Source organism: Diadema setosum, chromosome 13 (assembly GCF_964275005.1).
Source record: "Diadema setosum chromosome 13, eeDiaSeto1, whole genome shotgun sequence".
NCBI lineage: Eukaryota > Metazoa > Echinodermata > Echinoidea > Diadematoida > Diadematidae > Diadema > Diadema setosum.
Genome location: NC_092697.1, coordinates 16,569,344 through 16,857,701, shown reverse-complemented (window position 1 = coordinate 16,857,701; position 288,358 = coordinate 16,569,344). Strand labels below are relative to the sequence as shown.

The window sequence follows — 288,358 nt, the reverse complement described above, 5'->3', positions numbered from 1 at the left end:
CTGCTGTGAGGTAATTTTCATATGTGAAATGTACGTATACACTTAAATGCACCTAATGCATGAAATAGAAAATAATTATGATACTACTATGAATTCGTAAGAATCATTGCTGATAGAAATCGAATGCAGATAAAGAAAATGGAATGACTTAATTGTCCAAAAATGAACTCTGATGTTCGTAGAGTAATTCGAGTGCCTCGAAATGAATATGAATGGTTGGATTTAAAATCTAAAGGACTGATTTTGATCTGAAGACGATAGTCTTTGCAGTTGAATGCATCGAATTTGAGTGACAGAAGTACGAAATTGAGCAGGAAAACCTATAAATACCGAGTGAGGCGTCTCGTTTCTCTTTCTTCATCTGTCTCAAGGCTGGAGGTGTCCTGTGCCATCTTCTCTTTCTCCAAGATTTTTTCCCAATCGTCTATGTGAGGGAGAAAATTACATTTATCGAAGTCAAAACACCTGACATTACATTTTTATTTGAAATGACATGGGAGTGGTCAAGCAAAGTCAAGGCAAGTTTGAATTGCAAACATCAAAAAGATCATGAGAGTTTTTGTAAATACATTTCGTTAGACCTGGTTAGAACCATGAATCTTAAAGTTGCACCCGTAGCATCACTTTTAAGTAAAGACACAATTTTCTAAAATGTCTTTCACACGTTTTGCTTCTAAGAGGAATGTACCTAACCGGCAAACACAGATACTGCTTCGATATCTTTTAATATGAGATTCTTTGCAAATTCTGTTAAATATGTACAATAAATCTGAAAATTATTATGCGCTATCATAACCAATGTCATTCTGTATGGTCTAATAATCAAAGTAATGCATATTTTACGTTTCAATGCTTTCTGGTCATTATTTAACTGTATTGTGTAATTTTAGAAAAGCTTAAAATCGTAATATATCATTTCATTGTAAGATTTTAAATAATCTATGAAAACGGTTACTTACTCGATGATGTCATGACTTGAACTGGACTATGGCGAACCCATGTATCTTTATCGACATCTGCTTGCTCTTTGGCCATCCTCCGAACAGACTTTGAGTTGGGCCACCAGCATGAATATTGTCGAGCACCATTTCTTTCTTCTTCATATGACAGCCATGTAGTCGACACAACTGCAATACCATCCGAGAAGCTAACAACAGCATATTTGTCCGAATCTTTGCTCTGCCTCCTGTCCAGTAAGAGTTTATATTTCATGATCAAATATTATCCGGATTAATAGACAATATTACATGTAGGAGCTAAAATATGAGTTCAATTGTTCATGAAGTCAAGAGCAGTCACGTTGGCTATATCAAAATCAACTATTGTCTTGATTATATTATAGTTTTCGTTGCTTTAAAAATATCCAAGAAATCTTGTGTGAAGTAACTTTTGTATTGACTCTATTTTGAAGCTATGCAAAATGAATCAGAGTCGATTCATTGGTCGGGTCTGGCCTCTGAATTTCATCCACGTAGAGCACTACTTTTAATGTAATAATGGAACGGCAATGGACAACTCCGCATTGTTTTCATTGTCAGTTTTGTTTAGAAGAACATACTTTCTAGTGATGTCGCAAACATTGCAAACTGAATAGACTCTGCTTAATCTGGACACACTGTAAATGGCGATTAGGGTAGAGTCAGCTGGATAATCATAGAACTGTTCCATGGAGCAAAATTTCTGATACACAACTTGCCGAGTTCCCCTATTCAGAAGAAAATTTCTCGCAAGGGCAATGGATTTATCCACAAGAATACAATTATCCCCAGTCTTTGTTGAAACAACATGGCCTTTGCCAGGAACGTGATATTCTTTGAACTGCTTGCAAAGTTGCATACCAGAAGGTAAAGGTCCATCTACATGCTGCTTCCTAAAAACGTCACCTTCAAGATCAACAGAACTGGTTCTTACTTGAGAATGTGACTCAGACAATCTCTTGACAACCTGTTGTAGGGGCAAAACAGGCGAGCGCACCATTTTTTTTTATTTTCCCCAGAAAATTCTCGAATGGGAAAGCAGAAACTTCATCTAGCGGACCATACTGCCGTACAACATCTGCCAAATGCACCAACCCATGAACATTGTATGAAATCCACTTTTTGCCATATAGCGCACTGAAATTGGTGACAAACACCTTCAGCAACTCTTCAGCATAATCTGTGTATTCTAAACACAGTGCAGGATTCAACAAAATGGACATACTGAAAGATAGGAGGAGGAAATTTTTGTACAAGATGTCGGCCAGAACATCTTTAAGAACTATAGGTCCGGAATAAAGAAGGAATTGTCGGAACTCCGTAGCTTTCCACCGGTCCAACTCTCGTAAGGATCTAGGTTTCCGTGCAAAGTCAGCGGGTACTTGATTTTTCATTGCGATTAAGCTAGTTGATATGTCAGCAATATCGCGCCGCCCAAGCCTTGTCTTTAGTGGACCTTTCACCCACATCTGCAACATTTTCCTTACGACTCCAAGACAAACGAGGTGCATATAATCTAAAGGGAACTGACTAACCATTCCCATTCCTATAGATGATAACGGCGATGGACCATTGTGGTGTGCAACATCCTCCGTAGTGGCAAACGATGCGTCTGTTCGCAAGGGAGCATCTATTTCAGGGAAAGTCATTCTCCTGTCTTCATTTAGATAAACACCTCGCTGTGTACATTTATCACACCCCGAGTACCCCGTATGACCTTTGACGCCTTTCACGAAAGCTCTTGCTGGTGTGTCACATACACATGCTGCTATTTCTACGTGATACTGATGCCCATCAAGAGAAACCAATCGGTCCTTAACGTGGCTGATCTCATCAATGAACCCCTGGAAGAACTCTTTGGCAGACGTTGGCTTGCCTTTGCCACAAAATAGACCAATTATAAATGGTTCCTTTGTCTTCTGTCCCATTATAAGTCCCAAAATTGGCCAGAATTGAATGTCAGAGGACTTGAACAATGGTAAGCCATCAATATTAATAGAAATTCTCAACCTTTCATCACATGGCTTGTCCCTATGTTCAATTATCGCTTTCAAACCTGACAATAGGCCAAAATGATAATAAGATCCGCCTGCAATATCTTGAACTTTTACATCTGAAGGAGTTCTCAGTAAGGTGCGGGGATCAAGTGGAAGTTCTGGATGTTCTTCTTGAAGAACATGCAAAAGATCACGAAGAGCAGAATGTGAAATGTTGTGCCTAGCGGCCCACTTTGCCAATTCGTCAGATAGCTTAAAGTCAACAAGATTAGACGCTGAATCATCTGCTTGGGGCCTGTCTACTCCATCTAATACCTCATATGAACATTCTCTATCACTATCTGAAACATCTGTCCTATTGCCATCACTGGCATAAGACTGACGTGCAGCGTTTGTAATTTCATCTCCTGACATGGTATTGTGTGACACAACATTACAGTATTGACTAGAATACTCGTTTCCTTCTGTAACTTTAGTGTAACTACTAGTATGCCGATCAATATGGGTCTGTGATGAGCTAGGTCGGTCATCATTTGATTTATCATCATGATGTTCATATCTGCAGTTTGTTCTCACATTACTTGAGATATTTTGCCCTTGGGAATCTAAAACCGCATTAACATCAACAGCCTCATTCAGTCTGTTGATGTCATCTAAATGTGCCTGAACCTGTGCCGCTATCCTTCTTCTCTTTGTCCATCTAGACATGGTGTTTTTACTTCACCGCAATTTATCAACTATATAAGAGCTTAATAATATACGTGCTTTGAATTATTCCTGCTGTGCTTTGCCATCGGTTGTATTCACCAGATCTGCAATGACAGATGGAGAAATAATAATGTGCAAGGGATTAATTCATAAAATCTTGAAATAAAATGGTACACAAATATTAAAAAACAGACATATCAATCACTGTGAGTTATGTATAGGCCTATACAAGTATGTGTAAAAAAATTTGAAGACACATATTTTCCTGGAATACACTTGCATCCCGTTTTGTCTGCTTTTCTTTATAACTGATTGAAGAAACATAGCTCATGATCAGATCTAGAAAAAAAAAGCTTTCCAGAGCAAGGGAGAGAGAGAAAAAAAGAGAGGGAAAAATTATAGAGATATGGAGAGAAATAAAAGAGTTTTTTGTTAAGTAATTATCAGATTAGAAGAATTCAATTATATTTATTTTTGTCGTATATTTCAGTCTAGTTTCAAGTGAAACAAGCCTATGTAATAAAGATCACTAAATAAGAGACAATGAATAATCGATATCCATAAAATAACACATAACAGAAACAATTAAAGAATTAGTGACTCACAAATTGATATTAGGAAGTTAGGAAATATGTTACATTACAAATCATCAAATCACTTTGGGATTTTTCTTTTCATTTTGGAAATATTAAAACCTTTGACTTAATTTGGTTGTAGCATGAAGATAAGATCAGATCAAAGGACAATTATTTTCTATCCAAGAAATGAGAAACTGCAATAACTAAAATAAGAAGGCGCAAGAATTCAAGTAGATACGTTAAAGCGAATGGGAAAGAGAGCCTAGACAGATATATATATATATACATATATATGAATTATCATACAATCGCGCGTGTGTGGAGGGAACATTAAATGCAAATTATACCGGCTAAAGGCAAAAGAAGTTAATCATAGATATGGGCCTAATCATTATCAACTATAGGTATTCGGAAGAGCTACTATCAGTTGTAATTCACATAAACTTAATCTTGTTCCATAGGGTCTAGGCATATATCATAAAATGATTTGTTTGTCTAAAAACGACAGAAATATTACAACGTAATTGGGGTTGCCTCACATCGCACTTAAGGAAATGAGGAGCTAAGGGTGCAAAAACTCCACTGATTGAAATTCATTAAGCACATCACAATTGGTAATGATGATGCACTATAATTAAACTCTTTTGCACGATTAAGGAATCATCTGTTCCAAACTCGTATATTATAGGTACAACATTTGGTAGTTGCGAGAAACTATTATAATTTTCGACTGATGTAGACTTAATGCACTTTTCTAGTCGAATCTGCTTAGATGTGTTTTGCAGATAACTTTAATACCGAAATAACGAAGTTAAAGAATTTCACAACAGATTGATCTTGGCCGAATGAAGTTGAATCAGCATCAATTAACGACTCACTTTTAATAACTGATTTGTCATTTATATATATAATTTCCTTATTTTAAAATTTTTGAAATTCTTCCGTCGAGATGTTTTCATTTCAACTGATTGACATTAATTACCCTAGTATGATTTTTGATCATGGCTACTATTAAAACATAAATCAATTCAGTGCTTATTTACGTCTATGTAGGCAATTTGTCAATCAGTTTCAATTTCCTTATACTAAATACAAATGTAGTCACTACCTGAAGTTTAAAGTGCCATGATCAATAATGCGGTTTTTTTTTGTCAGTAATTCGACATCATATGAAAATAATATTTGGTAAATGCACGGTCTGTTCAGCAAAGTCTGAATAAGGGACATTAAAAACTCTTTGTGATATTGTTGCCACAGATAGATGGACCCAGTCTGATTGACCTGACAACATCACTTGATTTGGGTTATCCGAAAATGTGTTTGACTTTCATTATAAAGTCATTAAAATTCCAGCAGGAAACAATTATGCATCACGCGCAGGAAGATAAAGCTGAACAGATGAGCAAATAACCACTCACATACTGTAGTCTTGATGTGTTGGATTATCTTACCATCACGCTCTTAGAAGTAAACTCTTATTAATCAATAATAATGTTACATACATGTATTACAACATGTCGAATGTGTCCTTGAATGTGGAACCGACAGTGACAGTTCAACACAACACTGTCTTTTTTGCTTCATATCTGAAAGTTTATGAAGATCCATAATGGCACAAATAGAGCGACTTTGTCTGTTTTACATTATACCAAACTATTTATTTCCATTAAACGAGGGAGGTGAGACGAAACCTCCCATTCACATTTGAATCACACATGATGCGCTTCTATTGGTCACATTTGGACTTTCCAAAAGAGGAGATACACCAGAGATACAACTGGCACAGTGAGAAGAGAAAGAGAGAGGGCAGGTCAGATAAGCAAGAGAGAGAGAGAGAGAGGGGGGGGGGGGGAGGAGTAGAGCTGGTCGTGACAAATCATCTCCTCACTTTTGGAGCCAGCTTCTCACTCTTTTTGCCTCCACTATCTTGCCTCGCGCTCTCTCTCCCTCTCTCTCTCTCTCTCTCTCTCAGGTTGCATTTAAAACAACAAAAACTAAACTGACTAGTGGGAGATCACAACTCTCTCGGCATTAAACCGTGGCCTTCAACGCTCATAGGTTGTCCACTAAAGATACACTGAGCGGTGTGAACTCACCGTCGTAGACCAATATCTAACCACTGACATGCACAGGCACTGTTTACACATGGTAACTGATCTAATACAGTCGTACAAAATTGAATAACATTCATGTAATTATACTAAGCTAATGTCACACTTCCCATGTTATCTTACTCCAATACATGCATTCATACAGTCGCTGAATCACTCACATGTTGCCAATAAATTAATCCTTAAAATTCAATATTCGATAAACTGAATCAAATTATCATCAGAAAACACACTCATGAATTCCTCTTCTTTTTCAAAGAAGTCACATGTTTTGTAATATAAACGATAAAAAAGAGAATACTATACACGTCACAATAAACTTACCAATGCTGAGAGACTTTGAATTCTGTGGCTGAAAATTTGACTTGGTAAATGGATTTGACTTCAGTCTGCTAAATCTGCTAAAACACTGTGGTTGAATACTCTCACTAAGACTTTTGCAGAGACTGAGGTGCTTGGCAAGTCACTGGCAATTTTGAATGGCTGGTGTGTACCAGGCTATGAGCGATGCAAAGATGTCATGAGTATGACTCATTATACTTCTTGGAATAAGGGTGCAACTTGCTTGACCACTTGACCACAGGAATTTCTAAAGCTAAGACAATGTCCACCAGTTTGGCAGTTGGCTTTAAAGGGGCTATTTGAGTTTACATATTTCTATTCTGTAATCAACATTAAGTTTCACTTATTATGTGCCATTAGCCATATATATTCATATAAGGCCTACAATTATACTTATTTACAAATACCAGTCCCTTGCACAATTTGCCAAACAAGACTTGTAATATATTTGAGATGCACCTAGAATTACGCTGCATGCGTCATATGACCCCTCCTTTGCGGTAATTTAAATTGCTCATGTACTTATTTTATGAATAGCATTACAAAATGAAGTAATACATAATTATCATATTGTATATGTATAATAATATGTATATTATATATATATATATATATATATATATATAATACACATATACAGAGCGTATAAAAAAAGGTAATCCAACTTTGGAGGGCTGCCATTTCTTAATTTTCAACTATATGAAGAGCACAATTTGACAATGTTGGTTGTAAGGAGAGGGGAACTCTTCCTCTTTGTATTGATAACTAATTATGTTGACCCATGCATGACTGAGCACATGAACTTAAAAGACAACAATAAGAAATTGCAGTTTTTCCATGTTTGAGTGTCACATGAAGGAACATTGAATATCTCACTGCATTGATGAGCAGTGGTCAAATAGGCCAGCCTGTACGAATTTGCGTTTAGGTTTTTTTCTTACATAGTGGTCCATAACCTTTAAATGGCCTTTTACATGGTCGGTATATTGGTCGCTCCCACATGCAGAGGCCAATCCACACAATTCATTATTCTCTGTTCATATTCAACACCTATAGCTTCCATCAGTGACAAACCATGTATACGTCTTGAATATGAACAGAGTGAATTATGGATTTATATGTTCTCATCGACAATTTGGCCATGTTGAAGGTAATGAACCATAAAACGTTAGAAGAAACCCCAATCAAAACATGAATCTACAGTCGTGCAGGCTGGCCTGATGATTGACTACTTTCATTGACAGATCATGTCATTCATGCATGCAGTCAAACATGAATTGCTCCTTCGCAATAACACGCAAACTTGGAAAACGTGCAATTTGCCATTGTTGTCCTTATGTGCTCAGCCTCATCCTAGTATGTGCTCATCAGTCATGCATGCAGGTACAATATGGCGCGTTTGTCAATATAATTAGGTATCGATGGAAAGAAGAAGACTTCCCCTTTCCTTACAACCAACATTATACTCTCAATTATAGCCAACAATGAATTATAAAGTTGTAGCCCTCCAAAGATGGATTACCTAGCTCTAGCATCAAACAGCTCTGATAATAGAGTAGAATAAAATAATATAGACATCATTTACATCTCATTTCAAAAGAACCTAATACACATGCACATATAATACAGCCTTGATTTCGATATGTGTGAAGTCAGAATTTTTCACACATCAAAAATACTATAGTCAGTGTTGCCCACATTGGAGAACATGCAGCCAATTGATCTGTTCATATCCTTGGGTTAACGTTCCCTTTCGATGTGACTGGAGTTTTTTCATGTTTTATCTCAGTACTTCGGACTGGTCGGAGAAAGTTAATGTAGCCAAAACACCGGCCTGAACATAGGCAACGTATAAACGATTAGGGGCCTACTGCATTCCATACGCACACAAAACTGTTCATACTCAACCATTACACACACAGTACATTGATCTACGCTGCCTATTGAAACTTAAAGGGAGGAATCAGTGCAGTTGAAAATTAGACTGAAAAGAAGGTAACATTTTGTCACATAGTACCATTTAGTATCACAGCACAACAAATGAAAGAAGGAAGTTGTGACATTTTGAAGTTTAATTGCCTCTTGTTTTTGGAGAAAAAATATTGAATTGTCAATGTGAATATGACTGTGAAGTGATGATTTCATCTCCTCACAACTTGCAATATTATGGTGGGTGGGTTTGTACACAAAATCTTGAAATATCTGTGTTCTTATTCATGTACTGAATTACCCCTTTTTGTTAGTAAAGTCATTCAACCAGGAATAACATGAAGTTTTACACTTCAATAACAATTATATATAGACATTTATTTTTCTGTCATGTTTTTAGTGTACACAATTAATGAAAAGTGTTAAGATATGACATGACAAACTCGGCTCAAGAATGTGAGAACTATACTATGCAACAATTAGCCAGTCTTCAAAATGCCATCACTCTGTAATTCTTATCGGTGTTATGGCAAAAAACACAAATTCACGGACTCTCAAAATTCAAGTGAATTGTACTCTTTCTTCAACATATCAAGCTATAACTTGAATGAATTCATCTTTAATCTCCACACCAGTGGTGTAGGGCTTAAACCCTACCTCTAATATGAAATAGGAAGGGTTTGTTATTCGATATAGTATACTTGCAGTATTGAACGTACATACATGTATCTATGACTTATGTGACATAATCACAACATATAAGCTATAAAACTACATGGTATTGTTATGGGTTTAAAATGTCGGTATTTTGAGACACATAACTATAGTTTGAATCCTGGGGCGATTCAAAATATATCTAGTCTTGTCATTAGGATTAGCATAGCTTATATTATGGCCTAACACTGAAGTGAAAGGATTACTTAAAACAAATGTACTATCACCATATCTAAAATAATAATGCAACTAAATTAGTTCTATGCTATCCAGAGACAGTATATACTATATAGTACTCTCATTTTATCTCAACTTTCTCATTCTCCTTTACAGCCTCAATCTAAACTGTGCGAAGTTCTTGAAACGCGTGTAATTATATCATATATTTCTCTTATATTTCATATAAAATTGACTAAAATAAGTTTAATTTGCTCACCTGCAATGAAGAAACACAGATGATCTTGAAACTCTGCATGTGTGCTCCTTGAGATCATAGAAGATGTATGTCGATGTCTGTTGCACAATGCTCCGTGACTCACTCTTTTTTTTCTTTTTTCTTTGCTGTACTCTAAAAACTGTGAGAAAGTTATTCTATAACTTTCTTGTTTTCAAATAATGATTATTTTTATGTTATGTATTTAGAATCTCATTACATGTATGTAACGAGCATATAAAATTTGTTTATAAGTAGGCTCATTATGCGCTGTATTAATCACAATATTGTTTATATCTTCATTGTCAGTATTGTTATTCATATTGATATCCAACCATACTAGTAGGCTGAAGTTGAAAAGATGTCTCGATTTAGATATAATATTGGTCAACTGAACACACTCCAATATACATGTATACATATAACCTGTGTGACATTCTCTTTCCAGGCTTTCTGTGCCTTTATCCAACTGTCTTTTCCATACCCATTCTAGTTTCTTCGTTAAACACATAGTTCAACCAGCTATAGATCCACAACTTACAGGCTGCATCACTTTCAATTTTGGAGGATCTCTAACCTTTTCTTTTTGATCTGATCATAAGTTGAATAACAATCTGCCGATCTCATTAATGAAAAAAGAATGATGAAGAAAAACCGGTGATATGTGATAACACGTATCCACATCACTGATTTTTCTTAATGAAGCTACAATTATATATGGTGATTATTTGAAAGCAATCGCCAATGTAAAATCTTAATACCAGTTCACAGAAGTGAAACTGGTGAAAGAAAAGAATGGTAGAGGTTACTTGATGAGGAGTACATTGAATTACAATGGCAAGATTGCAGATGTCCTATGGGGATACCCTATATGCATTCCACTTTAATCTAATGATCAATATCAATTATACTGATAATATTCTATCGAATGAAATGACATTTTCTTGACCAGTGAATTTATTTGGTACTGTGAAGGTTAAAACCTCATCTGCCATTTTTATTGTGCAATCACCGGGTAAGATAGAAGAAAACTAATTTGCTACACTGCAACAACAAAGAAAAATGCAATTATATGCATTCAATCGAATGAGGGCGTTCCGAAATTTGTTTAATTTTCTTACGTTTAAAAATACAAGACGAAGGACAAATGCGCCTGTACGGGTGTGAAAAATAAACTATATCATTACACACTTATATTTCAAATTTCATGCCTAAAGCAGCTCGTAGTGCTATTTTTCAGTGCTTTCTATGAACCTTCAGTTTCACGGAAAGCCACTACTGAAATGTTAAGTACGACACTTTCATTCTTGTCCATCGAGTGCACTGTCCCTCGCAGCCATACGTCGTCGAATTGTCCACTGTTTGCCTCTTTTCTCTGAAGTGTGTATGGAGGAGACTTAAAGCTGTGTTATCGGCACAAGGGTGCTGGGTTTAGGGAGTTTCATATGGAGTAATAAAATACAATTTCTGATATATCTGGGTTAAAAATAACAAGTATGCAGACTTCATGTAATGATTTGGAGGCAGAACAATCGATGATAACTTATAATCTTTAATCATCTTATCTCGCCGGTGCGCGATTTTTCCTTTCAATGATATTCTAAATGAGTCTTTGACTATCGCATCGTTTATGCAGCTGCATGGAGATCAAAATAACCTAACTGTTTATGGTCTATGATTAATACAAAGAATTAAGAAATTGAACCTAAGAGTGAAAATTGATTTCTTTTGTCTAATTTCTAAAACAAGGAAATTGAGTTGAGTATATCTCCTGATAAATGCAAAAATAGGTATACAAGTCTGAAATGCCAGATTTTCCAACTTGATCATCATTGTTTTGCAATGTTTGAGCTATAATGATGAGGTCCTGGGTGAGCTGTCATCCCTCACAATGGCCATCCAGTTATCTCAGTGCGTGCTGACACATACGCTTTCCCAGTGCACGAAAGAACGTGCAGCATATAACTATTAGAAGATCCAATGCCAAGATGATAGAGCGCTCCCCATGGAAAACAGGGGAGGCAATTGAAGTTACTGCAGAAACAAATGAGTCACTGTTAAAGCGGTACACAATGAAATTACCCCCAAATGCGTACCGTCACTAAAGAAACATGATCAGAAATTTTGTACTTTCTTTCACACACGTTCTGACTCATCTTCTCATTCCCAGATATTTTTGACTTGCTTTCAAAGAATTTAGATTGTACACATCATATTAACTTCATGAAGGATAGATACATTAGTTGGCCTTATTGTAATGATGACCAATAGGCATTTGGTATTATCAATACAACGCAAAGGCTGTCCTAACAGTAGGCCACTAAGGCATGGAATGTGTCATGCTCATTGTTCTTCCATCATCGTGCTGTATATAGCAGGTTGCTGGCAATCCATCATATTTTCATGTACATCGCAGACATGTTAGATGGTATACAGCTATATAAATCATAAGTAATAGGAGAAGCATCTGAGTGAACCGTTGAATTCTGCATACAACAGAAGAAAAGACTTAATTTTACACGAAAAACTTGTTGAAAATATCATAAAGAGACAAGTTGAATTTGATGAACTGTATGAATTCAAAATTGATAACGTTTCAAGAAACAAATCTGTGAGGAATTCTCTAGGAGCAAACAGATTGCCACTCTGGTGTAGATTAATGCTCCAATTTATCAGAATGTCTGAAATTAGTTATGAACTCTAGCATTATCATCCTATGTTGGATATGTTTTTCATTAAATGAAATGAAATTTCACCAATGATATAGGACCTAGCTACTATATGACATAATGAAAGCAACATCACGTGGCAAGGTTATATGTTGCTTCAATTTTGGAAGCCTTCAGTTACATCCATGAAGACGCTTTAAACAGTAAAAAGTGTTTATAAGGGTTAAATGCTACAAGGATGAAGTCATGCCACCACACGTACATTCAAATACGTGTAAGTTTCTCTGTGATAACTCCTTGCTCAATGACTTGCACCAGTGAGGTGCTCGATCTCCTTCCACCTCCTGCTTATAGTATACGTACATTAGGGAGGTGGAACACCTCCCTGCATACATCGTTTTACCACAAGATTCCCGGCTAGCTCGCCTCATGTGGTTTTGCAAAAGGGGCGCCTCAGTGTCCTTGGGTCGGAAACAAAAATTCCTAGAGTAATACAAGCATTAGCCACTTGCTGTACTGGCAATTTTACTGATCTCACTTAAAGGCACCGTTTACCATTGAGAGCAGTGGTTGAAAATAAAATGTTAGAGACACCAGCACATGTGATGCATATGTGTATAATAGGTCAATAATAGTACGCACTGTATCACAAAACATCCTACCATATGAAAATTTCGTAATAAGGCCTAAAATATATTGGCGATATCACTATTTTCCACACTAAACCATAGCAGCAGACGGTTTAGTGTAGAGATATTTTCATTATAACTATCGTCCACATTTTGCATATTCAACAGTTACTTAACATTGATCATACTGATTCATTTTTTACATTGATTGTTTCCAACCCGAACTCAAATTTTGAAGTACTATAGAGCTGGATTTGTGTTTCATCTATGGTAAATAATGCCTTTAACTCCGGCGAGAGCTTGATTTACTGGTTGCAGGGTGGGCCAACTCCCTGACGCTGGTCTTGTTACGCAACTGCTCTTATTGGTGTAACCCCTATGCAGATTAGAATAGTGTGTGAGGACCATGGAGGTAGGTCCATGATGAGGACGAAGGCTTTTCCCATGTTGACCCGGCTTACATATTACTCCCTTTGGATTGTAGTTCCAATACTCGGTATTCACTGATATCACTTCACAAATGGCACCTTCTAATATTGATTACATAAAAACAACAATAGAGCCTACCATGATATTCTACTGCATGTGTGAATACTGTTTCTTAATATTCCTTTTTAGCGCATTACCCATTTTTCAGACATATTTATAGAGTGCTTAAATACTGGAAAAATTGGATATCTTGGATTAATTTCATATGACTAATTATATCATACATCAAGTGATAACAATCAAGCAATATAATGAGCTGTATTATATTCTACGGAATTGAGGGAAATAGCATGTGACAATATATATACATTTGATAATGTATATACATTTGATAATGTATATACATTTGTATATAAATTTGTATATATGTATACACACACATTTATTGGAATAAGGCATTACTTAGATTTAAACCATTGATTTCTGTCAAGTTATTCGAGGTTATATGGTGTTCTTTTTTTAATTATGTAATTGATGCATGCAATGTAGGTCGGCGTTGAAAAAAAAAAATTGTGAAGAGAAAGTTATATCGTGCTTGCCCAAATTTGGGCACACTCATTGAAGAGAGTTTTCGGTCTTTATCAATGCAAGCATCAAAGGGGAACACAACAACTGTTTTTTCTTCTTTTTAAATTCCAATATGGCAACACATTATCTAGGCATTGTTTATATATTTCCCAAATGGGTTTCCCACTTTTTCCCCACATTGACACCGACAAGTGCATGTTCAAATGGCTACATATCCTGTTGGTTTTGCCTAGTTAATTCCTATATGGCAGCCATATGGGCATGTGCATATCTCGCCCATACGGGTTGTTCTTTTTGCTTCCCACTTGATTCCCACCTGGGCAAGTTCAAAAGATACCCAGACAGGATTGCCCACTTAATTTTCATATGGGGCCCATATGGGCAAATACACCGTCATTTCATGTTGGTTTCGCCCAGTTCATTACCATATGGCAGCCATATGGGCATGTTCATATCTCACCCATATAGGTTGTTCTTTTGTATTCCCACGTGATTCCCACATGGGCAAGTTCAAATGATACCCAGATGGGATTGCCCACTTAATTTTCATATGGGACCCATATGGGCAAGTGCACATTATTCCTAGTTGGTTTTGCCCAGTTCATTCCCATATGGTAGCCATATGGGCATGTGCATATCTCGCCCATATGGGTCGCTTTTCTTCCTTCCCATGTGATTCCCACATGGGCAAGTTCCAATGGTACACAGATGGGATTGCCCACTTAATTTTCATATGGGACCCATATGGGCAAATACATATTATTCCTAGTTGGTTTTGCCCAGTTCAATCCCATATGGCACCCATATGGGCATGTTCATATCTCGCCCATATGGGTTCTTTTCCTTGCTTCCCACTTGATGCCCACATGGGCATGTTCAAATGATACCAAAATGGGGTTGCCCAGCTAATTTTCATATGGGACCCATATGGGCAAATACACATCATTTCATGTTGGTTTTGCCCAGTCCATTCCCATATGGCAGCCACATGGGCATGTGCATATCTCGCCCATATGGGTTGTTCTTCTTGCTTCCCATGTTATTCCCACATGGGCAAGTTCCAATGGTACACAGATGGGATTGCCCACTTAATTTTCATATGGGACCCATATGGGCAAATACATATTATTCCTAGTTGGTTTTGCCCAGTTCAATCCCATATGGCACCCATATGGGCATGTTCATATCTCGCCCATATGGGCCCTTTTTCTTGCTTTACACTTGATGCCCACATGGGCATGTTCAAATGATACCCAGATGGGATTGCCCAGTTAATGTTAATATGGGACCCATGTGGGCAAATGCACATCATTTCATGTTGGTTTTGCCCCAGTTCATTCCCATATGGCAGCCATATGGGCATGTTCATATCTCACCCACATGGGTTCTTTTCCTTGCTTTTCCCACTTGATGCCCACATGGGCATGTTCAAATGATACCCAGATGGGATTGCCCAGTTAATGTTGATATGGGACCCATGTGGGCAATTACACATAATTTCATGTTGGTTTTGCCCAGTTCATTTCCATATGGCAGCCATATGGGCATAACATATCTCGCCCGTATGGGTCCTTTTTCTTCCTTCCCATGTGATTCCCACATGGGCATATTCAAATGATACCAAGATGGGATAGCCCACTTAATTTTCATATGGGACCCATATGGGCAAATACACATCATTCCACGTCTGTTTTGCCCAGTTCATTCCCATATGGCACCCACATGGGCATGTACATATCTCGCCCATATGGGTTGTTCTTCTTGCTTCCCACGTGATTCCCACATGGGCAAGTTGAAATGATTCCCAGATGGGATTGCCCACTTAATTTTCATATGGGTCCCATATGGACAAATACATATTATTCCTAGTTGGTTTTGCCCGGTTCATGCCTATATGGCACCCATATGGGCATGTTCATATCTCGCCCATATGGGTTGTTCTTCTTGCTTCCCACGTGATTCCCACATGGGTAAGTTGAAATGATTCCCAGATGGGATTGCCCACTTAATTTTCATATGGGTCTCATATGGGCAAATACATATTATTCCTAGTTGGTTTTGCCCAGTTCATTCCCATATGGCACCCATATGGGCATGAGGATTATCTCATCCATATGGGTTGTTCTTCGTGCTTTACACTTGATGCCCACATGGGCATGTTCAAATGATACCCAGATGGGATTGCCCAGTTAATGTTGATATGGGACCCATGTGGGCAAATACACATCATTTCATGTTGGTTTTGCCCTAGTTCATTCCCATATGGCAGCCATATGGGCATGTTCATATCTCGCCCATATGGGTTCTTTTCCTTGCTTCCCACTTGATGCCCACATGGGCATGTTCAAGTGATACCCAGATGGGATTGCCCAGTTAATGTTGATATGAGACCCATGTGGGCAAATACACATCATTAGGTGATCCGAGTATCCTCTCGGATCACCTTCTGTATTTGTACGGATTCTTTGTTGGTTCTTCTTCTTATTTCTGGACAAAAGTTGTGTATCTACTTACTCAAAAAGTTCTCAGAGTATCAATTTCAAACTAATACCATATATGTATCATGTCCCAAAGACGACAAATTTTATGTATCACTGTGATCAGTCGACCGTGACGTCACTATGACGTCATTATATGAAAACACATTTTCATTCATATCTCATTGATGGAATGGAATTTTTCAATGAAATTTACGTCACATACATTTCAAGTTATGCGCATTTTACTCATATTCTCAAAATTCATATTTTCTCTTAAAACGTGCGCGTACGCGCGCGTTAAAATATTTGTATGCTCAAATCGAGCTCAAATTTTTTTTGCACACGTTTCAGACCATTTGGAGCATTTTTTGAAAAATTGAAAAAATTGGACGGACGCGTACGCGCGCGCACATATACGCACGTACAGCTCATATGCAATGAAAATTCCCCGTTTTTTTACACTTATCGGATGCGTAAAATGTCAAGGATTATTTCTACCAAGTTTCAAGTTGATCTGACTCAATATGACGTCATACGGGCCCGTCAAAGTTGAAATTCCGCGCGCGCGTCAATGGCGATATACAGTGCAACAATGCAAAAAAACCGCCAATTTTGAATCCGATTTTACTCGTCAGGATGGACGGTGACCCCCCATTTTCTTTACATATTCTGAAAGCTGATGAGTTGTACATGTCATTTCATGGGTTGGCGATGCTGAAAAAATGATTAAAAGATATCAAATTTCTTAATAAATTTTAAAAAGTAAATTTTCAAAATGACGTCATCAAATTTCAAGTTCACTCAAGCGTATCTCACTTATTCTTTTGTTGATTTTCGTCCAAATTTCAATATAATGTAGCTTATTAAATGGTCTTTCAGTCATATAATAACAACATTTTGATTGGATGACGGCATCACCTCGTAAAAAGGGATTAAAAGTAACATTGTCAAATTTGACCAGTTTACGTGTTATCTCTATGGGAGTGCAGTTTTTCTGGAAATGAGAACTGACATGACTATTTTTATCGAGCACTAGCTCACTTATGCTTCGGTGAATTTCTCCCATATTTTAGTATGTTGTAGCTGAGACTTTGGGCTATCGTAAGTGTACCCTTCGTTTTTTCATACGTTGTCGGCATCACGTCCAAAAACTTGGTTGAAATTAAAGCTTATCTTCGATGTATTGAAATATTTCTTCCTTTCTGCAACTTTCTTTGCAATAACTCAAGAAAAACATACCCTATCACCACCATGTTTTGCACATGTTTAGTTCTTGTCACGTCCATTATTTCATAAAATAACAACTACTTGATCACAAACCATCTTGGGTATTTAAATTAGGGTCAAAGGTCATAAATGTTTCATCCTGTATCTTGGTGAATACATGTCCTATCTCTCCCATATTTTGCACACGTAAAGACCATATTACAAGGATCATTTCACAAAATAACCATTTTTGGCTCAGATGCCATCTTGTCTGTGCAAAGTGGGGTCAAAGGTCATATGTACTTCTTCCTGTATCTTCGTTATGACGTGTTATCTCTATGGCAGGGAATTTTTCTAGATGTGAAAATTGACATGATTGTCTTTATTGACGACTAGCTCACTTACCCTTTGGTGAATTTCTTTCAGGTTTTAGTATGTTGTAGCCAATTTAATACTCTTTAAGTTTTGTTCATCAAAGTTTTAATCGGATGATGTCTTCACCTCGTGAAAATGGATATAATGTAACCTTGTCAAATTTAACCAGTTTACGTGTTATATCTATGGGAGGGAATTTTTCTGGAAATGAAAATTGACATGACTGTCTTTATCTAGCACTAGCTCACTTACTCTTCTGTAAATTTCTCCCAGATTTTAATATGTTGTAGCTGAGACTTTGGGATATCGTCAAAAATTCTCCGTTTTTTCATACGACGCCGAGATCACGTCAAAAAACTTGATTGAAATCAAACTTATCTGCGATGCATTGAGATATTTCTTTCTCTCTGCAACTTTCTTTGCAATAACTCAAGAAAAACAGCCCCTATCATCCCCATATTTTGCACATGTTTAGTTCATGTCACGTACATTATTTCATAAAATAACAACTACTTGATCACGTTAAAAAACTTGGTTGAAATTAAAGCTTATCTTCGATGTATTGAGATTTTCTTTCTTTCTGCAACTTTCTTTGCAATAACTCAAGAAAAACAGCCCCTATCACCCCATATTTTGCACATGTTTAGTTCATGTCACGTACATTATTTCATAAAATAACAACTACTTGATCGGACACCGTCTTGGGTATGTAAATTAGGGTCAAAGGTCATAAATGTTTCATCCTGTATCTTGGTGAATACATGTCCTATCTTTCCCATATTTTGCACACGCAAAGACCATGTTACAAGGATCATTTCACAAAATCACCACTTTTTCCTCAGATACCATCTTGGCTGTGGAAAGTGGGGTCAAAGGTCAAATATACTTCATTCTGTATCTTCGTTAGTGTATACGGAATTCGGTACCAAAGATGGCAGGTCTGACTCCCTTTTCTAAATGAGAATCCAAACATCACACGGTAAATATCCCCTAAACGCAGATGAAACATTTATGGCCATGCCTATTGGGATCAGGATTTGAATCGTTGATTTCCAAATAGATCGGATCACCTAATTTGTCAGTGTTGACAAATTCCAAGTCTAGTGTTAAACTTCCCGTTGTCACAAAAAAGTTCTTTCTCCTCAAATGTTGTGTAGAGGTTAGCTCAGAAAGTCCTCACCCTATCAATGTCAAAATCATACCATATATGTATCATGTCCCAAAGACGACAGATCTAATAAAATCATAGTGATCAGTCGAAAGTGCCGTCACTATGACGTCATTATATGAAAACACATTCTCATTCATATCTCATTAACGGAATGGAATTTTTCTATGAAATTTACCTCACATATAGTTCGAATCAAGTTGATTCTACTCATGTTCTCAACAGTCATCTGTACTCTTCAAACGTGCGCGTACGCGCGCGTTGAAATATTTGTATGCTCCAATCGCGCTCAAATTTTTTTTGCACACGTTTCAGACCATTTGGAGCATTTTTTGAAAAATTGAAAAAATCGGGCGGACGCGTACGCGTGCGCTTATATACGCACGCACAGCTCATATGCAATAGAAATTTAACGTTTTTTCACATTTATCGGATGCCTGAAATGTCAAGGAATATTTCTACCAAGTTTCAAGTTAATCCGACTCAATATGACGTCACACGGGCCCGTCAAAGTTGAAATTCCGCGCGCGCGTCAATGGCGATATACAGTGCAACAATGCAAAAAAACCGCCAATTTTGAATCCGATTTTACTCGTCAGGATGGACGGTGACCCCCCATTTTCTTTACATATTCTGAAAGCTGATGAGTTGTACATGTCATTTCATGGGTTGGCGATGCTGAAAAAATGAATAAAAGATATCAAATTTCTTGATAAAATAAAGAGAGTTAATTTTCAAAATGACGTCATCAAATTTCAAGGTCACTCGAGCGTATCTCACTAATCCTTTGCCAATTTTGACCCAAATTTCAGTATGTTGTAGCTTATTAAATGCTCTTTCCTAATTATGTTTACAAAATTTTGATTAGATGACGGAATCACATCGTAAAAATGAATTCAATGTAACCTTGTCAAATCTGGCCAGTTTACGTGTTATCTCTATGGGAGTGCAGTTTTTCTGGAAATGAAAACTGACATGACTATCTTTATCGAGCACTAGCTCACTTATCCTTTGGTGAATTTCTCCCAGATTTTAATATGTTGTAGCTGAGACTTTGCGCTATCGTTCTTGTTCCCTTTATTTCTTCATACGGTTTCGGGATTACGTCAAAAAACTTGGTTGAAATTAAAGCTTATCTTCGATGTATTGAGATATTTCTTTCTTTCTGCAACTTTCTTTGCAATAACTCAAGAAAAACAGACCCAATCACCCCCATATTTTGCACATGTTTAGATCATGTCACATACATTATTTCATAAAATAACAACTACTTGATTAGACGCCATCTTGGGTATACAAATTAGGGTCAAAGGTCATAAATGTTTTATCCTGTATCTTGATGAATACATGTCGTATCTTTCCGAAATTTTGCACACGTAAAGACCATATTACAGGGATCATTTCACAAAATAACCACGTTTTGCTCAGATGCCATCTTATCTGTGCAAAGTGGGGTCAAAGATCAAATATACTTCATTCTGTATCTAAGTGTATACGGAATTGTGTACCATAGATGGCAGGTCTGACTCCCTTTTCTAAATGAGAATCCAAACATCACACGGTCAATGTCCCTATTAACACAGATGAAACCTGTTTGGTAATACCTATTGGGATCGGGACTAAAATCATTGATTTCCGAAGAGATCGGATCACCTAATTTGTCAGTCTTGACAAATTCCAAGTCTAGTTTCATGTTGGTTTTGCCCCAGTTCATTCCCATATGGCAGCCATATGGGCATGTTCATATCTCGCCCATATGGGTTCTTTTCCTTGCTTCCCACTTGATGCCCACATGGGCAAGTTCAAATGATACCCAGATGGGATTGCCAAGTTAATTTTCATATGGGACCCATATGGGCAAATACACATCATTTCATGTTGGTTTCGCCCAGTTCATTCCCATATGGCAGCCATATGGGCATGTTCATATCTCGCCCATATGGGTTCTTTTTCTTGCTTCCCACTTGATTCTCACATGGGCATGTTCAAATGATACCCAGATGGGATTGCCCAGTTAATTTTCATATGGGACCCATATGGGCAAATACATATCATTTCATGTTGGTTTTGCCCTGTTCATTCCCATATGGCAGCCATATGGGCATGTTCATATCTCGCCCATATGGGTTGTTCTTCTTGCTTCCCATGTGATACCCACATGGGCAAGTTCAAATGATACCCAGATGGGATTGCCCAGTTAATTTTTGTATGGGACCCATATGGGCAAATACACATCATTTCATGTTGGTTTTGCCCAGTTCATTCCCATATGGCACCCATATGGGCATGTTCATATCTCGCCCATATGGGTTGTTCTTCTTGCTTCCCATGTGATACCCACATGGGCAAGTTCAAATGATACCCAGATGGGATTGCCCAGTTGATTTTCATATGGGACCCATATGGGCAAATACACATCATTTCATGTTGGTTTTGCCCAGATCATTCCCATATGGCAGCCATATGGGCATGTGCATACCTCGCCCATATGGGTGGTTCTCCTTGCTTCCCACGTGATTCCCACATGGGCAGCCCCATTTACATGCCCATATGGGTTTACCCATATGGGTCCCATAAGCAGGACATATGGGATTGCCCCTTGCCCATATTGCCCAGCTGGCCCGGATTATGCCCTAATGGGCCCCATATGGGCATGTTACCTGGGTATTGGGACATCCATGCGTACCACCAAAAGACAAGTAAAATTGACAATATTGAATTAACAACTGCAACAACAATAAACAAATTAAGAAAATTACGGCAAACATTCACAGTACTGTTTATGTGCATGCTTGGGTCAATAAGTAGGGCTAACATCGCAAAATATTCAGATTTTTTTTTTTTTGCCGTATTTTCTTTTCTCGCTTATGATTTCTCTTTTTTTCCTCGCTCAATATCTTAATTCATATAGATAAGAAGCAAGCGTTTATATATCGTACGCTTGTTTCTGATCAGCCCCGATCGCAGGTTCCACAGAGTACCTATAGAATGCATGTGCTCCTTAAAATTTTAACCAGTCATCTGTGACGGAATCCGTTTACCCACAAACTTCAACTTGTGAGTGAAAGTTTAGGACTTTATAAACTGTAAAACTACATCCGAAGTAGCCCCTATATTCTATTTTTAAGCCTTGAGAAGACATTGGACGGTTAAAAATGAGCCAATAAGAGGACATATTTTTCCCCCGATTGCACAAATTCCAGAAGTGTATATCTGCGTTATCTTATAAATATAATTTCCTTCATTCTTATCTAAGAAATTAACATTAATTCGTACTTTTGTTTCGTTAGGATCCTGTTTTTACAAAAGAAATGAATATGATGAATATTCCCCATGTTTGCCTATTCTAAAAACTCTATAAAGAGTATATTATCTGCCCTATCATAATTCTGTTATTTTCCTTCATTTACATCTGAGAATATTTTTGTGAATTAAATGTCCTGCTTAAGTAGGGTTATAACGAATGTCCTTTTAATGGACCATATTATGTTATATATATTTGACTTTATGTATGCTTTAAAAAAGCAGCGCTTTTCAACCAAAATGAAAATGACATGACTACACAATCCGTCATGGTATAACGACAGAGCTAACAAGTCTCACGCATTCTGCGTGAGACCCACGTACGCAGTTAGGGCCCGTCTCACGATCTCACCCATGGCACCCATTTTTCTCACGCATCGGGAGTATAGGTCAAAGGATTAACGTGATAGTATACAAATAATGAATGTTAATGAGTGCAATGGACAGATTATTTCATGAGGTGAAAGATGAAATGATCCATCTTTCACTGAATGAAATATTCTGTCCATCGCACGAATGAAAACATTTATTATTTGTTTTATATAACGCCTATCATAGATCCTTGTCATTTGATGTTTTAGTAATTTAGAAATAAAGAGAGAATCTGACATCGCGAGAGTGCTCACTGAGCACTTTACGCTAGCGCGCTGTCGCATATACACACACTGCAAACGCGAGCGTTTTACATACGCGTGTGTGTCGGGCTCTCAGCGAGCGTGCAATGGACCAAATCGTATGGATCCACAATTGCATCGATGATGACGTCATAGTGAAATGGGCTGAATGATCAATGACAAACAACCAATCAAATGACAAGGATTTCTTCAGGCGTGAAAAATTGCAATTGAAGGTATATATCCCTTATGTCTTTCAAAATAAGTAAAAAAAAATAATAATAAGTACTTAAGTATGCACCAGATCGCACCATTAAGAGCTAAAAATTGAAAAAGCTCCGTGTGCGTACCGTTCTTCTGATCTCCCTCGCTCGCGCGCATGCGCCCGCGCCGAGGACGCCGAGTCATGAACATCTCACGCAAAAAAAAAAAAAAAAAAAAAAAAAAAAAATGGAACTTCGCATCTCTGTAACGAACCTCAAAAATTGAATATACACGGCATTAGTATACCGGTTTATAACGATCCGTCCCGTAATGTTTATGATATACGTATTTCACAGTTAGCTGATGATGCTACATTAATTGTTGATTCGGTAGAGTCAGGTAATATTGCAATGCAAGAGGTATTAGTTTTTGGTGAATATGCTGGGTTACAGTTGAATTTTCAAAAAACAAAAATATTACCATTGAATATTGATATTAATGAAGTAAATTGTTCAGAAAATTCAAAATGGACAGAAGAGCCGGTTACATATCTTGGTGTTGTTTTGTGTCAGACAGAAAATGAATTTAATCGTTTGAATTGGTTAGTTAAAATTGAGAAAATTAAGCGAATGATAAAAATGTGGAGGATGAGATATTTAACGTATTATGGGAAAGTAGTCATTATCAAATCGTTACTTGTATCTCAGTTGATTTATCTTTCAACTTGTTATAAAATTCCTCAGAAATATGTAAAAGAGTTGAATAAGATATCATTTTCATTTTTGTGGAATTCTAAAAGAGATAAAGTTAAAAGAGCGGTTGTAATGAATTGTGTTTTACAAGGTGGTTTAGGAATGATTGATTTAGATGCAAAAATGAAGTCACTTAGGCTTTCTTGGTTGCCGAAATTATTAGATGCTACTGATAAATCTTGGAAATATATATGTAAATTTTGGTTATATAAAATTGGAGGGGTTTATCTATGTCTACATTATAATTGTTCAGCTGCAGATATGATGTTATTGTGTAAAAGATATAAATTACCGTTATTTTATTTTGATCTTCTTTCTACATGGGCAAAAGTGCATTATACAAATATATTGCAGGTAAATGATATACCAAATGAAATTATTTGGAATAATGCGAACATCAAGTATATGAATGAAGTTTTATTTGATAAAGATTGGGTTGAAAAAGATATCATTCATGTTAAACAGTTGATAGAAAATGAATCATGGAAAAATCATGAACAAATATGAAATAATGAATTTGAATTCTTTGTTAATATCGTTTCAATACAAAAGAATTAAAAAAGCATTGCCACAAGTGTGGTTTGATTATTTGTGTAAAAGGCAATGTACCTGAGATGTTTCGTTTAATAAAGAATTATTTCAGATAAATACTGGGGATATAATTGAATTGATAGCTTTAATAAAAAACAGTTTTATTTGTTGTTGCTGGATGAAAAGAAATCTGAGTTAAGTGTGATATATTTTTGGACAAAAACATTGCATATACCTCCAAAATTTGATTGGAAAGTGTTGTTTGATTTCAAGTTTGGAAAGTTATTTAATAATAAGGTAAAGCAATACAGTTTTAAGTTATTACATATAATATTACCATTTAAAGAAAATTTAGTAAAATGGAAAATTACGTCTGATATGATTTGTAAGAAATGAAGAGAAGCTGAATCTATTTGGCATGTTATGTTATATTGCCAAGATACAAAGTTATATTGGGAAAAAAAAAAATCAAATTTTATATGCGATTATTTTCATATTGATATCACTGTTAATGAGCGATTGATATTAACAGGATTTAATGTAAGAGATAAATCTTTGATGTTGTTAAATTTGATATTAGTTTTTGCCCAATATAAGATTTTTCGCTTGTATATACTCGGCAATTATACAGCAAAAGCAACGAATGTTTACGCACTATTGACAGATTTTAGAACGGAGCTCATTATGAATTTGAAATTTTTGGTTTAAAAAAAGCTACTTGATTTCACGAAAAGGCAACTTTGTGAATTAGAGCAGAAGTTGGATCATAAAACTTATAATTGATTACCTGTGGATGCACAAATTAATATGCTGAAGTAATGTTACGTTCAGAGAATATTTTGGATATAACTTATTTGAAGTATACTTTCACCAGAGGAATCGAAATTTATGTGATGATATGATTTTGACAAGTAATTGTTCGCACCCTTATTTTCTATGTTCGTACCTCCTGCTCTCTTTATGTCTTTGTGAACTTTTTTAGATATTTGAAATGAAATAAAGTCCCTCGAAAGAGGATGAAGAAAAAAAAAGAACCTCAAAAATTTTGAAGGAACCAACTTAGCGGGCCTTGGGTAAGAAAAAAAAAAAGGTTTAAAATTGGCTTTAAAGCACAACACGGTTACAGATGTCGGAATTTTACATATAACTGCAGTTTATCAAAGATATAAGTTAGTTGATACTTAGTAACCAAAGACATAAGCCTAAAATATAGGCCTACTCGTCGAAATTTGGCTGACGAGCGATCTTCCTGTATTCTTCCCAGTCTCATGGATATTTTCTTATTCTTCTGCAGGACGATTTTGAAAGACGACGAGGGTTATGAGAATGTGTCACAATGTTTCTTAATGGAATGTTGTTGTTGTTGTTTGTTTGTTTTTTCTTTCCCCTTTTTTGTTTGTTGTTTTGCATGGCGGGTTCACGTAGGTCAGTCCAAAGATAAAAGTCAGAAACCCAGCATGAAAACATAAACACAACATTCGTCACAAATGCGATGACGCCGATCCCGGCTGGTCCAGTGGCAGGTGTCAAACGGGTGATTTTAGTCCCGGTTGTCGATGCCGTGTTAAAGGTACAACACGAGAGCTCCTCGTTTCCCGCTACCACGACCAGGACTAATTAAGCTCTTACCTAACGTTTCCGGTCTGTGGATCAATTCATGCCAAATTAAGGCATAAAGTATTACTGGAGTACTTCAGTATCGACCTGCCTGCATGAGGTGATGTTATGAAACAAATCGTAGTTGCCTATTACCCTCTGCGACCCTCACATTAGATTTCTTCATCATCTTGATTCTGTTCATCTATGTTTTTGCCCGTATATATTCCTTTTGAAAAGTCGATGGATAGTGAAAAGTAGATCGTTCGAAAGGATCAGCATAAATGTTTACGTCAATTGGAACAAATGATACTGCAGCACAACTCGGTAATATTGTGTAATATGATCAAGTAAATTTGAAATTTTCATACACGTGTATTTACACGTGTATTGCAAGCGTTCATATACAGACACAAAAGACGTGTAGTTTAAGGGATTGTACAGTTTCGGGTGAGACATAACTTCAGATTTATAACATTTTTTTTTTGTGTGTGAGATAATGAGAATTTTTTATGAAATATGAAAGAGTATTTAAGTTTGAGAGGAATTCAGCGTTTATTTGATGAAAATTGTTTTTTAAATGGCTGGGATATCCAAAAAAGAGCGATCCTAATAAAAGCTGGGACCCAGCTTTTATTACGATCGCTTTGTTTTACTTTGTTTTGGAGTGCCTCAGCCATTCCAAAACCGATTTTCATCAAACAAACTTTGAATTCCTCCTAGAATGGTATCCTATGTATTATTTCAAGTGGTTTCCTGCCTATCTTGAAAAAAGTTAAAAGCCAAATTCTCATTTCCACCAATACTAAACTATCCCTTTAAGAGTTCATTCTCGAATGATTAGGTCGAATATCATTCAACCAAGTCACTCGAAAATGAGCTTTACCTCTGTCTTCTTAGATTCTGGTCATTCTTAAATATTGTTATGTGATAATTTCCCATATTCTCGTATTCTGCTATTCTTGTAGACGTGAGTCATCATTATATTATATGTAAATTATGTTGCGCCAAATCCACTCTGTGAGAGTGCTCAAGGCGCACACATTTTTGCTATCATTACCCGGATTATACTGGATACAATTTCCAACCAGCACTGACAGTGCTCATTTTGCACTCTCTTGATTTTTACTTTTGATGAAAATACACCGCTGATAGCAGGATTTTACTGAACTATGAGTATAGTATCATATTCCTGCACTAGGCCTATTCATAGTTCTTGTACATGGCCGAAAAAAAAAAAGTGTGTGTGTGTGCAGGGAGGTGGACCTCCCTGTTGTGTGTGTGTGTGGGAGGGGGGGGGGAGGGCAAAAGTGCTTACACCCTATGTATTCCTATGTATTTGGCAAAAAAAAAAAAAAATGGGGGGGGGGGGGCTCCCCCTCCCAACCCCAATCCCCCGGTTCCGCTCGCCCTTCTTGAATCTTAAATCAATTGTGAATGTCCGTGCCTGTTTCTTTTCTTTCATCTCTCATAGCTCCCCTGTCTCTTCTCTCATAAATAATTCATTTTAATTAGAGCTTACGTAAGCAAAAATAGAATTGTATGACAATATACAGTGATTCAGACGTCCTTCTACCATCCTTCAAAGATGATCTACATTATGGTACCTGGGTTCACGAATGTGCGTTTGTATATGCTAATTTATGTGTGCCCGTTTTTAAGTTTGCTTTGTTTGTTTTGTTTGCTTATTTCTACATGTTATATCATGCTATATCGTCGTTTTCTTACCAAACCTCTTTATACATGTTATAGGTGCTGCTCCAAAAGGTGCCAGAGCATTTGCTTAGGCAGTTGCTCCGCCTGGAACGGTTAAACCCTCCTAAATACAACGATTATGATTATATCATACATGGTTAGGCAATCAGGAAGAAATAGAAAGTGACACCCATGCATAGATTAAATATCGGATGTGTAGGTTGATTAATTTTGTTGTTTATTTACTCTGGCTTGTTTTGCTCTGCTTGTCTTGTTTTGTTTTGAGAGGGCAAGTTCTTCGTTTTTGTTCATGGTCATAGTTGATCATAATCCATTATCAACATTAAACCTATAGTTATCATCACCATCATAATTGTCATCATAATTTGAGTATTATAGGAGAGTTCCATGATGATTAAATACTTATACGCACTTTGCTTTCAACGGGAAGGTCCGGGACGCTTGCCCTGCCACGACAGTGCTCGATTTGAGGGTTGCAATTTGGTGTTCCGAAAGTGCGTAATTCCTAAAATCATTTATTATTCATATGCAATACTACTTATTTCCATCATCAACAAATTAATATAATGCATAAAGGTATGCATTGTCGGTTCATGAGTGTTATTGAGCAATTTGCAAAAAAAAAAAAAAATACAGATCATGAGAAAATATCGGGAAAGCAATGTACATTTTGCAATAGCAACGAAGGAAAAGAAGTAAGAAGCAAAGCTTGTACATCGTAGATCACTCGAGAGAGAGAAAATAAAAACAATATGCAAATAACATATTTATCAAAATCTATAGCTATTTACCATCAAAGCATCTGAGATATTTATGATGCTATAAAGCATTCATAAACAGTGACTTGAATAAAATGTAAACTGTTCGAGGAGTCTTAATCTTATCAGCAGAAGGTTGATCATCTCTTTAGTTTTGCTGAGTCGGCGGTAAATCATTTTCACATTAATCCCCTCGTTCAGGAAAAGTAGATCAAGTAGACATGCGCCCTTCTTCCTCTATACCACGTATGCAACATTTCACTTCATCTCACGCAACGTAAAACCACACATTTCTTATTCTTTTGTCTATTAATTGGGCCTACGTTTCATTCCGAACGTGCTTACACAAAGTGCAAAATCTTGATTTTGATTTCAAACTAAAATGACAAGATAATGTTATTATCGTTCCCCGATGTATGAAACCTAAAAGGTGTGGTACATATTCCATCACATCAAGTACTGAGTATGTCTTTTTCATTTTGTCTTTTTTACATTGACAAGATGAATTCCATATGAGGTGATTGAGGATTTACGTTTATCGCTGCACTTTCCAGCTGAATTAGCTTTGGTTGCCCTTATCACACCAATTTCATGCAGATTGTAGATAATTTTACGAAAATTTCGGTTAGACTGTTCCATTTCTTCTTGCTTTTTCGTTTGTTTTTTTTTTGTTTGTTTGTTTGGTTGATTGATTTTTGCTTCTTTTGGTAGTCGCAGGTATTCCTTTTTTAATCAAATGTCTGTTAAAAATATTACACAATCGTATTTTGATCCGGCAAGGTTAATGTCAAGGCTGAGAATTGTTTTGTCTCTGATTGAATTTCGATGTGCAAAATATGTACGAATAATATCGTAGAAAGTCGTCAAAACATCATTTTGGGGGTTCCATGTGGAATAGTACGTGATGCTTCATTTGATTTGATTCCATATCAGCATTGACATTGCGGTTAGATGCTGGGTTTCTTCCGTTGGGAGGTTACTTTTTCTGCTGTTCCCACTATCCCATTTCTTTGGGGGATTTTCCCCCAATTCTTGGCATGATCACCGTGAAAAGCACCTTCACAATTTTACAAGAGGCTGTAAAAGAGAATAACGTCGCTAACCAAACGCACATGAGCCCGATTAAGGAAATTAACTGTAGCAGCTGGTGGAAAAACTCCAGTTAAGCTACAGGTGACAAAAGAACCTCAGAAGGGGACAAAAATGTGACGGAAGCCGGATGGAATCACTTTGTAAACGAAAATTTTAACGAAAGAAAGATGTGCGTATAATCCGTGTCAAAATTTAACGAAAGTCAGCCTCCAAGTAATATTGCGTCGTTCGTTCGTTCGTTCGTTCGTTCGTTCGTTCGTTCGTATTTATTTTATAGTTCATTTATAGTTCATTTATCATTAAGTTTTGCTTCTCAAATAAGAAAAAAAAATAATTTATAGTTCATTATTATTATTAAGTTTTGCTTCTCAAATCAAATCAAAATATATTACACGGGTGTGACAAATTTAAACAAAACATAACCAAAAATGACAAAGGAGCAATACAAAAGAGTAGTTTATACTATTATACATGCCTAACGAACTCATTGTAAAACATTTACGGTTACATATAATGATATAGAAAAGGCAGTACATTTGATTCAACAAGGAAGCAAGAGACCGTTTGCATAAACATGGCTTGACTGGGCTGATGGCCTCATTGGAAATACTAGTATAACTAGGGTTTGCCTCTCACGAAAAGTAGTTCTTTTTTTTTTTTTTTTTTTTTGGTTATTGCAATAGTATGTTGTAGAGGGGAGAGAAGATGCGAATGAGTGCAGTGCTTTCAAAGTTTGAAAATGCAAGAAAAATATGTAAACGTAAAGAGAGTCATGAGGAATATAAGAGAAAGATTACAAACAGTAAAGTTGAAAGTTTAAGTGGAAAGGACGTGATATTTTGCGTTGAAAATGACCGATGGCTCACACATAAAGCATAATTTCCAGTGACAACAAAACATTTATTTGTTTATTCTTCGTGATGCTCTGGTGAGTTCATTGTTGATGCAATTCTCTTCCAAGGTAGGACAGCTGCAGTATAGCTCTTTTAAAGAAGAGTTTGACAACTGAAAATAAAACACCCTCACATGTGATCAAAATTGCAATTCTTATGAAGTGTTTACGTATCCTTAGTCGATTGTGATTTGAAAGCGCCAGGGAGGATGGCGGATGTACGAAGATACAGTACAGAAGAGTCGCAATAGAACCGAGTTCTTGGGACCGGCAGTTTTCTTTCGTTATGAAATTTCGTAATAACCGAACAAAAACATATTATAAAAGATATGTAGGGCGAATAACGCTGCGGCCTGGACGTTTACTTCGTTGCAACCGGAATTTCGTCATAACCATGTTCGTTTTAACGGGAGTGCACTGTTTTTATTTGTTAGTTTGTTTATTTCCATCTGAAAAGATGGCTGGATAGCCCATATTCAGCTACGTTAAGCTGGTCTTCCATGGAGTCCAGTTGGATGCATGTGAGGTGGGACCACTTCACTGGGTTAAACACCCTGCTCTTTGCGATGAATGAATGAAGCGGGATCTTTTACGTGCATGAGTTGTGACTCTCTCATACAGGGGACCTCCATTTTTTTGTCCTATCCGAGGGACAGAGTGTTTTGCCTCTTGCTAGAGGGGACGGTATGATTACACACAACATTGCTCAGTCCAGACTCGGGTTCGAACCCGGGTCCTTAGGCTGTTAAGATCGTAAGGCAGACGCGCTACCGACAGAGCCAACTCACCGCCTCACTGTACCAGGAGAAGCGAAAGATAGGGGATCTCGTGAAGGAAAAGTGCAAGGGAGTATATAGACTATGATAATATGTAAGGAGAGCAGCTTTAGCTGGAACAAGTGGTTCAAGTGGTCAGTAAGACATGGTCTGAATGTCGCGAGTCCGTAAGGCTTGCAAGAAAAATACTTGAGGCTTAATAGCTTTAAGGAAGGGAACACACGTGCATACGGAAACAATGAGTACGTGAAACAAGGGAGAAAAAAAAATCTTGAGACGATTTGTGGAAGTTTAGCATTCGTTCACGGAGGAAAGTGGGACGAAGAGTTCAAGTTTGCCATAGAAAAAAGAAGATCGCGGGAATTGAGATTGAAACAAATTCTGCAGAAATGTGGAATTTGACAATCTTAAGCTTTTTGTTGACAGATGCAAGCCTGGGTTCCGAGAAATTGCACTTCATATAGATGTTAACCAATGTAGGGAGGTAGACATGGTAGTTCTGAATAAGTTGATGCTATCATGAAACAGTAGGCCTGTCTATGAAACGTCTTTCCAAATCTGAATGCGAAGAGTAAGTTCTAGTAAAGTCATCTAACATCAGCTGACGCTATCACTGGAGGGGCGGTTCCAGGAATTCCGTAAAGACGGTGCAAAAAAAAAAAAAGAAGACATTTTTTATATATATTTTTGGTGCCACTTTCGGATTCAATCACCTGACAAGCAAGAAAAAGAAAGAAAGAAAAGTAAGAGAAAAGAAAAAAATGGCTCCCTTGCATTTTTCTCGTTTCTTTTGCCACTTCCGGTTTTCATATCGGCGTATAATATGACAAGCAAAAAAAAAAAAGGCGTCAGCGCAATTTTCTACAGTCATGATAATCGCCTGACAAAGATGCTTTCTTTAAGATAATAAAGGGCCTTTTTATTTTTTTTATTTTTGTTACTTTTACTTAAAACAGAATTAAAAGGGCTCGCGCCCCGTGCACCCCCCCCCCTCCCCGCTGGATTCGCCACTGAAACTGAAATATCCGTTATTTTTGTGATATGGAGTGTCATGTTTGTTATTTTGCAGTATAAATCGACATGTCAGAGACATAAATTGTGTTAACACTTGGTCTTTTGGAAGTTTTGCCCCTCTTCTTATTTTCTAGGAAAAGGACTTTATGTTTCATTTCTTTTTTCAGTTTGATTCATTTGATTCTGTAAAACCGTTCAAATTGCACTTTTTGGCGAGACCGCGTTCGATGAACTGTCATTTCATGTCGCTGTTATGGTAATAAGATTGAATTTCAGTCAGGTTGAATCCAGTCAGCGTTCTACAGTTCTAGTTTGCTTTGGTACAGGTACCTACTCATGTGAGAAGAATGTCACCAAACAAACAACAAAACAGCAAGAATAGAAGAAACGCTTAATTAAAACCGAATCTGAAGTCACAACTAAATTGAATTTCAAAGTATTACGCGTTTTTACGAAAGCGTCGTACTGATCACAGGTTCATATAGAATGTAAAATCGCCTTATAAATCTTTTAAGACCTGCACACAAGTCTTTACTAAGTTCTATGTTTAAAGAGTGAAAGAAAATAATGAGTAAATCAGATCGATTAATATTTTACGTACAGGTCTGAAAACCAGGAAATGGTGAAAAGGGGAGTGGCGAGGTGAAGATAGATGCATTCTGATTAAGCCCATTTTGATTAGGCCCATGTTTTTATTACACACTCGTGGGAGATAGGCCTACATAGGCATAGTGATAAAATGACGACATGTAATTTGCATAACACTTATTGTGCCCAATATGACTTTTACCACTTTTACCACACATACAATAAGAAAGTTCCATGGTTTCTTACCTATGTCAGATTCTAATGAAATTGCTTTTGTTGGTTTGAATTTATTGATCAATGTCAACATGAACATATACCATTTTGTACCATATGTGCCTTTTATCTATTTGCCGAGGTCGAAACGTCTGTAGGGGGCATAAGCCTATATTTCCAACATAGTTTGATATCTTCTCCAAGCTTCCTGCTCCTTCTCTCAGCGACGAGGTACGCAAATTATACGAAGAAGTGTCACGGCCTGGAGTTTAATCTTCCTCGATAGCATTTCACTCCGACTTAAAGAAAGCCAGCAGCCTCGTTGTGCTGACCGCAAAGTGCGTGTCGCAGTACTTACGTCGTCCGACAATTAGGCTGGGGCAGACGACGTTTGACCTTCACAATCTTGAAGGTCATGGATGAATGTCGAGTTCAATGTCAAAATGGAAACCAGCGATGTGTCAACACAGACAGACAGACATTAGGACTTAACCTTCTGTTCGGTAAAAGATAAACAAACAACGGCTGGTGGAATATCAAACAGCCCACTGAACTCTACTAGCCAATTGCAAAGACGAGATATTGATGTGGTTAACAGAAAATTCTCGCGCAAGAAAAATTCGTATGGGATTCTATTTTCTCCCATCAAAAGTTTCAATCAGTGAAGAATGTTCAGTAAGGCCAAAAAAAAAAAAAAGAGAAGAAGTAAAGACAGTCAATGAGTTAAGTTCCAACAACTCGTGCAACAAATAGTGTTAACTGCACTGCGGATGAGTTGTCTTGCTCATGTAGTGTTGGTGATACGGTATCATCGCGTATAGTGTAAACCTTTCATCTTATAAACTTAATGTCTCATCTCAATATCACAGAAGTACAAGTTTTCGAACATACCTAACGGTCACTGTGTTCATAATATTGTGTTCATACACTGCCCAAATGACAGATATACAAGTCGATATCATTCATAAATTCAAGGAACTCACATGATTGCCTTCTTTTCCCATACAACGACAAGAAAGTATGGGAAGGATACTGCACTGTCCTGGCTACTTTGAAGCAACAGCTGGACGCCATGTTCGGAGACGACTGTTTGGTATCCATCTTATGAAATTTCTGTGGTAAAGCGTTATTTTTGTCGATTATCACTAATGTATAAGGTCACTGCGTATAGTCAAAACTGCTTTCTCTTTGATACAATATCTCCTCTGCATTTTAAAGGATAACTCCACCTTCAAATACATAAGGTTTGAGAGCACGCAGCAATATCAGTAAAACACATCTATGAAGTTTGAGGAAATTGAACAAAACCGTTCAAAAGTTATGAATTTTTGAAGTTTCAGTGCCGCCATCGCTGGATGAGAAGACTTCTACAGCTTGTGATATCACGTGCGTGGAACAATGTAAGGAAAGTGTAAAAAAAAAAAATCAACATATTATTTTTACTTTTCTCGCATACAATAATAGATTACTTGACTTGCCTCTTTTAGGAAGGGGTGGGGACGGTGTCATGATCCAGGATTTGAACCGGAGAGACTGTCCACACAAGTGCTGATGGGTCGTAGAATTTCTCTGGAGGAATAACGGACGTTGACACTGGTCGGTTGTTGTTGGGGGGGGGGGGGGGGGGTTCGTCCCTTCATAGCCAATGCCGCTGCAAAATATTTCTACGAATTACACATGCGTTGCCTTTCCAATGAACTGACACAACTTACTAGGACTTGAATATAGAGAATGATGATACTATGAAATATTGAAATGATAATTTCGTCGCTACACTATTCATTTCAATTCAATTCAACTCAATTCAATTCAATTCAATTCAATTCAATTCAATTCAACTCAATTCGATTCAATTCAAATCAAGTGAAATTTTAAATGAAATTATAACATGGTATTCATCTCCAAACTTTTTGAAAGTGATCTCAATGTAATATTACATACAGTGGAGGAATTACATTAACAAAAAAGATAGTCAAGGAAATCATCGACTATTAAAGGAGATTGACCCATGCATGTACTGTATTAATGAGGTATTGACACATGCACCTCACCTTACCTCGACGGAGCATCCATACATATTCATGCTTGAAAGTTGAAAACATCCTTGAAATAGTGATGTTGCGCGAAGACGTTTCTTTCATAGAAGTTTATCAAAAAAGTTCCAGTCATTCTTCAGTTGAAACACACTTGATTTTTCAGTCCCTGAAAAAATAGCAACTTAATATTAGGCCTTAGCAAAAATTAATACTGTCAAGATCACCTTTAAGCGACCGCCGAACCTTGCGTCGATACATGCATTGTAAGCTGATAAGCAATATCTTGTCTGATTGTCAACAGTCATTGTCATCCACTGCAGATAATTTCACAAAGCAGCACACTTGTGCCAGCCCGGAGCCGACCGTAGACAGATTTGTATAATATGTCCGACACAAAAAGGAACAAGACAAAAGCAAACAAGACCGGATTTATCTTCCACATTCTTTCATCGTGTTTCTAAAACAATCAGATAGTTCTTTGAATGTTTAAGTCGGTTATCTGTGCTACAGACTGAGGATATTATGAGATGCATGACAGCGTGTTACTCATTGAGCACATTTTACGATCATTCTGCTTGCAAGTATACTATCATAACTTCTGGATACAATTCGATGGGCTTTATTAATAACTCTTGAGTCTGAATATAATTATGTACATATTCTAAAGCAGCGTTCTATGTAGTGTTTCTTTGCTTTCCACCCTTCTATTCGCATAAATTTATTTCAAACTCACAGAGGCAGACCTTGCCAAATATACATGAGGCACTGGATAGGAACTGTTGTTGTTGTTTTTTTTTCATGTGTAATGCCTATTCTGGTTGCCATTTTGAATCGTGGACTGGCTAAGTAGGCACATGAATAGCCCATGAAATCTATAAGCATATAGTGATTATATACCATACCTAATTATGCATGACAAAGAGTGCATCATCCTAAAGAGAAGTGGAGCATGTATTTCAAATATGAATCGGAAGGTTGTTGTTGTGTTTTAAAGAAAGAAGAGAGAGAGAAAAAAATGGGGATCTATACAACAAATAATTTGCCCCAAAAGGAAGGTTGCAATGTGCGATATTGATCACCAAAAATAACTTTCCAGCCGATGGCTCGTCATGATCGAGAGAACTTCTTCATTATCGATATCAAGGGCTGTCGCTTAGTTTGTGCCTGGCCAATTGATTTATACTTGTTAATGATTCACACCATCATTATTGGTTGCAAACTATAGAGGTTGAAATGATTAACTCTGAATGTTTTGACCACTAATAGTACGTAAACTTTTTGTGATAGAAATAGGAACCGGCTTGTGCGGCTTGTTAAAAATTGATGCTTACTACATGTGCGCAAACTCTAGGAGACTGTCTGTTCATACAATGTGTGGGTGTACGTGTTATGTGTTTGTATATGAATCGGTCCCACATGACATTGCGAATGTGCAAAGAAAATGGAAACCTAACATAAAAGTAACCATTAAGTGATACTTACTTCTGATGTCCAGGAAGGAACAAAGAAAAAAAAAGAATGATGCAGTTGCCTTAATAGGTATCAAATAACAGCACTTTACCGTTAAAATTTCTTTAAAAACTTATTCGACCGGCGGCACCGTAATCGTATTGATGACCTAACAGTACTGCCTATAGGGTGCAATCTCATATCCTTCCGTAATAGTTTGGACTATGATGAGGCACGCGACAAAGACACAAACAAAGTAAACTCTGGAGTCCACTTCCAATTGGGTGACAAACGAGGTGCACCACTCGCCAGCGGTCGTTTGTGATTGGTCAGGGAGCAGAGACCCCCAGCGCGACTCTTCGGACAGGTATATAAAACTGTAGGGCCACCTGCCGAAGCGATTCATTCAACCCCCACAGGTTGGATCAGATTGGAGCGCTCGCTCGAACGTCCCGGAACCACTCACTGTTAACGTATGCAGGGAGGTTTCGTCTCTGATTCACAACATCCGAAGACCTGATTCGCTCTGTTCTCCTATATACCCACATCTCAAGCAAATCCATCCACGTTTTCATTGTTTAATAAGTTAGTCGGTCCCAAAGCCCAAATATTTATGTTGCCATTTTTGTTTAACTTTTAAAAATGTCAGGGTGATAAAAGTGTCAACATAACATTTGGGTCGTTCGCTTGGGAAGTATTTTCATTTAACTGATAATATCATCTAAAGAAAAATAGCACTTGTTTGGTATTCTTGTCTGGAGAGAAGGGGGAAGATGCCGCCACCACATTCGTGTTTCATTCCGCAGTCCTCGAAGGCAAGCGTCTTCAAATGCTGTTTGCTATTCTCCTGGACGCTAATCTACTGCATAGGGGTTCAAAACTGTGATGCGTGCAGTACCCGCAGCGAAAGTGGGGCCGCCTCTCCGAGACCCAGCTCCCAGGACTTGCCCACGGATCCACCGCCACGACGATCCCATCCTACCAAGCCGCCGCAGTGGTACGCCAAACCAGGTAAGGGCATGTATAGTTCTCGCATTTGGCATTGCTTTGTCATTAAACCAGCATTGTCTCCTCTCTCGGAGTGATGGTTTGAGTTGATTTATACAGTCGTTCGTTCGGTGTCTTTTTTTTCTTTTGGGTGAAATTATATGATAATAGTCGACAGCTTTGCGAAGCGAAGAAATCCCCTTCGCAACGCTTCTTTGTCGGCTTATAGTAGAGCTAACAATGGATGTATAGATACAGAAAAGTCAACAGAACTAGAAAGAGAGAAGAGAGTTCCGGTAGCACAATTTCTTTGGTAGTTTTATAGTAGCAATAGTAATAGCAGTAGTAGTAGTAGTAGTAGTAGTAGTAGTACCATTTCTTTGGTAGTTTTATAGTAGTAATAGTAGTAGTAGTAGTTGTTGTTGTTGTTTCGCATCGAACAATTATTCATGAATTGTTTTGTTTTGAATCCATGATAATGAATTATAGTGCGTCTTCCCATGTCGTGACAATGAATGAAGCCTTCCTTTGCTCTTATTCATCGAGGAATATAGGATGAAAAGAGCATGATATCATTGGATTGTTGGGATAGGTGTTGTCATGGCAACTCACGACACCCATTCCATGAATTTCCAACGTTGTGTAAAGTAGGACAATAACAAAAGAAGATGCAGTAGTTTAAAGGTGTCCCGCATTGCAGCAAACTGATGGCGGGTTCTTTGTTAGGGGGTCTTAATTTCTCCATTTTTGTGCAGATCATGAAAAATTATCTTACTAGGAAATTTGTGATGACGAGCTTCAAAATATTCTTCATGACCTGGAAGCGTTTCTTCTCGGCAAAAAAGTGAACCAAATGAGACAAATCAAATCCATGAAAGATAACTTGACATCAGACTTTTCTTAACAAAGTTTAAAATCTTTAGAAAATGCTGAATCACGAAGAAATTGATCAACAAGTTCTTTTTCTCATAGCATAACCATGTTAACTGTAAACTATTCTTTCAAAATCTGTAATTACTTAGAAGATGTTGTACATTTTAGTAATACCACCAAAATACTAATCGGCGAGGTCTTTTTCTTATAGTTTAACTATATTAACGTCTTTTTTCCCCTTAACCGGTTCACACTTCCCGAAAAACAAACACAAAACCATGAAACACTACAGTGCTAAGTTCAAGGGAAATGTTACATTTGCATGATCGTCATTTAATTCAATATTGACGGAACATCTCTTTCTGCGGTTAGCCATCGCTGTTTGCCAAACTGGAGTTCTTGACACAGAAATTTGGCACCTGTGCCTGCAGAAACGAGGACACGCGAACGAAATGCGGCTATTTAACTTTGCCTTGATTATGAATATTAACGAACGAGTGATTTCGGCTTGCCCTCCCTTGCCGTCAGAAAAGAATCATCCTTTAGTTCGCGCGAGCAGATTGAGGGCTGCGTGAACTCGATTTTCCCAGCCCCATGACTGACAGGCCCGTTCAAGATCAAGGGGGCTGTTATCGCCGAGCAAATAAGACAGATAACCTGTTCCCCTAAAACATGATGTTCCTCACTCTTGATAATGCTAAAGACGTAGATAACAAAGGCAATTGTGTGTTAAGTACTCGTGGACTGAAATCATTCCTGCATACGGACTTGGCAAGGACATAACGACACGTCCACCGATTAACACTAACATTCACCTTGACAAATGCCGAAGGTCGTATGAGCATTAATTGCTTTATCATTGCATATCATTATTATAGAGCAGGTTAGTTATACTTAACAGACTAATACAGTCGTACACCTTTAGGGCGAAATGTCGACAGAAAGTGACGAAATGCCACTTGATGTGCAGAATATTATTATAAGAACAAGTGCCGTGCGGACCCAAATAAAGACTTTGGATAGATGCGCCCGCAAATACCTGCCTAAATAGTTGATGCTTTATTTGACTATAATTATGACCGCACCTTCCTTCCCGTTCAAAAAAAGAGCTACTCAGGGACAACAAACCCACCACAGGATTTGTTTTCTTTCCGCCTCAAAAATTGCAATTTTGTTCAACAGTTAGATGATACTCCTCTTTTATCTGAAGTATCCGTATGTGCGTGCGTATGTGCGTTGTTTTTAGCCTTCCATCTAATCCAACCAAAATCTCCTGTGCGTGCTTGTTATGATATGTCTGAGAAATATCGCCAAACCATTTGTGAGCACAACGGAACTGGCATCCGACATGTCCGATGCGATGAAAATAACATCACGGCTTTCGTCCATTTCCTGTGGTTTTCACATTTGTATGTGGTTGTATAATTTGGTTGTATAATGTATAATGTTGTATAATGTGGAATTAAGAACGATGATGCAGAGAAGGTACATAAAAGGGAGCAATGGATGGATGGTCTGTAGAATATTGGTAAAGCGATTTGTGGATATAAAACATTCTAACTTCAATACGGACACTGGAGTCGGCAACAACGGTATTTTTAATACTTATCAGAACAAGTTTATCGATGCTTTAAATGGACGACAACTTTTACATAAATTCGTTTATGATTGATTTTCATTTTTTTTTTTAAAGTGCGGCTTGGATATTTTAAAGGAAAATACAGTTTGGCTCTTATTTCTTCAGAGGCCTAAAGGTTAAATGAATGGTATAGTTTCGGTTGAGATGGAGATTCGGGTTGAAAAAGTTGAAAGTTGAGTTGAAAGTTCTTTGATGAAACGCGGTTTTGAAATGGCCGAGATATCCCAAAACAAAGGGGTGCACGTCACGAAACCGACGCCCACGAATCATACAGCCAACGAGTCAAAGAGCTCACGAGTCATAGACATACAGCCCATGAGTTATACAGCTCACGAGTCATACAGCCCATGAGTTCAACACTAAGCTAACAAGGCCCAGGGGACCGACACATTATAAGCCCCTTGTATTTGTATAGAGCTTGTGGGCTTTTTTTTACATAGTGTCGAAATCGTGGGCTGTTTTTACCTAATGTCGAACTCATGGGCTTTGTTTGCCTATGTGTCGAACTCAATGGCTGTATGACTCGTGAGCTGTAGGATTCATGGACTTTTTTGTTTAATGTCGAACCCGTGCGTGTCCTTCTTGTGGGATGACCCCAAAATAAAGTGGACCTAATAAAAGGTATATAGGACCCACTAGCGCCACTTTGTTTTACTTTGTTTTTGGATATCTCAGCCATTTCAAAACCGATTTTCATCAAATAACTTTTGAATTCCTCTTAGAATTGTATGCTCTTTAATATTTCGTGTAAGTGTTTTCTAATTATCTTGCTAAAAGTTAAAACCTCAATCCCCATCTCAACTAAAACTATATCCCTTTGGATTCATGGGGATCACATTATAGAAATTGGTTCATGTGATTCAGACAAAACTATGACAACTTTAATCATTTACAGTTGGCAGGGGATCTTTTCTCGGAATTTGAACATTTTTGTCTCTACGAATAGGGCCTACATGGAAAATGGCCTTAGGTGCCATGACTTGAATATTTAGAGAATGTGATGTTCTCAATTAGCAAGCTAACTGCAGTGTGCAGTATCCTACGTACTGTCCAATTAAGCACGCTATGTAGACGACGATGGCAGGGTGAAAGCATCCTTGCATTAAAGAACGATAATCAAGTGGTTGTCACTTGGGCTACTAACCTTAGAGTCAATTATGATTAGCTTAGGACGTTTCCGGTAACCGCAGTCTCTCCTTTTTGTTGTTTTGCAGTCGGTGCTGAAATCCGCTTCGTGATCATGGGCGACATGGGCGGGCTAGATGAGCCTCCCTACACCACCTACGACCAGCTCGCCGTCGCGGAAGCCGTTGGCATCGTGGCAGACAGCTTTCAACCGGACTTCATCGTCGAGCTGGGCGATAACTTCTACGAACACGGCGTGAAACACGTCAAAGACAAACGATTTCGAGTACGAGCCGTCTCCTTTGTATTGTCTAACTTTCTGAGTTTATAGTCAAAGACTAAATTATTCAGGCACATAGCTCGATGGCCGATATCTTGATTTTTTTCTTTTGTGCTGCCAAATTCAGATCCCCAATTACTAGGTTGAACACTGCCAGAACACAAAAAAAAAAACCCAACAAGTTTTGATCCAGTGATGCACTACGTCGTCATCATCATCTCTGTTGTGATCGTCCCTGATTATATGACAGACTTCATTGGGAACTGTGTATAATTATAGATATATATTAATATATTATTGTTATTATCATCATCATCATCATCATGAAAATAATAAAAATGGTAATAATAATGATAATTATGATTATTTTTGTTATCATTATTATCATCATCATCACCATGATTATCATCTAAAAATATGTATGTTTGTGTCTCAGTATGTATATGTGGGTGTGTCTGTAATCCACGCCCGACAGGGGCACCACCTTTCTGGCCCGCCAAACTAGTCGATCTTTCAATAATTTGATTAGAAACTTGTGTTACTAAGCTGCTTGCTCTGTTGCCTAACTAAATTATTATCCAGAACGTATTATACCACTTTAATTTCTATTCCCAGTTGACATTTGAAAATGTCTACACGGCCGAGTCGTTGCTGAAGACCCCTTGGTACATCGTTCCCGGCAATCACGATTATGAAGGAAACATTACCGCTCAAATTGAGTATTCCGAGATCTCCATGAGATGGTAAAACATTATTTTCTTTCGTTCTCCTTCCAATGTTTTGCTTCTCCGTTTCTCAGTGTTTATATGAGAGGAACTATTAAACTTCATAAAAACCCCGGCGCGATCATTATTCTTATAGACATAACTATTTTGCACTGACCCAAACAACACCACTGGCAATTGTAGACGCATGACGAATATTAAATATATACTTTCATACTATTTCTCCTTTGAAGTTCCTTATTGAGGCACTTTTCGAATTCATGCCACATAAAAAGTTATCTCTTCCTCTTTTATTCATTTATTTCATTTATGTATTTACTTATTTATTTACTTACTTATTTAGTTATTCATTTATTTGTTTATTCATTAATTGATTAACTTATAGGATTCAGTGTTCTTTACCCAGGGTAGCCCCAGGGTAGCCTCTTTTCTTAAGGTTTCAGGAAACCGTTTATAGGCATGAGGACAGCTCACATGTAGGCCTTATTAGGCGTATGTACTTTTCATAACGTTATGTATCTCACTGCAAGTCTCCTGAAAATAAGGCTTGCAGATAAAATACACAGTGAAGGATGTCTAAGCGAGATGCAGTGTCGCTTGACAGGTATGACGAAAGTGCGTTACGAGACTTATCACAGCATGTGTTGTTGGTTTTGTTTTTATATAAAGCACTCGTGTTTGGAAGTAAGATATGTCGAGGAATCTCGGGCGTCTCATAAAACAGAAGATAAAAAAGCAGTGCCGGATGCCGGATCAAAGGAGGCGCACCCCTCCCCTTTAATTTTGTTTTGAATACAAGAAATAAAAAGAAAAACGTTTTGTTTTTGCTTGTTGATGAAACCCGGAAGTGTACGAGGCGGGTTTTTTTTTCTTTGTTCTTTTTTTGCTTGTCAGCTGATTAAACCCGGAAGTGCCACCAGATTTCTGTTTTGTCCCCCCCCCCCCTTTACTGAACTCGGGGATCCGCCTCTGCAAAAAACAATCATCGTATGAAGTCTTATGACAGTAACATTATTATTCTTATTTTGTGGTACTCTCTCCAGGAACTTCCCGAGTTTATACTACTCCAAGGAATTCCGTATCTCAGACTCGCCGCGGTCGGACCTGTTCCTTATAGTGATTGACACCATGCTCCTGTGCGGGCTGGGAAACAAGACCCTCCCCGGGTCTCCCCCGACGGGACCCTGGAACGTGACCGCTGCCGAGAACCACTGGACCTGGCTCGAACAGCAGCTGAACGAAACGAAAAGGTTTGTTCGAACTTTTCTTCAACCCGAAGTTTACGAATACCTTGAACTGGAAGAATCACGAGAAAGATGACTTCCTTTTTTTTTCCTGGTAATGTAAGACAGTGAGATAGTGCAGTCATGTCCAAAAGCATTAGTCTGATTGTGTTTAATAATAGGCCTTGCATACATCCTGTGATCCTTTCAGTTGATATCGAATGAGAAAATTGACAAACGCGATTGATGTGCCATTAATAATGACAAGGGCTATCAGGTTCTTGTTAGCATTCTTGAACATAGACTTGCTAAATGGAATGTAAGATAAGTGTACTGTTACAAGAAACGAAAACAGGATCATCTGCGAAGGAGCTATGTTAAACTTCAGTTGATCGAAGATCGCGTCTCAACGTGAAGGCAAAATGCTTCGTGTGAATTAACCTGGTTTTGCATTTGATAGCCGTTTATTTGGCTTCAAAGAAGAGGGCACGAATCTCTAAAAGGGTCCATCTTTTTTCATAAGACATTATAACCAGCAATGGCGAAATAAATGAGTTCATGCCGTTTAATAGTTGCGGTTGATCAGGCGCGCCGGAAGCAGTTTTGGATTGGGGGGCAAATATTGGAGGGGGCTCACGATACACCATATATATGTTACACAATATACACATACACACACACACACACATCTATATATATATATATATATATATATATATATATATATATATATATATATATATATATACATATATATATATATGTGTGTGTGTGTGTGTATATATATATATATATATATATATATATATATATATATATACAATTGTATGTAAAGCGGCGTACGGTGGGCACCTTGTGGAAAAGTAATTTTGACGGTGTGTTACTCTTTGGTATGCATGTGCGTGTGTGCGTGCGCAATAATGGGACTACAATACATTACGGAATGTGATACATTCAACAACGCAGTCATTGAGCAACATTGTAAGTTTTCCTTACATGGATTATGGAATGACGGTGTGAAACGACAAATTATATACTGTCAGAAACTCAGGAGAATTGCATAACAATAAAATGCGAGCGAGCGGAGCGAAAGAGCTTGAAAATTTTGACATTTTACAGTCCCAAAACTGCCGTTTGTAGTTAGATCTTTCGCTTTGGAAATTAAGGGGGCATCGGGCGCAACTGCTGGAAATTACTGGCGGCAACATTAGGAGAATGGCATAACCATTCAATGCGAGCGAGCGAAGCGAGCGAGCTTGAAATTTTGACATTCTACAGTCCCAAAACTGGCGTTTGTAGCTATATCTTTCGCTTTGGAAATTAATGTGGGCCCATCGGGCGCAACTGCTGGCAATTACTGGCAGCAACATTAGGACAATGGCATAACCATTCAATGCGAGCGAGCGAAGCGAGCGAGCTTGAAAATTTTGACATTCTACAGTCCCGAAACTGGCGTTTGTAGCTATATATTTCGCTTTGGAAATTAATGGGGGGGCATCGGGCGCAACTGCTAGCAATTACTGGCAGCAACATTAGGAGATGGCATAATGATTCAATGCGAGCAAGCGAAGCGAGCGAGCTTGAAAATTTTGACATTCTACAGTCCAAAAACTGCCGTTGTAGCTATGTTTTTCGCTTTGAAAATGAAGGGGGAGGCGCACCGGGCTCAACTGCTGGCAATTACTTGCTGCAACGTTAGGAAAATGGCATAACGAATAAATTTGACGATTAATTTTGACATTTTACATTCCCCAAACTGCCGTTTGTAGCTATATATATATATATATTTTTTTTTTTTTAGCTTTGGAAATTAAGGGGGGCGGTCCAGGCGCAACTGCTGGCAATTACTGGCAGCAACATTAGGAGAATGGCATAGCGATTGAATGCGAGGGAGCGGAGCGAGCGAGCTTGGAAATTTTGACATTTTACAGTCCAAAAACTGCCATTTGTAGCTATGTTTTTCGCGTTTATTCATTTATATACATATCTATCTTATTTTATCTATTTTTATTTATTTGTTTATCTATTTATTTATTTATTTTTTTTTTGGGGGGGGGCTTTTTTTTTTGGGGGGGGGGGCAAAAACGCGTTTTGCCCCCCCCCCCCCCTCTTTGGATTGGGGGGCGGCCGCCCCCCCCCCCCCCCCCCCCCCCACACACACACACACTTCCGGCGCCTATGCGGTTGATCGTACCGTCTGTTATGATGCGGTGAGGGGAGGGGAGGTGAGATGATTTACACAAGGCTGATGATCATAACATGTCAGTTATCTCCTTTCTTCCTTTCATAGAGCCAGCTACGTAGTCGTGGCTGGCCACTACCCAGTCTGGTCCGTCGGTGCCCACGGACCCACAGAGTGTCTGAAGCAAAGACTAGAACCGCTCCTCAAGAAATTCAACGTTTCGGCGTACTTGGCAGGACATGACCATAGCTTGCAGGTAAGCCTACGTTCATTTGAAATCTGGGATTATGCTCGTTTCTAATCGTGTCCTCTTTTTTTTTATCAATACTCTCTCTCTCTCTCTCTCTCTCTCTCCCTTTATAATCAATAAAAAGTGATAAGAACTTTCGAACTAGAACATCTGTGAACAGCTGCTGCCATTATTATAGGTGTGGTCAATGACTTTGGATGTGTAGACCTGCAAATAATAACATTTCATTTCACTTTAATTACTTGACTTCAACTTTAGGTAAATATTGCCGTATTGGCAGTAGATTACCTTGAAAATGTTCAATCATCTAGATGATTATGTAAGATACGTGAGGATACTTTCTTGATTAAGGAGAGGAGCCTCTTCATACTGGTCATTGCTCTTCCATAGTTTGTGGCATTGGTATTTACCACCTTTCCCCCAGGGTCAAAGGCGAGAAGAGATTTTGAAAAAAGGGTATCACTTTCATAGCTATAAACATTTCAGCTTCATGCACACGTCAGTGTTCATTTTCCTTTGGCCTTTTAACAGCACATCCACGAGCCCGGTTCGCCGGTCGAATACTTCGTGAGCGGAGCGGGCGCGCAAATCGATCCGGCCAAGACGCATCGGCACAGCGTGCCACCCGACTGGCAGCTGTTCCACATGGGGGAGATTCCGCGAAAGGGGGGCTTCCTGTACGCCGAGGCCACGCCCGAGCATTTGACGGTCGCGTTCACTGACGCCAAAGATGTGTGGGACCTGCACACGACCACAATATCACCTCGAAGGACTGAAGAATAGCCGTGCATGCCGTCAGCTGCTCTTTGACATGGAACTATTTTTGCACCGCCAGGAGCAGCAGAACAACTCTATCTCTTTCCCTCTCTCAGTCCCCGGTGCGCTTGTGAGCACCTCTTCACAATAGGTTTGAGAAACGGATAGGCAGATTACCCATAATGCCTTTCACCTAGAAACATTGAATGATTTTTTTTGGGGGGGGGGGGATGATACTGTGACGTAGTTTTCATTCAGTAAAAGTGTTTGGGTGCAGACGATACAAATCCTGGAACACGTCATAAAACGTGCCCTGTACCAGGTGTCAGCGGAAAAGTAGGAAAACGGGTTGCAGAGAATCGAAGTAGGCCTATATCTACAGGAACAAAGGAGAGAATATTCGCTTGAATCAAGTTATATTCTCATCTAACCACACTCATTTTATCGACTTTCACCAGTAAAATATCTATTTTCATAGTTTTTCATTCTGAAAAAGGCCTAACACAAGTCCTGCCGTCGAGCACTCACGTGCAGTTCTTTGAGAACGGACATATTATTTTGAGCTCAATCTCGGCCTCACCTCCAGAACAAACACAAATCTGATGTGAGATGATGACATGAAGAGAGAGAGAAAAAAATAAACACGTATCTCGAGAAGCAGCTGTGATGACATCATCAGAACAACGCTCAGGAACATTGCCAAGAAGTAAATCTTACGACTTCGTGCGTGGAGGCAGACATTATTTTGACCTGCAGCTAGCGGGCAACGACCCTTCAGCAAAGCCAATACACGCCACAACTATACTTGCGACCCGAAATTCTCTGTGTCATACGCGCAAACTCGCGTAACATTCATGGATTCGAACGTGGCAACAGGTGCAAGGTATTATGTATGAATTGGGAGCTTGGGCGGAAGTCATATCAATACCATTTCATTTTACAAAAAGGTCAGTGTCTCTGTGTGCCAAGTATGTATGTCTAAGGATGATCTCTAACTTTTAGTTTCTCACAATCTTTCTTTGTCATCTTGCCAAAGGCATTGCTTATATCAGCTAGAGCATACTTTTTACAGGTAATATATTTGTTTTGTTTTTTGCTTTGTTTTGGCTTTCCATACTGAAAACTTTGTCCTCCAAATGAGATCCATTCATCTGACCAGGCAGCCCTTTGTATTTCTTGCCATTTTTTCTTCAGCACTTAGTCATGCGATTAGCACTTCAGTGACACTGGATCTTGCTATATGTATGAAGTAGTACTGCACACTGTGCGTGCTGTTTGTCGTTTTTATTTCAGCTTCGAAGAAGCAAAAAAAAAAATACGACTTGACCACAGCACAACCAGGTTAAATGTTCTTTATACACCTCAGGGGTTATAGGTTAATGGATTCAAAGTTATTTTATGTAATGATGCTACTACATTCTGCATAGCGATAGAGCTTTATAGTGTGATCCGATGTGTCATTCCTTTGATCTTTAACAGGTTATTCATTTTGTGGAAACAGTGTGTGACAATAGGACATCAAATATTTCTAGACCCACCTCCTTTCTTCCTCTCTCGCTCTCTTTCTCCTTATCCTTTGTTTATCTATCTGTCTGTATGTCTCTTGCCTTCTTAATACAAGTCTTTTACCACCTGTTTATAAACTACAGTACCTATCAACTGTGTAGCAATCTATGTTTATAGAGGCTGAATGCGAATTGATGAAGGGGGCTAAAGGATAGATTTACTTGTTTCAAACTATGAAACCGTTTTATCAACAGATCTAATTGGTAACTTTGCAGTTGTCGAACCATGCTGCTCAGATGAAATAGAATAAATCTAACTTATACCGATATGTTTTCAATTCTGCTTGAAAGGTTACTTGTTTTTACCCTTTCCCTGTCTCACGATTAATAATGTAATATTCTATTGTGCATATATTTACTAACTATCACTGAATGCTGCTATATTGTTTCGAAAACCCTACAAAATTCTAATTGTTGATTGATTGTTGATGGACGGACACGCAACAATGACCTTGGTTTTCGTTTTGTTTCTTTTAAATGCTGAGAGTAATCTCAATTCTAAAACCCATGAGGATAATGACTATAGATGCATATTGCATGATGACATAACATAATGGTCTATGGTTCATTTATGGTTGCTTTTACAGCTCATGGCAAGTGTGCAATCATCATTGTCAACTTTCGCTTCTCAAATCCGCGTACGACTATTCAATAATCATTTGTTGTTGAATTTCTACAATATCTGGTTAAAATTCCTTAAGATATCCATGTGGAAACATTCTAATTAAACAAGAAATTACTTGCAAATGTCTATCTATGAGACTAATTAAACTACTAATCTTGCTGCATTTGATAACATCGGAAAATATTCATATCGGAATAAAATCGTATAGATCCATTTGATATGCTGCATTCGATCGTAATTATTATCGAGCAATTGCTTCTATTGTAGTATCTACGTAGCCATCCTTTGAGAGCATTCTTTCTCGTAGCAATTTATCATGAAGATGGCAAGAGATATGAGAGTAACGTGTGATACAAGAGAAAGGAGAGAAAGGTTGACAGATTGGCATGGAACAAAAAATAATTACAACGTCGATTGATTACGCAAAGCTCGACTAACTCTTTTTTAAAGCTCTTTCAGGTCACCAAAGTTATCAAACTTCATTGTGTGTGTGTGTGTGTGTGTGTGTGTGTGTGTGTGTGTGTGTGTGTGTGTGTGTGTGTGTGTGTGTATGTGTATGTGTGTGTGTGTGTTTGTGTGTGTATGTGTATGTGTATGTATGTGTGTGTGTGGGTGTGTCTGTGTGTCTGTGTGTGTATGTCTGTGTCTGTGTGTGAGTGGCCCGACCATGACATTTTTATGGAATCCCAAACTATGAAAGAAAAATACTTAGAAAATCATTGAATAATTCCTTAAAATGATTTAATAAACCATGATAATTATGTGAAAATTGGCAGATAAAGTATAATACTTCAAATACCACGCTGTGACTACGTCAAATAAGTCCAACATATTCAGCATTTGAATTGAGGCATAAACATGATTTTCCATGACACTATACATATCCATGAAGTGATTCTACCATAATTATGAACCCTATAGCAGGGCTCGACACTAACGGTGGCCCGGTGGCCCGGGGCCACCAAAAATGAAAGTCGGGCCACCAAATTTCAAAAAAGGGCAAATTTGGTGGCTCGCCTCGGGCCACCAAAATTTCTTGAAAAGTATGTTAATAAATGCATAACTTTTTCGCCGGAAATTAGCAGTTAAATTTGTTCAAAGGATGGATGAAAAGGACTGAATGAATGCCTGAGAGTGAGTGTTGCAAGTTTGTTGAAGTTTATTTATGAGTAGATACATGTCCATCTTCTAATTCTTACTATCATAAATCTTAGATATTTGACTCATTAAAAAAAGGACTTTTAATGTTTTTTATTGTTGTTTTTTCGGGACACCAAATTTTTTTCTTGGGCCACCAAAAATGTGAAATTTAGGATTTTGGTGGCCCCATCGGGCCACCAAACAAAAAAGTTAGTGTCGAGCCATGCCTATAGGGATGTACTTTCTTCTATCATTAGATAGATAAACTTTGGCCTTACAATTTGGCAATGAGGAAAATAGTTTGGCCGAATTGGTTGTAAAATAAACTGAATTCGACCGCGAAGACAAGCTGCGATTTTACAACCTATTGTCGCGGTAGCTATCTGAAATGCATTGTGCTGTTATCAAGCACTGTGCCTCGCGTCATTCTCCCCTTTTCTGGGTGAGAAAATACATAGAATTGTTTTGGTGAGCAAACTTATGTATTGGACGTTCCGAAATGAATTTTTTCGACGATACGTATGAGATCAAGTCCATAAAGAGTTCCAATCTACTAGTATACGAGTAACCATAGAAATTATGTTACAGAAGTCGGTGTTTATATGAACATATGATTTAAAATACTTCGACTTATAGCATTTTAGAACCTTTGGTGATCATAACAGTTAAGGAAATGCCATTGTAAACCAATCTTGTACGCTTTCGTATATCACTATCAGCGTTCAACCCAGAATGTACAAAAGAAAGCACAGCATCGTCATCTCTAGAACAGACATCCTTCAAAGATATCCCCATGGCCCCACAATCCAATCCTGCAATAATCTCTTCCTAAAGTAGGCGTTAATCCTATATGACTAGTCCCAAAATACATGGCTAGTGGTTGTACCTATGGACACCACATAGATAGACGTGTGGATACGAACAGTCAAGTCGAAGAAAATACCCGAATATCAGTGCGCCATTTGTGCTAAAGTGATGTTCAGTTCACTTCAATTCACTTCAATTCGATTCTATTCAATTCAATTATGTCCAGTGCTAGTCTATTCAATTTATTTGCCATCTTTTGAGAAGTACAATAAAAAGACACATAGAAATAGGCCTACATGATTTAAAACATCGTAACTAGTTGAAAACTAAGAAAGAAGAGTGAAACTTTATAGGGTATATAGGGACCTCAGTAGAAGCAGTGCCTTTATAAACAGGGATCCCAATGCACGTACAGGTTAAAATAAATAGAATAAAATACACAGGAAAACAAACAAACAAATGAAACTGTATCCCCTTGTCTTTGAAGATATTTACGTAAAAAGAATTACTGGTTGATTTTTGTTTATCTGTTTGTTTAAGCTCAGCATGTGGAGTATAGCGGTGGAACATTGCACCCACCCCCACCCGTCAAACCTTTGTTGTAAAGCCTGAGAGCATTTCGTGAAGCTTTTTGTCATATATAATATATATTCTTTTTTAGAAACAGTTATAAGCTACAGAAATCCTTGCATCTGATTGGCTGAGAACAAATTTGTGGGACAAAACACTTCATGTAATGCCCCCCCCCCCAACACACACACACACACAGAAACACGCCTGATCTAGCAAGGATCTGGAGAGACTCGTTATGTATTATAATTATGTGTGAAAGTAAGTGCACAAATTGATGGCCATTTAAACTTGTCGTTGATTACTGTTTTGAATCACCCAAAACCTAAACTCGTTGCTCTACCTATTTCTTATTTTTCGTACCAATGACGCCACTATCTCATAACGGACAATGTCATCCACGCAACTTTTACCTTATACCAAACATTTACGAGATGTATACTATCTTCAGTGTGAGATTTTGTATTAAAGGTCCAGTTTACCTTTGGGAGCAGTGATTTCAAAAATTTTCAAGATATCATATTTGATGCATATGTGTAGGTCTGTTGTATCATAAAACATCCTACCATATGAAATATTTGCAGTAAAACTTAAAATATAAGGAGATATCAGGGTTTTTCTCAATAAACCGTAACTGTATACGGTTTAGTCTGGAAATTTTTTTATTATAACTATTGTTCACATTTTGTGTATTTAACAACACTTAACATCGATTATACGGATTCAAATTTTGACAGTGGTTGTTTCTATCCCTAACTCACATTTTAGAACTATTTTATAGCACTAATGCTTTCATCTGCAAATGGTAAATTATGCCTTTAAGCACTGATATAAGAGATTTCACAAAACAATGCAGAGTTGAGAACAAAATTCTGGAATAAAGAAGGGATTTTCATTGTTCTTCAATAATCGAATCGTGTCCGATCTCAGAATCCGTTATACTCACGAGCGCTGCAAAGTTGTGATTATACTATCACTTTGATTCTGCGATCACCGTGTAGGTACATCATTGCTTGACACACGCATATTCGCATATACAAATAGTTTAGATAGAGAGAAAAAATACAGATAGATATACTGTAGATGGTTGTAGCATAGATAGAAAGATAGATAGATAGATAGATAGATAGGTAGATAGATAGATAGATAGATAGATAGATAGATAGATAGATAGATAGATAGATAAATAGATAGATAGGGATAGATACTAGATAGATAGATAGATAGATAGACAGGCAGACATACAGTTAGATACTGTAGAAATATCTATGCTACATTGAAAATGAATAGATTAGGATGAACGCAACGTTTAATTGAAGGTATCATACGAATGTAGGCAGATAAGTTATTGATATGAACGTATTAATGAGGACGAATGAAACTGAGCAATTTATATACTATAGTCATGGCAAGAATCAACTGGATTTTAAGGAAGCTTTCCCCCGTTTCCTGATTGTTCACGATTTTACACAGGAAGGAAGTGTGGTATAACAAATCCAAATCTTTTTGTCAGCCAAATTACCATTCGTAATAACAGTTACAAGTCAATAAGGAAAGTACCATATTTACTCGATTCAAGGTTTTATCAGTAATCCAATGTCAATGTCGACAAGTTAGTGGGTTTCCAATATTACCATTATGGCACTGTTAGTTTAGGTCATGGCCTAGTAATAACAATTACGCTCCTCCCACGACCCCCCCCCCCCCCCAACAAACACTTTTAGCGCAGCGTGTGGACATAAAATATATCGTGTACCTATACATAAGTATAAAGATAATACACAGGTTTCTTTGTTGACTTAATGAAAGTTCTGGTCCACAATGTAGGAGAAATTGAGTCTTTGAATGCCTCTCAAAATGCAACACATTTTCAGAACCTATAAATACAGATGTTCACAACTAACAAATCACGTCGAACATTGGATGATTGTTATACAGATCAAAGAGTTCATGAGACGCCATAGGAATGATGACAAGATAAGTGTCGTTCAGTTCCATTCAATTGACTTTTATTTCCCGTTTGTTTGTTTGTTTGTTTGTTTGTTTGTTTGTTTGTTTGTTTGTTTGTTTGTTTGTTTGTTCATTTCCATCTAAGAAGATGGCTGGATATCCCGTATTCAGCTACATTAAGCTGGTCTTCCATGGGGTCCAGTTGGACGTGAGGCGGGATCGACCACTTCACCGGGTTAAACACCCTGCTCTTTGCGATGAATGAATGAAGCGGGATCTTTTACGTGCTTGAGTTGTGACTCTCTCATGTACACGGGACCTCCATTTTATGTCCTATCCGAGGGACAGACTGATTTGCATGCCTCTTACTAGAGGGGACGGTATGGTTACACACAACATTGCTCAGTCCAGACTCGGGTTCGAACCCGGGTCCTTAGGATCGTGAGGCAGACGCGCTACCGACTGAGCTAACTCACCGCTTTTGCACTTTATAAACATGACACAAAATAAACACATGGAAGTTTGGAACATAACTCGTAAAGATTTACTCATAAGACGGTTTTACATGTAATTACAGGTAGTTTACTATTTTTGAAATAAACAAATAATTACACCAGCTATTATATCGCACAATTTCAATGTGTAAGTGACGTTGAATATATGACATTAGTTAGGGGAACTGCCTCTATGCAATAAACTAACTTTTACTGACTTTAGTGGGAGAAATCTACTGAAAAGTTAATAAGTTTTTCCCCAGAGAGAGAAAAAGAGAAGGAGCGGTAGACTGTAAGAGAAAAAATGAAAGTGGAACACAGAAACATACAAACACATAATAACACACATAGACTGTACGGTACATACCTTCAATATACATTCAGCTGAATTTTGAGGCATGTAAAGAGACTTAAAAAAACCGACTCCAACAGATATAAAATTTCCACTTGCCCGCATGATGTACATACACTAGTGTTTCATTCATAAATACATATCATTTTGTGGGCATGCTGACGGAATTTGTTGGAAGAATGGGAAAAGAAAAGGAACTCTGACTAAACCTAACAAAACGACTGCAATTAAGCAATGGTGTGTCTTCGAGATATAGGTGCCTATATATACCGGGAGATATCGTTATGCCAAGCAAAACAAATGAGCACTAGTAACGGGTTCTAGGGCAATTACCTCTCAGGCAATTACCCAAGACCCATCCCCTGACCCTAATCCTATATTCCTAATCCTGAACCTAATCCTATAACCGTAACCCAAACTGTCGTCCTAAACCTAACCCTAACCCAACCCTATATCACTAAGCAATATTTAGCCAGGGAGTAATTGCCCGCGGGGAGGGGGGGGGGGGGAATTGCCCTCATACGCTTATAATGACCATAACATTATTTGTCTCAATGACTATATACTATAAGCATCATTAAGATATTAATGGTTATAGTGTAATTCCCAAGGAAATCATAAAACACAGTGAATAAGGACTGCAGTGTGCACTAAGTGCAATGTAACAAAACTATTTGCAAAAGATTACTGGAAGCATGGTAGGAACCTACATAACAGCGAGCTTGTATATCCAGCCAAAATGAAGCAAGGCAATTACCGAGATTGGACAGTGGTGGTATCATCAAGCACACAGTAAGTTCGATTTAATAGGAAGATAAGTTTGACTGCATAAAAAGCAGCAATCCCTGTATGGAATAGATTTAGTGTGTTATACCGACTGGGATTCGCTCCGAAAACAATTTATATTCTTATCCGATTTATCAGTTACAATAGGCGTTTTCACATCAGCCCGATGTTTCGAAATAGCGCGCTATTTTCTGACTTGGGAAATTAACCCGATCACGAAATAGCGCGCTATTTGATAATGTGAACACAAATTAGCGCGCTTTGTATCGCTCTGATCGAGAAAATTTCTCGAGTCCAACTCGGGAAATTTCTGAAATAGCGGGATAGTAGCGCGCTATTTGATAATGTGAAAACGACTCGAGAAATTAGCGGATACATCCCATCATGCCTAGCGTGTGTGACCCGATCGATCGAGGCAAACTGCACACAAATCATGAGGAATTTTTTGAGAGGACACACACATTACTGATGCTGTTTGCACATACTCAGCTGTCGAATTAGCTCGGAAAAAAAAAATCGGGCTAATTCTCTTCGGGCTGATGTGAATAAGAAATGAAATAGCGCGCTAATTCGCAATCGCGAAAAATATCTCGAGCTTGGATTTTTATTGGGCTGATGTGAAAACGCCTAATGTGGCACTGCACGGTCACGCTTGCCGTTGCCTTTATAGTCTATCTTCATCGCCGAATAACTACGCGTGTAGTTGAAAATCAAAATAAGATGGTTCACGGACAGTACTACTTTTGTATCGCGTACCCAGTGGATTTTACATAAATAGAAGTGCCAAAACAACGGAAGCTATTAACGTAACTCAAAGATCAGATGCTTGAAGGTTATTCATCTCCCATTGAAACGTTAAAAACACACCAAATAATCATCTGTTTTGAAAGAAAACTGACAAAAAAAGCTACACAGCTTCCTGTATTGATTCAAACATATATACAAACCGGAACAGACCCCAATTAAATCACTCTCGTACAATATTTACAGTACGTCAGGGTTACTCTAATATTGAGTCAGAAGTTTTCAAGTTGTTATATACGACCTTTCTCTTCCTTTTTTTTTTACTGAAAAAATACAGAAAAGAGGAAAATGATGATCCGCTTTACGTAATGGATTACTTGGTGGCTAATGAGAGTTCCGACAAAATTGTGTTACTTCGTTTACTCTTTGAAATCGTCCTCTCTGCGTTCTGCGTTCCATCATCGGAAATGCATCTTTAACAGTGAAATTGTGTAATAGTGAAAAACGAGGTTGAAATGTAACATTAAAGGTACTGTTTACCGTTGGGAGCAATGATTTAAAAATGTTCAAGATATCACACTTGCTGCATATGTGTACGTCAGTTGTATCCCCAAACATCCTACCATGTAAAAAATTCGTAATAAAGCCTAAAACATAAGGAGATATCAATATTTTTCCCACTAAACCATAATTGTAGACGGTTTAGTTTAGAAACATTTTCATTATAACTGTTGTTCACATTTTGGATATTTAACAATACTTAAAATTGATTATACTGATTCAATTTTTTATATTGGTTGTTTCTATCCCCAATTCACTTTCAAGAAGTATTTTGGAGCACTAAAGCTGGGTTTTTGTTTAATCTGCAAATGGTTAATAATGCCTTTAAATTTGACAGCACATAATTTTATAGCAACATCTTATATCGTCAGTTTATCAATTATGCACCCTGTAATATCAGTAGGTAGAGGACCCGTACACTGAGTGAGCTGCTCTAAAATGAGACATTAACAGTTGTATTGATGAATGAACTCTATCAACATCTATGACAATAATTTCGTAAAGCGATACCAGAAGATGTAAAGATAGGTCATTACCAATGATTGATCATGCACTATCAGACAACTTCATATTCAATAACTGACTAAAAGCATTAATACAAGATTTCGAAGTGACTGTCTTTTGTGTGTCTTTTCCTCCGATACGAGAGCTTTCCTCTTTTCTCACCATCAATTAATGGATATTTGCTGCTGACTTTGGACTTCAGTCGCTCATGATGCAAACTTTTGATCATCCTAACCGTCAACATGTCGGTAGGCCTGCTAACAAAATTCTAATGATAACAAAAACAAAATCTTCTGAATTATGGGTACGCCAACTCCAAACATAGTGTCGATTGACAATAAATTATTATATAATCCATTAAATTCGATACCTTGCGATACTCAATACTAGGCAATTCGCAACCTTGCGTATAATGTCTGTCAAAATGTCTATATGAGATGTAGATAATAAAAAATTATAATGTGTGTGTGTGTGTGTGTGTGTGTGTGTGTGTGTGTGTGTGTGTGTGTTTATGAAGGTCACTTTCAGCGAGCCACCATGAAATGTTCGAACACTAGATGTGACACAGTAAACATCACCCTCAAGATGTGTCGGACGCAACTGTTCTTCCACCTCTAGAGGCTCTTAAACCTGGAAGCGATGACACTGAATAAGACGCGCTTTTTTTTCAGACGGTGTGCGAGGCGTGAAATCTGTAATCATTTTTGTAAACACCAATTTTATCATCCCCCTGGTCCGCTTCGGGGCAATTGGAGTTATCTGTTGTCTGGCAGATTGATTGGTGACGAATCATATTTATTTTTGGTAGTAAATTTATAAGGTTCAGTGACATGTTACGGTACTATGATAGTGGCACAAGCCAACAAGAACGCATGGGAGAGGAAAGAACCAGGTGTTGGGGTGATGGTCTACATTCCTTTTGATGATAATGTAAACGAGTGAATAAAACTTACGGTCCTACTTTAATCCTCACCCCAAATTTCATTGAGTTTCAGTGAAATGTGTGGTCGAAGAAGAAGAAGAGAAGAAGAAGAAGAAGAAGAAGAAGAAGAAGGAGGAGGAGGAGGAAGAGGAGGAGGAAGAGGAGGAGAGAAAGAAGAAAAGAAAAAGGAGAAGAGAGAGAGAGAAGAAAAAGGAGAAGAGAAAGAAGACGAAGAAAAACGAGAAGAACAAAAACAAGAAGAAGAAGAACAAGAAAAAAGTTGAAGACAAAGAAGATGAAAGAATGAGAACAAGAACAAGCGAAAGAATGGGAAAAAAATATAAAAAAAGAAGGAAAGTATAATAATCCATCAGGTGGACGTGTCCACCATCGACGAAGATCTGCCTTCGCACCTGCAGACACACTGCAACCATCTCAATGGCAACTCAATGTGCTTTGAAATATCTCATAGATGCGCGCCATCTAAGTTCATAACCTGTACAGGCAAATGCACAGGTGCCATTATTATGACGTCAAAGTGATTGGCAAGGTGATGATAAACTACTAGTATGGCGTCGTAGGGTGCCGGAGTAATGTGATCACTCCACTGCATTGGTGGAAGACAGTTCACTGTAAACATAACTTTGGCAGTATTTTTAGGTATTTTCTTATCGTTACAAAAATGAAGTAGGAATGGGAGCAGGCGCTGGTAAAAACCCAGTCGTGGGAATGCCGATGAGTCCACGAGTCGAACTGGCTGCGAAAGAGGGCAAGAAAACTGGAGGAGAGGTAAGCTTGATCACTGTTGTTAATAATCATGATAATAAATAGTCTATAGATCTAGGCCTAGATAGGAATCAGGATAATCACGATAATGAATCAATGTCCGCATTTCCAAGCAGGTCCACTGACATGACAGTGACAGTGTTGTTGACAGTTTACATTTCTAACGTTAGTCTAACGTTAGACGTGCATTGTGCCTACCTGCCAGAAGTGTCTATAGTTCATGAGTTACTCAAGATTAATGTTGTTAAAAGTGTATCTACACGTACAGTTTACATAAATACAGTTAGGGTAGGCCCTACCGGTTTTCGACACTTTAGCACATTTCCTTGTTTACCATCAATAAATTTACTGCACCGTTTTACCTCGTAATTTCGATATGAAGTTGAGCTACAAAGGCCAATAAATCTATAATAATATGCCTTGAACGAATTCCAATTTGAATGCACTCGTGTTCAATTTTAGCGATATCCATCACGCCGTCACTGACATCAGATTTCGACACCCAACATCATTTTTCGACACAATAACAGCGCGCATCACGCATAAATCACATGGCGCATACAGTATGCGTACACTGCATTGTGGACGCAAACCAGCAAAGTACCGGCGCAAGAACTTGTTGTTTCCTCCCTTACGTGTCTTAAAGGACAAGTTCACCTTCATAAACATAAGGATTGAGAGAATGCAACAATATTAGTAGAACACATCAGTGAAAGTTTGAGGAAAATTGGACAATCGATGCAAAAGTTATGAATTTTTAGAATTTTTGTGTTGGAACCGCTGGATGAGGAGACTACTACAGCTTGTGAGTCATATGCGTACAACAGTATAAAGAAAATGTAAAGAACATTCAACATATTTTAACTTTTTTCGCATAATAAAAGAGCACTTGACTTGCCTCTTTCTAAAGGCAGGGGGAATGATATTACCCATAACGTTTGTCGGTAACGAGTCGGGGGAATGTGTACTTTTTTCAAATGATGAAATTTTGTGAAATTCTCTTTATATTTTCCTTATATTGTTGTACGCATGTGACATCTAAGTTATTCACACACTGCAGTAGTCTTCTCATCCAGCGTTTACTGCACAAAAACTTCAAAAATTAATAACTTTTGAACGGATTGTCCGATTTTCCTCAAACTTTCAATGATGTGTTCTACTAATATTGCTACATTCTCTCAATCCTTATGTTTATGAAGGTGAACTTGTCCTTTAATATGGGAATGTTGAAATCTGGTGCCACATTCTCAAAGCCAACTCTTTCTACAAGTTTGCTCATTTATCACGAATTCAGCCATGAAATTACTGAAGACGATTATAAAATCAAACATCAGGATTTGGCAAACAAACTGATACTAAAGTAAGATAACCGGCATGGGTGAATTTCATTTTGAGGCGATGTTTAAAAAATGCGTCATATTGTTTGAACCCCTAAAAATGGCCGACATCAAAATTTCTGCTGACACTGTGTTGCTTTTCTCCTAAATATTCTATCGTCGGATTATGATGACAAGTGACAAACGGTGTTTATGTAAGACTGGAAATGTGATTGATAACATGGTTGATTGTTGAAGTCAGACGTTTGTATTGAGTATAAAATTTAATAAGAATTATCTGCTGGGTGTCGAAATCTGGGTCCTGTCGAAAACTGGTACACTAACGGTATGTGGATCAGCACACCTCGACCGTCTCTAACGTTAGAGTGTTCTGCAATCTCTAACTGTTAGAATCTAACAGGTAGTGTTTATGTAACTAGGTGCCTAACAGCTTAGTGTTAATACTGTTAGAACTAAAAATGTTTCAAAGACGAGCAGCCAGATTCACACTGAATAACACAACACAACACGTCTAGTGTGCAATCCATGCTGGAACAGTGCCTTCCCTCCAACAACAATAAAGAAGATTCCAGTCTTAATGTACAATCACTGTACCAATCCACCACTACAGTGCAGTAGGCCCCCTACCAGTCCTATTAGTAATAGAATGTAAATTTACATCATTCCAGTTGCTGCACCTACCAACAACAGTTTGTTGTAAATGTAATACTGTATACGCCATATATTTCGCGAGTCTAAATTTTCGCGAATCGGGAATTCCCGACGACTTCGCGAGTGGTTGAATTCGCGATCGTGGAGTGCCGTACTGAACGGAGTAGAATACATGCTTACGTCACATTTACATCGGGATCAGAGTCAATATTTTCGCGTGTCTTTAATTTCTCGAATAGCACCCGACTCGCGAAATTCGCGAAAATAAAAACCTCGCAAAATATTCGGCGTATACAGTATCTATAGACATTTTCTTTAGCTATAAACTCCAAGATAACTGCGACCAGCCCGAACGCTGAACGCGAAGCTTTACTGTGTACAACTAGGAGCATCCCGGGGTTAACTCCAAGAGAGGCTATCTCTTGATACTTGCTTCAGACTTCTGTGATAGTAACTTATAGAAAGAACTACTTCATGGGGGCCGATGTACATACAATGGAATTTATTACATAGGTCTACTGACAAATACGTACGATTTACGTACATCTTGGGCAGTACTAGAATCTACTATGTACTAGAGTGTAGAACCTAGCAAAATGATTTGCCAAATAATGCAAGTCATATAGGCTGCATAAATTATGGAAATCTACAATGCCTCTACATTATGAATACAGGCATGGCTGGTTCATGAAAGTGTGAGGCAAGCAACTCTTCTGCAATGCAATGCATTACCTCTTTTCTTTCTCTTCACTCCAGGGTGTGTTGATTGATGCTCCAGCTCTCGTCGATCTCGGTCACGGGACGGTCAGGTATCGTCGGGATGAGAACAGCGGGAACAAGAAAGAGACAGCTGACCAGGAGGTGAAGGTCAACAAGAAAGGCTACTTCTACCAGGCCAGACTGGACGATTACAGTGAAGGTGGGCAAAACATCAGCTGTACAAATGTAGTTTGAATGACGATGCCTATCCCGACTATTGCATAAATACCTCCTCCAATGTGATACCCTGTTTTATTGGAAACAAAATTTAGACAGACAAAATGTCAGTGTTGTATTAAAGCCATTAATTATTGTATGCAGTGTTTGTGTGCCAGGTATGTACATTCATTCATTTCATTTCATTTATTTCCAAATTCTCATTAAAATACATGTAACAAAGAACAAGGTGAAGATAATAACATTACATTTGGTAACAGTATACATGTACAAGAAAAACAAGCACAATGGAGAAAAAAAAAAGATTTTAAAAAGGAAATTCTCAGAGAGAAAATGGAGGAGCCAGCAGAGGCCAATGGCCTTTCTACGGCTGGACTCCCACTTGAGATTTTATGTACAATTATAAGAGACACTTAAAAGGAGGGAAAGAAATATGATTTGTATATACCGGGTAGTATACCATGGTGTTTGCAATACCCTCTTTTTCTTTTTGAGTACCAGTAGTGAAACCTAATGCATATAGAAGAATGGTACCATATGAAGTATTCATGTTCTCTTCAAATGACAATGTTTACTGCCTGACATTTAACTCTAAGCTCATATTATGTACTGTACTGTATCTCTACCAAAATTTCTCTTTCCTACCCTCCTTAAAACAGCTGCTGTAGCTAGGCCTGACGAGAAATACAAATTCAACTATGTCTACAAAGGCACACCCAGCTCTCGAGGGAAGAAGCTCTTCTACGTGTATGGCATTGGCATGAACTCTAGGGATGCAAGGTCAAAGGTCACCAAGCACTACAAGCCAAAAGGCAAAGGTTATGTCTGGCCAAGCTCTTTCAGAAATGCCACACACTTCTACTATGAAATGGTTTTCAAAGAGCAAGGTAAGTTGACTGTGTATTACTTGCATGTTTGACTTCATTAGATTCGGCAAAGAGCAAGTTTCAAGTGATGGTAACCCATAATTTATCACACTTAGCCATGTACTTTACCTGACTTTTTGTTTGTAATAAATCTGGATGGACACCTTCATAAACATAGAGGGTGGTGTTTTACGTCTTTTACTTGAATTTAATCTTGAGGTGCAATGAGGTAAATGTTGTGAAGGAAAAGTTTAATCTTGATTTGCCAAGCACAAACTTGTATCTGTCAGTTGCAAGTTAAAACATTGTGTCAATTATGTCCATGCTGTTAGCTCTGCATCAAGAACATTTTAGATTTCAAAAATTAGAACTTCACAAACTATGAAACTATAAGCCATTGAAAACAAGCACATTATGATACTAGTCTTATATTCACCTATTCAAAGAGCAAAGATCAACTTATACCTCAGCATTTTAACAAGAGGGATTTCCACGAATGCTCCTTTGAAGTGAAATCTTGTTTCCAATACATGTACAATATATCTTTACAGATTAGCCTGGAATAGATGCTCGTTTGATATGCATTGTGTATATATCAGATGTGTAGGGCACAACGCATATCATTCGAACGCATTCTATGAAAGCGGTACTGACTGAGACTTAGGCAGCCCTCTTTTACTAATCAGTCAGTTGATTAATAAAAAGGTAGAAATATTGTGATGCAATAGCAGTTATGATATGTTGCACTACTTTTTTTTTTCCAAAAATGCTTCTTCAGTAGATGTTATAAATGCATGAATGCACAACATAAAACGATTGATTAAACAATGTTTGAACTGAGACTATGTTTGCTAGTTTTCAAACTAAGTTTATTGTCCACCTCATCCTGTCATTACAGAAGCAGAAATTGAGGAGTCTGAGGAGGAATCTACAGATGTCCAAAATGATGTCAATCCGGAGAAGATGATGTAAGTGAATTCCGTATTTCAGCAGTTTGAAGAATAATACTAAATTATAAACATCTGTATTGTGATGTTGAAATGAAATTTAGCAACCTAAAATTTGCAGTCTGGCTACAGTTTTTGGAAAGGACCAATGAATGCTTTTTCATTATTCATATCTTATGCTGTTGCAGGGGAGGGGACAGTAATAATATCTCCTCCGACTCTCTTTCAAAGTTGGTGGTACTAATATATAACACTCATGTGGACAGCAGATGCATGTGGTAGTTCTTTAGAAGCGCCATTTGCATAGATATCCGATGATTTAATTTGGCAGCAGTGTACATGGTCAATTATGAAGAACTAAGTATGCACACTGTCTTTTGAGCACTTTTAAAGACCTGGGCCCTGTTTTATGAAGAGTTATAATTGATTATATAATTGATTTCTATCATAAGTCTATAGCAACCTGTGTGGTAAGGAAACTTATAATCAATTGCATCTTTTGATAAAACGGGGCCCTGGTATACTGGGTAGAGAAGGTTAGCCCAATTGAATTGATCTTCATTCGTTGCCCACCAGGGTACATTCGAACACCTTGAACAGTACAGGCCTGCAAGAATAGAAATGCCTGTCACCGAATATGTGAATCAAAGTGTACGTTCATCAGTAATGTTGACTTCAGTTGAGATTCTTTGGTTGTGTGCATACCTACACAGAGATAAATTATAAATCTGTAGACAATTCGTTACAGGGATTCCCGAGTGTATAATGAGTCGGGCCAGCCTTCCCGTTGCCATGTATCCCCACACTACTGGTCTTTAAATAAAATTATGCATTTAGATATAAAGAGGATGTCTCATATCGTCGCTGGGGCGACAAGACCTCATATCTACAAAATGTCAAATGTTCAGGAGAGCCAAAAAACATGGCGGCCAAAGCACTATAGCGAATGGGATAGCCTTTCCTTTGACATGCCATGGTGGCTTCATTTTTGGAGTAAGACAGTTGGGATTTAGACAGGACCTCACTTACCCCATTATTTGACTATTAATCAAAAAAAGTCATTTTCACCAAAATTGCAGATACAAGGTCTTGTCACCCCAGCAACGATATGTTTTTCGAACACGTCTTGTCCCTTAATATCTTTGCAATAAAGGTGTTCAGAGGTCTTTCCTGTTGTAGCTTTTTAACCCGTAAGTCCAGTTTGCCAGATCGAACAATTTTATCTAATTTATAAACCACCCGAAAGACTCTAATCTCCATCAACTATACATATGATGTAAGTTGTTTGTGTTGTTAAACATCTTTTGCCCTAGATTCCAGCTGAAAGACAGTAACACTGTTGAGATGCTGAAGAAGAGAGCAGCTCTTAGACTTCTCACCCCATTCTCAAACCTTCACATCAGCTATGGTGATGCAGAGCTGGAGTGAGTTACTGCCCTCTGTTGTTAACCTTATATGCACCCAAGATGTTTTATGGCTCCATACTTTAACCACACTTTCCTCCAAGGGGAACAGTTTGCTGTAATCTAGATCTAATGCTGTAAAACTGGACATTTTTGTGGTGTGGAATTTTTTTCGCATTTCACGCGACATGTTACTGGCTTGAAAATTCGAGCCATAAAAATGTTCACTCTCTGTATGTAATACTAGTTCTTATTTTGATTCCATGGAATTAAAAACATGCGAATTGCACCTTACCCAGCTGAGCATGAAAAATTACTCACACGAAAACTTCCACTTTTTAAGTAGATGCATATTGAATATTCAAGAGCTTTGTTTATGAAGTCTTGACAGTAACATTTTCTGCATAACAAAATGTGAAGAATAGGATTCTAAGTGTATGGAATGACTTTTCTGTAAGCCAGACAGTAGCCGACCGTAATCTCGCTATGATCTACATGTATGTTATGATCTATGTTAATGACTCATATAATGATGAAAGGTAACAAGGTGGTAATCACCCTCAACTTTTCTAACTTTCCAAAGGATATGGAAGCTTCTTGTCAAAGTTTATTACCAACAGGCTGTGATGTCCACGGCAGAGAAGAAGAAGGGTCTAGGAGTTTGTGATATTGTTGCATTAATGATTATGGTACAGATGTGTGAGGTGAAGTTGAGGAATGCATAGGGCTCTTCTATTCTTTTAATTCCATGTACTGTTATTTCACTGTGAATGACTGCTCGTTGGGTAAAATCTCACAAGTGTCTATCCATATACCAGGACAGTATCACCTTTCTCAGGTGGCCCGTTTGGATCACTTAAATCTATGAATTCAACGTTTCGATGACCTGAAAATGAGGAAATAATCTATTCTCATTTCTAATTTTAGCTGCCCGATCAGGCCACTAAAAGATAACCTTTGTAGAATTTTGATGGTCTGACATAAATTTTTAGTGGTCCCAGACCACCAGGCCACCGCTGATGCTGAGCCCTGTGTATGCTACTGTCAATGAATGAACGGGAGTCAAAATTATCTTCGATGTCATTTTCACTTTTCCTGTATTACATAGTTATTTGTAATGATAATTGTTATCTCTGTTTGTGCACTTCACAGGAATGCAGAGGTGATAGGCAAGCTTAGGAAAGAGGAGCAGGGAGACTTTGAAAGATTTGTTGTGGAGCTACAGAGGGTGTAGACTGGCATTTCACTTCCCCAGGGCTCCGTTTTCTACTCATTTCATCCATTTTGTTTCTTTTTTGTGTGTTTATTTATCTATTTACCTTATCATTGATGATTGTTCCTCCTCATGTCTCGAGGAGAGAAAGGGAGTTTGTGGATTTTCTTTTTGTTTCGGTCAGAAGTGTGTCATGCTTCTTAACCTGTGCTAACTTTCTGGCAGAGGTATTTGCTGAGAAGAGTATCACAGGTTTTTGATTGATGGTAGACCAGAGCCATCTTCCGTGAAAGGTAGTGTAAATCTTAAATGCAGGTTTCTGATTGATTGAAAGAGATGGTTTATTTAAGATTCGTATTATGATTTCAGGTATAATGTCTTGAATGCAATAGGAATGAGACTTTACTAAGTCATGTCTTCATTCATGGTGATAATCTCAGTAAACTTTTAGTGTGTGATCATTTCATGTTCTTTATTTTTCTTTCTTTGCATTGAAGCCATTGTACAGGGAGAATGGCATATGTGCTGTGAAAGTCCATGTCATGGAACACAAATTGCTCTTTACAAAGATTAATCAAATACTTTGATTAATCAAATACTTTGATGATTATTAGTCATAAGTATATGTGTATGTTATACAAATGTCATGGAAGATTTTAGTCTTTTCCAGTCAATGTCATTTGCTCTGTCCTATACCAGTCTACATGAAGATGTGTAAGGTCTCACAAATGGTGACCACCATGGTATTAAAAATCAAAACATTCAGAATGTACTGAATGTGGAGATATGTTTAGTAATTTTCTTTATGGTTTCACTCTTACTGTGGAAGTGCCATTTGCTGATGAAGAAAGGTAATGTTGTACAATGGACTCCCGTTATAGAGAAGTCCTCAGGACCGGCAGTTTTCTTTTGTTATATCGAAATTTCATTATAAGCGAACAAATGAACAATGAAAATACATAGGGTGGATAATGTTGTGGCCTGAATTTTTACTTTGTTGTAATCGGAATTTCGTTATAACTGTGTTCGCTATAACAGGAGTGCACTGTATAATTAGAAATGCATTTGCAGAAGGGTTCTTTTAGCATTTATACCTCTGGAGCCATTTACTAACAGAAATATCAAATGTTTCTCAGTCCATGTTGAATAAATACGCAACTCAGTTACTCCAAATCCAAACAAATCATGATACAAAAGTCGAGTCTTTGTAGTCTGTATTAGTATTTCATTACATCCGTCCAATCACTGTTATACACAATTATAAACTACATCAATGTAGATGTTGTCGAAGGAAGTTTTCATTTTTTTTTTAAATAACAACTGTATATTTGTGTAGTAAATTATTATGAATCAATGTAATTTCACAATGTATGATTATTTTTAGACTACTGCATTGCATGTGTGTAAACCTTGATGTAGTATTTACGATCATGTTGTACTAATGTAGCTGTGATACATGTATACATCGTATGTATTACAATTATGGAGACTTGTTTGAGTTCAGGCTACTCTCACATTGATAGTGAGGAAGGAAACAGGTCTTTCTGTTTGTAAGCTTTGTAAGTGTATCATAGATAGACCTTCATTGATCAGAATCTCATCTGTACTACGTTAGATAAGAATGACAAAGAATCAATAGGCATTTTCACATCAGCCCGTTGAAAATCCAAGCTGAAGATTTTTTTCACAATCGCAAATTAGTACGCTGTTTCATTTCCTATTGACATCAGCCCAAAGAGAATTAGCTTGAAATTGTTTCAAGCTAATTTGATAGCCAAGCATGTACAAACAGCGTCGGTAGAGCATGCACCTTTAAAAATCTACCTGCGATTTCTGTGCAGGTTACCTCGATCAATCAGGTCACACACGCTAGGCATGATGGATGCATCATGCATATTTCTTAAGGTGAATTCACATCATCAAGTGGCATGCTAGTTTGCAAATCATCCCGCTATTTCTGAAATTTCACGAGTTCGTGTTGAGATATTTCCTCAAGCTCAGCTTTCAAATTAGTGCGCTAATTTGAATTCACATTCTTAAATGCTGCGCTATTTCATCATCAGGTTATGAAACTCCAAGCTCGAGATTCTAAAAATGGCGCACTATTTCAAAACATTGGGCTGATGTGAAAACGCCCAATGAGTCACTGGTTGCTATACAAAAACAGAACAATGTGTCCAATTATCCAGTCAGAGTAAAAAACAAAAAGGCAACCTTTTTGAGGCTAATTTTTTTTTTGTTACATTTTAAGAAGAAATGTTTTGAAAGCTGCACATTTCTCCAAGATATAATTCAACAAAAGTTGTAGCTGTAGTTCTGAGTTTTCAGTGGAGAATGATCAAAAGATGTAGGTCTACTGTCTCACACCAGTGACCAGGGTGATACACTGCACCAAAATGTATCATCTTTGAGCTACAAAATTATTGTATGTAACTTCATCAGCTGTGTAAAGCTGAATTCTTGCAAACATGTGGTTGATTTGAACCAGTGGCTCTGTGGAAAACAAGCTATCCAGTTAAATGGATCTTGGAGCTACAAAATTATTGTTTGTAACTTAATCAGCTGTGTAAAGTTGCGTTCTTGTGAACATGTGGTTGATTCAAACCAGTGGCTTGGTAGAAAACAAGCTATCTAATTAAATGATGGAAGTGCAGGCGGCCCATCATAACAAAGTCCTCGGGACTGCCTGTTTTCTTTTGTTATATCAAAATTTTAAAGCTAAACAAATAGAGTATATGAAGATGTACATTGTATATAGGTTATAATTATGGGACCTAAATTTGTACTTTGTCGTGTAAAGAAATTTTGATATATATATTTTTTTTTTATAATGGAGTGCACAGTATGTGAAAGTTGTTGTGTGTTCAATTCCCTGTACTCGTGCAAAGATACATTGGGACGATTCATAACGTATGTTTTTATAATGATCTTGTGATTTACAATCCCTGCCCCTAAATATGGTATGTGGCAATGTTGGAATACAGCAGGAACCTGATTGTAATGAGGACCCAAATATCATGACATTTATTATAGGAAAGTACCTCCTCGGTTACATCACGTTTGTCAGTATGTCCGGCCACAAAAAAACAAACAAACAAACAAACAAACAAACAAACGAAAAACCAAGCAAACAAAGAAATACTTAGAGTTGGGACTTGCACAACACCTTCTTATAAGAGGGTTTTTTGATATATCCCACCTCTTCATAACAAAGTTCCACTGTACAACACTATATTAAATTTTGAATTCATGGTCAGAGAATGAAATGAATTTCTGATGTACAATATAAACATCACTTGAAATTGAGAGAACTTCCTGCATGCAATGTGCTTCTTTTTTTTATCATTTGTCTTTGGGAGAAAGAGATAAAGATGTATAGAGTAGCAGAGAGATTAACTCACATTAGCAAGGAAAAGCTTGAGATTGGCAGTGGGACAGTGAAAGAAGTAGGGAGAGAACATTGTGGAATTAAACATAATTATGCATATATTATCTTAATGTAATGAGATAGTCTTTGAGATGGTTTTGTATTTGTATTGTTTGTGGGTGTTTTTTTTTGTGTGTGTGTGTGTGTGTGTTGTGTATGTTTATTGCTCAGTCATATGTGATGTTGTGTGTATTTCATATCTATCATTGTTCACAGGCTCTAAGATTAGATGCCACAATTAAAAGAAAAAAAAGTAAGCAAACAGACCTCGGGAAGAAAAAAAAAAGTTTTCATCTAGAGTGATCATACAATATGAGGCATCATTAAAACGTAGTACAGACACACATTTTAAAGGGTGTGTACAGTTCTGATTGAGGGGAGGATTTAGCTTATAACGTTTTGTGAGATATTCAGAAACCACCCTATAAGATGTCAAAGAGCATGCAATTCCACGGGGTATCAAAAGTTTATTTGATGAAAATGGGTTTTGAAATGGCTGAGATATCCAAAAAACAAGGTGAAGCAAATTCAAGAGATCCCAATAAAAGGCGTGGCCTGTTGCCTTTTATTATTATCATTTTTTTTTTTTTGGATATCTCAGCCATTTGGAAACCAATTTCATCAAATAAATGTTGAATCCTTGACATGCTCTTTCATTTTTCATAAGATGTTTCTCATTATCTCACTTAGGAATGTTCAAAACATCAATCCCCACCACAACCAGTACTGTAGGGGAAGTGTGGGAGAGTTGAGCCACTGGGAGAGTTGATCCAGGCCACCTCACATCTTCATAGTGACTGGCAGTAGTCAGCTGATGCCATTTCTTGTTCATGCCTATGATTAACTATATACCAGTGTATGAGGCAGCGACATTGGACGAAGCATGACAAAATAGTCAAAGAAAAACCATTTTTGGTCACCAAAAGTGAATGTCCACTTGTCAGATATGTGGTTTTCTCTCACACCTATGGTAGAGGATAAGTGCGAATCAGTTGGAGTAGCAGATAGTCTGTATATCATTTGTTTCTTTCAGCAAATTTCAACATGTTTGGTGTGGTCACTTTCGTAGGTTTTGAGGGTTTAGTTTAAATGGCGACTGTGGGGAGAGTTGTGCCAACATGTCGAGGGAGAGTTGTGCCATGGCTAAACCCTGTATTCCAATGGCTCAGCCCTCAAGTGGCTCAACCCTCCCTTCAAGTGGCTCAATGAGTGTCATTTTTTGGTCAAAGAAACGGGTCTGCAATTGGATGAGGTGAGGAATATTGGAAAAGTATGTGGTGTTCTCGCCAGGGGTGACGCCCTACGGGCGGTTTCTTCTTCCTCACAACAACAGTTGACTTACTACGCAAATCCAATCAGGGTGCATCTAGAAATCCTGATCATGTGATCATAGGTGGACCCCAACAACATCCACATTATCCATCCGATGACCCGTAAGTCAAACAGACGCCCCGCCCCCTCTATCACCATTACACCATCCTTCCTTAGATAGGTTTCCATAGTCATTTTCTTTTATAAGCCTGAACTTCTTAATATGATATGTAGGGCCTATAGCATAGTGGCTCAACTCTCCCAACCCCGTGGCTCAACTCTCACCACATCAAGGGAGACTTGAGCCATTTTGCAAAATATTTTTGTTGAAGTGTCACCCCCAAGTTGTTTGTGCTAGGTGTCTTATTGGGCTATCATAATATGCCTGAATAGTTGTAGTATATACCAGCGAACGAATAATCCATAAATTGTGTATAGTTATTGAACAATATCACTAAATGTAAAAAGTGGCTCAACTCTCCCACACTTCCCCTACAGTCCCTTTAAGCAAGATAATGAACCTTTGGAAATAGTGCATTCACGTGTTGACCATAATTATAGAATTTTCCTATGATGAACAAACTTATAGCAACTTTATCAGCAAAGAGCTGATTTTATTCACAATAAGTTGAATTGACAAAATTACACACAAATACCTTTGAGAGTTCATCTGCTTACAAGTTCAGCAACCCTTCATTCATAGCTGTTATACCGCCATCTACGATTGGCCTCGATCTCGTCGAACTCACTTCGGGTTTCACACTCGCACACACATTCAAAACGCACAAAAGATTCATGTCGGACCAACTCATTTTATCCCAAACTGTCCTGAAATTTGTGAAGATTTGGAGATTTTTATGTTTGTTTGTGTTTTTTTTTTTCTTAAACTCTGCGCTCTGTTTTACCACAGGACAAAATTCACATACTGTATAATGTAAATAATACGCTTGAAAAAAAAAAAATGTAGTCCGCTTGGATAAAGAAAGGGTGTCCGTCATGAGCTCTATTTTGTCCATGGGCGTAAATCCCGGGGGGGATGGGGGGATATATCCCCCCCCCCCTGAAATGGAGGAGGGGGGATGGCCTGTACAATCATCCCCCCTGAATTTTGAGGGGAAAAAATGGAGGAAGCAGAAATGTGATTGTATCAATTTTGGCATATTGCATGACATTTGTACGCCGGCCTTCAGACAGGTAACAGAGCTGAACAGTATTCTATCTTGTAGGAAAATGTATAATTTTCTCAAGTGCTCGCTCGCTTCGCTCGCTCGCGAAGAAAGTAACATCGACATACACTGTAAGGTATGGCTCAGGCGTTGACAACGTCAAATACATTGTAGTATAGGTCTACATGTAAACATGCTATGACGCGAGTAACTGGGGACCATCTGCAAAATATGTACGAAAACATACAAACAAACAATAACAACAACTTTATCGCCATAATTGAATCCCCTCCATTTCCTGAATCATTCCTGAGAAACGACAGTGACTGAAGACACAGTCAGGATACATCTATGGGCATACCAAGGGAAGATCAGGGACGTCGAATCTATGGGGGGCAAAGGGGCATTTGCCCCGCACCAAAGGAAGTGTTTAGACAGACAAATCATTTATACCCCAAGCATTTCCCGAGATGAGGACAAATCTCGAACTTTCTTAATGGAAAATTGTCCAAATATCGCCAGAACTATGCACCAGATCGTTGTATTGCAATCATGAACATGCAAAAGGTCCGCTATACAGGATAAGGGATAAACTTTGTACACTTTTGACATAGACGTATATTCCCTAATTTATCAAAGAGTGTGCAGCAGATCACGGGGGGGGGGATGGTTCTCAAATAAAAGTGGGACAAACAAAAGCGAAAAATATAGCTACAAACGGCAGTTTTTGGAGTGTAAAATGTTAAAATTTTAAAGCTCGCTCGCTCCGCTCGCTCGCATTTAACCGCTATGCCATTCTCCTGATGTTGCTGCCAGTGATTGACAGCAGGTGCACCCGGTGCGCCCCCCTTAATTTCCAAAGCGAAAATATAGCTACAAACGACAGTTTTTAGGACTGGAAAATGTCAAAATTTTCAAGCTCACTCGCTTCGCTCGCTCGCATTTAATCATTATGCCATTCTCCTGATGTTGCTGCCAGTAATTGCCAGCAGTTTTCGCCCGGTGCGCCCCCCCCCCCCCTTAATTTCCAAAGCGAAAAAAATACTAGTACAGCCACAAAGGACATGTGGGACTGTAAAATATCAAAATTTTCAAGCTCACTCGCTTCGCTCGCTCGCATTTAATCGTTATGCCATTCTGATGTTGCTGCCCGATTACCGGCAGTTGCGCCCGGTGTGCCCCCATAATTTCCAAAGCGAAAAAATACAGCCACAAACGGCAGTCTTTGGACTGTAAAATGTCAAACTTTTCAAGCTCGCTCGCCCCGCTCGCTCGCATTTAACGGCTATGCCATTCTCCTGATGTTGCTGCCAGTGATTTACAGCAGTTGCGCCTGGTGTGCCCCCCTTAATCTCTTAATTTCCAAAGCGAAGAATATAGCTACAAACGGCAGTTTTTGGACTGAAAAATGTCAAAATTTTCAACGCAAAGAGATAGGAGGGGGAAACCCCCCTACCATACCCTCCCCCTCGCTTGATTCGTTCCCTCACATAACCGCTCCTCCTAAGATCAAATCCTGTCTACGCCGATGATAGGCCCCATTATTTAGTAGGCCTTCACAGTGATGTCGCACAGCAAGAGCTGAAATACCACGATTTTGTCATTCAATAACATATTGTGAATACTTCATTTCCTTATTGTTTTTTTAAAGAAAAGAAAACAAAATTTTCACCACAAGTGAGCACCAGATCGCTGAATTTCAGGTCTGAAAATGCAAAATCTTCCTCGTGTGGGAGAGGGATACCCCCCCCCCCCCCCATACACACCCTTCCCCCGTTCGGTCGTTCCGCTCCCTCTCACAGATATTTCCAAAAGAAAATGTTTTCATACTTTAGAAAGTCTTTATGTTGTTGCTGCCACTTTTCTCCCACTTTATATTTCATGCAAGAATGGGGCATCCGATCCCTGTAAAGTGTGTGTGTGTGTGGGGGGGGGGGGAGGGGGGCACAAAGCTTCTCCCCCCCCCCCCCAAAAAAAAAAAAAAAAAAAAAAAAAGGCTGCGCCGGTCCGGTTATGGGCTTGTAATCGTGGTGATGGTGACCATCCCCCCCACTCCTCAGTATGGATTTACGCCGTTGACAGGGATTCACCCTAATCAACCACATCTAGTTAGTATTTAAAAAGCTTGTTGCGTATTTTTTTATAGGTGTATTCCAGATTTATTTTGGTATCTTTAGTACAGGTATGTCACGCTTGCGAGGATCGATAAGAAATGATATAGATAGGTCTATGTGGCTTTAAACTTATAGGAAATGTCTAACATACCGCTCGGGCGTTCCTCTCAGACCCCTTTCCAAAAGGTTAACTTAGCTAAAAAGCCTCCTTTCAAAATGTAATTGAAACGACAGACCCGTTTACTGACTGCGCGGAATCATTCTTTTGGCTGCCAGCAGACAATGTTCTAGACGCAGTATTAAACATAGCTCGGACCAGAGCCTGATATTTATTAATCTAGGCGGAAAATATGTTATCCTCTCGAATGTAGTTCATAGTGCTAACTATATGAAATTGAAATGAAATGAAATGAAATGAAATGAAATGAAATTGAAATTGAAATTGAAATTGAAATTGAAATTGAAATGAAAATGAAATGAAATGAAATGAAATAAAATTAAATTAAATTAAAATGAAATGAAATGTAATGAAATTTAAAATATATGTATACCAAACAAACAAACAAACAAACAAACATCGTCAACAAAGTCATAACAATGAATAGTTGAAATATTTTTGGCAAAAAAAAAAAGAACTGGCAATTTAGCGTGCAGGCTAGTCGAGGCCAGTCCTTTCAATGACATAGATTTTTTTTTCTCTATGTATCTTTCTCTTTACAAGAGAGGTTACTTGTGTTTGTTTGTCCGTTTGTTTGTTTGTATAGGTCTGTATGTGTTGTGCACCTTTTATATTATATCTAGCAACTTGCTTCCTTGATGTTATTAGTCTTTTTGTCCACGAGGAGACTGCAAAATAGCTCAAAATACAAGCTTAGCTTTTTAACATGTCTCCTCCATTTCCTGCAAGTTTTAATTCAATTTTCATTTGCTTTTGTAATGCGTAGTATTGTTAACTTCACGTATTTTCTACTTTGTATTGATATTGTGATAATTTGTGTATGAAAATGTTTTGCATTGTTGGAAATGAAAATAAACGAAAATGAAATTATAATATAATCATTTCTAATAATGATACCTCTCACATGTACAGGTACAACTGTATTTAGAGTTGTTCCACATAATAGCAGAAAGCTTGCACGAAGCTTGAGAAACAGTAAATTAGACAGCTTATTGTTGCCTATTCATCACAGCGGTAGTACAAATTTTGAAAACATGGATAAACCTTGGTATATCTTAAAAGCACAAAAGTTGTAGGCCTATTTACGCGATAAAGGCGAACTCATGATTTTTAGTAGATGGCGCAAATTTGATAGCTTGTTGCTTATTCCCCAAAGCGAATTCGAGTGTTCATCGTTTTAAAACATTGATAATCATTTTCACGATAAAACCGTGTTCATGGTAAAATTCTTTGCACAAATTTGTTTGGATTCAGATTCACTCAATGCAATTATCAAACTTTTCAATATAATAGGAATAATGCGTGACACAACAGTTCAGTATCCGCATACTGATGTAGTCAAAAGAATTTCTGACTTAAATTCCAAGAGAGCAATGTCTCCTGCGTTTTTCACTATGTTTTTTCATTTATTTACTTTCATTTGTCATGCGGTCTGACAACCACATAAATGCTTGTGTCTTGTGACAAGCAACTCTGTCATCAGCAACATTTTCATGACCATGCAAAGTTACAAAGTTTTTTGAACAAAGTTCTCGTAGTTGATTGATTTATACGCGAAGATGCATGTACATGTACTTGACATCGTTAGGTGGCGTCCTAAAAAGAGATGTCCGAGAGCGAGGAGATCACTAAACGTTGATCCTGCGCTGCCGCTGTTTACTAGTCGACTATTATTCTCAGCAGCGGATGCTGCTGGAATTTCCTTGGTCCGCGTGTGTGACGTGTGTGGACGGGAGAAGTCGGCGTGTCTCTAGGGGCGAGGATAGCCTGGGCAGCTGTCTTTTGTGTGTTAAAAGCCCAAGCAGGATCAAACGTTCTGCTTGACTGACTTTGTAATTTAAGAATTGGCAACCACTGATAACTGGAAAAGAAGCGGGCAGATAAAACACCTATCCAGCATTTTGCTACCTTCATTTGAAGTAACTGACGCGGTCTACCCTAGTCCAGATACTGGACGATTTTTATCATCCGCAGTCCCCACACACTCGGCACCCACCCAATGCGCCCAACCGCTGATTGCGACACTCCACCAATGGTACTCCCGAAACTTATTGTGTAATACAGTGTACATACAGACACCATCAACGTACGTCCGTACACACGCGGGCACACTACGAATACAGTCCAGGAATTGGGAAGTGGACTAGGTCTACCCTTGCCTCTAACGTTACAAACTAGAGTGGAAGTGGAAGCTATCGACAGAGATCCTGTTGCCTTTGCTTTAGGAACACTACGGAAATACATATAGGGTCGGCCTACCTAGACTTTCAACTCAAGATTTTGAACGTCACTTTTTTCTTCTTCTCCATTTTGATGAAAGTGAAAGTTAAGTTGGAGTGGCTTATATTGTTGACTTCAATGGTTGTTGATCCTTTTAATGTGGATGGCTAGCTTTAATTAGCTGTCGAAGCCAACACTGGTCAAGGCACCACAAGGGGATTACGTGCCGCTTTCCATGTTCCCCCATCCCATCGGCATCGGCATCACATCGCAAAAGACCGGTCGAATATTGCATTCACAAGTGCTGACTAACCAGACCGAACAGCAGGAATTTACGGAGTTATTTTCGGAACGTCTGTTGAGCGAATGGCGTGCACATCCTGATGTGAGAGAGAGAGAGAGAGATACTCTAGCCTAGTCTCGCGAGAGATTTCACGATGTCTGTGAGCAAGAAACTCTTCTCCAGCTCAAAGAAGAAAAACAGGAATAGCCGTGCCGATGTCGACTTGGATTCCAGTATTGGGAGCTACGACGGGTCGGACCGAGCGGTAAATAAACTCACTTTTCTTTTGTTTTTTGGTCTTGTTCAGTACCCGCCCCTTTTGCCCCCCATTGGACCTCTAATACAATGCCATGTCTGTAGTAGAGTGACTCTATCTCCGCGTTCAAATGTTATGATTAACAATTACCTTATCCACACATTCACAATAAATGTACGATCTTCTATATACACAGCCCAGTCACTGTACATGGATACGTTTTTTTTTTCGTACAGCGTAATATTAAACAGCGTCTGGATGGGCTACTTTTCAATGTACTTTTTAATACTAGATTTATAGGTACATTGTAGCTAGAAGATCTCTACTGGTAGTCGGTACACTCAATTGTTTGAAAACTGAGGTAGTGTCTATTAAACTTTTTTAGTCAGTTCCCAGCAGTTCTAGTTTGACTGACTGCTAGCCATAGAATACAAATTTGATGTTTAATTCACTGCCCCTTTTAACCAAAGACTTTGGCAAAGACAAAGTCCCCCACTTCTGAGTGAATCCGACATGATCATGCAAGCCATTCAATAAAAAAAAAAAAAGAGAAAAAATTTGCAAATTATCAACAATAGACATAGCAACAGCAAAAACATTCTGATAAAGTGCAACAAGAACTTAGAGAGCTGTGTTTTATCAGTCATGGAGCTATATAATGTAGCTCCATGCCCGATGGTTCAGTGCAAGTTGTTAAATCAATGTTTGATCACTGTGACTTAGATACATTTAGTGCCTGTTGTGTGTTGGATTTACTTACAACCGTGTTGAAGATCTCATCTCTTTTAAGAATATCAAGGCAAAACTATGTTTTTTTTTCTCCATTATTGTAGGGGAAAAAAGGAATGTAGCACTGTGAGTGTAAGTAAAGTGTCTGTACTAAAGATGATGAATGGGATGATAATATGAAAAGATAAAAGATTGCAAACTAATTTATCATACATGCTGTATGAAAAAACAGCAGGGCTAATTAGACCAGAAACTAGCCAGAGATATTTTTTCCATTATCAGAGGGAAAAAAGGCTCAGCAGGGAGGTCTATGTTTTTTAATATTTCACATCTACTGTAAAGATGAGGAATGTGATGTTATGAAAAGAGAAGGTACAGTCTAGCACAATTTCTGTTGTTTTATGACCTTCTTTCAGAATAAATGATCAATGTCAAATATAAAACAGGTTTCATAATATTAAAACAGTTTATGCTGGGCAGATTTCATTGCATTGAATCTAGACCATATTTTTCAAAGACAACATATTTGATATGATAGTGTGTCTTTGCTCAGATGTAGTCCTACTTTGCATGAAAGTCTACTCAGCAAAGCTTTAACCCCCAGGCATTGTTTTGTTTTGTATTTACCCACCATTGACAAGCCGATTATCCAACATCCGCAATTGCACAGCCACTTGCTTGATGGTGGTATTATATGTAAAACAATATATATATATTTTTTTTTAATTCAGCTGGTGCTACCACTGCACTTATAGTATTACACATTACAGAAAGTTTGAAACTTTTAAGCAAGAATATCAGTAGCAGTTTCTACATGAGTAGAGAAAGATCAAAAGACCCCCGTCATTTTGTGAGGGTACAAAATACCTGGTACTACACCAGGGTTGTATAGTACATTGTAGGTTTTCAACAAAGTACTTTTTTGGAGGCATTGAAGTGTGAAGTTTATTATTTTGTTTGTGAATCCTTTGGCCCAAACAGGCATACGGTTCTCCCCAGTTGGACATGAAATAAAAAAAAAAAAAGTTGTTTTGCTTTTTTACTGGCTGTAGGTTTAGGATAAAGATTGATGAGCAAATGGTATCTGAAACTGCCCCCCCCCCCCCCATCCACAAATACTTTGCATCGTTACTGGATTTACAACACTAGAGAAGCACTCTGAGAGTGCAGACCATCCGCCAAGCAGCTCATTTCTATCCACTTGTTCTTCCACAGAGATCAGTGATCAATTTCCCCCCACACGTACTAGGCATGCTGTAAGTTCCCCGATTTCCCAATATAGAAGCCTTTTGTTTCGTCATCAATATCTAGCTGTGTGGTGCGCCGCGCCCTAGCAAAAACTAGAGCACACACTTTAGTGCGCGTATGAAAACATAAAATAATGCACAGCTTGAACTCCCAAGTTCATTGACCCTACCTGCCAAAATATCAAAGATCCTTCATAAAATCCACAAAAATTCATGGATCACTACTCAACATTTAATCATCTGTTCCTTGTGTCATTCTCAATTTATCTGGTAAGTTTCATCTAAATCCATCCACGACTTTTTCAGTTATTTTTCACACGGACAAACAAACAAACCAACAGTAACAAAAACATAACCTCATCCCTTAGTGGAGGAAATAAAGTTTAAAAAGCAGAAGTTGTTATTCCTTAGTACCAGTACTTGTGAATCAATTCCTTTCAGTAGCGGTAATATGAAGTGTTGAAATCACTGCACTGTGATCTTAGAGATTCAGTGCAAACAGGAAATATATTTCATTCATTGTGCCATGAAAAAAGATCGCTGTTGTCTGCTGGGCAAGTGAATGACATTGATCCAGAGATGATCATCAATCCCTACTCACAACAAAGACTCATATTCTTGTACATTAAAGGGATAGTACAGTATTGGTGGAGATGAGAATTGGGCTTTTAACTTTTTGCGAGATACCAAGAAAACACTTATAATATTGTACAGAGCATACCATTTTAAGAGGAATTCAAAGTTTATTTGATGAAAATCGGGTGTGGAATGACTGAAACATCCAAAAACAAAGTAAAACAAAGCGATGGTAATAAAGTGTGGGTCCCGCACTTTATTAGAAGAGCTCTTTTTTTGATATCTCGGCCATTTCAAAACCAATTTTCATAAAATTTAACATTGAATTCATCATAGAATTACATGCTCTTTCATATTTCGTAAGAGGTTTCTCATTATCTCACCAAATAATGTTAGAAACCTGAAATTAGGTCTTTTAACCAAAACTATACGATCCCTTTAAAGGGGTGGTATAGAATTTGTGGAGATGGAGATTGGGCTTTCAACTTTTGCGAGCTATACCAAGAAACCACTTAATGAAGTAGTACAGAGCATACCATTCTAAGAGGAATTCAAAGTGTATGTGATGAAAATTGGTTTTGGAGCCATTGGCTGAGACATCCAAAAACAAAGTAAAACAAAGGGATCATAATAACAGTTGGGTCCCACCTTTTGTTAGGATCGCTCAGGTTTGGATTTCTCAGCCATTTCAAAACCAATCACTTATGCTTTTTATGCCTCCGCCACGAAGTGGTGCCGGAGGCATTATGTTTTCGGGTTGTCCGTCCGTCCGTCCGTCTGTACGTCTGTACGTCCGTACGTCCGTACGTCCGTACGTACGTCCGTCCGCTTTCGTTTACGCGATAACTTGAGTAATATTTACTGGAATTTTACCAAACTTGGTCCAAGTATAAAGTATGATGGGGCAATTATTTGATTAGATTTTGGGTGAAATCGGCTGAAGGTCAAAGGTCAAAGGTCAAGGTCAAATCATGAAATTGTATCCGTTTACGCGATAACTCAAGACTGGATGGAGCAAATTTCACCAAACTTTGTTGGAGGATGATGTATGATGGGACAATTACTTGATTAGTTTTTCAGTGAAATCGGACAGAGGTCAAAGGTCAAAGATCAAGGTCAAATCCTAAAATTTATCTGTTTACGTGATAACTCAAAACTGGATGAAGCAGCTTTCACCAAACTTGGTCCAAGGATGATGTATGATGGGACAATTAATTGAGTAGATTTTAGTGACATTGGCAAGAGGTCAAAGGTCAAAAGGTCAAGGTCAAATGCTACAAATGTTGCAATTTCCCCCATATCTATGCAATGCCCGAAGGTATTTCCTTGAAACTTGGTGTGGACATGTACTACTGCGTAAAGATTCTCCAGAGAGAGTTTCATGTCATAAGGTCAAAGGTCAAAAGGTCAAAGGTTAGGTGAAAATGTTGCAATATTACTTTTCTCTCAAATGCTTCAATGTATCTTCGTGGAACTTGGTACATATGCATGTACTGTCTGGCAGGGATTATCTAGGGAATTTAGGGGTCATGGGTCAATAGTCAGGGGTCAAAGGTCAAGGTCAACTCCTCAAAATTTTACTATTTCCCTCATATACTAGTATATGCAATGCTTGCATTATTAGTTTCAAAACTTAATCCATGCATTACCTAATGGAGATTCTCCGGGAAATTTCCAGCCAGAAGGTCAAAGGTTAAGGGTCAAAGGCCAGGTTTCAATGCCCCCCCCCCCCCCAAAAAAAAAAAAAAAAAAAAAAATCTATTTTGTACCGTCATCACACTCTTCGTACCTTGGAAATTACTCATTGCATAAACTTTCCCAAAATTCCCCAAATATGTGTACCTGCACTCTTAGAAAAGTATAGCAAACCCAGTTCAAGACATTTCTGACAAACCTGTCATTTCAATATTTTGCCAGTTATGTGAAACTGTCATGGATCACACATTGTGAAGACATTGTACTATACGCTTTTTGGGAGAATCATGCATTATGGCGGAGGCATCAGTCGCCATAGCGACATTTCTAGTTTTTTTTCTTCATATTGAAAAAGGTCTCTCATTATATCAAACACACACACACAAAAGTCAGAAGTATGAATTTTGGTCTCAACCAAAACTATAGATCCCTTTCACTGTTTTTGAGATGAGAGAGATTCATAGAAGCAGTGTAATTGGAGAAGCTAAACTGCTTTCAGTACCTGCTTACTGGCTTCCATACACAGAGAGTTTGAAGGGCTGAAGTGAAGAAAAGAGAGAGAGAGAGAGAAAAAAAAAAGAAGAAAAAAAACAAGTGTGAAATTTCCAGCAAATTTCTTGGTCGGTGCAAACTGTACAAAGGGTGTAATGCTGCACTGAGTGGGCTTAAAATCATCAAACTCGAATGTGTAGAGGTAGTGGTACCAGTAACTCTACTACAGTATGGTGTGGCAATAACATATATACTGCATTTAAAGGAGACCTCCGGATGATTTTCAGATTTTTGCATTTGAACAACTATAAATTATTTATGCTGAGGACAGAGTTTCAGAATTTGTGATAATTGGGATGAAGAATAAGAATATTTTCAAAATTTTAGAACAAATTGCAATGAACAAGGATGGTGACATGGCAGAGTCACCATAAGAATGCATGAGTTGGGGCTCAAGAAAGCAGAACAAAAGAAGAAGGCATGCATAGATTATACACAGGTGAACTCGCAAGCAAGCGGTATTTTAATGGAATTACACTGCTACATTTCTGAAATATGTGAATATGTGAATTTAAGGTTTTTCAAAGTATTGTTTCTCTGCTCAAGAACCACAATAAATTCCACAAATCTATACATGGAGTTGTCGATTTATGTACTACATGATGTGAAATAATGAAAATCGTTTGGAATGTCCCTTTAAACATACACTGTAAGAGGAAAAGAGTATCATACTGTTTCACTAAAATGCATAAAAATGCACTGATTTTAATACACACACCTAGACGTGCTGTAACCCAGCTGACTACCTACTAGGTATCTTGGGCATTCAGAAACCATTACATGACAAACATTAAATGCAGATTTTTTGGGTGCTTCACTGTTTACAGCTCTCCAAGGAGGAGGCAGGGAGTATTGAATGTGTAACCTGCCATTTCTGTTTGAATGTGAATGAATGAATGAATGAATGAATGAATGAATGAATGAATGAATGAATGAATGAATGAATGAATGAATGAATGAATGAATGAATGAATGAATGAATGAATGAATGAATGAATGAATGAATGAATGAATGAATGAATGAATGAATGAATGGATGGATGGATGGATGGATGGATGGATGGATGGATGGATGGATGGATGGATGGATGGATGGATGGATGGATGGATGGAGGGAGGGAGGGAGGGAGGGAGGGAGGGAGGGAGGGAGGGATGGATGGATGGATGGATGGATGGATGGATGGATGGATGGATGAACGAATGAATTTTATTGTCTGATGTGATGATAATCATTGTACATACATGTATTTACAGTCATATTCAGTTGTAAACACACAAGTTCGTGATATTGAGACCACAACTTGCAAGAGGAGTGTACTGTACAGTGTAACATACAGGTTTGTAACAGTTACCGGTTACTGTACCATGAAGGTATGTTGAAGCTTTAAACCTAAATTTTGTACAGTTTAGTTTTGCATGGTAAAATTTACTGATAATGGTAAAATCAGCTGAGTTTTAACCAGACATTTTGTCCTTTCTGCGTATTGAAAGGTTGAGTGAACAGAGCTTCACTGATTTCTGCTGTAATTCCCATAGTGGGCACAGGGACAATGGCTGGTCAGCCAGGTGGACAAGTACCTCGATGATCTGGCTAGCTTGCTCGCAGAGGCTTATGTATGTCCTGGTCAGTTGTCCATTTTCGTGGGCCACTCAAGCTTGTTGCATTATCTGGTATTGCAGGGGATTTTGGGTGGCTTATAAAACCTCCCTGAACAGGCAGGACAGCCTGAATTGTTGACCTGTTTCACAAACTCGTGTGAATGAAATGCAGAAAGCTTGGGAATACCACTGCAGCTGACTACAAGAAGTACATGATTTTACATTCTTGTACAATGGATCTTAAAGGTCCAGTTTACCTTTGGGAGCAGTGATTTCAAAAATGTTCAAGATATCACATTTCATGCATATGTGTAGGTCTGTTGTATCATAAAACATCCTACCATATGAAATATTTGCAATAAAACCTAAAATATAAGGAGATATCAGGGTTTTTCTCAGTAAACCGTAACTGTATACGGTTTAGTCTGGAAACATTTTTATTATAACTATTGTTCACATTTTGTGTATTTAACAACACTTAACATCGATTATACGGATTCAAATTTTGACAGTGGTTGTTTCTATCCCTAACTCACATTTTAGAACTATTTTAAAGCACTAATGCTTTCATCTGCAAATGGTAAATTATGCCTTTAAAAACAGGGAAGTGGGCAAAGTTGATCAAAGAAAAGTTTGAAACGTCAGCTCATCAAGTTCATTTTGCCCCAATATACAATGCAGGGCCGGTGCAGCCGTGGGGGCCGTGGGGGCTCGGGCCCCCACACTTTTTGTGCACCATACAAAGGAATACATAAGGTGTCATCACTTTGTTAGCTCATGAAACCCGAAAGTGGGCCCCCACACTTTTGAAAACACTGCGCCGTTCCTGCAATGTAAGGCCTGCAACATAGTCACTGTTCACAATGTACCATGTATTGTCCAACACTCCAGGTCAGTTTCTCTAAAGTCTTGTGTACAAGGTATGTTAGAATTGGGCCTAATCTTTTTTGATACATAGAAATGAGATCAATTTTAAGGCAACCAATAGGTTTGCCATTTCAAGGATGAATCAGAAATGAAAATTAGACGGCCAAGAACTATCATACATTCAATTGAATGTTAAGTTTTGTTTTTCACTTCTTACATGTTTGGAGGATTTGCAATACCGGTACATGGGCTCTGATCAACTTCTGATACAATTTGTTCATACATTTTGTATATTTAATGATATAATTAATTAATGAATGTTTAAATCTGTACATACAATGTAGTATAGCACTTTGTCCTTTCTTTGGATCTTTCACACTTACTGTTTTAGGGCATTCTGGACATTGCCTAGTCACACATCAGATACTCAGAAATATGTACAGCATTGTATGATATTACCATCACTGATGCCTCAGTGCCTTTTCAGGGCCATTTTTTTTCTTTTCTTCCATTGCTTCCTTATTGTACCCTGAGTGTTTCAAACTTTTATAAATAGAAAATATCCCAAGATGAGGATAACCGTTTTATACAATAAAGATGTTTTATTCTACATTCAAGAGTTTAAACCCATTCTCCCTCTCACCAAACAACAACAAACAAACAAACATACAAACAAACAAACAAAACATAACAGAGAGAGGGAGAGTACTGCAAGTAAATGAAAAGAGGGGAGGACATACATTGTATTTAGCTTTTGAAGCAAACCCTTTACTAGCAAAGTGGTAAAGGTTTGGCACATGTGCTTCATACCCACGTATCAACAAAAATTGAATACAGGAAGACTTGAAAACTTGCTCTTCATGTGTCATTTTTCCCAATACAGTTGTACAATGTAAAAGTGGATATTTTTGCGTGACTAATTTTTCGTGCTCGGCCCGCCAAGAAGAGTTTCATACATTGTATGTTTTTAAGTCTGCGGAATCAAGACATCAACTACTGCAACATATGGCAAGCAAAAATATTTGCTTGCTTTTATTTTCGCGCTAGTTTATGGTTGCGTAAAATGCATGAAAATTTCCCGTTTTACAGTACACAGTGAGTGTATTTAGAGACCAGGCATTTCAAACCACAGCAACAAGTGGAAAATCCCAAGAAATTTACAGTAGGAGATTATATGAATATATGAGTGATTTTGATGAATGGATAGATTACTATGTTCAATGATGATACCAGGTACAATTTTGTATTTAAAAACTTTGTACAGGTGTATGTAATCTGGCTAAAATAATTCTCCTTCATTTTGTCTGTGAAAAAATCCTTTGAAGTCCATCTCTTCCTGTAATACTGTAAGACAGCATCTGTATATCTGCCATTTGTAGCAGTGAAAGCTATTAAGAAGTCAGTAAAGCGATGACATCAGTAAACCTGACACCAACCATGAATGCCCCTTTTTTCAAATGTGATATATGCCCGAGACTGCTTTCATTTTCAGGGTATACCCATAACCAGAAGGACACAAATGAAAGCATTTAAATTCATTGTATCCAAGCAATAAATTTATCATGAAAAACATGAGTGGAAAGCAGGAAATGTATCAGAAGTCAGAGGCCTTATATCATATGTGGCGTAATGACAAGCACATGTCCAAAGAGCCAGATAAAGTAATTGTGGATACGTGGAGCTGTAAAAATGTTTTAGAATTGATCATTTTTTTTATAGTGACTTTGGTTGATATCCATTTTTAGTTAGGCATGATTTGCTGTTCTTTTTGTATCACGTTACATACATGTATAGGAGGTAGATTTTTTTTTTAATGCTCAATACAGAGGAAATCTTACACTGTATAGATATATTTTGTAAAAAAAAAGTTACATGTTGTGCAAACAGAGGCATGCTTTCTGTGTGCACAACATGTAAAGAACACTTTTCATGGTATTACAGAGAGCTAGAATTTTGTTGATATGGCAGTAGTTTTAGGTTCTGGTAAAAAGCTATTTATCTTTAAATCATCACTTTAAAGATAGCCATATTATTTGAATTTTGGTGACAGAGATGGATTTAATTCAATTCTATTCAATTTCATTGTCCAATCTGGAAATAAATTTTGCTCAAGTCATGTACAGTACACATAAAAACAGTAAATTACATGTAAGTCATACACCTGTATAAAAACATTTCAAGTATTATCCTCAGATTATTGACTCTGATCTTTAAATGTATTCAGCAAAGGATTCTGTAGTGATTTTGTTTTTGTTTTTGTTTGTTTGTTTATTTGTTTTTGCATTAAAAGGTAACTCCTCCATAAAGTTCTCCATAATTCCCATCTTAGGACAGCTCCCCCCCCAAAAAAAAAAAAAAAAAAAAAATATTCCAGGGCAGCCATCCACACTGCTCGTCTATACCTTAAGGTGGACAGTTTGTAAGCAGTGTAAAGAAAAGGTCAATTTCTTGTAGACTGTATGAAATAGTGAATCATACAGCATCTAGGCAGGGGGAACTTCCTCTGGCGCAGACAATTTTCAGTCACCGTGTGAGGGTCAGAAAAAGTCACAGGCGCAAACGTGTTTGCAGTCACAACTCGAACATACTGTGCACGTACACATGTCATGCTGGATGAAGCTGCCCATTAATCTCTGTAGCTACTGCTTCCTTAAAAAAAAAACAACAAAACACAACAACAACTGTATGATCAAAGTATCTGCAGGGGTCGCACTTAACTTTTTTTTTTTTAACTAGCCAGGCGGACTACTTAGAATCAATTTTAACACTGAAGCAATATTTTGGCTAGCCAGACGGACTAGTAACTTCAGAATTTTATGATTTTTAGCTAGTCCGACGTGATTTTGGGTGGCCAATGGCCAGCGGACCATCGCCAATTTCGAACCCTGTATCTGTCTCTTTTTTCTTTTTTCCCCCCAAACAGAATCTCTGGACATTGATGAAAGTGGTAGTGTGGACTTGAATGTAAAGCAAATGGAAGAATAATTGTTGCGTGACCTCCCTGGTGACATTGGATTTTCAAAGCGAATCTTATCGTTAGTTCATGTGTGTGTGTGTGTGTGTACCTGTCTAAAAATGGCAAAACACACTAGTCAAGTAATCACTGGACTTGCAATGCTTCATTTTGACCAGTTGCTCTACAAGTTTTGGAGCTAGACCAGTATGAAGGGCAATGAAAACAACTGAGCCATTGCTGCACACAGTCTCTCCTCTTTAAAATTCAAAGTGTAGATTCTGCACCTTCTCTCCCTCACCCCCCCCCCCCACCCATTCACACTCTTTCTATATGTCATACATACTGGCTTGCAGAAAAGAAAAATTGCCAAAATATGGAATTGTATCTAAAGCTGTCCTTTTCTTGTTGTTTTCAAGTTATTACCAGGTAGAAATTAGCATTATGCTCCTGTAATTCTGCTACAACAGGTTATTTGTATATATCGTATTAAGAAATTCATATATTTTCTTTTCCTACTCTAGTGATGAACCATTTTATTCACCTGCTCCTTCCAATTTAGTTTATTTATTATTATTAATTATTATTATTTTTTTTTGGCTGGAATTTAAAATAGCATTCACCAGGTGTTGCTAGGTAGGGCAAGCTGAGGGCAAGCTCTGTTTGGTTGTTTTAAATTTGAAAGGCAATCTGTTTTGGAACAAGGCTTACATACATTGTACTCATAGAATTTGAATACAGAATCACAGAAACAGTCTATTGTGGGAGCTGAGTATGTACAGCTGTAGTGTGATGAATCATTCATTGTTAATACTGTATCATACTAGACACAAAAAGTGATCTTTTTCTTGAGAGTGGGAATGTCTCCAGGTTTAATAGCAATAGGCCTTGGGTACCCCTTTTGCCTTTCATGACACACCTAGCAAAACTTTCCACCCCTGCTTGATGCCAACTGCATTTCCTGGTAGGGTTCTATTCTCAAGCAGGTGTTGTCCGCAATTGTTACATTCACTCCAGTCTACAAGTCAGGAAGCATACATGTGGCAAGCTTGTGATGTTGATTTGAATGCTGCAGTTTAAAGCAGATGAGACTTTTGGAGAGGCCTCATTTAACTGTCTCGTTGTGTGACGCAGCTCAATTTCTCTGCCATACATTGTAGTTTGCAGTTTGGGAGCACAATTGTAGAGTCCTGATCAGGTGAGTGCATTTTATGAACTTCTAAAAGCTACAGATACTCCATATCACAAACATCTACAAAGAGTGATGTTTCAAATTGTAATGTGGATATGAATTTTCCTGTGTCACACTGGTGATGTCACTTTGTAAATATATAGCTCAGTATTATAATGGGTAATTCTACAGACTGTTTGTGAGAAAAGATTAAGATGTCTGTTCCTTGGCAAGGTGATATAAGATGCATTATGGTCACCCAGTTTAATACAAACATATTTGTATGATGGTATATGGCAGGCCAGTTAGGGTGAGCAATGATGGACTGTCTTTAGCCTATAATGAGTCCATACCATTTACTGTAAAAATGGATATTTTCGCGCGAGTAATTTTTCGCGCTAGGCAGGGTCAGAAGAGTTTCGCGTGTTTTTAATTCTGCGGAATCAAGACATCACGCACAGGAACGTATGGCAAGCAAAAATATTTGCGTGTTTTTATTTTCGCGCTAGTTTCTGGTTGCGCGAAATGCGCGAAAATTTCAACACCGCGAAAATTTCCACTTTTACAGTAATCATCTTTGCTTCAGTCAGCATACATTGTATATCACAGTTATCAATTTTACACACCCGAGTTCCTATCTAAAGAATTATGCCACACCTTCTTTCCCTAACAGGTACTTAAAGTTGTGTAATTGCCTACAGTAGTGCAGCTCCTTTTGCAAACATGGTCATTACATGATGTCAATTTTTCTGTTCAATCTGGACTCAACTTTAATTACCCATGGATAGAAACCCATAATTTGCATAAAATAATACTGGAAGTGACTAGAACACAGAACAGTAGATGTGTCTAGTAGACTGTATATATAGTGCTGCTGTACAAACCAATGGTAGTGATTAATTCTTCAAGGCACACTTTCTCAGACTTGGGCCAATTCATCACTAGATAGTGCTGTAGCTGTAGTTCTGTCAGTAAAATCATGAAATGCACAGACTGGATCCACCTGCTGTAAGATGTACAACCTGTATGTGGCCAAAGCAGAATTTATGCATTTTTAATATTGTGAGTGATTTCGGTTTCCACGTATAGAATAGATCACGTCAGCTGAATGATGTCATAGCTGTGTATGCTCCATCGATAGAAATGATGTCATAGCTGTGTATGCTCCATCTGCCTACTTCAGACTCCCAGTCAATCACTGTCTTATTTATTTCCCCCTTATGCCTATGTAAAAGTATTTAGCCATATATTAATCTACACATATCATGAATTCATTGGTGTTTTTCTTCATAATGTCCAAGGGGCTCCTGATTAAAGCATGGGCCTAAATATCACTCATCATCAAACCAATGGGGGTATAGTATAATTTTGAGGTTATGACATATGTAGCAGTTTTGTAAATATTTGGTCTACAAGCATACATGAAAGTGTAAGTCCAACTTTGCTGAAACATCAATCATTATATGCATCGGATAGACCTCAACAGATGAGCTTTTCAAAGCCAATTCAAACTTGGAGTTAAATTGTGCTAAAATGTACGTGCATTGCATCAGAACAATAATTCAATGGCTCCCCTTCTAGTGTCTTGAAACAAAGCAGAAATGATAATTAACAATGCTCCTTCCCTCACACTCCAGAAATGGCACTTCTCCAGCTGAGCTCATCAACAATATGATTACCAGATGAAAGCTACTGCTCCAACAACATTTAAGAAAATAAGCATTTGATTTATAACAAGCATTATAGGTATCATATACAGTAAAAGTTTTGTACAGTACACTGTAGCTGGTAATCCTCATTAGGAAGGGAGATAATCTATCATATAGTCTCAGAAAGGAAAAGAGAGAGAGAAAGAATAGCAATGACAGTCTCTTTTCTCCTTGAAATTCATACTTATACAGGTTGAGTGACGAGCTTAAATATCCGGTATATGTTTTTATACCCCCCCCCCCCCCACGATTTAAGTTTTGAACACCAAAAAGTACAGTACTGTACAGTGTTAGAGTCTTCTGTTTTTCAATGGTGGCACAGATGGATGCTTCAGTGTTTCATCACCAATGCTTGCTTTGTTGTGGCTTAGCATATATTGTATGTATATCACGGGTCAAAAAGCATAACGTATATCTAGGGACAATGTGATATCAGCGTCACAAAGTTCATGACAGCCTGCTAAGATGAGATGTAAACAAGCTTAGGTCATTGCGTTAACACGCTGGAAGGTGTGGGGATGGGGGTGGGGGGAGGAGAGGGAGAGGGGAGGGGCTGCGGTATGTTGGAGAGCGACAGACACCACTGCCAACAAAGTAGGTGAGGAACTCTTGAGCTGTATCCAAAGTACAGTACATTGTAAGAGTACACCATGATTTCTTTAATTGATAGTATTTCTTTATGTTCTCATCCTGATTATTGCAGACATAATGAAGTGAACAACAGAACAGCTAATGACAATGAAACTGGAAGCCAGATATTCTCTACACTTGTCATTGCTGTGCTGTTTGAAAGGAATGTAACAATACAAGCCCGTGCCTTTGTGAAATGCATTATTTTGCTGATTCAAAAAAAAAAAAATACATTGTTTTTGACAAAGCCAGTCAATGTGAATATGAAGGTCACAGGAGGAATGCTGAAAGCTGAATGTGTATAAGTTGTAATCTAAGGTGATATTTGCAGTTTTCAGTGATTTTTTTTTTTTTTTTACATGTTTCATATGCCATGAATATTTTGTGGGATTTTGTTCTCACAAATTTAACGAGCTAGATCCTAGATTCACGAATTTAATAAGAATGTGCAAAAATGTTAACTCTGATCCCAAAATTAATGTGACATGCACGCAATACATGTACTGGTACATATTGTAGTACACAGTATATGAACAATCACAGAATTGTCGGAAAGTTAATGTTAGACTCACTGTAAATGTATGGTGTATACAGTACAGGTTTGTATGTGGTGTTCAAAGTGAACAACACATTGTAACTGCAGTTGATACAATCTAACTTGTACTTCCAGTGGTGATGGTGATGAATTGGTTTTGATATCATGAACTACAGAACTGTCAATGTTAAGTTTACAATCTGTACAGACTTTGAGCCCACTCACAGCCATTATGATCAATTGTAAATTTGACTATACAGTCAGTTTTATGCCATAAACCCAAACTCAAAGACCTGATAGTCCAGTCTGAAGCAAATTACCATGCTTGAAAATTATCCTTGTCAAATGTAGCATCAGTGCACTTTAACCTACAATTGCTCATTCCCAGCCCTTTTGACGTGAAGCAGACAACAAATTGTTTCTTTTATCATGGACCTGCTTTTATAGACCGTATGAGTTGACAAATTGTTTCTTTTATAGACCATAATGCAGTTATGGAGGTCCTTGCCTTTCAAAACTGTTTATTAGGTCTACTTGTTACATTTGCTGCTATATTCTTCTAACAGAAAGAATTAAGTCTTGCTTCAATGCCCTGAAGTTCACAGGACCAGTGTACCAGTGCTGTTGACTTGTTTGACACCAGGAAATGACGGAGATCAATTACAGAGCCTGAAACCCTAGCTCATGCCAAGTGACCCCCCCCCCTCTGTGTCTGTTTCGTATACATGCATGTAATTGCTTCCTTCTTTCTTTCTTTGCTTGTGGCTTCTTGTTGTTTCCTTTCTTCCCATTTCTACATTCTCTCCCTTATACCTTCAGCTCTTCTTTGTCTTATCTTTTTCCGCTGAACCTCTTCTTCTTCCCCGATACCTTCTATATCTCTACAGAAGCCTACAATCGTACAACATTTCAGAAGCAGCCACATTGTATTTTCCTTGAAGTTTGTGACAACAGTGTTCTATATCCACGTCCTACCAGTATAATCTAAAATTGAACCTCTTCTTCTTCCCCGATACCTTCTATATCACTACAGAAGCCTACAATTGTACAACATTTCAGAAGCAGCCACATTGTATTTTCCTTGAAGTTGTGACAACAGTGTTCTATATCCACGTCCTACCAGTATAATCTAAAATTGATAGATTGATTTCATTTCACCAGAGCTAGTCTATTCAATTTCAGACCCTGATCCCCAATGAATCCCAAGGATATAAAAAAAAATCCAGTTATTTACTATCTTGTCTCCTTTCAGTTTATTTATTTCCCTTTTCATTTCATCTAGTGCAACCAATCTTTAGTTGGCGAGGATTAAGACTGAGATAAGTATTGTGTTTTAATTTAAAGCTTGTATTAAACAGAGAACAGTCAATTAATAGATCATGGTCAGACTCATTATTCTGAGTGCAATTCCATATCCTGCTCAAGTTGACTTCAGTGTAACACAAAAAACAGACAAATAGAATGGTATATTCTGTTTATCTTTGACAATTGGGCAAAGAATAAAAGTTTTTGAATAGAAGGTACTTTGTAACATCATGGGTCATTATTACAAAGTCAAAATTCATCATCTTATAAGTAAACAAAATGTCTTTGTTGATGATTCTGAAAATATATTTTTTTCACTACAGAGAATCAACATTGCTAGGGTATCACAACACTAAAAACGAATTTGAAGAGTATACATTTTTCTTTAAATTCATTCCAAGAAATCAAATTTAGAGAAGGTGTACTGTTGCACTGAAATTGGAGCCTTGTGCAGTCGTGAAGTCATCACTTCATGCATTCTAATGTGCAATTGTACTTGATGAGCACAAGTTTACAGGTACATATTGTATGATACAATGTATTACTGTTTCATGAAGGAAGATTACTCTGAAACATTAAATTTCATAACTTTGATATTAAAGGTCTATTAGATCTAGTGGAAACTTCAACTATTCCCTTTTTCTATAAACTATTCAATTAGAGCTTTAATATGAACTTTCATATGGAAGTACTCATTAATCCTTTTGAGACTATTCCAGAGAATGTGAAGGTCCAATTAGACTGAAAAGCCTTTCAATTGTAATTACGCTTCACTCACAAAAGTCACATGAACAACATGGTACGAGAACGCACTCAACCCCTCTTTGATTACGTTGGTAATTCAGAGAATGGATGCTACACTATTCAAGGGAAAAGTTTAGAACATGTGAAAGAATGGAACATACTGTATATATTAAATGGGTTAGTCAAATACCGGTTAGTGATTGGCTAAACACAGTCACATGATGGAGGCACATTGGTTATCTTCGCCCATGGGCAGAACATTTTTGTAATGTTCTCCCATGGGAAAACATTTTCACGTAACAAATGACAAATGATACCAAACGATTGAACGATCACATTTTTCACGCAATCGATAGGATAAATTTTCCTATTCCATACAGTGTGAAAAAGCAGATGACTGATTAATGATGGTATTTGACTAACCCATATAATATAACAGATGATGACTTTTGTTGTCGTGAACATGTACTGAACATTAATTCCACCCTCAGGGTTTGAAATGCTATTTCTGGAGGTTATAAGTCCCTCGACTTCGTCTCGTGACCTATAACCTCCCTCAGTAGCATTTCAAAACCCTTCGGGTGGAACATTCGGTATGTTCCCTCCCCCGCTAGTCATCATTTATATAATGTTCATATGCAGAGACTCCAACTCTCCCGCTTTCGATGGGAGATCTCCTGCCGAAAGCCCATTTTTGCAAAGTCTCCCGTTCTCCTGTTCTCTATATGTCATATATTTCACGTGGTTTTTATTTTCGCAAATTTTGCAAGTCCAGTGCTATTTGCAAAATTTTAATACGTGTGAAAATACATTGATCCGACGTGAATGCGATATGCATGCAGACATTTCTCCGTTCATCTCAGTATTCCACAATGGTGAATTTAACCACGTTCAAAATCATTACGAAGTCCCTTTTCACAAACACATAAAAAAATAGACTTGCTAAATATATGGCATACTCTATACAGTAGGCTGTAAGGATTTTTTTTTTTAAATTGAAAACAGTTTTGATAGATTATAAGTTAGTACCATTAGGTGACAGGTCCCTCCATGAACTACCTTGTACATTATATTTCAATAGTACATTGTGTACAAATTTAATGTTGCAGAATGAAATATGAACCAGAACACATTGTGAAACTGATTGACAACTTGACCTTCATTGATGTAAATGGCTGATTCGCCAATCAGTTGCAGTGCAAACAACCTGATGCAAGAATGCATTAATTTTGAACAGAAAACATCTGTTAGTTACTGACATCAATATATGTCAGAACTCCCAAAAGTTTCTGAAGAATCAGCAAAGGTACAATCGATCTGTGACCTGGTGTGATAACGCACCACTTGTTTGTCTGTGATGTTGATAGACTTCTGTTGAGGTTTGCAGCACTGAAAGGTTTCTGCAACGTATGTGGTAAGTTCAGAAAGAACCAAGCTGTGACAGCTATAGCATGCCAGCAGGAAGTTCATGTGGCATTTTGATTGTTCTGTCTTTGCGCCATCTATAGCTGCCTTTTTTTGGGCCAGTTATCCTGGCCCCAGAACTTGACTTTACCCTTGTATATCATGGTTGGAATCCAGGGAATTGAACGGCAAACAATGTGAGAGGGAGGTCACAGTGTAGTGGCTTTAGTCTGAGCTGTATTGTGCGGTAAAAGAACTCCTTCAGACCGCATAGAAAATTGTGTGTAGACCATGTCTAGTCTGTGGCTCGTACACCGAGTCCTTCTTCTGTGTAATGTATTGCAGATCTTACCAGCAGATGCTTGCTACCATTTCTCTGTTAGTTGGATTCTATTCTTTGCAATGCCAGAGGGCAGACAACAGAGGTTGTAGCGAAGTTGTATACTTTTAAAATGCAAAGTTCATCTGTAATCTACACTAAATAAACATCACTCAATTATTTGTATTTCTTTTTTGTCACTTGTTCATTTGGTCTATTCTTGATTTTAATGCATGGATATATTAAAGTGCAAAAATATGATGTAAAATGAATTTATCCATGCCAATAGACAAAAAAATAGCATTCATCTTGCAAAATACAATGTGAATTCACAATGTTTAATGACATCTGTATAATAAATGATTAGATAATACATTGATTTTTTTTTTTTCATGGGAAATCTCACCAATGCCTTCATATCAGAAATCCAATCTGTGAATTCACATCCCAGTGTTTATCACATATCATTTAACACTGATCATTAAAAATTTGAACACAAATGGACCCCTATGAAGATTTAAACTAATGTGGAAAGACCATACTTACATCGTCATCAGGAATTCAAATCAAACCTTGGAAAGACATTCAACAAATCACACACACACACACACACACACACACACACTGACCTTGCTTGTTCTCCTTGTTTCTTCAATATCATGATGACTGTGCTAGAACTATCAATCATTCCCAGAGATTGCCATGATTTTGTATCTTGACAAGTGTTGCATTAAATTAAAAAAAAGAAGATTGATAAGGAAGACTTTATTTTTGTATACCGTACTTGAAACCATCTTCACAAAAACTAGTTGTATGTTTTTGGTTTCCCTCAGGTAGAATAGAGTCATTTTTAGGACAGACTGGCAAAAGATCAAAAAAGTTTAAGATTGCGAAGTCTTCGCGATCTTTTGTCATGCAGTCACACTGGCAGCCAAACTTGGATTAAGAAGTTTGGGTCATTGGTACGCACGTGCAAGGAAGAAGAAAGAGCGTGCCGTCTGATGGCTAATGATTGTGGTGTAACAATGCACATCTCTACATGACAATGTTCTCGCGCTTTGGAGACGCCGCCCGCGAACAGATCAAGAAGTTTGTCGGGGGTGAGGGAAAAATCCCTAGTTGGAAGTGGAAGTTTCGTGGGAAGTTTGTGGTCACACTAGCAAAACTTTGAGATCTTAAAGATCGCGATGTTAAACTTTGTTAAACAAGACCGCACCTTTTTAAGTGTCAAGTGGAGATCCAAAGTGTGTTCCACATTCAGATGGTACAATTTAAAGACATTGCTTGACATTCAATTTTTAGATCAAAATTATTTGATTTTTTTTTGGAATTTCTGATCAATTATTATTGATAAACAGAATATGAAGAGAAAAGACCAATAATCTATGTGGTTGGAACCTCAAGAAAAGCAAACAGAAGCCCCACCAGGCATCAACTTGAATTATTGTGCAAGCTTAGGTTTAGAAAGTTCAGCTTTATCATGTCTCTGTATGATGTAGCAATCAAATGTTATGTGTTTTTTAAATCAAAGTTCTGCTAATAAAGCATAGTGGCATGTTACATATCATTTTACAGTGTACAATTACGTTGCAGTTCAGCGTATCAGCTGTGAAGATAACTGAATGATTGAATTGAAAAACAATTGAACTTTCTGACATAGCCTATAAATGATGATGTTCAAGTGGGCAAAAAGAACAAACAACCAAAGCATGAATATCTGTAATGTTACGCTGTTGTTATCATCATCTTGAACTGACATAACCAAAGTTATCATGTTATAGATAAAATGTCTTCATTAAATACAGAAATAGTTAAAGTGTCTGTTGGAAAATTGAACATGAAGTTAATTTATCACTCACTAATTGCACATTTTGTAACAATCAGCTCTCTCTATCAACTACAATTTTTGTATGATACACCATACCATGGTAGATTGATTTCTACACACAATCAGATAATAGTTGTGACGTGGTACCAGGCAAATATTGATGTTGTTAATTGTTGTTTTCATCTGACTGAAAACATTGCCAGACAGTGTCTGTGATTGCAAGCATGTGCCTATTCCTCCCCCTCACTCATGGCTCATACAAAATTCACATAGTCCAATGGTGGTGGTTGTATATCCCGGGGGTTATTATTTAGCCTTCCTCTCTGCTTTGAAGTCATAATTGTGAGGATGAGGGAGGCCAGTGAATCATCTCATTTCCCCCAAACCCCTTGAGGTCTCCCCCTCTACCCTCTTTTACCCCCCCCCCCCACCCCTTCTCACCCCTCTCAACCATTCCTCCCACTGCACCTCCCTTGTCTGAGAAAAAGACAGGTGGAGTTTTGTCCTCTTTTCTTTGATTGATCAGTGACAATTGTGCTGGTTTAATTGCTCCTTCTTTCTACCTTTCTTCTTTTCATATACTGTGTATCTTGTGTTTGTATCTGTGCCAAGTCCAGTAATCTATGAATAGCACACATGGACACGTGTATCAGTTTGCAAAGGTCTTTCATAGCATACATGTACATCAGGACAACATGCAGTAAAACGAGGAATGTTTGCGTGCATTTTGATTTTGCGAATTTCGTGAGTGTCAAGATTCGCAAAAATAAAATGCATGTGAAAGTTCTTGTCTACACTGTATGCATTGAATGCCAGTGGCAATTCGCGAAAATTTCATGCCACGAAAAAGGCCGTCGGCCCCAATTCGCAAAAATTTCATGCCCCGAACATATCATGTTTTACAGTAGTTTGTTACAGGCAGACAGACAGATACAGACAATAACAGTTGTATCTGTTACTCTTCATTTGAAAGCCGAGAACACCAGCTTTAGTATAGGGCATCCTGTAGAATATTGTATCCTAGAGTGTGAAGAGGGATTTGTAATTTTGTCATGTAGATCCAATGGTCCCTTAGCTCTGAATGTTACCTTGATATCATGATTGCATAGAAATAATTAGGTGAGTGAATGAACACAGCCTCACTCTTTATCCTTGCTTTTTCTTTTAGGCCCGAATTCTCAAAGCTGGGGAATAGTTATTCTGGGGAATAAATTATTCCACCTTTGAAAATAGATTCCGGGGAATAAATCGCGTCATTTTACGTCACGAGGGCCTGATTTGCATAAGAGGCGTAATAAATCGGCGGAATAAGCGGTGTAATGAAGTTATTCCACCTTTGAGAATTCGGGCCATAGTGTAAAACTTCCCCAAAGTGGAAATTTTCATGGGGTTGAAATTTTCGTGCATTTCACGCAACCAGAAACTAGCGCAAAAATAAGAAGTGGGTGAACATTTTTGCAGAATTAAAAACATGCGAAACTCTTCTTACCCGGCTGAGCGCGCGAAAAAGTAGTCGCTCGAAAATATCCACTTTTACAGTAAATAATTCTGTGCTCAAAGGTCAGCATATGCACGTATACATATGTGCCACTGTTTTTTTTTCTCAGAATTTCTGTTTGTCTGTCTTATGGCACCTCCCCCCTCCCTCTCCCCTCTGTCTCTTGTAGTTTTCCGTCTATCTGTCTTTCGGTCTCTCCGCTTCTATGTGCTCTCTTTTGTTTCCCATCTGAGAGCCTGTGACAGGTGTAAATGACAACGGGGTCGTGGGTTGAATCGTGAAAAATTCCTCGCTTGGGATGCTCCAGTGCTGCAACTTAAAGGAGAAGGGAAAAGATACCCAAATATTGTCAGCTGAGAACCAGAAGGACGTTATCGCAATTTTGGGGTTCTATTAAATATATGGATGTCATTATAGAGCTGGATCTCCTCTACATTATGGTGTCAATTTTAAGTCGTTTTCATTTTCAGTAAAATGTTAAAAACCAAAATCACAAATGTGCTATTTATGCGATACCGTGCTTACAAATCTACCTACTTTTGAATAGAAAGCTGTTCAATTCATTTATTCATTTTTAGTGGCATATACATCTTGGATTTGTGAAATGCAGAATTTTCAGATTTACCTATAGTGACCTCATGCCCACCCCCCCCCCCCCAAAAAAAAAAAGATAATAATAATGGTAATACATGGGTTGACGAGGGAAGCTAGAAATTGTTTGAGAGTCAGAATTGCAGTACTTACAATGTAGTAAAAAGGAAGTGAATGAGGGATTAGAACTAGTCACTTACGATAGCAAGTCATGCCAAGGAGATCCCTTCTACCTCCCTGGTCACACCCTCTGGTCAGTGGGGTCAGTGAATTGTCCAAGAGGTAGAGACAATGTCCTGGACTCTCAGTGGCTAATCTACCCATCAATAGAAGTAATTGCTTCTAAATGGGAAGCCATTATTTGATAGACCCCTTCCAAAGTCAGGAAGACGAGTGGACATCCAAATCATTCCTTCTTTTCTTTGGAGTTAGCTTGTCTTGGCACTCCAGTGCCACTTATTGGAATCACTGAGAACTCTTCATTCACTGGGTTTACTTAGCTTCTGGGTCCAATCACAAGTTCAAACAGTGGAGGTACTGGTATAGTTCTTGGTCCTCCACATTTTGGAGGAATCTGGATGCCTTCAAGCTCACAGAATGCAGTCACTTTGTTAGTGAGAGACCTGTACATGTATGTACAGTAGATTCGAGGAAATGTAGTAGTAATAACACCTATTATAGATTTCAGAGTATAATAATGAAGAGACCTGAATGTAAATTTCACGGGTATAATGAAAGACATGTATGTTGACTTCTTTCACTATATAATGTTGGGCAATCAACAGTTTGCATAATATTAAGCATACACTGTAGATAGCAATGATGTGTTTTTCTAGCATTGCTGCATTCAAGGGAATCAGTATCATACTCTTTTAAATTAATTTAGTGGTGAATTAGATTCCCCTTCAGTGGGATTTTGTTTTTCTTGCATAGGTAGATGTCAAAATGAAAAAAGTTAAATCTCAAATGTAATTCTGTATGGAATAAAGACTTTGTCATTTGTTATAATCTGTGGATTTGAATTTCATTTCCAAGAGGAAGTTATTAAAATCAAGTGGACTTTGTGTATGATGACATTTGTTTAAATGACAAAAATCTATAGGTGTACATATCAAATAAAAATAAACAAGGGGTACACAGCACTGGGTAAGCAAGATCACAATGTTCAATGCAAATGCTCACATTTACTACAATTTGAGGTCAATAATGCCATGTTTCTTCAGTTTTTTTATGCCTCCGCCATGAAGTGGTGCCGGAGGCATTATGTTTTCGGGTTGTCCGTCCGTCCGTCCGTCCTTCCGTCCGTCTGTCCTTCCGTCCGTCCGTCCTTCCGTCCGTCCGTAATGAATTTTGTGGACAAGGTAACTAACGAAACCTGTTGAGGTATCCTAATGAAACTTGGCATGTATGTGTATTAGGGGGTGAAGTTGTGCCTATCAACTTTTGGGTGCACATGCTCAAGGTCAAAGGTCAAAAGGTCTAGGTCAAATACATAAAATTTCACTATTTCCACCATATCTATTGAATGCCTGAAGATATTTTCTTGAAACTTAGTGTATACATTATTACCCAATTAAGATTCTCTGGTGAAAGTTTGGGTCATGGGGTCAAAGGTCAAAGGTCAAAAGGTCAGGGTCAAATACATAAAATTTCACTATTTCCACCATATCTATTGAATGCATGAAGAGATTTTCTTGAAACTTAGTGTATACATGTATTACCCAATTAACATTCTCTGGTGAAAGTTTGGGTCATGAGGTCAAAGGTCAAAGGTCAAAAGGTCAGGGTCAAATACATAAAATGTCACTATTTCCACCATATCTATTGAATGCCTGAAGATATTTTCTTGAAGCTTAGTGTATACATGTATTACCCAATTAAGATTCTCTAGTGAAAGTTTAGGTCATGAGGTCAAAGGTCAAAAGGTCAAGTAAAAATATCAAAACTTCTTTTTTTTTCCGTACCTTGGAAAATTGTTCAAGGTATCTTCATGGAACATAGTATATACATGTACTGACTGGAAGTGTTTATCTAGAGAATGTAGGGTTCATGGGGCAAAGGTCAGGGGTCAAAGGTCAAGTGCAAGACTTCAAAATTTTACTATTACCCTCATATTTATGCAATGCCAGCAGGGTTATTTTTTTTACACTTTGGTGTATGCGTGTGTAGCCTAATAGAAATTCACTGTTTTTTTTTCTCTTTTTGCCTCAAAGGTCAAAAGGTCAAAGATCAAGTGAAAGTGCTGAACTAACTTTTCCTCCATATCTCGGAAGTGGCTCAAGTTACCTTGAAACTTAGTACATATTATGCATGTTCTACCTGAAAGTAATTATCTTATGAATTTTAGGGTCAAGGGCCAGATGAAAATGGTAACAATTTACTATTCAATTCAGAAATTGCACTTTTTCTCCACACCTGTACCTTGAAAATTACTCAATGCCTAAATGTATGAATGGGTCAAAGTCAAGATAAAGTCCTTAAATCCCTAGATACATGCTCTCCTATTCATCCAGTTAAACCTACGTCAAGGAAGGTGAACATTCAACACATTTGTGACAAACTTGTCATTCCAATATTTTGCCAATTTTGTGAAAATGTAATCACACAGTGTCCACATGTACTATCTAGACCTATTGGGAAAATCATGCATTATGGCGGAGGCATACCAGTCGCCAAAGCGACATTTCTAGTTTTTCTTTTTTTAATAGATGACAAACATTCTTGTTCATATAAATACAAGTGTGATTATGACTGTCAATTTTTAATTTTGTCTCATTCATCCTTGGGACTGCTCATCATAACAGTGTGTAATTATCAAGGCATAATATATGATCATATTTCTGTAACTTTCTGTGGCCAAACTGCTCTGCATTTAATTTTGTTTCTTCATCATGGACACTGTGACATACTTAGTAGTGTCAGTCCTTGTGCAAGTACACGCTGTACTTTTATATAGTCACATATTGCAGTACATTTCTGAATATCTCCAGTACAGTAGTTGGCGTACAACATGTAGTGAATGGGTTAACAATAATTTTCCAATTCGGAGCTGCTTCCAGCCGTTAGTTTCCAACCACAAACAATCATGGTCCTTTTAGGATGCCGCTAATCTCCTTAACCCTGTCTAATTAGACAGCTTCTTATTGAAATGCCTCTTGAGTTCCCCTTTCCCCTCCCTAGAGATTCCCATCGATCCTAGGAGCATCCTTTATTGGTCTTTAAACGCTCGTTATTATCTCTTTTCCACCCCCCTGCCCCTCCCCCATTCTACTACCCGATGCCTCTCACTGGTAGTCTTCTAATCTGTTCTAGTCATTGATGATTAATGATTATGAAGTGGCATGAATATGAAGATAAAACAGACATGAGAATTGCTTTGATTTTTCTTGTTGTCAAGGAGACCAATATCTATTGGTTTTGATCAAAAGAGAGATTCACTTGCAGCAACTCACACAGTCTCGGTTGAAGCTCACGTGCAGTGGAGTCTGCGGATGTAGACTAATGTTCGTGAGGGTAACAATTAATTGACCCCATGGTCTTGTCCCAAGTGCGTGTGTTTGGTGCCGCAGAACTGTACTTTGTGGGTCACCCTTTATGGTAGAAGGAAGCTAGCCAATTTTCTGACATTCTTGTTTATCACAATGGTGTATTTTTCTTGTATACGATGATACAAATGTACTTAAAACTTTATTCAAAATCCAGCTAACAATCCCAGTCTGCTCCCCCCCCCCCCCCCCCACCAATCATCTCGGGGGACACTTTAAAACGACCACACAGAAGTCGAAGGAGAGCTTCCTGAACAACATTTCTAGGTAACAAAAAAGGAGGAAAGAAAAAGATCTATAACGTCGGTCGATCCATATTGTGAAGGATTTCTTCTTGCTTGTCTCTTTCTACATGTATATTTTTGTAAACTTTGAAGCTGAATGGCTGATATATGGTTTTATGCTTAACCTGTTGAGGACGAGTCCTGAGTATACTTGGGCAGGTGTCTATGGGAAATGCATGTAGTAGAAAAATTAGTAGTAGAAAAAGATAGTTTTAAAACTTTTTTTTTTTTTGAATGTGTGTGCTCAATGACTAAGAATCGTCTGATTTGGCTTTTGACTGTTATGTGCTGTAGAATGTTCTCCAAATGTTCGTCATTGTACATTTGCATGTTCTTCTATTGAGACCAATTTGTTGGTTGAGAATGAGAAGGGCATTAAGTTGCCTTGAACACTGGGTTTTGTGGCAACTTAAACACCTTTATCATTCTCAACCGACAAATTTATGTATTTTATGATTTATTACAAGAATTTTCAGTTAAATAGAGGAGTAGATTTTATAATCATAGTGCAATTTTTCAAAGATTTGATAGCTCAGTCCAAAAGTAAAAGAATTTAAAATGACTTTTCTGAATGTTTCACCCTTTTCTTTGTCACACTTCCAAAATCAAAGTTTATTTTCATCAAAGATGAGAATGTTGAGACACAACCATTAATCTTTGTTATAGGTGAAAGACAACCTCTTCTCCACATTGCAACTGCACTAACACACTGACTTAATATTACAATTTAAATTGAAAAAGTGAGTGACATTATTGGAAAACACAAACAATTTTGTGAACACATTTTCAACTCTTTAATTAGTGTATTAACTAGGCATGGTAACAGTGGCAGTGACACCATGGTATCCTTTAACCAAAATATGGATTTGGTAAGTAGCAGAAAATCATTACTTTTTAGTTTATTAAATAAGAAACAGGATGTTAGGAATCCATGGTATGTTTCTAAATGAAGCGAGGATGAAATACTAAACATGTTTTAATGTTTCAATAACTGACTGCTCCTTTGGCAAGAACGAAAGTGAAATGATCGGTTTAGGGCAAGAAATGTCCACACATACTTATCAATTTTGGTACTGTATATCTGGTATAAAGCAATATTCCAAATGTTGTCATTTCAAGCACACATCCACATTATCAGGAATTTGAAGGACTTTTGTCGACAGACCCTGTGGGATCAAAATTTGGCTGTTTCTGTCAGGTAAAGTAGAGGTACCATAATTATATTTAGGTCATAAAATTCTCAACCAGTGTTTAACACAGATTGGGCATGGTGCATTTTAACACAGAAAATGCAGTTTTGTATATAGATAGTACTACTGGATGCACTGTAATTGTTCGGGCAATCATACTGGTACTGCTGAAGTACTTAGCAAATATTTACAAGCACCCATTTCTGTATTGATTTTTGGCCCCTATCGGCTTGCAGATCCATGGCCCCAGAGGCGCTTTCTTCCTAAACTTGTTCCCTTTGTTCAGTAGACCGCTGTTTTTCTTTCCTTTGTTGTAAGACATGGGACCATTCAATGCCTTTCCCTTCATCCCCGTCCATCGGTATTCGAGATAAACGGGCGGAATCGCCGTGGCACATTCTGTCTGCGTGCCGGCATCATTGAAGGACATGTGATGAGAGGATCATTAAATGGATTTCTTTTCTTCTCTGCGTGTCAGCTTGTAATACATACTGGGTGGATAACAGAGCACTTCAAGTGAAAGAAAAGGACAGTGGACTGCTTCGTGTAGTGCTTTAAAGTTCAGGGCACATTGGATATGAACAGGGTTCCTCCAGTCAATGGCAGATATGTGAGGATTCATCAACCCTAATCATATCAATCAATTTTTTTGTCTACTACATTTTTTTTCCCCTCTGGCCTTAGCAAATATTTACTCAGAAGACAGTCTTTGTAGTGTGCTAATATAGAGCAGTTCTGCAAGCAAAGCTGAGATGAGCCATTGATTGACCAATCCTTAGTATCCTCCTTCGTCAAATTTGTTTGACTGTCCTGTGCATCGTCAAGGGGACATGTCGGATGTAAAAAGACTGTCTAGTCATCTTTGAGGTCCTGCCATTCATGTGCTGGGATATTCAGCTTTGCTTGTTCATCCTTTTCACTTGGGCTGGATCAGAGGAACACAGTCTGTTGGACACTGCATTTCTAATTATTGTGAAACCTTACATTGTGACCCACCTCCAGATGAATGTAAGTATTGCTGTAACCTGCTGTCTTATAATTTCCTGAAGAATCAGAATTATGTAGCGTTGTCTGTGGCAACAGATTCTTAGTGTACTGAATGGAAGTTCTATGGGTGAGACAAGGAACTTCTACAAAGGATGCACTTAGGGAAATATTTCATTTTCACTTTTTCTTTCTTTGGGTTCCTTGGCACTTTTTTGGCACAACTTTTAAAAGTAAAACATAGTTCTTGCATGCCTGCAGAACTGTCAGATTTCACTCCAAAATGTACACGTACAGTGTATGCCTAAGAAATGTGTGGAATAAGGCTGTAATAACAAGATATTCGTTGGTTAACTATGAAAATGCGAAATATTAACCAAAAAGGTTTGCTGGAGTCGCAGTCTCAGAACTTCCGTGATCAGGGTCAGGCTAACTTGGACTCGGGGACAACTCGCCCTCGCTTTGACGGCAGGGCCAAGTTGTCCCTCTGGATTGTACAGTACTGTGGGAGCGCTTCAGGTTCTGGCTAGTCATAATTATATGGGCCAAGTTGATACAACGCGTGCATCAAAGAGCCTCTTTGGCGCACATACAAAATGAATGTGTGCCTATGTATAAAATATGGCGATCACGAACTGTGTGTAAATTGTCTGAAATAGGGCCGAGTTGTCTCTGAGACCGAGTTTAATAGCAAAGTTTCTGGGTAGACTCTTTCAATATATTGCAAACAAATATGAAATGGTGCAAGACGGGTTCTCAAACCCTTACCTCAATATCGTCATAGCAACTATCAAACCTTGTTGATTTAAAGGGGGCCTTTGGGCTAAGGAAAAGTTTTATTTATTGGAATACTTTCTTCCTTTAAAAACACATGCCAATGAAATGCCTATAGCATGGCTACAATATCTGTGAAGAGAAAGCCAAGAAAGAGTTGATGGCAGTTACAGAAATTATTGAGTGTGTGGATGTCATGGCTGACTTTTATTTAATTGCGCATTTTAATGATACCATACATGTGTGCATGTATACACTCAATGCTTATTGCTTCTGAATTATTAGGTCTGCAATAATGATAATATCAGTTGAAAAGCAATGGCAATTAAGCATGCACATACAAGAGATATAGGTCAGCTATTTATAATATGTGCACGTGTGGTGATTGTGACTGCATGGCTGCATACAGGGGCCACCGGTATATCTCTCTATGTATACCGGTAGATCATTTGCATTGAGTGATATTTTACTACAGCGTCAACCCAGCAAAAGATAAACACAAATGCTGTCCTATTGCGCAGTCGGATGGAATTTTTTAGTTCAGAATAATTCTGATATTATTATGCACATAGTATGTTTATGAGTGGCCTGTCTGTCTGAATAGCAAAAACAAAGTCCTTATTTCTTTGAGGCATAGAGGAAGAGAGAAAGAGGGGGCGGGAAAATTAGGACAGCAAGTGTGTGTTGTTGTTGTTTTTTTATCTCTCTCATCTTTCGTTGTTGCTCATCTTTACAAAGATGCTACAGATAAACTATTTGTAGGCTGCCAGTGGAAATGTATGCTTTGATAATTAGACAATAGTTCAATCGTGCAATGGCAAATTTTCACTTGACATTGGCACATTGTTCACACTTCACTGGCTCCATTTATATACCTTCCATTACCCTGCGATGTACGGGACTGGAATTATCTCTCCACGATGCACTTATCCGTAGTATCGCATATTTACAGTCATTGGGCAGGATGAATTCATTGCTGCTCAAGTGTAAACAATATTTCTCCCCTGCAGAGAAAGATGGAGAGAGAGAGAAAGAAAACAAGTATAACAGTGATACAGTTGTTGCTGTCACTCAAACGGTTGTCATGAACAGCCACTTGCACCTTTGTTTTTGATAATAGAAATTACATCTACAGAAATGTATTATGAACAACCACTTGTCTTTGTTATTGATAATACAAATTGCATCCATTATTAACAACCACTTAGCTTTGTTTTGATAATGAAAATGTGTGTACTATGAATAGCCACTTAGCTTTTTTTTTTCTAAAAAAAACACCCTAACAACGTTATTTTGGTTTTGGTGAATTGATTTTCATTTGTGCTCCTTAATCATGTGAGTAAAATGAAAACACTGTCATGACATCTTGATAAAAGACAACTTTAGGCTTTAATATAACTAATGCAGATTTTAATGGAAATGGTGAAATTTGTAGGCTGAAAAACAACTTTGTTAGTAATTCTACTGTTCAAATTGTGGACCCAAGGCAACATCTTTTGTACATGTACAAAGTTGCACTTTGCATGTACAGTATATACAAAGTTGTTACTGCTAGAAAGTCTTGTCTGAATAGTACAGTCTACACTTGATAGGCAAACAAAATGTGGCAAGTTTGTTATGAGATTTCCCAAATTTGTTCACTTGATTCAACCAGGGAAGTGGTCCACCTCCCTGATTCAACCAAAAGCAATGAGTCTTAAAATGGAACAAGCAGCATTGCTGAATGATGCAGATTAGTTTATACATTAAAATAGTATGCGTTGGATGTATAATTATGCATAAACTGTGTGTGTGAAGTTTTGACGGTTCTACCTACCAAAACAACCTTTTAGTTGCGTTTGATGCCGAATTGACATTGAGCCATCAGCCATACACAGAGAACCATTTCCATGATGTACTTTTCTGCTTTTTGTTAATAATGGCACACCTATACCAGTCCCAGCCTCACTTATTATACACTCTTACACTGGTTAACCTGGACTTCACAACATCTTGAATTTCCCCATATTTTTGCAGCATGATATTTTTATGATTTGGAGCAGACAGCCTTTTCCCAGGCATTGAATTTTTGCGCTGTTCAATTTTTGCGAATTGCTGCTGGCATTAGGATGCATATAGTGTAAACGAGAACTTTCCTGTGCATTTTAATTTCGCGAATCTTGAATTGGCTGTCACGAAATTTGCGAAATCAAGCCGGTGAGGATGAGCAGATTTTGCTACAACATTTCCCATTGACAATTGCTCAAGAGTGTACTCAGGACTTGTCTGTCATACCTTAATGCACACGGACATCTCTTGTTTTACGGTACCATACAGATAAGAGGTCCTTCTAGTACCCACCTAATCACATCCCCCCCCCCATAATATGCTCAATAGGCGTTTTCACATCAGCCCGATAAAAATCCAAGCTCGAAATATTTTCCGCGATTGCGAATTAGAGCGCTATTTCATTTCTTATTCACATCAGCCCGAAGAGGGGGTAGCCCGAATAGTTAAAAATTTTAAAATAGCTAATTCGACGGCTGAGTATGTGCAAACAGCATCAGTAATGTGTGTGCCCTCTCAAAAAGTCCCCGTGATTTGTGTGCAGTTTGCCTTGGTCGATCGGGTCACACACGCTAGGCATGATGGGATTCATCGAGCTAATTTCTCGAGTCGATTTCACATTACTGTAAAAGTGGATATTTTCGCGTGACTAATTTTTCGCGCTAGGCCGGGTCAGAAGAGTTTCGCGTGTTTTTAATTCCGCGGAATCAAGACATCACGCACAGGAACGTATGGCAAGCAAAAACATTCGCGTGTTTTTATTTTCGCGCTAGTTTCTGGTTTTGCGAAATGCGCGAAAATTTCAACACCGCGAAAATTTCCACTTTTACAGTATCAAATAACGCGCTACTATCCCGCTATTTGAGAAATTTTCTGAGTTAGACTCGAGAAATTTTCTCGATCAGAGCGATACAACTAGCGCGTTAAGTTGTGTTCACATTATCAAATAGCGCGCTTTTTCGCTATCGGGAAAATTTCCCAAGTCACAAAATAGCGCGCTATTTCGAAACATCAGGCTGATGTGAAAATGCCTATTGAGAGCTTATAATGCCATTGACTACAAGACAAGTGCAAACAGAAAAATATGTTGCATGCCTGTGTTTACTCAGGCGTCAACATATGAGAGGGAGTGTTATGTATTGTAAAGTATGTCCTCATGCACAGAGTCTGGCAGGCATATCGCATCTTGCATTAAAAGTGGGTCATGACTGGTCTGTAGCAATTTGGTATGCATTTGCTGTATTACAAAGGAATCAAGACAAGTTGAAGCAATGTCATTTTATAGTGTACCTGAACAGGGTCTAAAGGCAAAGTATAGAAATTGCAATCCACATGATCTTCTGTATAAACCAGCCAAACCTACACTTGTACATCATAGGAAGCTTGTACATCAACCATGTATGGAGTGGATGGAAGCTGAATGAATGAATGTCACCCCCTTTGGTGCATAAGGAGTTGGAGTCTACCAGTGAGTGGAATATTTTCATCAATCAAAATATACAGAGCTACCTGAAGATTCACCAGGATTACATCAGGCCATGCAAAGATGTGGATTAGTAAAAAAGCTGATATGCTGTTATTAATGGATGCTGTATCATTAGTCTTTGTTCTGTGCTCACCTTGAACCATTCGGAATTCCAGAACTCTGTGTGAACACAGTGTCTGTGATATGCTGACAATTAAATTACATCATAGAGGTGACAAGTGCTTGATTTTTACCAGAGGGATGTTCCAGGGGATGATGAGCATCATCATGCATCAGCACAACTTTACCCTCGAGTCCTGATGTGTCTCATCGTCATGACAACAGTGTGTTGCATGCTATCAGCACAGAAAGCATTGATATTTCATCTGTCTTCTTGATGAAAAGATTACACCGGATATATAAATGACTGCAGGATGCACACATACTTTAAAAAGAAAAATGGAATGGCATGCAAGATCAATCTTCTGTTGACGTACAAACACTTTCTTTGAAAAGATCAGGGATGGATGAATGAAAATGCCAAGTTTTACCTTTAGCATGAACTCAGTGAATGGGCATTGTACATTGTGTATCACATATTCTGAGTGATCGAAGCCCAAGGGTTAAGTAGGCCTACTTTGATGCGCCCTTGCCAATTCATCCTTGCAGTTTTGTCAACATATTACGGGCATTCTTTAACGCCCCTGAACATTTTTTGTGAAGCTCTGTGTGGGCCAACTTTTATTCATCTTCTTTTTCTGTAGAAAGATTGCATTGAATGTATTTTAGCAGTAACTTTTTTGAGTATGTGTGTGTCCGTATCTGTGTTTTGGCAAGAGACTCCTTTGCATGGATTCTCTTTCTGCCCGGACTAAGTTTTCGTCGTAGGGATTCTCATTTGATGACGTGCAGCAGATTACCGTCATGCTTATCTTTTGTGCCATCGCCTTTTTCTGCTAATTTGGATCCTTGGGGGAGTTTGTTCCTCGTAGGCAGCAGCACGTTATGCGAGGAGTGATGCGAGGAGTGATGCCTAGCTATTGTCATTTTCCAGAGCAATTTTACTCTGCACCTCCTACACACTTTAACAATGACTCAAGTAGGGAGTAGATCAAGAGTAATATTCCAACAGCACCTAGCGATGTTTACCTCAACTTCTGCCCAAGAAAGCTGTTAACCTCTGACATCCATGTACTCTTGATCTCTCCTCGGCTGATGTCAAGTTTTTCTGATTTGTAGGAGGGTGTTCTGAGAGTTGGGGAGCAACCATTGCTACGGGGAGGGACATTGTTTCTACGAAGCTCCTAGTGGGGTTGGGCGTCTCTTTGTAGCGAGCTATTTCTCTCTTGAGGAAACTACCCAACTGTTGCTCTGTGTTTGTCAGCGGTTAGTGATTCAACTGAGTAAAGTTCACGAGCGTGAGGTTGACGTTTACTGCCAAGCCAACAAGATAAAAAAAAGTGACTTTGCAGGAATAATACACATATCCTACCCCACAGACTCTATGTGACACACTGTGAGAGTTTGGCATTCCTTGGTATCTTGAGGGCTGGCTATTTAGAGAGCTCTGCCATCAGATCAGAGCTAGGTGTGCTCACAGCATACAACAGTACACTTGCTCCAGCAGGAATGTCCGTGTCCAACGCTGCTTCTCTATTCAGTCGGCTGGTTGAACTGATCGTGGAATTCACTAACAATTGTAGGGAAGTTTGATATTCTCATCACCTTTAATTCATTTGTGGAGTTTTAAAGCAGCGCAACATTTTATTCTTATATTTTTTTAACAAGAGAGCGAATAGAAAGACATCACTGGAAACAAACCACCCATTGTGCCTGGCGGTTACACTTGAGAGGAGAAGTTGACTGGACATTGCCGATAAAGTTTCTTGTTGTCATCCAAAAGACATTCATGGAAGTGAGGTTTTTTTTTTGTGGGACTGATTAATTTCATTTTAACATATGGGATAATGTCTGTAAGGGTGACATCTTCTTAATTTGACAGCCTCCATCACTTGTTGGTACCAGGAAACATCTTCACCAACACTTGTTGTGTGGACATTAAAGTGAAGTGAAACTACTTCTCCAAACTTCAGATGCCCAGATGTGGTGGACTAATTGAATTTCAGTTTTGAGATATATTCAAATCAACTGTAGAATAAACCAACAACAAAATAATTTTTCAAAATAAAGCATCAAAATGAGTTGAGAAATTCTATCACGGTTTAGACAGGTAAGGTCTAGAGGATGACATGTCACATAGAATTGCACAGAAACAGCATGTACTGGTGGTGGATATTATTTGCGTGTACTGTCAATATTGAAGTGAACTTCAGACAAGATTTTCCTATGGGAATATTATCACGTTTTCCTCATATACCTGTTCTGAATATCAAAGAAGATTTCCGTCAAGCAGTCAGAGTATAATGAGTCAGTCAGCAGAAATCCGTCATTGATTATCGCGTAATGATTACAGACCATTGTTGAAAGTTCTCACCATCACTGTACGAGCATGCTTTGCTGGTTGGAAATAGACGGGCTACATGTGTTTCCTCCGAGAAAGTAAATGTGTATCGAGATAAAGGGATTTCATGCAACACCTGGCAGCGACAATACCCTGAGAGGAGGAGCGGTCGAAGGAGAAACAAGGAACCATTGATTGCACCTTGCGTGAGCGTTTTGCATGAATGCCGACAACGGGGGCCTTTTCAAAGGCAGGCCTCTCTTCGCCTTATATTAGTATAGTCACTTTGAACAATACGGAGAAGTGTTAAGTGCGTTCATTAACCCGACTGAATGTTACACTTGCCAGACGGATGTTGCGGGTTCTGTGACGTTGGTTGCCCACTGCGGTGAGAACATTTCAACCACAAACGGATTAGCTTTGTTTGGTCCATCTCCAAGTACATATAATCTGGACTTTGAACACTGGGATTTGGATTGGCTACAGATAATAATGTGTTGATCCATACCCCCGATCTCATGTAGTCATTGTGCTAATGATCTCCCAGGTTGATAATGCAAGGGGTTTGTGTTTATGATTATACTCGCCAAATGTGACCAGTTTGTCATCTTTCTCGGAAAAACAAGTGTAAACATGAATGATCCATTGTCTGTCGGTAGATGCATCACTTAGTTGAACAAAGTGCCACACTAGTCAGACCACGTTTTGTTTTTCATCAGTGTTGTAGAGGTGACAAGTGTGTCTTAATGAAATGTGAACCACTGCTTGCCCCTTCCAGTGGAGGAACTTGTGCCTTATTAGACTGAATAATTGGAATACTGTATACAACGTGTATCTACGTCAATAGTGGGCTGCTGCATCATGGATCACCTGACACTTAATGTGAAGGCCTTGATCACCTCCCCTCAAGCACTGAGGAAGGTGTACAATGCACCTAAAATAGTCATTAGTAATGAGGTAAGCTTGAAGTTTCCTAACCTACATATGAAGTAGCCTACTTGTATTAAAGGGACTGTAAAGTTTTGGTTGAGACCTAATTTCAGGTTTCTAACATTTTTTTTTGTGAGATAATGAGAAACCTCTTATGAAATATGAAAGTGCATGTAATTCTACGAGGAATTCAACGTTTATTTGATGAAAATTGGTTTTGAAATGGCTGAGATATCCAAAAAAAGAGTGATTCTGATAAAGTGTGGGACCCACACTTTATTACGATCGCTTTGTTTTACCTTGTTTTTGGTTGTTTCTGTCATTCCAAACCCGATTTTCTTCAAATAAACTTTTAATTCCCCTTAAAGTAAAAATGGTATGCTATGTACTATATCATAAGTGTTTTCTTGGTATCTCACAAAAAGTTAAAAGCCCAATTCTCATCTCAACCAATACTGTACCATCCCTTTAAAGTCTGAAAAAAAGTCAGAACCTGATATATTACACATGTTGACAGTGTGGTTATCTATTTTTATCAATTATCATTTTATTCATATTTTTCTCAAGCCTTTTAATTATCACAATTTTTCTATGTTTCTTTTTCGTTACATTATAAAATGTGATTTATAAACAGATTTACTATGTGAATGGTTTGCTGCTTGTTTTCTCTTGTCTGGTGTGCCAGAACTTTGTACTTCAGTATCACCTGACCATTACCATAGTGCTCTGCTTCCATGCTGCTATACAGTGGTTTGTCTAGTCTTTCAGTAGGCCTACTTCTCTACAGTGCCTGGACTCACTGAATATCCACTCTTTTAAAACTGAATCTGACTCAAACTATTGCTCATTGAATTCTGTATCGCTTCACACACACAGAGTCATCCGCATTTGAATGAGAGCAAAACAAATACAGTTGTGTGCATTCAATCATTTTTTTTTTTTTTTTGGGGGGGGGGTATGTGCCCCCACCCCCTTTTTGTTTGCATAGCTTTGATTGGCTGATTGTAAGAAACCCTTTTAATGTTGTTTACAGTGCAGACTCCAGGAAAGGTATGATTTAATGGTCTTTCACTGTGTGGTATGGCGAGATGAGAGTTTAAAAGGGCATTCATAGACATCATGTTTAGCAGGGAGTACAGTTTGTATACTCATTCAGGCAGGGATGGTTGAGGTCTCCTTTGGGTACCAAGTATTCTTCTTTCAGACTGACCTGTCATGTGTCATCAAGAAGAATTCTTCTTCACATCTGCATTTAACAGCAGTTAATTTCTCCTCAAACTACTGTAAATATGTCACATATCTACAGAAGCAAGTCTACTTAAAGGGCGGGTCTTTTAGGGTGAACATTGGGGCTACAAAGACTCTATACAGGTCCACTAACACGATTTCGACATTTTTAGATTTTAAAAAGTAACCAGTAGTCAGATATCGCTCTAAAACCACCCAAATGTGGGAACGCCCCCTAAAATTGTCCGCTGATTGGCTAGTGCGATTTGACGTACCAACAGGAAGCCCCCCGCGAAGGCAAGAAGTTCTCACCATTGCCCTAGCGTGTCAATGATAGATAGATTTTCTACTTTTGAATCACAAAATACACAATTTTTGCAAGTAGCACATCCCAAGAAAGGATTTAAATATGTTGTTTATATATTCCAGAAGCGACTTACTGGCGACTCGGACATTTTTCGAGTATTTTACCTATAATAATTTGTCATTTCGGATCATGTTTACATTTTGGAAAAAACTAAACATTTCCTTCAGGAAACAAGACAAGTAGGCGTGTGTGACAGCCTCTTAACTGCTGAATGTACATTGCAACTGGTGAGTGCGTGTGCAGGTCGTAACGACATATTGTTACGGGAGACTGGTTAACAGTCTAAATTCATATCGATATCTCGATCCAAGGTAGGTAGATGTTAGAATGTTATATCGATCGTGAGTATCTTATAGCGCTAGCGCTCGCCTCATCAGCTCAGCTCTAGCAAGCAGCTCTGTCGCTGACCTGTGTAGCTTAGTTCTAAGATACGTGTGAATAAATGATGGATTCAGACGACGAGATCGAGTCGCCCATTTCATGCCCCGCTGCCGTTTCGAGTGAGTCAGAGAGGGAGTCAGAGTCGGATGTCGAGCGAGATGGTGAGGACGAAGATCCCCGATCAAGCAGGAGAAGCAGCCGTTGGCGTTGGTCGGCCTCAACAGCGATTGGGTTTACTCCCGTATAGTATGAACCAGACGCTGCACCTCCCGCCCCCGGAGCAGTCGGCGGTGAGGAAGCTCAGGGGATGGGGTGATGACAACGAGCCCGCAAGATTGGGGAATAACAATTGGTAATTATCTACTTGAGAGTCTATATTCTATATAACCTTAGTAACTCACTTATTTTAGTAGTATATCTATAGGCCAGAAAAAAGTATAAGTCACAAATGTTGGAAGTACAAAACTGCTGCTTGTAAGTTGTAATAATACTCTAGACTCTCTACAACGTACAAGTGTTTACCAATGCCACAGTTAGTTACTGCTTATTGACTTACTGCTATTTGGAATGTGTGGACAAGACAGTAAAGTCACTAAAGACTAAAGTACTGAAGAGGCTGGTGTAGATGTAAATCTCTGTGGCAATAGTTGGTATGTTGAACTTGAAGGATTGGTCTCAATTTATCATTGTGTGGCAGCTCAGTACTACGTGACTAAAACTAATTAAGTTACACAACAAGTAAACCTGAATTTACCTGTATTTCTTTCTTCAGGTGCCAATGTGGGAACTGTGTGCCAATGCCTACAACACGGGAGTCATTGTGCTGTCACAAGGCTGACCCGGTCTTAGAGGAGGTCGAGCAGTACAACGACCGGCTGACATGCAGATGCTCAAATAAACTGTATAACAGCACACCCAGGATTTTCCACCGTTTGCCTTGGTGAATGGGTGTTGGAAGCTGCTTATCACCAATATGCTCAACAGTATGGAGAAGGTGCCAGAACGGATGCCACAGATAATGAGTGAGTTTGTTTGTCAAATTTTTCAATTTTTCTTCTGAAATAATGCAAATTTGCCAATTTATATTCCCTTTACAATATGCTGCTTATACTGCCAATTTGCAATTGCACCCATCAAAAGAATGCAATATCTAATTCACCATGTGTGATTTCAGTCCTGCACTCCAGTAATTTATTCAAATATATTGGACCTGTCTTCGTAGATAATGCAAAAGTACATGTAGCCTTGTAGGATATATTTGTATAATCTTTTCATTTTTTATTTCTTGAGTGCATAGGAACATTATCACTTTGTGTTATGCGCTGTATAAGCACTGTCAAATATTACACTATTATTATTATTATTATTATCATTATTATTTTATGCTGCCATTATACAGTTGTACCAGGTACCCAAAATAATGACTACCATACTCCATGGGTCCCATTCACATTGTCTAATTTAAATCCTATTCTCAAGATAAATTTCTACATGAACACATGATGTCATATAAAAGGATTATCAAATTTTACTCCTTTTGCATTCCATTTCGTTTCACTTTCGTTTCTATATCAGGTGATCAAGACATGTTGCATACACCGGCAACTGGTGAGATGATGATGGAAATTTGTGGGCCAAAATGTGAGAGTCCTACTGCCATCGTCTGCTGTGAGGAAAATGTGATAAACTTATCCATCAGAAAGAGTGACACGTTTTCATTTTGCATATAGGCTGTAATAAGACTGTATATGCAGCACTGATATTGGGTGTAGAATGTGACTTGTCACATTGCGATCTGCTCAACGGGAACGTGGTTGTAGAAATGCATCAGATAAGTTTGTACATTGCGAAAGTCACATGCATACTTTGTCAGACACCTTGTCCATTATGTGGTCATACTGATGATATGCAGCTTCCAACACCCACTCATCAAGGCACACAACTGGGAAACATGCTGTTGGACTTCAGCCTCTCTGTACAAATGATCATGTATTATTTTGTTGTAATTTATTGATGCATGTTCAGTGGAACCTCAATATTATAAGCACTGATATGACAAACTGTAGTAATAACAAGATCTTAATATATACATACTTGTATAGGGGTGATATCTCTGGTCCCATTGACCTCATTATAACAAGGTTCGACTGCATGTCAACTGCACTCTTGTCTCAATTCTTACTCTTGCTATGCTCTCCCTCTCTCTTTTGTAATGTAGACCTACTGCATGTTTTAGCAATGGGAAAATCACACTTTCACAACCATACAAGTGAAGATAATTTTGATTGTGTAGAATTGACACGTTGAACAGCTATGTTGTCAGTCATGGTCAGAAGAAATAGATCATGATCTGATACAATTAAGATGCTGTGGCCTTTCCGGCAATAGCTTCACAGCCTCTATTTAGAGAACAGGACCAAGTCTAGTTACGAACTCATTGAACTGGAATGTAACTGGCTCATATAGTAATGTTCTGTCATGAACCAGTATACATTTGTCAAACATTCCTTCCAGCTGATTACACTAATTATATTTTGTGAGCAAATGGAAAAAAAGTGTGTTGTGTTTTCTATACATACATTTGTAGTTGTAGTAATACAGTACATGTACCGGTAGTGTAAATTTATCCTTATATACAAAAAGAAATGGATTAGCTTCATACAGACCCATGAAAATGCAAAAACATACACATATACACACACCCTCAGTACACTCATGCATATCCAGGCCTGGCATATCAGATACAAACATGCACATACACACACCAACATCAGACACACATAGGACTAATATATCATTGATATATTTGCCCTATGTTTGTCTGATGCCCCCTTCATGGAATGGATAGATATATCCCCTCATAGATATGCACATACAATGTATTTAAGTAAGATTTCTATGGAATTTTACATCTAGCTGTATGCAATTTGCATATTGGTGGGAGTGTTCCAATGATGCCTGATTGAAAGTATTTGTGGGTATGTATGTAGTATGGCAAAGGGTGTGTGTGTGTGTGTGTGTGTGTTGATGTGTGTATAGATAGGAGACTAAAGAAAATTAGTCACAGGGAATGAGGAAAAGATGGGGGAGTGTACTTACAGGAATGAGATTGTAAAACCCTACCAGTGTGTTATCTCCATATCCTAATGTTGGAACAAAATGGGATTTATTCCACTGGAACAATGGCAGCTGGTCAGTCAAGCATGCATGAGTGACATCCACATTTGAAATCAAATCAGCCCAGAAGAGTTATCTTTTGCACATACATGTACATACTGTATATTTCATATCAATACTATATGAGACATTCTCATGTAACATTAAATCAAAAGCTTTGTGATTTTTTTCCTCATACATAAATCTATCAGTGAAATTACAGAACTCAAATTCAGGATAACATAATACATGTATTGCACGTGTAAATATACAAAACAGTACAGGTAAGTGATGTTATTCAATCTTTCACACAATATTTTAAAATGTGTAAAAATGTGTGAATGTATATGTGAGCATATGTGCATGTGGGTGTTTGCTTGTGTGCACGTTTTCAAAAGTACCTCTGCATGCAGATGTGATATGAATGATTATGAATGTCTGAGTCCCAGTCATAGCTAGTCTAGCTTCTGGACTCTTCTTACTCGTAGGGGTGATTCAGTGTACGCGACAAGCCGTATGAGGGCGTGACACCCGAGGATTGCTATACGCCGAGAACTGCTATACCCGAGAAAAAAGAGTCCAGTAAAATACTTTCGCCGGATCGAGCAGGGTCAAGAGTTCACGCTTGAGTGGTCATGAATATTCATGACTCGCAGTCAATCAGACAGTTTTACTAGTTAATGCGAATATCAGCTGATCGCACTCCCGCTGGTAGTGTGTGGTAGTGCTGCCCACCTCCACTACACTACAGCATTGTCCACCAAAATAGGGGGTTTTGTTCTGAAGTTGAGCCCACTAACTTGTACTTCGACCGCCAGCTCATCATACTGCATTAATGTAGGCCTACGTGCTTTCTTTATGCATGATGAGAGACAAGCTGCCCATTCCATGATTTCATGAAGTCATCATATAAAAGTCTTTACATAAAATCAAGGAAATTCCAAAGATTCTCATAATTATGTAGCTATATTATGTATACAAGAGAAGTAAAGTCTGTGTGTCTTATGAGAGAGAAGTCTTTTCATGAAACGTAGCCTCCATCCAAATAGGGGAGATACCACGATTTTATAGTACGATGAAAAAATGTTTCATTGGACATTATAGGCTTATTGTAGATTACAGACTTTATTTTAGATTGATTCCTCCGAGCATAACAGAATGACATCCGTAAAAGGGTCAATCCCACTATATCCGCTAAAATATGTGATCTTCATATACATGACTTTTGATCAATATTCCAATAGATTTAAGGGATCCCGTGTCACAGAAGTCATATTTTTGGTAAAGCAACTCTAGCAAAGATATTAAAAACCAGACCCCCCCCCCCCCAAAAAAAAAAAACAAAAACTATTATTATCATTACAAAATATCGAATGTAGGAACCAGATTCAAATAGTCGATCGTGCCAAAATAGATTTCTGTCTTTGAAAGCCTGATTGTAGATAGGAATAAAAAAATTGTCATGGTCAACAAAGGCAAGTGAAATTCATTGGATTGCGCCTGCGGGTAGGATATCGAAGAGGTTCGTGTTTTTGTTATTGTTTTTTTTTTTATATAGATCGAGTCAAATACAGATGGATTTCACTGACGAATTCCATAAGGTATTTTAAGATTCAACGAAACATACGTGATACCCTGCTATGAGATTTCTCCTCAAGGATTATGACAGCCTTATATAGCTCACCTGCAAGGAACTACTCCCATATCTCACTATAGAACACATTAAAGTAACTTTATTATCTCATTTCCACGGAAAAGCGCAGGTGGGAAACGTATACGTTACACGAAAACTCACTCCCTGGCCAACAATGCATAACTCGCAGGATTCATCCAATTATAAACTTATACAAACGCTCTGAGGGAATTTATTCATAGTAACAACTTTCATAGTCAAACTACTTCAATCTTAACGTAAAAGCAACATTATTCCTTGCGTCCTTTTACCAAAACACTTGTGGCTTGCCTTTAAAACAGATTATGCTGATAGTGCTATGTTCGTGAGGAATATGGTGCTGGTTAAAAGCTATGTCTGTTATTCCGAAGGCTCGTTTATTCGAAAATAAACTATTGCTCACTATTTTTTTTTTCTGATAATGAAATAATGTTCATTAGCCGAAACTTAAAAGAAGGGTTTGTAGTTATGTACTTGTAAATAGCACACTTAACCATCACAACAATACCCGCTGTTATGTTCACACGGCATGTGCTGATGCGTGGCGATAACAATATGTCAATTCTTTTGATTTTATGAACTGAATGGATTTTGAAGTAACAGGAGGGTTATAACACACATCTATTTTCCCTGAAAAGGTGTTAGTGCTAACCTATAGCAGTAAAGCAAAACAAAGCAAAAGGAAACAAACTTGTTATGGTATACATTAAGCCGTGTTGATCGAAGGATGATAATACAACGTGACATTGTAATGATGAGTAGGAGAATGCTTCACAGACGCAGGTACACAGTGACTCAAATTGTCTTATGACTTTGAAAGCGAACACTTCTTTTTAATGGGTGCTCACCAATGTGAATGCAGGACGGAATACAGGTCATTCTCGTTGATACACACACACAAAAAAAGGAGGGGGCAAAATTGAATAAGATACAACTAGCAAATTACCTCCCGCAAAACCATACTGTTGAAAAGACATGCATTTTACTTCTCTTTTTTAATGGGGGTGGACTTTCTCTTGTCTGTATGGTTAAAGATCACCTATTGGAAAGCAATACCCGGAAGTAAATAGTTTAGCAAATATTTACACATCACAGATGATATAACTTTCGAACCCAGCTATTAGTAAAATTGCATTTATATGCATTGAACATCTGTATAAAAATTGACGATGCGCAGTGTGGGGCACGACATATTGCAATTTGTCTTGACGGTAACGTACTATTATGTTTCATTGGAAATACCAGATATTTCTCCTTTAATCATGCTGTTAATGAACATCTTTAATTATCGTCCAACAATGAAGGATTAAAAATCTAGGGCAGTTAGATAAACTTTATAGGAGTCCATACCATGTTGTTATCATGTAATATGTATTGTTCTGAGGAGTGAACCCCGGAGACTGTGGTATCATAAAGTTTAAATGAATAATTAATTAATTTATTTTGCACTACGATATATTCATAAGCAAGTGTCTGATTTATATGCCCTTCAGCATGGTGTTGTGGAGTTTGCCTATTATATCAAGGAGGCTCTCTCGCCTTCTCGATGATTATAGTTTACCTCCTGATTGTTACATGGCATCATCATTATAATGCAAGGTGAATATCAGAATTGTATGATATCCGCTGCCCTCTGGGATTGGTAAATGCTGAATAATTCTGGAGTCAGAAATTTCTTATTTCTGGTTACAGTTTGTTTTTCTGAAGGTTCATTTTCAGGGTTTATTATTACGATGGTTCGGTAATCCAAAACGAAATAAGGTTCATTTAAAATACTAAAGGATTGGTCTTCCGAATGTTCGTTTGTATAGCCCCTAAAAGAAAAATAAAGGAAAAAAAAGTTTGCAATACCGAAGGTTCGTTAATTTAAAACGATATTGGTTAGTAATTCCAAATGTTAGTTTAAAAGTATGCAATTTCTCCATTTGTGGATTTACGAACCTTGTTTCATTTGTTTGTTTGTTTGTTTGATGTTTGCTTCTTTTTTTTTTTTGGGGGGGGGAGCTATCAAACCTTCAAAATAATAAAGTTTCTCTTATTTTCAGATCAACGAACCTTCGGGAAAACAATGCCTATTCAATTTTTGGATACATAGCGTGTATAAGGTTTGCCACGTAAATTCTCCATCAAACATGTGATATCTTTATCTTCCTTTGGTAAATTAGGTCTGAAGAAAATACCAGCTTATTTTTTTTTTTAAATCAAAACTGATAAAACACTATTCCTTGTGAAGCTCAACGCGGTAAACCTTTGTATGCTCGCGTAATCAAAGCGTGTTTTTGTATTCTAACCTGTTATATTTCATAACACATAAAGCTTTGATGGTTATTCATCGATGAAATCACTTATTACTAATAATTTCATCGTCAGAGCCACACTCAGAAAGATTTGTGGATGTTTTTATTTGAAATTGCGTTGTATTTATGCGCTATGCTGAAAGTATTGTGGTTGTGTTGTGAATTATTGTTCTCCAGACATAATATAGAAATCCAATTGTAAACCTACTTTGCGTTTATAAAAAAAAAAGGGATTCCAGAAGTTCAAGGCTTCATCTTATAGGATTGGCCCTCAAGCACAACATACAGTCGACTGCAGTCGTAGTATACCCAGTCAATTTGCATATAATATCAATTTGATATTTAGAATCAGTGCCTCGATTTTCAAAGTGTTTATGGATTCACTAGGACACAGTGCAGCCAACTGAAATACCTCTCTCTTACAAAATCCTGTTGCACAAACAAGATCGCAAAATCAAGAACATTTCTAATTATGATACGAGCAGTCATGGCTACTGTTGGGCCCTATTTTTTGTACAAAGTTGAAAAAAAAGAAACATTAGAGAGAAATCACTAGAGATAAACAATAGTAGATCGCCATTCGTTTTTAGCTCCATGGCCAAACTAAACACTTATACTGGGTAAGGTACATAATTATGCAATGCATGCATGCAGTACTCCATCCGCCCATGGTGAGACCAAGGACAGATCTGCAGGGTGTTGGGAGAAAGGTACTGAACTGTGTAATACCTAGAACAGTCGATGACTAGTCTAATCCAATTTCAGCAGTAAATTCAGCATTATGTGTTCGTATTAGGCCTACTATGAAGAAAAAGGTATTGTATCTTTTCGTCAGAAAAATTGAATACTCTGAAACCAATTTGTGACCTATATGGATCTACATGTCATTAATATAGATCACATACGAAATCAGATAGATGCGAATTCCATTTACTGAGACTGGCTGAACAGACTGCTACCATACTCGGTGGGCGGGACCTGTCAGAGCGAATGATTTATCGCGTTCGGTCAAAATCCGATCGGAACTGAAACTTTCTTCCCGGACCCTTTTTCGTTGGGCGCGCAGTCTCTCGATTATCGCAATCAGAAAATTTGCGCCAAGGAAAAGGGGACGGAGCCCAGACTAAGTCATAGCAAGATCAATTCATACCAAATTTTCTTAAACTGAGTGACCTTGCAACTGTTCTTTCATAAAGAGACCTGACACCATATTCTTAAAAAAAAACAATGCTTATTTAACTTTTAATGCTTGACTTCAATGATTATGTATGGAGAACCATTATAGACATCAACAGAATAATTCCCCAACTAGACTTAGCATTGCATTATGAATTTGGTCCCCCCCCCCCCCCTTGGAGGCATTTCAAGTCTCAGAACTTGAGTAACAGGGCCCCAGTCTGCTTCAACATGTCAGATGAAGATTATATAAAATGCTAATGCCTTACAGACACACATCTTGTGCTCATTTTTCATAAATTTGTGACTCATATACCAAGAGTATTGCATTCCTTCCCAAAACTACAATTTTTTCTCCATCTCTTTTTGAGTGTGTTGTGTTCTATAATGCATACACATTTTATTCTAAATTACCTTGTCAAAGATATTAATATTTGATCATAAGAGTGAGCTCTAATCTTAACAGCAAACATTCAATGGTAAAATCATAGTGTGGGACAGCATTCATGTAGAAATCTTCTAAATTTACCATTACAACACTGAATATCTCTAGAGAATTGTGTTAGCATGCAAGCTCATCTGTCCATAAAAATTGCCATGTATGCTTCAAACATCAACAAAAAAAAAAATACAGTTTTCCTTTTGTATCCACATGACTGTTGTATTGCAAATGAATTGTGATTTTGCTATTAAAAGGACAATATTCAACTGGCAAATAAATGATCTTTGAAACACTATATCAAGTTGGCATCATATTGTTTGTGATGAAATGCAACATACACGTTATACAGACACAATACAACAGTGATCTTATCTTGTCTTTAAATGATCACTCATGAATAGAAGGTATAAGAATGCAGGGTATGTGTAACAAAATTTTGAGTGTTTGTATCTACCATCTGACAGAAGAACAGATGAAAATAGTCTTCTGAAACATCATTCTGCAACAATTAAACACTATTTGCACAGTATCATGTATTGAATACATTGTATGAACTTCAATCTCAATTGCAAGGATTCCTGAACCCATCAGATCATTTGTCAGACTGTGCAAATTGTCTCCTTTGATGTTCAATAACTTCCTCCCTTGGATGATACTCAAAGGCATTCACAAGGGGAGGCGTTGAAGGCTGGCAGGGTGCAGGAGTTTTGTCATTGTACTCCACAACAGCAGAAAGGACATCATCAACCTGTGCTGTAGAAAATTCAACAGAAAGAAACAAAGGGACACACAAAATAGATGGAATTAAGTTGTTTGCACTGGTTTTTAGCAACACATTTCTTGAGGTGTCATGAACAGACACCACCACTTTGATAATGACATCAAAAATCTTTGCAAATTCATATAAAAATTGGGGTTTGCCCTCCTCAATGCAAAGACTTGACTTGAGAATGCATAAGTAGCCATTGGTCATGGCAGGTGGAGTGTTGGTCTTCAGAATGGACAACTGACTGCCTCCCTTCTATGACTTCTGATTAGTGGAACAGGCATAAGACCTGCCCCCCCCCCCCCAAAAAAAAAAAAAAAAAAAAAAAAGAGAAAATGTATATCTAGACCTTTTAAAATTGATCATTTTATGTGTACTCAGTGGTCAAGAAAGCCACGCTTCTACAGAGACAAACAAATAATAAAATGTGTAGTTGACAAATTGTGCCATTCTAATACTTTCCTCTGAGTAATGTGAATTCATTTTCTTCCAATATTGCATAAAATATCTACGCTGTTCTTTACGAACCTTCACGCTAGAAGAGCCAGGATTGTTCATCTTCACAATCCGGTAGAGCAGATCTCCTGTTGCACCTCTTATCGAGCTCACTGCCTGTCAGAATTTGTGTAGTACACTGTAGTGCAATGCTGCCAGATGAACCCTGTAAGTACATGTAATAATGGCACAGAGAGGAATTGATTTTTTTTTTTTTATTGTCTATGTAGGCCTGCAAGAATGTGGTTAACTAGATGCATGTAAGAACTCTTGGGAAAAACAAATACCGATAATCACAAATAATGACTGCCATTAGTACCGGTACTTCCCCACATAACCAGGGCAAGTGAAATTGTAATGATGACAACTGAAAATAACTGACTGCAGAAAGTTCCCTGTCTGATAGGAAAGTGACTTTTTTTTTTTTTCCACATGTAAAATATGAAATCGCATTACATTAGTCAACTAATATGGGCAACATTTTGGGGCAAGGAAAAAAATGGACATTGAAGATTTCACTTGCCTAATGGGCAAGTGAAGACAAACAATAATGGCCAGTCCTGGATCAATTCAATCTAATAATATGTTTTGGAACACACCATCCAACCATTCGGCTACAAGTTTTAGAGCTCAATGGGGAAGCAAGGCTGTCATAGCAGAAGTCAGAGTCATAGAATTAACTGTTACTGAATATGTATGATTGATACATGTAAGCCTTCTAATGTAGCAGCGATGAAAATATACAGAGGCAGCCAACCCGGCTGGCTGGCTGGTACGCGGTCTCAGTTGGTAACTGTTGACCCCATATGCCCATACAAGTACTACGTGGTATCTAGAATAGATAGCTACACGCAGGTACCGATGTAACTGTGTTGTAGTGAATGTTTTACTAATCTTCGATAAATTTTAGGTCTAGTAATGTAACGTTAGAGGTGTTCACTTCATAGTATAGTACGATTTAATGAGCACACAACTCGACTACTAGTATATTAGAATCCCTCCATGATCTTAATTTTACTGACATTGAGTGATGTTCCACTCAAAACGCTACAGACGGAGCTTATCAACCTATCGAAACCGTGAAACTGTTAGTAGTGATACAGCAATTATAGGCCGACCAGACGCCGTGCGAACCCTGTCGCGATTATTGCAGCGACTGGGCTGTGTATAGTTACGGTACATGTACGATAGCTACTGTATAATAAGAGTCGTCTACACAGTGGCAAAACATACCCGCTTTCTCTGATCCAGCTTCAGAACTGCTGATCCGCTTTGTTTTTCAGCTCTCTGATGATGAGTTTGGCTTCCATTTCCCAGCTTGATAACAGGTATAGCTATGGGCTGCAGGATCCTCTTTTTGAGCGCAAATCCTAGCCGAGTATACAGCACTACTTCCTGCTCCACTACAAGCGATCACTCCATACGAGGCTGTACAACCTAGTGCGTAGTAATGTACATCGTAGCAGAAGGGACCATCTATCCCACTGGGCTCGCGTCAGCAAATGATTCTCAACGAACCCAATTTTTTCGAGTAGCGTCATCTTTAGGGAAGTTGTGCAGACTTGTACACCCCATCTTTTGTGTCTTTGCTGCGGTGATGACGGCACACTTCCTCGGCATTTTCTTGAAATACTTTCTCCAACTTTCCTACAAATACCCCGGTACACAACATCCCTGCACTGTGAAGTACAGTTTAGGCGAGACAGTCGCACTATGAGTTCCTGTTGGTGCGTCACAGTGTCACCTGACAAGGCACGTGACCGGTCCTTGCTTTTTCTGGGGGTGTTCCCGACTACCCGAAAAATGAGCGATTTAGGCGATTTCAACTGAGTTTTTTGAAGTTCACAGATCTCTTTGAAGAAAAGTATATGCGATTTCTAATAGTATTGACACAGTAGTTTCATATGATCATGCATTATAAAATTAAAAGACCCGCCCTTTAAAGGTTTTATGAATCGGGACTTCCCAACAATTTTACAAGTGTTTTAAGTCAATGATCGTTGAGTGCATTAGTGAACGGCAAAATGTATACATGCACATCACATGTTGGGATCTGAATAGAACCCATCTCCTGAAATTCACGAAAATTGTAATACAGCAAAATATAGCATGCTATTAGTAGTACATGTATGCTACAGTGTACTCTTCACAATCACATGTATAATGTAGGCCTATGTGCAATGGTGTAAACCCCGTGTGTGCCACATCATTCTGAGACTGCACACATAGTCATGTTTGGGAAATCATTCTCTTTTTCAAGTGTATTTAACTGTTTTATTTATTTTTTGTTACCTTGGACATTGAATTAGCAAAGTTATAGAGAAAAATGCCATGCTTTGCTTTGATGTGAATTGTACGACAAAATCTGTGATTGTTTTTCTCTTAAATGACCAGGAGCTGTATTATTGTAGAGACCTAACTTTTGCACACAAAACAGTGACAGAAAGTTAGAATTTAGGCCCTACTCGCAAATCTAGTAGAGGTGAACACCGCTTGATACGCATTCACCACATAAAATGCAAGCTACATGTGACAGGATTAGAACCGTGAAAACTACTTTCATTGTATTGTGGCATTTGGTAATTTATAGATCAGTTTGGGTTGGTTTGTTCGTTTTAAGCACAATATGCGGACTTGGCACGGTGTCGGCTGAGTTGAGCATGCGAATGTGGACATAAAGAGTTACGGATGAGGAAAGCCCACACAGGGCCTCTAATCGTTACAGTGCAGAAAAGCAATTTTCTGACATCAGCTCGCTCTCCGTGGACTTTAACCAAAATGCCCAATTGATATGATTTGCCCATTTGATAGTTGATGTTTCGGGTGGCATAGTGTGTCAAACCAGGGTCAAACCTGTGTCTCCCAAAAACGCATGAAGGTACATTGTATTTACTTTCCCTCTGAGTATCTACAGTACATGGAAAGGGTAAAGGAGTTAAGAAGGTACATGACCTGTATCTGTGTTCAACAATCATTTCTTTTTTTTTTTTTATTGCAATTTGTGTTTCCCAGTGTTTCACAGGGGGATACCAAAAGGGCTTTTTACACTTGTAAATTTTTGCTTTAGTCCCGTACCAACGGTGGGGCTAAGGGGGGGGGGGGGGGGGGGCCTTAGCCCCACCGTTAGTACGGGACTATCCTTAGCCCACTTTCTGTTTACGCTCGTTTTTGCCAAAGTGGGCTAGCCCCACCGATAATCCCGTACTATCTGGCCCTGCAAAATAGCAGGGTTAGCACTGCAATTGCGGTGCTTGCGGTGCCAAGCAAGTGAGTGTAAACAGAACGAAAAAATAATCCGGGGCTAAGCGACGGAGACGAAGTCCGACCCCCACTGACCAATCAGAAACGAGGTAATCAAGTGCTGCCGGTGCGTGCGTGTACGTGTACAGTGCACAGCGTAATCATGAATATTCATGTGGTTTGGAAAGTCTGGGGCTAAGAAATACGAGTGTAAAAAGGTCAGTTTTCTCCTTAGCCCCGGACAAGAGATAGCACAGGACTAATTGGCCAGTGTAAAAAGCTGAAAAAATTGATACGGGACTAACGATAGTCATGGGTCAGAGAAAGTCCGGGGTTAAGAAACACGAGTGTAAAAAGGGCTAAAGAGACTACACATCAGAGAATATCATTCAAAATACAAATACTCCCTTTTCCACCTGTTGAAGACAGCATGGTCAGAGCATTATGACATGTGATTTAGAGGCAACAGATGTTCTGATTTGCGATTTGATCTACTGTGTATTCCAAGTTCATTTGACTGATTTCTTCTACTAGATACTCAATGTGATCTGTGTGTTCTCATTTTTAAAGAAGGTGCTTTTTACTCTGTTTTTATCAATATCCAGATTTGAAGTGCTCTCAAAAGAATAGTGCAGACATATTGTTTGATTTTTTTTTTGTCCAGTCACCTTCATTTATAACCACTCTTTTTATGACTTGACACTCATATAATCCACATTTAGAGGACTACATTGGAACTGGAGATCAATCTTCTGTAAGACTGATACATCCATCCCTCTCTGACAAAAGAACAAATGAGTAGAAGCTGGGAAATCATGATTTCATAGTTACTGACAAAGGTGACTTGATGATTGGTGGACATGAAGCAAACTGGTTTTGTGGGAGAAAAGAAAAATGTTCTTGGGATGTTAAACAGAAAATCAACATTCTAGTTGCAGGAAATAGTGTTTCTGGATGTTGATATAACAATAGATTTTACGTTCACACAGAAGCTATCATCAGTGGTAGGTGAACATTGTACACATGGGCCTATACTGTAGGCCTATATATTATGCCAAATATTTTGCAAAGTTTTTATTTTCACAATTTTTTGCCAGTGGGATGCTATTTGCGAATTTAAAAACGTGCGTAAATATCAACTCTCATTCCGACATGAATGTCACATGCACACTTCTTCTTTCGGTACTGTACTGTACGAGCTGAAATTTTTGCGTTCAGATATTTTCGCGAATAGCTACTAGGACAACATTTTCACGTGTTGTTAATTTCGCGGTTGCGAGGTCTAACTGTGCTTATCTGTTCGCACGTTGTTATTTTCGCGGTTCAAAGGCGATTCGCGAAATTCGCGAAAATAAAACCACCGCGAAAATTTCAGCTCGTACAGTATTCTATGATTGCGAATTTAACCACTTGCAGAATTGTTGGGGAATCCCGATTCCCGACAGATTAGACTCGCTAGATATACTGTATATGCCATATATTTCGCGAGTCTAAAATTTCGCGAATCAGGAATTCCCGACAATTTCGTGAGTGGTTGAATTCGCGATCGTGGAGTCCTGTACTGGAACGGAGAAGTGTACACGCATAGAGCCAATATTCAGAGTCGGATTTTTTCGCGTGTGTGTAATTTCGCGAATGGCACCTGACTCGCGAAATTTGCGAAATATTCGGCGTATGCAGTATGCCACATATGCTATCTGCACGAGTGGTAGTGCCACAGAGAGCTTACGATGGATGATCAACGCTTTGTACATGGTTAACAAACTAGACAAAATATTGTTTTTGATATTGCATGGCCATTTTAGGACATTTGATAGCCTATTGGGACTTTGCCGTTGCATTGAATATTATATGCTCTGACACTGCACATGGATATATTACATGTATGTGCAAATCAAGCAGACAGAAATATGATTTTTTTATTCTAGTGCTAAAATGCCTTACTGAAGATAATAATGTGCTGTACTGTTTGTGATTGTGTTTAGTGTATCAGCATGGTGACACACGAAGATGGGTCTCATTGATGACCACAAACTGCAATGGCAAGTCATTGAACTAGAATGAAACATGTTCAAAACATGTTTACAAATCTGTAGGTACTGTACCTATAGAAGTGCCAGTCTGAATGTGCCCTTAATTACCTGTGCTAAATGTGGATTCACTCTTCTTAAATCTCGCACACAGTCCAGGATTATCCTCCAAGATGGCTTCCCTTGTTTTTGTTTTGTTTCTAAATTCATTGTGCAGTGACCAAGATCCTAACCTTCTACGTATCTTGAGTCACTGAAGAGATATTTGTGGCAAAGGAGAACTTCTCAGTTGGGGGGATTTGACGAGTGGTTACTAGTTTGATTAGTCATGTGTTATAAAAGTGGGAAATCAGTTATTGTTCAACCAGTAGAAATGAATTGTGTTCCTGTGGGCTTCCCCAAATTCCTGGAATATTGGGATATTTGTCAGGTACTTGATGGAGATTTGATATTTATCAGTCCAGCTTATTTGAGCAATCTTTGAGCAACTTATCTTTGAAATTATTTTCATGACACTATAGTGAACAAATAGGAAATGTAGGAATAAGGAGGAGAATATTTGCTTTTGTGTGTCTTTCAGGAAATAGGAGAGCTCTGTTTTCTGTGAAAGGTATTTGCATGTGTGTGGGGGGGGGGGGAGGATTGGGATTTTTTCTCTTGTATTTGATTGTTAAAGTAATGGGGAAATTTCGTGCTCATTTGGGCATATTTAAAGAATTGTTTGTAGAATTTGGAAATTTTATTTTTTTTTCTGCAAACATTTTTTTTTGTTTTTGTTTTGAAGACTGGTTTTATTTACACTTTTGTATGTTTGTGTACAGGGAGACTTCTTGTTTGTTTACACATATATTTGTTCTTTTACATTTTATCAAAACATTTCATTTGAGAATTAAGCCATGATTTACAGGAACTTGGTAGATGCTCGTTAAATACTAGAGTCTGGGGAGATTTCCAAATATCGTGGGGAAGGAGTTCAAGCAATTAAGATGAGTTTCCTGTCTGATTAAAGTGTCATTGATTGCAATGAGGGCAGGAGTCCACAAACACTTTGCTGCAGGAAACACTCCTCCTATAAATTTGCTCTTGTTTTGCCTCGTTGCCAGCCTTGCTTGCCAAAACTGTGGTGGTTGTCTCACCCACGTTGCAGAAGTGAGATACAGTCGTCACCTTTCCGTCATAGTTGGCGTTGTCAACAATTTGGTGTTACTCTCTAACTTTCCACAGCTTTGAGCTACAGTTGTATGACCACCAAACTCACACCATAGGCATATAACCTAAAACGCCGGTGTAATCTGAATATGGGTGCAGGCCAACAAGGTCAAAGGACAAAAGATCAATGAACTTGTGCTGATAATGGCTGTACTCACAGTATTGTGGTGTACTCTCAATTACATTCCAAAGACTTGAGCTATGACCACCAAACTCACACCACAGGTACATACACATAACCTAAAGATGCTGGTCAAGTTTAAAAGTGGGTGAAGTCTGTCAAGGTCAAAGGTCAGATTGTCAATGAACTTTTCACGATAAGCACCGTACACATAGTATTGTTATGTACGCTCAAAAAATTTCCACAGCTTTGACCTATGACCACAAAACTTGTATCACAGGTACACCACATCACATAAAGATGATGGTCAAATTTGAATATTGGTCAAGTCTGACAAGATCAAGGGTCAGAAGGTCCATGAACTAAGATAAAAAACACCATAATGGCAATATGCAGACGAGACATCGCATGGTGTTTTGCTTTGTTTTCATTTTCATAACTATTCTCACACAGTTAGCTTTATTTTCATACTCATCACTGACATAAAAATGATGTATGTGAATCAGCAGTTTTATTAATATTTCAGTGATCACAGTTACTGGCACTAGCTGGTACCATGATTTTTTTTTTTTTTTTTTTAAGAGTTGTGATTATATGACAATTGATAAATAGTAGTCTGTTGTTAAACGAATTAAGCATTGTCATTGCCATTACTATCATCATACTGGTACAATCAAAGCCAAAGACATGTTGAAAAGCTTCCTGCGAAACAGCTCATTTCCTGTTTTGCACTCAAGAATCTACATTTCCTGCAATTAACCCATTGAGGACGAACTGAGACCCCTTGAAGCTGTTACACATGAAAGGCGACCTGAGGCCTGCTTAGGCCCAAGGCTGGCCCGAGGCCCCTTTGTGGACCGTTTACACATGAGCTTCGGGGCCGGCTCAAGCGACGACGCTCCTCATGGACCCTGTTTACACATAGGCCAGCCTCACGTTGCCTTTCCCTACTCTGTCATGGGAGTGCCCTTTAAAGGTCCTGTTTACCTTTGGGAACAGTGATTTAGAAAAAAATGTCAAGATATGATGTTTAATGCATATGTGTAGGTCTCTTGTACCACAAAGTATCCTATCATATAAAATTTTCACAATAAAACCTAAAATATAAAGGAGATGTCTGGATTTTTCTCAATAAACCCTAACTGTAGACGGTTTAGTCTGGAAAAATGTTTATTATAATTATTGATTCACATTTTGTATATGTAACATTACTTAACATCGATTTTACTGATTCAACTTTTTACAGTGGTTGTTTCTATCCGTAACTCGCATTTTAGAACTATTTGAAAGCACTTATGCTGGGTTTTTGTTTCAACTCCAAATGGTAAATTATGCATTTCAGTAAACAAATATTTCGCTCAGTAAACAAACATTTCGCTCAGTAAATTTGGTTTTGATACTCTACCAAGCTGTCGCCCCTGCAGAAGGTCATATGACCAGTCACATGCCTAGTCGGCCTCGGGCCTGGTACCATTTACAAATAGACGGGGCCTGGCCCCGAGTTTTGCATGACCGTTTAACCCGTTGAGGACGGTTTGATTTTGCTACAACACGCATTTCCCATAGACACCTGCCCGAGTATACACGGGACTCGTCCTTGATCAACGGTTAAAGTCAAGTGCTCCTCTATTTGATAGAAAAGTAAAAATATATGTATTTTTTGTAGTTTCGTTAAATTGTTGTCCATAGTGACATCATGATAATAGGCCCGTTCACAAACAACGAAAATCGAAATTTCAGTTGCGATCCAAATTTCGATTTTTTTTCGACCGTTCATACACAGGGAAAAATCGCACTTCGCAGCAAGGAAAGAACGATCAGTGGCCAAATTGCGCATGCGCGAAACTTGCATGACCGAAGACTGACCCCGCAGTCCCAATAGAGTTTCGCACGCGCTACGAACGATGGGATTAAAAATACCGATTTCCGAATCTCGATCGCGCTCACACACACGACGCTTGGCAAAATAATCGCGATTATTCTGAAAAATCGCACTAATAGTGCGAGTTGGATCGCGATAAGGATCGCGGTAATTAGTGAGATTTTTCTGTCCACACTGGAAAAAATTTCGAAATTTTGATCGCGATAAGAAAATCGATTTTTAAATCGCACTTTTTCCCTTGTGTGTGAACGGGCCTATTGTGCAGTAGTCTCCTTTTCCAGCAATGATGACACCAAAACTTTGAACAATTGCCTAATTTTGCTCAAACTTTTGCTGGTGTTTTCTAATAATGCTGCTTTCATTTAATCCACACTTATATTCAGCCTTTGGTTTCGTGTAAAAGAATAGATAAAACTCTCATATGAGGGTCCATTAGTTTTTACCCCCTGTTGTATTACTGTGATTAGTTGTGGATTGTAAGCCTAACCACAAATCTTTACCTGTAGTCATCATATTCCATCACAATCTTCAACACTGCTTTCAAGCAGCAAAATAAAGGTTTTAAAACACAGTCTGGAAAACATGGGACTCCACTGTCCTCTGAGAACCTTTTGAGGATTTGATATTGGAGGAAGGAATGTTAGTATTGCCAGGTCAAATGTCAGTGGCTCTACCCATGACACTGATATTAACACAAGTTAAACTGTGTCAAACACAAGTCAGGTTGGTATACTGCTGGATCCATGCATGCTCAAGTGAAGGTTCTAACAAACAAACAAAAACTACAGAACAGCTAAACACAAAGATTTCACAGAAAAACCCACAACAGTCCCATCTACTCCACCCCCCCCCCTCCAACAGATACAACAAAAATACAGGAAGAAGAGGTGATCGAGAAAAACAAGGGATTCCCAACTTTTTATAAAGTATTGAATGCCATTGGTGGTTTACCTCAGCTGTTCTGGTGGAGGGGGTGTGAGTTACAGGGGTACAAAAGACCTCTGTTCAGTCAGGGAGGTGGGAAGAGACTCTTCCCACCTCCCTGGTTCAGTCAGGCTTGAGCCACCCTTTGTGTTCCAAGCCAATTCCCCCAAATGATCCCACTCAACTCTGGCAGCGCTGGGTCAAACTCGTCATATATGTTGTGTGTCCCCGCGCTGTGAGGCAGTCGCATTCAGTTCGGGGGAAGAGGCCCACTCAGATCAGTTTCCCATTGGAAGACAGGAATGTGTGCATTTTACACCCGGAAAGCTGCGTATCACAAGTGCCATAGTGTGTCATGGCTGGTTAAACATTTGTGAGGAAAGAAGTAGTTTTCGTGCTGGTTTTAGAAAACAAACTTTCCGACTGAAGGAATTTGTGTGGATGTTATATCACTGAGCTTTCTAGGCAGGTGAGTTGAGAGAAACATATTTTGCTTTAGGAGAGTTTAGGTCTTCTTTTGCAGTTTTTCTATGCATACCAGTTGTATTTTCTAGTCCCCTCACTGGTTGCAAACTTTGTTATTATGTGAATTCCAGGTATGCTGTTGTCTTGAACATGTTGCTGCCATGGCTGTTAGCAGAAGAGATAGATCGATTTGTGCAGTGGTACAAAACTGTCTATCATAATATCCTCTCGATAGGTTCAATTGTCTACCATCAACCACAGCTATGCACACATAAGTGTGCGTTGTACAATGAGTGCATTGTCCAAAAGGCCCAGTGTATTGTTGTCAGCTGCGCATGAGAGGCCTTGAAAAACAAGCAAGGCATGAATAGCATATGCTGGTAGCAATATTGTACAACTGTATTCTATCTTCTTCATTTTTTATTTTCAGTTTGGGAATTGATATGTAAACATTGTTACTGAGTTATTTGCTGCTAGTGCTATCACACAAGTAGGACGTATTATGAATTTGTTGCAGTTAGCATGGATCCATCCACTTGTAATAACCATCATACTGATAGTGGATTGGAAATATTAAACAGAAAGTGTTGTCAGTAGATGGTTCAGTGGCTCAGTTACATATTTCTGTTATTGCCGTGTGTACAGTTTATGATGAACTGTCAGCCCCAAGAGGCAATATGTGTGATACATAATAGTAGTCTTCTTTAAACAGATTAAACAGATATAAATGAATGTCACATCTTTGCAACAAGTGAATGTAGTATTACATGCATGAAGATTTACATACAAATATACACATATACATGGATATGCACATGTACAATTGCATGTGTATCTGGATAAGTCTTTTTTTTTTTCATTTCATTTCATTCAGTTGAACATGGGGAGAACCCATTCAGCATAAAACATGTTTTTCATTGAGTCTACATGCAAAAAAATAAAAAATAAATATTATAATTCAAAAGTAAAATTTTTGTAGTTACATGTGCTGTAAAATGTTTTATTGCCCCTCGAAACAAAATAAACAATGCAATATGGACCTATAATCAGTATGAATGTCCACAACTATATAGGATTTCCCTGTGTCAGTTGTAACTATAATTTTCAACCTTTCGCTGCTTTATGTTTCAGAATTTGTTTTTAGAGTTATGTTCAAATAAGGGGATGGGGCAGCACAGGGTGACCAAATGAAATTTTTCACTCATAGCCAATATGAAATATTATATACTCACACAGTGTATAAAACCTTTCGCTGCCTGGTCCAGTAATAGCAAAACCTACTAGACATCAGATCCCTTTGTATATGGGCGAGCATAAAATATCTTGGTCGGTTTCATGTAGAGAAAAATTAGGTAGCTATTTCGGGAATGTTTATAATCCTCCTTTGCGAAACCTAGAGGGTGGTTTGATCCGAAATTTTGCACATGCCATTCTAAAGCCAGTCACCTCCTTTTGGTTGAGAGTTCATGAAGAATTTAATATCCAGTGAAGGGAATAATGCCTACAGCTCTGTACACTAACATCCAATATTTCAATTCCTCTTGCACCCTGTGGAGTTATACAGAGTATTCTAGGATCCTTTTTTAACAGTTCTACTCGAGACTATATTCAGATTGTAACTATTTTGAAATAGAACAGAACAAAACAAAGCAGTTGGACTTTTGTTACCATCACTCTAAAGCTTTTAAGGGATCATCCACTTTTCCTTCAACTTTAATTGGTATCTTCATAGCTACAGCTGCACTACTGTAAAAGTGGATATTTTCTTGCAACTAATTTTTCGCACTTGGCCGGGTAAGAAGAGTTTTGCGTGTTTTTAATTCTGCAGAATCAAGACATTAACTACTGGAACATATGGCATACAAATATATTCATAACTTCTTATTTTCGCGCTAGCTTCTGGTTGCGCGAAATGTGCGAAAATTTCAACACCGCGAAAGTTTGCACTTTTACAGTATATATTGGTTCATTCACCGAGTCCATACCTAAGGGTAAATTTCCCTTTAAAGGCATAATTTACCATTTGCAGATGAAACAAAAACCCAGCATTAGTGCTTTAAAATAGTTCTAAAATGTGACTTAGGGATAGAAACAACCACTGCAAAAATTTGAATCCGTATCATTGATGTTAAGTATTGTTAAACACACAAAATCTGAACAACAGTTATAATAAAAAAAAATTTCCAGACTAAACCGTCTACAGTAAACGGTTTATTAAGAAAAATACTGATATCTCCTTATATTTTAGGCTGTATTGCAAAAATCTTATATGGTAGGATGTTTTGTGATACAACAGACCTACACATATGCATCAAATTTGATATCTTGAAATTTTTTTAAATCACTGCTCCCAAAGGTAAACTGGACCTTTAATACCCAACACCTGCTCACTGAGGTCAGTGCCAGTAGAAAATACTGCCAAGTGTATCTTCGTGTAATTGGCCTATGCTATGTGGTATATGCTGTATGTACCTATCTGTCTGTCTTTCTCGCTTCCTCCTCCCCCCCCCCCCCCCATCTCTCTTTTCTCTCTCCCACTCTCTCGTCATGTTTTGCATAAAATCAGATGTAGCCATGTTAAATTCATGTTACACAAAAGTTTTAAAGAGTCAGTACAACAGTGTAATTTGACAGCATCATCCAATAGTTGTTTTGGCCAACAGATGTATTATTCATCATCACAATAACCAATACCTGACTGGTCTAATTTTGGTTTGACGGTACAGTTATAACAGAACCAAAAATACAAGTGGAATAGAATACCTGATTAGCCACCAATGAATACATTTAAATGATGAATTTTAGGTATATCATAACAAAAGTGCCTATTGAATGGCTTAAAGACACAAAGCAACAGATTGGAGAACATTTGCATCAAATGAAACATTGGGAATATCTTTAAAAAGCCAAATGGTGGGTAGTGCCTAAGTCATACAATAAAAGTGTTTGTAATCTATAGGGCATTGAACTGCTTTTAGCATACTACTGATAAAGGAGGAATGTTTGCATGCATTTTAACTTTGTGAATCTTGCAAGAGCCAAGATTCGCAAAATTTAAATGCATGAGAAAGTTTTTGTCTACACTACATGCATTGAATGCCAGAGACAATACGCAAAAATTCCATGATTCGAAAAAGGCCATTGCCAGCTCAAATTAGCGAAAATTTTATGCCACAAAAATATCTAGCTTTACAGTATGTTCATTTGGTTACTATTATTTTCTTTGTCACAGCATTGATTCTCACAATGAGTAGATCCTAATCGTGTACCAAAGTGATGTACAAGCCCACACTCTAATTATGTTTAAACCACAGACAAGTGAACAAGATGTGGGATAAGAGCTGATAATGACTCTGTCCTGTCTGGTTGCTATGGCACCAGTTACCATGGCCTCGGTTGTCCTGGCAACCCACTGCATAGCAATATCAGTATTGTACCTTCAAGATGTCTGTCAGACTGACTGTCACTCCTTGTGTTTTTCAAACACAGCGATGACGTATAAAAAGACAATACTACATCCTTGTCATTACGAATCAGTCTGGTATGACAAAATTCACTGAAGATGATGAAAAGATCCTGTGAACATATTGCTTTGAGTGAAAGATTGTTTGGTTGATATGTTTTGATTTATAAGCAAATTTGAGCTGACTGAGCTAAAATTCTGGTAATCTATAGTCTGATTGTTCTATGTGAGAGCCACCGGAAGGCACATTTTTCGTAATTCATTCTTCTTGGGTAGTGTGCATACAGTATGAAGGAATGTGCCCTGGCAGTGACCTTTAGCTATCATTAAATAACAGGATGTTTAAAGAATTATACCTGTCTGACAGGCAGATATAATTTGAAAATGTCAAGTTTGGAATGTGCAGTGGTGTATTTCAACATGGTATAGAATTACGCTCACAGACGGAGAGTGAAGATTGTACAGTTTAGTTAATTCTGGTTTTGCTTGATTCAGAGGGGAAGTCACATATTATGACAAAAGTGGTTTGTTTAGAACTTGATCATCATAATATTTCCTTTTAAGTGAGTACAAGTTGTGTATAAGGACAGACTTCTGTGTGTGCGGAAGAGGCGTAGTGTTTACAAGTTGCATGCAATGTTGTGTGAGCAGTGAGTGTGTGAGTATGAGTATGAGTATGAGTGTGAATTTGTATACATTTGAGGACAGAGATCTGAAATGCGTTGGTGCCCGAACTAGGGAACAGTCAACCAAACGGTAGGTCACGCAGGGCCAACCAGGAAGTGATTCTAAAGTCAGAGTTTCCGGGGCCTCGTTGGGACGCACATCGACAGTCGCTGGATCTGTCGGGGAATCCGGCGGGCTCTTTGAGAGGATCCTCACGTACACAGTATGACCACGAGCGATTTGCGGTTGAAAGCCCAAGAATTGATGTAATATCCTCAGCCCTCAAATTCACATATGAGGAGTTTATTTGCAAAAGGGGCTAGATCCATTTTTAGTACTTTAGAGAAAACTGGTTTGTTTGTTAGAATTTGTACACAAGTGTATAGAAAATCAAAATCTAATTCTGCTATAATTTCTATTCAGATGTTTGTCTGGATTTGAAATTTTCACTGCGACTAACTCAAATGAAATTCTGTGCAGTGATGCTAATAACTAAATTTTCATCAAAAATGGATCTAACCCCTTTTGCAAATGAGCTCTTCATGTAAGGACTGACAAAAGCCTGCATGCATTCGCAGTGTCTTGAAGGACTTGGAATTGTGAAATACTAATATGGGAAGCTCTGCTTTGCCCTAGATAGCATTTAAGGGTTTCACTCATTAGGCGTGTCTTCATCAGCCCGAAGTTTCAAGATAGCGCGCTATCTTGCGGTTACCAAACTAGTCCGATGTCAAAGTAGCGCGCTATCTGTGTAGTGAAGACGCAGATAGCGCGCTATTTGATCGGGAAAATTTCCCCCAAAATCTTGGTCTAGTTCGTCAACTAGAGCGCTAATTCGTGAAATAGCGCGCTATCTTGGGTGCGTCTCCATCAGCCCGAAATTTTCTCGATCCCTCCACGCTTCTGGTTCGCCAGCTGGCAATGGAAAGCGCATGTACAAGCAGCTAGTGATTGTGTATAGTACATTACACGCACGATGTATTCAAGGATCACATGTGTGTACTATAGGCCTACTGTTGTTGTCATCTTTAAAACCAGGGAGGTTATTTCTCTCACCTCCCTATTAAAACTCAGTGCCTTGCATGCTAGCTGGGTTTTTTTTTTTTTTTTTTTTTTTTTATTTATTTATTTTTTTTTTTTGGTGAACTTCTTCTTCTGGTCCACTGTATTCATACCTTAGCTGAAGATTCTTGCAGATTGTGTGCATTTTGGATTTGTTTAAACATTGCAATTCGTTAATTTCATAATGTTATAAGATGCCTCACTGGACAGAAGAAAGAGTAGCGTTATTAATATCCCTTTGGGGAGAATTTGCTGTACTGCTCACTTCCCTGGTTGTAGAATCGTACATACGGTGATATAGGAGATTTTGAGCGGGGAAATCCACTTTCGAACCGCGAACCAGGCAGAGTAATATTGCAAAGTGCGCATGCGTCAATTTTCGGACTAATTTCCCGAAGCAGGCTGTTCGAGCTGATGAAGACGCACATTCGCTGTATCGGACTATTTTCTAAGACCGCAAAATGTCCTGCTAGTTTGAACTTCGGGCTGATGAAGACACGCCTATTCAAACTATTGCACCTGTAGATCTTATGGCATTGAATCCTCCGGCTCCTTTCTGGACTGCTGTTGATTTCATTGTGATCTGATTGCCAGCTTAAATGGGATGAGTCAGAAGTTTCAATTGTGGGAGAGGAAACAAAAAGAAAGAGCCATGAACATTGGATGTAAGAAACCTTTGGAATTCATGGAAGATATGTTTACTGCGACATGAAGAATGTATTCAAATAATTACACAAGTGGCAGGATTTTACTTCATTAGTGCAATGCTAGACTCATACATTCTTTTGAAAAAAAAAATAAAGAAGGCATGTTCTAGGGTAATGCAAACATGTTCGATTAAATCTGATGGTGTGAAATGTGATATCTGCATTTCTGGATATCATCATTTTTGGACATCATAGATTTTGCCTGTTTTCTTTAGTGTAGAGGATTTTTACTGCCAGTTTGGGACAAGATTTTTTTTTTTTTTTTCATGTGTTGTATGACAGGTGCAAGATCAAGAAATCATATTCATTTTTTTTTTCTTGAAGAGGTACACATCTTTACATGCCTTTTGTAAGGATTCCAATAACATACACAGTCACAGTCGAATGTAAAATGGAAAGTTTGTTTTCGAAATTCCTTGAGACACTTTAGACATACAAGCTATGAGCCAGTGTCACTGATTGGGAATCGTTTTAGCCCCATAGGAATGTAAAGTGCTGAATAACACATACCCAGGTTTATGAATTTCTGGGACTCAAGTTCTATAGCGCTATTCAAGAACTGTTAATTTGTGTGTGTGGACACAAGAAAATCGGTAATTATTGTGATCTGCATCACAATGCAAAAATCAATCTAGCTTGATTTTTTTTCTTTTTTTAAATTGTGATAATTTGCCTTCCTTCAGGAGTATTTGTGCACAGAATGCAAAGAGAAACTCAAGTTTGGATGCTCAGAGTCACATAGGTTCCAGTCACTGTTCATTTGTTTTTCAAACACTGTGATAATTTGTTCATGTGTGAATGGTTCCAAATAAAAATGATTTTTGCATTGCAATGCAAAAAGCAATCAGTCCAATTTGTGAATGCGGCTATTTTTTACACACAAGTATCTTCATATTAGCTCCTTGGATCCTCCTTCATTTTGGATATTGGTATACTGTAACTCTTCAGGTGTCATGGTCACATCAACTATTAGGCTCATGTCTTATCCTGTGTTTTAGGGCCAATTTATCGATTCCAGCTTTCATATATCTTTTCTTCAGGATTTCCTCTATGATGCACTTGTGGTGTGTGGGGTGTGAGACTGTCTAATCTTGTTGATAGTTTCTTCCAGCTTGGCACTTTTGAGTCACAGACTGAGTAAGCTGCCTGATAATCCCTTTATGGTTTCCTTGTTTGCCAAAGCACCACAAATCTTGCAAACAAACACTGAAAAATAACTGTATAGTCTTGTAGTACAAGTGTATCTACTCTAGGCACTACATGTGACTTTGATTCAGGGCATTAGGTATACCTGGCATATCATACTTGAAATCACTGTGTTCCGTAAACATGCTGCAGATAGTGTAATACTTCCAAGTAAATGATGTGATCAGTTGCTTTTACTCCATGACTCAAATTTGTGATTTTTGCATCAAGTTGTTTTTTATTGCAACTGATCAACAAATTTCCCTACACTGACACAAAATGTAACATAAAACATAACTTTTGGACTACTGCCTCATATATAGTTAAAATGGCTTTACAGGATCGAGACTTCATGCCAACATTCGCCATAAACGTTTTTGCTTCCAGCCACCAACAGAAGTGTATCAGATTGCAGTCTGATGAATCTGACTTGTGTTGGACGACTATCAGGTCAGTGTCAGACATGTCAGATGGATGATCTGATGAGGATGAGATCGTTGCAGGATGCAAAAAACTTTGCCTCCAACAAGTGCCTGATGAGGGAAAAAAAAATATCTGTGAAATGGGGGTACATTAAAGTTTCTCATCTTACGTCAGATTTATTTACTTCGATCTCTCTGTTTGTTTGATTTTATTCCGTCTATCAAAACTATGTCAACTTGAACATTGGATTAAATTTGAACTTTGAATCGTGATTCACTCAAAGCAGAGGGAGAGAGAGAGGTCCAGAGAGCGGGGGAAAAACAAGCAAGCATGGTAGAGGCCATGTGCTGGCTTCCCATTGATCATACAGGGAAGTGTTTGCTTCACTGGCCTTTGAGTCAGTTGATAGAGATCTTCAGTTATGCCTTCCCCCTGCCAATGAAATTTTATTTTTAAAGTGTTCAAACATCCTGCAGCCGAGCCAGTTTGATTGGGTTCTTTGGTTTCCGCTTTGGGCCGAAGAAAAGGAACAGGGATCATGCAGTTCAAAATGCAAAGAAAACAAGAAATATCGCCCGGTTTAAGTTGTGTATATATAACCCATGCACGCTGGCAGAGATACAAATGTAGCTGTCCCCTTTCACAGCGATATCAGTAGCAGATTTATCCTCCAGTCAGCCAGACGTGCTTTGAAACTTGGCTTGGGATTTATACAGCATGCGTCAGCCAGAGCACTTCCCTTTTCTTGTATGAGGAAGGCCATCCAGTGGATTTTTCTGTCAGAGCGTTTGACTTTATATTAAAGCAGTAGTTTTGACAAAATCATCAATCACTTTGAGCCTACAGATCAGGTATGTGTGATGCATCTATATGTTGCTAATCTTTAACAACATTCTTCAAAGACGAGTATTATACAAGTTTACTGCGATACTCAAAAGGACTCTTTTGATAATAAAGGTTTAATTCTTATGTTTCTTTTTTTCCCAGATATTGGTAGAGTGTGAAAATATATTTATATTTTCACTTCAATCCATGTAGGAGTAATCATAGCGAGACCTTTTCAAGCCAATTATTGCATCTGCAGTTGCCATGTCGACACGGGAAGTGATTATTGATACAACATCAATTTACTATTCTGCATAGATCACATATTTATTGACTTCATTGACTCATCTTCTCTCCTTGAGATGTCAAAATATTATTAGCTGCCTCCACCTGTCTTTGTATGTGGTGTAGTGCTTTCACACATAGTGCATATTAATATACTCTTGAATGTATAGCACTGCACAATACCTTGGTCACGAGAATCAAACCTGCAATCAACAATTCTGTGTGAGCTGATGAAAAAAAATATTAACTGCTGTGTCCATGGTCTAGCCAGTTTGTTGAACAAAAAGTGATGTTGGTATGACACCATCATTTTTAATACACTATAAAGGTCATCTTGTCATTTGAGTGAGTTTAGATTTTATTGTTGCAGCGAGCAAGTGTTCCATGAAGTGCTACAAGGAACACTGAGCGGAAACTGGGCAGTCGCATGGCATCTTTTTTTATTTTTTTATTACTGCCTCTAAAGCCTTAGAGATATCAATTTGACGTCCCACCTTGTACCATTTACTCTTTTACCATCAAATATATTATGATCTCCAGGGGACATACACTTAAATTTGTTGTTTCTATGCTGTAACTGCACCTCCTACACGATGTATTTGAAGTCCAGTTTTGTAGCTGATAGGCAGATATATGTGACACTGTGTACCCTTGGTATATTGTATTACGAGTGTTCTTCTTTAACTTCCCCAAATATTCAAGCAGTACATTATTGTAGTGAACTTGCTATTCAAACCTGCCATGATACACATGTGTAGGTTGCCCCATATAGATGTCCTCAAGAATACTTTTGATTCTCCCGTGTATGATTGTAGGCTACCTGTTTAAAGTTAAAATTACAATGTACCATAATCGACTCCAATTTGCCACAAATAATCAAGTACCAAACAAAACGGATAGAACTGGAGTAAATGGGGTTCTTGTATTTGTTGATGTTTTCATGTTGGTGATTATACAGCTGACTCATTTGTTGTTTTGTTTTGATACAGATATCATGCTCTATATTTGTAGCATATTCACACGATACAATGTACTTCTTTCCTACAACCCATCGATAGCTTTTAACACTTGGGCAGACAATCACTGAATCCCTTTCAGCTGATGAAGCCAGAATCAAATCATGCATTGATTTGTAATGTTTAATCTCGTCAATTCTACCTCTACCCTCTATTCAGAGTCTGTTCAGCCAAAATCACCAACACTTGTATCCTGGTTTGTGTAATTTTTCTATTAAAAGCATATGTATTTCCTTCCCCCCTGCTTCTCTTTTGCAGGAAGTGGATGTCTCGCTGTGCAGTCCCAGCTCCCTGAATGCCTCAGACATCACTTCCCCGGGATCCCCCTTCGGACCTCTCCCCTCCCCCCGGGGTCAACACCCCGACTGGGATCTGACGCTCCGTGCGCGGAGTATGAAGGTGAGCCGAAAACTTTAATTGGGCCATTAATCGGTCATAAACTACCTTTGTACAGAAGAGACAACATGGGATGCAGTATGTCAAACTTAACTGCATTAGGTTGTGAATCCAGAAGTTTGCATTCAAATTAAAAGGGAAGGTAAACCCAAAAAGCAATGTGGATTAAGTGAAAGCAGCAACATTAGTAGAACACATCAGTGAAAGTTTGAGGAAAATCGGACAATCGATGCAAAAGTTATGAATTTTTAAAGTTTTGGTGTTGAAACCGCTGGATGAGGAGACTACTAGAGGATATGACGTATGAGTGGACAACAATTCAAAGAAAATATAAAGGAAATTCAACAAAAATTCACTTTTCTAGAATTATGAAAGAGCAATGGACCAACCTCTTTCAGAAAGCAGGGGGAATAATTGCTACCCCTAACATATGTCAATATCAAGTTGATGGAATTTGTCATTTTCATGAAAAATGGATTTTTGTAGAATTTTCTTTATATTTTCTTGGTATCGTTGTCCACTCATACGTCATAACCTCTAGTAGTCTCCTCGTCCAGCGGTTCCAACACCAAAACTTTAAAAATTCATAACTTTTGCATCGATTGTCCGATTTTCTTCAAACTTTCACTGATGTGTTCTACTAATGTTGCTGCTTTCACTCAATCCACATTGCTCTTGGGGTTTATCTTCCCTTTAATATGCCTGGAATCTTTTTTATTTCCATAGTCACGAGGTCGTGAAAAAAGAAAATGATGTGATGCAACTGTATCAAGAGCTGCTTTCCTAAAATGTAGGAATGACTGCAAATTGCAATTTATGCTAAATAAGGAAACGCTAAAGGAGCTTGACCTTATATGTTGTTTCAATAAAAAAGAATATCAATTGATATTAAAGTGCAGGTATATTACATTTGACTTTAAATATAGCTAGCATTTATTGAGAGTAATTGAAGCAATTACTCATCAAGAACTCAGTAACATAATTTTAAAGAAAGCCAGAGATTGAACCAACATGATGTTCTATGGGAATGCAAAAAAAGGCACCCCGAGCATGTGATTGAAGTTGTTTGTACATTGTAGGAGTATTCCTCATGTTGTATCAAGCAGACTCAGAAAATGGGTACACAGTATTGCCTCCTTGTGTTTCATTGCACCGGACTATAAAAAGTCAGCATATGACATACAGCAGGCATAAATGTGTCGTACAAATGAATGAATAGATGTTGTCCATATGCCTGAAATGTCATACTGTAGATCTGAAACTAACTGTTTGGCATGCCTGGTTGGCTTGAAGAGTTTGGATCGTGACTTCAGTGAGTTCATATCAGTGTGAAGCATGTGATGTGATGTGTGCTCTGTAATTTGGAATTGTTATGAATGAGGTCATATCATACGTCAGCTGCTGCTAAAGAAACTAGTGGAGTATGTGTTAAGCGCTATTAATATTCCCCTTTGAGATAGGATCTACAGGCATTTATGACATTTTGATAGTAAAGTAAACTGAAAATACATACAGAGTCAGCATTCAGACGATGACACATGAAATTGTGCATTTCTTCCCCTTCCCTGTAGACAAAGCGGGGGAGCAATCTCAGTGAGAGTTACGCCCGTCCTGCCAGCATCGCTGTTATGTCCAGTGGTGGACCACTGACCGCCGGATACAGACTGTCAAAGAGCAACTCGTCAACCAGCCTGAACTCCACGTCGGACTGCATGGAGGCGCCGATCGTCAACCACGAGGAAATCCTCCAGCTGACGCGAGATGTCCGGAACTTCTCAGAGGCCCTCGACAAACTCAAGACCATCTTTGAGCCCAATGCAGGTAGGATGGCAGCAGATATTGCAGCTCACAATCTCCCATCTTACTCTCTGTGTATTTCTCATTTCTCTCTCAGTCTTCCATTGTGGCTTTCTACTTAATACAAGTTTTCTAGGCATAATTCTTGTTTTCCTTTCTTTTTTCATCAGGATATTGATATTCCATCACTTTGGACCCACTGTCATAGCTTCATCAAACCATGAGCCTTTGTAGCAGGAACATTTCTGCACAGAATCCAAATTATATTTCATTTGATGAAGAGGATGCTGCACATGGTATCAAGAAATGATTGGATGAATGAATGAATGGAAGAATTAACAAATTCATAGATGAATCAGTGTATGATATTCGCATAGTAAATGGCACGGTGCATCAAAGATGAGGCCTTTTTTATGCATTAGACATTTTTTGTAATCTCACATTTTGCACTATTTGTGTCCGAAGTTCATTCGCTACATAGATGTAGCGAAAAAAACTTCAGTCCATTTTTCATGGATTTAAAATTACGTGGTGAAAAAGGATTGGTTGTCACACGTGTGTGACGGAATGCTGTGGAAATGTAAGTAACAATTCTTGAACAGAGACTACAGTGTGGCTGGTTCTGCGACTTGATTGGCTGTAGTAACCCATTTACCAAAAATTAATTCTTGAATGAGGCACAAACAGAGAAATCAAATGAGGAACGGAGTGAAAGAATGTGTGTCCGCAGTGGGTTTGGTTAGTGAGGACAAACTGACTGGTGTTGTATATTACTTCCTGCGGTTTCCTGTATTACCACACCACGATATCCAACGAGTCCCCGCGAGCTGGTCGAGCGAACTCTTGCGACTTGATATAATTGGGCTTAGAGTTATTTTGAACTGTACTGTAGTACAAATTTGCTCACCCTGATCATTTTAACTGTGACTTTGAATGAAATACCAATAGTGCTAATATAGAATAAATTTATCCTCCTTTCACCTTCATATTTGCATTTAGTTTAGATAATAATGCAAAATATTTTTTTTTCCAGTGTGCACTGATCCATATCTATCTGATTGACATTTAGTGGGAATTGAACTAATAGAAAAGGGGTTATCTTGTAATCAACTTGTGTCAATACTACAGGCAAGAATATTTGATATATATACATATGTACTCCCATTATACCTGTGACTGAAATATTCTACAGCAAATATGGTTAATAGAGAAAATCAGAAAGAGAAAAAAAGTCAGATGAAAAGGGACATGTCAGGGTCACCTTCAAAATAGGCGTAATATACCTAACCTCAAAGTAGAATCAATTATTCGTTTTGTGTTTTATTTTTTTGATGTTTGAGAGGAGAGAGATAAAATTGAATTTTAGAAAGCTATACAGTATGTACATTTTCATTAAGTTTACAATGTAGGTTGGGATTTTTAGTGTCTATGTGCAATCAGTTTTCCCGCAATGATATGAAGGCATAATGAGACATGCAAAAGTACTGATGTATGGAAATAGGTGTTTGTAGTGAGCACTATACCCCCCACAAAAGCAAGACCAAAAAGGCATTAAAATCAATCAAGCATCAAGAAAATGATATCGTGGACATGAACTTGTATGCATTTCAGCACACATGTGAGAGAGAGAACAAGTCTGAATCTGACATGAACAGAATTGACTTGTAGCCAAAAGCTAGTTAGACTGTGGATTGTACAGCACTTTTGCTGATCCTCCTGTCTGTACAATGAAGGAGTTTGGTGGTGGACAGCAAATCCTGTCATTGGGGAGGTCCGGTCTTATTGGATAATTGGTCCTCATGGATTGGACCAGCCCTCACAATAATGGGCCAGTGGTGAGGATGTCTAAGGAGACACATTGGTGAAGACACACTGAGTGCTTTAGTGAAATACAACTGAATGAGGATTGATTTTCCCATGGAGACTGAATCCTCAAGATGAAGATCAATTAATAGCTAGAGGTGGTTGAACTTCCACTGAGAGTATGATTGTCTGTGTAGACAGCATAATTGTAGGCACACAGCACGCCTCGGACATTTGAAAAATAAGTTTACTCTGGGCCCTGTTTCACAAAGCTGTTCTTAAAGTTATGCACGACTTTACGAACGATTTTGATATGGTGAGCCAAGTGGGTTTCTTAATCATTGCTATTTCAATAACTAAAGTTGAAATTTGCAGATGATAATGATTATTTTTGCATGTTAATGCATGCTTATTGTTGAAAGTGTATTTTTGACCTAATGTAGATGAAATATTGACATAATACAGTCGTACTTTGCTAAAACATAAGGAAAAATGTTGGGCACACATATTGGCACTTCATATTTCAGTCATTTGTATATAATATAAAGAAAATATAAAGAAAATTCCACAGAAATTAATTTTATATGAAAACTATTAATTCCATCAACTTGATGCTGACATATTGTAAGGGTAGCAATTATTCCCTCTGCTTTCTGAAAGCGGTTAGTCAAGTGCTCTTTCATAATACTAGAAAAGTGAATTTTTGTTGAATTTCCTTTATATATATATTTTTTTTTGTATTGTTGTCCACTCATACGTCATAACCTCTAGTAGTCTCCTCATCCAGCGGTTCCAAAACCAAAACTTTGAAAATTCATAACTTTTGCATCGATTGTCTGATTTTCCTCAAACTTTCACTGATGTGTTCTACTAATGTTGCTGCTTTCACCTCAATCCACATCGCTCTTTGGGTTTGCGTTCCCTTTAAGAGTCCTTGGTCATACTCACTATTTAAAGGCACAGCAACTTCTTTATTACTCTCCTATGTGGAGCATAACCATATCATTGAAGTGTTGAAGACTAGTTGCAAGTATATCCAGGCAGGTGTCTATGGGAAGTATTGCAAAATAAGTTTGTCCTAAAGGGCTAAATGATCTGAATGGTTCTAATGTCTATTGTTTTGAATTTTACTGCAGAGCAAATTTGTCTTGATATTCAGATCCATGTGAAACATACTTTTAGTACTCAATTACTTTTTTTTTTTTTTTTGGGGGGGGGGACATTACTTAAAATGTGAAAGATTTCCTGTGTCGTACAGCTATGAATTCAACCTAAGTTGTATCCCCACTGGGTAAAATTGCACGCATGCTTGTCCAGTCCCCCCCCCCCCCCACCCCCCAGGCCTGGCCGAAATTCATAATAAATGCCATCTGCCAACAGCAATTTGCAACTCACACGTCATGTTCACCAAACTGTTCTATTTCTTTCTGGTATGAAATTGTGGACTGGATTTGGAATTTCATGAATAGGAATATGATTGTATCTCCAGGGATAGGTGCTTTTTCAGCTTTGGCATGAATTTTGGTCAGACACTCAGTGGTGATGTGGACATTCATCAATTTTGTCACTCACTTAATGACTGTAAGAGGCAGGGGAAAATATGATGATTGATGATGCACCAGAATAGGTACAATACACGTGGTAGGAAATTAGACCAAGCTCAATATGCATCAATTGAGTGTGATGCTCATTTTGTAACGGTTGTTTGGCTCTCAGTGCCTTTTGCATAGCGCCCATTGACATACCATGCTCTCATGTTTTTAGATTACTTTTTTTTTTGAACATGCATCACACATTGGTCATAGAAGAGAATGAACGCTAATTACCCATATCCCAAGTCGACCTTCAGGAGAACTCAGGGAAAAATGGTTTATCATCCCATCAAGTCTGAAGAGTGCCCAAGAGGTGTCTCGGGAAGGCTGAACCATTTCGTTGAGAAAGGACTCGAGAAGTTCTGGATGAATGACAGGACACCCCATGGTTCTTGCTTCGCTACAACATTGTTCGGGGAGCGCCCCTTTGATGAGCTTATTGATCGCCGTCTGCTTAGGACCTGGGTTTTGAATCGATGGCAATTGATTATAACCCCTCAGTTGTCATATACTCCCTTCAACCTCTACCCCTCCCTCCCTCCTCCTCCTTCTTCCCCCTCCCTTTTTGATCCTTTCTTGTCGGATTTGTTGGTGTTGCTCTGTCTTTTCTGTTCAATTTGTTTGGCGTTCGTCTCGCTCTGATGAGAGTCCCAGTCGAGGAACATTATGTCACGGTCCCAAATCCCCTGTGTCGATTTAGATAGGCAAACCTCCAGATGAGTGATCAATGGCCCAGCTAAGAAGCAATTAAAACTTACCCGCTGGACAAGAAAAGCCTGTGCCAGACGATGTTTTGAAATCTGCGACATCGCGACGTCTTGGCTTTATTTGTATTAAGTGTATTCCTAGCCTGTATTATGTACGTAAAGGAGATTGTACCCTGCCATTAAAATCTGCATAATCTGTGAATTCAATGAAACCCAACAGGCAGTCGACCACAAAATATTAGAGAAAAATCAATCTAGATTTGAAAGCGTATAAGACCACTTTATCAGACGTATGGAATATTTTGTGGGTTAACATTGTTATGGAGTTTCAGCATGTGCATGGACAAAGAAGTTGTGATCAGGATTGAAACGTGTTACCTGTACATTGCAATGCTTGCAGTAGAGCTCTGATTCTTAGATATTTTTTCGAATAGCACTTGATATGAGGGCGTGATATGAGGGCGCTTCTCATTTGTTTCTTGGTCAAAATGCTGTTACTACTTATTTCAGTGTTGTTGTTTTGTTTTTTCAAGAGAAATTTTTCATCCTCTATGTACCTAAGGATTAGCTGTTTTTATTCATTTTGTAAGACAGTGAGAATTCGTTTCAATGTGCAGACAGTTAATATGCAGATTTAATCTCACACAGCAAATATGAGGAAAAGATTCCGCAGAGCCGTAGTCACTTTACCGGGTGATTATTTTCAAGGTGTCATTAGGATGCCTTAATATATGTATGACTAACCTACATTTCAAACGATCACCATTTTCCATTCGGTTTGTGGTCTTTGAAATTCTTACAAATCTATACTGCAGTAATGTCTCTGAATATTCAATGGAAACAATTTCCTCTTCGGAATGACTTCTGAGAACTTTAAGATGCCTCTCTGATATCGGTGCTCATGAAAAGAGAGTGAATGGATGGATGTAATGAGGCAGTTTGGCTCTCAATAGACAGGACAGGTATAGCTGAATGCATTCAATTAAGGAAAAGCCGCCAATGAGCGAGATAATTGGTCTATGAAAGGCAGCTGGGTAGGTCAACGAACAACAGCCCGTCTTCGCGGAGAGCCGCGTGTGAAGGTGAAGCGCCATGCACCTGCAGTTTCCTTCCTGATTCACTGACACTATTCCATCGGCTTCTCAGACCTCTGTGAATTCTTTCCCTCTACTTTCTATCTCAAAAGAGAAGCTAAAGATTAATTTTGTGTTGGTGTTGTTGATGTTGATGTTGTTGTTTGTTTTCTTGTTTTGTCTTGTTTTGTTTTTGTTTTATTTTTTTGCTGTACAATTTAGAAACTTTTGTGTGTGCCTGTAGATAAAGAGTTAGAAAGTTTAGGAATGAGAACCAGTAAAAGTATAGGTACGGTATCTAGCTAGATACTGTAAGTGCCATCCTGTATACAACTTGAAGCATGGAAAATATAATGTAATAATCATGTCAGACTCTATGAACAAGAGGGTGTGATATTTTTGGTTTGTTTGTGTTACAGGTTTTTAATAAGCTCTGTGTTATCGTATCCATCGTTCAGAGAAAATTTGTTTCAGAGTTGATGTACTGAGATTTGAAAGTTTGCACAACATATTTCTTCCTTTTTGAGGATTATGATGACACATAAACTATCTGCATTGATATGCTTTGATATCTAGAATCATTTAACAGGCTCATAATCATTGTGTTGGGTTGATGAGTAGACATTTTTTTTTTATTGATATCAAGTTGTGAATCTTATTGCATTTTTTATTTATGTTTGTTTCAATTCAATTGCAAATGATTATAAATGATTACACATATTTACATAATTTGTTTAGGGATCATTTTCAGTAAGCCTACTTAGTGCTTCTCATGATTCCGCCACTATCATATTTGACACCATGTATTTTTGTTTGTTTGTTTGTCTGTTTGTTTTTTAATGCAAAGTTTGTAAACCAATTATAAAAGTGGAAATAAATTAAATGAAATGAAATGAGAAGTGAGAGGTATAGGGCCCTATAGACCCGTGGAAATAAAATGGAAACTTCTTTTGAAGTGATAGTGTCCAAGACCTTGTTGTGTACATTGGTAGGTACTGTATAGTAGGGCCTATATAGGTGATTTACAAATGATGACATTAATTCTTTTCATGTCCCTAGAGAATGTGATTGCCCTTAAAGTCTATGGTCAGTGTTGGTATTGATCATTTTGTCCAAGCGTATCCACAGAGATAGAGATGCCTCTATTTATAACAGCCACAATTAATCATGCCAAGGAGAAAAGGCCTATAGCTCCAAGCTTGCCTCTGCATCCTTTTGTGTTCACTTCATTACAGCAAATGATGCGTGCAGCCACAATAGAATGAGCATGTTTCACTCGAGGACCCATTGGGGTCATTGCTCTCCTTTCTCGGCGAACATAGCAGGGGTGAAAGTCCTCAACGAGCTATAATATACTAACCCCCTCCCTTAAAAAATACAGTGACAGAACCTCTTGTGAAGGAATTAACCAGTAGGTGGTAGTCTGTGTGTCTATTAGGTGTAATACTGTCCGGAGAACAAGTCTCATTGTTGGCAGAGAGAATGCAGTCAACACAAAGCTCAGCATACACCTTTCAAACGTAATCAATCTTCAGTGTGTGATATGCCCTTTGATCACTGCAGACTCCACAACAAGGCTTGCATATATATCAGTGGGTGGAGAAAATCCCTTGCCACGTGTGGCTTGCTGTAGCATCAGTCTTATGAGCAGAAATTGTGGGTGGATTCTACACAAAAATAATCCCTAATGTACTTTATTCATATTTGATGTGATTACGATTATAGATAAATGTATCACTAAAAAAAAAAAAAAAGTACATTCAATTTGTAGGTTTCATCCAATTATGTACATAAATAGGTTCATTTGTTGTGTGATTTTGCATTTGATATAAGCCTTGTGCAATTCTTACCCAAAACGTAAAGTGTCATACAGTATGGAACAAATTTTGGTCTCTTTTTGCACAAATGCTGATAGGTCGAGTCCTGCAGTACTTGAACTTACTGTAGTTGTTATATAAACTGTGACAGTATACAACAAAATATTACATGAAGCTAAAAGTTTTCAGGGGTGCAATTTCTGCATTGTGTGAGAAACAGCAAAACTGACTTTATAAAACTCTTTCCATGTATGCAGTTAATTTTAATGATATTGGAATCATATTGTTACCTCACATGTTGCAAACACACCTGACTGTTGGCTGCCAAACTATGTAATCAATGATAGACATGTTCCATCCAAAACTTGACTGTGAAGTACAACTGTATATAAAGACAACTTTCTTTAACTGTCGTTATGTGCAGTCGCACATTATTAAAGGCATTAAGGATAGATAGGGATTAGGAGGGTTATGTATATATGTAATTCCCGGTCACTGAATGATAGTTTCCAGAATATTCTCTGACAGTGATCTATGAATAAGGCAACACAGCAGGAGATGTTTTAAAGGTCCAGTTTACCTTTGGGAGCAGTGATTTCAAAAATGTTCAAGATATCACATTTGATGCATATGTGTAGGTCTGTTGTATCACAAAACATCCTACCATATAAAATTTTTGCAATAAAGCCTAAAATATGTGGAGATATCAGCATGCTTCTCAATAAACCATAACTGTATACGGTTTAGTCTGGAAGCATTCTTATTATAACTATTGTTCACATTTTGTGTAATTAACAATACTTAACATCGATTATACGGATTCAAAGTTTTACAGTGGTTGTTTCTATCCCTAACTCACATTTTAGATCTATTTTAAAGCACTAATGTTGGGTTTTTGTTTCACCTGCAAATGGTAAATTATGCCTTTAATCCCCTGAAGATAATTTGACTCTTTCACCATGTTATGAAATGAAGAGCAAGGAAAAGGCTTTGTACCTCAGTTACAAACATCAAAGTGATCATCTCGGAAATCAGACTTCTCTGCAAAGTTTTTGTCTGTAGTGTGCACACCTAAATCAATCATCAGGAGTGTGTTTGCATGTTTTGAGTCCGTCCCTTACGGATTCGATAGAGTCATACCAGTATGGAGGGTTTGGATGACATGCTGTAACATAAGACCAAGGCAGGGTTGCTGAAAACACAATAGGATTTAAAAATTGAAGTGATCTTTTTGCAGGCAATGTCAATATCCTAGCAGTAGGTGATCTCAAACTGATGAGATTCTGGCTTTTGATCATGATATAGTCACATCAGAGCAAGAATGTGATCACAAAAGTGTAGAAAAAAGAAGAAGATTGATTGAGTTTCAATGGTTCTTCCCATCTGCTGCGTTGTTGTGCTGGTAGGTGTGAATGGATTTTGCCAGCTGTATGATCAGTATTTTTATGAACACGAGTGTATGATGTATGTGAGTGTACATGTATGTCTGGCATTATATTACATAATTGGATCACTCATCCATTGTTTTAAAAATGAAAATAACTATATTTTTTCTGCTAACTTTGCAAAAAGATATTGATATACTTTTGGGGAGGGATAGAAGGTGAATGTTCAGTGCAGTTGTGAAGTATTCATATATAATTGTGAATATACAGTATGGGGCCACAACATGTTGATATCTTTTTGAGGAAATCAGGAACAATGAGGAGTGATCATTGTAAAAACAAATGATGTCTTTAGTCATGTGACTACATGTGTATCTTGATGTGCCCTTGGGATGCCATGCCAGTTGACTTGATTCTACACGTCAATGCTCCTTTCTTTGTCACCTCAGATTTCACTCAGCTTTTGCTTCACTTTCTCCAATTCCACACATTCTGTGGTTCTTGCTGGAATATTTTCCCCCTGCTCTTCTTACCCAGCGGTGTTGATTGAAGTCAGAAGAATCTCTCAACCAAATTGCCTTCATGTTTGTTCACAGAGATGCAAAAACATTATTTAAATTTCCTTGAATACTGAGGAATGCATGTGGCATTCAAAGTTTCATGTGAAAAGTTGTGCATCATCTTGGAGTCAAATCTTGGGTAATGGGAATTTTGAATCCTGACAATGTACAGTAGTATAGAGACAGTAAAGAAAAAAGAAGGAAATTGATGTATGGCAGATTGGAATAAAGTTGTGACTTTTTGATTTATTTATAAAGGTTTTTCAAAGAGTTATAAATGGTGAAGAACAAATGCATTGACTCATACACAGTCTTGCATCTGTAAAGAAACCAACAACTTCATATTTTGTGTGCATCAGTAGACATGCTTCTTGTGAAATACCTTTATTTATTATCAGCGTGAGGCTGTGAATGCTAGAGGGAGACCAAAATTATTTGTTGCTTCCTGGTATGTTTATTTGGAAGATGCGATTTAACTTGACAGATAGTGTCATCAGTGGTTTTCCAGATGTATGTGGCTATCCATTGAGGCAAAGGCATGATCAAACAGAAGAAACAAAGCTCTGTTTGCAGATGAAATTAATTTTATTTGGAAAGTAATACAGGAAGTGATGCCTTAAAAGGCTCTCAGAAAAAAAAAAGAAGGCTACATTGACAAGCGAAGTAAGTACATCATCCAAATAGATGGCTTCCCAGCATTCCTTGCAATTTCCTGTTGAAACCCTTCATAATCCGAAGCCTCGGCTGTCTTTAATTAGACTCCTATTTCGAAAACACCTTGTCCCTTTGAAGCAGGATGGCTAAAACCCAGTATCCTTTTGTTCAGAGGTGTTGTGTTCAATAATTTTCAATGGCAGCTCCGCAAACTTTTGACTGCAGCGGATCAGACCTCTCGGCCATTGTACGGGCTCTTGCCACATCTATTAATAGGGTGTTGCTCGTGCCTAATGTGGTATTCACGTAGATTAAGGAATAATGTTGCATTTTTGTACTCTCCTTTTTCTACGTTTATTTTTTCCTTCGGGGTGGGGGTTGAGGGATGGAGGAAACATAATTGGAGGCAAGGGATTTCAACAAATGGCCTATTTTAAAAGGTGTTGGTAAACATGCCCTCAGGAACTGCTTATAGCACAAAGCTGCACAAAGTGAATAATACGAGATTCCGGGCTGAAGGAAGCACACAAGGTCCATTCCAGAATTATAAGGCTGTAGTCAGCTTGTGCAAGAATCAAGATTCATAATCAGAGGTTCCCATATCCCACATATATTGTATATATATTTCCAGTATTAAAGTGACAAAGAAAACTTCTAATTCAAAGATCCTAGTTTATACCTAATTTCCTTAATCTGACCTTGAATATGCCATAAACACAGATACCAGCAAATCTTAAAGGAATCATGCAGAAGGTTTGTCCAGGGGTACATGTTAATCATGATGCTGAAGTATACTAGTAGGTTTTAGTATAATGTAATGTGTATTGGGTAAATGAAATGCTTGCCTCATATATTTGAACATAAACCACTGCTACTACTTTTTGAAATTTGTTTAAAATACATTTCTTATCAATGAAAATGAATGTGTGTGTGTGTGTGTTTGTGTGTGTGTGTATGTATGTGTGTGTGTGTCATATGCCTTAATTTTGTTGAATCTGCATATATGACACCATCAATCTAACTTTTATGGAATGACCCCCTTTATAGCTCTGATGAAATTGGGTTGATACGATTGTATACCAGCCTAGAAATGGTATGAGCATTGGATGAGATTCACCTGCTGCATGCTGGAGTGATTGTAATAGAGCTAATTTTAACTTGTGAAATGTGACTGTAGGTAGATGCATTCCTAATTGGGAGAGATTTTTCCCATTTTGGACAGTGAGCAACCGTGATGTGAGGGAGGGATCACTCTTGTGTTAAAAGGGAAGACAAAAACTTGGCCAGTGTGCATCTCAATAGCTTTGCGGGAAATAAGCATCTTCACAGGTGTCATCGCATGCTCTACAAATGTTACCATGACAACCACCTTGGTTCTATGGAAATTTGCACTAGCATTGCCAAGCCTTCAAAAATCTGATGCGTGCAAAGGAAATTCCATCAGTTGGACTAGAATTCTAGAATTGTGAATAGCAGGTTAATGGTTAAAAGAAAAATTAGTAGCTCAACATTTAAATCTAACTCTTCGGAATCAAATGATATGAGAAAAATGCAAATGGATTAAAAAGGTGAAGTCATTACCAAGAATGCCACATATGTTATCTCTATTAATATTAGTAGTGACGATCAACTGGATTACTGGTAGTATGAAAATTAGTGGCAACAAGATGATTGGAGCATTTACATCATCATATGGTGGACCCTCATCAGGCAGCTAAGTTAGAGCCCAGTGAAAAACTCCTTTAAAAAAACAAACAAAAATCACTTAGAATTACATTGTAAGGAATACAGAAAAAAACCAAACAAACCCAGTAACGAAATACTATGATGGTATTTTGCCATATTTCTGCCAATGTACAGTTGTATTGAAATGGTCACACAATTTTGGTAGTACAGCTGTACGCCTTTTCCGATAGGGTACAGACAGCTTGCAACCGGTTACTTTCCTTAGAAATACGTATGCTCATTGAAAATGAGTTCTTAGCACACAAAACCTTTGAACATTTTGTTTTATTTTGTTTTATTTCTGACATTTTAGTTCTTTCTGATTTTTTTTCATCTTTTTTTTTTTTGCCTCTGTAAATCTGTGGAGCAGTAACCGCAGGTTATTTGACATTTGGTTTTTGCTTACTGATGTAAATGGGCTTATTGAGGGGTTTTCTTTTCCTCAGTCAAATGTGCAGATGCACACAGTGTGTGTATGTGTGTGTGTCTGTCTGCTAGCACAACTACCTGTTAATCAGATGTTAGGTTTGCATCGCACCCCTGCTACAATCAGTGATGTACCAAGGTGTGAAAACTGGTACACATATGGAATACGAGCAGTTCACCGCTTGTCCCAACAATCTACCTTTGTTCCTCCAAGCTCAGACGTAATCCCAATGTTACAAAGAACAAATGCTAGGCTAAAAATAAAGAAGTACGCACACTCTGGACAGAGCTGGGCAAAGAGTGAAACATGACATATCCTTTTGTCACAATTGTCTCGACAGGTTTATAGTACATTCTCTCATGTTTACTTTTCATTACTTCGACAGAGCGCGTTGGACACCAGTGCCAAAATGGTGCATTTAGCATAAATCATGTAGTTGCAAAATCAGACATTGATTTCTCTTTTTTTTTTTCAACCATGATGGGCATACTCTGAAATTACTCTAATTGCATCTGAAGAAAAGGATTGCCTTCTTTATCACAAGTCTGATATCATGCTGAGACATTGCATAAAGAAACTTGCCTAACTTTGGGATGTCTGTCTGTCCAGAACTTCTGATTAAAGAATGTTTATGATTGAAAGTTATGGTCTGAGCGAAGGAATTCCTGTTCAAGATATTGTCACAACTTTGCTTCATATCCATCAGAATTTTAAAATGTAACAATGATGCAAATTTGATGGCCTTTCACTTTTTAGAATAAACCAGACCCCAGCCATGGAGAAGAATATGTGCTTTTCTGATCTAATTGAAAGTGAATCATCTTCTAAATTTGCACACCAGTCTGACCTCAATTGATGAAGCATCCTTGATGAACGTTCCAACAATTTGTTTCAGAATCCTTAATAAGAGGAAATCTTTTGTCACATCACTTTTGATGCTCCAGCTTTTTTTTTTTTTCTTTTTCTTTTTTACCCTGTGAGGACCCTGCCTGGTTGAGTTGAATAGTTACCATCGCCAATGTCAGAGACAAAATAATGGAAAAAGTCATCAAGGGACTGGTAAGGTCTGTAAGTGGGAGACTAAGGTAGCGTTGGAAGGACAATGACACCAAGGGATGGGACGGAATGTCCAAAGATGGACCGTCTTTTGAGGGAGAGGTGTCATGTATGTGACAGGAAGGGTGATGAGAGAGGTAATTGTTTGCTTCGCGTCTTTTCATCCAGCTGCGGTATTGAATTCAGGTGGGTCTCATTCGGGTGTCAGAACTGGCAAAGCTCCCCAAAAAAACTTGTTGATCGTATGTATGATGGAAGAAAAGGCTCATGAAAAGTAACGTTATAACAATTGAAATGTTATTTTACTAGATAGTGCGCAGGAAGTGGAATGTGAATAATGTATGAGGATAATGTCAGCTGTGTATAATTGAATGTTAAAATGTGTGAATGTGTCCATGTAGGAGGGAGCGCTGTGGCGACCATGTTGAAACGTGAGATGAGCTGAGGATGAGAATTCAGAATCAAATGGGACACTCTTTTCTTTTGTTTGCATTTATTACTCTTTTTTTAAATGGTAAATGTTATTTGCGAAAATTTCGTGAATGGGCGTATCTAATGTTCAGAATAATTATAATAATAAAGTCTTCTACACTGAGCTTCTTACCAGCAGGCTTAAAGTTTACTGGTTGTCAGAATCCAAGCGATAGTCGTATTGAAGAAAATTAATCTCTCAGAAGTTGGATACTATTGTTTGCTTGATCCTTCATAGAGGAAAGATATTGTAGACTTTCAAGCACCTTGCCATCTAATACATTATATAGATGATGACTGGCGGGGGAGGGAACATACCGAATGTTCCACCCGAAGGGGTTGAAATGCTATTGAGGGAGGTTATAAGTCCCAAGACGAAGTCGAGGGACTTAAAGCCTTCCGAAATAGCATTTCAAACCCTGAGGGTGGAACGTTTTGTACAATGTTCCCGACAACAAAAGTCATCATCTGTTACATTATATGGGTTAGTCACATACCAAGCCATGTTCGTAACGCCAACCACCAGCACAACGTACTCGATCGCTCGCGCAGAGCCAAATTCACTGTGCGCGGGTCCTTCAAATCACACTTTCGTATGCATCACAATAATTGGCTTTTTCACATTATATGGAATAGGCAAATTTATCCTATCGATTGTGTGAAAAAATGATCGTTCAATCATTTGTCATTTGTTATGTGAAAATGTTTTCCCATGGGAGAACATTACAAAAATGTTCTGCCCATGGGCGAACATAACCAATGTGCCTCCATCACGTGACTGTGTTTAGCCAATCACTAACCAGTATTTCACTAACCCATTTAATATAAGTCAGTGTAACTTACAATAATTTCATATTAATATATATATTTTTTTTTCAATGCTCTTCCTAACCACCAGAGAGGACAGAGACGATACGGGTGGCGGCCCACGAGAAATTACGGGACCTCCTCAACATCCTACGAGGCATCCTGGATAAATACACCGCCCTCAAGTCCACGGATGTGCACACAGCCGCAGTGGTCCTCATTGCTCGTATAAAAGGTGAGGCAGACCCTTGATCTTGTTTACATTTCTAGAGCTCAGCAGGAGTCCTGAGCAAAAAAGAAAAGAAAAAAAAAAGAGATGATTGATTTCTGCTATCTCTGCCTGAACAGATGTGCTTTTCAGTCAAACTGGCTAAAATAGAAAAAGAAAATGAGGTACTGTATGTGCCATATATTTTGTGGGGGTTTTATTTTCATGAATTTCATGAGTCAGGTTCTATTCGTGAAATTAACATCATGTGAAAATATAAACTGTACTCCCAACATGAATGCAACGTGCACCCGTACATTTCTGCATTCATTACTGAACTCCATTATGGCTAACTCAACCACTAGCCAAGTTGAAGGGAAGTCCCAATTCACACGTACACAAAAAAAAAAAAAGAATTAGACTCGCTGTTATATTATTGCATGTACAGTACCTACGTAGTAGCCTTATCCATGAATTTGAGGCATTCTCAGTCAAGGATTACATTGTATTGTAATGATTCCATACTAAAACCTTTAAAGTAGAAATTCAAAGAGCACGAAACACAAATTTGATAAGAAAATATTGAATTTGAACATCTGTTCTAGGTGTACACAAAATATCGAGAGAAAAGAACAATCCCAACTATTTTTTATTAATTATTGAAATCGGACGAAAAAGTGAACCCGAAATGCCCCGATGAACGGTCTGCCGATACCCCTTCCAGATGACGTCACGCACTGGATTGGTACTCTGAAAGTACACGTTCGCTCCATAGACTACTACCGTGAATTGTTTTGAGTGTTGTGTTTAGGAGCCTAGCAAGTCCAATTATTTAGTTTATTAGCAGTTTTCTTGCATGTCTCCTTGTAGTTCACAGTTTTTCCATACATTTCATCCTCATAAAGTATGAAATTTGTGAATGCTAGCGGCGCATAAAAGAGATTTCTTTCAGACGTTTTTGTCCGCATTTCGGTTCCGTGCCTTCAAAAAGTAGATCCGGTCACAGCAAGCTGGATGGTACGTCTCGCTCTCAGCTGGTCTCCATCGGCTGTTCATGCACTGTGCTGGTGTGTGGTTCGCACTGCGTTGTGTGTGTTGGCGTGTGTGTGAATATATTAGTGTTCGTGCTCTGATTTCTTCCTCGGTGTAGTGAGAGCTGTGCGTAAACACGTGTGTGTATGTGAACATGTACTATTGTACATACTTCGAACATGTGCGCCAGCTCCATGCCCCCTTGACGTTCGACGCGAGACTCCCTGCAGCTGATCACTCGCTCTCTATGCATGTTTTTGTTTGTAATAATAATGGATGAACGTACATAAACTCAATACTGTACGAGTAATGTTCGCCACACGTAATCTGTGTATTTCGTATACTGTTCTACGAAGCGAATTGCTACTTACAGAGGTGGAAGAATGAGTCGTGAGGAAGTACTTCTTTTTCCACATTTTTTTTTTTGTCTAAACCGCCGCCGTCATTCATCGTACATACTGACCGTCGAGACTCTAAATCGTACTGAGCCGTATGTTATACTGTTTTTCTTTCTTTTTTTACGCCAAGGCAGACATCAGACATTTACTTTACCATCAAACGCAGCTGAATGTTACTGTTATTCATTTCGAAATGTTATAGCAAATATCCGACATTTATTTTAGCATCATATGGAGCAGAATGTTGCTGCTATTCACTTCCAAACGTAAAAGCAATCATCTGACATTTATTTTGGCATCTTCCGGAGCCGAATGAGGCTACCTTCGAAAGTAAAAACAAACATCCGACATTCATCTAATCATAGTGCGGAGTTGAATATCATTGTTATTCATTTTCGAACGTTACAAGGGATCATTCGACATTTACTTTTAGCATCTTCCTGAGCCGAATGTTATCCTTATTCATTTCCGAACGCAAAATCAAATATCTGACATTAATTTTTGCATCGTAAGGAGCTGAATCTTACCGATATTCACTCCAATTATTTTAGCATCTTACGGAGCCGATTGTTACCGCTGTTCATTTCCAACAGTAAAAGCAAACATCCGACTTTTTTGGTGGCCCGATCGGGCCACCAAAATCTTCATTTCTGAAATATTGTCGGCCCGACGTGCGTTTTTTGGTGCCCCCGGGCCACCGGGCCACAGTTAGTGTCGAGCCCTGTCTAATGAATGTAGATGATCGCAAGTGTAACAATGAAATATGATTCGTCCCCCCCCCCCCCAAAAAAAAAAAAAAAAAATGCAAGAATGTTTGTGATTCCATAGCTGCGTTTATCCGGACATGAATCTAAAAAAGGAGTTACAAAACCTCTTTATTATTATCATTATTAACGAATGATCAGAAAATCAAAGCTAATCTTACGTTCAGATTAACATTTTTTTTTCTTTTTTCATTGTCGAATTAGCAAACCTTCAGAATATCGACTCTCGAGGTAGCTTGTTTCATTCGGATAATAGATAACAAACCATAATTAAATTTGTCGGATTAACAAACATCCGCACATGCAATATGCGTGTTTCGAAATAACTACCATCGGGATAGTGAATCTTATTCTTTTTCGGAATAACGAGCACCACACAAAGAGACGCGATGCTAAACTAAAATTCAAACCTATTTTTTCTCCTTTTTTTACCACCCGTCTATACACGTTTTCTGAACATTTCCTTATGCCCGACTAAAAAAAAATAATATTTGCACGTTACTGTGAAAGTTCGTTTATCCGAAATTATACAATATAAGAGGGTTTGTTAATCCAAACATTTGTAGCATTATTCTGAAGTTTGGGTAATGTGAAAATCGGGAAAAGGCTTGTTAATCTGAAAACGAATTGAATTTGTTCCCAGATTAAATTTCTTATTTCTTAAGTTTTAGATTAGCGAACCTTCGGAATAAACAACTTTTTAGAGTAACAATCAGCAACATGTTTTCTCTTTTTTTCATAACTCAGAATAGAAATAATGTACAAAATGGAGAAGTATTTTAAAGCAGGAAAATAAGGCATTTCAAGTTTAACACTGTTTATTTATTTCATTTTTCTTTATCGGTAAGTACAAACAATTCTTACAAGAAATAGAAAAGGAAATAGAGAGAAAGAGAAAGAGAGAGAGAGATAGCCCTATTTTAGACAAATTAAATGAGAGAAATAAAGAATCATTACGTTTGTAATCAACCCGCTGGGTCTTCGACTTGTCAAACATTTTCCCTGTTCATTCCTCCAGGCCCCAGACTGTTCATGACCGCCAAGAATGTGCCAGTACGCGCGGTTTCTGTTTTTGTCAAATGGTCTCTCTCCTCTACCCCCCCCCCCCCATCCCCAAGTCGGGCACCTTGCCGTCGTGGAATTTTTATTGTTTCTTGGTAAACTTGGTGTTCACTTTTGACCGCGCGTTATTGATTTGTGTTATTTTTATCTTGAATCGCGCACTGTGCTCGGTATCCACATGGAGCACGCACCACCAGTGACTACCCGACTCATGTAGGCAGCTAACGGCGAGCAGAAAATGGCAGGTTTTTTTCTGCTGTCGCTATTTTCTACTGCCAAAATAGGCTAATACATCGTATTGGAATAAAAACTTTGTTCGATATCGATGAGCGTTGATGTGGCATCGTAATGCAATACCCGGGCTTCTTCCAAGTAAGTCAGTGTTCGACAGTTGTTGAAATCGTGACATCGCTAAACAGTAATTAGTTTTGGGCTTGCGTGTGCATGAATTCATGGGTTTGTTGAAGGGAAAATGTGGAGAAAGAAGGTGGCTTCAAAATTATTTGCCTGCCCGATTCGGGCAAGCATTTTTCTCCTTGTTCAGAACACTTGTACGACTTTGATTTTCACTTGCCCGAGCAATCGGGAAGTGCTTATGTCCGCCCTGCTATTAGACCTTGCTCGCCTAGTATGTACCTCCTTGGTCTGACCGGTTTGAGGTCAGCAACTAGTCAGGCGCAATGGCGTGATAGCTATCATAGCAGATGTCATTTACGGAAGTTTTACGAGCGTGTGCACACTGGTGAAGCAGTGATGTAATTACTCGCGAAAACACCGAACCTTGTCGATGTCGAAGACAGGAGATTCCACTCCTCTTCCCACCTCCCTGGTCAGAATCTCGTATAGTCGTACAGTATTACAGTATCGGGCGCGAACGTAAACAAACACACGTGGTTATGCAAAGCATGGCAATTACGAGTAGTTCACGCCTATGTTCCTACGCCAATGAAAGTACTTCCATGACTTGGCTAATCACGTAACAGGCCAGGCACGCAGGCAGTGAGGATGGTGGTGCGGCGAGCGGCTACCAATGCGGATCGGAGCAGTAGAGCCACTTCACCGCGGATTAATACAAGCACGTACTGCATGCGAGCAATCGCGAGCTACGAGACTGGGCTGCACAAGTTGTTATCTCGATCCTCGTTTTAAAATCTCTCCTATTTTGATATTTCGCCATTTTTCGTAAGTCTGCTTGTTATTGTCAACATCACCATGTCTTAGATTATCAATCCTGTCACGGACATCCTCATGATTTCCAATTAAACGCTTCATATGACCAGCGAAACTTGAACGTGCTAACATTACAAACGTAAGAAAAATAAGATTACCTAAGTAGCTTGAATTCCTGAATATTGACGAAAATATCTGTAAGAATTACAAAAAATCGAGAGAGAAATGTTTCTTCATTACTATTAAACCATAAAAAGTTATATTTTGTTCAATTTGACTTTTACATAAGGAAATAAAATGCAAAAGAATCAGGTTGTACCTCCGTTAACATTGTACACACATTCAACGGGCAGAGTCCGCAAATCCAGTGCGTGACGTCAGGCGAAGCGGGCATAATTCCTGACGAATTGGCCCTTATCAGGCTCCAGAAAACCGCAGTTTTTCGTGAGCGTTTACTTCTTTCTAGCAACGCGAAAGCGAGGTAACGAAATTCCATTGCCTTCTATGTCTTCTGAGCTTTCTACTGATGCCTAAATTGCAGAATTTAATGATCTCTTTGAATGTCTACTTTAATGTCTGTGAGAGGATCTCTGAAAATCTCAGAAAACTGTCTTCTTGGCATTCTAGAAGGTACTCCACAACTGACATTGTCGTGAGATTCTTTTTAACTCAATGTACTGCGCTTGTGATGCTGTAACGCGCTGTATTCTTTGCTATTTGCATGGCTAAATGCATTACTTCTGACAGGACTTGGAAAAATACCTGCAAAGTTAAATTTCAACAGAATCTGATATGAAAGAAAAATCTACTGAACTGTTATTCTCTATCTATTAAACATTACAAGTACAGTTAGTTTACTGTGTCAGTGGTACAAAATTTCAGTCTTAGACAATGTTTTTCCTACTTATGTATTTGGACTATTTTGCTTAAAAATGACAAAATATCTCATGCAAGCAAAGGAGTACATTGATCACAAACATGTTAGACAAATATATAGAAATTATCAATTTCCTCTCCCAATTGCACTTTTACTGTATTTGCTTTTAAGTTTTGTAGAATAATCCAGAAGGCATAAACATAAGGAAACTGTGGATCATTCATTTTTCATACGTACACTATCAAAACTTGATTCATGAAAAGAATTGAATTGATGGAACAACTAATCCATCAAGTTTATCAAAGTCCTATGGATGGGCAGAGCATGTCTGTCATACATGATTCCAGACACGCGTCACATGTGGGATATCAGGATATGATTGAAGTAGAACCGCAGGGTATCAAGAACAGGATAGAGTGAAAGATATTTTGCATTGCGAAATCAAACCTGGAAGAAAGCTGAAACAAACCCTACCCAGAACAAGTTATATGGCACAAGTCCAGCATGAACCAGCTACAGTGTAGAAGCACTTTTGAGAGTTTGAACCTCCACCATGGCAATGTGGGGTCACTATAGCCATAAGAACTGAGCACACATCCTTCAAAAAACATCCTTGAGCTGGATTTTGTGATCCGGATCACCCGGAAAAAAAAAAAAAATAATCACCTGTTCCTTTTTCCCCCCATCAATATCCTGAAAATGTTATCCAAAAACGTTCACATAATTTCATGATGCAATAACAACTTTTCACAAAGATGTATTTACTACTAACAGACAAGCATAATAATGAAAAAAAAAACACAAGATGACAAATAGCAAAGAAAACATGACTTTCACAGCAAATGTTAAAACTGAGGGAAGATGGAGGCACATAAATAGGAAAAAGTGGCAAACAACAAATAAATGCAAGGTAATGATGGATGTTACAAAACTGTATCTGGACTGATTTATCAGCACAAGTACCATGTAACTAGCAGACAGACATTAGCTCCACTTGAAACCCAAGGAGCACTCATGGGTTTTAGACAAAGCCTTTTTTCTTTCATGCCCTTTCTTGAATGTGTTCCGTAAGGACCTTCCATATCAAAATTATGTTACTATGAAGTGATGCCTGATTGCTATGGGGCATGAATGCTTTAATTAGAAAACTGAGGTTTGTGATGTTAAAAAATGATTTTGGAAGCCTTTATGTTCTGTTTTAGGTGTTCGTTTGACCTGTACACATTTGTAAGTGAGATGTTGAAAGAGCATGCATTACATAATACAAAGATGATCAATAATTTGTTTGCGAACTGTTTGTGGTGTCTACATGTGAATATCTAGCAATTTGTTGTCGTCGGAGTGGTTTTCCTGATGCGATATGCAGTTTTGTTATTGCTTTTTGTGAACAAAGAGACCCAACAAACATGAATGTGATATCCTCAGGTTTTCATCAATCCTTTTTTTGAACGGATACATGGTATTTGTTTGTTTTATTGGTTTTGATCATTTTTCTTTTAAAGATTTGGTTCAATACAAAACTTGATATCACCAAGTTTGCACTTGAGGTATTGAAATGGTAATCCTTTGGATAACATCCCTAGGATGTTGGTGAAACACGAATGATCCAGTGGTTTGCATTCCAGTAGTATCTCTGCAATCTCCATCCATATGGACCATGTGACAATTGGGAAACAGTTGGAGGGCATGTTCACCGCGTAATTAAAACTTGATTCTGGAGCGGAAATTTCCTTGTGAGGCTTTGTTAGAATTTGTGGTTTAAGGGTAAAATCATTATTTGCAACTATTTCTGTTGTAAATTGCAATTGCCACTGTTGTGACTGATTATATCAAAACATATTGTTGTTTGTTTGTTTGTTTTTTATTGCAGCTGATACAATTTTGTTACATGATTCTTTCTTTGCCTGTATGTTTGAATGCTCAGAAGTAATATACTCCACAGCTCTGAAGGAATAGAGATATTAATTTATACTATGTTCAAGGCTGATAACCTTGCACTTCTTGAAGTTGAAGGAAAACAGATTTTACAGTTTATCCTTTCGCTGTCTTTACGCTGTTTTTGCCCAGGTTTAACGAGCAACAATGAAGAGAAAGACAAGACTGCCCTCTACGAGGTCATCGATGCCCTTGCCCTTGCCTTCAGCAATAGCGTGACGGAGTACCTAATGGGCGATATAGAACAGACTTCGTTACATTTAGGTTTCCATCCTTCCAAGGTGAGTCTTGATAGCTGATCTTGCCGCCGATTGACAAATTGCCCTGTCATGATGTACAATGCGTATGCACACCGATTTTTCAGTGTTTTTGAGTAATAGTCATGATAGAAATCATGTGCATATATACTCGAGTCATGAACCTACAACCTCCTGATTGCTAGAAAGGTGTCGTATCCACAAGACCACCCAGCTTCCGCTCGATAGCCAATAATTGATGGTTCTGATTCCTTATGGCAACGGATACTGCATATTTATTTAAATAGATTATTTTTGTCGAGTTGTTTCTGTTGCAACTGATTAATGCAGGAATCATTGATCTTCTCCTTTATCTCTCGTTCATATTTCTCCTTTAAATGTAAAGATTCTTCCTGTTTTCTTTGGGTATGTTGTGTGGTGATGCCATGATATTGAGGGTAGGCATGGAATTTAAACCAGAAACTCTGCATGTTTGGCCTGCTCTCTTCTATTTCAAAAAAATTATGTTGTTGTCAACGCTCTTATTTCCTCATATTCTCTTTCTTTTTTTCTTCTTAACAAAACAATCCTTGTGATAGTAGTATAGACTGGTTACCTGACATTTTAAAATTTAATGTGGAACCTTGTACATACCAAAGTTATATCAACGGTTGTTCCTGGCAACTGGGAAGGTTGCCAAAGACATGCTTGCTTGACATAGCAACAACTACATGCATGCAAACCGGAGAGAAAGTGTAAAGTAAAATGTATTAAGGATAGGTAGATGGAATAGCTTGTTGTAAATACCCAGAACTTTTGAATGCATTATTACAGTAAACAGGTTTATTCATGCTATTGTCAAACATCTATCATCTTCTAGAGTGCTTTCCTTTTCTAAACTCGATTTGGGAACATTTTGCATTACAGTATGTGATCAAATTGTGAAAAAGAAGATAATGTACCACTGTAAGTGATTATTGAACTGACACTTCAAAAAGTTAGATAATCTATGCAAGTGAATTCGTCTGAAAACAACAACAAGACTTCTAAAAAGATTTTGCTAGAGATGTTTTCTTTTCCTCATGTCATTACCCTTGAAATGATTTCTTGTGTCTTTTTTCTTTTGTTTGTGGTCTTCTTTCTCAGTCTTGCGAGAGTCTGGTGTCGATAAACAGTAACCCCGAGTATATTGGGCCGCACTTTAAGGAGACTGCTAGTGACATCAGAGAAGGAAGTAAGTTGACAACTCACTCTAAGACATGCAATAGAGAGGCGTTCTTGTAGTTTGCTGAATGATGATAATTGAGTGTTGACGTTTTGAAACGTGTCTGTGGATCGCAGGTTGTAAGTATGACTTAAAGGGATCGTATAGTTTTGGTTGAGACCTAATTTCAGGTTTCTAACATTTTTTGGTGAGATAATGAGAAACCTCCTATGAAATATGAAAGAGCATGTAATTCCATGAGGAATTATTTGATGAAAATTGGTTTTGAAATGGCTGAGATATCCAAAACAGAGCGATTCTAATAGTGTGGGACCCATGCACCTTTTATTATGATTGCTTTGTTTTACTTTGTTTTTGGATGTTTCAGTCATTCCAAACCCAATCTTCATCAAATAAACTTTCAATTCCTCTTAAAATGGTATGCTCTTTACTATTTCATAAGTGTTTTCTTGGTATCTCGCAAAAAGTTAAAAGCCCAATTCTCATCTCCACCAATACTGTACAATCCCAATGTCAGTGCCATCTACGTCAACTTTTAAAGTCATTTTTTTGAATATTCATGACAAACATTTTCTGTCTTACTGCTTTATGTTCACTGAAGAGCACCCTTGAAATGTAATATTACAGATTGTTGGAAACATAGTTGCTTGATATGTAATCAAATTTACAGTTATAATTATAACTGCAGTGTTAAATTTTAGTTTATATTAGAATTGTACAGTATGCATGTTTGATGAGATATCCAGTATTGGCAGTTGGGAGAGTTTATATAGAATATTTTGATTCTCTTTGTTTGTTCCTCTTTTTTTTATTTTTATTTCGTCAAGAAAAGTCAGGATTATGTCTTCCTACATAGAAGTATTAATACAAAATGATCCTTACATGTCAAAACTCAAAGTTCACATTCTCTTGCCATCCATAATACTTGTTTTATTAAAAATCTATACAGATGAAATTGCTCTTTGGTCAATCGTAATCGATTCCATTAGAAATTCTAAAGACCTTGTATTTAACATGAGTCACATGAGAGGTGATCTGCGTTCAAGGTCTTGGACTACATCTAGTAAATTCACTAGTCAGTGCTGTGGCTTTGTAATGGTGTATTTCCTTCCACCGTGTACAGCCAATGTTACAGATAAAAAGGAGGCAGTGCTTTGCTCTCAGCAAGGGCCCTTAAATGTTGTCTGATTCATAAAGAGAAAAGAACGGAACTTGAGCAAAGTTGTTTGTGGGTGTCCTGCAAACGATGGAGGGAGAAGCATCCAAAAATGTTCTATCTCTTACTGTGTCAACCCATTGATCAGATTATTTAGAATGGCCTATCTTACATCAACTTTCCGCTGATAACAAGATAAGAAACTCTGCCTGTATATCAAAGTGAAAAAGTGTTTGTGTTGTATTTTATCACCTTTTAGTGCACTCTCCCCATCCTCATCCCTCCCTCCCCCCCCCCCCACCCCCTCCTTCTTCTCTCACTTTTTACTGGCAAATGTGGGCAGAGTTCATGGGTATGGAGGGGAAATGGATAGTTGGGATACCATACATTCCAGGCCATGTCCATTTCCAGAGGGCCCTTCCTTCCTACTATACCCACTAGTGTGAATGGCAAAAAGATAAACACGTCAGGGAGGTTGTTTCCGTCAAGATTGATGCGTGAATGCCCCTGCTCTCTTGACTCTCGCTGACATTTACAGGGCTGAGGAGTTTCAGTTTGTCTTCGTGACAAGAGTGTTTGATATGTAGATATCATGTTCTCCCATTTGAGAAATAATTGTGTGTTCATGTTCGCGTGCATGGATATGTCACAAGTGTGTTTTACATGCACATGTGTGCTGACAGTCGTAACATTGTAATTGGTCTCGGATTTCAAGCAAAGAGAAAGTTACAATAATGTTGGCTCTGGTCATGAGGCCACTGAGCATTCTTTGTTGAGAGCTAAACTAATCTGATAGTATCGCATGTATTGTATGCCAGATTTTTTTTGTAAAAGCAATTTAGTGTTAGCCACATTCTGTGTTCACATGTGCAACGTACATGATCTTTACTGATTTTCAGACTCACACATAAATTACTGTTGCCATCCTTTCAACATGTACGGAATTGTAAAAAGATATGTGGTCCATTTAGAGATATGGATACTTTTTTGTTTCCAGTCTTGCTCTTCTTTGGTTCATTTTTTTTTTTCTACAAAGACATATTCCATATGAAGTATGAGTGTGATTGCAGAGATAAGCAAAATATTTGCCCTTTTTATTTCACACATCACTGTTTTTATGGGAACAAAAGCCTCGTATCATTGAATGCGGAGAATAAATATGCATTGGAGATGTTATAAGGTTTGGGACAGAGTGACAAGGACACATGTACAGGCTCCATGCTTGCAGAATGTGGCCAGAGGTGAAAAGGGCAAATTGTCGTGCTTAAAGGGAAATATATTGCAAAAAGAAGAAGAAAGTTTTGTAAAAGACTTCACAGAAACCAAGGCAAAATGAGATGAACAAAAGTTTGAGCACAGTTATGAATGAAGAATGTTATGAATTATCTGAGCCATTTGAGGCATACACATGTATTATCTGTGGGATACCTTTGATTAGATAGTAACTTGTAGTTGTACACTCTGTTTCTGTTATTTTGTCTCTTCACCAGGCCAGCTAAACTCTGAAGAAATTGACGCATGGCTGATGCAGCTGGAGGGAGGGGTGGACCTGGCCCTAGAGCGGGCCAAGGCATGGTCCAAATACTCCAAAGATGTCATCCTCTATGTGGAGAAAAGAGTGCATCTTGGTGAGTTCATCCTCATGTGGGTTAGACTGTTGTTGTTGTTGTTGTTGTTGTTGTTGCTGCTGCTGCTGCTGTTGTTGTTGTTGTTGTTGTTGTTGTTGTTCTTCTTCTTCTTCTTCTTCTTCTTCTTCTTCTTCTTCTTCTTCTTCTTCTTGTTAAGTTAAGAGGCACACCATATTTGAATATTTGCACCCTTTATCTTCATAAAATTAGTACTTCATAAAAAAAAAACCAATAACTCAACAAAATAAATGAATCACCCAGTGATTTTAAATTTTGCACAGGGAGCAGTGTTCTCTCATACGGGTGCGGCGGATGAGACCTAGTGCTTGATGGTGGCATGGTCAAGTAGCCTGGTTACAAGGTTTCTGCATTTCTTGTTTAGCTTAAACATAGCACAACTTCAAATCTTTTGATGCTCTTGTTGGGATCGTGTCAAAGGAGTTTCACATAGTGTGAAGATGAAGTTCATTGAGTGAAGATTTTTGTCAAGGTGATGTATCTCAATGAAAAAAAAATATGTAGGCTGTGTTTGGCTCAGTGGTATATAGTGCCACTGCCTTGTAAGCAGTAGATGTTTGGTTCAGATTCCACGATGGTTTCTTCTCCTCACTTGGGTTAATAGAGGTATTCATTAGTCAGTGTGTGATTTAGATTTTTACCGTTGGAAAGGTGATATTCATTTAAAAAAAAAAAAAAAAAAAAGGTGAAAGAAAGTTGCCTGGTGTGACTGTGTCATGTTTTGAGTAATTATTACAGTGTGCTTACAATAGGTCTTTTTTTTTCTCTCAACTTCCTATTCAAAAGTCTTTTCCACTTATTAACAGCTACTTTTTAAAATCGCAATATATCTGGCCAGCACATCTTCAACATTGTGTCTCTGTCTGCAAATGAAAATCCTCCCAGTGTGGGTCTACATTGTTTGCACAGATCACATCCCAGCAAAGCCTGTAATTGTCTATTAGTATGATGTATGTAAAGAGGGAAAGAAAAGACCACTAAAGTCGTGTTGGAAGTTTAAAAGGGGAGGGCATGATGTTCTTGGTGTTTGATGTTGTGATAATGTAGCATTATGCATATTTGAACAGGTCCAGTGTATTTGCCCAGCACCCACTAAGGTGCATGTGTTCTATGTGTTCTGTCTAGCCCCAAGCTGTATTGTTTGTTTCAATGAGTGGTGATGTACAGTAGAAGCATAAGTGGCCACTAAATCTGTGAGATTGGAAAATGTGTGAGCATTTTTTAATGGCATGGCTGCAGTCAAGAAACTTATTAAGGTTTTCAGAGTTTGAACTGTTATTCAGAACTCTGTTTCTCTCCCCTATCCAGTTTACAGAAAATACAGAAATCTATCAGTTCTAGAATCTCCATTTAAGTCTTCTTTTCTTTTCAGTCAAATGCTCACCATGTATTTAATCTGTGAAAGGGACATTTTGTTTAATACTTTGATTTCGTGGGTGGCACTTGACAACTACAGCTTGTGGTTTGAATGCAATAGATGCATCTCTCTAACTGTTGAATAATAGATTGTTGCAGTTAATAGCAAATTGTGATTGAAAGTTGCCTCAAAATAAAGACGTTTTGCACATTTCTATGACCACTTGCAATATTTCATTCATTGAAATATTTCCACTTCAAAGCATGATAATGATCTCAGAATACATTTTTTCATGCTACAAGATGTCTTATATGTGGGATCATAAAAAGTATAGAAGAGGCTTGTTGGAAATGATCCCTTTCAATCATTGTTACATTTCAATGTGGGCAATCATCAAACAAATTTACCTGAAATTGTAACAAAGACGGCCGACACAAGGTGAGGAGAAAAGAAAAGACATGAGAGGAAATAGTTCATTTCATTTCATTTCATTTCATTTATTTCATTCTTTCTTTCTTTTTCGTCAAACATAACACGAAATGAATCAGAAGATATAACATAGGCATGTATTCGACTTTACACGGTAGATAATGTTTAACAAATACGAAATTATACATGCATACCAGCAAAATACAAAGTTATGTTTGGAGGAAAAAAAAAAAGAAAGAACTGAGAGGTTCACTGAAAAGCATGCTTGTAAATTGTGAACCACTCAAAGGATTCTTGTGAATACATTAAACTTTTTTTTTTATTTTTTACAAAGACAGGAGAGAACAAGACAGGACAGAACAAGACAGTAGAAACACAACGACATTACATGACTTTACAGTAGGGTATACCATTACAGTAATAAAACACAAAAGAATAATGGAAAGAAAGGAGAGAAAGAAAAAGGAAATGAAAGGAAAAGCCATACACATAACTTCTGGTACAGTTCATCTTAAAAGAAATGTTTTATAATTTTTTTTTAAATTGATAAAGTCTTACTGCATTTAATTGATGCAAGAATGATATTCCAAAGAATTGAGCCATTGTAAAATATGGGAGATTGTGTTTTTGAAATCTGATGTAGTGGGGGATGAATATTTGGAGCGTTCCTTATGTATTAAAATACAGTATACAATTGTACAATATGCAATATACAAGCTAAGCTTTTTAGCAGTCCCCTCCATTTCCAACAACCTACTTGAAAACCAGGGAGGTGGAAACCCATTGTTAAGTGCAACATTGATTAATTCTCTCTATGATTTTGTTTAAAATTTGCTACCTAATCACATTAAAATGCATGTCCAGATGTCAATATCTGAAATACTTTGCATTCAGACAATTGTGTTGTATGTATGATGGTGCATGAATTTTATTTTTTTTTTTTTTTTGGGGGGGGGGATGGGGTTTGAAATGGAAAAATTAATGAACTGAGATTATCCTAAATGGAACAATTCAGAGTGAATTTATTGTGATTACATATCTTTCACATTGATCCCTTCGCCCCGCAGAAATGGAGTTTGCGAGGAGTCTGTCCAAGCTGGCGGCGACGACCCGCCCGGTACTGCGAGAGGAGGTAAGTAAGATGACGCTGTCAGGTGGATTTGGGGAGCTCTCTTATTAAATGTCCCAATGACTCCTATCCATGAGGAAGACTCCTAGGCTTGATCTCAATAACAACCCCAATACTTCTCCAGATGCTATCCTCATTTTGACGAGACATTTTGAGGCGCGTCTTCAATTTTGCAAGATGGAGACGGGGGGGGGGGGGGGGGGGGAGCTCTTCAGGGCAGGTCGGCAGGCTTTAATCAGGCTCATGTCATAGCTCGGTATTATGGACTGATGGCTGTAATTAGTTGCCTATTAACGCGTATTATATGAAAGTAACTCACTTACAATGCTATTACCGCACTTATGCATTAGTCTTTCAAAAAATAGTACAATAAAAGCATGTGGATGATAGTTGTGATCCATCTTAAATTCATGATTCCTGATAATCTAGTCACCAGCTGTTGCATTCCTGGGTTAATGACTTCCCTACAGGATATTGTAGCTTTAGTGTGGCATGTGAGTGTTGTTGGTATTTAGTGAGATAAAGATAGTGGGCAATATTTGTCCAGAGCGTAGAGGGGGCTCATCCTGGACTGAGTGTGGTTTATAACTGGATTTCTTAAGAAGCCTAGCTGTTTAGCAAAACTATGCAAAATAAAAAAACCAAGTTGCTTTTATTTTTCAATATTTAAGCATCGTTCATCAATACACAGCCTTCAAGAAATTGATTTCATTTTATTTTTTGTTGATCAGTAATTAGTGTCGTTATCCTGAGAGCAAAGGTATGGTGTAGCACTTAAAACGGCCTTTACAACCTGTGTGTAACATTTCTTCAAATTTGCAAGGGCTTACAAGGAAAAGGTATGCACTACTTCCAAAGAACGAATTAGACATGTATCATATTCCTAGTTTCCAGGTACCGGTACACTACACAAGTGACACTACATTTGTATGTCTGTGTTCCCAAGGAATTTCCGTATCCACTTGTAATAAAATGAAAAGTTAACGAGTACACTAACAAAATGTTATGGGTGTATGTCTGTGTGTATGCAGCCAGTTTCCCTTTGCTGGTACTGTAAAAGTGGATATTTTCGCGTGACTAATTTTTCGCGCTTGGGCGGGTAAGAAGAGTCACATGTGTTTTTAATTCCGCGGAATCAGGACATCAACTGCTAGAACATATGGCACGCAAAATATTCGCGTGCTTTTATTTTCGCGCGAGCTTCTGGTTGCGCGAAATGCGCAAAAATTTCCACTTTTACAGTAATATCATTGCGTGTATTAGGCCGGTGTTCTGATGTACTTGGACTGAGAAGAGCTACAAAAAGTTGATGGTAACATGATATTGCCCGGAGCCCACTGACCCAAATGTAAAATTTGTGCTTTGCCACAGAGAAAATGCTGGTAGTTCCCTGTACTACATGGATCTCACAGGCCTGTCATGGCCACCCCAAGTCTTTTATATGTACTGTGTGCTATAGTCTGCATCATACAAAGTTGTATATTGAATACAGTGGTGTTGTTGTCATAGTAGAGGCCTACGGTATATGCTAACCGAGTATGTTGCTGGTTATATCTGTGAGCTGTGATCTAGCTGTGGAACCTGAGAATTATCATTTTTGTTTTTCTGTGAATGGATACATTTTATATGTAGGCCTAAATGTGAGGTAAACATACATGGATGTGTAATGATGATGAGAATCTTGGGAAAAATCCACATGAACACTTGGGGAGGGGTTTTCAGAGAAGGTAATTTTGTGGTATACATGTATTAATATTTGTCAAGTAGTCGGAAACAGCTGCACATACTGTACATTGCAGATTCACCTTCTGCGCTAGGTTTTGAAGTGCTTCCAAGAAATTTGATATCAAATTGAAAGTTGAGTTGTCTTCTCATAGGATTCATGAAGTATGAGAGATACATTGTATATCACAGAAGCCTACTTAGACAAGTATGACGGAATTCTAGAAGCCTAGAATAGTTACATTTTAAAGGGATGGTACAGTAATGGTGGAGATGAGAATTGAGCTTTTAACTTTTTTGCGGGATACCAGGAAAACACTTATGATATAGTACAGAGCATACCATTTTAAGAGGAATTCAAAGTTTATTTGATGAAAATCGGGTTTGGAATGACTGAAACATCCAAAAACAAAGTAAAACAAAGTGATAGTAATAAAGTGTGGGTCCCACGCTTTATCAGAATCGCTCTTTTTTGGATATCTCAGCCATTTCAAAACCAATTTTTATCAAATAAATGTTGAATTCCTCATAGAATGACATGCTCTTTCATATTTCATAAGAGGTTTCTCATTATCTCACCAAAAAATGTTAGAAACCAGAAATTAGGTATCTATACAATCCCTTATGTAATTTAAAGTAAATTTAAAATAAAATAAATTAAAGATGCATGGTGTTGTGGTAGGAAGGAGTGTGTGTTATCAACCATCCAAACTCTTGGGTTGTGCATGAACCTACAAGCCAGTGTGGAAATGGGACTTGGGGGAAAAGAGAGAGAGAGAGAGTGGGAGGGAGAAATTGTGTGATGTAGCATTCTGTCTCAATTACCCTATTACCCAATGTGAATTACTGGGATTCCAGACACATTGACCCCGACCCACTCAACATAGGCTCAGCCTAGCCTCTTGTGACCCAGGTCAATGTGAATATCAGCCTGGGTGTCAGAATCACTCAGCATCACCTCACAACCCTGGCATTCATGGTAGACAAGATTTACTGCTGCACTTTTCATCTTATTCAAAGAAAATGCAAACAAACAGCTAAAAACCAATTCTGTACCACACAATTCCTCAGTTTTAGCCAATTACCTTGCTGCTAAAGTGGATGCTTTATGTACCCCTTTCCTGCTCTTAAGTCAATATGCACCTGACTGTGCATTGCAAAATGTCTAAGATTAAGGTCCCAGCACACCATTGAAGTCTGTCAGTTGCAATATTTTGCTTGAATCTGGTATGATTATTAAGAAAATGGTAATGTAGATCTGCTTGTTTTAAAGTACAAAACATAAAAATGCCCAATCCCAGTGGACAAACAAGTTAATGTCTAAACAAAGTTTCTGTCTATCATATTCCCTTGATTAGGCTGTCATCATTTTGTTTATATATGAATTGATGGAAGTTGTACATGGAATTTTAAAAAGGTGGCTTTTCAGTTGGTATTCATGGCCAACTAATATCTGTAATTTGTATGCAAAGCAATTTGTCAGCTTCAGGCATTCATAGGATTCACAATGAATAGGAATAATTTTGAAGGTATAAGTTTTTGACTCAGATGTCTTAATATTTTTCTCGACAGATTTTATTTTGATATCTTTACCATCATTATCAACAAAGATATTGTACTCTTAACTCTCAATTTGCAATGTAGTTTGATATATTGGGAGACTTATTGAAGTATGTTTGGAGTAGTGTTATTAAAGGCATTGTTTACCATTTGCAGATGAAACAAAAACCCAGATCCAGTGCTTCAAAATAATTCTAACATGTTAGGCATAGAAGTTAGGCATAGAAACAACCAGTATAAAAATTAAATCAGTATAATTTCATGTTAAGTAGTGTTACATGTACAAATGTGAACAGTAGTTATAATAAAATTTATTCTAGACTAAACCGTGTGCAGTTATGGTTTAGTCAGAAAAATAGTGATATCTCCCTATATTTTAGGCTTTATTGCAAAATTGCAACAACAAAAAAATTATAGGGTAGGATTTTTTGTGATACAACTGACCTACACATATGCATCAAATGTGATAACTCTAACATTTTTCAAATCACTGCTCCTGATGTAAGCATTTTCCCAGTGTGATATGTATAGGATAATTGCATGATGAACTACCACTCTTGCTCCATAGCATGTTTGTGAAAGAGGAACTGTTTTGGAAACTTTGCAAAGCCAAGAGAATAGTGCAACAATTTTCATTTTCCTCTCAACTTCAAACCAGGAGTTCATACTGTGAAGAATTCACCTCGTTCTATTCCTCATTCACAGACAGCATGTAGACGTTTTGATGGTTAGAAAAAACAAAATTCACCCCTTGGCCTCACAGGTATTCAGTCAAAAGGAATGACTGCAATGGAGTGCTTTAATTGTCAAGCTGCAAATATTTCATTGAATGCCACTCTGTAGCTTAGTAACAATGACAATGGTATCCACAACATACAGCAACTTTTGGTGAAAAGAATGTAGTATAATATTTGTGCATGGGGGGGGGGATGCCATGTTTTCAGTGTTATCAACCTCTTAGAAATGAGAATAGTATTTCCTGTTGATGGAAAATTCTTTTTGTCTCCAATTTGACTTCTTGCCTGGGTTCATAGGGGTTCAATATTGCATGCTTTGCTGGGACTATCATAAATCAGCCCAGTTTCCTGGTTTACATTCCCTGTGCCATCTTTGTTGGAGCCATACGTCTCCATGTGAGACTCCTGCCCCTTTTTTTTTTTCTCTCAGAGCTGCTTAATCCTTTGTGTGCTTTGAGTGCCGATGAGCGCTCCAAACCCCATAGTACATTTGTATGATACACACTTTCTAAAATCCCTGACAAAGAAATGGTTAACATAACACATGTAATTGAGAGTTTTACACAGGCTCTGAGGTTTCAGAGCCAAAAGTTGATTCTGAAAATGAATGTGGTTGTTGAAAAGATGTTTCCAATGTACAGTATAGGTGCACAGCTAATTCAGGATGATTTATGGAGTAGACACTGGCAAGAAAGTCTGATCAAGCCTGTGAAAATGTGACAATTTATGGATTAGACTCAAACATTGCATGCTTGGCATAATTTCAGGATTGTTATTTCAATATCCATGGCTCTACAGAGCAATGAAAAATGTCATTATATATGATACAGATTATAGTGTGGTACATATCCAAAGAAGCTGTGTTATTATACAGTAATTTGTAGATCAATTCAGGATCATTTGGATTCACCGAAATGCCTTTTGTTACAGGTAGGGTGCATCTTGATACAACATTTACGTGCTCCTGTTTTAAACACAATCATTACAATTGTGATTTATGAAACACAGTTACTTCTGAAGGCTCATGTCAACCCCTGGATCTGATTTATCTCTAAACATTTTCTCATTGATTTCATTAGTTGGTGCACATTGGGAAGAGCTTGCATATTGAGATGCCCCTGCATTTACCTCTCCATGAATATTATCATATCTCATATTTCATTGCTGTAAACATAGAAACAGGACTGGATATGAGTGTCTGGCTCACCAAGCAATGTATAATTCAGCAATTTTATGATTCATGTATGGTTATTGTTGTGGGGTTTTTTTTCTCCTGCAGACATACCTCCCCTTCCAGTCAACATACTTGATGTCACTAGAACACGTGAGTAGAATGATGCATTATTTGTCATTTCAAGTAAAGTTGATGTTGGGTAAGGGTAAGAAATGCAGGTACTTTTTTTTTTATTATTATATGAGCAGAAATTTGGTTTGAAGGAATAAAGTTATATTGAAGTATAATCATGTCTAAGCTGTCATTGGTATTAAGCAGACTATAAAACATTAATGGAGTTGTTGCTAGAGATGGGTAATTTTCCCCAATTATTGACATTTTTATGATATGTTCAGCCATTTTTTTTTTTCATTCCTGTTTTTCGTTGATAATGTGCAGTACTTAAAAATAGGACTTGTTATTGAGATTTTGACTTGATAAGTCTTCAACCAAATTCTCAAAGTTATTCTGTGTATCAACTATGAACAAGACCTCTGTCAGTCTGTGATGGCAATACGAATATAAAATACCAACACATAAAACAAGTTAAAGGCTAAACAAAGTTTCTGTCTCCCATATTCCCTTGATTAGGCTGTTATACATGATATAATATTAAATGTAATATATGAATCTGCCACTCGCTCAACAATTCACATTGTATACTACATGTACATTTCCATTACTATTCTATATGTGGACAAGATTTAACTACAGAAACTATTATCTCAAAAGATATATAGACCCTAAATCACATTAAAATGTATTGAAAACTTGTTGGGGCTGCTTGGGTTCTAGAAAGGTTGGCCTGGTTAGACACAGCTACTGTACATGTGCCCCACTTTACGTATTGAAAAGCAGTATGCTGTGTTATCGTGAATCAACAATGCCTTCAGGAATTTAGCACTGTTATGAGCATGCTTGATGTCTTCTCTTTATTCCCAGGACATCGAGTACGCGAACAACTGTGATGCTACCTACACTCAAATCCAGGGGCACAAGTTTGTGGAGGTGAGTTTGCTTGGATTACACTTTGGTGTAATGAAGCAGTGGGATTTCCTGTATTAGGAAAACATTGTGCAGAGAGAAAAAGAGGCAATATGAGAAGACACTGATATATACCAGGATAGGTGGAATATATGAAAGTAAAGACAAGTAAGTGTCAATGCACCCAAAAGAAAAAAATGTCTCTTGTTAGTTGTAGTCATAAAGAGCAGGAATACCATGAGTGGTTTTGTTGTTTTTGTTTTTGTTGTTGTTGTTGTTGTTGTTGTTGTTGTTGTTGTTGTTGTTGTTGTTGTTGTTGTTGTTGTGTTTTTAGCTCAAACACCATCCATTCAAGATGGTTTCTGTGAAGTAATTACTAATGAAGCAACCTGTGTTTATTGCTCTGTACGCGATCATTGTGATGTGGTCTTGCATTCAACAGAAATGGTACCAAAATGTTATGATGACTCCTGCAATGCATGTAGTTGCTGATGGATGAAAGTTGAAAATGTCCTGAAACACTTATTGTATATATTTCACCATGGATATAATGCAGTGAGCTGGCAAAGTTTATATGAAGCATCATTATAGAAATTAGGGCCACAGAATGACAGGGCACCAAAATAAAAAAAAAAAAAAAAGGTAGACCCAACATGATGGAATGGCATTCAATATAGTCTGTGCAAAAGGTGAATCCAGCATGCATGCACATATCAAAGGGTTCTAATCAAAGAGTCATTGCTACATAGGTGTTAATAAAAATTCCTAGCCGGCTGCAGATCAAAGGAGCCAAGATAGATGAAATTCAGAGAGAAAAAAAGAAGAAGAGAGGCTGACAGTAAATGAAGACCACATAATGTGTATAAAATATTGATTGCTCACATCTCAAGGGCGTCATTCCCCCTTTTTCTTCTTCTATGAATAGCAATTAGACGCGAGGAGGGCAGAACACGACAAGAAAAGGAAATCAATACGGATGCAGTGGAACACAATCAAGAAGGAGATGGTAAGTGATATGGTCCACCGTCTGGTCTAACAAAGAGACATAAAGAAAACAGTCATCCCAGACCAAGAAAAGAAAGGGGGGGGGAGCCCTCTCTTTAATATCACACTAGAGTCTCACCCCTGCCAGGAAAGGAGCAGTCTCAGTCGATACATGATTGATAGCTTTTGGCAAGCATGGGTGGATCGGCTCCACCTTCTGATTATGGAGAAATGTTGGTCCAGGAAAGGTACAGAAATGAGTGGAATTAGAGTTAGTATAGTTTTCTTTTTGAGGATTGTAAATGCAATACTTTTTTTTCTTTGTAGAGCAAAGAATGGTTCTTCATATCACCAACATGTTGTTCAGTTTGTACATGTAGTTGTACATTTTATTCATAATGATCAGGGTCAGTTATCTGATGCTGACTGTTTGGAAATGGTATGGGACCAGGTTCAAGATGATGAGATAGAAGGAAAGGAGTGAGAGCAGAAATGGAAGATGGGATGAAAAGAAGATGGTAGTTGAGGAGGAGGAAAGGGAAATTAGAGGGAGACAGAGAGAAGTATAAATTTTGTCATGCAGGCGTCACATTGTCCCAAAAATGAGAAAAGAGTGACACATGATAAAGGAAGTGTTTGAATTTGACTCTGATCGTATTTTAGTAACTTTCTGTCATTTATGAGGGCATCTTAAGCCACCATATGACCTCCGATAGAGTTTCGCAGGCTTCGGCAGCAACTCCGTGAGCGGCGGCAAAATCTTTGCCAAGCCAAAAATTACCCTGAAGATCTTGCACAGGTTCTCATCTTGGTGTAGCATTCTAGTGAGGTTTTGGGTCTTATTGTGTGACCTTCAGTAGGCAGCATATGTGACCCTGCACCTCAAAACAAACAAAAAGTCGCCAGACATGAATTTTTAGTTAAGACCATATTCTGAAAGAGCAGACTTTAAGCTTTAAAATGATGTATAACTCAAATCAAATGGACTCTCCTAACCTATCTAAGTATTGAAAAGAAAGCACAAACTCAGGAAAAGTGTGAACTGAGAAAAGAGGCTCTGAAGTACAGTGTCTATATAAGCGCTTAATCTTTACCAAACCGTGCTGGCTGTGCGATGAATGGAACAAAAAACAGGAAGTAAACCACCAGAGTAGCAACAATGAAGGGATTATCAGATTAAACTGAAATTAAGCATGCCTCATTAACACATTCTGTCCATAATAGGCCGGTTTACTAATGTATGCACAGATCTTTAATTTTGCACACGGCCGCAACCTCGGGCAAACAAAGGATGCGAGCCTGCAACGTCGGCTGCTACAGCCGTCCCCGACACGTCCCCACATGTAGACTTACGTGTATGTTGTGTACATGTGTGCGATGCATCAACTTCGACTTTACCTCCTGGCATTTTGTGTGGCTCTAAATCAATTCCCAACCTTAGATGAGGGAAAATTCTGCTGTGATCAAACGCAATTTGGACTATAGTTTTGATTTTATTGAATTTTGGCTTCGATTTTGTCTTCAGTAGTTCTGAAAATGGGTGGAAAACACTGCTGCTACGGAACATACAACAGTATGACCGCATCACTTCAAACTTCAATGATTTTAAGCATTATGATTGATTGTGAAATCTAAACTAGACAACGAATCTCTAATAATCGATATGTTTCCAAGGATTTTTTTTTAAAAGTTAGACTCAGACTGATTAGACTTCATGAAATAGAATGACGATTTTGACTTATTTTTCTATTAACAATAACAGTTAGGGGGCCTAGCCCTATAGACTAGATCTAGAGTAGATCTAGACGTAGACCTAAAATTAAAAACAAAAACAATGATAGACCTAACCTCCCTGACATTCGCAGTAGGCAACATTTATTTCCCCCGTTGACTTATTCATCACGACCCAGGTCTGGTACGTTGGTTTGTTGAGGTATGTCCGGTCGGCCTAACCTCACTAAGGAAAACACGAAAAGGGCTCGTGTCCGAAACCTCATTGAACTTCAGGCTTGAAACACTCCCATCCGCGAAAAGACGGTAGTCTTCAAATGACTTGTATCCCTTTAGCTTTTCCAGTCATAGTCATTCCGATTGATGATCAGGTAGTTGAACACGTCAAAGAGTCCAAAATCTGGAATACTCTCGAAGTTGGATGTAAACCCAGCGAGCTTGTTAGGATCGGAGAACGAGCAGCCTACCAGAGCGAGCTTCTCCTGCAGTGACCGGCCGGTGTCCGCCCGGGAGAGGTCGGGATCGATGGGCAAATCCAAATCGGCTACGGCAGTTGCACTAGTTTGATGAGTTTCTCCTTGTTGTAGCCGCTTGTGCTCACACCTATATCCCTAGAATACTCAGTTAATTCCTTAACTGTCCAATTCTTCCATGGCTTGCTCGAACTTTGCCTAGAACTTGAAGCTGACGCCATCTCAAAGCAAGATTATAGCAAACAAAAGTTGTCGATTATCCGCAGCGAGTAATGATCGTAGACAATACACGCGTGAATGCAAAAACAGTGTGGCGCGCGCGTCCGCGCTTATTTCGCTTGCCCGACTTAGTTACAATCACTAGGGTCGCGTGGGGTTGACGTCATTATGCATATCATTAGTAAACCGGTCTATTAATGCCAACTTTCAAAGCAGTAGCACTATCCTTTCAAAAGTTATTAGAGTTGAAAGTGAAGAGTGTGGACAAGGTTTTTCAGAAATGAAAAAGGGATTCTAAAGACACACCTAATCACACTATTCTACCAAAAATGTTCGAGATAAACTGCTAAAAAAACACACTTTCCTGCCCGTTTTATGATACCAAATTTTAGCATAATGTAAAAGAAGACCCGCTCTTTCAGAAAATATGAAAAAGTCAATTTCGGCTAGGTTGACCCATTTCACTTATTTTCAGTCCTCACGCAAAATCAGTGTGTGCAACTTTATGTTCGTTTTGCGGTGCACGGTCACATATTTGCTTCATCTGTTGAATGGCTTTTAACCAGGTTTGGAGCCAGCTTTGTGCGACATTGAATATTCATATTTGTGTGGCCATCTGGTGTCAATTTCTGGACAGTGTGACACCACTCTTGGAATGAGACAGAGAAGAAAAGGGTTTGGAAAGATCCCAATAGGGAGTGATCATGCAAATAGTTCGTAAGAATTACATCAGTATCCCTGATGTTAATTTGAATAGAATAAGATAAAGACGTCATCTGCTCATCTCGATGTCCCACGTTCTCCTTTCGCAGAACGACTGCCGGGCCAACCTGGAGAAGTTCCGCCAGCTGTTCTACACCCGTTTCCACGAGTACGAGCGAGCCAAGGAGGCGACGACCAAGATGGAGAACGACCGCACAAACGCCAGCGGAGGCACGCACCAAAACAAGCTGGACAAGAGGAAGAAAGCAGCGGACGAGGCTCTTTCAAAGGCAAGAACTTTTCGTGTATACAAAAAAACAAAGATGTTAAAGGAGTGGTGTAGGTGTGGTTGACATGGGGCTTCAGGTTTCTAACTTTTTTTGTGAGATAATAAGAAACCACTAATGAAATATGTGAATACAATTCTTAGAGGAATTCAAAGCTCATGTGATGAAAATTGGTTTTGAAATGGCGGAGATATCCCAAAACAAAGAGGTTCTAATCAGAGGTGGGATCCACCGTTTATTTGGACCACTTTGTTTTACTTTATTTTTGGATATCTCAGCCATTCCAAAACCAATTATCATCAAATAAACTTTAAATTCCTTTTAGAATTTTATGGTCTTTTATGATTCCTTTGGTGGTTTCTAATTATCTCGCAAAAAGTTGAAATCTGAATCCCCAATTTCAACTAAAACTATCCCATCCCTTTTAAAGTCCATCCCTTCTGTCCCTTGTATAGGACATAAAATGGAGTTCCACATGTGTAGAGAGTCACAACTCATGCACGTAAAAGATCCGGCTTCATTCATTCATCGCAAAGAGCAGGGTGCATAACGTGGTGGAATGGTCCTACCTCATGGAGCACATCAAACTGGACTCCATGGAGGACGAGCTAGAGCAGCTGCATATTGGCTATCCAACTATCTTTGATGGAAAATGAAACAAAAAAAAAAAGTGCCACAGACAGTTTTAATGTGTATAATTTTTGCCCATTTGAAGTTTTCTATGCATTGAGCTGTTGTTTTGACATTAGGCATCACTGTTTAATTCTAGGTGTATACAAACGGTTTGGAAAAGATTGTGATTTTGATGAGATGTAGTACACTTCCACTGTGACTATTCCATCTTGTCTTACTAGGTGATTGTGGAAGGTCCTGACCCCTATAGCAAGCTGATCATGACCTTGGTCTTAGGAAAATAAAGTTGGCCGAAGTCTTTGTCCATCTATGTTAGTCAAGAGATTAAATATGGATTGTTTTTACATCCTCCTTGTGCTATGTAGTTCATATGTCCATTTTTCTTGTTTCTCTACTTTGTAGCGGTAGATTCCTTAGAGTATCTTTCACAGGTTTGATATTACTTTTCTGTAGGCAGCATATGCATTACTGATGCTGGATAGAAAATATTTGAATGACGGATATACTTGAGATTGCAGTGTTATACATTATAAGTAGTGGAGTGGATGACCATATGTTTCAGTGAATGTTTGACACCATCAGTTCAAGAAACTGAGTGGAAATAGAAAAATCACACACACACACAAAAAAAATACTCCATCTGCTGACCTTGCAAGAGATATAAAATCAATGTGTTCAAGAGTGTAGGTACCATCACATATTGATTTCGAACTTTGTAGGCGGAGAAACAAGATTCATGAAAGGGTGTGGCAGACGCCATCGATGAATTAAAGCTAACAAGGGTTACGTGGGAGAACAAAAAGAATGTGACTTTATGGGAGGAAAAACTCAACTCTCTTCTTTTTTTTTAGCAGCAAGACTTTGTTGTTCCTTTTTTAGGGTGTGGATTTCAAGGTTAGGATGCATCATTGCAAAGCATTGTATGCTGTGAGATTGGCAGTGCTGTTTTTCAGCAAGATCATACAGCTATTGATCTTGAGCTGGAAATGTCCCTATGGGCGTAATTTAATGATCTGCCAGTGACAGTAGAGGTGTCAACCCTCATCAAACATTAATTGATTGTGCATTGAGAAGCCCAGTTATAGAAAACTGGCCTAGGTAGCAGTGCACATGATTACTGCTGTGGGATTGTTTTGTCCTCAAGGGAGCAGTCTCCTCCCATATGGGATGTGAGCCTGGAGCTGTGCAAACAATGAGAAAATTCATTTTCTTTAAAGGGATCGTATAGTTTTGGTTGAGACCTAATTTCAGGTTTCCAACATTTTTTGGTGTGATAATAAGAAACCTCATGAAATATGAAAGAGCATGTAAATCTATGTGGAATTCAACGTTTATTTGATGAAAATTGGTTTTGAAATGGCTGATATCCAAAAAAGAGTGATTCTAATAAAGTGTGGGACCCACACTTTATTACGATTGCTTTGTTTTACTTTGTTTTTGGATGTTTCAGTCATTCCAAACCTGATTTTCTCAAATAAACTTTGAATTCCTCTTAAAATGGTATGCTCTGTACTTTATCATATGTGTTTTCTTGGTATCTCGCAAAAAGTTAAAAGCCCAATTCTCATCTCCACCAATACTGTACCATCCCTTTGATATCTGCTTCTGATTTGTTTTGAATCCAATGAGCTTTAGAGCCTCTCTAGATTTTTGTTCCATTTCATTGATGTTTTTTCTGTTGGTTGGCTATAGCTAGGCCTTTTCTGCTCTAAACAGTGGAGTACCAGTGGCACACTTTTCAAACTGAAGCAACAAGCATGTTTTTTTTTTCTTTTTAAAGAATATTCTTCATACATATAGATACCAAATTAGTCTGTACAACGCCCACCAAGTCTTCTAAGTATTGGAGAGGTAAACAGTATGTAAGTCTGAAAATGATGCTGATAAATGTTTACCGAGAAAGCTTTTACGATCTTCTACTCCGACCCATCCTGTCCCACCAGGCACAAGAAGCCAAGTCTACATACCAAGCATGCATAGCTGAGGCCAACAACAAACAGCAGGAACTACTGAAGACAAAGGTAAAGACAACATCCACACCAAACCAACAGAGACTTAATGGATGCAACAGCTGTACATCGTTTATCATTCTGATGTTGTTGCTTTTCCACTTTAACTGGGTCAGTAGATGACATTCGAGGGCTGATTTTGCAGAAATGATTGGGTTATTTCTCAGAAAACGCATCGGATATATGAAGTGATGCCCCCATATTAATGTGCAGCACAACAAATGCAAATCAAAAGCTCTTGGAAACCTTCCCAACTGTTCCCCTCAAAACACACACACACACACACACAAAGAAATAAAAAGAATGTTTAAGCAAAATGGCATATATGTGTGTAGCTATCCATGCGTGCAGATAAGGTCCTGAATGCCCCCATTTTAAATGATTTAGTGTTTATCTCCCTCCATTTTTTTTTTTTTTTTTTTTGTTGGTATTTCCTCTAAGGTTGTCTGCCTAAAACCAAGCAGTGTTTCTTATTTCCTGGAATCAAAACATAATATTGGGAGGGGGTTGGGGGGGGGGGGGGAGACTTGACCTTGACCCCATGGTCCCGCAGTCCCCCCCAAAAACACACACACACACACACACACACACACACACACACACACACTGAAAAACAATCCACGGCCCCTGATAAGTAATGGCCTATAGGGATAAATGTGTCTTGTATTACATAATATACATGTATGTAGGAAATGGCCACATTTCAGAATCAGTGGATTCAACATGTCACCTCAGTTTCTTTATAGTTTGTTTTGTTTTGTGTTATTATTTGAAACCTGTTGAAATAACAAGATTTAGCATCACATTCCTTAATAACAGTCTGCATGCTCATAAGTTTCTGTATGAGGAATACAACATATCACTTTGCCTGTTTCTACCTCACAGCAAAAACTCCTGGTACAACTCAGAGAGCTGGTCTTTATGTGTGACCAGACCATGAAAGCCGTAAGTGTCAAGCTTCTTTCTCATCTTCTCTGCTTCCATGAACACATTTGAAAAGATGTACTAAGTACTGTTGGAAACCTGCCTTTATACTTGTATCTTTATAAAGGCTCTTAGAACTGGACAGAAAAGAATGATATGCCATTGTGATATTGATTGTCGTCTACTAGAAGAGAAGCAACGTTCTGTGAGAGCTATTATTTCTTTTAAATGTGGTTTTGGTCGTCATATTTTGACATGGTGGTAACAGAGATGCCAACCAACACGACAAACAGAGTGACATGTGATGATATGATATTGCCTCTTGAAACTACGACTTTTCATCTTTCAAATTAAAAAAAAAAATGAAGCCAATATAAACTGCAGAAAACTGTGGAAAACTGCTCATTATATAGAACTGTGGAAAACTGTTCATTATATAAAAAGATGTACCACTTAATTCCTGTAACCCCTACAAAAGCGTTGAACGACGAGCCTAAATGGATGGGAAATATGTGAATGCTTTACAATTTTCTCATCAATGTTGATGAAGTAGCAACATTTCACTTGCCTGTTCTTACCAGGGAAACATTTGTTTTTCTGACAATTCACTGGCCCGGGGCCAACAGACTAGTGGTTGTGTCAAGATTTCATGAAAGTCTGATTTTCCTCTCCAAAATCTTATTTTTTAAAGATATTCTGTCTGTGTTTATTTAGTCGAGATGTTGGCATCTCTGTGGTAAGGTGGGACAATGTCTGAGTCATGTTCACGAGTATCAGCAACTTCGAGAGCCATAATCATGCAGAGTACCAGGTAGTGCAGTTATTATCTTGCAAATGTGTTTTCATCCACACCCTGAAGTCATTAATTAACTTGTCGGAGTGAAGTACTCCTCAACGACTGTTCATTATAAAATGATTTTGGTGCATATTTATGAGACATAGACTGGTAATAAACTTCAGGAGTGTGTGCATGCTCAAGCCGTTGATTGTCAATTAAAGTCACATATCCTTGGACGAATGCCAAGGATACATCACTGTCGTAGGTATGCTAGCAGTTATCCCATCTCATTGTCTGCATGTTATTAAATTTTTCCTCTTTTTTTACTCTCAACCAATCAGGTTACTCACAGCTACTTCCAGATGCAGCACTCGTTATCCGCCCCTGCTCCCGTGCAGGTAAACTTTCCTAGTTTGGATGATCCAACCACAATTAAGAAATCATTGTGAGAATGCCATCTGCTGATTGTTTTGATGCTCAAAATGGCATGCAGACACTATAGAGTGTCTTTGAACAGATCAGATGGCGATTTGATTAGAGCCAACATTAGGTTTGTGTGGCACAATGCTCTCTGAAATTGATGTCAAATAAAGTTGATGATGGCACTGTGATCACTGCAAATACAGAATATTTTGTTAACTTTGATAATTCTTTTTTGTCACCTATCTTTGCATACTACTAATCAAAGAAAGTCTCTAACTATTTCCATTACAAATTCTATCTAAAAAATAGAAAGACTTGAAATGTACAGTTGTCAAGTCCAAGTTCATAAAATTCCTTCTCAGAAAAGATTTTACATCTCTGGATAAAAGCATTAGGAAACACACATAAACATAAAAAAAAAAAATCACAGTTTCTTAATCAGAAACATTCCTCTTGCATGGTGCTCAGAGCATAATCATCATTAAAGCACTTACGGAATCTCATTATACTCATAACTAGAATTCACAGTCATGTCATGTGGTCAGTGCACATAGCGATGAAAAGTTGCGTGACAAGATGTGTGGGATGTAACTGCCCCTGTCTCTTGAAAGTTTAAAAACTCTGGCTAGATCCTTGAGGTTAAAAGGAGATGACACCAAATGGAGAATGTGAATTTAGAAGTGTTTGATATTGGTCACAGTTCAAGTTTTGGAACCACCTCCAGAAAGAACTCAAGTTTGTTCATAAACAAAATTCCTTGACAAGCAAGAGTGTACAATGCATTTGAAGTGTTGGCTTAAACACAAATCTCATATACTTCACATAAAATTTAACAAGGCAAATTAACTTTAATTATATGCTATGTAATGTTTTTCAAAAAGAAAAAGAAGATTATGGGGAATTATTGAGCAAAATTAAATCGTGATCTTACCGTGCGTTCTATTACTGTTTTTGGTACATGTGCAGTTCCAGACACTGTGTGAGCAGATCAAGGCATATGAGCCGGGCCTGCAGTTCAGCCAGTACATCAAGCACCACAGACGGTTCATGTCTGGCCACACACTCCAAGATGTGGAGCCATTCGTCTTTGAGCCCTACAGCAATGCGTGAGTTGGAATAAGTACTATGTTAATCTAGGCTAGGGAGCTAATAATAAATAAAAAAAGAATAACAAATAACAAATAATGATGATGATGATGATGATGATGATGATGATGATGATGATGATGATGATGATGATGATGATGATGATGATGATGATGATTTGATTTGATTTGATTTATTTATTCTCTGTATGACATTTTTTTTTTTTTCAAATACATCAATTTTCTGCAATTTCATTAACAAAGTACAAAATACCGGTAGTATACTTCATGCAATTTTCATCATTTTCATCGATTATGCAATACATCTGTAGTATAATTACATGAGTAACATGTTAATAATTTGCATACAGAACGATTGCCAATAATAAGCACAATGCTTGACTGTTTGGCAACCGATAACAAATCACATTATAGTGAAGAAAAACAAGAGGGTCCAACATGATGCTTGTGGAATAACGGTTAGGGAGAGAGAGAGAGAGGGAGAAGAAAGGAAGGGGAGGAGATGATAAAAACCTCCGGATACTAGTCTCGCCAGATCAACTCGATATACCTCTATACCTAGACACATACATACATGCACATACTGTATTTATACTAATAAATTACAGTGATGTATTCACGTAGTAAGTGTTGCTTTTGTCATGTAAAAGTTACATTGAATGAGAAAGAGAGAAAAAGGGAGAAGAAGAAGACAAAAAGCAATCATCTACGCAGCATAAATCTCTACGTGCCCTTTCAGGGCATGACGTTATAGTGATAATGACAATGATAATGACAATGATAGTGATGTTGGCAATAATGATATCATAAAAACAATTGACTATCAATACCAGTAGTTGTAATGAAAATATAAAAAATTACTCAGATTCCCCCTCCTTCTCTTCCTCCTCTTTTCCACCTTCTTCCATCTCCTCCTCCTCCTCCTCCTCTTCCCCTCCTCCTCCTCTTCCTTCTCTTCCTCCCTCCTCTTCCTCCTCCTCCTCCTCCTCCTCCTCCTCCTCATCCTCCTCCTCCTCCTTCTCTTCCTCCTTCTCTTCCTCCTCCTCCTCTTCCTTCTCTTCCTCCTCCTCCTCCTCATCCTCCTCCTCCTCCTTCTCTTCCTCCTCCTCCTCTTCCTTCTCTTCCTCCTCCTCTTCCTCCTCCTCATCCTCCTCCTCCTCCTTCTCTTCCTCCTTCTCTTCCTCCTCCTCCTCTTCCTTCTCCTCCTCCTCCTCTTCCTTCTCTTCCTCCTCCTCTTCCTCCTCCTCCTCCTCCTCTTCCTCCTCTTCCTCCTCTTCCTCCTCCTCCTCCCCTCCTCCTCTTATTGTTTAATACTCCTCTTCATTATCTACATTCTTTACTTCCAAAGTCACTGCTTTTAAAGCTTGTCACCATGGGTATAGCCACAAAACTTACTTCTGTGTATGTCACTGTAGGCATGGTAACGTGAAAGATAAAGTAAAAGGTACAATATGACTTACAATAAAGAGATAAAGAGAGGATAAACAGTGTGAACACAGGGAGATGTGATGCCCATTTTTGTTGTGGCTGTTGTTGATGGGTTTGTCTTGTCTATGAGCATTATGCTGGTGCACACTAGAAAGTGAGTTAAATCACTCTGTAGTTTGAAAATCTCTTTTAGTGAAAGATGTGGGTGTGTTTTTTTTTTTCCCTCCCAGATCTACGTTGCACAGGGAGCGCAAGGCAAGCTCACAGTCATACGACAGCTTTGAAGACGACAAGGCATACCACCAAGCAAGGACAGAGTCGAGCTCAAGAAGATCTGGTAAATAATTTGTAGAGAGTTACAGTGTGAAAGTTCCTATCCAATGAATGATGAACGAAAAGGTGAACACACAATTACATGTATGTGCACAATATTATGCACGCATCTTGCACATCACAAGCACAAAGTGCGATGTCGACAGTCCCTGCCTTGCGGGATACAGGGCCATGGAAGCTCTGGGGTTATAGACGCTCTCTGTTGATATCATAGTTTTGAACATATACAACAAATTAAAGTGGGGGATGGGAGGGAAGCTAACTTTTAAGTGGGAGACACAGCTAGAGAGGGGGAAATTCAAACTCAAGAATGAGAGCAGGAGATTTTTGAGAAATGGCCTCAAAGGGGGAGAACTGCTGCAGTAAGTATGAGAGTTGTAATCTCTGGGTAATGCAGTGCATATCAACAAGGCTGTGTCTGTGTATATAAAGTGATAGTCATTGCTATCAATGTGATTCAGCACTTATCCACAGATGTCTGGTTGTGTGTTTGTCGCCCTCTATCCAGACAAGTCTCAAAGAGTGCAGGCGTGGCAGGGCCCCATCAGCGACTCGGAGAGCGTCAGCGGGAGCTCCACCAAGTCGGCCTCCCCGTCAAACAGTCCTCGCAACGGGCCCCGAGTCATCAACCGAGACGGAGGAGGGGCACTGTCGTCGGGAGATGAGCTTGGGGACGAAACCCCGGTGGTTCCCCCCAGCAGTAGTCCAGGAAGCTCAAGTGAGTTGAATTGTACATGCCTAAAGAAAATTGAATGTTACTCTTTTCTTTGCAGTCAAACATCCATACGTAAGGCATTTCAGGAAGGATTTGCTAAAAATTGCTGCTGAGTGCAATCAGAGCTAAGAATTTTGATAAATGATTGCCATTTCAGAGTGTTGGTATTTTAAAGAAAAAGAAACTAAATTGTAGCAATTGTTAGAAGGGGTCAGTCTTAAGATTTCCATGCAGTCTTTATCAGGTGGAACAGCAAAAGTAGAAAGTAAATATTATTTCAATGCTATAAAGTTCATGTATGCTGCCAAGTTGTATGCATATTGTACATTGTCATAGGCATGCTAGGCTGTTAAGATATTGACTTATGAAGTCATTCTTTGGTATGAAAAAAAAAGAGAGAGATATAGTTTACCAATGTTAACATCATCATGTTCGGGCAAATGGGGTTCTTGTGTATGAATAATGCTTGTTTCTTTCATAAAATGTTGAATGAAAGGAAAGCGACCATCTGGCTGTATTTGCAGTTGTGCATAAGATTTTAATTATTCTCTTGCCAGTCTTTTGCCTTCTGTAAACAAAATGTCACGGAAGTTTGGTCTAAGAATTGGAGTGTACAATTTACAATGTATATAGCAAATCAAATATGAAACACACAGGCCAAAGTTTTACATCTCCATTGAAGACCGGTTAAACCACATTCCATTCAGCGCGTCACAAACCTTTGGAGTAAATTTCTTCTTAAGGACTTATATGTCATGTTCTCCATACATATCGGTATCTCTCCCCACTCCTCAGGGTTCATTGAGCTGCCGAGTGCATTCCGCAACCTGCCCCTGTCCAAGGCCTCGCAGACCCACGTGATCCGCAAGCTGCGCACGCCCTCCAAGTGCCGCGAGTGCGACAGCTACGTGTACTTCAATGGGGCAGAGTGCGAGCGGTGTGGGCTGGCCTGCCACAAGAAGTGTCTGGAGTCCCTGGCCATCCAGTGCGGCGGCAAGCGCCTCATGGGCAAGATGAATGTCTTCGGCGTGAACCTCACCGAGCACCTGAGGGTGACGAACCGCGAGGTGCCCTTCATCCTCACCAAGTGCATCTCAGAAATCGACAAAAGGGCGCTCACGGTCAAGGTATGAGACACCCCATGTGGCCGCCTATCAATCATTTCCACCAAGAGAGTTGTTTGATACACTTGCTTCAAGCACTTGCTTCTCTCCAAAACATAAAGCACATGCTGTGGTGTTGAAGGATTTCAGGTTCAGGTGACAATGAGCAAACATTTAAACTATCATTAGACTTAGAAGTTGCAACTGGTTGACAAATTGCCCGACATCGACGTAAATAAACACTGATAATTTGGTGTTTTAGTAATAGCAAAAAAATTAGATGCATTGACAAAAAACTTGTTGCGGTCAGGCTTCATTCATGAATTCTCGTGAGTATATGACAAGGGTTGATGACCACGAAAACCCATTGAAGATTGCATGGTCGCACATCAAAAGATGATAGTTCTGAAAAACAATATTTCATGGTCAAAGCTGTGTTAACACCAGTAGGTACAATTACTGTTGCTTGGCCATCTTCTATATCAAGTGCTTCTTTTTATGTTTGTGTGAGGAGATGTATTGGCAGATCTCATCTCGCAAATACATCATGACTCTAATTTTGTGTGTTTCCATCATGTTGTATTCCACTTTGCAGGGTATCTACAGAGTAGCAGGGTTGAAGGTCAAAGTTGAAAAGCTGTGCCAAACCTTTGAGAATGGAGCCGACCTGGTCGACCTCTCGGAGACACCCCCACATCTCATCACCAGTACACTCAAACTCTACCTGAGACAGGTAAGGCCAACACACTGGGACGTGTCTGCCACGACACCCTCTTCCAGAGTGGTAGCTTTTGAGCTCACCTGAGCCAAAGGCTCAAGTGAGCTATTGCGATCACCCTTCGTCCGGCGTCCGTCGTGCGTCGTGCGTTGTGCGTCGTGCGTCGTCCGTCATGCGTAAACTTTTTACATTTTCATCTTCTTCTTAAAAACCCCAAGACCGATTTTCATTAAACTTGGCAGGTAGCATCCCTAGGGGGTTAGGAACTCAATTTGTTAAAATGGGCACCATACCCCACCCAGGGGGCCCCCAGGGGGGCCCAAACCCCCCAAAATTAAGAAATCTGTAAAAATCTTCTTCTCTAGAACCAGAAGTGATAGAGCTAAGTTAATACTATGAGTTAGTACATTGATGACTGTAGTTTCAAGTTTGTTCATGTCAGAATCAGGGGTGCCCCCCTTGGGACCCAGGGGAGGGGGGTGGGGAGGGGTCCTAATGGGGCCTAAATTGTACATTTTCATCTTCTTGTTGAGAACCCCATGACCAATTTTCACCAAACTTGGCAGGTAGCATCCCTAGGGGGTTAGGATCTCAATTTGTTAAAATGGGCACCATGCCCCACCCAGGGGCCCCCAGGGGGGCCCAAACCCCTCAAAATGAAGGAATCTTTAAAAATCTTCTCTAGAATCAGAAGTTATAGAGCTAAGATAATACTATGAGTGAGTACATTAATGACCGTAGTTTCAAGTTTGTTCATAGCAGATCCAGGGGTGCCCCTCTTGGGGGCAGGGGTGGGGGGTTGGGAAGGTCCAAATGGGGGCCTGAATTGTACATTTTCATCTTCTTCCTGAAAACCTCATGATGGATTTTCGTCAAACTTGGCAGTTAGCATCCCTAGGGGGTCAGGATCTCAATTTATCAAAATGGGCATCATGCGCCACCCAGAGGGCCCCAGGGGGCCCCAATCCCCCCAAATTAAGGAATCTTAAAAAAAATTTGGGCCCTTATTGTACATTTTCATCTTCTACTTGAGAATGCCTGGTCAAATTTTAGTAGAGCTGTGAATAATTTAGATTAGTGACTGCGTGAAAGGTGAACTTGCGATACTCAGGTGAGCGCTAGACCCGCGGGTCTCTTGTTTATACATGGATGAGCTCAATTAGCAAAACTTTGGAGCAGGAAAGCAGAGTTTGATTTGACTTGCAAATCAATCTCAATTCATGCTGACTTTCAGCAGTTGTGTGGATCATTGTTTATATGTTGTCCATAGTTTATTTTCCTAACCATGTTCTGCCAAAAGTCTGCTTTGCTCTTTCTAATCTGTTGCCTTAATAATCGTACCCCCTGAATTGATCACGCAGCTTCCGGAGCCGCTGTTAACATTTGACCTCTACCCAGACTTCATCGCCGCGGCCAAAGACTTCCCCCAGAAGGAGGGTGTGGAGTATGACGCAGCGAGGATAGTGGAGCGTTTCAAGCAGGTCACTGACCGGCTACCGTACTACCATGCTCAGACCACCAAGGCTCTCATGTATCACTTGAAACGGTGAGACGAATAGATGCTCCTGAAAAAATAAACAGAATGTACTCTTCAGGAAAAAAAAAGTTTGTCAAATGCCAATTATCAGTCACCATAGCAAAATTTCTGGCATTAGGTCAGTGGTGGACTTTCATTTCTGTGTAGCCATTAGAACTGATACTGCCTGTAAAAGACAAAGCGCATCATTTGAAGAGTGAATGCCCATTCCATGTTTGCGATGATTTTTCTTGTTAGTAAACTTTGAGTGCAATCAAACAAAGAGAAGGGTAGGATGACATCAGTAGGATTGAACATGAGGTGTCACATGTCACAGAGCATTAATACCAGTCATAATCACATATTCAAAGGAAATGAGAAGACAAAATAATGTCACTGTGTTGCAATGCTCACATTGGTTTGTACACAAAGACTTATGAAAAAGTGCAGTATGAAGAAATATATCATTCATATATGCTCTCTCTATGTGTCCATCTGTTTCACAGGGTGGCCGATGAACCATTAAATCATATGTCTGGTAGCAACGTGGGCATTGTGTTTGGACCAACGCTACTCAAGCTGAGGTGAGATGCAAGATATAATGATGTCGGACTGTGAGGCAATAAAAGCTCTTTTGAGATGCCATCTTTATCTCAACAAATTTGTCAAAAACAACTTCCAGACTTTTGTATTCAAGCAAATGTGTCTCTGCTTCATTTGATTATGTTTCAACAGAAACATCCAAGCGCTGTCTGTGCGGGCTGTCTCAAAATGCCCATATCCCATATGTTAATGTCACTGGCAACATTCAAATGGTAGTACTACAGCAGAGGAATAGATGTGTCAGAGATCTTAAGCCCATTCTCCTGGTTGTCTCTTTTGAAGCTGGTGAACAAAACAAAGCAAAAGAGAGATAGCAAAAATACATTTGTACCAAAGGAAGAATATGTTATTGAAATTACGGGAATGATTGTCAGCCTGAAGTCTATGATGTGCAGTCTGGGGCAATCACAAAAATGGATATGTTCTTTTGTCTCATGCAGCAAGTACAACAACCCACAGAACATAAACAAACAAATTACAAATTGAAGCAATAGTTGGAAGCAATTTTCTTGTGATGATACTTGACTGATTTGACCCCACCCCAATCAATCAGTGTTGCCCTAATGGTATGTATCCTGGCAACCAAAAAAGTGTACAACTGTATAAACCAACGCTAATGACCCTTGCGTCCTCATTCCTCCCGTTTCCTGTCATCATTACACAGAGATGCCAACGCCTCATCCCTGGATGCTCTCATTGACATGAACCACCACACGAGGGCGATAGAGCTCATGGCATTACATCCTGAGGTACGCTTCTTTTTTCTTCACAGGAAAATGCATTTCATGCAACTTTTTTTAGGACATTCAAAGGAGGCACTGTTCATTCAAGTTAAATGTCCTTTCAGTGTGTTGGATGTTGATGACACGTGGTTATGAATTTTGTTTGGAAATTTCAGTATGTATGCCATATATTTAGCTAGTCCATTTTTAGCTCACCTGAGCCAAAGGCTCAAGTGAGCTATTGCGATCGCCCTTCGTCCAGCGTCCGTCGTGTGTCGTGCGTCGTGCGTCGTCCGTCATGCGTAAACTTTTTACATTTTCATCTTCTTCTTGAAAACCCCAGGACCGATTTTCATCAAACTTGGCAGGTAGCATCCCTAGGGGGTTAGGAACTCAATTTGTTAAAATGGGCACCATGCCCCACCCAGGGGGCCCCCAGGGGGGCCCAAACCCCCCAAAATTAAGGAATCTGTAAAAATCTTCTTCTCTAGAACCAATAGTGATAGAGCTAAGTTGATACTATGAGTTAGTACATTGATGACTGTAGTTTCAAGTTTGTTCATGGCAGAATCAGGGGTGCCCCCCTTGGGACCCAGGGGAGGGGGTGGCGAGGGGTCCTAATGGGGCCTAAATTATACATTTTCATCTTCTTCTTGAGAACCCCATGACCAATTTTCACCAAACTTGGCAGGTAGCATCCCTAGGGGGTTAGGATCTCAATTTGTTAAAATGGGCACCATGCCCCACCCAGGGGCCCCAGGGGGGGGGGGGGGGCAAACCCCCCAAAATGAAGGAATCTTTAAAAATCTTCTCTAGAATCAGAAGTTATAGAGCTAAGATAATACTATGAGTGAGTACATTAATGACTGTAGTTTCAAGTTTGTTCATAGCAAATCCAGGGGTGCCCCTCTTGGGGGCAGGGGGGGGGGGGGGGTTAGGAAGGTCCAAATGGGGGCCTGAATTGTACATTTTCATCTTCTTCCTGAAAACCTCATGATGGATTTTCGTCAAACTTGGCAGGTAGCATCCCTAGGGGGTCAGGATCTCAATTTATCAAAATGGGCACCATGCCCCACCCAGAGGGCCTCAGGGGGCCCCCAATCCCCCCAAATTAAGGAATCTTAAAAAATTTGGGCCCTTATTGTACATTTTCATCTTCTACTTGAGAATGCCTGGTCAAATTTTAGTAGAGCTGTGAATAATTTAGAGTAGTGACTGCGTGAAAGGTAAACTTGCGATACTCAGGTGAGCGCTAGACCCGCGGGTCTCTTGTTTTTTAATGAATCGGGACTTCTCAACAACTTTGCAAGTGGTTAAATTCACATTTGTAGAGTACCATACTGAACAGAGAAGTGTATGCATGCATTCCATGTTCATGCTGAGATTAGAGTTAACATTTTGTGTGCTTTTAAATTTGCGAATAGCGCCTGGCTGGCAAATGGCACCTGACTCGCAAAATTCACGAAAGTAAAAACCTTATGAAATATGCGGCATATACAATATAGAGAGGATGAGACAGAGCACTACTCTGCTATCGATGGGGTTGGCGAGATATGATTTGTCATAGTTCTAAATTAGTATCTAAAAATATTATACAAATAGTGAATGGTCACGAGTGCGATGGTACAAGATTTCGCATGAGGTGAAAGATAGAGGCGCTCTATTCAACGAGGCGAAGCCGAGTTGAATAGTGCGCCTCATCTTTCACCGAGTGCGAAATCTGGTTCCATTGAACGAGTAAAGACCATACACTGTTTGTTTTATACAACACCTCGAATGCGAACAGATTTGGTACTCACAGGATCTTGAATTTAGCACAGAAATGGCAACCATTTTCCGTAAAAGATGAATGAGTAGCCTCACAGTTGCAAGTCACCGTGTACGTGCGTATGCGAAACGAAGTTATTTACAAAAATGAGTGACAAAAGTATGCGCTTGTAAGTACGCTTGTAATTGTTGAGTGCGCGCGGCACCCGTTTGTTTATTGTGACATCAGAGCGCGTGCAGTGGAACATTTTGCTCAAACAAAATTGCACTGCTGAGACAGCCAGAGCGTGCAATGGAACTTTTCACTAATTTTCACGTGATGGGCAATCGACCAATCGGATAGCTACATTCTAAATAGGTGTTGTATAAATTCTTTTAGTTGTCTATTACATGCAAGAAAGAAAATGTGAAGAAGTGGAATTTGCATCATTCTCAATGTGCTGTGTTCAAATGTCTCCTCATTGTTTGTCATAATCTGTCTCGTTGCAGATCTTTGGTCCACAAGAGACTCCGGTAGAGGACTTCCACACAGACGATGCTCCCTCGTCAACCGATATTCACAGAGGTCAGTTTTGAATTGTATGACTATTAGAGTCATACTACTTTTTTGTCCATTGATGGTACTCTTGTGACACAATCATGTATCATCATATGTAAGCTATCATTACAATGTATTACAAAGAACCACAGTGTACTCTCCTTCAGTGCTTTTAATAAACAGATGAGGATTCTTACCCAATCAAGTGGGTAAGGTGGTGTTATAGTCATAGGAAGCTTTTTAGTCAAATCCTACCACTTTAATAACACTATACAGTGGAGTGTCCCCAGTAGATAGTACCCTTCTATGTAGAGGCAACTATATTTTTATTCACACCTGTAGCTGTGGGTAGTGTTTGGATATTTTGGATGGAGGTGTGTATGTTTCTGTGTTTGTGTGTATCATTATGGTGATTTTCTGTTCTCTATTACTTCTTCTTAATTCAAAAGGCCAAGCTCTGAACAAAAGTGCCAACAACTCCACTCACCTGACCCCAGCCAGCCCAACGCCACATTCCAGCCGCAGCAACGCCAAGCCGCCGACCCCGCAGACGACATCGCCACTGCCCGCCGCTGTGGGTTTCTCATTACCAGGCAGCAGCGAGGGTCCCGAGACTCAACCCAACGAGCGGCGGCGACGGAACCGGCAGAACGCACGGCTCAAGAACGGCCATAGCAGTGACGAAGATGGTAAGAGTATCAAGTTTAGCCTACACCTCCATGAAATTATAAATGTACAGTGTACGTACACACATGCATCTGTATTTGCAGAAGTGAATTATTTCTATAAAAGTACACCATTGTTTCAGAGACGGACAAGCCTGTACTTCCACAGATTACACCAAACCTGGGTTTAGCTTTGTGTCAAACCTTTACAAAAGGGAGTGATGAAAAAGGAACAACAACAAAGGCCATAGCAAACATGCAAAACATATAACACGGCAAATATGATTGATATTCACACCTCATTGTCCTATCTGAGGTGAAGACACTCTGTGAATGCAAGAGTTGGTGACAATATATAACAATTTGAAATTTTCATCAGGTATGAGGAATTATGGTATGTTGAAATCTTTAGATATGGTACATAATGTGCTGGTGTTCATCAGGTAAAATGACACATTTAACACTTCTCTTTTTTTTCCAGATCTTAAAGCTCACAACTTCACTTGGATATTTCTTTCTTTTGTATTTCCAGGCAATGGGTCAGGAAGTGAGGGGGAAGGGACCAATCATCCCCATCGGATCAAGAGCCCCACCTCATCATCCTCCAAGCCCACTCTCCTCCAGGTTGCCAGCGGCAACACCCCCCAGGAGACGGCAGACTCGACAGGGGGTTACGTCCCCAGCGCGTACACCAAGCAGAGCCCCCAGCGGACGGGTGGTGCCAGCCCCAGTACCAACCCACCAGCCACCAGGGGTGGGGGCGGGGGAGATGCCGGATCCGAGCGTCCCAGAACTGAGCTCTTCCAAGATGCCAGTGGCTCATCATCGCGACAGGTGTCACAGCCAAGGAGGAGAAGCAGAGAACCACACTTTGTATGAGGGTCATACGTGCACACCACCACATAGATGTAGAGGTGTGGGACTGTTCATATGAGAGCTATCTACTACATGCCACATACAATGTACACAAAATATGTTCAGTTTTATGTTCCTCTTCCAGCACAAAGCAAATTCGTATATGAATTTAGTGACCCATTGTCAACTTTTATAAGCATTCTTTTTTGTTGTTAATATCTGAGCTTTGACTGCAATTTCAAGTTCCATCTTTAAAACTTAACTAAGCTTCTTGATATGCTAATGTTTGGTGCATACAATTACCTTGTATATTCCATGAGCTACTTCTGATTACTTTACTCAGTCAACTTTAAGTCAATCTGTTCCTTTATCATGTTTTGTTTTGTTTCCTTTATTTGATGTATCTTGTGGTTTTTCTATTTATTTATCCGTCTGTTTTTTATTACCTGTGTTTCTTTTTCCCTGCTGTCAACCCCTAAATAAACTAGCATTTTTGTAATCCACAAGATATTTTCTTTGTGCAGTAAACTGTGAAATCACACACACACAAAAAAAAAAAACTTTGAAAAAAAACAGACATATTAAAGTGTGAAATGTTTCTTGAATTCATGTGAGGACCCATATACTTTAGCAGTGCTCTGATATCAATGCCACATTTGTATGTATTCCCACTATGCCCAGAAAATTTAACTGTCGGGAAAGTTCTACCATTAGTTTGATATTTTAATGAATGATAGAAAAAGTAACAGGTCTCATTGACATTACCCTGTGGTAATGATTTGCATAGTAAAAAGAAGCAGCATACAATATGATTTGATCGTGTCACCTACTAGCATGTGGCGTGTAAATGGTATTAAAGCCTTACAATCGTGGCGAGTGGTTTGTGCAGCACGGAGACGAACGCAACACGCTGCCTCCCCCCATTCTGTATCAAATGTTGTGACACCGAATGAGAATAGCGCTGGCTCAATGGGTCAGCGAACACACGCTGGGGTCTAAATCACTAGCTTCCGATAAGTGCCGAATGGACGCACACTCACAGTGCGCATGCGCATGAAGAGAGGCCAAAAGAGCCATGCGTCTTCTGGCCTCTCTCCTCCAATCACCACAGCTTGCGGTCACAAAGTTTGTGTATGATGCGTACACACACACACACACACACATGTCTCAGTGGCAGCACTGTCCCACACGTTTATGGATAACACTGCAGTGTGGCATTGCGCAATTGCATGCACAAACTTTGGTCGTTCGGAAGAGTTACACAATAACGTACAGTCAAACTCGGATACCTCGACGTCGGATAAGCCGAATATCGCTTTACCTTGGAGGCAAAATGGAAGTCCCGATTGCTCCTATGGAGTTTCCGTGTGTTAAAATTTGCGTAGCTCGAAAAAAAACTAACTCGAAATTCGGTTACCTCGAAGGGAAATCTCATGTCCCGATCTTTATCAACTTATTGTTTTTCCCAGCATGTTGCTCGAAGTGAAATTCGAACATCACGCACGCAACATTTTCCCCCGATTAAGCACGCGTGGACAGCGGAGACATGTCACAAATCTTTTTACACTCGATTGTAAATATTCCGAGACAGATCATGCCCTCAAAACAATACATGGCTGGCAAAAAAAACCCCGCCAAGTCCCCCACACCTACCTACACACATACACGGTATGCACATAGCACCCATGCCAATGGAGTGCTTACGGTAGCACTACGCTCTGCCCCAGCATCTCCTTTTCTTTAATCACTGTGTTCTGATTTTGCGGTCGTGATGGTCATACCATACCGCACGCGTAGATTTCTTAACCGCCGTGGCGCACCTGCTTAGGTGTTGACAGTTAAATCTTTGGCATTAATCACGGTCCACTGTCCGAACATAAATTTCCTGCGAAGTGCTTCTCTAACTTTTTCCTTTCATGAAGTTAGACAGACTGCCGGAGCGAATAGCGAGAATATGAATTGCGTAACTTCAATTTCCAAAATGTGAAAGAAACTGGGTACAAATTCTCTTGGCAACAGACTTTTCTGCCATTTTCCTTTTGTTGGTCGAAGAGAGCAGCACGTTTATCACTTTCGAGCATGGCAACGAAGCGAAAATTGAACGCAAAATCGTATCAGGAAAAATACTCAATCCTCACATTCATGGATGAAAATCCAACATGGAAGAAAAAAGATGTTGCGGCAAAGTTTAATGTGAAGACCAACACACTGTCGGACATGATAAAAAACCGCCACAAAATTGTGCAAGCAGTTGAAAATCCTAGTGATGCTCGGAAGGGCGTCAAGAGAATGAGGCAGACGACATTCGACAATGTGGACGCGGCTTTGATCACGTGGTTTCGGCAAAGGGAATCTCTACCCGATCTCCGGCTTGATGGGGAGATGCTGCTTGAAAAAGCCAAATACTTTGCCAAAGAATTTGGTCATGAGACAGCTCCCTCACAGGGCTGGATAGATCGTTTCAAAAAACGACACGGAATAGGCCACATCAAAAAGGCTGGAGAAGCTGCTGGGGTGGATGAAGAGCTTGTCCAAGGCTGGAAAGATGGAAAGCTGATAGATATTCTGAGGCGTTATGACCCGAAGGATATCTACAATGCCGATGAAACTGGTTTATTTTGGCAAATGTTACCGGAGAAGTCCCTCGGTTTTCAGGGCACTACCTACTGTCGTAGTCCGGCTTTCACGTGGGACGGTAAAACCACTACACTTTCACTCTAATGTAGGATATAACTGAAATAGCTGAATTTATTTACAATTTGATAACAAACTCTGGATCAAAACTTGTAATACAAAGACCTAAGACTGTATTGACGACTGTCAAACATATGAACTGGTAAACGCTGTGGTAAAGTCTGTTTCGAAGACTGCAATGGACCGCTTGAACACTATGGTGAACACGTTGACCTCTAAAAGAGACCACGTCCACTAAAGGAGATGATCCTCTAAAAGAGATGTTCCTTTACACAAGAGACGACCTGAAGACGATGTTCATTTAAAGACTACGTCCTTTAAAAGTTGACATCCAAAGTTCTCGTCCACTAAAAGACGAATATAAGACAACGATCGCTAGAAGAGACCACGTCCACTAAAGGAGATGATCATCTAAAAGAGACCGTGTTCACTCGTAAAAGAGATGACCTCTAAACAAGAGAAGAGACCTTGTCCTTACAATAGACGACCCCTGTGAGATTTAAAGAAATCAGAAACAGGGCAAAGAAACAGCATGACAATATGCTAATAGTATTGATTTCTTTGTACATACAATTTCAGTGAAACAATATGAAACTTATCTTTTTTTCTCAATTAGATATTCAATGCATCAACAATCAACATTGCTTCCTTTGAATTGTTAATTTCTGAATGTGATCAATACTGTACAATATTTCACAATAACAAGCTTTGATATTCTGCATTCTGTCATCTTCATTCCGCAAAACACAATAGCATAAATTGTATTCTGTCAAGAAAGTAATTTCTGTATACATATGAACATCGAGCCATCCTGACTCACCCAACTGTCTCCTCATCGCTCTGGTTTTCCAACCAGCTGAGTGAGTAACCCAAGTCCTTTATCTACAAAAAGATAACAATTTACATATAAGCCTATAGACCATGTAAAATCTATGCATTGTTACAAAACACATATTTCTTGTGTTTACATTTTTTTTACCTTTAATTCCTCATCTATACAGAAAGTAATTATTGAGAAATTATTCACATATCACACATTCTTTGACAAGCGTATATCTAGCAATGTGCAAGTTGTATGACCATTATGCATAATGTGTATACATCCTAACATACTCAGTAACAACAATGCACTATGATACTATAAACATTGCAATAGGTCTTTCCCCCTTTTTGTCAACATAAACATTGCCACAAATTCTTTCCCACACTGTCATTGCACTGTTCATTCATAACTTCACATACTATCTGTGATTATGAATATAGTGTATAGTGTATTGCAAACTTCATACACACATGCTGCAAGAATGCCTAGATCTAAAAATGATACATTTCAAATTGATACATTTATGCCAATGCACTCTGACTGCTGTGCAGTGAACCAACATTCCTGTGTGTGCGTGTGTATACATACTAGGCACATTTTACGCTTACACACACAACAGAGCTGAACCTACTGTAAACAACAAAAACAAATTGCTACATGCCTAGGTACCTTTCTCTGGGTATGTGTCTACTACACACAGGATGTGTTTGTGCTTATTTCTTATACAAGTCACACATGTAGTGGAAGTAATAAAAGAAATATTTACAAAACTTACTCAGCTCTCCTGAGCTCCTGGGAGGTTCCACCTCTCAGTACTTGGCTACTACTGAAGCTCTCCCAGTGTTCCATATTACTCCACAGAGTGAACAGTTCATCTTGTACAATTTAAAACTTCTTTGCATTGTACTCTAAAACTCCACTGTTTCATATAAACTCTGTAATATAAATCAACTATTATATACAGATGAATCATTGTTTACAAAACAATAATTATACAAACCTATGAACATACAACAAAAGAACTTAGTTTTTGTGATGTATGAACATTTATGTGCACACTTGAATGACTACCCTGGGAGTCATGCATATTCATGAGGATGATGAATATTCATGCATTTCATATTATCACACAAATTCAGTAATCAACTGATATTGGTGTAGAAATGAAGAGCACACTATGCTTCCACTAACATGAATACAACTCACAATTATATCTTCCCCAGGATATAACCATCATTTCTCCTTAATGAGAGATAAAACAAATTTGTCATTCTGTTACTTGTGCTCCTGGATGGCAAAATCAATCAACCATTCATTAAACTATCTTGGTAAGATTTATGAAAATCATTCACATTACCACACTACCATGGAGGTAAACAGCAGAAAACACGTGTCACTGTTCTAGTGTGCGCTAACATGGATGGCAGCGACAAACTCCCCCTCTTTGTCATCGGGAAGAGCAAGCGACCACGCGCATTTAAGAACGTGAAGAAACTGCCAGTTGCCTACGAATCCAACAAAAAGGCCTGGATGACAGGGGCATTGTTTGAGGCATGGCTGAGGAAACTTGACGGCAAGATGGAAGGGAGAAAAATTGCAATGGTTATCGATAACTGCCCGGCCCATCCTCACATTAAGCTGGACAACATTGAACTTGTGTTTCTGCCGCCAAATACTACCAGCTTGACCCAGCCAATGGATGGTGGTGTCATCAGAAATTTGAAACAACACTATCGGCACATCCTTGCATTCCGACGACTTGCAGCGGCAGATGAGGGAATTCCCTTCAAATGGGACCTTCTTGACGCTATCATCGCTTTGAAGACGGCATGGAACAAGGTATCCCAACAGACAATAGCCAATGTATACAGGCATGTTGGATTCGTTCTTCCGTGTGAGCAAGTAGAGGAAGATGGAGATCGCCGTGAAGAGGGAGGTGTTGAAGACGCACAAGAATTTCGCGGCATCTGGGAGAGATTGGGCGACCTCTTCCCGCTACCGGCCATGGAGAAATACATAGACGTGGATGCAACAGACACGGGCGTCGAGCTATTAACGGATGACCAGATTGTTGAAATCACCGGAGTCAAAGAAGACGGCGAGAGCGATGACGAGAACGGTAATGGTGAAACCAGTAGCCAACAGGGGGAGGATTGTGTGCGCAAACCACCTTCGATCAGTGAAGTGTGTCAAGCTCTGAATGTGATCAGGCAGTTTGACATCTTTGAGCAAACACCGGCTGAGCTGCAATTGCTCGTGGAGAACTATGAGTTGTATCTCATGAGTAATTATAAATGTCAGAAAAAGCAAGCCAACATCACTGACTATTTCGCTGTTAAGGAGTGATGAGACAAATGTGATTCGTACATGTTGTAAAGCCACAAAACATGTTTCTAACGAACTTCTGTTAATGTTTCTACCTATTACTAAAGTTATCTAGGCACTGATCATGCAAAACCTTCTCCGTTCTTAAAATCAAGCAACTTTTTTTTAATGACTTCCCCTCCATTACTTTACGCTTTTCTGTCTACTGACTTATCCATTAGATACAACGGGAAAATGTAAATCTGTAATGTAATGTAATGTAATCACCGACTCTTTCGCTGTTACGGGATTATGAGTGATGAGACAAATATGATTCGTACATGTCTAATTTAAAGCCACAAAACATGTTTCCAACGAACTTCTAAAGGTGTCATACCTATACTGTATTATTGAAGTTATGCAAAACCTTCTCCGTTCTTAAAATCAAACAACTTTTTATGACTTCCCCTCCATTACTTTACGCTTTTCAGTGTACTGACATATCCATTATATACGACGGGAAAAATATAAACCTGTAATGTTGGATTTTAACGTTTGCTTTCATTGTACCATTTGCTGCCTCATATACTTAAAGTAAGGCTTGGCTTTGCATGTAATATGATGATTTTAAGTGGTGACCTCATGAAACAACAGAACTACACTGTATTAGAAATGTAAGTACACATAAACCCAAAGTTGTTTGAACGTAAAACTCGATCTTGGGTTTCATTGATTTCAGATCTGGCCTTTGGAGTGATCAATGATTGTTTCTGAAAATACTGTACATTTACTGTATGAAACAAAATATTTCAACCTCACCCTATGAACTCGCGAAGGCCAATTTTCGCTTAATTTTGTCATCGGTTCACCTGCTCGGTCTATGAATAGGCAGAGCACTAATTCTAATTAATGACGACCACTAAACTATTAACAGACTTTATGAGGTCAGACGTCTACACTAAAGTTCTGTAAACAATTACTTTACCCTGTTATGTCTCGTATCTTATTTGAGTTTTCGGTAATGTATTTTTCTTCCCCCTTTCAAGCACTATCGTATGAGATTGCTTCTCTCTTTTTTTTTTTTTTTATGCGAGCAATCACTCTTTGTTAAAGTTTATGATTACAGTGGCAATGTACTCAGAAGTCGTAGACCGAATCTGATCTTGCGATATTAATCACTATTGGTCTTTGGCAACCAAGTAGCCCAACCTTCGTGTGTTGCGCTTATTGCTGATTGCGACTGTACATGTTGTATTAGTACATCTGGTTTTGTTTGAATTAGCGTTGTACTGTCTGCCTTGAGTCACCCTCTAAGCGACCGTTATTCTCCCAATCACGCATACACACATACACATACACTGAATGATGTTCGCCACGTGCAAGGTGCGTTACCGTTCTCTACACTTGCTTATTGCGCCAGTTTCTCATCCATATAACAACGTGTTCATCTCGTCAATACAGCACACACGATTTGTAGCTAGTAGACACGCAATAGACCGCTGCGCTGCGTAGCAGTGCTCCCTGTAGCTCCACGTGCACATTTTCACTGGACGTAAATGTCAACGATTGTCACTGTTTTGGTGAGCTTCGTGTTACACTTTTAAGCCATCAAGCATGTGTTAACTTTGTGCATAATATTAAAAGTTTACAAAGCTAAGAATGTGATTCATGTGATTCTTGTGTATCTGTCTGCTTGGTAAATCTAGTTTTCGACAGGTTCCTCCACGGTATTCTGTAGACACACCACATCCACACGCAGATACAAATACTGTACATGTACATTCAGCACGCATTTCTCGCCCTCGATTACGTACCGGTACATTGTATTTTCTTGTTGTTTTTATGGTGATTGGTGAGTCAATTGTCCAGCAGAAAATGGTGTTGATTAGAAGAACATCGATTTCCATTCCATTTATACATTTTCAAGTCGACTCAATTCCAATTGACAAGCATGCAAACAGTCGGTAGGCACCATAACAGATACCGTGTTAACATCGATAAACATTGGATAAGTCGAAGAAAATTCGACGTACGCGTACCTCGAAATTCGCGTACCTCGAACCATTTTCTTCAGTCCCGACTACTTCGAGGTATCCGAGTTTGACTGTACCATTAGGGGTGACGATCGTCCGACTTTAAACAAATAGCAGTGCAATCGAGGGAATTTGATTATGTCTGTCCCCATGAGAATCTGCGGCTTCCCAGTGAGTAACCTTGTAAGTTCTTCCAGGTGTGAACGCAGTGAGTGCCCTTGAGCTAGTGAAAGTTCCTGTGTCATGTTATTTCACTGAACTTACTTGTGTGTTGTTGGTCTTTTTTTTTTTTCTCAGCTAAATGTGCCATACATTACTGCACGCTCACATTATATGAACACACTGTACCACCATCAATGGCCCACATTTTCTTGTTCTTCCATTGACAGTGTTTATTTGTTCTTTTTTTATCACTCTGAGAATATGCCAAATTGTGCTTATTTATAACCGAAGGTGGAAGAAAAGAATCACATCTTTGTCATATTGATAAAGAATGTATGTGAAAAAAATGAAACGATGACTGATCAACTCGAACATGTATAGCAATGGCTGGCTCATTGACAATTGAAAGTTTAGGAAGATGAGATACATGAATGTATCATATATTTTTCCAGAGTTGTGGGACATTTCGGAGAAAAGATGTGATTTTACCGTGGAATTTCACTTCAGGAAGAGCAATAATTCAACTTATACTCCAAAGCAGCCCTCAATTTCACTAGCCAATACAGAAGTACTAATATTATTCATCCAGTTCAGAGAGACTTCCTCTGTGGAAAAACTGTGAATACAAGACTAAAACTTATGACAAGGCCATGTTTGGTTCAAATTAGAAAACAAGCCATTCATTCTATTTCTGTCACAAATTATCTTTAAAAACAGAATTCACACATTTTTTTTTCACATTGTTTGCACAAAATATCAGCTTTCACACATATTGATTTTTGTCTCAATTTCTTTATAGATGCTTATTATTTTCATGATTTTTTTTTTCAGCTTGTGTTATGATTTTGAGACAGATACATTCATTTCTTTGAAGGAAAGACTGTCTTGCAAGGGTCCTCAGTACCAGAAGTTCCAAGACCTGAAAGTATTTTAGGTCTGTTATCAATTGGTACATCATCAAACTTGCCATTCTGCCGAAAAATCTCACTCTACACTTTAGCTAGATTTGTCATACACAGTGCCAACTTTTCTGTCATTCAGTTAAATGTGGACCAGACATATGCATCGACATTGAGGTTTCAAGCTGATTTTTTTCTCCTAATGTCACGATAGTTTCACAGACGTATGTTAACCCGTTGAAGATGAGTTCTGAGTGTACTTGGGTGTTGTCGCAGAATTAGCCCGTCCTCAACAGGTCTATAGGCCAGGCCAAACTGTGCTGGAGGCATATGCACTTGTCTTCCGAGATGATATGTTATATCATTGTGTGGTTTGACTCCCAAACTAATAGTGAAATGTGAAATTTTTCTCATGTTTTGTCAAATACCTGTTGCAGGTAATCAGGTGTACATTTCTATGTTTCAATGACTTGTAGATCATTTGACCTTTTCACTCTGTTGTGTGTTGTTGTTGTTTTATTGTTACTCCAACAACTCTGCATACAAGATGTATAATATGTGGTGCTGGTTTTAGCCATAGGATTATTTAAAAAGTACAGTAAATACCGTTTGTTCTGTGTATATTTTGACACGTTTACCAATCTCTCCAACCGAGTCTTGAAAAACTAGACAGTGACGCCCAAATTTTCCTGCAATGTAGAAGAAACTTTTTAATGCAAATTGAATTACCCTTGTACAGTGAGTGGTATTCTTACTCATAGAAAAGAGGAATTGGGCTGTCTAATGGCTGACACAGTAAATGAACAGGTCTAAATTTGCAATATAACAAATATTTCAGCAAAGTTCTTAGCCCATGATTAATCCCAACAGTCCCCAAACTCTATTACGTACATTCATGCTTCCACAGGAGAAGAGAACTGTATTTTGTAAATGTGAGATTTTTAGCGCGAGATGTATTTTTAGGAAACACAAAGTGCAATGTATTAGTAATGTATATGTGATCGCAGGTATTTATACAGTATTTGCTAGTGTGTTTGTTGGTTTGTTTTTACACAATTTGCATTATTGTAAATGTTTTGGGAAAACTATGGGACTAAAGAGCAACATTATGGAGATGATACCTATGTCATTGTAAGAGTGTCATCAATAGAGTATATTGCCCGAGTATGTGTTATTAAGCCAAATTTTATTTATGTTTATGTTCACTAATTGTTTTATAGACAATACACATCGTGTGTGTATGTGACAGAGCAGACAAGTCTGATGCATTCTATTCCTATTGTTGCAGTGTATACAATAATGTAGGTTATCGATTTTGTGTAAAACCAAAACAAAAACCTCCCATTCTTTTGCTTGTAACGATGGGATACCAAAGTTCAGTTCAAACATCAGTCAATACATGTACAATGTTGCTTCTAGCCTAAACGTTCCTTGGTGTACCACTCTGTATTTCCTCTTTCTTTTATAGTGGTCTTTGATAGTTCATCCTAGTCAGGCCAAGCCGATATTCTTACAAAAACAACATCTACAACAACAAAAAAACGAAATCATAAACCTGTGTTCCATAAACCTGTGTTTGACCTGGCGCATGCCACAGTTTTGCTTATTCCTATGTCATTATACTCTCTACTCGGAAATATGAATTAGGAGCAATAATAGTAATGATAGAATCTGCCTTTTATACCTTCTTTCCATAGCTGAACTCTGCTATCTCAAGGTCGTCAGACGTGTATGCCAAGTTGTGCTAATTGCAACAAAATCTTGTTGAAAAATAGTGTTTTTCCTGCATTTCTGCATTCCTTAAAAATGGGTTCATGGTACTGCAAGAACTTGTCTTGTGCTATCGAGCTTCAGGCAACATTTGAGGCTTGATGACATTGTACAAGCAGGAATAGACACTATCGTAGCTCAGTGTAAACAGGAAGACTTCAGGATGAGATTTATGTACACTCAGCTCGAGAAGAAATGGAGAGGAACACACTCTTATTTCGAAGCACTTCACATGTTGGCAGTTTTAGTCTACATTTGATATTCATGGTTTTCAAAGTGCCATCTTCAGGCCTTCTCAGGCAGAAATTGGTGAAGCTTGTGAAAGTCCGTATTAACTGATTTTTCCCAAGCACTTGCAAAGAGTCTCACCATTTGAGATGCTCCCAAGCATAACTTTTTTGTTTTTGTTTTTCAATGATCTTTACTTGATTTCTATGATTTCACATAACAAAAGCATTCAGCTTGAATGTATAAACACAATGTCAGCAATGTTGAACTAAAAAAAAAATATATATATATATATTAGAAAAAAAAACCCTTCCATATGCAGATTATTGTGCACCCTCTTGGGAAAATGTTTGATGTAGTGCTTGACGGTATCACTATGTATAATTTATATGGTACAGTTGGAATGCACTTTTTTAATTCAAAGAGAATTTCTAGATTACTATGTGATACCCCATCCTTTGCCACAAATTGTGTTGGAGCATAACCTTTCAAATCCGAGTTCACATTTATGATTTTTGAATAGTGCCAACACCATAAGTAGTCTCCCAAGTAGCAGTATTCAAATATGTAAAATTTCAATGATGTAATAAGAGTTTACTGATATTACCATTAGATATCTCTTCTTTACAGTCCCTTCACACTTTGTGCATTGCAATTCTATATTGTCCCAGACTACGTCTCGCAATTCTATGATCACCCCAAACCCCGATAGTAGGATAATCGACATAGTTCATGCTCGCAATGCACTCCTGAAATATCTGTGCGTATGGCCTCTGATATTTATTTGGTGCATTTGTATCATAGTGTATATGGCATATGCAAGAAGCAAAGATCAAGACTGACATAATCAAAGGAAAACAAGAATTGTAATCACTGTAGATCCAGTGTTTGCCATCTGCTTCTCTCCACTTGTTCTGTGATTTCATATTTTGAGTAAGGCAAAGATGTATCATTGTTCATTTAAAGTGCTCCAACTTTACTTGATGGTACAGCTCTCACGTTTTCACACAAACCAATGTTACACTAGCATTATTTTGAGAAAGAATAACCCAACTTTCACGATTTTGTATGTTGTGCATAGGAATTGGTGTTCCAATCACAAGCTGCCACCTGTTAGTGTGTATACATGTATGCATTTGCAAAATATTTTGTCACTTTTTCGTTGGTTAGAAAAGACGGGGAATGGAGGAATGTAATACAATTCTGATGACACTAGTTTGTCGTCTGTATAATGTATACACTCATGTCTGTATATGTCCATAGTCTGTCATCCCATTACTATTATACTAATAAAAACTATGGTGAAGTAGAAACACTTTCACTTGAATTATGTCATTCTTTTTCTCTCCCAGTCTCTAGATTTCTAGTCTTAAAAATTCAAGTCCAGTCATTTGACCCCCCCCCCCCAAAAAAAAAAAAAAAAACCCAAACAAACAAGCAAAACAAAACAGTTAAACAAAGTATGCAGTCCCTTCTATGTGCCATAAGTAGGTACATTGTGTTTGGTGAAAGTGCTGACACACATTTTTGATGGACGTTTCTTTTCTTCTTTGTTTCTTGGTGATTTTTATTTCCTCTCACACAAAGTGTCAAGATTTTTTTTTTTCCCACTGGAGTATTCTATGGATTTTACATAAAAATACTATTGAAAAGGCAAAATGAACACACACATACATATAAAATTATATATATCAGGCAGTTAAAGGGATTATACAGTTATGGTTTAGACCAAATTTCAGGTTTCTAACATTTTTTGGTGAGATAATGAGAAACCTCTTATAAAATGTGAAAGAGCATGTGATTCTATGAGGAATTCAGTGTTTATTTGATGAAAATTGGTTTTGAAATGGCTGAGATATCAAAAAAGAGCGATTCTAATGAAGTGTGGGACCCACATTTTATTACGATCGCTTTGTTTTACCTTGTTTTTTGATGTTTCAGTCATTCCAAACCCGATTTGAAAGTTGAAAGTATTCTCGGCCGGAAATAGGAAATGCACATGTACACTTGCTGAAACAGGAAGAAAAACAATTTGACACTAACTTATGTTTCATAATAAATATATATTTCTTACAAATGTAGTGCATACATGCCGACTTCTTACATCGTTGACAAGAGGCGTTGTCAAAGTGATCAAGAACAGTTTCCCTGTGCCTAGAACTTGTTCCACTTCTCCTGTTTTTAGGTTCATTGTCGTATGGGTCACTGCATCTCATGTCTGTAGCACATGAAGATACTTACATACCTCAAAGAAGTCACATCATCTCATTTCTGAAGTTTGCATACCAAGGTAATAAGCGAGTTCGCAGTTCCACTTTGCGCATGAGCAAAAAAAAAAAGGTCATTCATACCAACAAGCATGTGGGTTTTTAAATTCACTGGGATAAGCATCTGTGATGTAATGATTATTCCCGTAATCCTCACAAATGTTGCTTGCCAGCACATCCACCTGACAGCAGAAGTGGTATTTGGCAATATCAATAGAAAGAGAGTGCTAATACATTCAATGCCAAATAATTAAATGGATGCTTTCACAGGTATTAATTGATGATCATTCTGGTCATCTGGTGGCTGCACAAGTTCATTCTTTGAACAGGATTGATGAATCCCATATATTGTTGTGTATTAAGCTTATGCATTATGTCACTCTGAAAACGAATGAAGTGCCCCTAACCAACTGAGAAAAAGAAAGGTCATTCGTGCCAATGTGCCATGAGCTATAACTCCAAAATGGCTTATTCCCTGTGAAGTCCAGGGAGTTTGTCCTACAGAATGTATGTCATCAAGTTTCTTTCAGACTTGGAAAGTACAGTAGCTACAGCCACATGCATGGCATATACACTTCACCATCCAAAGGTTGTGAACCGCTTTACACAGCTTCCATATTTTGACAGTTTTTATTTGTAAATTACATCATATAAATCACAACTGCTGATTGGCCATTATTAGCTATGGTCTTTGCAATTACCTCAAGCTATCACAATGGTAAATCTTAAACCAAACACGGGATACTTCAGTTTCAAAAAAAGAAAGAAAAGAAATTGGGTTTGTATAAATATCTAGTCCTTTAAATTTGCTATTGGCTTCTTTCCACCATCTCATCAGACTTAATATGCTGGGCTTTGATTCCATCTTAAAGATACGTAATTTGTGTTTGCCCTGGTAAATGGTACACTGTGACTCTGAGTGAACTGGTATCAATGACCATCTGACAAGTCATGAGTAAAACAGTCTCTGTTGGCCTTTGCTAAAGTACCTTGTACATGTATGTGGTCTTGATTTTCAATCCATTTGCAATTCTTTTCTCCTCCACATCCTTCATACTCCTTTCATGATCATCTCCTTGAAACTGAATTATTGATCTCCATAAGGATTCAACAGATCTCTTCAATTGTGGCTACACGTGTACTTTTAAAGAGTTCAGGGGCAAAAGTCCAGACGTTTTCCTTATCCTCTGTTTGTTTTGTTTTTTCTTTACATTGCATGTTATGTTTTTGAGGGAATGTGGGTTGGGTAGAGGAGGTTACCTCTTGAGGTTCAGTATCAAAGTATTGCATTCCTAAACCTCAATTTCAAGACTCTCTTTTTCACTTTGCACAAATACAAAGACTTCTGTCCTTCGTCAAAAAAATTCTGTGTCTGCTGTCAGCCGCTGTGACACTACTGAGAACTCACACACTGCCATACAGCAGCCACAAGTGAGACATCTCAAATGGATTGCAATGCCATGGCCCCAAACAAGTCTCTCTTTGCATGGAAAAATGTTGTGGACGCCACTCGGCTCCTTCAGAAGAGCATTACCCTCTGGTGGTGATCCGTTCCCCTCCTATGGTTGTCTCCCATCCCCCTCATTCTGTCAGTCTCATATCTGGCAGGATATAGGGGATACTTGCGGAATTCTCCCATTCCCCATTCAGCCTGTCTCCCATCCGCCCTGTACTGGCGGTCTTCTATCCCCTCCTCCGCTGGTCTTCCAGTCCCCTCCTCCAGTTGTCTTCCATCCCCCTCCTTGGGTGGTCTTCCCTCCCCTCCAGAGCATCGCTGGAGGATCTACATGATGGTCTTGCTGAGGTTGGTGAAGCCAGACCCCACACAGGTGAGGAGGACCTTGTCTCCGCCCGTCCTCATCTCGCCGTCTCCCTCCGCGTCGGCAGGGATGACTTCCATCTTGAACATGACTTGGAGGAAGTCCCTCAGGTGTCTCAGAAACTGGATCCTGTGGGTGTGGTGAAGTCAATAATATTGTACCGTATGTCCCATGAAATTACAACGGTATCCTCCGCAATGACAGTGAATCAGTCCAAACACAATTTCAGGGTATGAAACTACAACTCATTGCCCACATCTTACAGAAAACCCCATTCAATTTGCTTCAGTGGTCGAAGAGAAATGAGGATTTTAGTAGAGCATGTCAGGAATCCCTTCCCTCCAAGTTCTGTCTATTGTGTTTACACATTAATATGCAGTTCCACGAGCATCCAAGTGCTAAACTTGGAAGAATCAGACCCATGTCATGTTTTACAACAATCCACATTTCTCTGCAACCGCTTAACCAAAATGAATGGGGTTTTCTGCAAAATAGAGCTAAGATATATATTTCAAGACCCTGAAGTAACATTTAGAAGATTTAATCATAATGGGTGTTATCAATGCAGAAATCCGATTGTAATTTTTGGGGGGACATACTGTATGAGCCATCAAATTTAATATCAGACAAAAATATTACCTCTGATCCCGACATATATGAAACATGCATGCACACACATTTTTCATCCATTGCGGTACACGATAATGAGTTTTGGTCAAAATTAGGCCTTGTTTACTTTACTACTTTTATGTGTTGACTTTACACAATCAAAGCTAGCAGATGCACAGAAAAAAGTATTGATAAAAGTTAAAACATACTTTGTGGAATACTTTTGTGCATATATATCTTTTCTGTTTAGTCACCTACCTATCCACTTGTACTATTCACATATTCAGCCATCTATATATCTATTTATAACATCTACACCTGCATAGGCAACTCTCCTTAAAATGAAGTCCTTGGGTCCAGCAATTTTCTTTCATTATATCCAAATCTTGTTACGACCAGATTAAATTTTGCAACATAGACTTTAATGATAATAATTTTGGGACCTGAATTTTCACTTCATTGTCAAAATTTCATTATATCTGTGTTCGATGTAACGGGAGCGCCCTGTATCTACATTTCACTGAACAGGCCAATATGAAGGTATTAAAGAAGGAGGAACCATTTTTTACTCACGTGTAAGGAGAGAGTGGTCCTGTAGTAATCTTTGAGACATCTCCCTGACCAAGTGCCATGAGGAGAAGTGCTAGAGACTGGTGCCTTGAGTCAACACAACCTCCCTGGGAGATGGCAAACAAAAGATGAAGGGGAAAATGTTCATAAATGAATACTACATGAGCTTCAAAATTCATCTCTATTCATAGAGGGCCAAATTGACATTATAATGTGACTGACCCGATCACATTCAGAAAAATCATTCACCCCACCCCCTCCCCCCACCCCCCCCCCCCCCCGAAATACACATGATTTTCAAATGTACGTGATTAAAGTATTACAAAAAACACATACCACAGAGCTAAATCCATCAGTGGCATGTCAAGAACTTCACATTTATCACACACTTTTTCACCATACCCCATTTCCTTTGTGCGAAAAAATCCCTTCATCAAAATTATATCACTGTAAAAGTGGAAATTTTCACGGTGTTGAAATTTTCGCGCATTTTGCGCAACCAGAAACTAGCGCGAAAATAAAAGCATGCGAATATTTTTGCTTGCTATATGTGCCTGTGCGTGATGTCTTGATTCCGCAGAATTAAAAACACGCGAAACTCTTCTTACCCGGCCAAGCGCGAAAAATTAGTCGCGCGAAAATATCCACTTTTACAGTATTTGTGTTATCACTGCCATTGTTCTTGTTCATAAAGCTACATCTTGTCTTTGTTCCTGTTACCAAAGCTAAAATCTTGTCCATTTCATTTTTTTTGCTACCATTTCATTTCAAAGGCTGCTAATATATGATCATTTTGAGGAAAGAAGGCTGAAGGCTGAGGTCATTATGTCCACCTGGTCAATTCTCCACAAATTGAGGATATTACTTCTGGGACTAATACTTACCATGGCTTGTCAAACAAAGTGCAAATGCACATCAATATATCTCCATCCCATCAATGAATATCCAAATTTTTGTATACCCCCTGTACATATCCAAAGCTTTCCATGCCATCTGAACCTCACCCTGAATATCTCTTCCATGAGCAACATGGCAGTTTGTTTCCCCAGGTCCTCTGGTATACTGGGCTCCTCCCCAGCCCTGTTTGATGCTGACTCCACTGAAATGAAGTTTCCTTCTGTGGTCTCCGCAACCAGCGATAAGCCAAACCCTGGTGATCTGGTGGCATCGTGGCAAAGGAGAGCAAAGTAGAGTACAAGAGAATTTGATATGTGAATTCCAGACAGGGAATTCACAACTTAACCCTATTTTAACTGGGCTTTTTGAGACCAAGTTTTTACTGGGGAGGGGGGGTCAATTTGACTCCCCCTTCAGATCTCGGCCGCACGCAAAATTTTGCCTGAAGATAGAGCCGGATGTCAACTACAAGATTGCATGGTCATACAATAGAAAAATATTGGCTTTCTATTTTTAGTATTAAAATTAATTATGCAAATTTATGCACAAAATCATATTTTCACCTATAACTCCATTAAAATGACTGAAGGATCCCTAAATTTTTGTGTCAGAGTTTCTCAAGACTCATCAAACAATTTTCTTTAAAAAAATAGCAAAATCAAAATGAATTTCTTTTGTTTTTTATTGTTTTGTTAATTTCTTATGTATTTTATTGTTTTTTCGACCTTTTGTTTTCTATTATTTTTTGGCCAAAATTTGTTGCGGGCACATTTTCAAACTTATCTACATTAGAATTGATTAATTTCTATGGTTAAAAGTTGAAATAATCTAATTTATGTCAATTTAACAAAAAAACACAATTTGCATTGGATTTGCACACGATATCATGAATTTGAGCCATTTTTGGGTTGACATGCATACGCAAAACATTACGTAACTTCAGAACAGTGTACCCGGACGTCGCAAATTTGGTCTCAAAATATGCGGGAGACTTCAAAGAAAAAAGTCATGAAACGACGCAGCAAAATCATTTGCGCGTTGCGGAATCGTGGCGCGAAACGTCAAGGGCGGGGTCAAAAAGGGAAGTTGTAGTATTGGTGGAGATGAGAATTGGGCTTTTAACTTTTTGCGAGATACCAAGAAAACAATTATGACATAGTACAGAGCATACCATTTTAAAAGGAACTCAAAGTATATTTGATGGAAATCGGGTTTGGAATGACTGAAACATCCAAAAGACAAAGTAAAACAGAGCGGTCGTAATAAAAGGTGGGTCCCACACTTTTATTAGAATCGCTCTGTTTTGGATATCTCAGCCATTTGAAAACCAATTTTCATCAAAAAACGTTGGATTCCCCATGGAATTACATGCTCTTTCATATTTCATGAGAGGTTTCTCACTATCTCACCAAAAAATGTTAGAAACCTGAAATTAGGTCTCAACCAAAACTATACGATCCCTTTAATATGATGATACATAGAGGTATGCTGAAAAAAAAAAAAAATTCATTTGGGAAGTCAAAATACTAATTACATTAACTCTTTCACAACCACTATGACCTGATATCTAATAATATCAATGACAATTGAGATGGTGGCTCCAAGAAGATTAAAGCTTAAACATAGTACTCATGAGGGCTCAAAATTCACCTTTCCCCAACTCGAATTTGGTTGCAAAATATCAGAAAGCTCTACAAAAAGCTGGTCTGGCTGACATGATCTGCCAAGATAATGAGTTATAATAATGAGTTATTTCTTTATTCAAATCAAAGTTTGAAAAAAATAAAAGTTGGTACACCAACACTTAATTCCAGAAGTGCCCTCCCCATTCAGTAGTAGGTGTGAAGAACACTACTACTCATTACACTTACTTTCCTGACTGTGGTCCCTTCATGTGGTCTGTGTAGATGTAGATGTCGGGCAGGAACTGATTGAGAATACTCCTCGCCGCGTCAACAATTCTATTGGGCGTGGCTGGCGACACCCTCATGGCATAACTATCAGTCTGAATCAAGGAGAATACATTTCTAACCAGCAAACTACAAAATATATGTACTATATTCATTAGTGTTACACCTTCTTCAGGCTAAAACAAAGGCAAATACAAAGGGAAAACAACAGGAAAAACACAGGGAAACCATACAGGTATAAAGGTACATAGATAGTTGGATATCTATATTTGTTTTTCATTTATTTAGGTTTATGTATGCGGGTTTTAGAATAAAGAGATGCAATATCTTATGTTGTGGATAGTTTTTTGTCATTAGGTCTAAAGATTTCTGTGTTATTTATATAATGAATTAATGAAATGTGTGTCGTTTTGGTATCTCTTGTGTCTTGTTTTGGGATGTGTGCTCTATGTATGTGTAATTATGTATGCCACTTGATTCATGAAGACTTTCCATTTTATGGACAATAAATAAAATGAAATGAAATGCAATGAAATGAAATGAAATAGTCATAGTCTTAATCATTACCTCAGCAAACGTCAGCACTGAAGATATGTTTCTGTCTTGGTCTTAACAATACAAGAATCTACCCTGGTGAATCCATGCACTATGAAAAGTAAGTACAAACAAAACATCCCTATAAAGATCATCAGCTTGAAGTGACTTTGTTTGAAGCAAAGAACCCGAATATGAGAGAAAATCCAATGTGGAATTTTTGCAATGTATGCGGAGAATTTAATTGATGAATATGAATGCAGCCCATTGTATAATGAGCCCTAACTTTGGAATATTCTGCCAGAAAGGATACGCTACACCTCGTATCCTCTTCACCTTCCCCGGCTTGGTGAGTTGTAAAGGTCGCAAATTCCTCTTGACTGGACAGCGGAAGACTACCTCTCCACCGCCATGTGGGGGAGCCCCTCTCCTGTTGATCTGGTGTTGGGGGGGGGGGGGGGGAGGAGGAAAGTTGAGAAGCATGTGATGTCCACAGAGCAATATAAACTTGAGGATTTCATATCACATCTACGTATTGCAGAATCTACCTCAATACTTGTACATTGTACAAGATGACCAATTTTTTGGCCAAAATTTTCTCCCAAGTTATTCGCATGTTCCATATCTGTGTGAGGGCATACTGTCGCAAGAATGAGATCAATAAAACAGACAGACAGACAGACAGATACCCAGTTATCCAATAATATGCATGAGCAAGTGGAACAGATCAGATTTTATTTTATATATTATGGAAAATTTTACATAAGGTAAGACAGGGATATCACCTGGTCTGGACTGAAGTATCTTCAAAAAATGATTGAACACACCAAAATGTTTGATCACACCTAGAAGATACCTACCTACCTAGACCTACTGCCACTTTAATGGCAATCAAAAATATATTCATACAGTGTTATAGAGGAAGTTAGCTCACAAAATACAGGCATTGGCAGTCAAAGTGTGAAACTGGTGGTAATTACCTGAACACATGGCATCTCATGATCAACAGTTTATCAATACATTTGATAGGTCAATAACAATGCATTCTGTAAGTAAGATACACATAGAACTACAACTATCAAGTTACTAACCTTGAGTTCTAGCCCCTCATCAATGCCAAATCTTCTCAGAAGAGGGAATGTGACTGACTTGATGACATCAACCTGATAGATGGAAGAAGCAAACAAGGTTAACAGATGGCAATGTGATCTGCACCCTTTACATACAATTTCATAATATTACGTGAAAAAAAAAAAATCGCTTCAGTAAAAAGAAAGAAAAAACAATACAGTGAAGGCAAAAATATTTGCAGTACATTATTCTTTCATCCTGCTTTTGGGTTGTGCAAATTCTACGACCCGCGAAAAACATCTTTGCGAGTTTCTCAGCCCATTTTGAATTTTCAGTTGAATCACGAGCCTTGTCAGTAGTGCGTATCTGGTACAAGTGTGTGTGTGTGTGTGCGTGTGCATGCATGTGCTCCATAGGACTATGAGAAGTATTTATTAAGTTTGAACACATGTGCATATGCCGTAATTCCTGTGCAGGCCATACGTCTGAATGGATCAAGCAGCACATCAATTTTCATACAGGGAAACGTCAAATCAAATTCTGTCTATTCTGTGAATTGGATCCAAATTAAGCATTTGCAAATCACAAATTCCACAACCCACGAATATATTTTCGGGCTCCTCAGTGCGAAAATATTGCCATTTACAGTATATATGACTCACTGATGGATCCACCTGGTCGTTGGTTACGCCCCGCAGCACAGCCTTGATTGGCTTCTTGACGAATGGTGCGAGGCAGATGAGAGCTTCCAGATAGTAGCCGATAGCTCTCTGGACGTTGCAGTCATGTTCCACACTGCCACCGAGCAGAAGGCCAGGCTGGTAACGCACCTGGGTACCTGGTTGTGACAAGCGCAGAATACAGAGTTTACATGACAACTATGAAAAGCAAAAGTGTTTCTGTTACATGAACCAGTTCCATTCATCCTTTCTAAAATAACCAAGTCTTCATCCATGATATCAAAGTCATAATTCTCAAGATCATGATATGGTTGACAAACAATACATTCTATCATAGTTCAACAATAAATTCCAGTAGACGGACAGAAAGAAATCTTGAAAACATCATGCTTCATTGAACAACATATCAGTAATTCTTTAAAACTTAAGAAATATAAAACTAAAGAATAATACTTTAATACAGCTTATCTTTAATCACACAAGTCCAGACGAATGTATGAGGGCAAGCTGGCTTGATCTGCCATTTTAAAATCAGTTCTACAGAAATCATTGATATTACTACATTTTAAAAGGAAACCCATGTCTTACCAGTCTCATTCACTTCAATGTATGATCCATTTGTGATCTTGTCCAGCAGTCGAATGAAGCTTGCTTCAAAATCTGATATCAATTCAAAATAGGGAAATAAAGCAAGATTTGATCACATCGAACAGAGTACAAAAGGTTTTGAAACAAATGCAAGATGATGCACACATATGTACATGTGTAGCCTATGTGTTCACACGTACAATTGCATACTGTAAAACACGATATTTTTGCAGCACGAAATTTTCATGAATTGGAGCCAAAAGCCTTTTTTCGTGGCATGAAATTTTCGCGAGTTGCCCTTAACATTTAATGTGTATAGTGTAGACAAGAACTTTCACATGCATTTTAATTTTGCAAATCTTGGCTCTCGTGAAATTCACGAAAGTAAATACATGCGAACATTCCCTGTTTTACAATAATCCTTTTTTTTTAAATTCCTTTTTGCTTATGTACGTTATATAACAAAGCCTGATAAATAACCTCTTCATGCTTATTGCTATCCCACCACAATGCACAAATGCCCAAGAGTGGAAGACCCAGGTTTACCTGTATGTGCCTGCAGCCTGCTAGCCCGACCAGACGCCGTGCGTGTAGCATATGGCATATATATATATATATATAGCATATGTAGCAAGTAGCATATACACTAATGTACTATCAACTTGATCGCGCTGTGCATGCAAAATTTTGGCGTACCACTTTCAAGCTAAATAATGCTAACATTACAGGAAATGTCTTGCCCTATGGCATAGACACATTTACACACTTCCTCCCTGATTGCCTGGTCAATACAAATTATATTATTACAATGAATTTGTTTTTATCTAATTTCACCCACTTCAACTTTGTTGCTTCTTTTCACGCTAATCATGGCACAGACTTGCCTTCTTGGACTATTGGGTTGGCTTTATAGTCTAACAGTTAGAGAACTAACTATGTCTACTCAGCTCTGCCTCTGGGCTCTGTATTAATGAACGCGTTTCAATTTCACTGCATTCCGGGTAAGGTCAAGTTCAGCATAATATCTCACTATGGTGATAATCACTAGCAATGTTTAAACACTCATTATGATCATGACAAATGGCAATGCCAGTTCTTTGTTAATTGTACCGTGTACATCACGGTGTATGGTACAATACAAGCCACTTTTTCGATACAATAAAACCATGTATCAATATTCCTGCAAGGGGTTTGCTTTAATCACATAATATTGTTAGCATTATACCTGTCCTATGTATTTTACATTACCCGTATCAATGGAGGAAAAGAGTACAAATATTGTTTCCAATATTGTACTCTGCTGTCAATATCGCACTCAAATGTTTCTTTATACGCATGCGCAGTATCGCTTGCAGCCAAAGAAAGCAAAGTGCAGTGGCATTGCGCGATGAGGTTGAGAAATGCGCAATGAGGTTGAGAAATGCGCGATGGGGTTGAGAAATGCCATAGGAGTACACATAAATCGTCTGTGCTGTCTGCGACAGTCGCTCGCTGATATACTCTGTACTGTACTGTACTGTGCGTAGATACATGTCTGTATACAAGTTGAAATGTTAGATTTTGTAAACAATATATAACGGTGAGTGAAACCCTTTTTCATTTTTTTTTTTTTTTTTGGAAATTGAATGTGGTGTTGTCGTGGAAAGTGGTTTGTATGTACAGTTGAACCTGTATTATCCGGCCTCCCTTTATCTGGATCTCTCTATTATCCGGATGCAATCTCGCCGTGATTTTTTAAATCTTTTTTTAATAATTACGGGAGGAAAGGGGGATTCCCAACGGATACATTTCTTAATATTTATTTAAGTAAATCATCCCAAGAATTTATAAAAGAAAATGATTTCATTCTTGCAAACACGAACCTCTATTTTGGGGTCTGTTACTGTGTGTAACAATGAAAAGGTTGCAGTATACACATTTATATGTGGTACTACAATGGGCTACATCAGTACATGTGTATGTATATGTAGACTCTAGGTTTGTCTACATGTATAAAGCATTGAGTCTCCCGTATCCGGCCAAATCCCTTATCCGGACGAGCCCCGGTCCCGACTTGTCCGGATACGAGAGGTTCAACTGTATAATAATAATAATAATGGATTTCTTTCGTGGTATATCAGATATATTGCATTCATCAACATGAATGCAATATATCTGATATACCACTCAGCAAGTGCATCCAATAAAGGCTGGAATATATGAACCAACGCCATGCATGCCAATGTCAGGCAATGACTCCTCACAAGAGACAAAATACGTGGGACCGTTACAATATTGAGTCTGGATAAGTTAGTTATATTCCTTTACCTTTCAGTCCTGGATCATCATCTTTGTGCCTGATCTTGCTGATGCATACCGATTTCCCGCTCAGTGTTGAAAGGACTAGACGTTGTCGGAAGAAATTGCAGCCCTCGTACCTAAGAACACTACTTTGACTTTGGTTACTTGCCATGTTCCTTCTGTTGATCAACACAATCTGCACGTGTGCGTGCGTGATTAATGAATTGCAGACTACTTACATGCTTTGCATGCTGCAGTCATAGTCAGACGTGTTGAGTGCAGTCTAGTCACCATGCGGTACTCCTGGCGAAGATGGCGCTGTTAATGGTCGTCCTTCGCCGTTATTTTAATAACATTGATATTCCAGGAAGGAATTTTTCTTTTAATGAAAAATTATTTAACGCTAATGTGTTTCAAGTTAAACACGTTATTGACGCTGGTGGAAAATTAGATCAGGGGCGCATTTTATTAGAAAGGGTTTAAATGTAGACGATTTAATTTCTCTTTATGAATGTTGTTTATTGTACAATAATTTTCCAGCAGAGTGGAAGGTGGCGAGATAGGTAATGTGCATGAGTAATTATATTTTGAATGATAACCCTGCTGATGTTTATGAAATTAGTCTTAATATAAACAAAAAAGAGTACCCCTTAGTGTCAGTATCTTCAAAAATGATTTATAATATTTTTATTGGTACAATTTAAGATTCTTTCCTTTCCAAACACCCAGAAGCATTAGCTTTAAACATGGATAAATCGGCAACTGCAGTTTGTTTCTCCGACATTCTTAGAATTTCAACACTAGACTGGAAGCTGAGAGAATAAGCCAGTTCGGGGTTCCACTTTGAGCATGAGCAGAAAAAGGTCATCTGTACCAGCAGAGCATGGTGGTTTTTAAATTCACTGAGATAAGCATCTGTAATGTAATGATTATTCAAGTGATCCCTATAAGTGGTGCTTGCCAGCACATCCACCTGACAGCAAAAGCGGTGTCTGACAATATCAATAGAAAGAGATTGTTAATACATTCAATGCAAAATAATGAAATGGATGCTTTCCAAAATGCCAATGATAGGATCATTCTGGTCACCTGGTCTATGCAAGTTCATCCTTTATTTGAACATGACTGATAAATTCCATAAATTGTTACGTTGGGCAAGCTCATGCCTTCTGTCGCTTGAAACTAGTGGAGTGCCTAATCAACTGAGAAAGAAGAAAGGTCATTTGTACCCATGTGCCCATGAGCTAACCCCGAACTGGCTTATTCCAGTACAAGCTTCTGCACAATGTTATTTTTTGTAATGATAAACTTCACCGGTCTTGAATAACACATTCAAATCTGTGCTTCTTTTGTAGGGAAGAGGTCGAAACATTATTATCATATATTTTATGACTGTCCTTTGGTTTATCGAATATGGAACGAGGTAGGAAATGAACTAAAATTTCCTCAGTTTATCAATATAAATTGGCTGGATGTTTTACTTGGATTCAGGGAAAATATCAAACTCAATGCCTTGTTGAATCATGTGTTAATTTTGATTAAGTATATGATTTATACTAATCGTAAAATTGGAAGAGTTCCAACCTGTGAAGAAATATGTAGGGCAATCGCCACCTCAAAACAGTCTTATGAAAAAGCAACATTAAAGGATAAAATTTAATTGATATTACACTACGCGAAATGGGAAAATTATACTTCATGAAATACCGGGTTTAACTACTGCATCTTGTTAAGATATATATTTTTTTTTTGATTTACCTCAGTCAATCTATTTAGAATGATTTGAATACCCTGTGCTTTCAGCTTTGCCCGCTCCACTTGTTTATTTTCTCTGATCCTCATACCATTAAGACTTAATCAAATATTATCTGGCTATGAATCTCCACTTGCATAAGACCCAGAGAGATATCAGTCATTATGATGTTCATAACTGGTGAATAGAATACATTTTAAAGATTTTGTAAGTCCATCACCTCTCACTTTTTTTTTATCTGCTTTAGATAAAATCTTTATTCAGACTGGTGACTGAATCATGTCAAATGTGTACAATTCATGTATGTTTTATCTATATTTTGCACACAACCTCTTGTGTCCGTTAAGCAGTGTATCATAGTTATATTTTGTGTCATTACAATGTAACAATTTCATTTGATTGGTCTGAATAAAGGCTATAAAAAGCGTCAAAAAAAAAGTTAGGGCTCGCCACCGAACTAGTTCGGTGGGGCTCACATGGGTGAATAATAAAAATTTCTCCATTATAGAGACGTGTGTTAAAATTCAAAATTCAAAAAATTCTGTAAAATAGCTGAGAGAAATTAGGTGTTTCATCTTCACTAACCCAGATAAGTCAAATAAACCTTTCATCCATCAAATTTCCGGTTACAGCTCGTTATTCGGAAGGTTCGTTATTCCGAACGCTCTTTATTCCTAAGATTCGTTGTTAAGGTTCATTGTTCCGAATTTCATTTTCGGATTAACCAATCTTCGGAATAACGAACCTTCGGAATAACGCCACAAATTTTCGGATTAACGAACCCTTTTTCATTTTCGGATTAACGAACCTCTAAGTATAGGGAATTTGCGTGTTTCGGATTAACGACCCTTCGGAATAACGAACCTTCGGAATAGCGAATCTTCGGAATAACGAACAGCACCCAAATTTCCAAGGGGGTTCTTCTTACAGCTCAAACTCTGTCTAAGGGTTCGCAAAGCCAGACTACGAGTTCTTTTCAATCAAAAAATCACCTATTTTCTGTACATGCATCCAATGAAATATAGTCCCTTCAAATTCCATGAGAAAAACTTTCATCTTCAAACCAAAATGAAGTTTGTAGAGGAACTTATACTCAATATGTATCTGTAGCTATTCAGTTTTATGCCAAACTGCATTATTGATTTTTAATTATTATTTTTCTTCATTTACTGTATTTTAGTATCTTTGGTACGATTTTGTGAAGCGGTCAGGGACATTCCATTTTATTTACAGGTGTGAGCCCTATAATAACCGGTGATTTTAATATTACAAGCTGGATAAGTGGTAGAAAAACCTGCTTGGGGGAGGTTTGCGCTCTCAGAGTGCTTCTCTATCATAGTTATCATATAAAGTGTGTCACATAAAGCCTACCCCCATCAGAGGGGGAAAAAATCAACAAAAAAACAATTTGATCGGGTCAGCAGATCGGGATTAAGTTACAATAAAGTTTGCAGTCTCCCCCCCCCCCCCCGGCTTGTAAGCATGCATAATGTTAGCATGACTATAGGCCTACTTTATATTATTTATACATGTATTTCTTTATTTTATAGTTCTGACTTACTACTTCCATTGCATACTCTGCTGGTAATGATCTGACAAGTTTAAAACCATCGTTTGTTTGTTTTGATTCATTCGCTCTTTTGTTTTGTTTATTTATTAAATATTGATGATTTCTTGCATTTTGTTGTAATTGTTGAAGAGTCTACTATAGAAAAGGCGCAATATATTGGTATATTATCATTATCATTCAGCTTTAGGGAGACATTTATGGTCAGAGTAAGCAGACACACGACCGTAAGGAGACAATGTGTTTCCTTAACGTTTTCAACTATAATGATGTTATAACACCTCCAAAGAGAGCATGATGGTTTACTCTGGTTTGCTTTACAGACAAACCTTATTCCTGCGCAACATGATGTATCTCAGAAATTAGCCATCTGGCAATGTCTAGACCCGTTTTGGAGGAAGGAAATGTAGATAAATGAAGAGAAGAAATTAAACTATATTGGACAATCAATTTACACTTTATTGTATTTGATTGACTGAACGAAGAATAGCGGGCCATGCAACAGATCATCAATGAATGATGAATGCAAAGATGGATGAAAATTACTGCCAGGGTGGTATGTTCAACCAGTTTCTTGGAGTATGAACGTGATTGAATAAGTAAGAATATACTTCATGATAATCATACACATTATAATACATGATTTTACATGGAAAACATACATTCAACCAGTTTGTCGGGGTATGAACGAGATTAAACAATATAATTCATGATATAAATATAATTATACACATAATGCATGATTTTACATGAAAAGTTTGCGCACAGAAACTGACATATCCATTTTTATCAACTTTAGAGAGATATTTGTGATTGAAGCTAGTGAAAAAACAAAGAAAATAATTAAAACATATTATATGTGATAATTTTAATGATAGGTTGAAAACTATTCTTGCTCGTAACGAGTGGAGTATCATTGGAAGGTGTACTTTTTGTCTGTTTTGATTAAAAAAAGATACCAAGAAAAATATTGATAATGTTTTATAATTGCCACATTTAAATTACTGTAATGAAAAAATGGGGAAAACGCTTGTACTTCTTCAAAAACGAACAATGCGTTTAATAAGTAACGTTCCATATTGTAGCCCCAGTCAACCATTGTTTATCAAATTGAAGATTTCGCCATTGCATGAACTTGTCAGATTGAATATCCTTATTTGTATATATCACAGAGGTATTCTCCCGTCTGTATTTGACAAAATGTTCCAGACAAACTCTCGTTTTCACATGATTGTCTTCCACTTGTTCTTGAAGTAATTTACGATATCCTTTTACTCGTTTGGCTGTACGATCCCACTCTATTAGGTTCAACGGTGTAAACGAATGAATTCAATAAGTGCTGCTTTGAAATGCAGGAAAATATTCGTTGTAGATTTAAGTGCTTACTGAAGCGTGTTTTTTTTTTTTTTTTTTGAACAGCTAGCCATGACTTATAGACAATGTTCTTTTTATCCACCCTGTCTTCTATTCATAATGTATACTGCCTGTGTGTGTGTTGTGTGTGTGTGTGGTTATTTTCTTTTGTACGGGGGGGGGGGAGGTAGGTTGATAGGTTAAATAAAATAATGAGTTTTGTTTGGTTAATTTAAGCATGCTTTTTCAGTTTTTGACACGTTTTGGGAAATACTGTATTCTCACGGGAATGTAAGAGAATTTATGTAAAGAAGCGGATATTGATTAATCTGATCAAGTTGATCAAGATAATTTTTTCCCTTTTAAGAGTTATGCGTAATTTGATATATTTTTGTATATAGCATGTGCTCTGCAAAAAAAAAGAAAAAAAAGAAGGAAGTTATGTTTAGAAAAAAAGTGATTTAGCAGCACAATTTCTTTCTGTGTGTGTGTGTAATAAGGCACATTTGGATTGGCTTGATGAGGGTAATCAAGATAGCTTTTTCTGAGAGCTATGCAGAATTTCATGTCCTTTCTCTTATATAAACATGGTATGATTTGGAAAAAACCCACAAATATATTGTACTGTATGTTGGAAAAATGATTCAGCAGCACAAGAAAGAAGAATACAGCTGCTTTTGTTGTTGTTATTGGTAATATCAATTTCATTGTCAATATGGATTTGCTATTGAATGAAACTCAAATAAAGAATATCATAAAACAAAAAAGTGTGTGTATGTGTGTGTGTTTGTGTGTTGTGTGTGTGAGTGTATGTGATGGTGTCTTGTTTATACTTGACTTCACACAGAATTATTTGTAATATCTGTTGTCATTTTACAGTATTTATATAGTATTTTCATGTGTAGGCAACCTAATACTGTAGGTGTTACAAAAAATTTCCCACTTTTGCTCCTTAATAGTTCGAAAACTATACATCAGATAACACTTTGTCATTGATAGTGAGTAATAGCTGAATAGTATACAATTTAGTTGGAGGGGATTTGAATATCAGAGCATGAATCACTTTTGTTAAATCAATGATTGATTTTAGTTAAAGATTTCGGTCAAATTTGAAACCTCTGTACAGAATTGAACTTTCCACAAGAACCAATGATGTGTATGTGAGTGTGTGCTTATTGACCCTGAACAATAGACATGAATATCACGAATACCACCTTTTCAGAGCTCTGCTGACTAGGCTTCTGGATTCTTGCTCCAAGGCACATTGAATGCTTTATTGATAATTCATGATAATTTGCCCTGGGCAATGCTAGTCTGAATTCATGGTAAAGGGTAAAATGCATGCACATGAAAGAATAAGCACAGTTTTCATGTGCTTGCATACACTACGTTAGGATGAATAAAGACCAGCTATGACAGTTGAATTTCTCATGAATATGTAATAGAGCGTTCCATTTCTGGTCATTGTTCAGGACCATTGTTTGGGTGTTAACCACACACTCCCATACCAATTGACCCCTGTGCAAAATTAAAATTTTGTACAGAGGGTTAAAAAAGAGCAAAATCTGAAACTAAATTTAAATCTAAAACTAAATCTTGAATTTTAATGAAACTGATTTATGCTATCATTTCTAAATTACCTCCAACAAAATTGTACACTATTCAGCTATTGCTCATATCAATGTCAGTGTTATCTGATATATAGTTTTTGAACTATTTGAACTATTAAGGATCAAAAGTGGGAAGTGTTTTTGTAACACCTAGTACACGCACATCAAGATATTTTCAAGGCTGTCTGGCTGTCATTGTAAATACCACTATTAATTGTGTTGTATTTTGCCGAATAAATGGCCTAAATTGGCCTCAATCAATCAAAAAATTGACCTTACTTAGAATACAAAACTCTGAAAAATGACGTTTGTCTGTTTCTGAATTCAAACTCTTCATTCTATCTATTATTATTAGTTACAGTGACAGTTATAATTATTAAAAAACAGACAAACATATATTTAGGGTAGGGCCTGAACAGTGCAATCTGACTCAAAAATGTCAGATTCAAAATTGACTTCAAAATGCCATGAAGATGAAATTTTTATTTAACTCTGAATATTGAGTAAATGGTTCACTATTCAGATATAATCTAGCAAAACTGCGTATCTCAGAGTTAAGTATAGTTTTTGCCAGATCATTGTGCTGGAGTGTTAATCTGACAGAATCACGTATTTAATTCTTAAGATCTTAATAGTTCATGGTGAATTCTTATCATGAGTTGTAATTATTAAAAAAATAACCTCTTATTATAGAACACATTTACAAGTTATATGTAGGGCCTAAATTACCTCATGAAAATCGGCAAGCATTTAAACTTTGATGAATACCAAGAAATCACACACACAAAAACCATGAACACCAAACAAATAAGATACATGAATAAAATTAAAACTAGATTTGTCAGATCACGTTCGTATAATCGAGTACAAAAATATGCTACAGACAATGTACTCCGAGGCATCTGATAACAGGTTATGGCCAAGAATAATAATTGTGCAAATGAGGGACAGCTACAGCACCTTGAAGTTTTGTACGATGAAAGTAACGAGAGAAGAAATATAAGGATGTACGTTGCACATAAAAACATTATGGTGAATATCATAATCAATCGCTTTTTCCAGCGATCATGATCAGATTAACTAACGGCTTGTCAGAGTGAGCTTATGTGTAGTGTTGACCATGCAGAACAAAACCGGATATCCATGTTGTTTCTCCTTTCTATTTCAAAAATGAATTCACTTGGAAGAAATCAATTGATGTGTCTTTATTTATGTACATTAGAATATTGCGAGACTTTTGCCGTTTCTTTACGGCTACCACTAAACAAAATCAAGTCCCACTAGTATTGTAGACGCTCAACGGCGAAACAAATTATATTGAATGTACAGGTGCTATGACTGTCCTGTACAGAGTGTGTGATCTGTCTCAATGATGAAGACAAAAAGGAAAGTGGAAAACAACCCCGATCAGACATTAAATTGTTTCCTTGAGTAAAAGAGAAAGTTTTGAAAACGTTGATAATCTCTTCATGCATGTATAGTAGTCGGTTATTATGCTAACTACATTGGTTCTACATGAGCAGCTTTGTGAGTTTGCGTTGCTATTTGCACAGTCATCTTTTTTTTTTTTTGTGATAGTGTGGCTTCCATTTTCACACCCGAGTTAGCATCATAAATGCGGCTCTCAGTGGCGCTACCTTGCGATAGTCACTGCCTTTCGTCGTTACAGTTTTCTATTCACAGTATCTCGAAGCTCATACCAGTAATGCAATGCAGACATAATCGCATACACACTTATACGCACTTACACACACACGCACCACACACACACGTCGGCCCAACCATACATCCACGATACGCAGGAGTCATGGCGTCGTGAAAGCACAACATCACAGTAGCGCTCAAAATGGCGGATTCAACATGAAGAGCACAGTGTAACACTGATTGGCGCCGCTGTATCATTCGTGTTGTATTTTTTTCTGCTTCAATCTTCCTCTGACATGGTTTAAGTTCCAATTTGGTCTGTCAAGGTAGTCACACAGGTAAGATATCGTAATTCGCTGGTTTGTCAGCAAATCTATTTCGCGACGACTTCTCATTGGTAAATAATCCAAATGCAAAAGCTATAACGTTAGATAGAAAGTAAATCGGATCAGGCTGGTAATTAAACAGCATGATCAAAAAGCGATGGTAGGTCCTAATGATAAAGTAGTGACCTAAATTGAATCATTCTCGTTCAAGAAGATACATGGTAGTTGATTTGATAAAGATATCACTTATCGCATATACGCATTTGACTCGGGTATATGGATTGGAAACCCGGTATCCCGAATCAATAAGAAATATCTTATTACTTACAGTACGTGTGTAAACAGGGCTATAGTTTCAGGTACATGTGTTGTCTTTAAATCTACGAAGGAAAACTTGCCCCGGTCAGCATGGTCAATATCTCACTTATTAAGCTAGCATTAATAAGTTGTTTAACTAGGACAATAACATAATAATATCCTGAATATATGAATACACAAATTCCAACACACGTACACACACATCAATGTAAAAGGAAATTTTATGTTGCCTACAATATTACTGATGTCAAAAGCCTTGTAATATAGACATAGGCCTAAAGGAATCGTCATCTAAAACCATTTTAATTCTTGTACATGTAAGTGCGTGTGCGCTGATTGGAGTTCATGATTGTACAAGTGTGTAGGCACACAACCGAACTCTACCAAATTATCTACTACAAGCATGACAAGAATTTGACAATGTTCCAGATAAACTCTCGTTTTCACATGATTGTCTTCCACACCAATTCGTCGCTGTCACCACGAACTGGCATTTTAGCGCTCTAGCGCACGGAAGTTGATTTCGAGTAAATCGCGTTTAAAGTTTTCATGTTTTTAAACTTTATGTTTGAATGCGTTAATGGAATAAGATTACACTGAATTTGATATGTAGTCAATCTACATGACTCAGGCTTTCTATTGGAGTATTCTTTTATTATCAATCATCAAGAATTTCGTCAGAATTAGCTTCCATACAAAAATGTCAGTTCGTGGTGACGAAAGAAATCGTTTTCCCGCTGTGCGCAGTCACCACGAAGTGACATATTCAGTGTTGTGTACGCATTGTCAATGGAGTATCCAGCACAAATCATAAGAAATCGGGCAATCGTTTGTTTGTTCATATTTCTATACTTGAACTTATTGAAAATATTTCACTATTAAAGAATGAGAATAAACAGCACACAAACTTTCTATAGATGTGAATCGTGCTGAAATATCAGTTCTCAGTACGCCAATATGGGCTCCCAAACAAAAATGTCATTTTGTGAAAACTTCACTACACAGTCCGAAGTTTTGACAAAGAGACATATACAATGCGCATTCTCACATTATAACACAGGGTGTACACAAACATTATGGGTACACACAGACAAACACACACACTCACAACCCCCCCCCCCCACACACACACACACAACACACATACACACCCACAGAAGCTCACACAGCTAATATGCAGAATGACATATTCAGCCATCTCGACTAAAACAAACAAAAAAAAAAACGTCATTTTTCGGTGATCTTCGGGCGCTCACAATCTCCCCCCCCCCCCACGCGTCATACTATGAAAAAAAAAAGCAAAACAAAACAAAAACAAACAAACCAAAAAGGTTTGGGGGAGGAGTTGAGGCACCAGAAATGGTCAAAAATGGTCTGAAAAATAAAAACAAATTTGGGTCGGGCCTGGACACAAAAAAGAAATATGTAACACATTTACATGTGAGCGAAACACTCTTCTGGTACAATACAACCATATGAGAATGCTGATCATCATTCCAAAGGTAAACAAGTATGCAAATTATTGAAAAAAAAATATGAAAGTTTCATCAACATCCAAATTGGTTTTATTTCATAACACTGGCTCTAGTATTTCATTAAAAGAATTCAACAGCATATATTCGCTTTATTGTTGAATATTTCTAAGATTTGATTAAAGAGATGAATGTGATTGGTTAGCTGTACCAAGTTGTTAAAAAGAAAAAAAAAAAGATCAGTTTCTGAAACCGAAGTATTAAACGGATGCTATCACTATATCAAATGGAATTTACGAATAACTATCTCCATATCTACAAACCATCCCCATGAGGTTTCATCAAACTCCAACAACCATCCCGCAGAAGTATGATGAAATTCGTTGCTTTCACTTCTTGAAGCACCTAACAAACCTTTTGAAGTGAAAGTTTCGGGGCTCCATATTTACACAGCACCAGGGACAGTGAAAGCATACTAGAGCTACACATCTAACAAAATTAATTTGAGAGACTACAAAAATATAGTAAACAATGTTCTTACGACTATAAACAGCATATCACCTGTTACACACTCCCTAGACTCCGGCACATAGAATGGGGAAATGTTTCATGCTGAGCTCACATCACGATTATTATGAAATAAAATGGATATATTATTGTTCAGCTTTTTGAATGGAAGAGAGAGTCGTTGTCAGGAGCATTGCTACTTCTGAAATTATGGAATAGAACCAATGTTAATACAATGCAGGTGATTCATGATGGCTATGCAATGGGATAGGTCCATTTTAGTCAAGGGGCTTGTTTTACTCTTGTTTGCCTCCACCTCTATAGGGTGGTCTGCTGCTGCTCATCCCTTGGTTCCGCAACCCCTGCAATCATGCAATTGCCTTACAAGGTACTTAGGGGTCACTGGGTGATCTTGCCATAGAGACAGGGTGAAGACATGGGGACTTGCTTGAGCACTCCTAATACAGAAGATCCAAAGCCCAACCTTACCAGCAACCATCCACAGAGCTATCTGACAATAGGCATGCTGACATTGTTGCCTAAATGCAGCCATAATTTGATTTGATTTGATTTCATTTATTCACAAAATGCATATACATACATTATTCACAAATATGTACATAGTTTGTACATGAAACATGTTATTATACATTTTGTGTTGATCGTCATAAGCTATATGAAAAGCTTGACTGGGACGTCCAGTATGGATAAGGTGCACATAATGTACATAAACATCATACAATAAAAATGTATTATGCGCATTCAATTGATTCATAGATAGGGAAATGAGAGAAGGAGAGAGAAAAAAGAAAAAAAGGAGAGGAAGAAAGAAGGAGAGGGATACTCTACATCATGGTGGTTAAAGGTATACAAGATTTACAATTCTGGTAACAACTAACATATGATTATAGGTGAAAGGCTTCACTGTTCTCGAGGTATATGGATTTTACCGCCAGTTTTCTCGGATTGAATGTATCTATCTGCATATGATGTCAAGGGAGCCTTTGAGATCTGTAAGGTGCTGCCTCATTCTCATCAATGCCTCTGAAATCCCACAAGCCAACCTAGATTTCCCTCCCATCACTTGAAAGCTTTGACCCCCCAAACTGGTGGTGCAGATGCTGGTCTGATGCCATCTCTGATACCACCCAAGTTACCTACAATACTGTCTCTGGCCTGGCAACAAAGCCAAAGGGCTTCAACGGGTGGTAAAGCAAATTTTCATGTCTTCATCCTGTTTCTATGGCAAATGATTACCCTCTGACCCCTGAGGAAGTGCTGAACATCATCAGATGTGATGCAATTAAGGCAATTGCAGGACTGATATTTATGCATCTTTTGCCTGAGAATCCTGCAAATTTGGGGCTGATGTCGCCTGCTGCCAAACATCAAATTAAAGAGATCTTTGAAGACAATAAAAAGGACAGTTTTAGTTTTAAGACAAGAATGAATGACCTCATGATGTCAAAGTATATAAATCAACACTTGAGAACTGAGAGAGAATTGAAAAAGGTACCTCACATTGCTCGGTGGTTGATGTTTAATTGATTTGATTTGATTTGATTCTATTGTTCCACATCTCAAAACATCAAACATGATACGATCGATTGAACATAAGATTGAACATAGCTTCGTGATTACAAAGAATACAAGAGAAGACAATTTAACAAACATGAAATGTGGGGACCTACTAAAAAGCAAAGCTTGTAATGTATAGGTCCCTGTATAGATGAAAGTGTTGGTCTTAGTAACGAAAACTATGAAAGGAAGGAAAGGGACGTAAAAGATAAGAGAGCAAAAAGAGCAAGAGAAAGGAATAAAATATACGAAAGCATAGCGAAATACAAAGTAGCCACCTGTGTTGCGTTTACAAGACTCCTTGTCACCCGAGCAACACAGTTACGTAAATGTAAGAATGCGCAAAAATGCACATGATACATTATGATTCATTAATTCAGGAATAGCCTTGACATAAATGACTCAGTAAAAAGAACGAAAAGCAAACCTGGAATACATAATAAACAACGAATCTGATAAAGAACAGGCGCGGTGGAGCACCCCAATTATCTTGCAGAAATCCATCGGCAGCCGAGCCTTATTTGCATAAAGTAAACAACATGTACTCGCGTAGTTGAGAAAAAGTAAACAACTTCTCAAGCTAATAACAATTTCAGGAAACCTATTTTCGGATTAAAATTGAGTTAGTTTGAATTTGAAAACATGTCCGAATATGCACATATAACATATTAAAGGATTTGACAATGATAAAATGTGAAATTTTAGCGAAAACCTGGCGAGCAAAATTACCAAAAATATGCCTCGAAAATCATCCTAAAATTCACGAAGTGTGATTGCGGAACAAAAGCGTCATTCAAACAAAGTACACCGAAATTTATTTATCTGCTTGCATTTTAAATTTCATACCATAATATTCCCGGCCATGGTTGTGTCGGAAAAAAACAGAAGGTGATGTCAAAAATGACACGAACGCAAAGCGTACAGGTCGGTCCCATGTATAATTAATCGCGTCACTGTGGCGTTGCATGTCACAGCACACACAACGCATTGCTGCATGCAGCGTGCGCGGCAGCAGCTCAGCAATCACCGCCGTGCGACACTCAGCAAAATTGACTGCGTCACATGCAAACCAACAATGAGCACGAAATCCTGAATCTCACGTACCACGCATGCCCAATATTACGGGAAAAGAAATGACGTCATTTTCAATTGTTTCGCCGACTACAATTTTCTATTCCAAACCCTGTAGAAACAAGTTGATTTCTCAAAAAGTACAGGTGGTACAAAGCGAAAATTTTCACCATATATGGATTGAGGCCTGATGAACTTATGTTGCCAGTTTCGGACACATTGGAGCCCGGCCATAGTCCAGTCGGAAAAAAAAACAGAGAGCATGTTTTGCGAGAGGTGATTTTCAAAACGCTTTAATATCTCAAGTTCTAGTGCAGCAAATTTCATAATTTTTTCATCAAAAGGAAGGTTTTTAAAAACTTAGATAGTGTGGGAAGTTTGAGTTTACTAGCGGCACGCATAGCGGCAGAAGGAGAAGGTGAAGATTTGACTTTTTCATGCACACAGTTTCGGGCAGCCGTGGATGCCCGTTGGAAGTTCAAATAGAACGGGGCGATAATGAGATGCAAATTGGGGTGCTCCACCGCGCCTGAGAAGAGGGAGTTCAAATAAAATTGCATGTTTTATTATTAGATATAAGCCTACACAAGGGATTTTTTAGTTTACGTTTAAAACAATTCAGTGACAACGATTCAGTAATGTCGGAGTCAAGGCTATTCCAAAATGTCGGACCTGTAATGTACTATTGTTTGCAGTTCTCACGGGAGAAAAGTGAAATGAATTTTCCTGTCTTGTAGGGTAGGAATGTATAACTTTATTTCTTACAAACATGGGAGTGAAAGCATAAGATAATTTAGTTAACTGGTACATAAATATCCCAAGGGAGTAAGAATATATATATAAAAAAAAGAAAATCTTTAAGAGGTTATTACTTTTGAACAGTGGGCTTGTCGGTTCTAAATAATTGGTACAATTGATAATCCTTATAGCTCGTTTTTGTATTCTGAAGATAGACTCTATAGGCGTATTTTGAAACAATTCCTCCAGACCAGTATACCATAATGAATAATGAATATTAATGAATAGTTTGTACGGTATTGCGTTAGGACAGTTTCGTTTATGCCTTCACCAGTTTTTGTTGTTGTTTTAATTCAAGAAGAAAATCAAGTTTGTTCGATAATATCAAGGCGGTACTCCTAAATTATATCATATCGCAGTGATGGAGGTTATGATCCATTTCAAACTCGCCTCAGGACCCCCCCCCCCCCATACTCCTTGCTGAAAAAAGCTACATCGTAAAGGGTTTTTAGTTTTGTCATTTAATGTCCGATGTGTTTTTGTCAGCAGCCATGTATCTCTGCATTACTGTAAAGATTTTCTGTACCTTATTAATAATGGTTTTAGGGGAATGCATATTAGAAGCTTTGCTTTCTAGCTTCCCCTCCATTTTTAACATTATTTGATAAATACCATGCATCTCAGCATCTTAATATATTGTGCAAGTATGACATTTTTATATTCAACCTGCATGTAGAACATGATGGTATTGATTTTTTGCGTGATGTTAAGTGCACTTTTATTCTTTCAATGTCTTTGTTGAAACAAACTAAAAGATATGAAATTGTGTTAAACATCGTAAGGCTTATGAATATTAAATGCTCAAAACTCCATTCATAATTGAGTATCTGAATATAAGAAAGACCCAAGTCCATGGAAGACCATTTCGAGTAAACTTCAAAAAACTTCATATCTTTTTTATTTGTCCAATAATATTCTATTCAACTGTGATGGGAAGGTAACATTGTATATACAAATTAGAACATATTATACTATTATGACAATTAACATTTACATTATTGTGGAGAGGCCATTTTGTGTGATGGACTTGGGTCGTTATTTGAATCATATAGGGCTCACACCCATAAATATTTCCCCCATAGGGATGTGTGTAAAAAATCAAATTTCAAAAAATTATGTAAAATAGCTGGGAGAAATGAGATGTTTCAGCTTCACTAACCTGGATAAGTGAGATATACCCTTTCATCCATCAAATTTTCAGGGTGGATTCTTCAGCCCAAATTCTGTCCAGGGGTCCGCAAAGCCAGACTACGAGTTCTTGTCACTCAAAAAATCACCTATTTTCCGTACACGTACCCAATGAAATATAGTCCCCTCAAATTCCATCAGAAAAGCTTTCATCTTCCAACCAAAGTGCAGTTTGTAGAGGAATTCATACTCAATATCTACAGCTATTCAATTTTTTTGCCAAACTACATAATTGATTTTTAATTATTTTTTTTTTCTTCATTCATTTTGGTATCTTTGGTACGAATTTGTGAAGGGGTCTGGGATATTCCATTGTATTTACGGGTGTGAGCCCTATACATGATATTCTGCTATAGAGATGAGAGAAGGATGAGAGAGGGTGCTATGATATGAATGTAAGAATGACCCAAGTCCTTCATTCTTACATTCATACTCATTCATTTCAGGTACTTACGGGGGTAATTAGGATTTATCAAATTTTCACAAGATGAGTCCATGCATAAGCTACAATTTGCTATGTCAAACTGAATTTGGCCAAAAATTGGACTTGGGTCGTTCTTATATTCAGATCTTCAATTCCTAGCAAGAATCCTAATCTATTTGCTAAATTATGACTTTTGCATTACAAAAGAATAATTTTCTGTTCAGAACATTCTTCAGATATATGATCAGCACTAAATGTTAATAAACGATGTAGCTGCATGTCAGAAAAAAAAACAAACAAACAGTAAATTGGTTTTCTATTTCCACATATATTTTTGCTATACATCTTATACAGGAGAATAAGAGTGGCGACCATTTCGAATTTTAGAATTTAAAAGAATAAAAATACATGTAGGCCGTCTATATTGTAAGTGGCACCCAATATATTTCTATTGCACACGCAACACATTATAACAGCGTAGGTACGGGACTGGAAATACAGTAAATTTGTTTTATACTTCCATGCATATTTTTTTGCCATTCATATTGTACATGAGCATAGGAATGGCGGCCATTTGAAATTGAAAATGAGCTTTAAATACTAAATGAACCCTATGCAATGGAAATTCTCTTGCAAATGCAGATGGAGTAACTCTAGGGACATAGAGTGTAACTGTACAAAGTTTAGTGGAATAATTGGTCATAGAATGCATATTATTGTGATTATCACGGCCAAATTAGCATATTTAGCGGCCATTTTGCATTTTGCATTTTGCCGAAAATGCTCAAGGTTTCGCGAGTGGCATCAATCAGATTTGGAATCAGCACCCGAATTGACAAAAAAAACCATTAAAAAACATTGTATACATAAAAAAGAAACAATTTTAGGTGCCGTCTAGCCTGGACTAAAGAGGCATTTTAGTGCGCGTTGCAAAGTGTCTCTTTTGTGATATCTTGATCAGTGGATTTAGTTACGAAGTTAATTTTCACAAAGAGACATTTCAGCGCGCGTTGCAAAGTGTCTCTTTTGTGATATCTGAATCCGCGGATTTAGCTAAATGTCGTTTCATGTGTACGTCATAATTACGTAACCATTGAAATATGAGTCTCCAAATTTAGCAGGAATGTAAAGGGTCTAGAGTAGTATCGAAAAATGTGAAAATCTCGAAAACGTGAAATCCAACCATTTTTTACTAAAATGCCAGTTCGTGGTGACAGCGACGAATTATAGCGGATGTTTGAGATCAATTCTTGTTATTCTTATTTTTGAGATAAAGTACTGAAAAATCTTCCTTTTGACAATGACTCCATCAACTGGTTGTTATCTAAGTTATCAGATGACCTGCGATGGTGTACGACTGGAGTTGATTTAACACCTTCATATTCTGTGTGTGTACATTACATATCTAGTTTTTGTGGGTTGGTAATAACTCAGTCCCATTCTACTTAATCACAGAAGCAGACTCACTGACAACAGCTCAATACATGTAAATGCTGCAAAACAAACAAATATCATTTTTTTAAAATAAAATAATAATAATAATCATTATTTAACATTGCAAATCTCATTAAAAGCATCAAAATCTACTTCCCTTCGAGCCCACGGACGTTGTCAGGGAAACGAGCGAATGTGTTAGAGTAAGAAACCATTCAAGCAGAACCTTTGATCTCCTCATAACGATTGTTTTTCTTCAGCTTTTTGTTACCCTTATACGTTTGAATGCACTGGACCTATATACCTTTACCTTCTTACGTCCATACAATACATACACATATCAAGTGTACATACACTGACCTACACACATAGAAATAATCTGCAATCTATCATCTTCCAATGATCTGCACATATATGTAAATGCCATGAAAGCAGACAGCTGAAATGAACGAAAATCTCTCAGCTCTTTACAAATTCAATTTTAACACCAGCAGCCTTTGCATTACACGTGATAGGGAAATTATTATAAAGCAAGATATGAGAAAACAAAACTTATTTTCTAAAGTGCCAACATGCTAATCGAATCGCTTTGGTTCAACAGTACACCATGTAAGTAATTGTGAAGTGAATTATTGACTTTTTTACCCAAATATTGAATCGAATTGCATCACTAAGAGTATATCATTCTAATAGATAAATCTACCAAGTTTTCATTGTATTTCTCACAGTTTTCATACATTTATGTTCGTGTGCAGGTAAACTTCCGATTAAAATCGCTTTTAAAGTGACGACGCAAAATTAGATGAAGATGATGCTAGATTCATGTTTTCATACAAATGTCATTTGGTAAATATTTGTCCCCTTGCAATAATTCATCCATGTCGCAGCTTATCATACATAACTGTTTCAGGCTGTAATAATAATAATGACATTGAACGTCTTCAAAAACACAGCTTCTCCAAACTCCCTATAATTGCGAACAAACATGAACAACCAAATATTACATTCAGCATGGCAATAATAACCAGTAATGTCTACAGCAATAATATTTCCGTTGGGTCATCATTGAATAATACAAATATGTTTTTCGAAAGCACTCTGAACCCAAACGGAATATTGCACATGCGTCAACTTTAATTAGTTACATATTACATGCGTGTGGAAAAAAAAAAATCGATTTTTACATTAATATCTGCTATGTGGCAATATCTTCTGTGAAAGATACACACCATTTGAATCTGACAGAGGAACGAAAACATTGCATTTGAGGTAGACGTGACGACTTGACTACGTCAGCAAATCATGTCATACATTTCGATCTTTTGTGAAATTATAAAGGTCGTGCTGACAGTGCTTTCGACTGGTTAATTGGTGCAAAGCGAGCGACGCAGGATATTCTTATTGCACATCACCTTAGGAGTGCAAAACTTGTCGGGCAGATTTGTTGTGAGTTCATAAAATTCTATTCAACATTTAATGATATTGTGATTTATTTTCGGATAATGGCTTCATAGTTTTGTTTTCTGTGTTTCGTATGCTTTGTAACAGTTTGTACTTTATAGTTAGAAATCGACGTGAAGGGGTCACTTTTGCTGCTACAGTACGTCATAGGTTATTAGTGACTGTTTGAAAACAGAATCAAGCTGATATACATGTTGCTGCTTAAGAGCTCTAAATTCATATATTGCATTCTATTTAATAGAAATGAAAGTTTCTGGGTTTTCTTTTTTCACCACAGCTTTGATCTTTTTGTTACGACTGATGAATGAACTGATATAAGAATTCACTGTGTCTGTACATTCCTTATGGCACCATATCTTTAGAGTCGGAAACATAGCAAAAGAGATAATGAGTTTGAGTCAGAAAACCGCATGTAATTACATTCCGTTTTACAACAATAAGGCTTGATGTGATTTCACTGAGTCAGACTAATACATCTGTTTTGTTTTATTTTGTTTTGCTCGTTATTTTATATGTGTGGGGGAGTGCACTTGTACAAATAAAATGAGATGATTTAGTTTGGTTTCAGATCTTTGGCTTAGAAAGATATACATGTACGCTTCTATACATGACAAGTATTAAACCACAAAGCCAGTACAACTATTATACAATTTTTGTAAACTGAAGTACCAATATAGAGAGGTGCTTCTTGCACTATAGGTGCTGGTATACACTCCTTTAGAAGAAGAAAAAGGGAGTTTTCCATCATTGTCATATCGTCTTACAAGTATCCACTGATGTATATGCTTTATTTCCGTAATCATAGACGCGTGTTATAGACGTCTTCTGGCTCTTTGTGTACATGTAAATGCATATGTTTTATGTGTCTCTTCACTGAAGAAATATACAATATAGGTGCAGTTTTGACTGAAAGCAAGGGGAAAAAAACCCGATAAGAGATTATTGTATTACTTTGTCTGTCATCACTGCTAGAAAAATAAGGGAAACACCAATTTGCTGTTACTTCTACTGCTGCTGTTGATGTAATATAGTAAATATTGAAATTGAGGCTGTTCCTGTTCTTTGTGGGTTTTTTTTTTTTTCATTTGGCATTGACTTAATCAACTCGTTTACTTGTATGCCATTACACCGTTTGTTTCTTCTTTCTCCTGCAGATTTACACTAACATCAAGATGGCAAAGCTTGGGGGTTGTCTACTATTCTTCCTTATTACAGCGTGCTGTCTTTCATTGGGTAAGTAGGAATTGCGTTTACCCGACAGTTTGAGCACATTTATCGTGGTGTCGCAGTTATTGTGATGAGATGTGCATTTCACGCAGGGTTTCCACGTGGTATACACTATTAGATCCTGGCACACTCAACATGCTCAAGTGATTAAAAAGACCAGGGCACCATTACGTAAAAACTCTTGCTGGAATGGCAATTGTCATGGTAATGACAAGAATCAAGCTTCCTGATTGGCTGTTGCTATGGGTGATGGGAAGTTGCAATTCCAGCAAGAGTTGCTATCCTTACATCTTGAAATGGAGCCCTGGGCAACGTTACTAGTTGTTGCGTGAAATGAGAGTTCATGTTGTAGAGTATTGTCGCTGTATCCGCCCAATGGTGACAATAGACACTTAATCTGACGATTAAAATCTTTAGTCCCGAGATGCCATCGAAAATAAAGTTGGCACCACCGAATCTCTTGAAATTCTTTTGCGGATCATTGAATTAGGACCAGAGGGTACAAAAAACAACAACAACTCATTAGGGAGTGCGTTGGCTCATGTTAAATGTGTTAGGTAATATATGGCGTAGTAGTTTCTTCCTTTTCTTTTTCTTTTTTTGGTGACATTTATTCGTCAAGATAAAAACACCGTATATTGTTGGGATTTTTTTTCAGCTCAGCACGTCTCCTCCATTTCCAGCAATTTGGTTTTAATTCAACATCATCAAAAAGTGATGCATTAAGTATTGTTAAATTCACAGTATCTTCTTCGTTATTGCGTTGTACTGAAATGGTGTTTATCCAAAAAAAAAAATGTATTTTATGTTGTATTTATATATGTAAAAGTTATGTATTCCTGGAAATGAAATAAAATCTAAATTAAAAAAAAATCAAACAATAGGAATCTTTCTTAATCGGAACGGTTGTCAGACTCTTTGACTCCCTTGGATTCCACAGTATATATCAATCTGTTTTAACTTCATCCCTGCTTATATTACCGATCTGTCTTTGCGGTACAGTAAAGGCGAGCGCAATAAGCCTGGGGCAAATGATCGCCTACGAGGATCCAAAGATCAAAACTCTTTTCGATGCCTACCAGGAGTACAACGGCTACGGATGCTACTGTGGACTCGGTGGGGAAGGAGAACCTGTGGACCCCATTGACTGGTGAGTATCACACTGCAAAAGGTCGGGTGTTAGATATGATACACCCACCGATCGAGCTGATGTAGAATTTCCGGTGCTCATTTGTGGTGGTAACTTAACGTCGCCGGGTGCACTTCAAAATACAAAACTTTTATTTTTTAAGATAGGTTGCCATGGTTACTGTTCTTCTTGTTGACTTTGGACTTCAACAAAAACGTCCGATAAAGGTGATAAAGTACTTGATTTTTTGTGTGAAAAAGTTGTGAAGACATTTACACCACAGTAATACCAGTTGGTGTTGGCTCCTATTGACACTGGGCGGGTGTTACACCATTGATATCAACACCAGCAATGTCAAATCAACACCATGTGTCATTGTCGTTGTTGAAGTAACATCAGTGCAGTGTTGATATATATATATATATATCACAAGCTACATACAGTGTCAAATTAACCCCATGAAGTGCCGGGAGAACACTTTCAACACCATCACGACATTCTTCATACATATTTCTGTGTGGTCCTCTATTGACACCTGATCGGTGTTAGATTTAACACCCATGGTGCTAAATCTTACGCCGATCTTTTTGCAGAAACTACATGCTTGTGGTGCTGTGCCTTTTTATCATATGCTCCTTTATAGATAATTATTCATTTAATGTTCAATGAAGGTGTTTTATATAAAGGCAAAGCAATAAAAAAAATACTCTTTCAAGCTTTTATTAATCGCTAAATCCATCGTTGAGTCAACAACTGCACGTACCATCTTTAGAAGAAAAGAATCCATATTTTCTCTCAAATTAAGAGTTAAAAAAGAATGTCTGATTTTGTGTATATTGTGTGTGTATATATATATTCAACCAGTTAAAGTAAAATATATCTCATATAGAATGTACGCAGTGAAATTTGTATACCGATACGAATCTGTATTATGTAGCCAGAAATTCGTCGGAGATATATACATGTCGTTTTTTGAGAAATTATGATGGTTTCCGTTCAACGCATTGGTTTGGGTTTGACCGAGAAAACTCCCTATACTTTGTATTTGGAGATATCTAGTTTTGTAAAATATGAATGAATTTCCGATGTGAACACCAGAATTCTCACCAACCTTCAAGTTGGAGACTTCGGAAATCTAATTTTGACATATTTTTTATGAGGGAAGGGGGTTTCACTTTTGTACAGATGCTGGGGCCGGATGATGTTCATTTGCCAACAAAATTTGATCCCATTTCCGATAAAAATATCCTAGTCATCAATACCGCATGGCTGGATGTATATTTTGGTTATATTATTTTGATGATGTTATAGTCCGATATAGTGTAACAGTGCCATTGTTCGGTGCATTTCAGTTATTTTTGGCATGATGTCCTATATTATACACATTATCGTAATTATATAGTGTTACTGTTGCTCGTATTTATTTTGGTCAACACATGTAAGGAATGTTCATACGGATTTTAATGATAAAGCGAACTCGAACTGAATTTGCCATATTATACCATGTTGGAATCCTTGCTAGCGGGGGAAAAAACTGTTTAAAATTATCAATTTTCAGTATTAATTATGCAAAACATGGTTTGTAATAAACGAACCTTTTCTTGACTTTGTGATATATCATCATCAAATAATCCCCCAAGAAAATTATTAGTTATTATTGTGCATTTATACTACAAATCTATGATTAGACATCATGGGCTCTGGAGAAGTTAAGTTACAGGGGGCATGTAGTCAAAACAGCTGGTGAGAATTCGTACAAAATGCCCAAGTTTTTAGCAACGGAATATCTTAACATGAATACGCTAGTAGCATGGTTATTGGGGGTCATCCCCGATTATTGGGCTGTATGACTCATAGGCTCCATGATTCCTGGTCTGTATGATTCGTGGGTGTAGGCCTATTGAATCAGTTTACTGGCCCCAACCTGATACATGATATATATTCTCATTGAAAGCCAACCGTAAATATTCATATTGATATTAATTAGAAGGCGTACTTGCAAACACTTTGTTTCATTCGTCACGTTTCCCCCAGCTGCTGTTGGAAGCATGACAAATGCTACGATGACCTGGTGACGGCTGGAGATTGCGAAGGCAAGGCTGAAATAGCCACTGTCTATAATTTCAAGAAGTATCACCATGCGGGCAAGCCCCATGTCGATTGCTGTAAGTAAATCCATTTATACGTCACTTCATGAATATTTATGAGCCGTCAAATGCAGAAGAGAACAATCCATGTTGAATGAAGTCACTACCTTTCAATTCATGTGATGGAGACATGCTCATTAAAGTAAACGGCACCAAAATATCATCGTGCAATGAAAAGTTGGGTGTTACATTAATTGTCTTACCCAAGTTCAGTTTCGGAGGAGATTGCTGAAACACGACATAATTACGTCGATTGTCGGCTGTCTACTTATAAAATCTCCGAATAAAGCTACCATACTATATGTCTAAACTCGTATGTTCAGTCAAAGTAATTTAATGACTTCAGTCTATATCCCGATGACCAAATTTCAAAAACAAGCGATACATTTAAACGGTTTGCAGATGAAACAATTGAGTGCCGTTATCCAATGCTTATGTCAATTAGGTGTTGAGATTTCTGCATGTATTGATCAGTTTGATAAAAAGCGTTTTATACACTGATATTTTGTTTTAGTCTAATATCGGAATGCCCTATACATCAATACATTTGCTAAGATATTAGGGCTGGGGTGTTTCTTCAGCACATTGCTACAGAGGCAGATATATATATATATATATATATATATATATATTTATATATATATATATATATACATATATTCTGGAAGACACGAGTGACACAGAAATCTTTCGTGACAGTTATACCTATTTTAGATGATTAAGCCCAGAAAATTGCCTATTTTCAACTAAGATAAGTCCATGTATATCACAGTTACCAAGATATACCGAATAAGATGTATCTGGACAAGTTGAGAACCAATATACAGTGCCTATACGACTGGACAATTTTCTTACACTTGTTAATGCCAAATATAACGATAGCAGTAAACGCCGATAGTTGGTACTATTAATAACGATGATAAATGATTGTGGGATTATTGCTATTTTCATGGTAGATAATTATTATCATTATACTTACATTAATCTGATAATAGGTATGTTGTTATCGCCATTATTTTTTCACTATCATTATTATTATTATTATTATTATTATTATTATTATTATTATCATTATTATTATTATTATCATAGTCGTTAGTATCATTATTACAATCGTTGGCGGATCCAGTGGTGGATCCAGGCGGAGGCGCACCGGGCGCGCGCCCCCTTTAATTTTTGTTGAAACAAAAGAAATAAAAAGGAAAAAATGGGGGGGGGGGGGGCTGGCGCGTGCGCCCCCTTTAATTTTGTGAGGGTGTTCCCCCACCCAAGGAATTCTTGGATCCGCCCCTGGATTGGTTAGCAATATAATTCTTGTTTTGGCAGTTTATAAGATTAGTCCAAGGTCATGGCGATGAGTCAAATATTCATTTAAGAGTCTAATGTTGAAGCACAAAGAAGCGTTTGTTTCCAAAGAACAAACTGCATCATCGATTCGCACATAATGCAGCTGCACATCATCAAAGACGTTTACATTGTCATTTTCTTGGCAACGGGTTAATTCGTCAGTCCAAGTATAGTCTAGCTTCCAGACCGTCTGCTCATACTATATAATTTCCTTCCCAGAATACTAACGACCTCTATCGACAAAAGAAGTAGCAGTTGCCTTCGGAAAATTCTTCGTCGCGGAGGGCGCATTTTTGTATTAAGTACAGTTGGCAACGGGTCTGGAAAGCTACAGCCCTGTCCATTGTTTCTTCTTTCTGTTACGTAACAGCCCACCTCCGCACTCATTTGTGACGCAACTCGTTTTATTAGTATTTTTTAAATGTTTTCTTCTGATTTCTTCCTACATGAATCACAGCATCTGCGCAGGAAGGCTGTCCTCGAAAAATCTGCATGTGTGACGTCAGAGTCGCTGAGTGTTTTGCTCAAAATAGGGCTCGGCATTACAATGATGATCACGCCAAGTACGACCGAAAAAACAAATGTGGCGAAGCCCGTACCTACGAGTCTTCATTTTGCCCCGATCTCCCCTAATCCTCGCCTCTTCTGATTGCTGTACTCCCCACCCCCTTTTCCTCTTTCTCCACTCCCTTGGCTTCCATCGAACCCCCCCCCCTTTTTTTAAAGAACAACACATCATAATTGAATATACGCAACTCACTTACCTTGATCACACGAAACCTGACTGCGCAAAAGAGTTCTGTATTGATGTTCATCACGCTCAATATCTTACTCATGAATACACAGTTTCGGAAAAAAAAAACGAAGGAAAATTTTTGTATTATGCCTATTATTACAACATGCATTTTCTGTGACGTGACAGCCAATGATTCGATTCAAAAATACTGACTTTGCCAACCCATGCAAACACGCTTCATTTTGTCTCAGATGTCTCGCCTCCCTACCCTTGCGTAAGACAAAAATCTCTTTTTATTCAGGAGTCTTAGCCTGATTTTATTGTTCCTTTAAAATGTCGTCTTTTTATGAGGGGGGGGGGAGTGTGGAAGCGGTAAAATATGGGAGAGTGTGTCATTTCTTATGAGTGACTACGGAGTGGGAAGCATTGTAGCAAATTGATAAATTCTACAAACCTTGAATGTTCACTCTTTAATTTTGAATCATTTCTAACTTATTTCTGATTGTCGATTCAAATCATTCCATTTCAGTGTACTCATAAATTGTTGGCGTTATCAGGGAAGTGAGTCTCACCTTCTCAACATTTTTTTTTTTTTTCACCAGAAAAAAGCCAGAGCATTGCATACCCTTTCAACAAACAAATGAAAGCTTGCGCTAAGCTCCTTCCCGGAAAAATAATGTCCCAGCTTACTGGGATCACATCCAGCCAGGGATGTAGTCACAGTTTTTTGTCAAGAATAAAAGAGAAGAGCTTTAGACATAAAGCAAGTTCATAAGAAAAGAATGACTCTACAAGCAAGCACAGAATCCGAAATGCGGAACACCAAGACGAAGTAATACAAAGAAAAAATGTAATATAACATATACGTAAATTACTACAAGTAAATTCCGTCCTATGGGTATTGCATAACGAAGATCTCTGTGACGCGAAATGCATAATCAACGATGATTTTCTTTCTCTTTTAATTTTCAATGACACCTATGATGTACCCAGTACACACAATGCCAACTGTGTAAGCTGCGCCTGGAAATGTATATAGGCCTATATATTATGAAAGTGTTGAGTTATAAAAATGCTGAGTAAGATGACCTTTGTAGCCCATGTCTTTCCATGCCTCCTGTTTGTTTGTTTGTTTGTTTGTTTTTCTGTGACGTGTTACTTTATTGTAAGGAGACAGTAGTTACGAATACGTGTGTATGTATTCTGGCGTGCACAGGGAACGCGAGTTCTAAACAAACGTTTAATAGTTACTTTTTCGCACTTGTACGATATATTTCAACATTGAACTAACATTAGATGCTTCTGTGGTTTTAAATTTGGATGAAGTTGCGCCTAAAGTATGCTTTTACATAATATCATTTTGATTTCATGTTCTAGCAGGAAAACAATTTAACAAACGTTTAGAAAGAGAGGAATCATATAGCATGCGAACATCTTAAGCGTGCCTAATAAACAAGGAAGTCATCAGAAGATTATAGAAACCTTAGATTTATCATTGCTCTGTTTTAAAGAGGGAAACTAAATTCTCACAGGATTTATTCCACAGAAGAGAAGAGTGTTCGTTGACGGCAGGAAAGGGTTGTGTAACAGTATGTCTGCTACTTTTGAGTACCTCGATGAGTTCATTATGAATCACTCGGCCAGTATACGGTGCTGGTGGAAGGGCGAGCTTGCTTAAATTGCAATAATTTGAGAAATTAATGTCCATGTGTATGCTGCGTGTTTTATCTGCCCTAAGTGTAATACAATCAACCAGCTTTCATAATGTATCGCGAGTTTGTTTGTATAAAATACCTATAATATGAATTACATTCCTTTTATTCTCCATACTTTTGTCTCAACTCGTTTTGTTGTTTATCTTGTCGTCAGTCGTGTTCACTTTCCAAATCTTAACTGATTTTGAAAAAAAAAAAGGTTTTGTTTAATTGTTTTAATCGATTTGTTTTTTCTTTTCTTGTTTTTTTTTTTTTTTTTTTTTGTCTCATGACTTTTATTTGCAAGTGTCTTTTTCATTGTATATCTCCTTCCGGAGTTCAGAAATATTGCAGTGTTAGGATATTCTAAGTAAATATTTATGTCTACATGTATCATATCATACTCGCGAGGTTGAAGCTGACTGAAAAGTATGATTTGGAATATAGGGTCTACTCCATCGGCCTTTGAATATGTGCACCTATGTGTGTATTAAAAAAATGAATAGATAACGAAATGAATGCGTATGGGGGTGTAGGTGTGTGTATATATATATATATTATATATGTGTTCGTGTGCACCTTATGTGTGTGTGTGTGTGTGTGTGTGTGTGTGTGTGTGTGTGTGTGTGTGTTCACTTAATGTCACTTTACACGTGCCACCAAATTCGATATAAGGCAAAACACAGGAAGGAGGCAGGGGTGAATCCAGGAATTCTGTAAAGGGGGAGGGGCGCAACTAATATTTCTGGTGCCACTTCCGGGTTTCATTTCTTCTTTTTTTTCCTTTTTATTTCTTTTGTTTTTTAACGAAAAATAAAGGGGGCGTGGGCCGGTTGCACCCCCCTCTGGATCCCCTGGTCCCCTGGAAGTGCATGGGTGTAGACTCCTGTCCTCGATTCTAGAGTTAAAGAATTAGCTATGTCCGGTATCAAACGTAGAAACGTATGACATCAACTGATTGGTGACACGCAGTGAAAGTTATCTAATTATTTCTTGTTCAATTTTCACTGGAAAGCGCAAGGGGGTTACAACCCACGCGCTGACTATAGCAGAATCTGAGTGATTCTTTACCTTGAGTATTGACAGGTGTTCATTATACACGGACTGAGTTTGACAAGAACGACAAGCCATCGGTGACATCATACACTGGGGCTTTGCCGAGCAGTCTATCAATGGAGCTCGATGAGGTAGTCTCGTTTCAGACAAACCAGACTTTAATTCGGTTTCTGGTACGGTTTTGGTTTGTACACCAAATGAGGTTTAAATGTGACCTCGCATCGGCTGGAACTAGAAATGCACACACAAGGCTGCAAGGGTAACTCCTTGAGACAAAACACGATATGCACAGAAAGTGTTACCATGACGCAGTGCAATGACTGCAGAGGCATAATACAACATGAGGCCCGAAACCGAGAAGAAAAAACTAAGAAAACATAGGGGATGTGTCACCTTGAAATTTAAGATTCTTGGAATATTAGCGTTATTTCTCAAAGTTGTATGGTAAATCATAATCGAGTTGATAGAACACTTTAAAAACTTCAAAGCTTAATTTTTTTCCAAAGAGAGAGGTTGAATTTTTATGAAATGTCTTAATGTTCTTAACAACTTCGGAAAATGAATATGACTGGATTAACTTTACGTCAGGTTAATAATAAGACTATTGATATTGTTCTTGAGGATACCATAACTTTGTCCCTTAGCATTCGCAAATTTCGACGTGATCTAATTGATTCTTTAACCTGAATGATTATAAGCCTTTTTTGTTTGTTTTTTTTTCTCAATGCTCAATACATGCGCTTCTAATATCACGAAATTATATTGGACCAAATCGTCATCTAATATTTTGGGTTTATGAATGTCTTATTTCAATTCTTGGGTCTGGAAGGCTCTGAAATGAGAATGTTTTTGAAGCAGACTTAAGAAAGACTACTGATATTTTTAGCAGTCTTCCCTCGTCCCTCGGACTGCTCACCGGTAAATCCGGTGCGTAAGCCGCCGAGTCACCAATGAAAAGTTACTTCAACGTTTGCGTGTGAAAAGTGGTCATGTTGCCTAGCAACGGAGGGCCGCTAACGGGTGATTTCATCGTGAGTATTTATGCGTTTTCTGCATGAAATAAATGCAGCTTGTCGCTGTCTAATTCCCCCCCCCCCCCTCCCCCAAACAGGAAAGTCTTGTGATTAAGCAAGGACTTCGAGTTACGAGCGGGGTTAATGCTATATAAAAATTAGAAGTTTGCAACTCAACTTTCACGGATAGTTACTCTGACGACAGTACTGTAGTGGTTGATCATTCGGATCTCAAGAACTTAAAGAGGAGTATACTCTTGCATTTCAAAAAGTTTTCTAACATATTGAGAACATTCTGTGCAACAACAACAACTACAATACTGCAATGGCTTGGGAGAGAAAATGGACGGTGTTTGCTGTACTCGTATCCGTGGCCGTGGGTAAGTAGACTTGAATTTGTTCAAATAATAAATAACTTGGCAACCGAAACAGGTTTTCCCCTCCTTGATATTGTAAATCGACGTTTTCAGTATTGTTACTCTTCCAACCTTTTGTTACATGTCAATTCTAACACTCAAAATGTTAAATCTAATACACTAAAAAAAGTGAAATTGCCACTTAAAAAATGGTAAATCCAACATTTTCGGTGTTAAATATAACGTTTAAAGGTTGGAGGAGTGACATTTAATAAATTGAATGATTTACCATCTCATCTTTTAGAATGTCTCATGTAGACTATGTGATTTTCTGGTCAGAGCTTTTGAAAGATACATACATATATAATATATAAACATATATAATGTATCATATATATACATATATATTATATATTATAAAAGCGAAAATATATCGTGAAAATTGTGAGTGTAATTTGAAGACCAGCAGAAACAAAAAATGCAATAATACATATTTAAATATGTATATAAACTTATACATATCATATTATAAATATACATAATTATATTATATTCGGGAAGATATACGTCACATCTACAAGAGTAAGGATGATACCCATCCATAGAGTTGCTTTTCTTCCCCCCCCCCTCTCTCTCTCTCCTTCAGTTTGTCATAACGAATCCTACGACTAAAAACAAAATCAAAGTAATCCAGTGTAATCTCCACATTAAAATAAGAAACACACGACATGCATTCATCGACAACGATGATGATTGCAGGACTTAACTTTCTTGATTTTTGATTAACTTTGATGAGATCACATGATTTTGATAATAATGCTTGACAACGTTATTGATATACAGTCTATATCAACTTCTGGTAACATGAGCACTGAAAGTATCCCCATTATACCTCGAAGGCTTGACCGATAATGTCTATCTGAATCATCCGTATCAACTGTCTTTAGTTTCAGAGCCTGCTTAATCACCATGTTTCGAAATTCATACGACAAAATGCGAGATATATTTCAATTCATAATCCCAAGATACGAAAGTGGATACAAAAAACAGAAAGCATCAAATTCTTCTTGAGGCATTTAACAGAAAGTTCACAAAACTTTATCCCTGTAAAGAATGGTGCAGCCAAAAACAGCGAAATTGTTGTAAGCTTTAAGATATTAACAACCAGTCCTTCATTCTGTCATTATCTATATATAGGCCTATATAAAATGAAAAATTTGTATAGCGCTTTTAATTAACACGAAAATATTTCTAACCGCTTTACAATTAACAAAATAGAAGAAACATATCAAGTAATAAACAATTACATAATCATCGGATCTGTTCTTGAAATAAATGGGCTTAGGTTCCTTTTTGAAAATGGCAATATATAATGTATATATATATATATATATACATGCTGATCCCAAATTATACCATTTACATGGTATGCAAACAGGTTATTTTACGTGAAATGAAAACATTAAACTGTTTGCTTGAGTAATATACGTGTTTATATTTTGTGTGTATGTGTGTCTCCACGTACCTATCAGGATCAGGCGGGGCTATACATAGATATTATTGTATCGTGTATACTCGACCGCTATTTTAACAAACTTTACATTTCATCAAAACGACTGAATAATTCTTCAAGTTTTGGGGGCTAGTCAAGAATGTCAATTTGATTACAATGACTCTCCCATCCTACGAAAAATCAAACGTTATACGTATGATATGCACAAACATGCTTATGCACATTGATGAATAAAATTATTGTAAGAGTCCAAATTTGATTATGCAGAGTATTCTATAATTATATCCGTGTTCTATCCCTCCCCCACTTTCTCTTTATGGAATTTAGTTTTGGCATTAGGGCATCCCTAATGACGCATTAAATCACGTCGCTGAACTTCTTTCGTCATTGTAGATATTTTTGCGTGACCTCGGCCTAATATAATTGGCTTTGACTATAAAAGGGTTTATATCCACACACACACACACACACACACACACACACATTAATAAATACTCATAAACTCTTCTTTAATCTTCAGACCAGCAAGGAGCATGACAATTGAAATATAATTGTAAGTGTTGCATGTACTCATGGATTAGTCAGCCGTTTTTTTTCCAAGTATAACATTTTTTCTTTTTCTTTTCTTTTCTTTTTTTTTGTTTGGGGGGGGGGGGTGGGATAATCCACAGGCACGCGTACGAAATGTAACTGAGTAACGTTACCAAGGTACAATATCACGTCAGAAAATATCCACTTCAAATGTCAACAGAAGAATGCACGATTATCTTACCGTGTGTTTCATCGTAGGTTTGGCATCGACTAAAGGCATCCAATGATAGAGCCTCTTTGCAGCTGTTTAAACAGGATGCAGTAATTATGTGCTGAGTCATATGACAATGAATGGTTTCAGTATAGCATATTATATAACAATGAGATAATACACTCTTCTCATTACAAGCACCCAAGACGGACTCTTGTTCCAGGAGTGTATGATAACAATTAAAGGCATAATTTATCATTTGCTAAAAACAAAAACAAAAAACAAAACCCCAGCATTAGTGCTTTAAAATAATTCTAAAATGTGAGTTAGGGATAGAAACAACCACTATGAACATTTGAATCAGTAAAATCGATGTTAAGTATTGTTAAATATACAAAATGTGAACAATGGTTATAATTCAAATGTTTCCAGACTAAACCATGTACAGTTATGGTTTATTGAGAAAAATACTGACATCTCCTTATATGTTAGGCTCTATTGCATAAATTTTATATGAGAGGGTGTTTTGTGGTACAACAGATCTACACATATGCATAAAAGGCGATATCATGAACATTTTTCAAATCACTACTCCCAAAGGTTATCTGGACCTTTAACATTCATAAAGCAACTTTCCGCATACCCAGCGACCCAGCGTCTATACCCAAGCCAGCAAAGACGGAAAATGTGAGAATAAATCTAAATCAGTAGATAGATTTTGGCCTTCTGATTCTCTTTCATTTATGTGCTTTCTCCTCTTTGCAATCCTTCATTTCCCTCTATTCCTCCTCCTCCAATAATCATTTTATATCTTGGGGTTTTTTGTGTTGTTGTTGTTGTTTTTTGTTGTTGTTTTTTTAGTTTTCTTATTCTTCTTTGCTATCCTCCTCCGCTGGCATTTTTAGAATTGAAATTCAATGATCTGGCGTACACTTTTGGTGGAATATTTGGAAAACTTTCTAATCAAAAACGCAAAACGATACGCTGGTTATTTATTGGGGTTGCGAAACACAAAACGAACTGAATTATTTCATTGTTGCGTGATCAATCAGAAGTGGTAATTGTCAAAGCGTAGCATACTAACCAGCTGTGGGTGTGGGTGGGTGTGGGGGAGGGGGTGTTCGACCTTCCTCCCCCTCCCAGTTATTGGTCTGTTTCTTAGATTCTCTCTTTCTCTCTTTATTTGGAACTTGTATTCATTATCATTTTTACACCCTGCTAGGTAGAAAATGACGAAGTAAGTCAAGATTAAGTTCTCAAATTGCCACAACGTCCAAAAAATATAACACTTTAAGATGAAACAAATCGATTTAGAATAGGAATCAGCTCAGATGGGGACTTACAAGGTTTCTATTCACTATCGGATTAAATCCTGAATGGATTCTTTTTCATGCATTTTTGGCCATATTTGAAAAGAATCTATTTAAAATTTGTGCAGATTTTCAGAAGAAATCTAGTGTGTCCTCATTTGAAAATACTTTCAATTTCTTTTTAATGAGTGTACAGTAAACTGAGTTGATGCCAACATAACTTTATTCTTTAATAATCAAGCAACTGATGATTACCAATATTACGATTGATGATGTTTCCTCAAACATTTATCTTCTCTTTGTCTATTTTTCGCCTTTCCCTTTTGTCTAACCGACTTCATCTCTGAATTCCTCTATGGAGCGCTTCTCAGAAACTAAACTGGTAAATTCTTTTACTCAGAGCTGCGCCTAATTGATTATTCAAAGGACTGTACAGCAAATTCCTCGTCTTCCGGTAGATATCTGTTTTTCATTCAATATCTTATCATCTTCTTGTTGTGGCGGATCCAGAGGGGGGCGCACGGGGCGCGTGCCCCCTCTTTATTTGTTTTTAAAAATGATAAGACAAAATGAGATGAAACTTGAGAGTATATAGCACCAGAAATATTGTTTGCGCCTCCCCCCCCCCCCCCCCATTCACGGAATTCCTGGATCCGCCGCTGTGTTAGTGCTTTTCAAAAGCATGGATTTATGCACTACATTGATTCAGATTTTCCGTTAATATACGCATAGCACTAAGTGTATGAGTTTGTTTGTCTTAATCTCAACAGCTTCGATAGTGAGTTTATTTATTTATGAAAACATCATAGCTCATTTATCAATTTACCGATTCGATATCCTTATTTATACAACGTCCAAGTAGATCCTTGTAATTTGATTGGAGGATTGTTGGTGACGTGATATTAAATAAGTACTCCATTCAACGCGCCGTGCAATTTTGGTTCTATTTTTGCGTGCAACTTGGTTCGATTTTTTCGTTCTATTCCACGGTTCGAGAAATAACGGTACTGCGTGTACTGTGTGTTGCATATTGAGGATCGCATGCAGCTAGGGCAGGTACGTGTGCGGTACATGCATGCGCGTACGTAGGCCTACGTAGTGCTAGTGTACGTGTATGAGCGCTAGTATAGCTGTGACCTGTATCTATACACTGATTGCACAAGCCAGAAAGAGAATCGCAGTGGATCCACATGCAAGTATGGCTATATTTTTCATACATATTATATAGACTTCTAGGCCTACTTAGACAGAAAGATGAGGCGCACTATTCAACTCGGCTTCGCCTCGTTGAATAGAGCGCCTCTATCTTTCACCTCGTGCGAAATCTCGTACCATTGCACTCGTGACCATTCACTATTTGTATACTATTCACATCATGCATTCATTTAGTCACTCTCTGTTTTTCAATTATTCAGTCACTTATATATCCATTCACTAATACACCCACATTCATCCGTCCATCCATCTATTCGTTCATAACTCTTTCATTAATTTAATGAGTACTCCACTCGTTTATTTATGTATTCATCCCTACATTTATTCATCATCAATCTTACTTATAAATGTTAATCGTTCATTCATTCATTCGTTCTGTCGGTCGTTCATTCATTCATCCATCCATTTATCCATTCATTCATTCATCCACTCATGCATTCTTTCCCTCACTCTTTCATTTTTATATTCATTCATGATTTCTCCCTTAAATCCGTCCTTCTTTCCTTCCTTTCTTCCGTCCTTCCCTCCTTCATTCATTCATTCATCCCTTCATTCCTTCTTTCATTTAAATGCATAATGACATTTGTTCTCTTCTAACCCCTCATTGTCCAGTGATGGCTGTGGTGGTACCCATATGTGTTTTCCAGAGGAGGACAGGCCAACAGTAAGTTGATAATCAACGAAAATCTATTCATTTATTCATTTATTCATTCATTAGTAATAAACTTTGTGCAGGGTTCTAACCATTATCTGACTGTTACTTATCAAGACTGTGTCAAACAAAGAAAATTATTCATATCCATGGAAGCGGACTTTGGCTATTTCAATCAACTCCTGGCATTGTTTCAAAAACTGATGAACTTAATTGTGAGGAATCATCATGCATCTCCGCTTGCCATACATAGTCACCTGTTTATGACCCCTGGGTTGCATTTCATCAAGCGTTTTGTCAGATATTTTTCTAACAACATTGTTAAAAGCTTCTGAAATCCTTGCACCTGATTGGCTGAGAGCAAATTTGTCACAGAAAAAAAAAATCTGACCAAATGCTTGATGAAATGCCCCCTAAAACTGCAGAAATATCCATTTCCAAGTGCGTTGCATTCTCTAGTCACATTTGGTTGAGGATTTGGGCAGTATTGGCAGCAGTAGATGTTATTGTTGTAGTGAAAAAATTACTGTTGCTAATCGTGATGATATGGGTCTAACTGAAATAAGACAATATAGGTACAGTATTATGAATGAACGATAAATTAATGTCATACAGCTTGTTAATGTGAAAATGAAAATCAGCAATTAACTTAAAACTGAAATAGACAAATGAACTTGATTTGTGTTTACAATTGGAAGAATATATAGGAAAGTAAAACTGCTATTATACAGAATGCAGATGGCAGCTATGAAGCATAGCTTGAAAAAATAACAAACGTAAAATATGATAACGAAATAAAAATGTGTCTACGTAACTATGTTAATTCAAACAGTGGTGACGAAAATAAAGGAAACAATAATAAATGTAAATATTTCAGTTGAATATTCGTTTAAAAAAAAAAGACTTTCGCAGTTGCATTGTTCATTCAAGTTTATTTCCGTGTATATTACAACACCCCCAGTGCCTCCCGCGTCTTTGTCGGATGGAGGCGCCATGCCACCTAGCAATCTATTTCTCCAGTTCGCTGCGATGATCAAGTGCACGACCAAAACCAACCCTCTTCAATACCAGGGTTACGGCTGCTACTGCGGGTTCCTGAACGGCGAAGGTACCCCTGTGGACGAAACGGACAGGTAGGAATAAATTATGAAATCCTAGCTGTGTTTGTACGTAATTCTTGGGTTTCCTTTTTTTTTTTTGTATTAAGTATTTGCTTCATGTCTTTTAACCATCTTGTACAAGTCGTTATTGTTATTTTGCAATAGTTTTGTATCATTTGGATATGGAAATATAAAATGAAATGAAATGAAAGATAGCGTTTCCGCCTAACATCTTTCTCCCTTGTCTTCTTTCATTATCATTGTAAAAATAATGATACTACCATTGCAATTATCATTATCATATTATTACTTTACTTATTATTATGATCACTGTGATAACGACTTTTACCTGAGTCTTCGTTGTAAAGATAATGGGAAAGAAGAGAACTGTCAACCAACAGTTCGTGGCGGGGGTGGGGGGGGGGGGCAAATTATTGTACAACTATTTTTTTTTTCAACGAAAGAGGGCGTTCAGAACTAACTTTTCCAAGATTGTCGAAGTCGCTGTAGGTACAGTTATTGAATTAGGTCATTGTATATACCATGATTTTCTAGGTTGTTTATGTACATAGGTGTGTCGTCAGTCCGTACCTCCGCACCCCAAAACAGTTACTGAGTACACTCTGTATCATTCGTGGTGCAAACTGAGGAATTCAATCGGATTAGTATTAGGAGTTCAGCATCTTATCACTTCTCTGTCCCACCAAATATCCACGTTCATTTTCAGCACTTTAATCACCAATGAAAATTCCGGATCTTTGTATGGATTTTGTTCAACAACCCTGTTCCATACCTCGTATGCTTATTTCTTCGGTTATGAGTTTTGAAGAACAATGACCAGAGATATACAGTTCCACCATACAGACGTAGGCCTCTGATAATCATTTTCCCTCTTGTAATAAACTTGCGCTGGAAACGAAGTCATATATAGTGCCCCCAACGGCCATAGCCATACAGTTAATCGCGATCCTCCGTCCGTCCATGGAAGATCCGAAGACGCCGCAGTGATATGGCATGTTTTTATTGTAAACTGCACACAAAGTTAAGTAGATTGAATATTATTTTCTCTTCTTTCGGTCGACATACACTTATGCTTTTACTCAATTTTCACCTTTTGCACACTGTATACCGCCTCAGTTTATTGTCTTCCTGTTCAAGTACAACATTAATATTCGTGTCGTCTTCCATATTCATTTCAAGATGATTAAGAACGTCACATTCTATTCTCGCTGATGGATTATCTGCTTTTTTTCTGTTCCTAAAGATTTTAAGCATGAAGGTATATGTTACTCCGCTTGTGATTATCATGTGATATATTGCAAGGGGTAAATGCTTTCTTTTAGCAAATTTTCATAATGTGGCAATCAGTCACGCCGACGCTACAACATCTAGTATCTTGTTGTGACGAGTGTTGAACATGGACATAATTAATGAATTTTACTGCGATATGAGCCTTTAGCATGCTATGATTGCTCCAGAATACTCTCACTACCTGTCGAATGAATGATGTATAAAGAAATTATGGGACTGTTGTTTGTTTATATGTTTGTTTGTTTGTTTAGTTGTTTGTTTGTTTTTAATTTTGATTGACGGGATGAAAACAGAGAGTGAGAGACTGAAAATAAGAAAGAAATGTACTTACCTGGAGAGAATAAGATGATCCCATTCAAATATTATGGAAAGCTGATGAATTTATAGATATTTCTAAATACATACTCTTTGGAATGTGCCCATTGAATACTCTCAAAATGATAATAAACTCCCAAAATAGTGTGGCGGCGTTTTCAATGCAGCTAAGTGACCTTCTCTTTTATCGTTTTGACTTCTTGTATTTTCGGATTTTGCAGGTGTTGCCAAGCACACGATATGTGCTTAGACAATCTCCAGGCGACGGGGGTGTGTCCCAAGGGGTCCTTCTTGCTCCCCTATGCAGCGAAAATAAAGGGGTGCGGTAAAAACAAGGTCGCCAAGATAACATGCAGTGAGTATATCTTAGCATAATCCTTTTGTATTCATTTGAATCGTCTATGGGTCCATTCTTAATGCGGCGATTTCCCCGAAATATCGGCAGGGGACGAACAAATAAACAACACAAACGTTCTTTTCTATCCTTATGACACTTACCTTGCGTTAGATTTCCATAAATATCGGCAGGGTATAAACACTAAAACAAACATTCTTCTTCATAGTGATACTTACCTTGTGCTAGGTTGCCCCAAATATCGCAAGTATTCTTCTTTATTGAATTACTGACCTTGCGTTGCAAATAGTGTGACCCAGGCTGTACTTTTAGCTGGTATATTTGCTGGTCACAGTGACTCAGGAGTTAAAATTTTTTCCAACCCTTGCCTCCCATCCTTGCCATCAAAGTGGGTAGGAACTTGATATTGTATGAGCAGTTATTATGCATGGGCAATGTGTGCATTAAATATGTTATCTGTATTGATTAAATCAAAACGGATTACTATGACACGCATAACTATTTGTGTACAATATAGTTATTTGCCTACTATCTTGCGAGATAGCGATATGAATTCTAAATGAAATACATGCATAATTATGCGCATTATTGTACGAATAATGACAGTTGACATCAATTTAATTGCTTTAAAACTCTGACTGTAATCAGGTGAAAAGATAGAATTAGACAAAGTAATGGCTTAGTAACATTCATCAACATCATGCTTGCTGATCAGCATACAATGAATATACTGCCGATACCTTGTTAAGTGAATTCACGAGTAACGTTCGTTCTAAATGGTTTGTTGATATGTGTGTACGAGTTTTACTTCCCATCCATAGCCACTTCGTAATGATATCATCTGCGTCATTTTTGTTATTGAGGTCTGATCTAGATTTAGTGACAGCAATGGTTGTTTGCAGTTTGTTTGTAAGTTTGTTTGATTATTTTGTTTGTTTGTTTGTTTGTCTGTTTGTTTGTTTTTGCAATTAGTTGCTTTATGAGAAGGACTGAGACCAATCAAACCTCATCACTGACATCAAAACATTCCATTTATTCAAATTCAATTGAATTCGGCCAAATTCAATTCCGTTCATTCTGTCTATTCAATGCCAGAACCTCGTCAAAAGTACTCAGGCTGGGAGAGGGTGGCGTCCATGGGTGCTACGGAGTGCGCCGAGAAGTTGTGCAAGTGCGACCTTGAAGCTGCTACCTGCTTCAGCCGACACCAGTTGAATGAACAGTTCAAGTCCCGGAATAAGAACCGCACACTCTGCAGTGCGCCACCAACGACTCCAGCGATAACGGCAGCGCCAGGCGGAACGCCAACTAAACTGCCAACGGAGGGTCCACAACCGTTCTTTCGATTTCAGTGAGGCTGCTCAGATTATTAGAACTTGAACGCGGTGCCCCGGACACGGTGTTACTCCCCCCCCCCCCCCCCTTCGTTCCTTTCCCTGCGTCACTGACTGTAACTTTTTCAGGGGAATATGCAATCCTCGGACATTGTGCATGGCAACAACTAAAAGCAATAATACAGCAGATCAACGCAACACGTCACGTCATCCTTCTTACAAATGAATAAACGAAGTAATGATTCTATATGTTCGTTTGTGAGTATATTATCATTTATAATGATATTCTAAAAAGACGGGTCTTATCATGGCATTAATGGGATATATCAAAGACAGGACTTTCATCTGCATCCTCCAATAAAATAGGAACAACCTTGATTCATTGGCGCAACTATTATGATCATGATGACTCATTTGGATGAAAACACACGAGAGCCTATACTGTGGTGACGACCTGATTATACATGACAAAGACCAGTATTTTTCCCCAAATGTTTTTAACCCTCCATGGAATATTACATTGTCGCAATGTTAACAATGTTAATGTCCCAATGTTAGTACGACTCATAATATTCAACCATAATCTCGCTTTTTTTTTCACATTATAGAAACAAATGTTGGAGAGACTGCCACTTTAAACTGAACTTGTTGAAAGTACCCGGTACAGATTATATCTCATCTGCATAATGTTCAATATTATTTTCTTCGTCGAGAGTTTAACCTAGGGACTTTGTTCTTTAACTTTTGTACAGACAATTGTTGCTTATGATCAGAATCATTAACACAGTTTAGACCAGTATTTTGACTTTACATTGGGATATGATTCTTAAGTAGGTCGGGAGCACCAGTGAGCGTTATCCTAACCTTTTCCAAGACTGATCCACTTTTTTTTTGTTGTTCAAGTCAAACTTTGCTGATCGTGTTAGCTTGCCTTCACTGGGATCACCACAGATGCCGTTTCAAACAAGCTACATTAGATAAGGAATTCTCTTGTAATTTTCGGTGGTCAATCCATCGTGATGGAGAAAGGACGATCAGCACAAGGGAAATCGGTCCTGAGGTCCAAGTGACGATTGCCCAAGAACACAATCGCTCATGATAGAATGGCTTGAAGTGTATCAATACCCTGGACATTAACTCTTTGTCATGGAAGAGCATCTGTAGGTTTTCAAATGTCCTCCTTAATGCTGGTTAATTTCCTCCGTAATCTACACAAATTAATCTTATACCAGGCGCTGACGGAAGTCATTGTCAAATTAACTCCGTAAATGCCATTATCGCGTATGTATGTTTTCTTCGACTTCGTCTGCCCATCTCAGTTGATACAAAAATTATCATTCATATCACCATTACACCTACTCGTAAAGAGCTTCAGATTGTCATAATATTTTTAGTAAACATGATTACAACTTCGTCTTTTGCTGTAATATCAACTTTTCAATGTAGCGTTACACTTTAAAGGCATGATTTACCATTTGCAGATGAAACAAAAACCCAGCATTAGTGCTTCACAAATAGTTCTAAAATGTGAGTGTATAGGTGTCCATTGGGATAGAAACAACCAATATAAGAATTTGAATCGGTGTAATCGATGTTAAGTATTGTTAAATATACAAAATGTGAGTAATATGATAAAAATGTTTCGAGACTAAACCGTCTACAGTTATGATTTATTGAGAAAAATGGTGATATCTCCTTATATTTTAGGTTTTATTGCGAAAATTTTGTGCTAAGATGTTTTGTGATACATCTGACCTACACATATGCATCAAAATATGATATCTTTAATTTTTTTTTTTAGATCTCTGTTCCAAAAGGTGAACAAGACCTTTAAGCTATTCTAGCTACATGGAAGTAATATGTGTGAAACGATTTACGTTGTTGTGTAGATAAGATCGAGTTTGCAGTTTGGACCTCGATTGCTAGGACTGAACGGAATCAAATGGTTTCTTCTTACAGATTGAAGCCAGGGCAAAACTTGAATGCTTTTATTCCCCTTTCGACGTTAGAATTACGTAACACTTATCTGGGATGCTTCATAATTTTCAGCGAGTGCTTTCAGTGCTTGGCTATTATATACGTTCAGTGTTTGCTTTAGTGATTAATAAAATGTAAATCTTGTCATTGTTTCAAGGAGCGTAGACTCAGATGGCACAGACGTGCGACATGTCTACAATCACTTTTCGAATATGTTTATCCTGTTTGCCTTGAAATAAATGGATTACTCTTGCTGCCTTTCGCAGGGATTGAAGGAAGAATTACAGAACGTTTCTTGAAGGTTTATTCTTATCCTGAGAAAAAGTCACTCTGCGACCTTGCACCGTATAACGTACTCAGATATAGAAAAAACAATCATTGATGATTAACAGGTTTTTCTACCTTTGTTAGTATGTTGTTGGTATATATTCAAATCACTTTAAAGAGTCTATCAATCAGATTTTGGTATAAACAACAACAATTTATTACAAGCGAAGTATCAATATATTGAAACAATAGATACTATAATTTCACTTAATTTTATTTTTATCATAAAGAAAATATCCAATGAAATCTTGTTTGCAATTGCTCGTAGTTGTCATTATGTGACGAGCATCAATTAGCCAGTTCACAGTTTCAATCTTTCAATAATTTGTAACTTCGAGAGTATCACGTTATGTTTGCTCGTGTATATAATAGGATTTAAGGAATCAACAAAAGCCATTCACGCAGCACTTACATAAAACAATTTTTATGAAAACATGAAATAATCTTATTTATAGGTTAGAATCTATGTTTATAAAAGTTTGTGGTTGCGGAGGTCATTGGCAGAACATTCCAACTTGCTGTAAACTGGCTTATCAACACGCGAAACAATAATGAATACAATACATCGGCTGTTGCAGAAAAAGAGTAAGAATAAAGCAAAGATAATAGTAGACCGATAAACATCATCACAAAAAAACTATTACGGTCACTTAACCCACTGCATACCGCATTAATTTTCTGTTCATAGGTATGCGTATGAATTTTGTCCATTTTAACTTCCATGGCACAGAAAGTGTTAAGTCGTTGTTTTCTCTGACTTGTACGCCACTGCTTCTCAAAGGGTGTGACTGCATTGATAACAAGGCAAACCTGAAAGTCGCTCAGGCGGCGCAACTTTGCCCTTGGTACCCTTCTTAGTTCCGCTACCTTTCCGATCTCTCACCTTATTAAGAAACATGGAGCTGCATAGAGGACCAAGGTCTTCTACCCACACATTTTGCGGTCATAATGGGTATTCATGAGCACTTGTGCTGGGGAGGGAAATGAATGTGATCAAACGCTCGTTACGGGTGGTCAATGTTCTGTTTAGGAAGTTATGTTTGTTCACTGCCCTTTCTTCGAGTATGACAATACTTTTACGTCATTACATACGTCAATGATTCTTATAACTGCTGCTCTGTGTTACGGAAAATGCTTCATGATCATCTCTTGAATACACCTGTTTTGATAAAACTTCGCACCCTCGTTGTCGTCGCAAAAGTGCTTTCTTTGAGCAGTTTTTATTTTTTTGTGTGTGTGTTTATTTGTTTGTTTGTTTCATTTTCAAAATGCGACAACAAGATTTACCATCCCTGACTTGAGACCTACCATTGCTGTAGCTAATTCGAATCATTTCCCTGCCTCATTAGTATAGACGACTTTTGGACCTCCCTGGTCTGTGTCATAAGAATTTGAAATGTGGCGAGCTTAAAGACAGACTTTTAAGGCAGACTTTACTTAGGAAAACTATTCGGGAAAACAGCATATATAATGAAGAGTTTTCTTGCAAAAGGGCCTAAATTCACCTTTAGTTCATTCCAAGTAAATCAAGTTTTTTTTTTTTAATATCATTATTGCTGTTGTGTTATTATTATTATCATTATTATTATTATTATTACTACTACTACTACTACTACTACTACTACTACTACTACTACTACTATTATTATCATTATCATTGTTGTTGTTGTTACGAGCCTGTATATTCACACAGTTCCATGTTTCCATTCGGGAAGTTCTTTTACTATGTTTAAAAGCCATCTCCATCACAAGTACAAAGACTGACAATGTCTTTAATTTAATATCTTTTTTATATTGATCATAGTTAAATACTTAGGACCTTTTGGTAGAAAAGTCTTGAAGGATGATAGCTATACATATTCTAAAAAGATATATCTTAAACACGAAAAGCGCCTGTTTTATCCCCTGTGTATACGCTGGCAATTCCTTCGTCAGTCGAGAAACCTTGCCGGATATTATATATATATATATATATATATATATATATATATATATATATACACACACACACACACATATATATATATATATATATATATATATATATATATATATATATATATATATATTATATATATGTTCAAACTGGTAAAGCTTTGACTCAATTTTTCGGCTTGCCACGCCTTCTTCACGACTCTTAATATCAAAACAAAGCAACATTTTAGCATTATACCTTTATTGCCAAGACTCCTGAAGAAGTCATTGGACGCCTAAAGTTTGAGTCAATTAAACATACAATTTAGTGGCCAAAACTGCATCACCGGTTTGTTTCAGTATTTCTTTGTGGAGCCAATACGTGAAATCTCACTGTGTTTGGAACTAGACTTGATTAGTTATATTTAATTTGAATTGCTCATACTTGTGATTCTAGACGAATTGTCAATTTTGCATGACTTCAGGTCCTGGGTCCGACTAGTTCTCTCGAGAACTGTCAACAGCGGCAGCTCAAAACGCATGGTGAGAATTCGACATGGTGCATGCAACTCGACGAGGCGTCTTGTTCGGGACAAGAGGAGAAGTATGCAACCTGTTGAATCTTATTCTGGATAATATCGTTAAAGGCTGGCAGGGGAGTCGTTTGATTTCGTGAGAGGGTTGCATTGTAATCATTGTTTTTCATTTTCCGTGGTAAGCTTTTTTGCATGATTTACCTTCAATAGCACAGGATAGTGAAATGTTCCTCTATAGCGTCAATATTATCGGCTGTGCACGTTCTGCTTAAAGGGATGGTATAGTTTTGGTTGAGACCAGGGCCCCGTTTCATAAAACTTGTTATTAGTGATAAGTTGTCATAGATATGACAAGCTACTGAAATCCTTGCATCTGGTTGGCTGAGAGCAAATTTGTCATAGAAATGTGACAGTTGTCACTGATAACAAGTTTTATGAAACGGGCCCCTGATTTCACGTTACTAACTTTTTTTGTGAGATAATGAGAAACCTCTTATGAAATATAATGGAGCATGTAATTTCAAAAGAAATTAAACGTTGATTTGATGAAAATTGGTTTAAAATGACAGAGATATGCGAAACAAAGAGATACTAATAGAAGGTGGGATCCACCTTTTATTAGGATCATTTTGTTTTACTTTGTTTTTGGATATCTCAGCCATTTCATAACTGATTTTCATTAAATAAACATTGAATTCCTCTTAGAATGGTATGCTCTGTAACAGCATTTCATAAGTGGTTTTTCAGAATCTCGCAAAATGTTATAAGCTAACTCATCTTCACCAATACTATATCATTCCTTTAAAATCGAGTTGATTCAAGGTGGAGAAACAAACAACGATTTAAAAAAAGATAGAAATTGTATCAGGCAACACCGAAGATGGATCATGCAAGCTTGCTTCTCCGATGTGTTACGTAACAGAAAACCTTGATACACGTAATGGCCTTTCAGTCAGAGGCAATTCGAAGAAAATGAGGAGAAAAACAACATTACTTGAAAAAGGTCTCGAGGAGGTTGACATACTCTTTGAAGGCAAACATTATTGTGTCTGCAAAGATGGGGTTTTCCCTCAAAAAGAAAAACAAGAAGGCAAGAAGACAAAAAAAGACCATAATAATTATTATGAGAGGAAAAAAACATTGGGCTACACAGGAAATTATCTAAAGGATTTAAATAACAGGATAGCGTGATACAGGAGCTTTGTTATAAAAAAAAAAAATATATTCTTCTGACTTTATGTTAAAACGTTCTTATATTCATCTGCATCGTTCTGAATCGCGTCGGTAATCTATTAATCATTCTAGGAGGAGGGGCTGAATGTGGGTTTGGGTCGAAAAAATGTTATTTTATTCTTATTGTTATCGTCACTCAGTTCATCCACGCTCACTTACACGGGTGCTTTCGCGTCAAGACATTACAGAATAACATTCTTTATGTAGTACTTTCAGAATGTCGCTAACTAGAATTCGATTGCAAAGACGTTGTTGATTATGCGAATATGCAAAACAAAAAGCCCCCATAATAATAGCAGCACACAGCTAGCTTTATCATAACTGCCATAACTTTCTTTTTTATTCTTACATTTAATATCCATATTCATCAGGAATTGGTAAAAGTTAAAGTCATTTTCCGATAATATTCCTCAGTGAGATTAACAAAGTGGAGTCGACAAGATAACAACATTGACTATACCCCACTCCTACACGTTTTTATCATGCTGCAATGGTCAGTTCACAAAGGGGAATTACTACTTTCAGACAATATTTAGTATACAGTAATTGAGGGGACTTGCATGCATTTAGACTATAAAGCGCGACGTGGATTTAATTGTTTATTCTCTGTTGTGAGGTTAAAGTGATCTTTTTTTTTTTCAAATCTTATTCTTCATTTGGTCTTTCTGCAAAGGAAATAAATCAAAATTTGGCCAAAGTACGCCGTCGAAGGAGGATTATCTAAGATGTTAGGCATAGTAGATCTTTTACTGTGTTGCTCTGAAGAAGTAAAGATGCCAAATCTAAGAAAAACTAATAATATCGTGGGTGTGATCAATCACAAAACATACCTAGTATTAAACAAAAATGATGAACAAACAAGAATATTCAAAATTTAATTTGCAAAAAAATACCTTCACAAAAAAATGCAAAATTCTACAAATTTACAGACGAACAGATTTGACGTGAATCGGGCTAAAAGAAAAAACATATGTATCGTGTGTGTGTGTGTGTGTGTGTGTGTGATACATATATTTTGTATATAGTGCACCATTCTTTTATTTTGCCCCTATTACTTAAAAACGAACATGAAACCCAAAATCACAGAGTAAAATAAGGGGCCCGTTTCATAAAACTTGTCATCAGTGATAAGTTGTCATATGTGACAAGCTACTGAAATATTTGCATCTGACTGGCTGAGAGCAAATTTGTCATAGAAATGTGGCAGTTGTCACTGATGACAAGTTTTATGAAACGGGCCCCTGGTCTTATAACTATTACAGCAAGAAAGATTTAATCATGTGCATCATAACCACTGTCCTTCATTCATTTTTGGCTTTGCCGACTAAATTACCAGAATTTCATTTATTAAATCCCTAATTTTGAAATCGCTGGACTCTGAAACCGGAAAATAAATCGCTGAAGATGATGTTTTTCCGTTGTGATGTGCCGCTCATCCCCCTTATAGTCTTATACAGTCAAAATGCCGCACTATGTTCACAATGGGAAATAACCTTCAGAACGTCTTAAAGGAGCATTGTAAAACAGTCATTATAACTCACAAACAACCTGTGAAGGATTTATAAAACAAGGACAAAATAAAAAAAATGGGAAAATTGCAGGGTGCACTACAGGGGTTCATTAAAGTTTGAGGAACTCTTGAAAAACTTTCATTACACATCACCCTCTACCTGCATGATCTGAAAATGAAGAAAATCAATATTTAACCCGGTCACGACCGCCACTATGGGAAACTGCTATTAACTTTTTACACACTCACGTTGCCAACGGTAATAAACGGTAGTAAAATAATTTTTACATGAAATTTAAGTGTCTCTTCAGTGAGTGCATAATTATTAGAAGCACACCAACGATATTATGATAATCTGGTCAAAAGTATCGAATCTTTAACAAAGAGAACTCCACAAAACTTCATAATATCTGTAAATGGCACGTTATCATTGTAACGGTACGAAATTATATTGTCCATCACTGCTTTCTGAAAAAGATTTGTTATGGATTCTGTCATTAGGATGAAAAATGAATTAATGAATATTGTGACCTTAACTGTCTTCCTATTGTGACATTAGTCTTTGTGTAGGCTTCTTCTACATTGATTCTGTGTCCGTTTTGCAACCATGAAAATCATTTTATTTTTAATAAGTATAGTATCTTGTACAGGTAGGTCTACGTTAGTCAGACGCTTCCTCAGAATGATAATCTAGAAGCTCCTGTATGATGGAGGGGGACTAAATACCTCAGATATCCTGTTAATCAATTTGAACACCTAACAAAATTTAAACTGTTTTATTTCCTATCTGAAAAGACGGCTGGATAGCCCATATTCAGCTATACTAAGCTGGATGTGAGGCGGGACCACTTCACCGGGTTAAACACACTGCTCTTTGCGATGAATGAATGAATGAATGAAGCCGGATCTTTTACGTGCATGAGATGTGACTCTCTCACACACGGGACCTCCATTTTATGTCCAATCCGAGGGACAGAGTGTTTTGCCTCTTACCAGAGGGGACGGTATGATTACACACAACATTGCTCAGTCCAGACTCGGGATCGAACCCGGGTCGTTTGGGTCGGAGATATGCGATGATGTTGAGTTCCCGATAACTTTGTGCACGAGATATCAGTCACTTCACATTCCCTTTTAAACCGGTAAAGAACACGTATGGACCCAAACAACAACGGACGGATGTATAGCGGAACATGCACTGAAACTTGTCTGGATGGCGCCATGTGCCAAGACACTGATTCGTGTTGGAGTATTTTGAGATCAAAGGGGTTATTGATTTCGACCGCAGTACACGACTTTTCTTACTGGAGCGTCCTCCCCATTCAGTAGTTGGTATTATGTAGTATCTTACTTTATGCGCCCTATCAATCGTATTTTCTAACAAGCTGAATGCGATTTAATCTAGCGCGGAAGATCAGTTAATACTGCTGTGGCCCGATTCGTCAATAAATATTTTTATTGATATAAATCTCATACAAACAAAAAACAACCACCAAAAAAACAAACTAACAAAAAAAGAAACCGGGCAGAAAATCAACCGCGATCGGGTATGCTCGGAGATTTAAGTTCTTTTAGTTCTTGAGGTGAATATTTTGAGGTAATAATGTTAACCCAAATGAAATCGTGTAATAACATAATCAGATAATTGTTTCATACATTTCTTTAATACGCATAAGATAAGGCAGAAATCGCCAGCAATGCTAGCATAGATAAAGGAGAATTAAATTTAGGCCTAAAACAAGGCAATGCCTTATGGATGTAGTAATCCGACCTACCAGAATCGTCAAATTGTCAGAGATCTCCTACCCCTTGTTTCATGCTTAAACTTAAAGAATTACGGTCAGAAAGAAGAAGAAAATAAACACAAATGTCTGGCAATGGAGACTATGAACGGACACTAATTTATGAACTTAACTTGTATGATAGACAAGTTATTGTTCTTATGTGAAGCATTATTTTGTCATGATTCAGATATAGACGCGTGTGAATGACGTGCCTCTTAAACACAACTTGTATGATATATCATTCAACTTTCAACTTTCAACTTTATTTCATTTCCCATTAAATAAACATGGAAAATGATATACAATGCATTAACAGAACATTTTGTAGTAATTTCAAAAACGTACATTAACAAAATACATGTGATCATGAGTAACAACATAATTGCATTTATAAGGTATATACATATGCATATTACATATGCATATTACATTCATCCCTTCCATCCAAAGCATGAAAGTCTTCGCCTTCTCGTGAATACGACTCGTTAACACTAGCCATGATTATTGTCAAACTATTCATGTGAATGAGAGATTCAAGTTGGACTACACGCATGTTAACCGAGTGGATGACCCACCCTATAAATCGAATGGTATTATCCCTTTCCCTTTAAAATGCACAGGATTGCTTCCACTTCACTTTCACTAAAGTTTAAACACATTGTTTGAACAAGAAAAGTATCTGGCCTTATCAAAATGAAACTATGACATACAATTTGTTACTTAAATTCATCTCATATGATTGTAGCAATAACCAATCAAATTGAATTGAATTGATTGGGAAGGGTATTTTATTGACTATCCGTTGCGCGGGCAGAATTGTTGATATTTTACATGAATGAGCATGAAAACATCAAAATATGTACAAGAGAGTAGAATATATAAAAAATGAAATATAACATGAAACATATTCATGTTAACTATTATACAATGATATTAAACTTTACTACAAAATAACGGCAAATAGTGCAATTAGAATTTCTAATTTATACCGCTATTCCCATTATTCTAAATAATCGTGATTACTGATAAAATGCTCCCAAATTTCAACTCATTCCTCCTCCTTATCTTCTTCTTCTTCTTTATTTTCTCTCTATTTTCCCTCCTTAATCTTTACCTTCGTCTTCTTCCAATTCTTCTCTTTTAGCCTCATATTTCCCCTAGCTGCAATAATATTCATGTTGTATTGTCACACGTATTTTTACAATCATATACAATAAATCCACATTATCACACTATCACTATAACAATCAATATTACATCCACGAAGATTATGTCATCATTACTCAAAACACTGAATTTGTATCAATAGAATTTTTCAAAAATAAAAGATAACAAAAATATAAAACTTCATATTTCACATGACACAGAACATAGAAAGAATTATTGCAATTAAACAAAATCAGAAAGTTTGCCTGAGACTAAAATATAACCACAGATGAGGAAGAAAAGAAATCAAACATCGGAGAATCAGAAATAGATTTTAAAAACACATTCTATATCCTGAGTCGTGTACCCTGGTCTGTTGTACTTGTTCATGCAGGTGATGTTATATAGCTCCTCATTTCAACACCAACATTTTACAAAAATGATAACTCTGATTGACAAATAAAAAAAAAAAAAAGATGATAATGATAATACTATCAAGACAGCGGAATCATGCACGATGGAGACACCTAAGGTAATTTTCGGACCAATTACAACATTTTTTCCTAAAACATTGCTTAAAATATCATGTCAGGATGTTTCGATGTCATAAGAAACCATAAAATGTAATTTCCTACGTTTGGTTAAAGTTTGGAACAGATGGCGTACTCTTTAAACTTACATATACAATAAGAGTTTGCTTTATTGCTCAGTAGATAAATAAAACCACTGAAATATGAGTTTGGTGTGTATTTGTTTGCCCATCAATCATTATTATTCTAATCAATTGTCTATATATTTCATGAGTTTTATCCCAAAAATAATTAACTATAGTTTTGTCTAGATGGACTATTTGCTATTAAAGCTGCTTAAAAACGAGGAAAATGACAATAAATGGGCTATTTTTAATCATAATTTCAAAAATATTCCCTATTATGTTTCAAGTGAGTTATCACCAGAACAGGTTTATTTTGCTCTAAATACCTCATGATGGATTTCCTTTGAAATGTTTGAAAACAGGTGCTCAGGCCATTTTGCGTTCAAACTCTTCATTTGGTCTTTGTTTATTTTTTGATTATTTTCATGTATTTCCTCATTTAGATATAGGTCTCTTTTCAATGATTATTTTGATGAAGATGCTGTGGATACTGTGCATTCAAGAATGGGATCCAAACTGCGAGGGGCACTGCAGTTATAGAACAAGACACTTTAAAATGAAAACCCCCTTCTCTCTATACCCCAGTGTCTGCCGACATGGTTACCCTGCATGTCAGATAGGCAACGTTTGTTTATGTGGTTGGCTCTAGCGCGTGGTGTGCCGTATAAAGTGGCGTTGCGTCGTGGCGTGATCCTGGCCCAGGGAGTGGCGCCACAGTGGGACTGGATATTCGAGACCGTAAAAATACGTTGCTAAGAGCCTTTAAGTGCAATGAGAACCGCCAGCGAATGTGCGTTCAGTTCAGTTCAGTTCAGTTCAGAACAGCTATTATTGTCAAACGCATTATTTCCATAAACTTCGATACGTGGGTCGCAGAATGATAATGTAATGTGAGCTGTACTGACTGACTGAGAGCTGATACAATAATAATCTGCATACAGCTGTATAAGAAGATGCCAAATAATAATCTGAAGATTCGATAACAACGGTTGAAGTATAAACTAACATAACCAAGTGCAAAAAACAAGAAAAGAAGAGAACAAGTTGTTGTTCACTTGATAGAATAGGACTATACAGCTTGTCATGTTAGCTCCGTGTAGATATAGAGAGAGACTTGTGTTATTGATAATAAGTTAAAAGGGAACAAAAGGAAATACATAGTGTTTTTTTTCTGATAAAAACATAGAACATAAACAAGTATTTAGTAATAGCCTATTACAGCTGATAAATTGACTTTATTGATGTTGATCCATCACGTATGTTTCAATCGACATCTGAGTAGAAGGCTGGTTTCTCAAAAAGGAAAAAAAAAGGATAATACATACATTCCTAACAATGAAAAATAGTTAAAACGTTGGCACACATTGTATTTACATGCATCTTCCTAGGAATAGTCCGTATGAAGTTTGAAAAGACTATTCGATACTTTGTATGGTATGGACATTTTCATTTTATTCATTTCGTTTTCAACAGAGTATGTCAATGTATAAAACAAAGCTAGAGGAAAGGAAAAAACAATATGAAATACATATTTTGCATACATCGAAATATAACATAAAAACCATAAATTGAGGATGAAATAGATATATGCTATTTACTGCATAATGCTGAAAGTGGTGAAAGTGGAGGGGAATCTAAAAAGCATCGCTCGTAACAATTATGCTTTCCCCTCGAAACCATTATTAATGAATTACAAGAAATGTAACCATTTACGGTCAGACAGACGTATGAATGTAAAATGACTAAAACACATCAATTCAATATTCATTTCAATTGAATTCAATGCACAAAGAAATATCAGAAAATTGACATGCATTTTATGGAATGATACACAGGCATCAGAGAATAACAACATGTTCATGTCTGTAGTCAGTACAAGAAGAGGCATGATATATACAAACATATTTATACATTCTTCTTAAAGAAAATGGGGAAAAAGTCGAACACTAACGACAGAACTAAAACCGTACATTACTTTATTATGACTAAAAAAAAAAATCAACGAACTTTTGTACTTTGTCATTTATAACATCATGTGTAAAGCTGGAAACATAAAATAATAAGTTTCAAAGACATTTGAAATCTTTGAATTAGAGAAAAGATTTTAGGAGACAGGTGAACAAGTTTTAAAAATCGAACACAGTGAGTTTAGTAAATACTGGATTACATAAATGGGGGGGGGGCAGGTGATGATCAGTCTTCAAAAGCTGATCTCAACAACTCAGTGTATTTTATTGTGATATGTTTGTCTTGTTTTGACTTTGTATTTCTTCTTTCTTTCTCTCTTATGACTTAATTTTGGACAATTATATCTATACGTATAGGTTAAGTTTTGTTATTATTGTCATTATTATTATTATTATCATTATTATTATAATCATTATCAATATTAGCATTGACACAAATCCTATTTGAATCTATATCGACGTTTACCAAGATTTCCCAGAGTAACTATCTTTCCGAATTACTTGGTCCAGATTTCTAGATAAGATTTAACTCTTCACAGATAAGAATTATACCGTTGCCTGTTTAGCAGATCACTAGGGATATCCACTTAATGTGAACAGCGAAATAAAAAGAAATATCAATATGGAATAGAATGCACAGAAAACAATTACCGTACCACTGGTATTCTTCAGAACCACGTGATTCTGACAAATCTAAATTTCGCGCTGGAACTTCTGCTTCTTAGATTGTTACCTATATAACTGAAGATTTATAAGACTGTTACGCATTTTAGGAACCTCCCTTCCCTTCTCCCTTTTTTAGTACATGTGTGTTTGTTTGTTGCAGGACTTCCCTTATAGCTTGCCCAATAATTTGACCAAAAAATCACTCAATATAACATGTTTTTTTTTTCGAAGACGTTGGCATATAAAGAGCAGAGAAACCTTTCATCCATGTTTTCGTGTGTAGGTCTGTTTGGCAAATTCCTTTCTGCATTTGTTCTGCCTGTTAATTCATCAATGTGACTTGTGTGTGTGTGTGTGTGTGTGTGTGTGTGTGTGTGTGTGTGTGTGTGTGTGTGTGTGTGTGTGTGTGTGTGTTTTGTCTTTTTCAAATAGTGTCATAGAACTTAAGCTGTTCTTACGTTTGATGTTGGGGCGATTCTTGATGTTCGAATACTTTCCTACATAATAAAAGCAGAGTTTTCTGGTAATTGCATGTTTTTCCTACGGATTACTTTACAAACATTTTTCATCCATAGATTGTCATCTATCTATAAATCGACACGCAAGATGCATTTCGGGGAAATATATCCATGTGTGCTTTAAGTTGATTTGAATCGGCTATTCAGTGACTTAATGCTTGCTTGGTCACCTACTCAACATATTCTGCCTATTTGTTGTTAGGGAGTTGTTGTTCTTGTTGTTGTTGTAAAAATAGTGAAGGTATAGATGGCGTGCAGAATATTTTATTTGGAAGAAGAGCTTCTTTTGAGGAAAAAGGTGATTGAAAAATTACACAAAAAGAGGTACTAGGTGATGACCCATATTTTCAGCCTCCAGAAGAACTAGGTATAAAGTGTATTGAAAGCGTGCTGTACAGCCAAGTTCACGGCTTCGAAAGAGGGTTAACATGGGTGCTTTTTCTTTTTCTGCGTGTGCACTGAGCGTGCGCTCGTACTCACGCGACTTGCACAGGTCGGTAGCTCGTCCTTCACGTTTGTCCATCTGGGCCAAGGTTTATACCACCGGTACCTCGTGCACCGGTTGGCGACACACAGAACACGGTATTTATGGTCAAGTTTGAACCACCGGGGCGTCACATTGGTCCGAAAATCAGATTGACATCGGAATAGATCAGTCGCAGCTCTGTGGGTTGACCTCTCCGCCATCTGGAACTTGTTATTGACTAATACACAGAAAACTCGTCGGCTCTCGCAGACGCTCTGAGCATTTCATGGTCTAGGTCAAAGCCGAGAGAAGACCGAAACCGCGGCAGCTTGTTGCCTCTGCGCACCCGGCGAGAAGCCGCAGATTTCACCAAGTGAGTGTTTTTGGCTACATGTTTTTTTCTTAATTGCCAGTTAATCGCTCCTTTACATACATTTTCATATCAAAATCGTTTTGACTAACTGTCTAAGCAACTTGATACAAAACCTAAATGAATTATTTTAAAGTTTGCTTTAGAATTTCATGTTTTATAATCAAAACATATTACCTGCCAAAATTATTTTTTTAAAAAGCATCATTTTCTGACTCTGCCGAGTCGTATAAATGCATGTGTCCATTACGGTATTTTTGCGAGGATATATCCCCTTCAATAAAATGAATAACGAGATAATTATAACTTCATCGTTGTTTCTAGGAGGAGTTCATAGAAAATCTGAATGTTCTGAAACAAAATACCCGTAGAGGGGGGGACACTGGCCAGGGTACCATAATTTTGATTAGCCAGAGACATTATTATGTGTACTAGAACAGACTTATGCCTTTACGTTTATGTTCTATAGGTTGCGTACACTTGGATTTACCTGTAGGACTATCAGTAGACATTTTCCATGGCAAGATCATGTCAAACATAATGTGATCATCAAGACTTCTATAGTAAGAAATGTGTGAAGAATTGCGTTACCACGTGCAATATAGGCTGTACTCCTGTAGATATACGAGTGGTATTCGAAAACAGTCGCTTTCGTCATATTCGTAGATCTGCATTAAACCCTTTGCAATCAGTTAAGTCATATTGCTGGTAATCTGATGCAAGTTTGAGGTGATATTTCGCAAAAACTTGGTGAATGCGTTGAAGTGGGGAAAATGGCATTACTGACGTTCACCACGCCAACGAATGTTCGTTGATATCCGAATGTGAATCATGAGCAGAACATGCTACACCGAGTGATGTACGACGCTCACCGCCAGAGGAGCCCCATGCTTTACCGGGAGCAGCTCGGTGTCTCTGCTGAAGCAGTACACCAAGCTGTAGTAGGCCAATTCGTGTACACATTAGTTCATGTGCACATCACATTATCATGTGGACATTGGCACAAACGACCTTTATTTTTTTTTTCTTAGTTGTTTAGGCCCTTTCATCGTTTTCAAGCAACATTATGTAATTTATGGAATTCATCTTCAAATTAGGAATGAACTTGCGTAGACAAGATGACCAGAATAGTTGAATAATTAAGACTTTAGGAAGTACCAATTTCATTGTCTTACATTGAATGCATTACCAAACATCATTACAGATATCATCACCAAATACTAGGTTTTATTGATGGACAGTTCATTGCAGTCAGGTGGATGCGCTGTCAAGCACCATTATAAGGATGACACGAATAATCATAACATCACAGATGCTTATCTCAGTAAATTTGGAATTTAAACCAACATACCTGTTCAATAGTAGGGGTGTACGTTGCTTATACCCTTTTCTGCTCATGCACAATGCTTAACTATGATCTGGCTTATTCACAGTAAGAAGTGGTCTGCGATGACCTCTGAATGAAAGACTGTTTGAAACATCGATTATTGTTATTTATTTTTACGAAAAACAGCAGTTGACAACAGCGTAAATGATTCTTGATAATCTGGTTGAAAAGATATCGCTTTCACCTGTGCATTCCAATATGCACCTAGTTCAGAATTATATGAATATGTTATATTATATAGTTTTCATGAAATTTTCAAGTACCTCAACAAGTTATTTCTAAGCAAATTAAACTCGGTTTGCAATGACCTTTAACTGTAGGCCTATGTATATTCTCAGATTGTAACTCTGAACAGGTTTATCATTTGCCTGATCATGGGCACTGATGGGTTCTGCGTGAATCAATGTAAATGGTAAACCATACAAAAACTCAATGGCAGGGACTGTCCTGTACTGAACAGAAACATCCAGATTCCATGATACTTATAGAAGATGATTTGAAAAGTGACTATGTTCGTGTGTTACTATCATAATGATTATTATACGGCGCACATTAAAGTTATTGTCATCTGGTGCGTTACGAATTGATAACGCTTACAAACGACAGCACTGATTTCCTGCCGCCGTGTACTCACGCGTCTAACGTATAATATGCACCTTTCATATCAATATCTGCAGTGATGTAATTGATATAATTGCGCCATTAAAAAAAGTGTTGTTGTTGTTTTGGTTTTTTTTTTTGTAGCCCAAATCAATCATCAGGTGTTAATGTGATATTTGAACGACAAATATATTTTCATATATCATTTAAGACTGTGTTTAGAGTTTACTATACGTAAAGAATTTTCGGAGAATTTCAGAGGACACATAGTTATCCTATTTGAAACTCTAGATTGTATGTCTTCATATATTGATATATTTATAGACACTTAAGTCAAGTAATTTTTCGGTCTCATTTGGGATAGAAATCTTAAAATTATGAAGTCACATGCAATGATTACTTAACATCAAATATCGTAATGCGAGTTGCTATTTAAAAAAAAAAATAAAGTTACTGTACTCCTTGTTATAGTATAGTGAGTTGAATGATTATGATACCAAAGATTGGTCTGGGGCTACATAAGTAACATACAAACTCATTTCCTTAGCTTGTAATCCATTATTAGAGTTATTTCTATCATCATTGTCAGGCTTATTTTTCCATTATTTTCTGTCTTTCCAAGTAAAAACGGAGGGTCCACGCATTGCTTTCTACCCTTCTTGTTAGGTTAAGCATGTTCTATTTGTGTTATAACTAATGAATGCAATCTCCTTTCGAGAAACAACTTGCACTGATTTGCAGGGGAAATAGTGAGAGGAATAAAGATGTTATATACACTGTAGGCCAATATTGAAGAAATTAAAGCCATGGTGATTTGAATAATAAACATAACTTAGAAATTTGTATTTTGGTCCTGCGGCAAAACTGAGTCTGTTCTGTCTTGATAAATTGTATAAAAATGGGAGTTTCCTTTTAATTAAGCTTTACAAAATGTTTATCCTATATCCCCGCAACTCGAGGCCACCTGGCCCCCGCTGGAGCGCCGGCTCACCTGGCCCCCGCTGGAGCGCCATCTCACCTGCAGGTTTGCCAGACGTTGCGGCATGCAGCTGCTTGGCAGCACTGCAGTAAGATGGTTGGCTGGTTTTTAATTATTACGATGAACTTACAAGCTAAAATGAAAGCAATGTTCATTCTTTCATGCTAATGATCGTTCATCAACGACTGTAACATATATCTTGTGACATTACTATAGATGATACAAGACATATAAATCTCTTTTACCATTAAAGTTCATATGTCGTATATTCGTCCGCGTGGGAAATCATGCATCCTCATCAGTTGTCTTTTATTCCTTTTCATTTTAGGGTAATATAAGAGTTTCATCAAATTAAGTTGAATTGGTTACTTTTTGCCGAGTCACACATTCTAACAAGATGTTCAAATTAAATCTAAACTATGCATGATTCCCGCCCCATCCCCCCTTTTTTTTTTTTTTTTTTTTAGGAAAGCGAGTACGTAATTATAGGAAAATTGAATCTCCATTGCGGTCACTCTAATGAATATGTATTTTTTTAAAAACCGATATCGTGGTAAATGTGATTCTGACACATTATTAGTAAGATTCCCATATATTCACATTTCGAAAAATCGTGCACAATTCCAAAGTTAATATACTTGACTTACCAAAAAAAAAAAAATACACAAAAAAAAACCCAATAACAACACAGTCGAAGGACTGCGTCCTACCATAATGCATATACTGTAGGAAGAATGACAAGCGCATGTGTACTTTACCACAATCTAAAAGATATAACATTTTTAGTGATCATTTACAGAGACCATTACGCTGAAAACATGCATTGAAAAGATCGTTGCGAAAACTTCGAAGCTCCATTAATTGATCAGAAATGTTATGAAATAAACTCCACGTTATCTAATGTCTTTTTAAAAAATTGTTACTGCGTACTTAGTCATGTTAGTATAATGCAACTATTCCATACTAACAGTGGAAGTGTTCTCTGCTTGTGTGATTCAAATAAGCTTTTTTTTTTTTTTTTTGCCTTGCCTATATAAATCATTGTACGTGCATTGCATCCGTGATCGTGGCTTCGAGATACGACGACGTCTCACGTATTTTCCATCATTTTCTTCTTTGAAGACTACAGAGGGTTCAACTTCCTGCTGAAAAGTCTTTGCAGCCACAAAACTTTAAAGATCTTTAAGAAAACATGTGATTATAATGGCTACCGTTTTTCATGAATGATATAAGCGTAAATCATCGAAAAATATTGAGATAAGTTGGGTATTCTATCAAAGAGTTTTACAATGACCACAATGTCTTTTTACATTTCCATAATGGCAATTACCATGCGTAGATTTTGAACCTCCACATAACAGAGAATCACATTCTCTACAAAGAAAAAGTTGTGTTGTCTGCATGTGTGAGAAGGTATTTAGATATTCATATTATTCCATTTCATTACATTTAATTTCATTTTAGTTCCACATCTGACAAAGATGCAGTAAATATGAAAGAACGCAAGATCAGTAAAACATGGAAATGATATGAGGGACACACTTCAACATTTTGACAACAACAAAACAATACTTAACACAAAAACATGAACTCTACATAAAACCAATTATATCCAGTACTTGGGTAAACCCAACGAACCTGAGTTTACCCAAAAACGATTTAGTTCAATTCACTTTCAATTCGTTTTCTGAATCACAAAGAAAACGCACAGTCATGACAGTATAAAGAATATAAAACGGAAAAATGTCAAATAAACATAACAGAAAAACTTAAAAAGAACATATCGAAACTAAAAAGGAACTTTTACCATTTTACTGTAAGTAAGAAAGGCAACGATAAAATACATACTGCACTTCCAAGTTTGGCATGTCTATTCAATCATGATTTTTTTTTTCTATCTTGAACAGGAAAATTTTTCAAAACAATGTTTCAAAACTTTTTCTCGTTTCCTCTACTTTCAAAGAGAGATGCTAATCCCGATTACACTGTCGTACGCTGAATCATAAACACGACGCAGAGGGTTAAAAGAGTAGTGGAAATAAATTTGTTTAAAAAAGGGATTTATGATTCAGAATATAAATTGAATGTGCACTGCACTGAATTTGGTTGAAAAGTGTTTTCAGATAGAAATCCTTTCCCGAAAAAAGAAATGAAATAATATTTATTTAGAGGACAAGCAGTGCTAGCAAATGCAGTATGTATTTATTGTTTTCTTTCTTTTATAAATCCCTGTTCACTTTTTTTTTTCATGCATATCAAAAGATTTTTTTTTTTCAGGTTTAGCAAACTACACATCAAAAACTGAAAAGTGACTTTTAAGACAGTAAAGAATGAAAACGATAAAAACAGTAGTATACTGCACTGGTGAGATCAGTATGTCTCTTAATCATTATTCCTTATTTTTAAAAGGACTTTCTATCTCAGATTATTATCACTTCTATCCTTAAAATTCCATAAAATATGCATAAATTCCATACAGCGCAATTAAATCATAGTTTCTTCATTTAGGTTAATTATGGTTAATAACATCAGCTGTTTCCAGTCACTGTATAGAATGGGCATGGACATTTCCCGTCAGTACAACGTATTGATGGAGTAATCCTCGTAAATTAATTATTCATGGAATATAGCTCCAGGGATGTCTGGTCTGTCCACCACGCCAACCTCTCTGGTATGTTGCTAGTATACCTGTGGAGAGGGTCATCCTTCAGTTATAGTTAAAGATAAATATAAATTCTTCTTCCGCTTCTCCAGACGCAACTCCCTCAATCACTCCTGACAATTATTGAAGACATAATATGTATGTGTGTGTGTATGTGTGTGTGTGTCTTTCCATCTATACTTTGTACGCCTTTGAGGTTTAAAAAAGATCTAAAAAGAAAGTTTATGTCAACAGTGCGAAGAGGTTAGTTCATCTGGATATTAAAATCCCTGCTAATTGCTCGGTCGTTGGCGCACATACTAGTAGTTCATCGACACTGTCTTTTCGGTTTAACTGCAGTAATATAAAATGAGGAACTCAGCTCCGGCCTCAGCGCCCTATCTAGCGGGTCCTTCGCCCGGTAAACCGGGGATAGTAGGACTCGGGGCTTCCATATCTACTGTACGAGAAGACCAACGGTGCGGAAACCCCGAAAAAGAACTTTGAGAATCGATCCGAACATGCGGAGGACGAATCCCAGCTGAGAGTGCACACGACTATGCTTGTCACACTTTGCTCTGATGCCGTACAATGGTAGGGGAAGGGCAGGGCCTAAAAAAAAGATTTCATTGATTTCCTTATTTTGGATTCTATTTTTATTTTTTTTTTCTGTTTTTTATTTTTGTTTTTATTCAGTTCCTTTCCAATATATATATATATATTTCTTCTTGTTTATGGTGTTTCCCATACAGTATTTGGTTCTCCATTGCTCATACCTCCTTAATCACTGTAATTCTCTTTTGGCTTTTCTTTGCACACAATTTAGTTTAATACCTTCCAAATATTCAATCTGAACTTCTCTTTGCAATAATGTCTTACGTTTACACCTCTTCAAGTTCAAATAACTTATTTTAAAATACTGTTTTACTTTTTTGATAAGTGTGTTTCTTTTGTACCTATATTTATCTTAATAACATGCTATTTACATTTGCTTTTCATTTTTGATATATTCCTCTTACCATTTCACTACGTTGCAATTCATCCATGAAATTACCGAGATTTAGATATTTCACCCCTTCTTATTATAGACAAAGCCGTAACCCTTTTCTCTTTCGCATAAACATTTACTTTCGTATTAACATTTTCAACCCTTGTTTCAAAGTTTCCTTAGTTACTTGAAAACATGGTTCTATTCTATTTTCTTCTATTCGAGATAGCCTCTTCCAGTAGTTCTAGTTCCAAAGCACCATTACAGAAAATCCTCATGAAGCGTAACCAGTCTTTCCATATAGTATGTTAGAATGTAGGTTTTATAGTTCATTTATTTTTTATTTCTACAAATTTTTCATGAATAGAAAACCAAACGAAAATTAAGGATTTATATCTGCAGCTCTTTCACTCAGCAATGCGCAAAAACAAAACAAAACTATCTTCTAAAATGAAAGAAAAGACTAAATCTTAATACTCAGGAAGGTCACTGTAAATCCTCATTTGACGGTACATCTTTATAGGGATTTTTCTTCTTGATATTAGAAATAAAAATACATTTTGCCTTTCTTGAAAACTCTTGTATTGTCTGTTGAACTTGCTGCCAAAAGGAGCTTAATCCATCCTTTTTCAAAGGATCTACCGCCTTTTGGAAGCAAACTCTTCATGTGAAATGGCATTTCTCAATCATTTCGTGTCTTTTTTTTTTCAATCAGTGTGTTACACAGTCTACGGTTTACAGATAATTATGATGAGGAAAACAGAAAAGTTGATACACATGGTTATCGCTCGGCAACCAATAACAGCTTTTCTACGTCATTTTGTGAACACTCGCTAACACACATTATACATACGCAAACACACACGCGAAAAAAAGAAGAAATAAAAGCAAGCTTTATGTTAGTGTCAATACTGCATTTTATTTTCTACAAGGGTTGAGCTAAATGAACATTATAGATAAACTAAAGTAAACGTCCACGCAGTCAATACTGCATTTTATTTTCATACAAGTATTGAGCTAAAT

At 37.8% G+C, this 288,358-nt stretch overlaps 7 protein-coding genes and 1 long non-coding RNA gene across 9 annotated transcripts; 6 read left to right on the top strand and 2 right to left on the bottom strand.

Moving 5' to 3' along the window:
• The first annotated feature begins 37,640 nt into the window (after positions 1 to 37,640).
• LOC140236451 (tartrate-resistant acid phosphatase type 5-like) lies at positions 37,641 to 46,934 on the top strand. The gene is made up of 6 exons (XM_072316376.1): positions 37,641 to 37,878; positions 41,581 to 41,777; positions 42,387 to 42,514; positions 43,540 to 43,746; positions 46,010 to 46,157; positions 46,683 to 46,934. The coding sequence occupies exons 1-6, from the start codon at positions 37,641 to 37,643 to the stop codon at positions 46,932 to 46,934; spliced, it is 1,170 nt and encodes a 389-aa protein (XP_072172477.1).
• An 11,569-nt stretch (positions 46,935 to 58,503) lies between these two features.
• Positions 58,504 to 69,543, top strand: LOC140236797 (uncharacterized). The gene is made up of 6 exons (XM_072316732.1): positions 58,504 to 58,716; positions 61,458 to 61,620; positions 62,297 to 62,524; positions 63,402 to 63,471; positions 64,764 to 64,874; positions 66,006 to 69,543. Exons 1-6 carry the CDS (start codon positions 58,621 to 58,623, stop codon positions 66,085 to 66,087), a joined length of 750 nt encoding a protein of 249 aa, XP_072172833.1. The 5' UTR covers positions 58,504 to 58,620; the 3' UTR covers positions 66,088 to 69,543.
• A 7,148-nt stretch (positions 69,544 to 76,691) lies between these two features.
• On the top strand, positions 76,692 to 203,245 carry LOC140236790 (rho GTPase-activating protein 45-like). The gene is made up of 26 exons (XM_072316727.1): positions 76,692 to 77,030; positions 144,393 to 144,533; positions 146,102 to 146,351; positions 160,496 to 160,639; positions 167,983 to 168,131; positions 169,233 to 169,320; positions 171,958 to 172,095; positions 174,967 to 175,031; positions 180,327 to 180,371; positions 181,203 to 181,268; positions 182,170 to 182,250; positions 185,464 to 185,643; positions 188,217 to 188,294; positions 189,168 to 189,227; positions 190,326 to 190,382; positions 191,374 to 191,513; positions 193,172 to 193,278; positions 193,783 to 193,992; positions 194,785 to 195,116; positions 195,688 to 195,825; positions 197,172 to 197,356; positions 197,833 to 197,910; positions 198,594 to 198,678; positions 200,908 to 200,983; positions 201,406 to 201,645; positions 202,154 to 203,245. Exons 1-26 carry the CDS (start codon positions 76,920 to 76,922, stop codon positions 202,498 to 202,500), a joined length of 3,591 nt encoding a protein of 1,196 aa, XP_072172828.1. The 5' UTR covers positions 76,692 to 76,919; the 3' UTR covers positions 202,501 to 203,245.
• A 1,158-nt stretch (positions 203,246 to 204,403) lies between these two features.
• On the top strand, positions 204,404 to 208,339 carry LOC140236450 (tigger transposable element-derived protein 4-like). The gene is made up of 2 exons (XM_072316375.1): positions 204,404 to 205,171; positions 207,354 to 208,339. Exons 1-2 carry the CDS (start codon positions 204,556 to 204,558, stop codon positions 208,337 to 208,339), a joined length of 1,602 nt encoding a protein of 533 aa, XP_072172476.1. The 5' UTR covers positions 204,404 to 204,555.
• LOC140237303 (uncharacterized) lies at positions 205,157 to 206,811 on the bottom strand. Its single transcript, XR_011901828.1, has 3 exons — positions 206,769 to 206,811; positions 205,991 to 206,052; positions 205,157 to 205,660 (listed from the first exon to the last, which is right to left on the bottom strand). It is a non-coding gene; the product is annotated as an uncharacterized lncRNA (long non-coding RNA).
• Positions 208,340 to 215,438: 7,099 nt separating the features above from the next.
• LOC140236449 (RNA 3'-terminal phosphate cyclase-like protein) lies at positions 215,439 to 226,787 on the bottom strand. Its single transcript, XM_072316374.1, has 9 exons — positions 226,643 to 226,787; positions 224,336 to 224,407; positions 223,730 to 223,905; positions 223,088 to 223,159; positions 222,310 to 222,434; positions 221,424 to 221,549; positions 219,660 to 219,813; positions 218,659 to 218,762; positions 215,439 to 217,605 (listed from the first exon to the last, which is right to left on the bottom strand). The coding sequence occupies exons 1-9, from the start codon at positions 226,785 to 226,787 to the stop codon at positions 217,440 to 217,442; spliced, it is 1,140 nt and encodes a 379-aa protein (XP_072172475.1). The 3' UTR covers positions 215,439 to 217,439.
• A 7,913-nt stretch (positions 226,788 to 234,700) lies between these two features.
• Positions 234,701 to 253,532, top strand: LOC140236842 (basic phospholipase A2-like). 2 transcript variants are annotated; one of them, XM_072316778.1, is made up of 6 exons: positions 234,701 to 234,880; positions 244,997 to 245,104; positions 246,274 to 246,352; positions 247,349 to 247,496; positions 249,510 to 249,640; positions 251,427 to 253,532. In XM_072316778.1, the coding sequence occupies exons 3-6, from the start codon at positions 246,292 to 246,294 to the stop codon at positions 251,600 to 251,602; spliced, it is 516 nt and encodes a 171-aa protein (XP_072172879.1). In that variant the 5' UTR covers positions 234,701 to 234,880; positions 244,997 to 245,104; positions 246,274 to 246,291; the 3' UTR covers positions 251,603 to 253,532. The 2 variants fall into 2 exon arrangements, with proteins under 2 accessions (XP_072172879.1, XP_072172878.1); XM_072316777.1 differs by lacking the exon at positions 244,997 to 245,104.
• Positions 253,533 to 255,793: 2,261 nt separating this feature from the next.
• LOC140236448 (phospholipase A2 A2-actitoxin-Cgg2a-like) lies at positions 255,794 to 265,692 on the top strand. The gene is made up of 5 exons (XM_072316373.1): positions 255,794 to 255,848; positions 261,217 to 261,270; positions 262,224 to 262,389; positions 264,204 to 264,337; positions 265,433 to 265,692. The coding sequence occupies exons 1-5, from the start codon at positions 255,794 to 255,796 to the stop codon at positions 265,690 to 265,692; spliced, it is 669 nt and encodes a 222-aa protein (XP_072172474.1).
• Positions 265,693 to 288,358: the final 22,666 nt, after the last annotated feature.

Excerpts from the sequence above, each read along its gene's own strand:
- LOC140236797 (XM_072316732.1), top strand. The coding sequence starts at position 58,621 with ATGGGAGCAGGCGCTGGTAAAAACCCAGTCGTGGGAATGCCGATGAGT. Across the intron at positions 58,717-61,457 it reads GCAAGAAAACTGGAGGAGAG|GGTGTGTTGATTGATGCTCC; the intron begins GTAAGCTTGATC and ends TCTTCACTCCAG. Across the intron at positions 61,621-62,296 it reads ACTGGACGATTACAGTGAAG|CTGCTGTAGCTAGGCCTGAC; the intron begins GTGGGCAAAACA and ends TCCTTAAAACAG.
- LOC140236451 (XM_072316376.1), top strand. The coding sequence starts at position 37,641 with ATGCCGCCACCACATTCGTGTTTCATTCCGCAGTCCTCGAAGGCAAGC. Across the intron at positions 43,747-46,009 it reads CAGCTGAACGAAACGAAAAG|AGCCAGCTACGTAGTCGTGG; the intron begins GTTTGTTCGAAC and ends TTCCTTTCATAG. Across the intron at positions 46,158-46,682 it reads GACATGACCATAGCTTGCAG|CACATCCACGAGCCCGGTTC; the intron begins GTAAGCCTACGT and ends GCCTTTTAACAG.
- LOC140236790 (XM_072316727.1), top strand. The coding sequence starts at position 76,920 with ATGTCTGTGAGCAAGAAACTCTTCTCCAGCTCAAAGAAGAAAAACAGG. Across the intron at positions 195,826-197,171 it reads TCAAACTCTACCTGAGACAG|CTTCCGGAGCCGCTGTTAAC; the intron begins GTAAGGCCAACA and ends TTGATCACGCAG. Across the intron at positions 197,911-198,593 it reads CCAACGCTACTCAAGCTGAG|AGATGCCAACGCCTCATCCC; the intron begins GTGAGATGCAAG and ends ATCATTACACAG.
- LOC140236448 (XM_072316373.1), top strand. The coding sequence starts at position 255,794 with ATGGCTTGGGAGAGAAAATGGACGGTGTTTGCTGTACTCGTATCCGTG. Across the intron at positions 261,271-262,223 it reads GAGGAGGACAGGCCAACAGT|CCGCGTCTTTGTCGGATGGA; the intron begins AAGTTGATAATC and ends CCCCAGTGCCTC. Across the intron at positions 262,390-264,203 it reads CCTGTGGACGAAACGGACAG|GTGTTGCCAAGCACACGATA; the intron begins GTAGGAATAAAT and ends CGGATTTTGCAG.
- LOC140236450 (XM_072316375.1), top strand. The coding sequence starts at position 204,556 with ATGGCAACGAAGCGAAAATTGAACGCAAAATCGTATCAGGAAAAATAC. Across the intron at positions 205,172-207,353 it reads TCCGGCTTTCACGTGGGACG|ACTACCATGGAGGTAAACAG; the intron begins GTAAAACCACTA and ends TCACATTACCAC.
- LOC140236449 (XM_072316374.1), bottom strand. The coding sequence starts at position 226,787 with ATGGCAAGTAACCAAAGTCAAAGTAGTGTTCTTAGGTACGAGGGCTGC. Across the intron at positions 224,408-226,642 it reads TGATGATCCAGGACTGAAAG|ATTTTGAAGCAAGCTTCATT; the intron begins GTAAAGGAATAT and ends AATTGATATCAG. Across the intron at positions 222,435-223,087 it reads ATGAGGGGCTAGAACTCAAG|ATCAACAGGAGAGGGGCTCC; the intron begins GTTAGTAACTTG and ends CCCCAACACCAG.
- LOC140236842 (XM_072316777.1), top strand. The coding sequence starts at position 246,292 with ATGGCAAAGCTTGGGGGTTGTCTACTATTCTTCCTTATTACAGCGTGC. Across the intron at positions 246,353-247,348 it reads AGCGTGCTGTCTTTCATTGG|TAAAGGCGAGCGCAATAAGC; the intron begins GTAAGTAGGAAT and ends TTTGCGGTACAG. Across the intron at positions 247,497-249,509 it reads CCTGTGGACCCCATTGACTG|CTGCTGTTGGAAGCATGACA; the intron begins GTGAGTATCACA and ends CGTTTCCCCCAG.